The following is a 288,358-nucleotide window of genomic DNA, read 5'->3' as shown; positions in this document are numbered from 1 at the left end:
TTTAGGGCCTCTTTGGATTCATGGAAAGCATAGGAAAGGAAATAGTGTTTATTGGGAAACCTTATTTCCAGGAAACTGTGGGAAAGGAAACATTGTTTTCGATGTCTGTTTTTCTACAAGATTTCCTAGCAATTTAGGATATATTTTCAAATTTGCTGTTTGGTAAAACAAAAAATAAATGTTCTTGAGAAGAAAAAAAAAATCTATGTAGTCACTAGCATGTGCCAAATTAGCACGTGGCTTTTGTTTGATGGATAGATTAAGACAAATGACATGGGATGCTTCCTTGTAAAGGGTGAGCAAAGTGGATGGGCAGAAACTTTGTTAGTTGTTTTTGAACGAGGTTATTCTTCTAAACATGAACGCAGTCCTCAGTCTAGAGAGAGGGAAAAGTGCAGTCCACAGTCTAGCGAAAGGACACTTGATAGGGAAATGAAAGATTGACGGAGATATAAGAATTAGTAAATAAAGGACAATGGTTGTGAGAAAAGTTGGAGAAAAATGAGGATCCAAGTGGCTAGTGTGGTGAGTGCATGGGAAAGTACAAGTTTTGGAGGATGCCACATTTGAAGTTGTTTTCATCCTTTTAAAGCAAATTTGCTTTTAATACATTTATTCCCCCCTTTTCCATACTAAAAGGTGCACTGAAGGAAGGGCCGTGGCCCGCAGTAGCTTTGGGTGCTCCATTGGCATCTTATTACGATGCTTAAATAGAATTTATGTCATTGCATTTATTGCCCTCTTTACCCATGTGAAGAGTGCATTGAAGGAGCAGAGAATAGCTCCTACTGGATGCCAAGTGGCATTTGTTTCCATGATCAGGTAGTTATGATAATAATAATAATAATAATAATAATAATAATTTCTCAAATATGATTTAAGATACCATATTTCTTGATGATGAGCAAATTACTGTTGACTTAAAAAATAAAAAAATAACCATCAAGGATCATGCTTCATACCTGATCCAAATAGGACGTAAAACCCACTAGTAATGTTCATCTTTGACCGATTAGTAACCTTTATATCTTTACAACTGCTAAAGAATGGGATAAGGAAATGAATAAATTGCATGTATGTGTTGGCTGCCTATAAACAAGGATGCCCGCAAGGGAAACAGTGCCAGGCTTTCATGCATCTGATAGTCATCTGGTTTCTAGTTGATGCTTTGATCCTTGCATCAAAACTCATGCTTAGCCTACAGGGACTTGTTCATTGAATGGACGGTGGAGTTGAAAGCCATGGCAGACCGGATTATCAGCATGCGCCACCAGCTCTTTGATGCACTATGTGCTAGAGGTATGTCTGTCTATGATTCCTTCTTTTCCTTTGTTATCTATACCTTATTCCTTTATTGAACTTTCACCACTATCATATTAAATAGCATCATCTCTTCTGTAACAAAAATTTGATCCATAACATGCATGTTTGGGGAATAATCACATGAAGTTGACTCCATGGTTAGTTACCATGGGTTCAAGCTTTGGAGAGCCCACAACGATGTGTACATGACATATACCTAGTCTATCAGGTGAGCTTGCCTATGGAACAACATAAATCATTCTTGAAACCTCCAAATTCGCTTGTGGCCCACCAGGGTTTTGGATCGGCCTCATTTTTGGGTGGTCATTTCATCCTTACACTTGATGAATGTGTTGGATAGCATATATACAACAAGGTGGCCTCTTCAAAACTTTGAAGCCTCAAGTTCCGTGGAACTCGAGTTGTAAAGTAGGGAGTTCATGTATCCAAACGTGGAATCCATTTTCCGTGCTTTCCCATTGCCTTTTTAGTGCTCCTTGCCTAATAAGGACTTTTCTTGTTTTCTGCACTTCTGATGCACCCTCAGACAGGGGAAATATAATTCTTGGCCCCTGGGATCTTAATTGTCTAAGCAATCATACTTGTACTTCAAAGCAAGGTTTTTAGACTCTCTGACTAGGACCAACTCATCTGTCTTGAGTCGGTTCTTAGCAGATGAATAGGGGATGATCTGGCCGAGTCACCCCGTTTCTTCTCAAAATGCACGGAAAAAAATATGGAATCACTTGAAGGCAAATCGACTGTACTTGTGTCATAGATTTTGTGTTATCACCCAAATTCTTGGAGAAGATGTTATGAAGGATCGACGAGTTGAAGCTGTGAGAATCACTGCTGGTTCATGCTTAGAGCTTGGTGTGGTGGAAACTCTAACCCAGGATAGGATGCCCGAGTAAGAAGATGGTGCACAACCTCATGCAGTCCACAACCCACCAAATGCAGGGGGGATTTTTTCTTTTATTTTTTATTTTTATTTTTAATTCCATTGGCTTGCTCGTTGGTGAAATTGACCTATCTGGCAGGTTTGCACTGTTATGTGCTTAGGAAGATGCACCCCTTGTCAATTCGAATTTTGAAGACCCTGCATGTATGGTAGTGGTTGCACTTTGCATGTAGGGATGAAATTGGTGCTCAACAAGTTGATGGAAGGACTTGGATGAGACTGCATGCACAGAGAAGTTAGCTGAGATTTTCTCTATTCAGAAGGGCATTTTTCTCTATGAGGCCCGACTAGTTAGCTGGTATCTCGGGCATTTTTTTCAGAAAAATCTGGGTGCCCTCTTCAAAAAATTAAAAATTAAAAAGAAGAAAACTTGCACCAAACACGGGTGAGTTGCTTGGTTTGACCTGGCCTGACTTGGCTGTATCACCTGAATCTGCAGAGACTCGTCCAAGTCAGCTGGAGTCAACCCTAGGTTTTGGGCCTTGTGGTGTTGATCCGTAATGGGTCCGACCAAGTCCAAGACTCAGACGAGTCGACTTGTCTTAAAGCCAAGCCCCAAGTCTATTGTTTTCCCACTTTGACTTGGTAGACTTAATGAGAAACTAGATACTTGGTTCCTCAGATGCGTTGGTGAAAATCAGTAGGAAACAGATAAAAATAGGGGGGGAAAATCACAAGAAGAAGAATACAGGGCAAATTGGGTAGGTGTCTTTAGGTGACTTGAATTCTTTTGCTTTTGCAAATGTTGTTAAACATTACATGATGAATTCTCTGCTTTTCTTTGCCAATTTTATGTGCACCTCAGCTGTTATGTTTTCAATGTAATTGAGCTATGATATGCAATTATTTATGCATTAGTCAAAGCTACGATCCCAGTCAGAAGAAGAGTACATATGTGAGTTTATAATATGCAATACAAGTGAGTGGCTAATGTGATTTTGCAGGTACGCCGGGAGACTGGAGTCACATTGTCAAGCAGATTGGGATGTTTACTTTCACGGGATTGAACACGCAGCAAGTCGCCTTCATGACCAGAGAGTACCACATTTACATGACATCTGATGGGTAATGGTTTTGATTCTTTAATATCTTTCATTTTTTGATGTTATGTGTCATAACAGAGATTCTATTATTTTTCCTGATAACCCTTCACAAGTTATCTGGTAAAATGAATTTTGGCTTTTGCTTATTTTATTCAACATCATCATCATTATCATCTAAGCCTTGTCTCAATTAATTGTGGTTGGCTGCATGAATCTTGTTCTGCCATTCCACTCTATCAGGGGCCATGTCTTCAGTTAGACACAGTCACACAGGTCATCAATCTTTTCTTACTAGGCCTTCTCCTTGCCATTTTAGAGCCATCAACCTATACCAACTTAATCCTAACTGGCTCGGTTCTTGGTCTCTATTGCCATGACCAAACCGTCTAAGTCTACTTACCCTCGTCTAAGTTCCCTCAAGTGCATTCTATTCTAATTCTATCCTTGCCATCTCAACCTCCTCATTTCAGCTACACTCATCCAATGAACATGTTGTTCTTTAGCTGCGCAACATTTTGTCCCATAAAGCATGGCTGGTCTTATAGTTATTCTATAAAGTTTCCCTTTCAGTTTGAGAGGTACATGATGATCACATAAAACTCTAGAGGCACATCTCCATTTCTTCCACCCGGCTTAAATTCTATGGGCAACATCCTTTTCAATTTCTCCAATTTCATGAATTATTGATGCAAGGTGTGGAAAGTGGTCATTTAAGGAAACTTCTTAGTCAATAGTCTTAACTAATTCCTCGTTTTCACTCCTATTATTCCTAAAATTGCATTCTATATACTTTTTTTCTTAGTCCGACAACAAGAAAGTTACATCATCTAGCTTTGTGTTTATGCCCTCCCTTGTCTTGAAAATAAAAGTTACATCATCTACAAACTACATACACCACGGGATCTCTCCCTATAAATGCCTTGTTAACTCATCCATAACAAATGTGAAAATGTATGGGCTCAATACCGACTCCTGGCGTTAGTCTATAGTAATTGGGAATTCACTTGTCTCTCCACTAGTGGTCCTCAGTCCTCATATTTGTTATCGCTCCTTCATACATATCTTACTCATGTCAAATCCTCTTTTGACTCCTTTCTCTCTCAACACCCACCATATTAACTCTTTAGGGGCTGTATGATGCAGGACATGAAATTAAATATGACATGCAAGATTTCAAGCTTTAGATCATACCAATTTTAAACAATCACAAAATTCCATGTCCCACATACAATCAAACATTCAACAAGGAGAATCTATGGGGGTCCAAGCCTACAAACGTTTAGGGTTGGATCAAATAAAATTATAAACCAGACAATGCCCAAATGAGTGTAAGATTCATCCACTCTTGCAAAGGATTGTTCCCCAATTCAAGAGATTCACCATGTTTCAATTTGGGGAAAGTCTAGGGTTTGCAAAACATGGAAAAAAACTTGGAATTTGGGATTATCTAGGGTTAGGGTTAGAGATTTAATGAGAGAGAAGAGTGAAATAGGGGGGAGAGAATAACCTGAGACAGTCCACACGTGTGGACAGCAGCCTAGCCCGGACGCACGTGCGTGGGTTCCTGTCCGCACGTGTGTGGGGCCCACGAAACTGGAAATAGCCAGCTAAGGGTTGGTCAGCCAGGGGAGGTCCACCCTCATGCCAAGTTTCACGTTGATCTACAGTCCGGTGTGTGCGTGGTGCTCCACTGAAGTTTCGGCCCCCTGGTGGGCCAAAATCTGAAAATCTGCTGTAGAGGAGAATTTGGGTGCAAAGAAAAGATAAGTCTGAAGATGGGAAGGCTGTGAGAGATGATGGATGTGGGGTATAGGAGGTGGTGACGATTTGAGATAGTTGTGGCTTTGTACCACGGTAGTTAGCCCTTCAAGGAAGAGAAGGTTTCACACCCAATTAGCTTCTTCAACTCCAAGGAATAGAGAAGAAAAAATGCAGAATTTTATTCATAAACTTCAATGAAAAAAAAAAACCTACATGGGGTTGCTTATTTATAAGAAAACCCTAAACCCTAAAAGCCACGCCATGTGTGCACACTATTACTTAGAGACGAAGTAACAAAATAACAACTAATCAATGCAATCAAAACCGTTCATGATGTTTTTAATAACGATAACAACCAAAACTCAAAATCGTAGATCATCTAGGGTAGTGGGCCACGATCATGAGATCCAATGGTGGAATCCCTATGATGATCGGGTCCACTCCAATGCTACATAGTACAACCCCCTAACTAAGAGGTCCTCCATAGATGTCGTCGTCGATCTAGATCGATAGTGGGGCCTTCCTCCTTGAGTATGTGCGTAGGGTGGGGGGCGTGCGTGTGCGCATGATGTCCCCATCAACTCTCCCCGGTTGCGAAGATTTTGCCATTGGTGAAACAAAACTCCTGAACCGCTCCAAGATGTCAGGATTAAGTCTCTGAAGCTCTTCCTCAGTGAGCCACGTAATGTCTAAAGTTGGGCGTGACTTCCATTTGACCAGGAACTTTTGAAATCCGTGGTCCGACGTCGATACTATCTGATGGTCCAGAATATCCTATATCTCCTCTCTGGGTGTGGGAAGGGTGGGTATGGGAAGTAGAGGCTGAGAAAATGGGTCAGAAAGAGGCCATGAATTGAGGAAAATGTCTGGGAATAAGGATGGTTTGGTGCAAGGCTGGACAATGTATCAGTGGTCCCTTGAAATGCAACTAGATCCCCCACATTGAATGTGGAACTAATTCCCATGGAAGGTGGAAGATCTACCACATACGCATTGAGACTATTTCGTTTTATAATTTTGAATGGTCCAGCGCTACACGCGTGTAATTTACGAACATCTCCTTGAGGGTACCGCTCTGGCCTGATGCGGACCATCACAGAGTCCCCTACATTAAATTCCTTGAATCGTTTATGTTGGTCTGCAGAAATTTTATAATGTTCATTATTAGTATTGATCTTTCGCCTGATTTCTTGATGCAATGAATGAATGTGATGTGCAAAAGACTCTGTAGACTCTGATGACCTATGGGACAGGGACATAAGGACAAGATCAATAGGCTTCCTAGGAACAACATCACACTAAAGTGTGGCTTTATATGATCCAAACTGAATATGAACAAGAAAACGGTGCGAGACTAGACCAGAAGTTTCATCAACCCAAGACGCTCTATAGGGTTGAGGATGGGCTTCAAGTTTCAAGCCCGAACGACTCACAGTGCCAGTTGATGCCACGTTAGTACAACTACCACTATCCACAATCATCTTACAGCTCTTATCACCACATTTTGCGTGAGTATAGAGGGTCGTGTTGCAGTGTCAATCGTCGGTATTCTTTGCTTGTGCAAAGGCGCAACGCACAATTGCAAGGGTCGCAGACTTTTGCGCTCCCTCTTCCTCATCACTAGGGGCTTTTGCTGGCTCATATTCTTCCTCCGCACTGTCACTTTCTAGGTGTACTACTTCTACTTGTCCATCAGTAAGGAACACCTTGGTGCCCTCTCTCGTGCCGCACTGGTGGGTAAAGTGACCAAACCCCTGACATCTAAAACACCTAGTCGCATTACTTTTGCACGAGATAGACCCGACAACTCCTTTACCGTTATCATCCTTGGGCCCAGGCTGAACACTACTGGAAGGCTTGTATTGATATCCAGTATTAGGCTTAGCCCTAGAAGGGTTGGCCTTAGCGCCAGAGTCGCGAGGCTCAAACTGCCTTTCCACAGGTGTTTTGAGGTATTCCTCGACCTCCAACACTACTTGATACATCTGTTCAACAGTGTCTATGTCCTTGGCAAGCAATTTTCTCCTAATGTCAGAACGGAGGCCCGTCTTAAATCAAGCAAGAGTGAACACGTGATCCTCATTAACTTCACACCGGGTCAAGTACTCTTCGAACTTCTCAATGTATTCAGCCACACTCATGGAACCTTATTGAAAAGACTGTCATTCTTCAACCAACCTCAAGTGATAGAAGAAGGGAGGTACTTTTTCTTAAAAGTTTTTTTCATTTCTCCTCAATGGACTATTGGGGGCTCTCTCGACCTTTCTTTTTTTCGCTCCACAGTAGCCCAAAACCTCTTTGCTTGGCCCACAAGCTTCATCTTGGCTAATCGGACTTGACGAGCATCCTACATGTCGTACCATTCAAAATAGTGGTCTATATCTGCCAACTAATGTAGAAAAGGTCCAAGTGGCCATCAAACGTAGGGGCCTCTACTCTTTACTCCCTGGAGGAGTCGCACATCTGGGTCATAGTAATCATGATGCTCTTTGCGGGGTGGGTGCACGGGTGCGCGCCCCATAACCAATTCCTTACCCACCTCCATTCCTTTGTCTATCTTCCTGACCACCTACCTGAGATTGGGCATCTTCCCTAATGGTGGGGTTTGCTTGGGCGGAGGTCTCTCGTTGGTCAATACGTTGTTCCAAGCGCCTACCCAAAGACTCAAACTGCCGGGTTATATTGTTCATTGACTCTTGCAATTGCTCCATATTTAGTGTAGGGTGCAGGCCAAATCACGACCAGTATGTGTAGGCATACAACTACTCACTCAACTCAAAGACCCTTTAATACATCTAAATGAGACTAAATGATCCTATAGGACTCTATATGAGAGAAACTACATAACGCTATTAAAATTCTAACAACATAACTGCCCAGAAAATTCAACCATGAAAATTGGAGATTTTCTGACAACAGAAAATTCAGCAGTCCATGTTGTGAATGATGGGTCCTAAACAGCCCTATATGATAACACTTGATGTAAAATAGACGTGAATAGACTAAACCCTAAACATGCAATGCATTCCCCTATGAAAACCCTAAGCTCTTATACCAAATTTGATGCAGGACATGAAGTTAAATATGACATGTAAGATTTTAAGCTTTAGATCATACCAATTTTAAACAATCACAAAATTCCACGTCCCACATACGATCAAACATTCAATAAGGGGAATCTACGGGGGGTCCAAGCCTATACACGTTTAGGGTTGAATCAAATAAAATTATAAACTAAATAATGCCCAAAGGAGTGTAAGATTCATCCACTCTTGCAAAGGATTGTTCCCCAATTCAAGAGATTCACCATGTTTCAATTCGGGGAAAGTCTAGGGTTTGCAGAAGTTAGAAAAAACTTGAAATTTGGCATTATCTAGGGTTAGGGTTAGGGATTTAAGGCGAGAAAGGAGTGAAATAGAGGAAAGAGAATAACCCGAGACAGTCCACACGTGTGGACAGCAGCCTAGCCCAGACGCACGTGCGTGGGTTCCTATCGGCACGTGTGTGGGGCCCACGAAACTGGAAATGGCCAACTAGGGGTTGGTCGGCCAGGGGAGGTCCACCCTCACACCAAGTTTCACGTCGATCCATGGTCCAGTGTGTGCATGGTGCTCCGCCGAAGTTTCAGCCCGTTGGTGGGCCAAAATCTAAAAATTTGATGTAGAGGAGAATTTGGGTGCAAAGAAAAGATAAATCTAAAGATGGGAAGGATGTGGGAGATGATGGATATTGGGTGTAGGAGGTGGGGACGATTTGAGATGGTTGTGGCTTCGAACCACAGTAGTTAGCCCTTCGAGGAAGGGAGGGTTTCGCACCCAATGAGTTTCTTCAACTCTGAGGAATAGTGAAGAAAAAATGCAGAATTTTATACATAAATTTCAATGAAAAAAACCTACATGGGGTTCAGAAAACCCTAAACCCCAAAAGCCGCGACATGTACGCACACTATTACTTAGAGACGAAGTAACAAAAATAACAAGCACCCAATGAGTTTCTTCAACTCTGAGGAATAGTGAAGAAAAAATGCAGAATTTTATACATAAATTTCAATGAAAAAAACCTACATGGGGTTCAGAAAACCCTAAACCCCAAAAGCCGCGACATGTACGCACACTATTACTTAGAGACGAAGTAACAAAAATAACAACTAATCAACGCAATCAAAACCGTTCATGATGTTTTTAATAATGATAATAATCAAAACTCAAAATCCTAGATCATCTAAGGTAGTGGGCCACGATCATGGGATCCAATAGTGGAATCCCTATGATGATCGGGTCCACTCCAATGCTCCATAGCACGGCCTCCTAACTAAGAGGTCCTCCATAGATGTCGTCGTCGATCCAGATCGATAGTGGGGCCTTCCTCCTCCTTGAGTACGTGCGTAGGGCGGGGGGCGGGCGTGTGCGCATGACGTCCCCATCACTGTATCATGCGCTTTTTCAAAGTTAATAAAGACCTTGTGGAGATCCTCATCCCCCTCTATTGCTTTGTCAATTTTCTAAATAGGAAAATAGCTTCATTGGTAGACCTCCCATGCATGAAACTAAATTGATATATGACGTATTCATCTCATGCTGGTCTTTGCTTAATCATTCTCTCCCAAAGTTTCATACTATGGTTCATAAGTTAATCCCATGATCATTAGCACAACTACATGTCTCCTTTGTTCTTATAAATAGGTACCACAACACTTTTCCATCATTCGTTTGGCATTTGCTTCAATCTTACAATCTTGTTGACAACTTTGCCAACCAAATAACCCAGTATCTCTCATACAGTTCCAAACCTCTATTCATACATCAGATGTTTCAAGGACCTTTCCTGTTTTATCTTTCTCAAAGCTTCTTTTACTTCCGATATCCTAATCTTACGAAGTATCTATGATATCCGATGTTATTTGACTTTATGATTCATTCCATCCTTGTGCTCTCAGTGTGGTTGTCATGAGAGCATGGTTGTCATTTAACAAGTGCTGAAAATAGCTTCTCCACCTTTCATTGATCTAATTGTCTTTTACCAGTACTCTCTAGTTATCACTTAATGTATCTAACTTGTTCAAGATCTCTACCCTTCCTCTTCCTTATCTTTACCCTTCCACTTCCTTATCTTTGTAAGTTCAAATACATCTTTGCAATAGATCATCATAAGCCTTCCGTTTACCTTCATTACTTGGCAATCATTTTGGCATTTCTATATTGTTCAAAATTTTCATTATTTCTAGTCCCTTGCCAAGCTTTGAAATATGAACGTTTGTTGTGAATAGCTTTTGATACATTGTTATTCCACCAACGAGTTTCTTCTTACGACGGGCTTTTCCTTTTAAATGCTTATAAAACATATTTTGCCACTTTCTTGATCTACTCGGCCATCTTATTCCATATAACATTTACTTCTTCCTTGACATTCCACATTTCTTCTTCCATCAATTTATTTCTAAATAATATTGTTTTCTATCTAAAATTCCACCACCTAGTTTCTTGACATCTATTAATTTCACTTCCTTTCTTCCACCTCTTAATGTAAGCATCATGTGCCGCCGTGGAACTCACTCTTGGAATAACCTTGCAATCCTTATATATTTGATTGTTCTCTTTTCTTTAGTAGAAAGAATCTATTTTGCTTGTATATGGCCTACTTTTGAAAGTTATTAAATGTTCATCTCTCTTTTTAAACTACGTGTTTGATAGGGCTAGATCATATATCATTGAGAAATCAAGGATGGTATCCCCATCTCATTTGTTCTTCTAAAACCATATCCTTCATTCAAGAACAAGATGCTGATCCTGCATCTAGCCCACTCTTAGCTTATGTGGGAAATGGCCCATGGGTGAGGCTGGTTGGAAAGTGATCACCATCCTCAAGGCGGTTGGGGTAGTCCACAGCAATATTCTTTTTGGACCATGGCCAATATAGGTCCTGCAGGACAACATGGGCATGTATCCCTCTATGGGAACTTGTGTGTAAAAAGATGCATGTAATTCACAATCTGACAGCAGTTATGCTCTGACGTTTTGCTTCTTTTTTATTTCCTTGAAAATTTATTTTTCTCAGGAGGATCAGCATGGCAGGGTTGAGTTCGAGGACTGTTCCGCATCTTGTAGATGCCATACATGCAGCCGTTACACGTGCAGCATAGTTGGATAACAGCTCGATCTTTTATAAACCTGAGTTTTTATCAATATATCAGGGACATGTGAAACACTTGAAAGGGATTCTGTGGTTAGTGTAGGGTTTACTAGTCTTCTCCTCCAGTTTCTCTGGTGTAATAATCGCTGTTCGGGAAGAGTCTGCCCATTGGCTGGGATTTCTCAGGTCAGGCGACATGCGCCCGCAAAACTTTCAACTTTTTTGAGTCTCATCTTTCTATATATCTTTACAAACATTGGTCTAAATATATGATTTGAATGTATCGATTTTGGGATTTGAGGAAGGATTCTGGAAAGTAAAATTGCATCTTCCCTAAATATAGTTGCTGCGGGCCTTTGAAATAATCAAGAGTTCTATGGGCTACATCCCTACTCTTCTGTCCTTAGACCGCCCTAGATCATCATCATACGGGCATTCGTGACCTATACCTAGTGCTCGGCAGGTGGGGAAGTCTATCCATGAACATTGATGGAACTGGGTCCCTGCCATGTGTCACCTCCGGTGGAAAATTGCACCGGATGGGCCATCAACCAGTGGCTTTTACACACTAAGGTAGAATCCAGCATGAGAAGCTGATGGTCAGGCTTGTGTCATTTCACTTTAGTTTGGATTCTCAACTTGCAGGCCTTCTGGGGGACAGAACCAATCTAAGAGTTCTTAGCTTTTGGCTATACCACTGGTTGAATGTGAGGCCCATCAAATAAACGGTTTGGATCGTTGGAAGATGACCATGGGCACATTCCTCAATGTGGCAGTTCTGACTCTTCATCAGAAGGATTCGTGCATTTGTATGTTGCATGCTGGTTGTGATCTCTTTTCCAGACGCCAATCTTTTTGACTCGTGGCCTGCCCGATGAGTGGACCAAATATAAGGCTGCTTTGCGAGTCGCATTTGTACGCTGCATGCCGATTGGGATCCTTTTTTCCAGCCGTCCATCTTTTGTACACATATGGCCCGCCCGATGAGTGAACAGATCAGTCTGTTTTCATGCCCGGTCACACACAAGGTGGGAAGCATGTGTTAAACAGATTGGATCTTGCACGTGTGCCACAATGGCACATCTAGCCATGTCTCTGTTTTCATGCCAGGTCGCACACAAGGTAGGATGCGTGTGTTTAACAGATTGGATCTTGCACGTGTGCCACATTGGCACGTCTAGCCATGACTAGAGCCCTTAGTAATAGCGGTGGTCTGGTCGACCCACGGGTCAACCAGAACCGGCCCAACCTGCTTCTGAGGTGGGGTCAAGGCTGAGCTAAATGGTACTGGTTTAGGCTTGGCTAGAAATCCTATTTACTTTGTCCTTTGGCACCACGGATGTAGGGGTATTTGACAGTATGTGTCTAGGGGATTTCAAATCCATTGGTCATTTGGCACGGTGTTTAGGGGATTTCAAATCCTCACTTAAGAGTTTTGCAATCCCTTCCTTTTGCTTGGATTATCGGAGTTTTTTTTTTTTTTTTTTCATTTTTAAAAGTAGGAGAGTGGCATGTTTAATATGTATCACTGTGCTTCTAATCTATTATACACGTGGCCGTTGATAATATCTCAAACAATTAAATTATCCACTATATGAACAGTCCAAACATTGGCAATGTAAATGAATAGTTAAAAATATTAGTTAGTTGCTTAGTTGTAATTATATGCTTGCGGCCTGTCAAAGGCTTGGAATTTCATTAATTTTTGCTGATAAATGGGCGTATTACAATAATTGTGTCAAACGTCACATATGTACACTAATTAGAAATGTTAAAGTTGATTTACTAATTATATTCTTATAAATATACTACATAATTTAAGTACATAGAATTTCAAATTCAGAGAATTTCTGATCTAGATATTCCGAATCCACAGGGCCTTTGTTGAGCTTGGTCAAACCTTAACACAAACCTGACATATAGGTCAGTGATGGGTTGTGCCAGACCAGCCAAACAAACACAATTCAAAGCCCACGGCAAACTTATGAAGAAACAAAACGGAGGCTATAGATGATTTTTCTTCTCCTTTTTAGGAATTTACAAAGAACTACTTAATTAGTATTGAATTTACACTGGTACTTTAAATTTATTTATTTTATTTTTTAAAAAAGATTTTTAAACAGCTAACTTATTAATTAATATTACATCGTTCCACTGCCTTTCCCCTACACTTTTTTAATGGACTGTCGGGTGGGCGTGTGAGCAAATGGGCTGCTGCTTGGGAGGCTTAGACCCTGATTTTTATGTAAAATCCATCCCAACCACCAGGTAGACCATATGATTGGAAACAGTGTACAACCAACAGTTATCCTCCAAGCTATTTCCCTTGATATGGCCCACTTGAATTACAATGGTCCTGACTTTGAGGCTTTGGGCATAAAATTTTATGTGACATCTAATAGTTGGAGTGGATTTCAGATGATCATCTTGCTGTGCTCTATAAAACTTAAGATTAGACATGTCTTTTAACTGTTTACTTCGGTGTATTCCTCCTAAATCACAAGTCAACCTAATTTTTTGGCTCAACACCTATGTTGGAATTACTTTTCTAATGGTCAGAGTAGATCTAAAATAAACATCATGGTGGGCTCCACCCGAAATTAACTCCAGGCATTTTCTCCAACTGTAGAGCACTTAGGAAGAAAAAAAAAAAAAACCTAAATTGTACGGATTACCCTGTCAAAATCGACAGGCCTACCATGATGTTCATGGAAGATCCAATCCACCATTTGTACAATATTCTATGATTTGATGGGCTATACTAAAGGAAATAGTTGGAAGGGAGAAGTTTTTATTAGGCCATGATAATTATATGAAATTCATTCCAATCACTAGATTCAAAACAAAAATTTAGGCCAGTAATCCAAAAACTATACCTGTCAGTGATTGCTAAATTGATGGAAATAGTTTGAAGGGCAAGCATTACCCTATACATTATTTTCAATCATGTAGTCCACTTGGATCATAAATAGAGATGAGTTTTGGACTCTTGATATAACATGGAATGGAGACATTTTACATAATGACATTATGGTAGGGCCCATCCAAGGCATATACCCATTCTCTCACACCGTGGTGACAAGTAACTAATGATAATTATATCAATTAATAATTAGTCTCTTTAAAAGCCTTTGTGGAGAAGGTATCCGATTATAAATTCTTTATTAATTAGATTTTTTTTTATTATAAGATTTTCCTTTTTAAAAAAAAAAAAATTTACTTCAAATGTGTATGATGATAAACTCGTGTTTGGTTGAAAATCCTACCATTTGATTTGTAGAAACTTTTTTTTTATATATAGAAATAAAACCATTAGATACTTGCATTTCTATTAATTTAATAACAGCAATCCAATATTTTGATTACCAAATAAGGGTTTTTTTTTTTTCATGATACATCTAAACCAATGTCCGTAATTTGGACAGTTTCACGAGAATTATTTATATTCCACGTAAGCAATTTTAATTTCTGTATAATTTCTAAATGCCTGCTCATCATCCATCACACACTGCCAGAGTATCAAAATATTTCTCGTGGTTCCGTTGCATGAGATCGGGAAGAGATAGGCTTATCCGATGGTAAGCCACGTGTCGTGACCTGAATGGAAATTTCCATCTATCTCGTTAGAAACCCAATTCGCCACGTGGCAATCCTACAACCGGCACAAAAACAAAATCCACCTCTACGTTTCAAAGCTAAACCAAGTAGGCGAGAAGAGAGAGAGAGAAAAAGAGAGGGATCACAAAACCATGGCCTCTTTAACTACCTTAACAGCCCTGCAACCGGTCGCCGTTAAGGGCATGGGAGGAAGCTCCCTCGCTGGCACGAGACTCTCCATCAAGCCAATTCGCCGGAATCTGACGCGCTCAAATGTCCGGTAAAAGACCCAAGTGCCGGAAAATCAGAAATCCGTTCGAAATTTTCCAATTTCACTAATCAATGTATGCTTTGGAACATAATCATGTTGTTTGCTAATCCTATTTAAATGAATTGGGTAATCAGGTCCGGCGCCGTTGTGGCTAAGTACGGCGACAAGAGCGTCTACTTCGACTTGGAGGATATTGGCAACACCACTGGCCAGTGGGATTTATACGGTTCTGATGCCCCGTCGCCTTACAACTCTCTCCAGGTTTGCCTCTTCTCTGTAATATTTGAAAATTTTTCGTGCAGTTCGGGTAGTGTAGCAAATATTGAATTTTTCAGGGGTTTTGAAATTCTTGAATTATGAGCTTAAAATATCAAATAAATAATTGATATGATTGTAAAAACATGGATCGTGGTATGTGTAATATAATTTGGTAACATATGTAGTTATGTGAAGTGCCCTTTCAAAATATCATAATAACTTATAGGCCTTGATGGGCGGCCGGGCCCATAGGATCTGACGGTATCTACACAATTTTAGAGATCTTTGAACAAAATTTAAAATGGACAACTTACATTAGTGATTTACCTAACTAGTACAGGAGAGGAAAGGAGCTAATCACCCCTCTGATGTTACAATTAGGATGGCTACTGATGTTACAATTAGGATGGCTACTGGACACAATCAATGGTTTAGATTGTCAAAAAGCAACCAAATGGACAATCTAGGTATTCCTTGATTTTCTATCAAGTGATTTACTGGAATGGAGTGTCTTTAGGAGGAAATGCCTCTCTTTGTAGGTCATATACGATAGAACTTATCCCTATCGTATATGATCTGAGTAGTTCATAAGATTGGTATGATCGAGTTGTAGTGTATCTCATGCTTACTAATATTTTTAAACGAAACTTGCACGAATTATCCTTCTTTAAGCCGTGTAAAAGAACGCATGCATAGGTACGCACACATGTGTTTGTGCACATATATGCATGTGTGTGTGTGTATGTATGTATGCATGCATGTTAGTGTTTCTTATTAATGTTCATGAAATAGAGAAGTTATGTTTGTTGAATGTTGTATTGATGTGGAAATGCAGAGCAAGTTCTTTGAGACATTTGCTGCTCCATTCACCAAGAGAGGTTTGCTGCTCAAGTTCTTGATATTGGGTGGTGGCTCCACCCTTGCCTACCTCAGCTCCATAGCCTCAGGTGACATCCTACCCATCAAGAAGGGCCCACAGCTGCCACCAACGCCCGGGCCACGTGGCAAGATATGATCGGCGCAGGGCCCGCATCCCCACCCTCTTTTTTTTTTCTTTTTTGCTGCTGTGCATCTCTATGTTGAAATTGTAAGTATGCCTAAGCCTTCTTAGGACCTCTTTGATTGTGCTACATCTTATGTTCCTTTTCTTTTGATTATAGGGGTCGTTGAACTTATTCTAATTTTCTTGGCTTTTAGCTTGTAAGTGTATTTTCCAAGCCATCCATCAGGCAGGTTCCCCCATGCCCAATTGATCTAGACTGTTCATTAGGTTTAGTGGACATTTCATCATGGCCTACCATGCAAAAATCACGCCCATCTGACAAACTTGAACCATTCAATCAATGGTCTTTAATATGGACGATCAAAATATTCTTAGGTCCTATCATGGAGAATCACTTTTGTTAAGCAGTTGTAACCATCGGATTCATGGCTTCAGAAATGGATGGCCATAATAAATAAGGCCAAACCAAAGATGGACTAGATCATCCGATCAGTATGATTTTTGTATAGTGAACTATGAAATATGTTCTTGACTTAATGGACAGTTCAGATCGATTGAATAGGCTGTCCAAGTGAACTGATGCAACTAGGAGCACTATAACTTACAGTAGAGCATTCTCATTAGTGTGAAATTACCAAGTGCAAGGCTCTTGCCATGTCAGTACAATGATGGTTAATGGCTTTGAGGGCATTTTGGGAATAATTGTAACTACCAACAGCCACATTGTAGAAAAGAAAGTCAGAATCAATAGATATCAGAAGCTACAGGTCTACAAAGCCACTGAAATTACAACTGAAAGCCGCAACCAAATGCATCAAACCCAGTGTGTAGCAGCACTCCCCCTTCTACTACATAGAGAAGGAAGCACAACATTTCAGTCAGAACCAATGACTCTTTGAGGGTGTGTTTGGATGCTCAATTGAATTGAATTGCAAAACTGAACTCAATGACCAAAGTGGGCGTACATCGTTTTAAATCTTAATGACAATCAAACCCCCAATTGCAATTCCATGCATTTCAATTTGGAGGCTAGACCCACATTCCATATTAATCATTTCCTCTATTGAATTGGGTTATTGCAATTCGTTTCACACAAGCATCCAAATGCACGCACCCTTATGAGTCTGGAATATGGATACAATTGGAATTTGAAGCTCTCTCTCTCTCTCTCTCTAGAACTCCCTCTAGAACTTTTTTTCAATGTCGAGCCGTCGGGCTTCTCAAGCCTCCCAAGTTCTCAAGCTTCTCTATATAAGAAATCTTCTTGTTAGTCACAATGTTAGCAGGCTTGTTCATTAATTTCATGTCCGCGGAGTTCAATATGTCTTCCAAATTGTTGGATTCCTTCTTTATCTCTGTCTCTTGATCCAAATGCCAACCCATGAAATCTGAGAGTGTCATTGATTTGGGGGTTCCCATAGCATTTAGCTTCTCTATCTCTTCTCCAGGGTTTGGGAACTTGACTGGCCCCTTCACTGGCATATCGGATAACGCCGTTCGTTTGTTCGATTTCAATTTTGATAGCGATGGGTTTTGAGTAAGAGAGTCGGCGTAGAGGACATCGTCGATTTGGGACATGACTGTGAAAGCTAAGCTTTCTAGTATCCTTGAGTAGCTCTCTAGAATAGACTGTCCAACATCCTGTGAAATGTGGATCAAAAGAAGTTCAGTAAGATTTGACATATAACACGGCACTTGGGTATGGCGATCAGGACCATTGATTTGGCAGGCCACCATGTGGAAAGCAACACGATTAGAATGTGGTAGTCATCTGGTCAATGTCTATAGAAGGGATGTTGACTTAAGAAAGTGCAATGGTCCACATTTAATGGGAAAAACCCACAGCTATTCGATGCCCATAGCCGATCAATCACTATGACTTTCAGTCAATGGCCCATCCACCCGATTTCTTACCAATCACATTCCAGATCGCCATACCGAGGCCATCGGAAATAGCAATATCCTCTACCTTGTTTTCTTGGATCTTGCTTATGTCGAGGACGGATTGAGGAATGCCAGGAAATCTCTGCTTGAGAAGTACCAAGATGGTCTCCGCTCTTTCTTCGAAGAGCTCCCTCTTCTCCATGCTCACTGCTGAACCCCAGGAAGATTTCCCATCTTTGCTGTTCATCTTCCTCTGCCAAATAACGATGGAAGCCTCAATTCGGTTCTTGACATCGAGGATCTTGTGTTCTGTTGACAGATCAAGTGTCGATAGGAATTGTACAGGGTCAAAGTACTCGACTGTTATGCTTCGGTATATGGAGTCTCCAAGGCTCATTCGTCCATTCTAGAAAGAAAAGAAATATTATTAAGGAACATCATGTGGGTTTTTGTGCAGAGTTAATTTTGGCCATGTTTGGATGTACTATTGAATTGAATTGTAATAACTAGTCCAATAAAATGGAGATGAACAAATCATAACTACCTTCCTTGGTATTCAGATTGTGGGATTAAGCTCAAAATTGCAATCACATTAGTTTCAAGTTGAAGTTGAAATGAATATAACTCCAATTTTGAAGCTACTTCTCAATTATGAATTACTCGATGAGGTTGTGAAATTTTGGTCACTTCCATTCTATTGATCAGTTATTGCAATTCAATTAATGTGCACATCCAAACAGTCTTAGACACAAATCATTATAAGGAACCAAGTTCATAATCAGAAAATGTGTTGTATATGTGTAAACATACATCCCATCAAGAACTTATGACAGATGAACTTCCAAAACAATAAGAAGATAAAACCTATATGAGATGTCACCGCTAGTAACACAAATGACATGTGGGTGTTAAAATCATAATCATACTCTTGTTTGGAGACGGGGAGTTCTCAACGGTACAAAACTGAAACTCTAATGAGCTGTGGCAATCAATTGTCAGAAATGAAAGTATAGAACTGGAAAAAAAAATGGTGGGCAATAATCTAAAGTGAAGAAACCTCATTCAGGGAATGTAAAATCTTTGTTGAGAAGATCGATGAGGGACTCAAAGAGTGGAAAATCAACAAACAAGATCTCATTAACAAGAGATTGTTAGAGGTGACACAGAGCATCTTATGCATGAGACTGAAATCCTAATGACATATATGCAGTTTTGGAATTGAGATATAATTCATTTAGAGGATATGCAGTGTAGTTGGTCTTTAATATGTACAAGTGGGGCTGATGATTCAGTGATCAAGACCATCAATTTTTTTGGGCCCCAAATCATGTACTGAGAATCTCCCAGGTCTGACAATCCAATTGGTGATTCATAACCAGAAGCTTAGGAAAAGTCGCAACGATCCACATTCGATGATAAAAATGCCAAATATTGGATGTCCAGGATATTTTGGCTCACCAAAATATGGGTCCCACTTTACAAACTAAACAAAACCAAGGCCACTACATGTCCTCCAGCCGAAGGACTACAAAATTCCACTATAATATATAGCACTCAACATAATGAAATTATTGAAACAACATCCAATCCTGTTTTTACCTTGGGAAGGGATTCAATATAGGCTTCGGGGATCTCCATTTCTGATAGAACCTGAGCATTTATAGCCATGGCTGCTTTGAGTACTTGGTTAACGGATTCCTTTTGAAATTGAAGCCATTTTCTTGAGACATCAGAAAGGCCCCCTGGCGGGACCTTGACTTGGGGAAGCCACCATTTGTCACCCTGCCTCTGTTGAGCGTTTCCTTTGTCGGCCTCATCGCTATCTCTCTTTACATACGAGAACTCGTTCTGGTCCTTGAAGTTATCGAGATAGTCCTGTTTTTACCAAACCGCATTAGGAAAAAAGAACGATCATCAGAATCCATGCAGAACAGGAGCAATGCTGAGGAAATTTGTGCAAAGTCGACTGAGGTTTCTTTTTCCAGCATGTGTGTGAGATTCAGGCCATTCACCGAGTGGGGCCCGCGAGGCCCAAATGTTAGGTAGTCCACTCACCAGGTGGGTCACACGTATGAGAAAATGAACTATTTGAAAATAAAATGACAAGTAGTCTGTATTCAACATACAAATGTAATCCACCTGACAAAAGGACCACCCTATTTTTAGATCAGATTGGCCCAAGCTGATGAATGGCAGGTAGCTCGAACAGATGTTCTGCATTGACAAGTGTTTTGGAAAGAAAACCTTCGATCGACTTCGCATGAATCTCCTTGGGATTTCATTCATGTGAGACTCTAGCTTTAGACAGTTCAAAAGAGAGGATAATATCTTACGATGAGCATGGCATCGAGCTTACGCAGGGCAGGGATGTTCATGTGCAGATCAATCCGTTGCCGAGTCATCATAATCTGTAAATAAATAGGCTTATGAAGTTTACTAATTCATACTTGTGAAGGCTTCAGATAAGCTTATGAAGTTTAATCACATTGTTCACATGCCATGGCCTGAAACTCAGGAAGCTCCACATCATCTGGCGGACCACACATGTAAATCGAAAGTATATCACCTTGTGAATGGACTAGCATGATCTTTGGGCTGTGGCACATATATTGTGGAGACCACCTGATGAACAGCCCAGATATGGCACTTGGAGTCCACATTGCGGCATAGCAAAGGTAGGATTTGAGTATGTTTCAAGTTCGAGAATGATGAATGCTAACAGAGAAGGTATTGCTGTAATCACCTCCATACACGTTCCGTCCTTAGATTTCTGTTGGGAAGGAACGAATTCAACAATGTGATCTGTGACGGATAAAAGCCAGTCAATTTCTCTTCTCCATCTTGCTTTCCTATCAGCAGGCATGGGTTCCAAACGCCGTTGTTCGGCAAAAACAGAAGCTGCACAAAATTAGGAAAAGAAAAACCAACAAAATTTTCAGCATTTCATTCCAATTCAGAACATTACAGCCAATAGTAATATTGAAGACAATGAATAGTACTTGCAGATGCACATCTGCAGGCATCGAACACAACTGGCCCAAAATGCCAGCATGGCATACATGACCAAGATCTCGTCCATTCATTAGGTGGGGCCCTCCATAAAATGTGTTTCTCTCAGAAACAGGCAAGGTCAAGTCATCATGTGGGCGTGGCATTTAAATTGAATGGTACACCATTAGTTTTATAGGTCCATTTTTTTGATAAACATGTGGCCCACCTAATGAGTGGACTGGCCTAATTTTGGGCTAAGGAACATTCATCATGGGGCCCCCTGATGAACAGCCCAGATCTCATCCGCGCATTCAGCAGTTGCATTTGCCATCTGAAGATTTGCATCCACAAGTAGAATTCCTCATTGAAGAATGATATCCAACTGTTTACGGATCTATAACCAGTAAAGAAAACCCCCATGCTAATCTCTTCACTAATTAAGAAAATCATCTTCTCAACTTCATTGAATTACTTCCATTGGCGATGGAGTACGTATACTACATTATCCGGTGAATAAATACATCAGAAATGAACAGACATAAGTAATACCGGCTAGGTTGGTAATGGCATTTGACAATGCCAAAGCTGATGACACGCCCTTCCCTCCACCCGACATATCTTCACCCAATAGCAACTTTGCAAACCTCTCCTTCATGAGATCCACATCTGAATAGGACCACCAAAAAGATCATCATCATCAGGATTTTTCGATATAATCATAGTAAAACATACAAAAAGAAAAAAAGAGTTATAACACATGCAAGAGAAGAAATTTTAATCAAACATCCCTATTTCTTTTTCCTTTTTTTTAAAAAATAGTAAAAAGGGCTTTTCTCCTGTATCTTTGTTAATTAGCAAAAAGGGATATACAAAGACTGGACATTCAGGAGGGCTCCACAGATACATCGGGCCTCACCCATCGTATAGCCAAGATAGGCAGCAGGAAAAGGAAGAGAGAGAGAGAGAGAGAGAGAGAGAGAGAGAGAGAGAGAGAGAGAGAGAGAGAGAGAGAGTAGGATAGACAAAATGGGCGCTTCTCGAGGATGAGAAGAGGGAGATAGGGGATCATCCCTATATATCAGAATAAATTCTTCAAATCCTCACCAAAAAGATTCCGTACGATCTGCCATGAATCAATCAAACAATTGATTCTTTACCTTATATATCGAAATTTCAATGCAACAAACATGCTTTGTTTAGTGCATTCTGAGCATTCTGGCTTTTGAAGTGATGCATGAAAATGCGGAATTATGCGACTACTAATAGTGACAAACATTCAACTGAGCAATTTGATAGCCCCAACAATCTGTGAATGTAGGCCGAATTGTTCTTATTGTGGAAAACATTGTAGAAATGAGACGCCCCACCAATCCCGAATTGAATGGCCGTAAACATTTGATTGTGGGCCCATTAGATGCAGATCATTGCCGATAACTGCCTGCTTACAAGCCACTAATTAGGAGGGTGGGATCACCTAACAGGGGAGATGTTGGAGCATGATCCATACCATGGTAGGCCTCACGAGATGAACAATTTAGATTAACCATTGCCAAGTGGATCAGGAAAATGGCATTTCTTTCAATTGTTGCATTGAATACAACAAGGAAGCTTAAAAATATGACATTTTAATATCTCCAAATGAAAGACCTTATTCCTTTCAACTTCAAATCATAATAATCTGCAATGCATTTGAAATACAAACTGCATTTGGATGTACCTCAGAATGCAGATGGCAGGCAATGTGCAACCATCAATCGATGGAATTTTGGGGAAATCATAGCAGTTCGGTGAATCCCACAAAAGATGTTGGGACCCAACATCCCAAAAATGAGAATGAAACACCGATCGTGTTGATCTATTGTCATCCCATTCTCATTCTGCCGTGCCCCTATGTCTACATTTTCCAGTACATTTTCAAAATGAAGAATTTGAAATTCATATAACTTGTATAAAAAATATATATAGAAAAGAAGCCACTCAAATAAGAAATTCATACACATTTTACATACAAATCATTACGAAACATGGTGCAGTTGAAATTCATGCGTTCGAATAACAAATCAAACATTGTGTGCTACCATGCATTCTATTTTTTCATACAATTCAAGACTGTTACTTGCCTGAATGTACCCGGTCTCTGCCACCCGCGTCCCCATCCTTCCCCAATCTTGATTTGGAAGCCTGATCAGACAGTCCAAGCGCCCATCCAACCGATCGGTTCTCCAAGGAGCGGTCGGATATTCTACAACTCTTGGACGGCGCCTTCTCATCGGCTTCCACATCCCCATTCTCCATTATCAAGTTGTGTGAGTGCCGTCCGGAGACATCGTATAGCCCTTTCCCTGAAACCAGCTTCTGATTGCTGTGTCCACGATCAAGGGCCCGAACCATTTTTTTAAACTTCTTTATTTTCACAGAGCTACTAAAGAAAAAAGGAAGGGGAGAGAAGACTCATGAATGCGAAGAATCTTAGAAATGGAAGGAAAGCTTTGAATTTTGGTGGGGGAGGGAATTTCAATAGAAAAAGATAGAGAAAGGGAAGAAACCCAAATGGCTTTGGAGGCTTACAGTTTGAAAAAAAGAAGAAAAAAGAAAAGCTTTTAGACTTCTTCTTTTTCCTTGGGTGAATTGCACCAATGAGGAGATTTCCTTTGTTGGTTTTTAGGCTTTTTTTTTTAGTTCCTTCGGGATCAATGAAACGTGGGGTGCATGTCTCTCTGTTAGAGAGAGAGAGAGAGAGCTGTTTTTTTGGGGGTTGTTTAAAGGGCGGTGAGGATTAAAAAGTGGGGTTTGTTTTTGAAGGTAACGGCTGGCAAAATGCCCGGGAAACAACGTCCGGAAAGACGACGACTCCTGTTTTTAGTTGGAATGTGCTGGCAAGCATTTGTAGTACTAGAATGCGAGTTTATTGCCATTTACGAAATGGTGACCAGACAAGCAAATTCATTTCTCATTTATTCAACTCACAATCTAAGCGTCTATGTATTTGATCCCTTTGTGGATGGAACAGCCCGAGAAATTGACACTTATCAGATGATCCTTGCCGTGCAATTTCTGGCTATAAAATGGACGGTTAAAGGACGGTCAATATTGTGATAAAGCAGCAAACTCAGATTACTAATATCATTAAACCAGTTTTTTTTTTTTTTTTGTGCTGCATCTACAAAGGAAACCATGATTTGGACGGTCTAGATTGAGTGAGATCCATCCATGCCAAGTGTACTTTTGCTAGGTTTTTTAGCGTTCATGAAATGGTAGCAAACGCATACCATAGCGATCGGCTTTCTTCCACTTTTGGGGAGTTATTTGATACTCTGGCTGAGTATGCTTGATACTCAGTTCCTCATGACTCTTGTTTTTTTTTTCTGTCAGCTTGTTAGTATACCCATTGTCAGTTCACACTTCCGGCCACCCCCACTAGTGAATCGATACCAAGAACTCAATACCAAGAACTCAGTGTTGAAAACGAGGTATCTCACTCGGACTACCACTTGCGCTGTGGATCTCGGTGTGATCCTCGTAACATTTACACGTGGAATAATTATCACTAATTTAACCAACTAAATTGTGGAATCCACTGTTTATATTTCAAATTTCTAATATATTTTTGGTTTAACAATCCTATCCGGTCATTTGTGGACATCTGTTTGTTGAAATATAACCATCGGATAGTTTTCAATTTAACCGTCCAATATATGTCCAACAATCCGATATTCAGATATTCAAATGAGCATAATTTTCTTAAATGATAGGTATCCATAATTTGAACCGTTTAATTTAAATTATATTAATGAAACTGATGCAATTTCTAAGGAATTTGTGAGTACCTGCGTATCATCCATCACACTCTACCAGAGTATCGAGGTTTTCTCCGCTACGTAGTCTCACGTAAATGACTTATATGCCCTTAAGAAAACAACAAAATGTAAAAAAAAAATTTAAAAAAATAAAATGTGATGGTTGACGCCAGACAAGACCTGTCCCTTCTATTGCTCCAAGTTGCACCCAGACATTTGGACAATCCTATTGATTGATCTGGACGGTCCATTATTCCCAGCACACATTTTGAGGGATACCATGCAAAATTCACACGTATCGGTAAGTATTCCATCAATATTCTACAGAATGAACGGTGAAGATCATTTATATAAAAATTGGTAAGTCATGTATCTGTTGGGGCCTACCACGGATCGCTAGTGGTTATAGACAATCGCTTTAATCAGGCATTGCTAGCCGTCCATCCATGGATTGGAAAGAATGGCTATACAAAAGAAAGGCCAACTTACAGATGGGTTGGATCATCCTAGCCGTCTAAACATGTGCTTGACCTAATGGACAGTCCGGATCCATCAATTGGATTGTCCACGTGTCCCAATCCAATTCTGAGAAGCACAATAAATTGTAGTAATTAAGGATTTGTACCTTAATTACTTGCAAATGATAAAATTAGTACTTAATTATAGTTTTCCATGTATAGATAGGACAGGATGCATATGAGGATTGCTGCATACACGTGGCATGTACCTCAAATCTAAACCATCCAAGTAGTGGGACCCACTGTAGATAGATCTTATGCTCAAGATCGGATTGATTAGAGAATATAAGCCTCAGATTAACTGATATTTATTTTCTTGAATTTGGACGGTTTACTTCTTTCACATTCATGTCCATCAATATACAGTTTACTCGCTGGATTTCAGTTCAATTTTTGGTTTATAAATAATCTGTAGTGGGCCCACTAATTTGGACGGATTGGATTTAATCTATATATGACTTGCATCTAGGAATCGTCCCATGTATTTTAGATTCTTGGGACTCTAGTGCAGTCCATGACTCATCAAACCATTAAAAAAGAATATTTCCTGCGTTTCTTTAAACTGTACGGGCATAGTGCATCGACACAGTTCTCATTCTCGGCAATTTCTCGGATCTTGAACTCCTCCCGAGATTTTAAATATTTCGTTTTTTAATATCAAATATTAAGGGAAAGTCTCACTAAAAATAAGATTATTTATTATAAATTAACCATTAATTTTAAATTTGGGAGAGCGTGGCCCAATTGAAATAGGTGGATTGTGGCCCACCTGAGCGACGGATGGGGCTATTTTTGGGACTCGGATTGCCTAGCATAGCACAATTGGAAAAGCTCTGTGGGCCCCACTATGATGTACTTATTTTATTTCCATGGATCGGCCTCATTTAAGGCATGAGCCCAAAAAGAGGTGGATCACATCATAGGAAACAGTGGTGTTTGAACATCAACCGTTAAAAACTTCTCAAGGGCTATAAAAGTTTTGAATCAAGCTGGTATTTGTGTTTCTCTTTACCCAGATCTGTGTGTCTAATCAACCGGTTGGATGAAAAATAATGCCCTTGAAAGTTTTTAATAATGGGCATTCAATCACGACCTATTCCTATGATGTGGTCCACTTGAGATTTAGATTTACCTCATTTTTAGTATCATAATCTAAAATTATTAGGCAAAATGGACAGATGAAGTGGATAAAATACATACATTATTGTGGGAGCCACAGAGCTTTTCCAGTACCTAAGTGTGTACTTTTCCAAATGGTACAAATCATGCATCCCACTGCCTATTTGTACTGAACCAAAAATCACAATGAAGGATGCTAGATATTTTTATTTTTTATTTTTTTATTTTTATTTTTTATTTCTTTTACATCCTTTGGACACCACTTAAAACAGTCCATTAATCAGCGGTTAGGATTGTCCAACCAATCTGATCTTGATCTTATGCCCCGTCAACAGTGGGGTTCCCACCAATTGGACGGTTTTTACAATAAGAAGTATTATACGTTGCTCTAACTTTCTATAATACCCTCATTTTCCTTTATTCTACAAATGGGCCCACGATTCAGTGATCCAAACCATCCATCTAGTTGGGCCCACTGTTGATGTACATACACCCGAAGTTCTCCGAGATTGAAAATCCAATCCATCCAATCTCTGATCATTTTTCAGCAGAGTATGGACCGTTGCTATATTTTCCTTCTAAACCGTGGACATTTGATGCACGGTTGAAATGAAAGATATTACACTGTGAATCTAACAAAGACATTCCCATTAATCAGAGGCCGGATTGTTCGATAAATCTCAATTTTGGACGGTGACCTTCTGCATCGGGTCCCACGATTTGGACGGTTTACATTTAATGTATACCAATTGTCCAAATAACGTATATTAAAAAGGGTTGTGACTCAGTAAGGGATCTCATGTGCCGGCGAAATACGTGCAAGAGATCTGGGCCGTTCATCAGATAGAGCGTACCGTGAACATGTCACATGCAAAAAGTCAAGGATGTACATTCTTCAGGTGAGACACATATGTATGTTGAAGACCGTTGGATTTTTTTTCTAACTCTCATTTTACTCTGCCTGATTACTGGGCCAGCATTATTTTTAGTCCATGTCATGTTCAAAGTGTATCCTACCTGATGAATGGCCTGGATCTCTGACAAGTGGACCATCCACCTGGATCTCTCTCACGTGTTATGCCCCTCACGTGAGGGGCCTTCATCGAATCACGTTCCATAAAATAGTCCTCAACCAGATGCGTGCGATGCATGTTCTTTCTTCGTTTTTATTTTTTAATTTAGAACCAAAAGCATTAGAGCAAAAGTGCGAATTATAATATAATCGGTTCAGAACTCTACAGTACATCTCGGCTTTTAATTTATATAGGAGAGGCTGTCTTTCAGTGATCCAAACCGTAGGTATTATGGTTTTCAGCATGAATGGCCTAAGAGAAAAAAAAGCTTCAATTTTGTAAGATCTAGGCCACAGAATGTTTAGCAGTTTATTGAGATGTGAACCGTTGGTTTGCTTTCCTTTTCAACTGTCTATTTCTGGGTAGGCTATTGAAGGACTAGGTCTTCCCTAATCTGGAAATATTTTTAATAACTACTATCCATGATGAGACCCATCATATCCACGGTTAAATTGGGCGGATCTTACGATCAGAAAGCAGGTTAAATTGGGCGGATCTTACAATCAGAAAGCTCCAACAGTATTTAATGAACATTGGGACCCGGCATCCTATAATACATGTGAGTGGATTAAGTGCGGCCCCAGCCTCACCCAACACGGTACGACCCTGACCGTGGGGGCCACCTTTATGTATATATTATACATCTACGCCATCCACCCGTTTTTCCATATCATTTTAGATCATAAACCCAAAAATTACATAGATTAAAGTCTCGGGTAGCCATAACATAGGAAACAATGGTGATTGAACACTCACCATTAAAAACTCCGTAAGGCTTAGCATAATGTTTATTTACCATCCAACCTTTTAATAAGATCACAAAAACATGGATTAAGGAAAGAAAACAAATATCAGATTGATCCAAATCTTTTGTAGCTCACAAGAAGTTTTTAATGGTCAATCACCAAAGTTTCCTATGGTGTGGCCCACATGAGATTTGGATATCCTTATTTTTTGGTCTTATGATATGAAATGATCATTTAAAACGGATGGACGGAATGGATATACAATACAGTCATCAAGTTTGGCCCCATGGTGGCCGCACTTAGTAAGCTCGATAGGTCTCGGCCGGAATTTGAACTGGGCCGGGCCAATTCGAATTCTGATTTCAGGCCCGAGCCCGGCCCAATCGACACCCCAACACTGCATCCCTTGAATGAGATGAGGCTGTAAATCTGTAAGATCAACTAAAGCTCAGTAGCAATATCCACGATCTTGCCCGCAGTGGGGAGGGTAAGGGTGTAAGTGGTCCGGGCTGGGGCCTGGCGAGGTTGGCCATGAATCTGTTCGGCCCGCGAGTCAACTCACCCATCACACTTCTGAGTTGGGCTTGGGCTAGAAACGTGGCCCATGTATGTAAATAGATGGGCCTGGGTTGAATACTACACAACCCTACTGGCTTGGTTTATCAATTGGTTGTGATCCAACCTGACCCAAAACATCTATTTATGTATAGAGCCGCTGAGTGGGCCGCTCCATACATTCTGGCAGTATCATGTTTCCATCTTAAATCTGAGTTGGGTTATGCACGGTCGGGTCAGTTAAGCCCGACCCAATTACGTTTATATGGGTCAGATCAGGTTGGGTCAGTTTTGATAAATTTCAAGTCAGGCCACAGAGTAATGGGTCATGTGATGGGTTTTGGTTTAGAATGTTTGGCCCATTTAGTAAATGACTAAATGGGCCAGGTTTGGGCTGAACCGAACCCATTACCACCTGTCGCAGTCGGCCCATGGTTTGATCTGACCCACAGATCTTACATCTTTCTAGCTGCTATATAATCAAAATCGTTTTGAAGTAAGATTCAAAGATCAGTGAAGTGCCTTTAAAAATCAAGGTGCAAAAATGTGGATAGTGGAATGATAAGCAGATGAGTCTTGTATTTGAAGCAGGGACCATATTGATGAGGACCAGCTGATGAACGGCCAAGATCTCAAATGTAGACCATTCTGGCAGATTTATCCTAAGGTGGGATTCCACAGCCTGCATATGGGACTTTTGAGGCCCATCATTTTAATAAATGGCATCAACAGATTCAAAAATACAACTCAGTGGACCTGAGTGCGTAGATCAATCCAGACCACCCAAACAGGCCAACTCATGGTGGGCCAATGGTTTAAGATTTCTAAATATGATAGTTCCCAATCATTAGATATAAACCACCCAAATATGAGTGGCAGATTGGTTATTATTAACTTCTAATCAGCGCAGCTTTTGGGCCATGGCTAATCTGAGAGGTGGTCCACTAATTGAATGGCCTGGATTGTTCATTGGAGCACTGAAATCAATCATTTGTAGGGTCCATTCCATTTACTAAATATTACTCTGCACAATAATTTTTTTATCACAAATAGAAATAAATGATCATCTAGTGTTCGCAAAAGCATCAATAAGTTGTAATGCTCCTCGTTTCATTAGGACACTAGAACAATCCAGTCAATCGATTTGAACCGTCCATTAGGTGCATGCAATTCATGGGCCACCACTAAAACCACATCAACCAAGATCACGTATGGGGAACTAGTACCAATCAATAATTTGAACCGTCCATGTGTTGGGCCTTATTATGGATCTCTTGCGGTTCCAAAAAAATCAATTCCATCACATACCAAGCATCCCATCCATGGCTTGGAAAATGAATGGCTATAAACAAGGCCACCTTACATATGTATTCAATACTCCAATTCACGTGATTTTTACTTACGAGCACGTGAAATATGTGACGTTCATAATGGACGGTCCGGATTGATCAATCGAACTGTCCAAGTGCCTTGATGCAACTAAAACACCACAACTTATAATACTCCGGAAATTATTGGAATTTTGGCTTAGTACACGGTTCTGTGGTTGACATTCTCATTGTAGTTATAATTAAGAACGTGGGAGATCGTTGGTTTGTTGGTGCCCACCTACGATTGGGTGACACGTGTCTAAAGATTTCGGTAGCAATTCCTCTCTACCACCATCAATTCCCAGCGTTAGTTTAGAAAAGGAGCCAAAATTAGGGTTGATTCCCAGAATACCCCTGAAATTTTGGTGCAGAAGCATAGATTTCTAAGGAAAAAATTAGCACCGTAGACTGCTTACCTTCTATGTGTTTTTTTTTCCTGAACGGCCGATAAATTATGTTACAAAAGTCAATTTTAATTTTTCAGACATGGATAGAGGGTTTTAGATCAAAAAAACTACTAATTTTCAAATAAAATTAGCTGAAAAAGTAGAAGTATTTTCATCTTTATTGGTTAGTCCATACAGTAAAAAATTACCCGCTTCCAAGCTACCCTTAAAATATTTTGCGAAACGATAAGCTGCATCGAAACTATCTAGTCATTCAACCCAGTTTTCCTGCTAAAATGCTACTTTCGTAGGAATCCGCACCATGAAAATGGTATGCCCCACCATGTGGATCACCGTTTACAAAAACAGACGGTTCCATTTATCTGGTAGACCATTTCTGTACCTTGTGTCAGACCGTCGGTTTTCCATTGATTCCAACATTGTGGCCCAATTGATGAATGAACTCGCCTGATTTCTGTGCCAGGTGATTTTTCACGGAGAGAACTATCGTTGGCATGGTACGGATGTCTTACATAGATGGTTTGTTGGCCAGAAATACCCTGTAAGATTACAAGTTCCCGTGCTTGCCGCTTGATCACAGTTCTCGGTTGTTTTTAGCCTATTCGTGGTGGCACACGTATGAGATCCGGACCATTCATCTGTTCACCCCATCTTGAATGGGTCATATAACAAAAATCACACGTCTGATGGTTACCTATGAGGCTCTTGCCATTTCAGGGTCAACCATTAGTTGACTTTCGTAAATCTCTACCGTAGCAGATCCTTCCATTAGTTGTCGATAGAATCAGAATCATCCAATAGTGTGGTTTTTTTGGTACTGTCCATCCATGGTCGGGCCACCCAGAAAAATGAACGATCCAGATCCTGTAAAAGGAACAGAACATGATATTGTTAACGGTTTGGATATTCAAACCTCAAAGAACCGTACAAAATGTTGAGGAGATTTAAAATAATTTCAGTAATGGTGGTGGCCAACGGCTCTTTTCTTTCTACTCAGTTTCACGGAAAGCTTCGAGAGTGGAAGAAATTGCAATAGTCCCTGTAACATAAATCAAATTGAAAAGAACAAGGTCTGCTACACCCACAAGCATCACTACGGGTGACAATGTGGCAGACTGGAGCAAGATCATAGCCGTCCATCAGATGTTCTGGCCCAAAATACAAAAATCAGGTTGTTCCATCCTTCAAGTGGAACAACCATTCCTTTGTTTGATAAACTGTCTGACTTGAAGTGGAGTGGCCTGATCTTGGGACAAAGGCATCTTCAAGTGGAACAACCATTCCTTTGTTTGATAAACTGTCTGACTTGAAGTGGAGTGGCCTGATCTTGGGACAAAGGCATCTTCACAGTGGGATCCACCTGATGGATGGCTAGGCATCCAGTCGACTCGAGTTTTCGAGTTTTCAAACTATGATGTGGTGGCCTGTGGGCTGCCATGTTCACTGCAAAAATGCTCAAGATTTCTGATTTTTCCCAGAAAAGGCCTGGGCTTTTTTGAAGTCCTAAAACAATCTTTTTTGGGTGGATCAAAACTCCCTATATCTTTCTTTCTTTCTTTCTTCTGTTTTTTCCCCCATGAGCAAGTTAAGTCAAGCTATGGGTGTGTGTGACACATCCAACCTGTCCAGCAGGTGGACCCTACTGTGATGATAGATGCTTAGGCTAATCAAGTTATTAGGTAGGCCACGCCATAGAAAACAACGTACACCACCCAAAATCGCACAGCTTACAAATGATTGGATCCGCTTGAGTATGGTTCATCTGATCATGATGGGGCCACACATGTTGGGAAGTTTGGATGTCATACACAATGTGTGCAGAAAGTTGGAAAAAAAAATTCAAAATAGAAAAAAAGACATGGGGAATTTTGGTTATGCCACCCTTAAAAAGGACCATTTTAGAAATTTTCAGGTTTGGTAAATCAGAAATCTTGAGGTCTTTTTCTCATTTTGCCGACAATTGCACTGACCGGAAAACCAAAATGAACCAGAAGAATGCATTCATACTAAAAAAAAAAGGGGGGAATGGTGAAATACAAATACAAATGATACTCAAGTGACAATATATATTACATTAAAAAAGATAATCATCAATCTGGGACTTAAAAGGTATGATTAAACATGACACGTGTATGTATATTTATATACATATTATGCAAAACGCAGTTAACCATGGGACCTGCTAACATCAACCTATGGCCCCGGTTAACCATAAGAGCCAGCTAACAGCAAACCTATGTAGACTTGGCTAACAGCAACCTTGACAAGCTATCTGTGCCAGGTTAACAATCACAACCTGCTAATTGCAAGCACTGAACCTGATGGGAAGAGGACTCAGGAAGCATTGTTGTAGAGCACTGGGATGAATAACATGGCCCACTGATAGAAATGCAAAATGAGGATTGACCCAATAATCTGCAGGGGATATGTGAAGCTTTACACTGGTGGGCAGGTGATATCGATGGATAGAATGTGTTGATGATGACATGCCAACAGCAACCCTCATTGGATGGGAAGAGATGGGAAGCTAACTGTAGTAGAGTGTTGACTGTAGCACCAGCTAATTGCAACCTCTGATTGGGAGAGAGGCTCAAGGAAGCTTACTTTGGTGGTTTGGCCATTACCAATCAACAGCCTGGAAATCTCAGCCTTCCTACCGATGCAGTGGGATAACCAATACAAATTGCTAACGGCAGCCTTTCATCAGATAGGAAGAGGGGCTTGTGAAGCTTATTGTAGTCCCAACCCCAGCTGTCTTCCTGTTTTCTGTGCCTTTGCCTGGTGAGCTGCAACCGCTGAAATCAAGAATGCGTTGCTCTGTCTGGAAAGGCTTCAAAAAGAGAAACGACATCCAGTGAGTGAGATTTGAGTGAGATTTTCCATCAAGGGATAATCTAAAAAGGACGGTGTGTTAAACAATGAATTTTTGGTGGCTTGATTACATAACCATGTGATTTTCTTGCTTTCTTTCTTTATTCTTTCTTTCATGTCTTGAAATACAGTTTATTCATAAACTATAAAAGCACACCCTATTCAACTTGGACATGGAGATGTATTGATGTCAAACAGGGATACTTTATAAATTATACATATATATTTACACACACACACACACACACACACACACCCATTCAACTTGGACATGGAGATGTATTGATGTCAAACAGGGATACTTTATAAATTATACATATATATTTACACACACACACACACACACACACACACCCATTCAACTTGGACATGGAGATGTATTGATGTCAAACAGGGATACTTTATAAATTATACATATATATTTACACACACGCGCGCGCGCGCGCACACACACACTCTTCCCCAAAGCTTTTAAATGACACATGGGATGCCCAATCATGGATTTGAACCTTTCATTCATTCAAACGATTAGGAGAAAGCCATGGTGCAAAAATCATGCTAATTGGATGATCCTAAACACCCAATCGATAGCACGAAAAATGGACAGTCGAGATTGAGTGGAGAAACAAAATAGGTCTAATCATCATCTGGAAACATCTATTTTGATAGATCCCACTTTATGTTGTTTATGATTCCAAAGTAGCACTTTGTTTTTATGATTCTAACCACGTGATTTGTGGCCTGTAAACAATAGACAGTTGTAACAAATTTGTCCCATTCAAAGGGCTTTGATTATCCGATCAGGCACAATTCTTGCACCATGGCTTGCTCCTTATGGTACCACTGAATGAACTGTTCAGATTGATGATTGCGCATCCCACATGTCCTTTAAAAGTTTTGGGGACGTTAGCAAAACCAGGTATATGTTTCTTTTAGGAAATTGTTTGTAAATAGCTTTCATAAGAACTCGTTCCATGCAATTTGTGCATGGCATAGAACCCATCCATCAGATGCGTCACATCATGCCCTACGGCCCAAAAATCAGCCTGATCCAAAAATCAGGTGGGCCATAACAAAGGAACAAGATGCACAGGGACACCAAGTGGACCATAACAAAGGGAGCAAGGTGCACAGGGACTCCAGGTGGGCCATAGCAAAGGGAACAAAGAGCACGAGGACACCCAATCTTGCTTATCACTAGGCCCCACCTTAGTTGCCAAGTAGCTTTGATTTTTTGCCTAACCCTTCACAGAAGTCCAATGAAGGTTCTTTATGGCTTGGATTGCATATATGCAACACGATGAGCACCCACGCAAGTCAATGGTGTGAGTCCAGTTCCAAATTGTTTCCCTTCATGTCGCCCATCTAAGTTTTAGATTGGGCTGATTTTTTGCCTTAGGGGTTTTCATGAGGCATGAGTGAGTTGGATGTCGTGCATACATCATGTGCAATGAGTTCTCACAAGTTCTCACGGAAGATGTTTGTGGACCAGTTCGTAGGAGACCACACACACACACACACACAGAAGCAGAGTCCTCTATTGTTCCAAATTGGGAGCTTCCCTGTTTAGAACTTTGAAGAATTTTTTTTTTAAGATGATGATATTTTATTGAAGAAAGAATAACAAGAAACTTGGGCGAATTACAATGAAGAAACCCAATATATAGGGGAAAGATTACAATCTGCTAGGGATTCTAAACGTGAGGCCCACCCCCATGACATCCAACTTAGCCGCATCGATTATTCCTTTTCCCCCCATAGAGCCCGAAGACCCGCCAATGGATCTAGCCTCCAAACCACCTTTCCTTTTTTCCCTACTTCGTCCCCATGCCATGGTAGAAGGAAGCCTTCAATAGATCTCAACATCACCCACAACACTCTAAGGGCATGTTTGGATGGTTGGAATCCCATGTATTGTAACATATTAATACACTGTGCGAGAGGAATTGGAGCACAGACTGTATCATCTTCACCATGCGAGAGGAATTGGAGCACATGGTCACTCATACAAATCAACAAGAGGAATAGGCTGGCATATGAGAAGTTGCAGAAGCTCGTTTACTACCACTACAATATGAAGTTAAGAGAGAGGCAATTGCGGGCAAATCGAGGGATGGAGGAAAATCTGGACCCACTCGACTTGTTGTCTATAGGTACCTTGGCATAGATAGGTGGCGATGATGAGGACCCACTTTATGAGTGGGTCGAATCAGCTAATTTAGATGATGTAGAGGGAGGCCCTGCTCCACAGGTAGCAAAGGGAATCACGTCTCTTGGTATCGATGTCGATCATGTAATAAACTAACAGAGGGCAGATACAGACTCCTTTGATCCTTTAGTGAGGAGTTTGGCACATTCCAATGAGGGTGAGGAAGTATCTTCACAGCTCCCTCCCCATCAAGTCGTAGTAAGTGATAATGATGAGACTCAACCCCCACTCGACACTGGTTGTGGGGATGACGACGACGATAGCAGTGATGAGGGAGGGGATGGAGACATCGGCATTGATGTAGGTGGTACTAGTGAGGGTGAAGGTGGCAGTGGTGGGGGTATACAACAGGTTAGAGCCAGCGACCCGTTGGCTAGTTCATTGAAGAGTAATACTTTGACCATGCCACTTAAGATGATGACCATGGATCCCGTCCACCATGCAGGGTGAGAGCATCAGAGCCCACATACATTTTCAAGCGTCTTTCGAAGAAGAAAGGCGGACGCGCCGCGGCTGATGCTCTTGCATGTAACTTGTCATCTATAGACATCAATTCAGAGAAGGGGAGCTCCACTTTCGTCCCACCTTATGCACATAGGGGTTATCACGGGTATGGGCACGATAGCTCAAAATTCAGTCGCACTCGTCTACCCATAGATATAGGCAACTGACAGATAGTTCTTCAAGTCATGACCCTTTGACAGGAAGATATTTGGGGTACCCGTATGACTGACAGAGCAATACTATCAGAGAGTCGGGGTTGTACTTGATTTGTTCCCTCAGGACCCTACTCAGCAAATGCTGTCGATGTATGTTACATAGTACCCACATCTGAGAGTACTCATATAGTTCGGGGAGGATGACTATCAGAGGTACATAAGGGAGTTCCACAACTGGTATGAGTAGATGATGACCTGGGAACAGTACTGCCAACATATTGGGCAACAGTACCACGCCCAACTGCAACAGGATCCGGATGATGACTACGAGCCTCCTCGTCACTCCATGTGGGGACGAAATACGGCTGGAAAGGTGTACTTTTTTAAATCATTTACTTTTACATGCCTTAATCATTGTAAGCTAATTGCATCTATATCATATAAACACATTTTGGTTACTGTTGGAGTGATTTCTTATGCCAGCACATGCTTTTTGGACCCCATTAAATGAAAACTTATTATTTAATGCATACTTTTTGCAATTTTTTTCATTTCTAAATATACAAATATGTATTTTTAGGCATGTCCTGAAGTTTCACTGAAAAATTCCACCGTTCTCCCCATGCTTCTCCATTTTTCCCCACATTTCCAGTTATCGGCGATAACAATATTATATATTTATCTCCGGCTAGCGAAACTTGTAGCGACATCGACAACTTGAACACTACTCCAGCCCATACTTGGTCATTCTCACTACTAATCTTCTCACGTGAAACCACAACCATGCAGTAAGGACATAGCAAGATTTGCCTCCTCTATCCATCTGCACGAGGGCAAACCCTCGAATGAATACCAACCCCCTAATATGAGGGATCACGACCTCCTTTACCCCTCCTGCTCTCTTGAAAACTCTCCGAGAATTCGGTTCTGACCACTCCTCTAGGAAGCTACATACATTGCAAGAAGCTCCACCATCTGCACGAGGGCAAACCCTCGAATGATTACCGACCCCCTAATATGAGGGATCACGACCTCCTTTACCCCTCCTGCTCTCATGAAAACTCTCTGAGAATTCGGCTCTGACCACTCCTCTAGGAAGCTACATACATTACAAGCTCCACCAACTGTCCCAACCTTCTACCCCTCTAATGGCCTTTAAAGATTTCCTCCTTCAACTGACCAGAGCCAATCCACCAAGCATTTCTTTGACCACATCGATAGAAACACCCCCCAAATGATTGTGGACCCCCTAATTCTATGAATGACAACCTCCTTTACCCCTCCTGCTCTTCTGAATACTCTTTCAAAAATTCGACTCTGACTACCTCCCCCCCCCCCTAATGATCTTCGAAGATTTCCTCCTTCAATTGACCAATGACAATCCACCAAGCATTTCTTTTACCACATCGCTAGACACTACTACTCTGGGAAGCTACATGCATTGCAAAAAGCTCCACCAGCGATCCCAACCTTCAACCCTTCTACTAACCTTTGAAGATTTCCTTATCAGGGCAACCAGAGGCAAACCACCAAGCATTTCTTTGACATTAACCACCTCGTTAGACCCCCCTCCAATTCGAGGGATGACGACCTTCTTTACAACTCCTACCCTTCTAAACACTCTTCGAAAATTCAGCTCTGACCACTCTTATGGGAAGCTACATGCATTGTAGGAAGCTCCACCAGTGGTCCCGACCTTCTACTCATCTACAGACTTTTTAAGATATTCTTATTTGGGCAATCAGAGACAATCCACCAAGCACTTCCTCAACGCCTTTATCGACCATCTCACTAGAACCCCCCCCAAATTCGAGCGATGGCGACCTTCTTTACCCTTACTCTTCGAAAAATCAGCTCTAACCACTCTTCTGGGAAGCTACATGTATTGCAGGAAGCTCCACCAGTGGTCCCGACCTTCTACCCATCTACTGACCTTTTAAGATGTTCTTATTCGGGCAATCAAAGACACTCCACCAAGCATTTCCTCGACTCCTTCATTGACCAGTGTGTACGAACAAGCTAACCCCCAAAAAATAATAATAATAATAAAAACAAATAAATAAATAAAATAAAATAAAATTGAGGGATGACGACCTTCTTTACCCCTCCTACTCTTCGAAAACTCAACTCCGACAACTCTTCTGGGAAGCTACATGCATTGCAGGAAGCTCCACCAACGATCTCGACCTTCTACCCCTCTACTAACTTTTGAAGATTTCCTTATCAGGGCAACCAGAGGCAATCCACCTAGCATTTCTTTGACACCTTCATTGACCACCTCGCTAGACCCCTCTACTAACCTTTGAAGATTTCCTTATCAGGGCAACCAGAGGCAATCCACCATGCATTTCTTTGACACCTTCATCGAACACCTCCGCAATCCACCAAATTTGAGGGATGACGACCTTCTTTACCCCTCGTTCTCTTTGAAAATTCAGCTCTAACTACTTTTTTGAGAAGCTACATGCATTGCAGGAAGCTCCACTAGCGGTCCCGACCTTCAACCCCTCTACTAACCTTTGAAGATTTCCTTATTTGGGCAAGCAGAGGCAAGCATTTCTTCAACACCTTCATCGGCCACCTCACTAGATCCCCCCCAGCACACACACACAATGACCTCTTTTGCCGACTAGAGCCAATCCACCAAGCATTTTTTCGACGCCTCCCTCGACCACCTCGCTAGACAAACCTTTGAAGATTTCCTCTTGAGCCAACCAGAGCCAATCCACCAAGCATTTCTTTGACCACATCGCTGACGGATATGACTGCCTCCCCAAAAAAAAAAAAATAAAAAAAAAAAAAATAATAATAATAATAATAATAATAATAAAAATAATAATAATAATAATAATTAAAAAATAAAATTGAGGGATGACGACCTTCTTTACCCCTCCTACTCTTCGAAAACTCAACTCCGACAACACTTCTAGGAAGCTACATGCATTGCAGGAAGCTCCACCGGTGATCTCGACCTTTTACCCCTCTACTAACCTTTGAAGATTTCCTTATCAAGGCAACCAGAGGCAATCCACCAAGCATTTCTTTGACACCTTCATTAACCACCTCGCTAGACCCCTCTACTAACCTTTAAAGATTTCCTTATCAGGGCAACCAGAGGCAATCTACTAAGCATTTCTTTGACACCTTCATCGACCACCTCCGCAATCCACTGAATTTGAGGGATGACGACCTTCTTTACCCCTCATACTCTTTGAAAATTTAGCTCTGACTACTCTTCTGAGAAGCTACATGCACTACAGGAAGCTCCACTAGCGGTCTCAACCTTTAACCCCTCTACTAACCTTTGAAGATTTCCTTATTCAGGCAAGTAGAGGCAAACATTTCTTCGACACCTTCATCGACCACCTCACTAGATCCCCCCCCCCCCCCACACACACACACAATGACCTCTTTTGCCGACTAGAGCTAATCCACCAAGCATTTTTTTGACGCCTTCCTCAACTACCTCGCTAGACAAACCTTTAAAGATTTCCTCCTTTGTCGACCAGAGCCAATCCACCAAGTATTTCTTTGACTCCTTACTCGACCACCTACTAATCCACCAAGCATTTTTTCGACGCCTTCCTCGACCACCTCACTAGACAAACCTTTGAAGATTTCCTCCTTCGTCGACCAGAGCCAATCCACCAAGCATTTCTTCGACGCCTTCCTCGACCACCTCGCTAGACAAACCTTTGAAGATTTCCTCCTTTGTCGACCAGAGCCAATCCACCAAGCATTTCTTCGACTCCTTGCTAGACCACCTCCCCCAAAATGGCTTTTGAAGATTTCCACCAAGCATTTTTTCGACGCCTTCCTCGACCACCTCACTAGACAAACCTTTGAAGATTTCCTCCTTTGTCGACCAAAGCCAATCCACCAAGCATTTCTTCGACTCCTTACTTGACCACCTTCCCCCAAAATGGCTTTTGAAGATTTCCTCCTTTGCCCACCAAAGCCAATCCACCAAGCATTTCTTCGACGCCTTCTTTGACCACCTCGCTAGACACCTACTACCCCCCACCCCCTTGATTGCCAACCTCCTTTACCCCTCTTGCTCTTTTGAATACTCTTCGAAAATTCGGTTGCTACCACTCCTCTGGGAAGCTACATGCATTGCAGGAAGCTCCATCGGCGATCTTGACCTTCTACCCCTTTACTGACCTTTGAAGATTTCCACCTTCGGCTGACCAGGGCCAATCCACCGAGCATTTCTTCGACGTCTTCCTTGACCACCTAGCAAAACAACATTTTCTATGCTCCAAATTCTAAAAGATGAAAGGGGATTTTCTACCTACATAAAGGAAAGATTCACAAATTGGAATCCTAGTTAGGAGCCCAAGAAGTGGCATTTTTTGAACGATGAAAGGTAAATCTTAACAGTCTCTAAGAGACTTAGTTTTTGCCTTATTAGAAAGTGCAACCATGATTTTCCCGTGGCAGTCATTAGTTTTACCATGTCGAGCACCTAGTGCAACTGATTTGGTGTAGCCAGTGCTTTAAATAGCTATGCTATGTAGCGTAGCTTAGCCTTAACACCGCGTAGCTAATGAAATTAGCTTAAGTCGCATGTAGCCTATGCTACATGATAATTTACATACACTACACGCTACATAGCTCACATTATGAGTTCGCTACAACATTCAAATCAATCAATGCTTTCAATGATTTGTTACATTTTTCTATTTTCAAGTAAAATTAGTTAATCTTTCCAATGCTTTTGGTAAAAAAAAAAATATAAGTAACTGTATTAAATCAGTTTCATTGCTCTTTCTTTGCCTTTATACTTAATCATTGTCCTTTCCTATTACTTTAGGTTATGTTTGGTTGCACCAAATGTCATGAAAATTTAGTTAAATTTCACTTTTAATCAGTCTAACGTGGAGCAAAAATGATGAAATTAGTGAAACAAAGCGCAACCTTGATTAAGAATCTAGAAGTAGTGGTGTACCTTACGCCGCACACTTTAGAAAGGTGAATGCTATGCTACACACTATTTGCTATTTAAAACACTGTGTGCAGCTTCTATGAGTACATGTAAGCAGCCAAAGTCTACCGGAGCATGATCACATTAATATTCAGAAACAGCTTGATTGACTAAGGATTTCCCCAAATCAACTCTATGTGGATGACCTGGACTGCTACAGTCCTCTACAATTGACACATGCATGCATGCAAGGAGTATGCACAGGCACAAACATATACATATGCATGTGTAAAGGAATTATAATACCCTCAACAAGAGGCTTTGCATGATATACTCTGTTTTTCAGTTCTTAAGAAGTGGCCCACGGTTCCGTAATCCAGAACATCAGTCTCATTGGATGGACTATTCTGTGAAAACCTCCTCGTCATGACAATCTGAACCCTTCTATTTGTCACCTACAGGAATAGAGAAACACAGCAGCAGTCCATGTTCAACTGAATCCAATCAGGGACATTTTCATAGCCATTCACGGTGGTACTAAACCAACCAATGGTCTGGATCACAAACCACGGAATCCACTTATCTGAATTGACACAACCAATGTGTGCTATACAAACCATCATCCTATAATTCCTCATTTGTATGTGCACGCTGATCTGAGTATAACCAATGTTGTCAATCGCATATGCCATGGCATTTTTTTAAAATAATAAAAAAAGGAAAAAAGGCAAAAAAAAATGAAAAAATTCTAAAAAATAGGAAAAACTTGAGTAATTAGTACACATTATTGGATTGGGTTATTTTACTTATTTCATTATATTTTGAGTGTTTCATTAAGTTATATATTTAATTACTTATATTATATTATATAAAATTTAACAAAACAATCAACAAGCTACATTAAAAGAGAATTAATTATTAAAAACTTCAAACAAAGAAATTTTACTGATAAATGGATAACTTGAAACAACTTACAAGTTATAACTTACAACTTAATTTACAAAAAGTAAGCACGACTTACAAAATACAAAAAATAAACATACTTAAAATGATTGTAGAGAGATTAGAGTAAGAGAGGAAGAGGTGAAAGAGAGAGAGAGTAAGAGATTTAGAGCTTTGGAGTAAAGAATAGTGAAAATGGGGGGGGGGGGGGGGGGGGGAATTTGCTTCCACTTTGGCTATTGGGAAATATGTGATCGCATATTGGTCGCATATAAAAGTATGCCACGTCATACTTGCTAGGATCACATATGCCATGATGGCATATGCAATTCGATCCACAATATGCGCATATGCGATCGCATTTGACAACAATGAGTATAACTATGAGAAGTGAGCGAAGGAAATTGCAACTTCAAGTAGGAAAAAAAAAAAGTCCATAGAGATCATACCAAGACACCAGGTGGCAAAGGAATAAGATTTTCCAGTTCATTGTCTGCAAAGTGATTGTTCTCTTCTTGAAAACGTGGGTTGCCAAGTGTTCTTTCATTTTCCTGTGAAGCAGCTATGTCAGATCCACTTGCCAAAACCTCCCGAGCCTCAGCCAATGCAGCAGCACTATGCTCATTTAACTGTCTCATCAGCCCAATAGCATCGTAGGTTCTGTCTCCAGGACTGAACAAATAGCCAATATCCTGCTAGAAATCGTCAGGGAAAGAAAAAAACAAAAAAGAAAAAAAAAAAAAAGAAGGAAAAATATCCTACAAAAAAAAGTTATTGCTTGCACACTTGAATAAGTTTACCAGGGTTTAACTGCGGATATATTCAACAACAACTCAGGAATATCGGAACTTTGATAAATGAGAATGTGAATATCTAATGTGCTTTCTTTTCTTGTTTTCTTGTGTTACAAAAAGACATGAAAGCTTTTCTTCTGGTTTTTTTTTTTTTTTTCCTTTTAAATAGTTGTGTGGGCAAATTCATATGCCAATAAAACTTTTCCAAGAATATCAGAACTTTGAAAAATGAGAATGTGAATATCTAATGTGCTTTTCATTTTTTTTTTTCTTGTGTTACAAAAAGACATGCAAGCTTTTCTTCTGCTTTTTTTTTTTTTTTTTCCTTTTAAATAGTTGCGTGGGCAAATTCATATGCTAATAAGACTTTTCCACTTGCAGATGGCAGGGCTTCTTATGTTGCAATTAAGGACATGTATGATTATGTGGAATCCATGGAAAAGAGAACATTTTACCCTGATTTGAAGTTTTCTGCTATTTGACATGGGAAGACAATGGATTCTGCACGGTAATTATTAACCTATATAGGATTCCACACAGTAATCTGCTATTTCAAAAAAAAAAAAAAAAAAAACAAGTTCTCTGTTGTTTGGTATCAAATGACAATTCTCTCGAACAAGATTTAAGGAGACCATTGTCTAATGAATATAGGATTTCCATTTTCAAATTAAATATACACCTCCTTTTGGAATCCACTGGTGAGTAGTGTTGGAAAAGGTAATGATTACACTAGCATTTTCTTTTCCTTTCTTTCTTTTCTACGCAATCAAACACCATGAAAGAGTTTTTTTTATGGCCATGGAGAAACAAAATTAGAAATGAACTTATTCAAGGGAACTTAGGAGCAGCACGAATAGGCAACAAGATGAGGGAAAGTAGATTTGGATGGTTTGGTCATGTGCAACGGAGACCAAGAACTGCATTGGTTAGGAGTGAGTTCGTACAAGTTGAAGGGTCTAAAAGGGCAAGGGAAATGGCCAAAAGGACATGGGTAGAGATGGTAAGAAAAGACTTGATGACCTATGGTCTAACTGAAGTCACGGCCCTTGATAGACTGGATTGGAAAAGGATTTATGTAGCCGACCCCAATTAGTTGGGATAAGCTTTGATGATGATAACATTGATGATGGAGAAACCAGCTTCATAAAGCTCCCCTGAAATAGGAATTTTTGCTAACTAAATCACTGGGGCAAGGCTATAACCTATTATGTGGGCATATTTTTCAACAAAAGTTCTCTACAAAATTCAAGAAAGCTTCACTAAATTGGTAGTTGCCAAAAGTAAGATTTGTGCGCATATTGTCATGTAAATCTTCAGATTCCGATTGTTGGATACAATGGGACCCATATCATTAATATGCAGGGGTATTAATGCTTCCACCAATGGGAGCCAGGGAACTTCAGTCAACAAGGACTGCCTGCCTCTCCACATATTGTTTGAAACAAAGAAGAATATACACATGCATGAAAACCCAAAGGTGCAGTAACATAAGAAAGCCCACACTGATGTTTCTTTTCTTTTTTCTTTTTTTCTTTTTTTTCTTCTTTTTTTTAATGGTTAAAAGGAATTAGTACCTCCACTCACCATATTAGAGGATTTTTATGATCCTCAAGCTAAGGATATGCACAGTTTCCTCGAGCATTGGATTTGTACATGTGGAGACTAAGTCCTTAGCTCAGCAATCCAGAACATGGGTCGGATGGACCCCAACAAGGATAGAGATTCCCCCCCAAAAAATCCCAATTTGGAATATCTTAGCCATCTCATCTTTGGCCTTTGTTGAATAGGGACCATTTCTGTATTTTCTCCTTAAGTATCGATTTGCAAGACACTGATCAAAGTGTTCGAATGTTTCATCAGAGGAGCTTTTGAGAACCATCCACTGTGGCCCATAATATCCATGATCTAGACTACCGAACCATCGGTCCTATTTGCACACATTCAAGGCTCAAGGACAAAATACATGTTCTCAGCTGGGATCATATACTTCCTCCTCGTTAACACCCTATCAACCATATATGAATTGCTTAAAAGGTGTGGAAATGGCATGTCATATACCCATGCCTACTCATGAATGCAAATATATCTTATAAATTGTAGAGAAAAGGAAGACCAGAGATCGACAAATATATCTCATAAATACAGAGCAATAAACTACTATGAATATGTAATACCTCAAAAGTTATGTCTGTTTCAAATCTTGGTCCTGGAAGAAGAGAGTTCATGAACCAAGGTGACTTCCATGCTGAAGGAGATTCAAACCCTCTTTTGATGCCAGGAGTGTCTGAGAAACTGTCACAAAGCAACCATAAATGAACAACAAATAACCACTCTCATGCACCATTGATATGCAACAGCGGAACACTTATGCAAAGAATGTAAAGGAAAAATGCAAATACAACAACAAGGTTTTGAATATCGGTACCGGCCACAATATCTTCCAGCTTGTTGGCTGATACAAAACAATACAGCACATAATGGTCGAAACTTTTTCCAGAGAAAAAAATAAAAATAAAAATCCCATAAAAGCATTAATAATATTTTTAAAATGGGAGGATCATGATTTTTCATTTTTATTTTTTAGACGTATTTGATGGTGCAACGGGCCATTCTTTGGTAAGAATGTTTGTCGAACTGCGTGTTTAAGTATTAGGTAGCCACAACTCTAAACTTCTAATATGCAATATTCTAGTATCAATACAAAAGATTAAAATTCCACAAATGAATACTGATGACACAAACCACAAGCCACAAGTCCATGGTTTTGAATGTTTGTTACTTATGATACAACATGTATCCTAACCGTATCAGTCACCCCCGTTTCACAATACAGGGGTGAACCTCCATAGGTTTAAAAAGTGGGCCATAACATCCCTGCATCAGCCAGTACAGGGCATATTGACACAGTTAAGTCTGCACAGTATCAGTGCATCAGGGATGCAGCAATAAGGGACTTCTTCTTTTCTCATATTTTCTATTTTTTCCACATCTTTTCTCCCAAAAACTGTAAGAGTTGTTGGAGATCAGATTCAACCATATTGGTGCCTAAAATCAAGATCAAAGGCACAAAGTGGTTTTGGTCTGTTTTAGGGAAAATCGAAAAATTAGTTAAACACCACTTCTTTTATTTTACCTTCTTCCTTTCGTTAGATTTAAACATAATACAGCAATCTACCAAATCATGCTTGATTTGTGTTCAGTTGGAGCCTATTTTACTGATTTTCACAGATAAGGTTCTTAGGAATAATATTGTCTGCTGTTCGTCCAATTAATAATACTGTATGCTGTTCATCCAATCTGTTCTTTTTCCTCAAAATTTGTTGTGATGAAAATTTTCATCAAGCTCAGAAAGAAACATTGGTTAATGAATCCTACAGTTTTCACAAATTATGGGCCATATTTTAGCCATTCAAGTGTTACCCAAATTGGGCCAGAAATATCCATCCGATTTTATTTATTTTTACTAATTATCTTAAAACTTCTTGAGGGAAATTGCTTATTTAGACTAGATATATTCATTAGTGGGATGAATCCACTCTACTACCATACCACCATCCAATATCCTCATTCCCAATCACTTTACTGCCACCGACAACTCCCAACTCCAACTGAACACTCAAAGGCTTCCAACTCCTCTAACTCTTCAAACTCACCTACTAAAATATAAAAATAGAAAGTTAAAATAGCATTTCTTCTAAACAATTTTTTTAAAAAAATGAATGAATAGTGTTGCCCGATTTGGGCACACATAAACAACCCATAAATGGCCCGAAATTTGTGAGATCCATGGGATCCATCCCACAAGTGCATATCTTAAATCTAAATAAACAATTTCCCTCAAGAAATTTTAAGAATTAAAAAAAATAATAAATAAAATAAAATAAAAATAGATAACAAGTGCCAGCTCAATTTAGATATTGTTGAACAATTTGAAAACAACTTAAATTTTGTGAAATCCATGGGATTCATCGCAAAAATGTTTCTTTCTAAGCTAGATGGGCAACTTTCCTCAAGAAATTGAGGGGAAAATTTTGAATTAAGGACAAGAAGGGAAAAACAAGTGATGGTTTACCGATTTTATTTTATTTTTTTCCCCTAAACTGACCAAGACCACTTTGAGCCTTCGATTCGCTCTGAAGTTCCTGCTTTTGATTTTGTTTTTAGGAACCAATGTGTTCAAACCTAATCTCCAACAACTCTTGCTTTATTGGGAAGAAAAGATGTGGAAAATGTGGAAAAATGAAAAAGAAGGCTCGTATAGTTGCATCGCTGATGCACCTAGATGGGTACTCGACCTACAGGCACCCGATAGACCTAACCCAATTTTAATGGGTTTGGGTCCCATCTTTTGGACCTGTAAAGAAATTGGGGAAGGGTTCACGTCTCTACCTTTTTAGACCTAGTTAAAAGTTGGGGCTAGTTAGGTTCAAGTCGGGTCCAAGAGATGGACCAATTAAAGTCGGTCGGGTCAAGTAGGGCTAGTCAAGTCTAGGTCAAGTCCAATTAGATTAATAGTACAATTATATATTTAAAATATATCGATGATTCTGGCAAAAGAAAAAAGAAAAGAATAGAGATTTCGTAACCAACACATGTATAAGAGATCGGTTTACACACCATGCACGTATCAAAGTGACCCGTGCCAATCTAATCCATCCATTGGGTGGGCTTGATCGCATATACTGTATTTGTATATATTGTGTTCCCAAATAAATTATCGAAATGAATGCTCTTATTTGTCCCAAACCCAATTCAAAACCTAGACTCATGGGTACCTGATGAGCACACAAACCCAATCGGATCCGGGTTCAGATCTTCAAGAAGTAGACCCGGATCTTAAAAGCCCTAGACCCGGCAAGATCCAAACCTAGTTAGCTTGGGTACGGGTATGGCTACTATAAGCATGTTTCTGAATGTTGGTATAGGCAGGCGTATCAGTCCGGCGAAAAAAATGGTACAATACGGCATTGTGTTTCAGTATTAGGGTTGCATCGGCCCATATCAATCAAAAAAAATTTAACACAAAAATACAGAAAAATATTAAAAGAATAAGAAAAAGTGAGATATCTAAGAATCTATCTTTTTACGTGTTTTGACCATGTATTCAATTGTGTATTAGACCATTCTTTGATAAGAATATTGTCATGACAGGTTAAACTATTGTAAGGTATGGTGTTGATTTTATTTTATTTTTTGTATAAATTGTTGATATATGTCAGAAATTGATATCATATATTGCTAATAGCCTAATATGATTCAATATTAACTATTGGACTATTAAGTATTAACTACTAGAGGAGTTATTTTAAGCACAAGTTCGATGGTGTCAATTGTCAACTATGTGCTTAATTGGAGAATGTGTAAGTGTAGAAATACTTAGTACTTACCAGTTACCTTAAATTTAATGATCTTTAAAAAATACTTATCTTAATAAAAACTCACCAATCACCTAAAAAAATACTTATCCTCGATTTTCCACAAATCGGGTCCCTAGCTTCGATTTCCTTCAAAAAAAAAAAAAAACCAGTTGATAATCAAATATGGTGTAGATCTGATGGAAAATGCCCCCCAAGCATGAGTTTTGGTTGCATTTGAACAAAGAAAAAAAATATGAAAAATCCAGAAATTCGAGTGAAATTACCCCTATCAGACCAAAAAAAAAAAAAAAACCAAATCTCCTATCAAATCCAGTGTAGATGTAGTATGATTTGATAGAGATCTAGGCTTACAATGATGAATCCAATAGATTTCAATAAGAATAAACAACAAATTTTGATTTCTTAGCTTTTTCGATTTTTTCAAAACCGGCTCCAAGGGCTTCGATTCTTTAATCCATTTGAAACAGGTTGTTTTAATCCTCCAAATTAATGCAAATGTTGTCGAAAATCCCTCTTAGATCGCCTGGTGAAGAGATTTCAAACAAAAGAGAAGAGACAAAGTAGAGAGACATCAGAAAGAGGGGTTATACCTGTATCGGCTTTGACCAATACTGGTTCCAAATATCGGTCCCAATACGGCCCGATGCAGCCGATACTCACTGATACAGGTCAATTTTTTTGTACCAGGCTGATACCGATACAATACGGCCGTATTGGCGATTTCCATATGGATATTTAAGTCTTTGACTATAAGACCCAACCTGTTGATAGCCCTAGATGCACCAATATAGTGCAAGTGAAAGGTGTCGATACACCCATTTTGTGAAACCTACACAAGTTCGCCTTATATTAAGTAATAAGGGTGACCAATACAATTAAGATATACCCAATTTTGGGGACTTTTATACCCGTATCGGCTTTGACCAATACAATTACCAAATATTGGTACCAATATGGCCCGATGCAGCCAACACTCACCGATATAGGTCAATTTTATTTTTTTTTGTATCATGCTGATACCAATACAATACGGCCGTATCGGCGATTTCCATACAAATAAATCTATGACTATAAGACCCGACCTGTTGATAACCCTAGATGCACTAACATAGTGCAGGTGAGAGGTGTTGATACACCCATTTTGTAAAACCTACACTAGTTCACCCTATATTAAGTAATGAGGGTGACCAATACAGTTAAGATATGGCCATATCATGACCAATATTCAAAACTGTCAACAACCTATATCAAATTCCTAATTTTTAGCTTGAGGACAACTACATGCTCAAACAAGTTAGTCCTAAACAATGTTGTCAAAATTGTGCGATTTGAATTCTATCATATATAATGTTCCAAGTATCGGTATCATTACATGTATCGATGACCAGGAATATGGAACATGTATCGGTATCGCTGACATTACTGCCAATACTTGGAAAAATATCACTGTCTAAGGAGAATATTCATTAGGAAACGTTAGGAAAAAGGTGAATTTTTTCAGAAAAACTTCAGGAGAAGTTAAAAGACACATGTTTGCACATGTAGGAATCAAAATGTTGCAAAAAAAAAAAAAAAACAATTATACATAATAAGTTTCCCTAACCATGTTTTATTGAAAAAATCATTGTAAAATAAATATATTAAATTTGTAGCCAAAAAGTAGATCAGCCAACACTCATTAATATAGAAAATTTTCGTATTAATTAACAATGAAAGACGTTGCAATACAAAAATGGGAAAATTAGGATTTCCCTAATTCCCCCCATTTTTCTCTTAAATGTTAATATTTTCCCCACAAATTCATGTTAGTGCATGAGAATCATGCATAGACATGGATTTCCATTGCAATCCATGCTACCATTTGAAAAAAAAAAATGTGAAGTTTCTATGGAGTTTTCATCACCTTAGAATTCTGAGCCATCTTTGTTTCGAGTTGAGATTGCTCCACAAATCCAAACTTTGATTCAATAAAAACTAAGAGGGGTTGAAATCACCTAAAGAACAAAAATTCCAAAACAAAAAAAAATAAAAATGAAGATTTTAGGTTTTTGAAAATTTTCCAGTTTTTCTGTCAATTTTGCCTATATATAAGTGTTCCCTTGATATCGGGGATATTATCATTGGTATCGAAGATATTATTGATGGTACCGCGGTTACCAAGGAACTGGAACTTTTATAACAGATTCTTCTCAAAATATCGCCACATATAACCCATATTATCGAAAATATTGACGATATTTGAAAATTTTTAAACTTCCAGCAATTTTGGTATTGTTGACTTGGTGATACTGATAATATCGATGACATTATTAATAATATCGTCAATATTTGGAACACTGATCGTATACATATATGATGCAAATTGCAACCTCAAATTGAAAATCGACATGAATCGTCTGAATCATATCAAATTGTACAATTATTGTAACAAGTCACACGATAATCATAGTTTTTTAAAGCCTAGATTGCTTAAATGGACCCAAATTTTCTTTAAACTCAAAATTTTGCATTTCTTTATTTAATTCTTTTCTTCTTCTCTACCCTTTTGCTTATAAGACAAGCAAAAGGCCCTCCCTAATTAAAAACATCCAAACTCTTCTCTTTTGAGAGAGAGGAGATTTGGGGATTTTGATATTCAAAACCCAAAACAAAGACATCAAGATATTTTTTATTCTATCAACGGAGTCAAAATGGCTCTTTTTTTCCAATTTGATTCTACACTCAAGAAAGGTACAAAAGAAAAAAATTATTAGAGAAATCTTCTATATCTTCTATACTCTTCAATGTTGGAACCAGAACAAGTGGATCTCCCAGTTGCTCTGTGTAAAGGAACTCAGTCTTGTACACATCATCACATTGGTAACTATGTCTCATATAAATATCTCTCTCCTTCTTACCAGTCATGTCTTTCATCTATATCATTTGTATCTATCCCAACCAAGATTGCAAATGCCCCGAGTGACCCTAAATGGAAAGCAATGATGGTAGAAGAGATGTTTGCCCTTGAAAAATAGCACACTTGGGAGTTAGTCACTCTTCCACCAAACAAACATATTGTCGGGTGCAAATGGGCATTCACCATTAAATACTTTTTTTTACAATTTATTCACCGCTAAATACAATGTTGATGGATCAATAAACAGATATCAAGCACATTTGGTTGTTAACGGCTTCACTCAAAAGTATAAAGAAGATAATGTTGAAACTTTTCCCCCGATGGCAAAATTAAACTTTGTCTGCATTCTCTTGTCATCACCGTAAATGGTAATGGGCCCCTACATCAATTGAATGTCAAAAACACGTTTCTTCATGGCGATCTTCACAAAAAAATATATATGGCCCTTTCTCCTAGTTTTTAGCCTAAGGGGAAGATTGGCAAAGTTTGTCGTCTTTGCAAAAGCTTTGTATAGCCTCAACATAGTTGCCTCAAACTTGGTTTGCATAACTTGGCAACATAATCATATATGTTGATGATATCATTCTAACTGGCACAAGCACAACTGAGATAGACAATGTTAAGAGATTCTTGGCCTTGTCATTTCAAATGAAGGATTTAGGGCTGCTAAAGTACTTCCTTAGAATTGAAGTGACTCACTCAAAACGAAAAATCTTTTTATCGTAATGTAAGTACATGATAGATCTTCTCTCTAAAGCCGGTTTACTCGGTCCTCGTCCTATCAAAATACCTACTGAAGTAAATCGTAAGTTACATGAGAGACAATCAAATGAAATTAATAATCCTGGCATGTACCATCGACTAGTGGGTCGACTAATTTATCTCATCTTTACTCGTCCTGACATCTCTTATACGATTGGAATTGTAAGTCAACTTATGAAATGACCTTGTCATAGTCATCTCGAAGCAATCTATTAAATTCTTCGGTTTTTGAAAGTTGCACCTGGTCGTAGTATTCTCTATTTAAATCATGATCATCTAAATATACGTGGTTTTTGAGATGTTGATTGGGTTGGCTCCTCTAATCGGCGCTCTAGTTTCGGGTAGTGCACATTTGTCAAGGAAAATCTAGTTATTTGGAAAAGCAAAAAACAATCAATTGTTGCTCGCTTCTCCACTGAAACCAAATATCGGGCAATGGCTCATGCAGCGTGTGAGTTACTATGGGTAAAAGACATTCTTCAAGATATGGGATTCACAACGACTTCTTCAATTCCACTAAACTGCGATAATCAAGCAACCATACATATTGCATCTAACCCGGTCTTCCATGAACACACAAAGCACATTGAAGTCGACTATCATTTCATTTGGGAGAAATTAGCCTCAAGACTATCAATATCAAGCTTGGCAGTCAGCATGAATGATATCCATGCACCAACATGAGAGGGAGTGTTGGTTTACACAGATCTGTGTACACCTACAGTGTATACAGATGAGGAGTATCGTTCGTATTTAGGATTAGAGTTAGACATAGATTAGGATTAGAACTCTAGTATGCTTTTCATCTTTTAAAGTCTTCTATTGTAAATATACTTCTCTTAATTTTCTCTATTAATACATCATTAAGGGGAGGGAGAAGATACGATTCTCTCTTCTCAAGTTCTCCTTCTCTTCTTATTCATCAACGGTAAATTTATTGAAATAGAAAAAACAAGGAAAAAGACAAGATATGCATACCATATACATATTCCCAATTGATAATCATAATATGAATTGCTTTTCTTGGCGCATATTGATTGAAAATGGATGGTTGATAAGTGTTTTTATCCAAATGTTTTTTTATCTTTAAAAAAATAATAATAATAATCTTACAAATTTATAGTACCATTCGTGACTCAATACGGTTCAACTCCTACTATAATTTGCGATACGATAACGATTTTAAGAACATTGGTTCTAAAATTTCAATATTATTTAAGTCCACTGTTGTTTCATCATTATCATCATGGGCTATTTAGGGTAAGTCCATTGTTGTTTGCCAAGTACAATTTCCATTACGCTAAATGGATGTGTTTCCAATATTAATAATGTAAACTCTAGCTCAAGATAAAATGGAAATTCAACTACTCAGCAATCTGGCAGATGCTAATATTTAAGAAAAAATATGTATTATACAGTTAAGTGAAAATAAAAACAAATGGAGGAATTGTCAAAATTAGCTGTGAAGGATCACACTAGGAAGATAGACATATATGTTAAGAAACAAGAAAGAGAAGTTCCCCGCTCAATAGAACCATGTCACTCTATACCACACGCCCAATCATCACACGTGCATGTGCACCCATGCACAAACTATAGAAATATGCAAACTGCACTACAATAACAAAACATTGTTGCAACTTACAACTTAGCTTTCTTGTTAAAGAAATGCATTGAACCAGGCCAAACATGCCTTGTTAAAGACAGGCAGCTTTCCCTCTAGTTCAACAAATAACGAAACCTGATTCTAACTCGAAGTACAAGTAAGCTTCACTCAGATGAGTCATTTAGATGTCTAACAACTTGTCCCACATGACAACAATATTGTAAAAAATTTGACACATATATTGAGCTCAGATCTCATAGAAAGTTCACAAATATCATAACTTAGATGATTCTTAACAAAATTGAGAACAAGCATTCTAAGAACAGAATCAGAACATGTGGCAAGAAAAAATTGCAAAACCGAAGTGTCCTGATACACGCTGTTTGTACAAAAGGGACCATGGTTGGGGTCAGACCATTGACCAAACAGGCCCACCATGGATGGTAGATGCCCCTAAAATCTTCCATATTGGAAAGATCTTAGCCATTCAATACATGGGCTTTTTCCTGGACAGTTGCTTTATTATTTTTAACTGTCTATTTGTAAGCAACTGATCACAAGGTTAGGATCTTTCAACTTAGGAGAATTTTTTGCCATACCCCAGCTACGATTGGCCCATCAGATCAATGACTGGAATCACCTAATCATGGGCCCCACTTATACAAACTAGGAAAATCAGGACATTATTCACATAATGATCCACCAGGACATCATAATTTCTGAGATCTGAATGACAACATGATCTTGGTCATGCCAAGAAGTTCATATAAAAGAAGTAACAAATGCCTAAGGTTAAAAGGTAAAGCATGACTCTTACATTGTAAAGTTTTCAATATCAGCATTGCCGGATATGCCAGGCTTTTCAATTGTGACCTGCAGCGGTTTTCGGACTAAACGCTGGTCATGCTTCGTTTCACAGACACTGGGGTAAATAAGGTCTGAGAAACATGGATCGCCCAATGAAGATTGAGATTGGCCTTTATCATCAGCGTGGTTTGATGTGATCTCCAAGCTTTTGTGAAGTTGAATTCCTGGAGTCGTAGCACCAGTAGTCAAGGGTCTGTTCATAAGATATCCATCTCGAGGAGGGGAAAAAAATATCAGATCATTCAAATTATGTTCAACAAGGACTCCAGTAGGCTGCTGCATCTGAAAAATATGACAATATTAAATGCAAATGTAATGAAGTCAAGAACAGAAACTCTAACGTGCAAGTGACAAAGATAATAATACATTTGCTTCATAACAAAAGGAATAGAACCAAGATGTTTTTCAGGAAGAAACACAAAACAACCAACATACGAATTTAATAGAAGCAGGAGATAGGAGTGATGAAGCAATCAAGGTGGGCACTAATAAAGGGCACTCTATCAGGCATTGGGTGGTCAATAATATCTTAACTGGACATGAGACTGATGCCAAAGGTAATATGAAAACGCCAAATTAAGATGCTACTATTACCCTTACAAAGTTCAAAGGGAAAAGCAAAAAATGAAAAGAATAAAGAAAGAAAAAAAGAAAATCTTCGAAATGCCTCAAGAGAAGAAAAAAAGAAGAAGAAGAAGAAGTGGAAATTGAACAAGAGAATGGGAAATAGCAAGATCTTTTATACAAGTTCCAAAGCCTCACAAAGTGTGATATTTACTGCAGCATCCTAAAGTTTCAACCAGTGTTTTAAATATAACCGATATTGGCTGATATATCCCACGATATATCTTGTATCCCACCTGTGCGATACGAAACATATAGGTAGTGCCAATATATCCCACCTATTCGATTTGGTGAACATTTTCGATTTCCGATCCATTTTTTGTTGTAAATCACATTAAATCAATGTCAAATGGTTACAAATCTATGATTCTTCATGTTTTCCATGACAAATCATGGATTGAGAGCTTTGATTTTGATATTTAAGGAGATGGGTCAAGTTGCAGAAAATTGGAAAAAATTGAAATTTCTCAATTTCTCGCAAATCAATTGCAATCTTTGTATCCAAACACAAAATCAAACATGTATGTAATTTGATCTAAGGATTCTTCTTTTGTTTTTGAATGAATTGCTTGTTATGTAATTTGATCTAAGGATTCTTCTTTTGTTTTTGAATGAATTGCTTGTGTTTCCATACGTGTCTTCTTATGTTCATAAATTATATGAATAGACTTTTAATATACTTGCATCAGTTCAATTGTACAGCGCATGTATTAGGACCCCATGCAAAGGAAACCCCTAATGTGATTTTTTTTATATTTTTTTGTAATGTTTTGATTTCTAAGTGTGTATTGATGTCTTTTTCAGCAATCCCTGAAGTTTCATTGAAAAATTCCACCAATTTCCCAATGTTCCTATGTTTCCCAACAACAGCGATACATTACGCGATACGACCGATATATCCCATGCGATAACCGATATGTATCCATATCCCAAGGGTGCGATACATTAAGCGATAACGATATTTAAAACATTGGTTTCAACTATTGGTATACCATGCAAAAGTTCAAAGGCAAAAGCTAAATAGGTAATAAAAATAAAAAGGAAATTTTGAAATACTTCAAAAAGTGGAAACACAACAAAGAATGGAAAGAACAAGATCCTTTTAGATAGCAAGGTATTCAATAACGGTAATAGTTGCTGTGACAGCCAGACTTACAGCTGTTACAATACGGGTCATAACGGCCATTATGGCCCTGTGACGATTGAATTTATTTATTTTTTAAGAACAAGTTTCAGTCCCGTTACAGTCAGTTACAGGCCTGTTAGGGGCTATTCTTTTCAAATCGGGCATTACGGCCCCATATCGCATAATGTGCACCACCGTTAACGTTTTGAATACCATGTTGGATAGGGTATTTATATGATATTGAGACAATGTATGATGCTTGATAAGTAGGCACTTAGAAACTGTACACGTGGCAAACATTAAATCAAATTAAACCGATGAAACTATGGAATCTGCTGTTGCCAAGTCACAGTCCCAAAATCAGACTGGTTGAACAATCCTATCCATTCATGAAAGCTTTTTTGTTGAAATAGGACCATTGGAAAATTTTCATTTAAAACCATCCAATTAATGCCCACCAATCCAATAGCCGGTTTATCAAATAAGCTTTTTTTTTTTTGCTTAATGATACATTTAAAATGGAAAAGTTAATTTGATTTGTATGCCACATATGCAATTTCTAAGTGTCTATGTATCATCCATCACACTCTGCCAAAGTATCAAAGTTTTCCTCCTTTAGATTTTGGGACTGTGACGTGGCAAACATTAACTCAAATTAAACCGATGAAACTATGGAATCTGCTGTTGCCAAGTCACAGTCCCAAAATCAGACTGGTTGAACAATCCTATCCATTCATGAAAGCTTTTTTGTTGAAATAGGACCATTGGAAAATTTTCATTTATAACCATCCAATTAATGCCCACCAATCCAATAGCCAGTTTATCAAATAAGATTTTATTTTATTTTTGCTTAATGATACATTTAAAATGGAAAACTTAATTTGATTTGTATGCCACATATGCAATTTCTAAGTGCCTGTGTATCATCCATCACACTCTGCCAAAGTATCAAAGTTTTTCTCCTTTAGATATCTTCCCAAGCATCCAGAATGTTGCATTTCTATTATAAGCAGTGTTCAAAGTATCAGTATCACTACAAGTTTCGCTAGCCAGGGATACAAAAACATTATCGATATCGCCAATAACAGAAATGTGGAGCAACATTGGGGAAAATGGTAGAATTTTTCAGTGAAACTTTAGGAGATGCTAAAATACACATATTTGCATATTTGAGAATAAAAAAATTGCAAAAAGGATGCATACACAATAAGTTTCCATTTAATGGGGGCCTAAAAGCATGTGTTTTCGTAAGAAATCAGTCCAACCATCCATTCATCCAACCATCCAACCTCATCCATCAATATTTCATAATATTGACAACACGATATTTCACCAAGAAATCGTTGACAACTGAAAAGGAAAAAAAGATCATATTCTCGTTATCGCCCATGTTGAAATACCAATAATATCGCAACATTATTGATATTATTGTCGACAAATTGAATATTGCATACAACAATGCGGCCATAGAAGTTTTGAAATGTAATTTTTTTAATAAACAGATTTTTGGCGATAGTAATACATTGGTGATATTATCAAAGTATCACTAATACACTGGTGATAGAAACAACACCTGGAATTTACGCAGTCAAAAATATTGGCGATACATTGGCGATATCAATACATTGGCAATACAGTCGACGCCTGAAATTTACACCATAAAAAATATTGGAGTTATTGATACATTGGCAATACTTGGTGATACATCGCCAATACCCGGAATTTCTGATACTACCAGTGTTTGTTACCAAGATAGAGATACAAATAATATCGGGGATACTTCAAACAATGATTATACTCCATGTTGGAACCGTGATGGGCAGCTCATTGTTGAAGCTGACATTTTTTTAATATGATCCAAAGCATCCTAGAGGTGGCATTTTGATATTGTATCCTGTGTTTGAACCATGAAGGATTGTTTATGGAAGGGGTAGAAGATAAAATATTTGTATTTAGGGATTCTTGGCCCTTCTCTTGATGTTATTTTCACCTGGCCATAGGCCTCCTTTCTGTTGCTACTTAAGTTGATTTCTTTATGGAGTTTAGCCCATTATCCTTCCAAAAAAATTAAAACTTGTTTGTACCCTAAGTTGTCAACTGTTTGTTTTCTATACATTGAAAGTGCCCATAAAATCCATCCAAGATGTTCAAATAGCTAGTGTCGTATGCACAACCTAGCACTCCAAAATTAGACTTGGTGATTTCATAGTTTTTAAAAAAAAAAAACTACAAATTATATGTTAACATATGCAAATTTGGGGACCGTTATAAATTTAATAACAACTAGCTAAGATGGTGAAATCATTCACCATCACTTCTTTGAGGAAATCTTGTAGGTCCAACTATGGCATTTATTGTATAAGATTAACATATGAGACTCAGTAAGAGTGGATCCAGGGCTCACATCAACCATGTCTACCACACATCAAGCATGTCTACACTAGGAGCTCAAGGGGCAGATGCCATTTGCGATCAGATTAAAATATGCAGCCAGCTTGGCATCCGATTGGACTGTAGGGCACACAAATCCAATCAGATGGCCCAAATAGTTAACTGGTTGGACTGTAAGACTGTGCAAGATTTCAAGCTTTAGATCATACCAATTTATAAACAATCACAAAAAAATAATCACATCCCACATACATTCAGACATTCAACAAGGGGAATCTACGGGGGTCCAAGCCTACACACGTTTAGGGCTAGATCAAGTAGAATTATAAACCAAACAATGCCCAATGGAGTGTAGATTCATCCAATCCTGCAAAGGACTGTTCCCCAATTCAAGAGATTCACCTTGTTTCAAATAGGGGAAAACCTAGGGTTTGCAAAAGTTGGAAATACTTAGGATCTGAGATTTTCTAGGGTTAGAGCTTGGGATTTAAGGCGAGAGAGGAGAGGAATAGAGGAGAGAGAAGAACCTGAGAAGAATCCTGCATGTGGACAACAGGCCCACCTGGACGCACGTGCGTGGCTGTCTGGCCACACGTGTATGGGCCCATGAAACTGAAAAAGGACTCCTTGGGTGTGCTCAGCCAGGGGAGGCCCACTCTCACACCAAGTTTCGTGACGATCCGCCTTCCGGTGTGTACGTAGTGCTCCGCTGAAGTTTCAGCCCCTCTGGTGGGCCAAAATCTGAAAATCTGCTGTAGTGGAGAACTTGGGCACAAAAAGGGGTGGATTTGAAGATGGGAGGGCTGTGGAAGATGGTAGATGTGGGGTGGAAGAGATGGGGAAGATTCGGGATAGTCGTGGCTTCACACCACGGTAGTTAGCCCTTCAAGGAAGGGAGGGTTTCGCACTCAATTAGCTTCTTCAACTCAGAGGGATAGATAGGAAAAAACGCAGAATTTTATTCATAAGCTTCAATGAAAAAAAACTTACATGGGGTTGCCTATTTATAAGAAAACCCTAAACCCCAAAAGCCACGCCATGTGCGTATACTATTATTTAGAGACGAAGTAACAAAAATAACAACTAATCAACGCAATCAAAACCGTTCATGATGTTTCTAATAACAATAATAACCAAAACTCAAAATCCTTGATCATCTAGGGTAGTGAGCCACGATCATGAGATCCAATGGTGGAATCCCTATGATGATCGGGTCCACTCCAATGCTCCATAGCACGGCCCCCTAACTAAGAGGTCCTCCATATATGTCGTCGTCGATCCAGATCGATAGTGGGGCCTTCCTCCTCCTTGAGTACATCATAGGGTGGGGGGTGTGCGCGTGTGCATGATGTCCCCATCAATAGTCTTCACAGCCTTTATAAATAACCTTAAAGCATCTTTTGGAGTTCTTGTACTGTTACAGGACACCAATCTCCATACGACTGTGTATAGGATGGTATTTTAGGCTTTAAAATCAACCAGTTGCTCAACAGTGAAGCTAAGGGTGTCAATGGGCTGGGCTTGGACCTGAAAAATCAGAATTTTGAAGAGGCCTAGCCCCAAACAGTTCAAAATCCGGGCCAAGACCTACTCCACGCCCGGCCCATTGACAGCTCTAAGTGCAGCAACCTAAAGCCACACAACAATACACATGTTAAGGGTTGTACATAAACCATATAGCATATCCAGACCATGCAGTTGTGTACAAAGCCTCAACTGGCTGATATACACGAAGTTTGAATTAGTTTTGGGTTCTTTCATTGCAGATTTTTTGTTTATTTATATGGAACACTTCTTTTATAGTTAGTTTGAGAAGGAAAAGGCCACTACAAGGGGCCAATGACAAATAAACAAGAAAATCCTAGAGATTGTATGTAGCAATATATAAGCCTAAGGGTTGGACTTTGTTTCCTGTGATGGGATTCAAGACTATCGGTGCAATGCCTTTAGAGTTCTATCAGTCCAATGACAGTGAGTTTTGTGTGGAGCAATTCTACATAGTTATCCTTTCTTTTATATTTTCATGTCTACTTGTTGAACATTGGATAGATTGGATCTATATGTGACTTATAGAGTTCACATTGATCAACAAAAGGGGTAAATTTCTGAATCTTTGGTTTCTAATTTGATTTCCATCACTAGGTTTGCATCACTCAATTTGTTAAAATCAACCAACTAAAGGTCTAACGATATTAATGATTTTAAGTGCAAAATGTCCATGAGATGACTAAAATACCCTTGAAAAATGAGATGCTATCACACGCTCCCATAAATATAAAAATGACGAATTTATAACTTTAATACTACCCTCAAGCTATGAAATGATTTTGTAACATCGAAAAGCTACCGGTGAGAAGGCAGTGGTGATCTCTCACACATTTTTGGCCATTTGATCTTCAGCTTGAGTTTGGGTTTTCCTAAAAAACACTATTGTCAGAATGAAAGGATAATTGTTCATGATGTATTTACTAAATGAGTATGAGTTTCTTTCACCATTTCTGTAAATCTTTTCAGCTCATTAGAGATCCATTCTTGAAGATGCCATTAACTCCTAAATCAGCAAAGTATGCATCTTTCAAATGGAAAGGATCATTCGAGCTTCCAAGAAAGGCAATTAACGTATTGAAGGGGAATTAATGGATTATTGTCTTTATCATGGTTGTTATTATGAACTCCACCTAGAAACGAAGCACCAGCCAATCCCAAGTATGGGTAAAGGAGTAGGGTTGATGCTATTTGGGCTACCAGTTGAAAAACTTCTGCCTAGCAATCATGATATCATCTTTCAAATATGATTGACAAAATAGGATTCATAAACCTAACCCCATATAACTAGTGTGGTGGCCGTGGATCGTCACTCATAATGATGATGACGACGACAACATACTAGGTTTCTTAACAGGTGTAGAGTCAAACAACAATTTCTATACCCAACCAGTGTTCGAAATATCAGTATCTCGTTATGTATCGCACCCTTGGGATATAGATACATATCGGTTATCGCACAAGATATATCGTTTGTATCGGGTAATTTATCGCACTTCTGGGAAACATGGGGAAACAAGGTGTTCCATATCTGTTACAATACGCCTGTAAATGTCGATATGTACAGGTAACGACCATGACCGTTACGTGATACAAAGATAAAACGGGGCAGTTGGTTTTTTGGGACCGTATTAGTCGTTATGACAATCGTAAAGGCCATTACGGGGCATAACAACCGTTACCGCTGTCGAAAAACGACCACTTTTTTTCTATTTAAATTTATTTTTCTCATCATTTTTCACTTCTCTCATTCCAAAAACTCTCCTAAATCATTTTACAACAAATTTTGACCACTGTTACTGTAACACCCCTTACTTTCCAGTACTTGGGTGTTACTGTATAACCAAACTTAGCATAAACACAAGCCGGGCTTAAGTAAACATTCACGTTCATCTTAGTCTAAACCCAACTCCACTGATGGACGAATCTAACCGAATTACGGACAAACAACCCTGAATCATGAAATCCACCATTCACCATGGTTACAACGTCTCATAGGGCGATCCATCATTTAAAAGCACAGATCAAGTTGTTTAGTTTCACATCCAACTCCCTGATCATGCCTAGACATTCCTTAGGATCTCAAAGGTTGTTGATAATTAAATAATAGTCAATCCAATCATTGGAGTGTTGGAACGCTCAACAAATCATGATTTAGTAATTAGAGGTTCATGAGTTGTAACTCACCTTAATGTAACTGCAAGTAACCCTAACATGAGGGTATGCAACTAAATGATGCACAATGAGTAACCCACATCTTACATATATAGGTATGATAAATGACACATTTCAAACGCTCTAACATTATATATAAAATTTAAAACTTAAGACGTATACAATTGTACAAATAACACCCAAATAATACATATTAACCTTCGTTCTTTCTCACTGATATTCATATAAATTAAATATATTAACAATCTAAGATAACGTAAATTATATATAACAAATTTCATCCTTACTTGTTAATTAATGTAATTTTTATTAAGATAAAACAATGATAGTTATAAATTTTATATTAATATTAGTATACGATTAGTATGCATTATAAGAGCCTCACACACGACCCCTCGGACCATTTTAACCACTCAATCAATTTCAGACTGATCCGACCAACAAATCAGCTGGAAATCCATAAACGAGACCCGAAGTGAGTCGTAGGGCCCACCTAGGCTTTGGATCTGACCGATCTTCGGTCAGAGGCCTTTAGTGGGACCTTTAAAGGGAATGGACGGAGTGGATTTCCCACAAACATCACCATGGGCCCCACATTGGCATGCATGTACACCGGTACCGAAGCACCCGCAGTGCACTGGACGACCTAGCATGGTCAACACGGGTCTGACCCGCATTTTCCACAAAAGGAGAGAACCTCTCTCTCTTCTCTTTCGCCAACAAACGGACAAATGTCCATTTCTTTGGTAGGTGGCCCACCTACACTAGCTGTGATGATGATCCAAACCGTCCATCTGGTTTGGACGGTCCCTCTGACCAAATCTCATCTAACCTTGCACCCTGGAACTCGTGTGTATGCACACACTTCTCGGTGCAACCCGATCCTACAAACACATTATTTCCAAAAGAGGAAACCTGTCTCCGCGTGACAGGTTGGCGATCCACGTGAAGGGCATCTGGCTTGATCTGGATCGTCCAAGCAGACGATATCTCAGCCGTCCATTTGCTTGGGGCGTTCCAAACGAAACAGTGACCAGTTTCAGTTTTCGCCCACCGTATTTGAAGACGGTTTCGAGCAAGCTAAATCCCCACCATCTGGTTTTCATCCAACGGCTCTGAGAGCTAGGTTTTGGCCATAAGGAGTGAAAATGACTCTCTCCCAGCTCCTACGAAAACCCAAAGAGAAACCGACCGTTGCTTTCTCCATCCGAACCCACCACCTAAAACGGCACCAAGCTCCTTTCCTCCCATCCTCCAAGCTCCCCTGGGCCTACCTACACCATCCACAACAGTCAGATCTGAAGGTGATGCAAAGGGTGTGAATCTGCCATTGTTGCCACTTCATCTTCCTTGGCAAAGAACCGACTCAGCTGCGATCTTTTGCCAACAAATTTTGGCTATAGCTGGGACGAAAGGAATGGAAGAGGGAGGAAGGAATAGAAGAAGAAATAGATAGAGAGTTTGAGAGGGTGTGTTGGGTGTGTGTTGCACCGAACTCGGCCCAACCGAGTCACTGAGGTGACCGGCTGAGTTACTGGGTCAACCAGCCGAGTTGAGCTTAGTGTGGGTCACCTCCAGTCCTTGCTAGAGTCCCAGCAAAAGAAAAGGGAAGAAAAAGAAAAAAAAAAAAAAAAACAGGGAGAAAGAAAGATGGAGGAGAAGAGAACGAGAAGAAGGAGAGAGTGGAGTTAGGTGAGGGGGAGCTGACTCGCTGTCGAGTCAGCTGGCTCGAGTTAGAGACCTAGTGGGCGTTCCAGCATGAGAGAAAGGAAGTAGGGAAGCAGGAAAGAGAGAAAGGAAGAAGAGAGAGAAGAAGAGAAGCCAAGAGTGAGTGGAAATCGAGTTGACTCAACTGGAACTGAGTCGACTCGGTTCAAACTCGGTCGAGCTGCATGTGGAGTTGGGTCAACTCAGATGTGTCAAGTCGAGCTACAAAGTCGACAGATGTAAGCCAATTTTCTCTCCCAAAGTCAATCACTTGATTTATTATAATTAGCGTTACTATAGCTATTGTGATTATTAAGCATGTTTAGCCATTAGCGGGTTAGGTGAGCTCGTATTAGTTATTATAAACAAATTTCAACCATTAGACGATAGGTGTTAATATTTATGTACCATTCCCAGATGTTATCCTCGTTAATGGATCACACTATCCAATACCATCATAACAAATGTTTTTGCTACATTAGCTAAAATGGATTATAACACTAAGGTTAATAAATACTTTATAATTACTAAATTAACACTAATTTCACACCAACTAGGGTTCAAACCCTAAAACCTGGCCTAGACCTAACATCTAGGATAAAATCCTAGACCCAAGTAATCTAAACCTTAAGACAGCACCCTAAACATAGATAGTGGTGTTACGTTCGGGCTAATTATAGAATTTCATGATTCATGGTAGGTCATGGTAACTATTATCGTGGCTAGGTTCGTTATTGATAGTTATAACTAATAGCATTGGAAAGTATTTATCATTTCCTTTATGAAATTAGTGTAATACTTAACTTTTAGTAGTAACCCTTATTATATTATCATTGGTAAATATTCTGTTGCTATTACTTGTATTGTTTAATAGAATGTTAGTCATTATAAGAAGATTAGATAATGTTGGTATATCTAGAGATGAACTTATGAACCACCATTATTAATATTGATGGATTAATACTCCCATCATGAATATTATTTGACCCGTTGCACAGTATTAATGGTAATAATAACATTAAAAATAATTTAGGATCCAAATCCTAGAATCTAAGATTAGAACTAAACCCTAGGATAAGGCCCTAATTCTATAGTAAAACCCTAAAAGTAATCCAAACCCTAGGTCATATAAATCTTGACCATAGACACTTGGTAGAACATTGATCTCATGTACAACTTCACAATCCATGGTAGGACTCAACTCTGAGGATACACGCGCTTCCTAGCAACGTCAATTAGCGATTTAAGTATAAGGTGATGATTCTTCCCCTTGAGCTTTCCATCTTCCCATTAGCTTAAGTTATACTTTGTATTTTAATTTATAATTGATATCTCCCTTTATAATCACATGTGTTAGCTGGTGGAAATTGAATTGCTATATTACATGCTTAATGTTCATCCTGTATATTTGTTCATACTTGTGGATTGCGTATAGAACTTAGACTGGTACATTAGCGGGAAACCCCCATTTATAAATGTACACTCATACTTGGGATGTAACTCGATTGATGGTGATTGCAATGGACCTTCGATCTAGTGGTTATTGAGCAGTGGTCTAGATGGATCATTGATGTGGGCCTACCATCCGAGGTTGTTGTGTCTAAGTAGTTTTCAAGGATGGTCTTTTATCGCATGGTTTTGATACACACCCTACGTGGCTTATTTTGATAATTGCCCTATGTGGCTTGTTTTGATATTGGTCCTACGTGGCTTTGTTTGGTATTTTTCCTATATGGGTTCAATGTTTTATCTAGTGCAACCATGCGATGGTAAGCCCATATACTGTAATATGATTGGCCACTAGTCGTTGGTTTTCCATTACACATCCTAAGATAGTAGTCTCATGAGCCGGGAATGGTGGTATGGGACCTATGCCCGAGCCGTCGGCCTACACTGGTGACAAGCCCCCGTAGTGACCTTGAGCTTATTTGAATTGGCTGGTTGTAATTGGACTAATAATGGTTTGGCTAATCATGCATACATGACACAGACCAGCATCTACTGCTATCGTACGTGATGTACGTATTTGTCCGACTGGATGATTTTCCCAGGTCGATGATTGCATGGGTGACGAGCCCACTGTCCGCACGGATGAGCATTCCCGGGGCGATGATTGCATATTTCACGCATCCATGCATCTAATAAGACCTGCATCGTGTATTGTTTTGTACGCTTTGCTTTATAACTATGCTTACCTAATGCGGCGGTGTGTAATCTTGAGGAGAATTCACACTGAGTTGGCCACTCATCTATCAAATAAATATAACCATACAGGTAGCACAGGTGGCTTAAGTGATTTTCAGGTTCGGGCTGATGAGGAGCTAGGTTCAAGTGTCAGGGTTGCATGACTGTATCTACCTTGAGAAGCTGAGGGGTCTTACGGCTCAAATTTACTTGCATTCTACTATTTCTCATGTATTGGATCATGTAATTCTTGTATTTGTTAATTTTGGAGACATTGGTTTGTATAAGTCATTATGGGCAACCTCTTGTATATTCTAAATGAAATTTGAAATTTTCCCTTTTTTGTTTACTTGTCCATTCTACGCTCATCTACTTACTCTGATGAAAGAATATATATATATATATATACACACACACATACATATATATATACTCGAATTTGACCATCCTTTAAGGTTAACGCTCGGGTTTTTGGGAAACGAGTCATATACTCGGGTCCTGAAAAGTCGGGGCGTTACAGTTACTATAGTTTTTAAGATTAAAACTGTAGATTGAAGTGATTGGAACTAATAGAAGCTTCAAGGGCCTTTTTTTTAATTGAAAAAGTCATATTTATGCCTTTTTTCTGATTTCTAGTTCTAATGATTGATTGTGATGTGTAAACATTAGAGAATACCAGGAACACCAGAATTTTCACTAATGCATTACAAGAGCTTATGTTCCCTTAAATGAAAGTCAATCTCGATGACTACACAAGGAACACCAAGATTTTCACTAATGCAAAGAGACAAGGAAAACATAGCTTATGCTAAGACATTGAATTGCTCGTGCATATCTCAATTGTTTTCCTAACAACAATAAAATCCCTTGTCACGAGAGAAAACAAAATACAAAGAAATGGTAGGAGAACACGATGCATAACAAAATTGCGCCTGTAGTTCCATGTTATCCAAATGATCTGTCATATCGTTTGCTTACCTATGCACATGGAAAATTTTAACAATGTCAAGAGCCAACACTAGAACAAGATCCTCGTTAAAGATGGAAGAGAAGCCATGTTAGTGAACTCTTGTGACTTCATTGAATCTCGTTCACATTAATAATCACGAGGGAAGAGGAGAATTGGCATACTTTTCCATTTTAAAAAAGTTTAGAACAACTACACAAATCAAGCTTGTCAATAGCTCATTACATATATGAGGGCATTCATTTGTATGACTCTAGCTCGGTGAATTCCAGTGGATGATGTTTGCAATGTGAAGGCATGAAGTTACTACAGAGTTAGAGATGCTATAAATTTTTTTCTGAGGAATTACATGATACTCATACCTAAGGCTTTCCACACTATACCCAGTTTTCAATTCTGACAAGTGGGCCCGTGGTTCAGTGACCCAGACCATTGGCCTGCAGTGTCAAATAAACTCTGGCTAAGTGGATTCCAGTGGTTGAGGGTTGAAAGAGGAAGGTGTAACAGTTACTGGCTACCATAATGTTGTAGATGCTATATTTATTTATTTTTTCCTGAGGAATTATATGATACCAAACCAGGGCTTTCCACAATGTATGTAGATCTCAATTCTAACAGTTGAGGCTCATGGTCCAGTAATCCAGACTGTTGGCCTGCTGTGTCCCACGATGGACCATGTCCCAAAAATCAACCAGATTGGAAGATCCAATCATGGTGAATTTTTCAGTTTATTAAGTTTTCTGTATTTCTCTTCTTAGCCATCTATTTGTAGGCCACAAATCAAGAGGCTAAGATTGTCCAATCAAGGAGAACAGCCGCTTAGATCACCATCAAACCATGGGCCCCAATTGTCATTCACAACCGATGCATACTGTGCATAGCCTTGGGTCTTTGATCCTATAATTTCTTTATTTTTCCAATGTATGATTAACCTCCTACAGAAAATTAGTTCAATGATACAAAGTAAAGCATCAAACACTAGTTCCAAGAAGCTTAAAAGAATATCCAAAAAAATTGGAGTTGGAGACTTCCCATAATACAAAATAATAAGATATGAAATTCAAGGCTTTTAATGCAGCAGAACAGCCTGCTTTTGTGAATATGACTGCAGTGTGATTTATGAAACAGAGTTTTAAACCACTCTTCCTTTGTGTTGAAATTGTCAGCTAAACCTCACAGTACCACATGCTAAAAATAAAAGGAAAGAAACTCACTGTTTGGGCTGTAATATCCTCATCAGTCTTAGTTGCATCACCTTGCTCTTTCCTGTCCTCGCAATCTAGAACCACAGTTTCATCTTTTTTGTCTTTAGAAGCATGATCAAGATTTTCCTTGTCAATGGGGGAAGCCAGGGATTTCCTTTTCAGGTGAGATGCAGAAAGGAAAGACCCCTCAGTAGTAGACAAACAAGCCCCAGGCTCATCAAATATAACATCTGGGCAAGGATAATAACTTCTATTTGGACTGGAAGATGCACAAAATAACCCATGATTCATTTCCCTTCCCGGTTTCTTGTCACTCTTCCTTTCTTGCACAGGCGACAATAGTTCCCGCGGCCGTTTCTTTAAAATGGAAGGAGTACACTGGAAGCTCTTGGCAGCACTCTTCAGAATAGCATCAGGACTGTCATTGTGAGAAGGTGAATCCCATAAGCCACCATATGGAGGAGAACTGGACAGCATCAATTGTCGAATCCCTAGGGGACTATATGCCTCTCCGCCAGATGATACGAGATCACAGCTGACAAATGGAATCTCCAAGCTTGGAAAACGAGGAGGATCATAAAATAGAGATTCTGAACCGAAGTGTTCATTAGGAACTGTTGTACTACCATCCATGCCGATAAGGCATCCAGTGTGATCTATCATTACGGGACCAAACATTTCCATGGTTCTTGTGTTTGGAGCCTCCGTTTTCTGATCTGCCTCCACATGCATGCAACGCTTATCCCTATCACCAACATTGACCAACTCAAAAGAGCTGTTCGAACAGAAAAAACCATCAGGACATGTAACAAGCCCCAACCCTTGTGTTTTATTCAAATCATCAGTAACCTCAGCATGGGGCCCCGGATAATTTTGATAGCATGGGGCCTCAGATATATCAGACGAAGTTGGAGGATAATACAGATTTGAACATGAAGCTAAATTCCTGGCCACTTCAGAGTCTTGAATATCAGATTGACAAATTAATGAACATAAAGCTGAACTCATGGCTGTTTCAGAGAATGATGAACCTGCATAGCCATCCAAGTCAATGATATTTGCACCTTCCATAGGATTTCCCAAAGAGAAGCTTCCATGAATCGCTGCATCTAAAAGCTTGTTACTACCACAATCATCTTCACATGGCAATACTTCATCCACTGGTTCCTCAGGACCAACAACTATATTCCCCATAGGAGCATGAGATTCTACAGAGCCCTGTACAAGAATAGATTTTGTTCCATGGTTTTCTACAACACATGAAGTATAATGCATCGATGCTTCCAGTAACCTTGATGAGTCCTGCATTACCTCCACCAATTCATGTGAGCACAGTTGACGAGCATTGCTGTCAGAGTTTCTAGCCGTATGTAACAAACTCTGCTCAGACGTGTTTACTGGCATGCCCACACTAGAAGGTATTTCTGGTACCGTGAATGTGCCTTCTTCTGGAGTATAACATTGTTTGGAACACAAAGAATGAGAACTTTTTACTGTTTTTTTAATAGCTTCTTCTCTCATTTTAAACTCTTCCTGCACCTGTACAGGAATAGCAGGAGCTACTTCACAATGAGATTGAGAGAAACCAACAGAACCAGAACCTTGACTGCATTCTGATGATTCTTCAATTTCTGCCCCATCTTTGAAACTACATTCTCCATTGTTATGTTGTTTCCTCTCAGAAGAAGATGGCATGCATTGGCTTGAGTTTTCCACATGAGGCAGTCCTTGGAACTGTGCAAGTAAACCTGATGCCATGTATGAATCCAACTTCTTTTTCACAGAGCTGTTCCAATGATTCTTTATTGAATTGTCTGTCCTGTTGGCCACGTAGCAAAATAACATTTCAAAGGTAATGTAAAAGACAAATGTTCAAATGTGTCAAGCACACAAGGAAATATACAATGTCTGGCCATCAAATTTCTGTTTGACTCACTGTTTGACTCAATAAACTGTACATGTGAGGCCCACCTACTGCTAACCCAAATCATCCATAAGGTGGGTCTCATGGTGGATAAGAGATGCCAACAAAATCTACCCCATCAGATTATTGTGGTCATCTGTTATACTCCCCATTAAATAAGAACCATTAGTTGTAATTGTGCATTTTCATTTGATGATTAGGAACACCTGACAGGGAAGATATTACGGCATGAACCATCCCTGACAGGCAGACCATATCATTAATTTAAATAACAAAAAGGTGGGCCATCCCACCGACACCATTGTTGGATAAAACAAATAAAATGCAATTTTTCTCAATCAGGCATCATATAATACCTCTAACACAGATGAATTTCAATTCAGAAAGTGAAAGTAAAAGGTATAAGCACCAGTACCAAAAGTAAATTGGAATATGATTGTTCTTACAAGGCTAAAAGGTGACACCCAAATCGGATTGTTTAACTTGCAAAGCATTAAAGCAAGTATATGCAAAGAAGAAAAGTGTATATGCATTTCTTCCTACCATTTTAAAGAAGAGGCACGTTTGAGTTGTATAAGTACCATTGTAAGATTATAGTGGTACCTGGCAGATGTGGGTCCCACATTGTGTATTAAAGCCATCCAACCCGCCCATCAGATGCGTCACCTCATATTACCCCCATCTGCCAAAAATCAGACTGATCCAAAACTCAAGTGAGCCACAACACATGGAACAATGTGATAGGGGATGCTCCCACAGGATTTTTGAAACAACATGATTTTCAGCCTGACCCATCATCCAGACCACATGAAGGGTCTGAATCACCTGGATTTCATATAAACAATACTGTGGGCCCTCCATGCAAATCAAGGGTGGCCCACCTGATGCACTAATCAGCTTGATTTACAGCGCTGGGGGTAAAATACATTGACGCATATGATGGAAGGGTAGGATTTTCAGCCTGACCCCTCATCCAGACCACATGAAGGGTCTGAAACACCTGGATTTCATATATACAACACTGGGGGTGGATGTTCCCTCCTGACTTGTTTCTTTTGGTGGGGCCCATCTGATGCACTAATCAGCCTGATTTACGGAGCCAGGGGTAACATATGATGGAAGGGTTGGATTTTATGCATGCATCACATGGGCCCCACATCTTCCCAATACCACTTAAAGAAACTATTTTGAACTATAATTGCTCTCTTTCAGATACTAAATGAGAGGCTTCAATGCTTACCTTCCAGGCAAGAATTTTGTTAACTCTGCCCACTTGTTCCCATATATCTGATGAGCTTGAATCAACGCCAATTCCTCTTCTTGAGTCCATGCCTCCTTGTTTATGGCAGGATTAAGGTGATTATGCCACCTGAAAACCCATGTCTTTTCACATAAATAGCACTCTCACTATCACAAAGATCAATAAAACCAGAAAGTACTCCACAAACTTTCCTTAAAAAAATAAGACAGAACCAGAAACCAAAAACAAAAGATAGGACCGTTCATTACATCCCAATTTACATCGAGATGCAACCTGGTCATTCACTGCCAAAGGGACTGTTGGCCATCGCAGGTCACAAGGTGTTTGGTATTTCAAAATTATAATATATGAAAAATAGAAGCCACTTGAAGTATGTAAAGGATGATTGTATTCTAATAGAACATTGCAAGAAAATTGATGTTTGCCTTCCGAAAAGACTACGTATGTGTAATAAATTTAAAACAAAACATGAATGCTTCCATTGCTTTACGAACTTTGAAGCAACAAGAATGCTTTTAATGCGTTTCCAGAAGTAGTTGAATAAATACAAATTTGCCAGTAACCTTCACAAACACTAGGTGTTTGACCAGAACCTCCATGTTCAGAAAAAACTATAGGACGGGCCCAGCAGAAATTTGATTGAAGAAAATGGAAATTTTAGTAGAAAATGACTCGATAGAAATTGAAAAATCAACATATGCAAAGCTATTATGCAGAAGGGGTCTCTAGATATACAATAGCCTAAAGCTTAGTAAAGGGTCATGGCTTACAATTCCTAATTGACAAAATGGGCATGTTTTAGACATTATTCATAGATAAAATAAAGTGACAATATCCAACTATGTTCTCTAGAGGTTAAATAAAGTGACAATATCCAGAAATGTTGCCTGGAGGTTAAGTATAAAACTTATAGCTGGATTCCATCGAAACACTCCATAAAACAAAAAGCATTCAACTTAAGTTCAAGGATATAGTAATGAACTTTGCAAGGTGAATCTGAACCTATGTGACTGGATTCCATCAAAAGACTAATCTTAGCCTTCAACCCACAATATGGGGTTAGCTTTTCAAATGGCCAATTGGAAAATTTCACCAACACCTGCCCAACAAACATCAACCTTTAACTTTTTCCAAGGCACCTTTACCCAAACATGGCAGAAGCCCACATTGACACCAAGCCAAAATGTAACCATCTTTTACCCTTTTGTTCTACCCAAGACTTTACTTTCTCTGATAATTGGGAATGGCGACCGGATGATATAAACTCTACCAATAGGGAACAAACCTAAGGGAAAGTCCACCATAAGACAACATAAAAGAAAAATGCACCAGCTTAAATTCATGTATAGAATAATGAACAATACTTGAATTTTTTAAATTATTTTTATTTTTATTTTAAATATTTTGGTTAACAGAACCAAGCCTAGTTTTAGAAACAAAACCAGCAACCGGTATAGAGATGGTCTAAGCATATGAGCTAGTTCAAAAGCAACAGTCAATTCTGTTGGGTGGAGATGATGGGCAATGATATTGTTTTTAGCAATATTAACCAAGTATTAATGGGTCAATCCAGCATTTTAAGAACAATACTTAATGGGGACATCACGCGCACACGCACGCCCCTACGTACGTACACAAGGAGGAGGGCCCCACCATCGATCTCGATCAATGACGACATCCAGGGAGGGCCTCCTAGTTAGAAGACTGCGTTTTAGTTCCTTGGATTGGACCCGATCGTCATATGAATCCCACCATGGGTTCTCATGATCGTGGCCCACTATTCCAAATGATCTAGTACTTTGAATTTTGGTTATTATTGTAATTAGGAACGTCATGAACGGTTTAGATTACTTTGATTAATTGTTATTTATGGTTACTTCATCTCTAAGTAATAGGTTGTACACATGGTGCGAGTTTTGCGGTATAGGATTTTATTATAAATAGGCACCCCTTGTAGTCTTTTTTCTCATTGAAGATTGAATAAAATTTCTGCGTTTTCCTGCTCCTCTCTGAGTTATGAAAGCCTAATTAGGTGCGAAACCCTCCCTTCTTCGAAGGGCTAACTACCGTGGTGCGAAGCCACACCCATCCCGATTCGTCCCCATCTTCTACCATCCATATTCTACTTCTCCTACAGTCCTTCCACCTGCAAATCCATCATTATTTTGCAATCATGCCTTCTCTACTGTAGATTTCTGGAATCTGGCCCTGCAGGAGGGTTGAAACTTTGGCGGAGCACCATGCACGGACCATACATTGGATCGGGCCGAAACTTGGGGGGTTGTAACCCAGCCCTGGCCGACCAACCCCAAGGAGAGGGTTTTTGGGTTTGTGGGCCCCACGCATGTGCGAACAGCCCTTAACGCATGTGCATCAGGCGTGGCCTCCTGTCCACATGCACGGGCGGGCTTCAGGTTCACTCTTTCTTCTCTTTCACTCCTATCTTAATTCATTTCCCTAATCCTAACCCTAGATTGTCCTAAATCCTTAATTTTTATACTTTTTTCTTCAACTCTAGGGTTCCCCAAATTGAAACCTATGAATCTCTTGGATTTGGGAAATATTTTTGTGCATGTGTGGATGAATTTACTCTCCTTTGAGTATTGTTTGATCTATAATTTTAATTGATCCAGCCTTAGCATGTGTAGGACTGGACCCGCATAGATTCCCCTTGTTGAGTGTTTGACCTTATGTGGGATGTGGAATTTTGTGTGATTGTTTCTGAACTAGTATGATCTAAAGCCTGGAATCTTGCATAGCATGTTTTAATTTTCATGTCTTGCATCAATACTACTTGGTATTTGTTAGTAAGAGAATTGAGCCTGGTTTTTGAAACAAAACGAGCAACTGGTACAAAGATGATCCAACCAGTGTTTGAATTGTCGACGAGAAATCGATAATATCGGCGATATTATCGATGTCACTGAACCAGCGATACCGAAACCCCAAGTTTTCGTTTCTCTTCCAAATATCGATGAAATATCGGCGATATTTTCAATTTTATCGAAAAAATAGCTATCGTTCTCCTTATTATTGAAAAAAATTGAAAAAAATACAAAAAATATATACAAAAAAGATCTCTTACCTTTTTTTCTCCCGATCTACCCGCGGAAGTGGATTTCGACTAGATTTAGTGGGCAAATCGCTGTTGATAGCTCTGAATTATCCGAGATAAGAAAAACCTTTTAAAAAACCCTTTTGTTTTCTTCAAAGAAAGAGATTTGAAAGAGAAGTTGATTTCACCGAGATTTACGAAGATTTCGGTTCGGATTTGAAAAAGAAAAAGATAAATTTCTGGAAAGATTTTTTACGGAAGATGAGATTGATTGCGATTTTCCGAAGAAGAGGAGAGAATTTCGTAAAAAAATGAAATCTCTCTCACGTCCTGGAGGGGATTAGCTACTGACGGGTTGAGTATACTCACAGGTTGAGTCGCGAGACTAGCTACTGAAGTGACGTCGCAAGTTCCGTGGGCCCCACCATGATGTATGTTTTGCATCCACACCTTCCATCCATTTGGAGAGATCATTTTAAGGCAATATCCAAAGAACGAGTTAAATCCAAAGCTCCAGTGGACCCCAGCATAGAAAACAGTGGGACAGTGACACCCACCGTTAAAAACTTCTAAAGGCCACAAAAGTTTTAGATCAAGCTGATATTTGTTTTTTCCCTTATTTAATGTCATTTTTAACTTTTGAACAGGTTGGATTTCAAATAAACATTATGATGGGCCTTAGGATAGTTTCAACGGTGGGAATCACTCTCCCCACTGTTTTCTTTGGTGGGGTCCACAACAGATTTTTATTTGATTCATTCTTTGGTTCATACCCTAAAATGATATCTAAAAATGGATGGACGGTGTGGATATAACATAGACATCATAGTGGGGCCACATAACTTGGTGACGTCACTTCAGTAGCTGACTGGCTACTCAACTTGTTAGTATTCGTCTAATCTACATCCTCTCACACCCGCGGTATAGCTGCTGTATATGTAAGCAAGTTCTGTGGGTCTGATCACAAGGTATTTGTTATATCAAAACCGTCCATCAATTTAGCGAGCTCTCTTAAGGCTTGAGACGAAAAATAAAACAGATCTAACTATCAAGTGGACCACACTGCAAAAAGCAGTGAGAGATTGAATGTCTACCATTGAAACCCTTTTTGGGGTCACAGAAGTTTTAGATCAATATGAAATTTGTTTTTATTCTTCATTCAAGTCTTTGTGACCTTATGAACAGATTGGATGGAAAATAAACGTTATGGTGGGCCCTACGAATTTTTTAACGGTGAAAATCATTATCTCCGCTACTATTTGTGGTGTGGTCCAAATGATCTTTGGACATGATTCATTTTTTGGATAATGCTCTAAAAATAGATGAACGATGTAGATATAATAAATACATCACTGTGGGGCCCATGTAACTTTGATCTCCTTTGAACTGTTTGTACAACTCAGAGCTCGAGCAGCATCAGTGCACGTCTTCACACTACACGAACCTGCAGCAGCTATATAGCTGGTGTGTGGTACACCAGCCAATCTGCTTCCAGTTTTAAGGGAATGGAATGCGCTTCCAATTTAATGTTGGGATTTAATAGCTGTTGTTCCCTTTGATGTGGTCCACTTGAGATTTGGAACTACCTCATTTTTTGGACCATGTACTAAAATGATATGCTGAAATGGATTAATGGAGTTGATTTCTCGCATATATCATGGTGGGCCCACGAAACGCTCTCCATTAGCCACCTCATTATTCACATTATCATAAAACACATGGGATATGGTGGGTACCACAAAGTCCTTACACCACCTGGAGGACTTGATTTGGTTAGTGACGTTGCCACTGTCAAGATGGCTAGTGGTTGGTGCTATGTGGGCCTAATCATGATGTATTTATTTGATCCATGCTGTCCATCTATTTTTCAGATCATTTTAGATCTTGATCCAAAACATCAGGCATATATAACTCTCAGGTGGACCACACCACAAGAAATAGTAGCAATTGAATGTCCACCATTAAAAACCTCCCAGGGTTCAATGCAATGTTTATTTGACATCCAACTTGTTAATTAGGTTATACAAACTAGTTTGATACAAAATTTGTGGCCCTTGAGAAGTTTTTAATGGTGTGCATTCAATCAACACTGTCCTGTGATGTGGTTCACTTGAGATTTGGATCCATCTATTTTTTGGGCTTATACCATAAAATGATCTGGAAAATTGAATGGATGCGTCAATATGTCAAACAAGTGCCATATCCAAGCCACCAATCACCAAGTACACCAATATATAGATTCCATGTCCCAAAAAAGGTATACTTTTTTAGTTCATTAACTTTTACATGTCCTAATTATTATATCTTAACTGCATTTGTATTATATGAACTCATTTTGATTACAATTGGAGCGATTTCTTATGGTAGCTTATGCTTTTTGGGTCTCAATAAATGAAAACTTATTATTTAATGTATTTTTTTTGTAATTATTTTATTCCTAAATATGCAAATATGTGTATTTAGGCATGCCCTGAAGTTTTACTGAAAAATTCCATCATTTTCCCCATTATTCGTCATTTTTTTTTCACATTTCCGGTTATCGGCGATATTATCGACGATAACGATAATATATCTTTATCACTAGTCAGCGAAACTTGTAGCGATACCGACAACTCGAACACTGGATCCAACCATATGAGCCCGTTCAAGAGGAGTTAGTGAGTTTTGCTGGATGGAGAATGGAGATGCCGGCAAATGATACTTTTTCTAGCAATTTAACCAGGGTATCAATAGGTGTTTGATTAGAACCTCCACGTTCAGCATGTTGAGTCTTCAAGCGTAGGCCAATCTAAAGTTTAGGCCCAAGATAAGACTTTCTAATAAAATAAGGTGGTGACGTGAGAGAGTATTCACATTTTTAATTTCCCCATTCTCTTCACGTTTTTCTTCTTATCTTTTCATTCATTCTTCTAAAGGTTTTAATCTTTCATCTATCACCATGTCAAGCATGCATCAAGATCATTAGTCCATCAAGCCCGCCTGAGCTAGGCCCAGACAATGATGGTAAACAATGTATAGTAATTTGTGTATTGATTATTTCTATGTGTGGGTATGTGTGTAGTTAAAGGCGCTAAATGCACCCTAGGCACAACTTCCACTGAAATGCCCAAAACGCTTAAGCACACCTAGGCAAATGCTTTTAATTTTATTTATATATGGATACAAATTGATTTCCTTTTATTAATTTTAACTCTAAACTTAATTTTAACACAATGAAATAAAACTTAAATGTATAATTATTATGTATTTTAGATGGTCATATTTAAACAAAATAAATAAATAAACAAATAACCAAAAAAAAAAACTTAGATCTACTCAAACATTCTAATAAATCCACAAAATCTTAGAAACAACTCTCAAACTTAAAACCATAATTTCATAAAATTACTAATTCCAAAGTGTTTAGCCATGTGGAATCTAAAGGGAAAAGAAACCAGATTCCATTGACAATAGGGGTTGCTTGGATAAGATGGATTGCACAAAGTAATTGTTCACGGCTTGGATTCTATAGTGCAAGATATGAGGTGACCGTTGTCTATTGAAACTAGAATTTCCACATGCTATCCAAACATGTTGTGCAGAATGCCTTGCATTTTGCCTTTTATCTGCTACAGGTGCAGTTCGGTCAACTGAACCACACTGTGATGTTCCCGATCGACCGAAGATTGTTTCAGTTGACCAAGAGCCTCTGTTGAAAGCTCGGTGGACCGAAGGTGCGATCGATGGTTTGCATGTTTTTGCGTGAGTAAAGGGTATTTAAGCCTAAGTAAATGAGTGTTCTCTCTAAGGTGCGAGGGTTTTCGAGAGGTGAGAGGGTTTCTGACGCTTATAAGGGTTTTTCTCGAGGGGCTAGGGTTTTCCTAGGGTTGTGCATCGCAAGGGGAGATTAGGAGATCATGTAATCGAAGAAGGTGAGTGGTATACTCTAAGATTTTGGTTATAGTTGAGATCTTTGTCGCTTTGTGCCGTGGTTTTTTCCCGCACGGGTTTTCCACGTTAAATATTGTGTTTGTGTGATTGCTTTATTGGTTATTTTGCTTTATTCGATTGTTCTATCTTCAGTGTACGTGCTTCCACAAAGTGCGCAAATTGATGGTGGTATTTAGATCTGAATTTCTAATTCCTTGGGTTGATCTGGGTTTGTTGGGGGGTCTAAATCCCAACAAAACAGGACCCCTAGAAATGGACTCCTTTTTTTCAACAATGTTGATGAAAATAATCCTTAGGTCCATGCCTTGGATTCCCAATATCCAAACATGCTTAGCTCAAAACTAATTTTTAATAGTACAATAGTTATGTCAAGCCATTGATGGTACTAAGATGGTTGGATAATCAATTTTATAAGGAACACTGACTTAATTAGGGAACCAAAACACCAGAAATGAGAAGCTTGTACTCAAATCAACAATAAGTAGGATGAGCACACTCCCCTGATCTAATGGAAACATGGTGGCTAACAATCATGGCCTCGATCAAGGGTGCATAAGGGGCCCCCACCTCCTTCTTCATCTTCTATATTCCTCTTTCTTTTCTTCTTTTCTTCTTCTTCTCTCTCATTTCTTTCTCCTCGGTGACAAGGGAGAAATATATTGGGAAGAGAGGGGGTGGTGAGGTCGTCCATCCCATGGGATGGAGACAACTTACCATGCCACACCCTAGGCCCCACTAGGTGTAGATGACTATCATCTCCCACTCAACTGCATGGTGAGGAATGACCTAAAAAGGGGGGGCCACTCAGAAGTCAAAATCGATGATGTAGAACATAAAAGAGGAGCAAACAATTGGGAGTGTGGGACCTACTAGGATACCAATGTCTCTATACACCGGTTGCAAGTGCATGGGGGTGCAAATTGGTTAGGCCAACCTAACCGATCATTGGAACCAACCCCACAATAAGTGGGTCTAGGTCTAAGTTTTGGACCCATGGAGCAGGTTTAGGTCCAAAGTTTGACCCAAATTTGTAAATGGGTCAGGTCTAGGTCCTCTCAAATTCAACTCAACTCGACCCGACCCGTCCCGACCCAACCCGACTTGGACCCAGTTTCTTAATGTGTCCGAATCGGGCCTCCTAAAATGGACCTTCTCTAGACCCAAACCTATCCCTAACCTAGGAAAAGTAATTAATTAATAAGTATAGGGAAGTCCAAACATTTGGTTAATTAATTAATACTACCCAGGGCAAGGTGTGTCGTAACGGCCACCACCGTTACGATTACAATATGGGTTGTAATGGCTGTTATGGTCTCTTTTTTTGGGGAAAAAAAAAAAAAAAAACCTTGCATCGGCTCCATAATGGCTGATACGAGTCATTTTTCCATAACAGCCGCTACTACCCCATAAAACATAACGGTTAACACATGAACCGTTACATAATGGCCATAATGGCACACCATGACCTAGGGCCAATGTTCACCATATCAATATCAGTGTATGTATTGCATCCTTATGATACGAAATCAGAGGAGCAAACAATTGGGAGTGTGGGACCTACTAGGATACCAATGTCTCTATACACCGGTTGTAAGCAGTGTTCGAAATATCGATACTATCGGCCGATATATCGGCCGATATTATCGTTATCGCACCCATGCGAGACGATACACCCCCGATAACCCCTGGAAGATACCAAAAAATCCCAATTTCAAATGTCGGCCGATATATCGTCGATATCGCATGATATTTTGATGATATCGCGCGATTTCCTCGAAAAAATTGAAAAAAAAAATCAAAACTATAATTATCCGAAAAAATCAAAAAAAAAAATAAGAAACTGGATTTCGGTACCTGTACAAGAGATCGTCATCATCGAAAGCTTCTATTTGGTGGGCCATTCCAATCGAAGCTTCTTTCGTAGGTTAGTGCAAGCAAAATCTTCGATTTGGGAGAGAAATCCGTCAAAATCCAAAGAAATCCGGGTATTTGGGCGACATCGGGGGAAATCCTCATCAAAATCCGAAGAATCCGAAGATTTGGGAGATTTGGGGGTCGGAATCCGAAGATTTGGGAGATTTTGGGGCCGGAACCCTCTCTGCTTAGAAAAAAAAGGGCGTCCGGCCCTGGTTTTTGAATTGGGTGATGTCCGCATGAAATCGGATTGCGTACTGAGTTACTCAGTGCACTCTTATCGTACTGAGTAAACTCAGTTGGGCCCACCTTGAATGTATGTGGTCTATCCACGCTGTCCATACGTTTTTCTGGATCATTTTAGGGGTTGAGCCCAAAACCGAAGTATATCAAAAGCTCAAGTAGAACATACCAAAGGAAACAGTGGAAATATTGATTTCCACCGTTGAAACATTTCTAAGGCCCCCAGTGATGTTTATTTGTCATCCAAACCGTTCATAAGATCACATAGACATGGATGAATGGAAAAAACAAAAATCATCTTGATCTAAAACTTCTGTGGGCCCCCAAGAACTTTTCAACGGTAGACTTCAATTCACATCATTTCAAGTGGTGTGGTCCACTTAAACTTTGGATATAATTAAATTTTGGTTGAAAGCCCTAAATTTATATAACAAGGCGGATGTACGGAGTTGATACAATGCAAAAATGACAGTGGGCCCCACAGAATTTACTCAGTACGCTTAGCGTACAGAGTTGCTCAGTACGCAATCTGCTTCCGTACCGCACACCACCACGGGTGTGTTGACGTCGTCACCCAATTTTGTGGGTCCCATCATGAGGTATGCGTTATATCCAAACCGTTCGTCCATTTGGTGAGCTCGTCGTAAGACTTGAGCCACAAAATAAGACAGTTCCAAAGATCAAGTGGACCACACTGAAAAAAGCAGTGGAAGATTAAAGGTCTACCATTGAAACCCTTTTGGGGTCACAAAATTTTTGATCGATATGATATTTGTTTTTCCTCATTATCCAGATTTGTGTGACCTAATGAATGAATTGGATGAAAAATAAACGTTATGGTGGGCGTTATGGTGGGCCCTACAAATGTTTTAACGGTGAGAATCAGTCCCCACAATTATTTGTGGTGTGGTCCACTTGAGCTTTGGATATTACTCATTTGATCTAAAATGATCTCTCCATATGCATGAACAATATAGATATAATAAATACATTACTGTGGGGCCCATTTCACTTTGAATCGTTCAGACAACCTGAGCAGGAGGAGCGCCTTCGACGGACGCACATTTCCTGTACTTTCGCATTAAGTTCCTGCGCTGGGAACTCAGGTGGGACCCATTGTGATGTTTGTGAGAAATCTTATCCGTTCATCCGTTTTGTGAGTTTATTTTAGGACACGATGCCAAAAATGAACCGTTTCCAATGCTCAAGTGGGCCGAAAACATGATAATTGAATGTCCACAATTGAAATATTCATGGGCTATAAAAGTTTTGAATCATGCTAATATTTGTGATTTCATTTCATCCCTGTTGGAATGAAGTTATTAATGGTATGGATGGCACGTAAACATCACTGTTGAACTCAGGTAGGTTTCAACGGTAGGAACTTCCCTAACCACATTTTCCGTTAGCACGGCCCACTCAAGCTTGGTTCATTTTTGGCATATTGTTTTGAAATGAACTCACAAAACTGATGGAAGGGGAGGATTTCTCACGAACATCACAGTGGGCCCCATCTGGGTTCCCAGCGCAGGAACTCCATGCGAAAGGCTTTCGCAGGAGATCCACGTGCGTGGGGTGGGAACGACGTAGTGAGTAAACTTTGTGGGGCCACTATAATTCATGTATTTTATCCGCTCCATCCATCCATTTTACCATATAATTTTATGATTTTAGCCCAAAAAGTGAAGCATATCCAAAGTTCAAGTGGCCCACTAATGGTCAATCACCATTGTTTCCTATGATATGGTCTACCTAATTATTGGATCTACTTAATTTTTTGCAAAATCTCCTAAAATGATATAGAAAAATAGATAGACGGGGTGGATACTGGATATAGTTGTCTTAGTTCAATCGGACAGCGCAGAGCTTAGGACCCTCTACAAAGGAAACCTATTATGTGCCATTCTTTTTTGAGATTTTATGATTTAAAAGTGTGTATGGAGGTCTTTTTTAACAATCCCCAAAGTTTCATTAAAAAATTCAACCATTTTCCCGATGTTTCCCCATATTTCCCAAAAAGTGCGATAAACTATGCGATACAAACGATATATCCCGTGCGATAACCGATACATATCTGTATCCCAAGGGTGCGATACATTGTGCGATACCGATATTTCGAACACTGGTTGTAAGTGCATGGGGGTGCAAATTGGTTAGGCCAACCTAACCGATCATTGGAACCAACCCCACAATAAGTGGGTCTAGGTCTAAATTTTGGACCCATGGAGCAGGTTTAGGTCCAAAGTTTGACCCAAATTTGTAAATGGGTCAGGTCTAGGTCCTCTTAAATTCAACTCAACTTGAACCGACCCGTCCCGACCCAACCCGACTTGGACCCAGTTTCTTAATGTGTTCGAATCAGGCCTCCTAAAATGGACCTTCTCTAGACCCAAACCTATCCCTAACCTAGGAAAAGTAATTAATTAATAAGTATAGGGAAGTCCAAACATTTGGTTAATTAATTAATACTACCCAGGGCAAGGTGTGTCGTAACAGCCACCACCGTTATGATTACAATATGGGTTGTAATGGCTGTTATGGTCTCTTTTTTTGGGAAAAAAAAAAAAAAAAACCTTGCATCGGCTCCATAATGGCTGATACGAGTCATTTTTCCATAACAGCCGTTACTACCCCATAAAACATAACGGTTAACACATGAACCGTTACATAATGGCCATAATGGCACACCATGACCTAGGGCCAATGTTCACCATATCAATATCAGTGTATGTATTGCATCCTTATGATACGAAATCAGGGAAATATCACATGTATCGGGGAACATATGTTGTCTAAGGGAAACACTAGGGAAACATTAGGGAAATGATGGAATTTTTCAATGAAACTTCAGGAGCTGTTAAGAGAAACAGGATTACACACTTAGAACTCAAAACATCATATAAAAAAAAGGTACGCATAATAAGTTTCCGTTATATAAAGGCCTACTAAACTATGCTTTGTCTAACAGAAGTGATGCAATCATATCCTAAAAGAGTTCATATCATTTAAATATCCTACAACTTCAGATTAAACCATACAACTATGGGTCTCAATTTAGATGTATGATGAACAACAAATTATGCTTGTTTAATTATTAGACTACTAGATTGGTGGACATTTATTGGATGGTTAAAAATGAAAATATTCGACATTGTTATTTCATCAAACAAGTAATAAAAAATTAAGCCATCGAATTATTATCCTCCTCACACATGGAATTGATGTCCAACTATCCATACCATCCAAATTGTTAAGGCCATCGTGGATGAAGCATATGTCTAAAATCACACCAATCAAGTAATCCTAAGCCCTAATCAACCAATTAATGCCGAAGGCTCTAAAAGGGCAAGGGAAAGGCCCAAAGGACGTAGGTGGAGATAGAAAATACTTGATGACATGCGGTTTACTTGAGGATATGGTCCTTGATAGAGTGGAATGATGAGCCAAGATTCATGTAGCCAACCCCAATTAGTTGGGATAAGGGTTTGATAATGATGATGATGATGATATGCAAGTGTGTGTGTGTGTGTGTGTGTGTGTGTGTGGTGTTTCACTTTCACACACAAATACACTGTTTTTGCATTTATTGAAAACTACTAGATGCATTCTAAAACTCAAGTCAATGAGGTCAACAAAAAGGTTAAACTTTATTCAACAATGGGTGAACTGACAACATCAGCCATACCACAAAGCTAACCAATTAATTATGCCTAGAAAACACAGTAAGTATCAAAATCGGGATTTTTCATTTTTCTGACCTATCCCCATTTTTTTACTTCAAAAAAATAACAATTGTCCTCATTTGTTTGATTGATACAAGCACCATCATGACACACCCATTCACATTGGTTTTTGGGCCAGCCCATATGGCACTAATACCAATATTTTGAACCTTAGTAAGAACAAATATGTGAACTTAGAAATTGCGAGCTACATCCCCATAATTAATTGAAACATAGTAACATGCTAAGCCTAAAGTGGTTCTCTAGTTATACCTTTCACGACATTGCTTTCCAATGCGTCCAGGTAATGCATTCGCAATGGTCGACCACTTCTTCGCCCCATATTTATTGACCAATTCAATGATTATGTCATCTTCCTGTTTAAAAAATTTTCAAATCAGACTTAAGAGTGACCTATGCATCACATGCAAACTTTGAAGAGTTACAACCAACAAATAAGTTGAGAAACGTAAGATAGAGGAGAGGTCTAAAATGGTATTGATTATATCTAGCACATCTTGCCTCTTTCGACCATGGTCCTTTCACAAGTTCCGGGTTTAAGACCTTCTGCCACCTGTGCAAGCATTGAACATCACTCCTATCCGTAAAACACTCGGCTACAAGAGGCAACAATGCATGTAAGATAATGAGCATCAAAATCAATTTTGAAAGTAGATAGAAATTGTTCAAAAATTAGAAATGAATACAAGAGCATTAGAAAACATTAGAAGTGTCTACAGCACTCACACATCAAAAGAAAACCCAAAAGCATAGATTCCTCGTCTCAACATTGCATCCCAATTGCATGTTAGATAATGATTCCTCTTGCTTAATTAATGTTACAAACACATGATCATCTGCTCAAAAAAGAAACATAGATTTTTTATTTTATTTTTTTGAAGCATAAACTCCAAGCATTTTCAATGGAACCAAATCCATATCAATGCAAGCCTCGTTTGGCCTTTGAACGGGGTTAATAAATCTAGGGTGACAAAAATAGCATACAATCTTGAGTATGATTATGATGTGAATGCCTTCATAGGGCATGCCCATTGTAGCATAAAAAAACATTACCATTATGCGTTCATTCCTCTCCGACCCCTCATAAGTGTTTTATGGGACCCCCAATCATGCAATTGAAGAGTGACCACAATCCTATATCCAATCAATGGATTAGGCAATGAAACTATCCAATAAGTTAGCCACATGGCCCCATTGATTCCATGTTAGTCCATCGGACCATTCCATATGTTTAGTAGTTTTTCATAGAACAAACGAATTATTTAACAATAATTTATAGGCACCCTAATTATCATCACTTATTTTTGGATCACATTTTGGGTACTAAATGATGTCCTTGTGTCATGATATTGATCTTGTTTGCAAGCCCATTGAGTTCGTTTTCAAAAAAAGCCAAGATCATTCTTATCCAATCAATGGATTGATTCATGAAATTATCCAAGAAATTAGTGTGCCCTACGTGGCCCTAGGGCTATCAACAGATCGAGTTCAAGTCGGGTCCTATAGTAGTCGTAACCAAGCTAACCGACTTTGGGTCCTTTTGGGTTTGGATTTAGTTCTTGGAGACCTGAACTAGGACCTAGATTCGATCGGGTTCATGTTTCTGTAGGGTACAGGTCCTTGGATCTAGGTTTCAAGTTGGGTTCAAGACATAAAAACACATTTACTAGGTCCAGCCCACCCAATGGATGGATTAGATCACACACATGTGCCACTTGGACATGTGCATGGTATGTAAATGGCCTCCCGTACAAGCAAGTGGCTTAAGAAAAACCTCGTCATTGCTAAAATCATCAATACCTATGAATATATACATATTTTTTTAACTAGACTTGACCTGCACCTGACTAGACCTGACTTGACCCCCCTTTAACTGGGTCCAAAAAGGTAAGATCCAAACCCCACCTAGTTTCATAACAGGTCCAAAGGATGGGACCTAGACCCGTTAAAATAGGGTCAGTACAAGCGGGTACCCATTGATGGCACAGTCATACACGGCCCATTGTTCCCATGTTAGTCCAATTGATCTGTGCGCCATAAGGTCCATTGTAATGGACCAGATTTTGTTTCTCTCCCACTTTGACATGTGCATGGTGTGTAAATGGCCTCTCGTACAAGTGGCTTAAGAAAAACCTCGTCGTCATTAAAATCATCAATATCTATTAATATATAGTTATATACATGTCTATTTAACTAGACTTGACCTGCACCTAACTAGACCCAACTTGACCCCCCCTTTAACTGGGTCCAAAAAGGTGAGATCTGAACCCCACCTAGTTTCATAACAGGTCCATAAGATGGGACTTGAACCCGTTAAAATAGGTTCCGTTCAAGCGGGTACCCATTGACAGCACAATCATACATGGCCCCATTGTTCCCATATTGGTCCAATTGATCTTTGCGCCATAAGGTCCATTGTAACAGACCGGATTTTGTTGCTCTCCCCCAAGTCCTTTGGGAATATCGTGTGCATACCTGACCCCCCACCCATTGACAGCACAGTCATAAATGGCCCCATTGTTCCCATGCTGGTCCAATTGATCTGTGCGCCATAAGGTCCACTGTAATGGACCAGATTTTGATTCTCTCCCCCGAGTGCTTTGGGAATATTGTGCGCATACCCAACCCCCCCTCCCCTCCCATCCCAAGCGGGTACCCATTGATAGCACAGTTATACATAGCCCCATTGTTCCCATGTTGGTCCAATTGATCTATGCGCCATAAGGTCCATTGTAATGGACCGGATTTTGTTTCTCTCCCCCGAGTGCTTTGGGAATATTGTGAACATACTCGACCCCCCCCCCCCCCCCAAAAAAAAAAAAGAAAAAAATCAAGGTGTGACATCCATACTTGTAGCATATTTTGAATCACATTTTGGGTACTCAACTATGTCCTAATGGCATGATATTCTTCTTGTTTGCAAGCCCATTGAATTAACTTTCAGAAAAGTCCAAAATCATTCGATTCTAAAAATAATTGAGTTATGGCATACTTAAGGGTTGTGTCGTTGAGACGAGATAAAGGGATATTTTACTCGTTATTATTGTTTTACTAAAATAGATGATGGGAATTATAAATAACAAATTATTAGGACTAGACGAAGTGTCGAATTACTCCATAAATTCTCTAAAGCATCCCAACAAAGAGAATATAAAAGGCATCACACTAATAGAAGATTGAATCCCATCACAAGAAACCGAAGAGAACTAATTCAATTCATTTAAAATATCTTTTACCCCTCTAGTGGAAACAAGTCCAGACCACCACTATATTTCACTAGAGCCATCAACATGTACCTGAGGGCCCTATACTGAATTAAACGAGTATTAGGCGAAAATTTTGGACATGTTTAATATCTCTGTGCATGTGAGGGAGAGAGAGAGAGAGAGAGAGAGAGAGAGAGAGAGAGAGAGAGATTGTGGTGCAACCCAGTTATCGAATCAATCGGATATTGACATGTGAATCGCAAGTGATCAAGAATTACACTCACAAGAATATTTGAGTACAAAGGGAGATAACTTTGCTATTATCAACCCGAGATAACTTTGCCCCCCCCCCCCCAAGCGGGTACCCATTGATAGCATAGTCATACATAGCTTACAGGTTATAAGTTACTCAAATGCAAATTGGGCAAGAAACCCTGATGATTAATGATCCAGTTCCGGCTATTATGCATTTGTAGATAGTTATCTTGTCACCTAGAAGAGCATGAAGAAATTGTTGCCCGATCCAATGTTGAAGCCGGATATTAACCGATGGCTCATACCACTTAGGAGTTGTTGTGTTTAAAAAATTTATTAACAAAATTAGGGTTTTCTATTCAAGAACCTATGGAAATAGGTGTGACAATCAAGTTTTCATCAATATTTCTACCAACCATGTCTTCCATGAATGCACCAAACACATTAAAGCGGATTGTCACTTCATCCGTGAGAAGATTACAGCTAAAGAAATTATGACACCATATGTTAGATGTACGAAAGCAGCAGGCAAATGTGTTTACTAAATCTCTCCATAAGGACCAACTCACATCCATTACTAGCAAGTTGGGTATCTTAATATCTATGCTCCAGCTTGAGGGGGATTGGTGAAGGAGTATCATATGTACATGTTGAAGGAGTATCCTGTGTATAAACTACCCACAGAGCACCATAAGGGTTGGCGTGCATATTTTCTATGTACTCCTTCAATGTACCATAGACACGTAAAGAAGTCATTTAATTCTATTATCTTGTATCTTGTACAAAACTATATGTTACTAAACTTAGGTTAGTTTTTATGTATTTATTGTACGACTCTACATTGGAGAAAATCAATGAAGAATACGTGCTTCCTTCTCTCAAAAGTCAAATCTTTTTTCCTGCTTCTACTTTGTGCGAGACTCAATCTCACAACAAGGCATGGTAGAGGTGATGAAAATAACGAATCTAAAATGCTTTTCAAAATAATCCTTTTATCTTAAAGCTTCAAACATAAATACAATGATGCCACAAGATTAACAGTGATGGATTGTACAAGTCATATTTGATGTAAAATAAGCAATAACCCCAAAAAAGGATAAACAAATGGATACAAAATTAAACAACAACATCACCAAGGTAAAGACCAAATATTGTGTACCTATTTTCTTCCAGCTCTTTCCCTTAAAGCGTTGGACAGCTCTGCACAATAATGCATCCTGCATAAAACTATCAAAGTTAATCCTTCTAACTAGTAGATGCAAAAAATAAACCCAAACAGTGAGTGGAAAGGTGCCTATAGTGTTTGCATTTGAATAAAATACAAAAAAAGGCATAATGCATTACCACTTTTATACAATCAACCAGAAAACTAAATAAGCTTCATTTCATAAATAATCTCGAATTAGTAACTTTGAAAGAAGAGCATCTACTGCACTATGATGTAGGACTGATACATGAACTCAAATATTGTATGAGGTCAATCAGCAAAATTAACTTAATTAATGGAAAAACACAAAGCTTTCTATCATCATCATAAATACCTAAATCCCAAGAGAAGATCATGCATAATTCTAGCCTAGGTTACTAAGCATCGTCCTGCAAGACCAGTAAATAAGGAAAATTAGGATCTAAGCATAGGGTAAAGACTATTTCAAAGGAAAAGATCTAATACTACATAGGGTGAAAATAGTGTTCGAATTATCTCCGATATTATCTTTATCTCTGGCTTAGCGATACCGATAACACTGGTAGCGATACCGATAACGCTGGTAGTATCAGAAATTCTAGGTATTAGCAATGTATCGCTAAGTATCACCAACATATCAATATCACTAATGTAATCGTCAATATTTTCAACTGTGTAAATTCTAGGAGTCGCTTGTATTACCAATGCATCAATATCGCCAACATATCGCCAATATTTTCAACTATGTAAATTCTAGGTAATGCTTGTATCATAAGTGTATTGATGATCATAAGTGTATTGATGATATTTCAATAATATCGCTAACGTATTGATATCATCAAAATTTTGTTTATTGGAAAAAAAATTATTTCAAAATTTTTTCATGGGCACATGGTTGTATGTAGTGTTCAATTTGTCATTGATAATATCTCGATATTATCGATATCGCAACATGCAAGATATTGAGATTTAAGACCACAATCTTTTGTTTCATTTCCAATTGTTGATGATTTCTTAGTGAAATATCATATGTTGTTGATATTTTGTAATATCGATGTCTGTTTGGATGGAAGGTTGGATGGTTAAATTGGTCGGAGGGGATGGTTGGACTGATTTCTTACACTAGCACATGCTTTTAAGGTCCCATTAAATGGAAACTTGTTATGCATGCACTCTTTTTGCAATTTTTTTAATTTCTAAATATACAAATATGTACATTTTAACATCTACTGAAGTTTCGCTGAAAATTCCACCATTTTTCCTATGTTTCCACGCATTTCCGGCTATCAACGATATTATCAGCGATATCGATATTGTTTCCATATCCCTGGCCAGCGAAACTTGTAGCGATACCGATACTTCGAACACTGGGTGAAATTAGGGTTTAGGGAAATTGGGGAAAACTTGGAATTAGGGTTAATGGGGTAAATTGGGTAGAGGGTTAAAGGGTTTAGGTACTAGGATAAGCGAATTAGGGTTTTGGATGGAGAGAATGTAAGGATTTGGTCTTAATTGAAGACTGTAAAGAACTAGGGTTTGTAATTAAGGAAATAGAAAATTTTGGGTTTAATAGGTTTAGGGTTAGGGTTTGGAAAAGAGAGAGGATGGTTTTGATGAAAGGGTAGTTGAAAGCCAAATGGACAAGAGTGTGGCCGTACGGCCAACCTTATGGGTTCACACGTATGGTCGTACGGTCACATGTGTGGGTTAGGTTTATGAAATTTTGAGTTCTTAGGGTTTGGCTCGTCGATAAATGTATAAGGGATAAGGATCAGAAGAATGGTGATGACTTGGGATGGAGAAGATCGAAGAACTTGAAGAATACCTCGATAGTTGATGAAGGGATGAGAATGTGGGGGATAGATGGAAGCCTCGCACCTCCATTAATGAAGATTAGTTGTGCACCAATCTTCCTTCCAATTCACGTGGAAGTCACCTTCAAATCACATAAAGATGGGAGAAGGAAGCAAGAAGCTCTCTTCTTCTTTTTTTCTCAAAAACCCAACTGAAGAGAGGTCCTCCCCCCTCTCCCCTTCTCTTTTTATAGCTTCAAGAACTTTTCAAAATTACAATTTCAACCATATCTTATGAAGTTTGACAAAAATGACCCTAGTCTAATGAAAAATCAACTAAAATCACTCATAAGGTGTCCAAACATAAAGTAATCCTAAACTAAATCCTAAAAGATAATAATCTCCAAAATGATGAAGACGATCCACGATCAATGGCCCAATCATGTGATTCATGAGATCCAACGGCCCAATCGTCACGCCCCTCGAATCCGACGGTCCAAATCACTCGCTAAAGCAGCTCACGTGTATCTTCCCAATGTGAGGTCTTTCAAATGCTCGCACATGCACATGGGATCTTCAACATGATCATGGGTATTCGCCTAGCCACAGAGAAATCGATGCGGCCCGCCTCCTCCTTTGATACATACGCAAAGGTGCACGTGAAGTGATGTCCTCATCACACTTCCTTTACAAGTACATGGAATCTACGAATCCTAAATAACATCATAGTTAAAATTTTGAAAGGACTTATATGTTCGTTTTAATAACCTCTTCTTTATTTTTTAGAGATAGTACTCTTTCCATAACAAAGGGAATAAAGCTCCAAACAAATGAGAAAGTTAGGAGTTATTTGATGCAAAAAGAATTAGATGGAATAAACAAGAGAAAAACACAAGATTATTGTCCTTTTATAAAAAATTTCATCCAAATCAAAGGGATCCATATTAAGGAAAATAGTTGCAAAAGTAATAACATTCATAATGGAATACTAAAAAGGAAAAAGTAAAGAAAAATGTTCCAGTGTTCAAGTCCCCAAACAAAACAAAACGGGATAAGGAAAATGCAGTCTAACGTGGACAACTATCATATATTAGGGATTACATTTCGAGCTGCTTATACCAACTACTTTAGCTGACTTGAGGGTAAACCTGGTAAATCAAAACAACCAATAAACTAAAGTTTCTTCAATATCTTAACGACTAAAATGCATAAATAATAGAAAATTTATTCAAGAAACCAACAAAGATTCATCAACATTAAGAGAGAAGTAATTAGTTTGTTGCACATTGGGATATAACGATCAACTAGCTTTCTGCACATCTGTAAGAGAGAGAGAGAGAGAGAGAGAGAGAGAGAGAGAGAGAGTTATAGGATACACAACTAGAGGCTTCAAAGGCATAGAAGGCTTTTCAATTTAGACAAATGGGACCATGGTTTAGTGATTCAAACTATTTGTCAGTTGCATCCCACCATGGATGGACCATCCCCAAAAAATCTCCCAAGCTAGAAGACAAAATGATGAGGGCATCCAAGCACCTACACGAGTTTATCGGAGGAGTAGGAGAGCTGAGGCCCCAACCCTAGTTTCATTATGATTGCATGATCATTACATGGGGCCCAGTGGACCCAATTCAAATTCGTAGCCGCGCTAAAGACCCCACATGCATGGTTGTGCATTTTTGAAGACCCACATCGAGAAGATGCATGTGGGTTGCTTATTTAGAACGGATTAATACATCTTTGGACTGTTTGGACGTCACCCAGCCTGACCTAAACCACATATAAACATTACAAACGTTAGACCATGTCGTTGGATATCTTGGACAATTTAGTGATCTAGACCATTGGATATGTTCGGAGACACCAGTTTAAGTGTACAGACGCTCTAGTCTGCACATCCTAGACATGGACATGTTGGACCACATTCATCCAGCCTGTTAATCATGTGTGGACATGTGGACATACATGTTGCACGTTGGAGATCATCCTTATGTTGCGTGGCACATCTTTATTTCTGTTTTATTTTTTAGTTTTATTTTAGGTTATTAGAGATTTATGTTTTGATCTTGACCGTTAATAGATTCATACGGCCAAGAATAGTTCTAGACTCAGGGTCTTCTTAGGTTTTCTTACATAAACTTGTTTCAGACTTGAGACTTGAGATGATGGACATATGGAATGAAATTTCTCTACATTGCTTCTTTTGAGCAAGAAAACTTCCTGTGAATGGAATTTGTTGTGAAGCCATTGGAGTGATTCCAAATTATCTTTCTTATTCCTATTAAGGTATTTCTTTCTTCTCTCTATCAAACCCTCTTTTTCATTGAATATTTTTTCTTCTTTCTCAAACCCTAACTCCATCATCACCAACTCAACTCATCATCAATAAAACTGACCCCGCCCCGCCACACCGTCTATACGATTGTATAGGTGTGCCCGTACACTACACGGACCTGTTTGTACAGTCGAACGGCCTCCCCCTCATTGATCCTTTCACTTCTTCTCTATTTTATAAAACCCTAAACCTAGCCTTTTATAACATCCTAAATTCACAATTTCTTGATTTCCAAATCCAAACCCTAATCCATTCAAACCCAACAAAGCGCAAGTGAATCCTTGAATCTAGAATGAATTCTATGCTAGATGGGATTTCTACCTTCCATTGGATCATGTTCGATCAATAGCTTTAAGGATCTATTTTGCGGGATTGTGATGTGGTCTTGAACTTGAGCTTAATTGAATATTTGATTTCTCTAAATTTGTGGTAGATTGGCTTTATTTTATTCTTTGATTTACTCAGGTAATCTGTTAATTAATTTATTTGCATCATCCTAGTTTAGCCCATCCGTCCATTGCATTTGAGTCTAGGGTTTTCATATTGTCGCGTTTAGAGTTAGCAACTTTTTCCATCTTTATCACATTATGTTTAAAGAATTTAGTTGTCAGTCCTTCCCAGTTAGCATGCCCAGTTTATACCCACCCGTAATGGGCGTGGTTTTGGTATACACCTCACAACGAATTCATAACAGGCTGTTGAGGCTATCAATGACATCAATAACCACCTCGCTACCATCGAGGCCCCAAGTAGAACCACCAGTAATCAACTGGCAGCCCTCTGGAATGAGACCAATACTCACATGACCGAGTTGGAAACTTCCCTCCATGCAGAACATGAAAATTTGGAATATGGCCAATCCTAGGCAGGAGGTCAAGGCGGAGGACCTGAGAGAGGGCGTGACTAAGGTGTTGGCCGTGGTGGGGGGCATACCCAATCGCCCCTTGAAGAGTACCAAACCCACCCTGATCCCAATAAGTGAATGATGAAGAGCGTAAAGACTGAAGCATCGAGTTATGATAGTCGCTTGGACCTAAAGGCATTCCTCTGTAAACAAACCAAAAACAATGAAGGCTTTGAGGAGAATGATTCTCCTTTTCTTTTCTATATTTGAGACAACCCTGAAGGGTTGAATATATAGAGTTTTACAATGACTATACAAGGTTAGATGATAAATACAAAATCTGCTATACGAGGCATGTGGCCTGTCTAACATCCCCCCTCAAACTAATGCTTGTCATCAACAAGTACTAGTTTGCTAACTAGAAATGAGTGTCGTGCAGAAGTGAGGGACTTCGTGATAATGTCGGCAATCTGATCATGGGATGCGATATGTGGTAGCGAAATGATCCGAGACTAAAACTTCTCGCGGATGAAGTGACAGTCAACTTCAATATGCTTTGTCCGTTCATGAAAAACCGAATTAGAGGCAATCTGAATGGCACTCAGATTATCTACATGGAGTGGAGTAGGATCTTGTAGATGAACGCCCAAGTCAGAAAGAAGTCCACGTAACCAGATAATCTCACTACAAGCTGCTGACATTGCTCTATACTCGGCTTCCGTGCTTGATTTGGAAACAGTGACCTGCTTCTTACATTTCCAAAAGATGAGAGAAGTGCCGAGAAAAACACAGTAGCCAGTGGTAGATCTGCGTGTGAGAGTACAACCGGCCCAGTCAGCATCTGAATAAGCACAAAGGTCCAGAGAGGCCCTGGAGGAGGAGAACAGAGATCGATCCAGAGTACCACGTAGGTACCGTAAGATGCGCAACACTACAGTCATATGAAGAGTTCGAGGAGCAGAAACAAATTGGCTGACAACTTGGACCGCGTAGGCAATATCAGGACGAGTCATTGTTAAGTAAACCAGACTCCCAACCAAACGGCGGTATAATGTGGGATCCGCAAGGAGTTCACCACTGTCACGGCCATATTGAACATTAAGTTCCAAGGGAGTCTGAACTGTCTTCTGATCCGTTAAGGAGGCCAAGGCGAGAAGATCCTTGGTATATTTATGCTGGCTGACCAGGATTCCACGTATAGAACGCGAAAATTCAAGTCCAAGAAAGTATGTCAGATGACCCAGGTCCTTCATCTTGAAGGATGACTTTAGAACTTCCTTTAATGCCGAGATGCCAGTATCATCGCTACCAGTCAGAAGTAGGTCATCAACATATATAAGAACAATAACGATTCCATGCTTAGATGTGCGCAAGAATAACGATGGATCATAACCACTTTGAGTAAAGTCAACTCCTGTAACAACATTATGACAACATTGGAACCAAGCCTGAGGAGCTTGTTTGAGACCGTATAAAGCTTTCTTCAGGCGACAGACTTTATTGGCAGGGATTAAAGATCCAAGAGGAGGTTTCAAATATACTGTTTCTTAGAGGTCTCTATGAAGAAAAGCACTTTTCACGTCCATCTGAGTGAGTGGCCAAGAGCGAACTGATGATACTGCCAGAAGAGTGAGAACAGTTTTCATCTTGGCCACAGGAGCGAATATCTCATCATAATCAATTCCGTGTTCCTGTTTGTATCCCTGAGCGACAAGACGAGCTTTGTATCGATCCAATGATCTGTCAGACTTGAGCTTCATAGAATAAATCCATTTACTGCCAATTAATTATTGGTCAGTAGGTCGAGTAACAATGTCCCACATATGGTTATCATCCAATGCTGCAAGTTCTTCTGCCATAGCTTTCTTCCAACAATCATGACTGGCTGCCTGATGGTATGAAGTAGGAATAAATACAGTATCCAGGGTAGTATTCATGGCAAACATAGAGCATATCAAGCGATCAGGCTGTCGATGTACACGAGTGGAACAACGTACCAAGATAGGATCCGGATCGGTTACGGGTACAGTAGGGAGAGTAGTAGGTGATGGATCTGTACGTGGTCATCGTGAATAAACCTGCAATGGACAAGGTGTACTCGAGGCAACCGGAATGTTAGGAAAAATAGTAAGACCAGGAGAGTCTAGTGTGGGCGAAGGAGGAACAGATGAATGGAAGGCAATATGCTCAAGAAAAACAACATGTCGTGATACCCGTACACGACGAGAGACCAGATCATAGCAACGAAAACCCTTCTGAGTTTCTCCAAATCCCAAGTACATACATTTGACTGATTTTGGGGAAAGTTTGTTACATTCACGTGATGCCAGATGAACATAACATACACAACCAAAAACACGAAATGTGGAATATGTAAAAAGAGAACCGGTGAGAACAAAGTAAGGAGATTTACTATTCAGGACTGTGGTTGGCAACCGATTAATCAAGTAAACTGAATGCATCATAGCTTCCGCCCAGAAGGAACGAGGAACACTCATAGTTGTCATTAAGGTATTGGCAGTTTTAATAATATAGCGATCTTTTTTGTTCAGCCACCCCATTCTGTTGTGGAGTATCAGAACAGGTGATCTGATGAGTAATCCCATGACCCTGAAGATATGAATGAAAATTTGTGGAGAGATACTCTCCCCTGAGTCAGAGCGGAGAGTTTGAATTTGTACTTGAAATTGTGTGTCCACCATAGAATGAAATATTTTGAATTTTTCAAACACCTGTGACTTAGAGTATAGAAAGTAAATCCAGGTGTAATGGGTGAAATCATCAATGAATATAACATAATACCGTAGTCCAGAGAGAGAGACATAATTGGGGAAGGGCCCCAGTCATCCGTATGCACCAGTTCAAACATAGATGATGATTTGGTAGTACTTAGAGAAAAGGGAATACACTTACTTTTTGAAAGGCAACAAGAAGAATAAGAATAATCCAAATCACTTTTATTAAGAGAAATATTCCCTAACATGCCAGAAGAAAAGAGCTAAATCAAACGATCAGAATGTAAATGACCCAGGTGAAAGTGCCAGAGTTTCCACATTTTATTTGCCGAAATAATATCCGAAGAAGAAGGAGATAAGAAACAACGAGCTGGAGTAACGGATTGGTGAAAGTCCAACACGTAAAAACATCCATGCCTCCTACCCTTTCCAAGTACCTTCCCCGTTGCCAAATCTTGCACAAAACAATAATTTGGAAGAAATATGACTAAGCAGTTATTGGATGTAAGTTGACCAACAGAAATTAAATTTGAAGAGAGTTGAGGGACATGAAACACATCACGAAGGGTAAACTGGCGATGGTCAGAAGGAGAGAAAGTTAAGGAACCAACAGACTTAATTGGTAGTTTAGTGCCATCTGCAATAGAAATAGCCTGATTGCCAATGTAGGGACGAATATTGCGAAGATGGGAGACATCACTAGTCATATGATTTGAAGCACCAGAATCAAAGAACTATGGAGAAGATGCGGTTATACCTGACATACCGGCCGCAGAAAGGGCCTACACGATCTGCTGGAGCATCGCAGGAGTTAAAGGGGAGGAAAGACCGTCAACAGAACCAATGAATGCAGTATCACTAACAGAAGGCTCGGAAGAAGTAGTCACAGAAGTAGCAGAAAGAGCACGACCACGGCCACGACCTCGACCACCACGTCCACGGCCGAATGAGGATGCGTAGGCACGTGAACGACAGTCCTGAATACTATGACCAGTCCTTCGACAATACGTACACCAATCTTTGTACTGAGCGACGACATGTCCCACGTTGTTACAGCCGCGACAAGTTAAAGAAGTGGAACCACGGTTTGGTACAGAGGTGGATACAGTAAGTGTCAGGTCAGATGGTCCCTGAGATGTCCCCTGAGAGAGGATATGCAGTCGTTGTTCCTCGGCTAATAAATCATTAATAACCGAATTCATTGAAGGAGTTAGGCTACAGTTCAGGAGAGCAGCCCTGCAATGCTCAAATTCCGGACACAGTTTCATAAGAAACTGTCTAACTTGCGGACTCTCGCGCATTGTGTGGAATATTTTATAGTCATTTGGGAAATCGGGATCCATTATAGCCATCTCTATCTAAATTGTAACCATTGTAGAGTAGAAAGATTGAATACTTTTGCCACCCTGAGTAAGGTGAACCAGATCTTGTTGCAAGCGGTATAACCTAGCAGCATTACTCTGTTGATATATTGTCTGGAGATGCTCCCACATAGCCTTAGCAGTGCGATGTGGCGTGAGGCCAACGGCTATTGATCGATCGACGGAATCAAGAATCCAGGTAATAATCCGTCCATTTTTCATTTCCCAATCAGTCATTCTGTCGGCATCGATGGAAGCGGGGACAGTAACAGATCCATCAATCAGTCCCCACAAACCACGACCCTTGAGAAAACTTTGAAAGTGGATGGCCCATAGATTGTAGTTGGTGCCATCGAAACTACATTGTGGGGCCTCTGTACGGGAGTCTTTATCTATAGATAGGACTAGATAAAAAACAATGCTGAAGAAGAAAGTACCTTGTAGCCGAAGATCAGAACAGCAACTAGCAAAAGAACAAAAGGGATCAGATGTAGCAAAAGAGCAACAGATCAACAGAGCAGGACGTGCAGCAGTAGGTGTAATGCAGCAGGGATCGGCTGTAACAGGAGATAATGCAGCAGGGATCGGATGCAGCAGTGATCGAATGCAGCAGGGATTGGAAGCAGCAGAGATCGGACGCAGCAGAGAGGCGCGAAGGGCGCAGGGTCGTGCACAGGTGCGGACACAGGGACAGGCGCAGGTGCATGCACAGGGGAGCAGCAGTGTGGATGGAGGGGCACCGAAGTCAGAAGGGGGTGCGAACAGCCTTGGCGAAGATCGGACGAGCGCGGGGAGGGCCAGATCTGACAGGGCAGGGCTGGATCTAACAGGGGAGGAGCCAGATCGGACAGGGGAGGGCCGGATCTGACAGACGGTGGGGCCAGTGATGAAGAGATGCCGGATTAGGATCGGTATCACTCTGATACCATGTAAACAAATCAAAAACAATGAAGGCTTTGAGGAGAATGATTCTCCTTTTCTTTTCTGTATTTGAAACAATCCTGAAGGGTTGAATATATAGAGTTTTACAACGACTATACAAGGTAAGATGATAAATACAAAATCTATTATACGAGGGATGTGGCCTGTCTAACATCCTCGACTAGCTTCCAGACATGGATCATTATTTTGAGTGGTACAATATATTTGATAGCAGTCGGGTGAGGTTCGCCCAGATGAAGTTGGTGGGCTAAGCCAAACTGTTTTGGATGAATGTTCAGAGAAAGATTGAGAGGTCTGGTGAAGATCCAATCTCACTGTGGACTGAGATGAAAGAGATCTTAAAGGAAAAGTATCTTCCCCTCTCTTACCGCCAGAGGCTCATGGATCAGTGACAGTCCCTCCGTCAGGGAACTATGCCCGCGGTTGATTACATCGCAAACTTTGATGAGTATATGATGCAATGTAACATCAGGGAGGACCCATTAGTGACCCTTTCTCGCTTCAGAATGGGCCTTTGACTTGAGCTTCTACGTGAGCTCATTCCTCACGACATCAACACCTTATAGCATGCATATCAAGTGGTGCAAGAACTCGAGCGGTATCTGAAACTGCAATTCATGAGGTGATTTGACTCACGCTAAGGCCACTCCCCAAGGAGTTAAGCCTAATTTTAGGAGTTATTCCCCTACTGGCACTTTGTCCAACAACCAAGATGTGAAGGGTAAAGGTTTAGCTAGTACTAGCTTGTGTGGAGGTGAGCACGTTGTTACGACTACCAGGGATATGGCCATTTTGCATAACAATGCCCTATGAAAGAGCGAAATAAAGCCCTCATGATTGGTGAGTTGGATGGGGATGATCAGGGCAATTATGAAGAAGACTTTAAGCCCAAATTTTGTGCTAGTGATGTAGAAGCTGAAGAAGTTGAGGCCGCACCGCTTACATGCACCTTGGCCCGGCCCAAAGAAAGTAATGATTAGGCATGAATTCAATTTTCCATACTTACACCGAGTATGGCGACAAAAATTGTAAACTAAATTGATAGTGGCAGTTGCACCAATGTGGTCTCCACTGGCATTGTATCTCGTTTGGGTTTAAAGCTCGTTCGTCACCCTCAGCCCTATTGAGTTTCATGGGTTGATGCATCCTTGATGCCGGTTTCTCAGCGGTGTCTTGTTCCCATTTAGTTTTCTTCCTACAAATACACGTTATGGTGTGATGTTTTGCCTATGTATGTAGGCCACATCATTTTCGGCAGACCTTGGTTGTATGACATGATGTGATACTATTCGGCCGTTAGAATATGTGTTCGTTTATTTACGAAGGTAAGAGGATCAAGTTAAATCCTTTCCAACCCAAAAGCGCCTTCGAAAAGGAGGACGTAAAGAAGGGACTTAAAAGATGTGAAGAAGCCTCAACCTAAGTCTCTCCACATAATAAACATCAAAAATTTGAAAGAGAGACTAGGGTTTATTTGATGGTGTAAACCCTTGTGGCGAGAGAGGTTATCTCCGAGGTTAGCACAGAGTTGTCACCAAAGGTAATTCCGGTATTGGAGGAGTTCCATGATATTTTCCCAGAGGATCTACCAAATGCACTTCCACCCATGCGAGACATTCAGCATACTATCAATTTAGTCCCCGGGTCAACTTTACCAAACCTCCCACACTGTTCGGCCATTCAAATATGTGTTCCTTTATTTACGAAGGTAAGAGGATCAAGTTAAATCCTTTCCAACCCAAAAGCGCCCCGGAAAAGGAGGACGTAAAGAAGGGTGACTCGAAAGATGTGAAGAAGCCTCAACCCAAGTCGCTCCACATAATAAACACCAAAGAGTTTGAAAGAGAGGCTAGGGTCTATTTGATCATGTACGCCCTTGTGGCGAGAGAGGTTATCTCCGAGGTTAGCACAGAGTTGCCACCAAAGGTGATCCCGGTATTGGAGGAGTTCCATGATGTTTTCCCAGAGGATCTACCACATTCAGCATATTATCAATTTAGTCCCCGAGTCAACTTTACCAAACCTCTCCCACTGCCGAATGAACCCCAAGGAGTATGCAGAATTGAAGAAATTGATGAGCTTCTTGGCAAATGGTTCATTTAGGAAAGTTTGAGTCCGTGTGTCGTGCCAACCCTCCTTACGCCTAATAAAGATGGCATGTGGCGCATGTGCATGGACAATTGGGCCATCAACAAGATCATGGTCAAATATTGGTTTCTTATATTGCGTCTTGACGACATGTTAGATATGATGGCCAGTGCCACGACCTTCTCTAAAATTGACCTCAAAAGTGGGTATCGTCAAATATGTATTCGCCCAATAGATGAATGGAAGACAACCTTCAAGACATATGTGGGCTATATGACTAGTTGGACATGCCTTTTGATTTGATTAACGCTCCGAGTACGTTCATGAGAATGATGACTAAAGTGTCGAGGCCCTTTATAAGTAAGTTCCTAGTGGTATATTTCGACGACATCCTCATTTATAATACCTCCAAGGAACAACATCTCCACCATTTGAGGCAAGTTTGAGGAGTCCTTAAAAATGAGAAGTTATATGCTAACCTGAAGAAGTGTTCTTTCATGTCTGTTAAAGTTATTTTCTTAGGGTTCATTATTTCATCTAAGGGCATGCCTGCGGATCCCGAGAAAGTCATGGCTATAGTAAGTTGGCCCGAACTACGAACATTAATGAGGTGCGTAGTTTCCACAGCTTAGCTACTTTTTATAGGCGGTTCATTCGAGGCTTTAGTTCCATTATGGCTAATATCACGGATTGCATTAAAAATGAAGAGTTCAAATGGACTATTGCTGCCTCCAAAGCGTTCAAGGAGATTAAGGCTAAAATGTTTGAGGCTCCTGTCAGGCGTCTTCCCGACTTTTCTAAAGTCTTAAAGGTTACATGTGACACATCTAGTATAGGTATAGGTGGAGTGTTTAGCCAAGAAGGGCACCCTGATGCCTATTTTAGTGAGAAATTGAATGAGGCAAAGCAACGATACTCTACTTATGACCAGGAATTCGACGTGGTAGTACAATCTTTGCAACATTGACGACATTACCTACTATCAAAAGAGTTTGTCTTGTTTTCTAACCATGAGCCTTGCGATACCTCAACTCCCAAAACAAATTAAACCCAAGGCATGCCAAGTGGGTTGAGTTTCTCTAAGAGTACACTTTTGTTTTAAAACACAAAACCGGGGTCGAGAACAAACCTGTCGTTGCCCTTAGCCGTAGAGTGGCGTTAATTCAATCCATGAGCATTTTGGGTGACCGATCGAGGAACGATAATGGGTTTGTCCTAATTGATGAGTTCTTATTTAAAAGAGGCAGACCCTGCATTCCCCACACCTCCCAAAAAGATTTTCTAGTTTGAGAGCTTCATGTCGGAGTAGCCAGTCGTTTTAGTAAAGACAAGACTATTGCCCCTGTTGATGATAGATTTTATTGGCACAGTCTTAAATGAGACGTTGCCAAAATTATTAGGAAATGTGGGACTTGTTAGCTGGCAAAGCAGAAAAAGGCAAAATACCGGGTTATATATGCCTTTGTCAGTATCACACGCTCCTTGGCAAGATATCAATATGGATTTCGTGCTTGGGCTACCCAAGACGAGCAGAAAGCACGATTCCATGTTTGTGGTGGAGGACTGTTTTTCGAAAATGGCCCATTTTCTTCCATGTTCCAAAACATTTGATGCCTCCAGAATTGCCAAGCTTTTCTTTGGAGAGGTGGTTCACTTGCATGTTTTGCCGAAAACCATTGTGTCTGATAGAGATGCGAGGTTCATGAGCTATTTTTGGAAGACACTTTGGCATTTGATGGGTACGAGACTCCAGTTCTCAACGGCATACCACCCTCAAACTAACGGTCAAATGGAAGTGGTCAATCGAAGCTTAAGTAACCCATTGCGATGTCTTGGGGGTGACTATATTAGGACTTGGGATTCGGTTTTACCTGTTGTGGAGTTTGCTTATAACAGTTAAGTCAAAAGGTTGATAGGCATGAGTCCTTTTGAAGTGGTTCATGGTTACAAGCCTAGGAAAGCCTATATATCTCATTCTCATGACAGTCTCCCATAGGCCATCAGAGTCTGCAGATACATTTGCACAGCATATTCATGATTTGCATAATGAAATTAGTAAACGGATTACCATGAGCAATGAAAAGGATCAAATATTTGTTGATTCTCATCGCAAGTTTAAAAAATTCTCATGCCAAGTGGTTCATGGTTACAAGCCTAGGAAGCCTATAGATCTCATTCTCATGCCAATTTCCCATAGGCCATCAGAGTCTGCAAATACATTTACACGATATATTCATGATCTGCATAATGAAATTAAGAAACGGATTACCATGAGCAATGAAAAGGATCAATTTTTTGTTGATTCTCATCGCAAGTTTAAAAAATTCCATGTAGGAGATTATGTGATGGTTCGAATAAGGACAAAAGAACGATTTCCGCAAGGGGGTATGAAGAAATTACAAGCCCGTAGTGCCGGACCTTGTAAGATATTGAAAATTTTGGGTTCTAATGCACATGTTGTAGATCTTCCACCTGATATGTGCATTAGTTTTATATTCAATGTGGAAGATCTTGTGTTATTTAAAGGTTCAACACTTTCACCCGCTAGCCCTTCTCCCGACCCTCACATTGATCCAGATAGTGGGGCTCCGATCCGATCTCGTGGCTCTTGCCAGACCAGTCTTTTCATTCTTTACCTCCTTTACCATCCATACCTACCAAATTAAAGAAATAGAAGGTATCTTGGATGAACAGGTGGTTTCCACCAAAAATGGAGGTTTTCAAAATTATCTCGTTAAGCGAAAAAACAGGCGAAAGTTAGATAGTGCTTGATATAATAAGAACAAGCTTCAAAGACTAGACCCAGATCTTCTAAAGCGTTATCGCAATTTTATTTCACCAGAGGCGAACTCTTCTCATCGAGGGGAGTTGATGAGGACATTCGAACACCTACACGAGTTTATCGGAGGAGGAGGAGAGCTGAGGCCCCAACCCCAGTTTCACTATGGTTGGATGATCATTACATGGGGACCAATGGACCCAATTTTAGTCACGTTAAAGACCCCACATGCATGGTTGGGGCCTCAGCTCTTCTCAGCGAGGGGAGTTGATGAGGACATTCGAGCACCTACACGAGTTTATCGGAAGAGGAGAAGAGCTGAGGCCCCAACCCCAGTTTCATTATGGTTGGATGATCATTACATGGGGAACAATGGACCCAATTTTAGTCGCGTTAAAGACCCCACATGCATGGTTATGCATTTTTGAAGACCCACACTAGGAAAATGCATGTGGGCTGCTTATTTGGAACAGATTGATACATCTTTGGACTGTTTGAACGTCACTCAACCTAATCTATACCACATTTGGACATTACAAACGTTAGACCATGCCATTGGATATCTGGGACATATCAGTTTGGTGATTTGGACCGTTGGATATGTTTAGAGACTCTGATTTAGGTGTACGGACACTCTAGCCTACACATCCCAGCCATGGACACGTTGGACCACATTCATCCAGGCTGTTGATCACGTGTGGACGTGTGGACATACTTGTTACACGTTAGAGATCATCCTTGTGTCGTGTGGCACATCTTTATTTCTGCTTTATTTTTCATATTATTTTAGGTTATTAAATATTTATGTTTTGATCTTTACCGTTAATAGAATCGGAAGGTCAAGAATAGTTAGATGATGGACATATTAAATGAAATTTCTCTACATTGCTTCTTTTGAAAAAGAAAACTTCCTGTGAATGGAATTTGATGTGAAGCCATTGGAGTGATTCTAAGTTATCTTTCTTATTCCTATCAAGGTATTTCCTTCTTCTCTCTCTCAAACCCTCTTTTTCATTGAATATGACCCTAACTTCATCATCATTAACCCAACTCATCACCAACCAAACCAACCCAGCCCCATCACACCGTCCATACGATTGTGCAGACGTGCATGTACACTGCACAAACCTATTTATACAACGTCCATACAGTCGAACGGCCTCCCCCTCATTAATCCTTTCTCTTCTTCTTTATTTTATAAAACCCTAACCCTAACCTTTTATAAAACCATAAATTCCCAATTTCTTGATTTCCAAACCCAAACCCGAATCCATTCAAACACTAGCTAAGCGTAAGTGAATCCTCGAATCAAAAACAAATCCTATGCTAGATGGGAGTTCTACCTTCCATTGGGCCATGTCCGATCAATAGCCTCAAGGATCTATTTTACGGGATTGTGATGTGCTCTTGAACTTGAGCTTAATTGAATATTTGATTTCTCTAAACTTGTGGTGGATTTAGCTTTATTTTATGCTTTGATTTACTCAGGTAATCCATTAATTAATTTATTTGCATCATCCTAGTTTAGGCCATCCGTCCTACATCACTATAGCCATCTTGGCACTCTACCATTTGAATGCAGACAAATATTGTATTTCTCTCCCTAAACATATGCTTATAGGCCACAAATCAAGAGGTTACGATTGTCTAATCAATGAGATTCTGGGGGTTGTTTCATAAACGGTGGCCAGCAGCAAACCAATGATCTAGATTACTAAACCATGAACTCACTTGTCAAAACTAAAAACCCGTGATTTTGTGATTGTGCAAAGCCTTGGAATAGGAATCCTATAAAAATATCTCTTGTAAGATATCGGCACGATAAAAAATGAAACATCAAATGCATATTTTCCATTCAAGAACATGATAGATCTCATACAATATGAAGTCAAAGAATCCTAATCTAGATAACATGCAAAAGAGCTATTGTGATACATTAAAATAGAAAAAATCCTCACATGACCACATCATCATGTTAGTTTCATGATTCACTAAAGTATGGGATGCATGCACATCCATGTAAACATAGAATTACCTCTTCAGGTGTCCACTGCCCCTTTGTCGACCGCCTCGTAGGACCACTAGTCCGCCTGCAAAAGCACCACATGGGCATGTTAAGGAAACATTATTTCCACCCAGCCAATGGAAATCATTTTCTTGTTTCTTTCTTAATCACGCATTTAGTTGAAAAGAAAAGGATAACAAGGAAAAAGAACAACACATAAAATAACCTCTAGACTCTAGTTTCTTAACCATGCATTCCATTGAAAAGAAGAGAATGAGGAATAAGAACAAAAAATAAAATAACCATAATCCTACTTTATCCACATATTCTCAAAAATCATAAGCATCCCCACTTATGACAGTCAGACCCTTCAAATAACATGAGTAGCCAACTCGGTATTCAGATACTTGGATAAGAATAAGGGATCTTGCTTGCCCAACACCTGAACTCTACCTAGGTTTTCAACTCTGAGGAATAGTGGTTATTTAATTTTAGAATGAACCACACCGCCTAAAGCCACAAAGCAAGCCTGTGATATATTCTTGGAGAAACACTTCAACATGATTAGGCTTATGAGTTGAAAAAATCCTTGACATGATCATAGCCTAAGAGTCTAGGATTTAAAGGATCCAACACCTGAACTCTACCTAGGTTTTCAACTCTGAGGAATAGTGGTTATTTAATTTTATAATGAACCATACCGCCTAAAGCCACAAAGCAGGCCTGTGATATGTTCTTGGAGAAACACTTCAACATTATTAGGCTTATGAGTTGTGAAAAATCCTTGACATGATCATAACCTAAGAGTCTAGGATTTAAAGGATCCCTTCTACTAAATCCTTATCATACTTGATAACTAGAGAAATAGTCAGAGATCATAGTCCCTTGTCATTCAGTCAATGTCACAGAGGCAAAACCAAAGAATAGAAACAGCTTCACACTGCAAATACTGAAAGACCCTATCCACATCAGCTTGTGTTCTACCAATCTAATTTTCACTGAAATGAAAGAGAGTTTATAATTGGTCCACATCATTAGGCATGATGGACATGCATGGTCATCTATTGCCTTAGGTTCAGGCCAGACGTGCACAAACGCACAGGCACAAGTACCATGAAACAAGGTTGTCAGCACTAGAATCTCAGATACAAAAAATAATAAAAGAGACTAAGACATTCTTGCGGCAAAATTAGTTCTGAAGCTATACCCGTGCAAAGACTGTGGTTTCTGAAAACACTCGCTGCCCCAATCAGGGAGAGCAGCTGCAGTAACTTCGCCTCTCCTAGAGTTACTTGCTTTGTTACTCGCCATTGTTCCGTAGTTGGCAAGTGAAGCCGCATATCTCAAAACCTTCTCTGTAGCAGCTCTCTCCAGAATAGATTCCCCAAACTATCATCAACCTCTCTAAAGAGCCACAAAGAAATTACTCCTAAAAGATAAAAGCAATAAACTGAAAATGGAAGTATGAAACAGAAAGGAACAGCTCCAACATGCAAAAAACCAGAGAAATGTATGAAAGATAATCAACTTAGGGAAAACAATGAAGTCAACAGCAAGGGGGGAAGGGGGTGGAAGAATCTCACAGCAGCAACAATAAGCTACTTGAATAAGAGATAATGGACAATATGGGAGAACAATAGCATGTTTGATTGAGTAACATGAAAATAGTAACTAGAACTAACTAGCAATAGACCCCAAGTCTTTGAAAAACTATAGCAGAAATTGGGGTTTCAAAGTAACTAATTCAAGCATCTCTTTCATTGACAAAGAACACAGACTACCAAGCAACAAGGTTAAACCCAATCATCAGAAAAGTTACTCCCAAAGAGAATAGAATTCAAATTAAAGATTTTTAATGTCCCAAACAAGAAAAATACTGTCATCAACAAGCTCTCCATGAATTACAGATGAAATAACAAACTTCAATCAATCAAACGCCTCTGTTCTCATCATGACTGCCAAAAAAACTTAGCAAAACCGAATCTCCAAAGTGTTCTTTTTAACAAAATTAGGACCCATATCAACCAGCTAAAGTCTCTCCAGCAATGTAAAATCCAGTCTTCAACAATGTGTCCTTAGATAAGTTAGCGGAAGAAGAGACACGGACTAACCAATTAAAACACCAAGCTTCCATCAAGCACAAACACTACCAAACAGCCAAGTAAATTCCAACCATCAAAATTTTCTTAAAGAACTTAACATTCAAAGTAACCAATGTATAATCCTTAACAAGTTTTTCTGTGAAAGATAAAAGTTCTGATCAAAATAACAAAAACAAAATCCAACAAAACCTTTGAAAACAGTAATAAAACTCAACGAATAAAACCTCCCAAAAACCCAGAAAGGAGTTTATCAAATTCAGAAAGAAAATTTGCGGAGGAAAGGATACTTTCCCCTTAAATTGTTAGCTCCTAGAAAACAGCTCATACCCTTTCACATCTAATGATTTTGAATTGAATTGTGTTGATTCAACTCCAAATCCATCCATCCATCCCCCCCCCCCCCCCCAAAAAATATATATATATACTTCTTGGAGACTACATGAACGCCCAAAACTTTTGCAATTATAATACTTGGATTTCCATGTCCTCCCCCATTCATGTTTTGATGGGGGCATTCAAATTTAAACAATGCAAAACAACAACCAATCAAGGTTGCATTTGGATGTCCGGAGAAAAGTCGTGCAAGCAGGATACAAGTACCCCCATATGAATAACTGGAGCAGTAAAGGCAGACAAATGGAATCCCGAATAACTTGGTTACCGAAATCCTACAGCCCCAAGCTCATAGCACAAGGAAATTCCATCAATTCCACTGAAATATCCACGGGAAGATCATTTTGGTATATCCAAGTACACGTTAAAACACCTGAATTTTCATCAACACAAAGGCTCTCAAAAGTAGAATCCAATTTACCAATTGGAGTGTTGTTAACAGAGGAGAAAACCAAATCTTTCATAATTTCCCAAACAATTGAAAATTCAGGTAAAAAAACACAAATTATTCAATCGAACTGAACAAATTCCAAGATCTGCCCAGAAATAAAACCACTGAGAAATCCAAGTAAAACCCAAATCTTCAATAAGCCCTCCATGAATTAGGGTTCAAGCACCAAACCCAGAAAATGTTATCAAATTCTACTAAAAAAGAACCCTAGCTGAAGACGGTGTAAATGAAATTCAAACTCAATGGAAAGAACCTCAGAACTTGCGTGATTCGACGCAGGAAAATCAGCGAAAACTGCTACCAATGACGAGGGGATAGAGCGAGTGCGCATTGCAGATCTTGCAAAATGAAAAATCTCCGAATTTTCAACGGAGATGAGGAAATGATCTGCAAAGGCACGGAGAGAGAGAGAGAGAGAGACAGAGAGAGAGAGAGATTTTCAAAAATATGAAAAGGAGGGAGGACTCTGAAGTCCAAGCCCCACGCTCCAACGGCGAGCAGGTAGGGTTTGATCGGACGGTAGAGTTAAGAGGATAGAGATATGTGACGAGATATCCGCCGTCCGTTTCGAGTGTGTTTTATTCCTGGGGAGTTATTTGATACTCCGACTGCGTATGAGGCTTGATTCGCAGGCAGTCAGAAGTTGGACACGTGTCATATCTTAACTCGAACTAAACTGACGAAAGAGTCGAACACACGGTCTATGAGTCAAATTCCCAAAATCAGATTCGTTGAACAATTCTAACCTCTGATCAGTGGACACTAATTTCTCGGGGAAGGACCAGTGGATAGTTTTTATTTTTAACCGTCCAATAAATTTCTACCAATCCGGCAATCTAATAACCAAATAAGCTTGAGTTTTGGGTCATGGTACATCTCTACTGGGATCCATAATTTAGACAGTTTCATTTGAATTAATTGCACCCTAAGTATGCAATTTCTAAGCAATTTAGTAGTACCTGCGTATCATCCATCACACTCTCGCAGAGCATCAAGGTTTTTCGCCGCTTTTATTTTCAAATCCCCAACGGACAGGCCACCGGCTATAACCGGTTGCGCAGAGGTACGGACAAACTTCGCCCCCACCTGGAACAACTCCAAAATGGGGAGCGGATTAGGTGCCACCTGTACTCACCCAAGACCGTTCGGCCGGAAACGGATTGGCTACTCCCACTGCCATCTGCCAATGGCTTGATGGTCGGTGCTCTGTGGGCCCTACCACGATGTATGTGTTTCATCCATGTCGTCCATCTATTTTTCTAGATCATTTTATGGTATGAGAGCAAAATTGAGATATATCCCAATCTCAATTGGACCACATTACAGGCAACAGTGTTGAATGAGCATTGACCATTACAAACGTTTTTGGGGCCATAAAAGTTTTGGATCAAGCTGATCTTTGTTTTCTCCCCTCATCAGCAGGGGGAGTAGCCGATCCGATTCCTGTTCGGCCAATTCATTAATTCATTACAGTGGGGGCCGTCTTGATGGGAAGCGGATTGGCTGGTGTACCTCACACCAGCTGTATAGCTGCCGTATTGGGGTCAGCAAGTTCCGTGGCTTCGCTCATGAGGTATTTGTTATATCCAAACTGTTCATCCATTTGGCGAGCTAGTCTTAAGGCTTGAAACGAAAAATAAGACAGATCTAACCATCAAGTGGACCACAGTACAAAAAGTCATGAGGGATTGAACTTCTACCACTGAAACTCTTTTTGGGGGTCACAGAAGTTTCGGATCAATATGAAGTTTGTTTTTCCTTTTCATTCAGGTCTTTGTGACCTTATGAACAGATTGGATGGAAAATAAATGTTATGGTGGGCCCTACGAATTGTTTAACGGTGAAAATCATTATCTCTGCTGCTATCTATGGCGTGGTCCATACAATCTTTGGATATGATTCAGTTTTTGGACGATGCTCTAAAATGATCTCTAAAAATAGATAAAAGGTGTAGATATAATAAATACATTACTGTAGGGCCATGTAACTTTGATCTCCTTTCAACCGTTTGTACAGCTCGGAGCTCGAGGAGCGTCTTCGCACTACACGCACCTACAGCTAATTTTCTCTGACTAAAGAAAATTATCACTGTAGACCCCACCTTTTATCTAGCATCTTTTTCTGAAAAATCTAAAACGTATCTTTCCAATTTAGACCTTGTACCTACGGACTGAGCATTTCAAGATGAAAATATCCCTGCTTACGGAACATATAGCTACAGTTATAATCCGTAACCATAGGTCTATAGAAATGAAAAATCTCTTCAATGAGCAAGGGTATATTCATCCTTACTTTGTCTGTCCGTACAAGGTCTAAGTTGAGAAGGTAAGTTTTAATCTTCATAAAAGACGCTGGATAAAAGGTGAGGTCTACAGCCATTGAAACCATTTTTGGGTGTCACAGAAGTTTCGGATCAATATGAAATTTGTTTTTCCTTTTCATTCAGGTCTTTGTGACCTTATGAACAGATTGGATAGAAAATAAATGTTATGGTGGGCCCTATGAATTGTTTAACGGTGAAAATCATTATCTCTGCTGCTATCTATGGCGTGGTCCATACTATCTTTGGATATGATTCAGTTTTTGGATGATGCTCTAAAATAATCTCTAAAAATAAATAAACAGTGTAGATATAATAAATACATTACTGTGGTGCCATGTAACTTTGATCTCCTTGCAACCGTTTGTATAGCTCGGAGCTCGAGGAGCGTCTTTGCAGGACATGCACCTACAGCTGATTTTCCCTGGCTAAAGAAAATTATCACTGTAGACCCCACCTTTTATCCAGCGTCTTTTATGAAAATCTAAAACGTACCTTTCCAATTTAGACCTTGTACGTACGGATAGAGCATTTCAGGATGAAAATATCCCTGCTTGTGGAACCTATAGCTACGACTATAATCCGTAGCCATAGGTCTATAGAAACGAAAAATCTCTTCGATAAGCCAGGGTATTTTCATCCTTACTTTGTCTGTATGTGCAAGGTCTAAGTTGAGAAGGTAAGTTTTAATCTTTATAAATGACACTGGATAAAAGGTGGGGTCTACAGCCACTGAAACCCTTTTTAGGGGTCACAAAAGTTTCAGATCAATATGAAGTTTGTTTTTCCTTTTCATTCAGGTCTTTGTGACCTTATGAACAGATTGGATGGAAAATAAATGTTATTGTGGGCCCTACGAATTGTTTAATGGTGAAAATCATTATCTCTGCTGCTATCTATGGCGTGGTCCATACGATCTTTGGATATGATTCAGTTTTTGGATGATGCTCTAAAATGATCTCTAAAAATAGATAAACGCTGTAGATATAATAAATACATTACTGTGGGGCCATGTAACTTTGATCTCCTTTCAACCGTTTGTACAGCTCGGAGCTCGAGGAGCGTCTTCGCACGACACGCACCTACAACTAATTTTCTCTGGCTAAAGAAAATTATCACTGTAGACCCCACCTTTTATCCAGCGTCTTTTATGAAAATCTAAAATGTGCCTTTCCAATTTAGACCTTGTACGTACGGACGGAGCATTTCAAGATGAAAATATCCCTGCTTACGGAACCTATAGCTACGACTATAATCCGTAGCCATAGGTCTATAGAAACGAAAAATCTCTTCGATAAGCAAGGGTATTTTCATCCTTGCTTTGTCTGTATGTGCAAGGTCTAAGTTGGGAAGGTAAGTTTTAATCTTCATAAATGACACTGGATAAAAGGTAGGGTCTACAGCTACTGAAACTCTTTTTGGGGGTAACAGAAGTTTCGGATCAATATGAAGTTTGTTTTTCCTTTTCATTCAGGTCTTTGTGACCTTATGAACAGATTGGATGGAAAATAAATGTTATGGTGGGTCCTACGAATTGTTTAACGATGAAAATCATTATCTTTGATGCTATCTATGGCGTGGTCCATACGATCTTTGGATATGATTCAGTTTTTGGATGATGCTCTAAAATGATCTCTAAAAATAAATAAACAGTATAGATATAATAAATACATTACTGTGGTGCCATGTAACTTTGATCTCCTCTCAACCGTTTGTACAGCTCGGAGCTCGAGTAGCGTCTTCGCACGGCACGCACCTACAGCTAATTTTCCCTAGCTAAAGAAAATTATCACTGTAGACCCCACCTTTTATCCAGCGTCTTTTATGAAAAATCTAAAACGTACCTTTCCAATTTAGACCTTGTACGTATGGACAGAGCATTTCAGGATGAAAATATCCCTGCTTACGGAACCTATAGCTACGGTTATAATCGTAGCCATAGGTCTATAGAAACAAAAAATCTCTTCGATAAGCAGGGGTATTTTCATCCTTGCTTTGTCTGTATGTGCAAGGTCTAAGTTGGGAAGGTAAGTATTAATCTTCATTAAAGACGCTGGATAAAAGGTGGGGTCTACAGTAGTAATTTTCTCCAGCTATACAGCTATGTGGTTGTGGTACACCAGTCAATCTGCTTCCGTCTTGATATATGTATATATGTTTTGCAAAAACATTTTAACGGAGAAAACCAAATATTGTTTTAACACACTTACAGGTTCACTAAGGGGCTGTTTAATTTTCTAATTACAGTGATAATTTAATAATTATTTACCTTTTCTGGCTGCATTTCAAGGTGATATTGACCACCGCTTTTATTAACGGCACTCTTAGTAACATGAGGAAAAAATCATTACATTTATGCAGTCCATCATGATATATGTCTTATCCACACCGTTCATCCCTATAGCCAACTCATTTTAAGACATGAGCCAAAAATGAGACAAATTTAAAGCTCAAGTGGACTCGTAAGAAGCACTGGGATTGAAGCTCCTACCATTGAAAGCTTTTTGCGAGCCCTGGAAGTTTTGGATCAAGCTGATATTTTTGTTTTGCCTTTATCCATGGCTCCATGACCTTGTGAACAGGTTGGATGACAAATAAACACCAATGTGGGCGATGGGGAGAAAATAGCTTTCAACTGTTGATGACTTTACAATCATTGTTTCTTAAGGTGTGGTCAATTCAACCTTGGGATTTGCCTAATTTTTTGGATTCATATCTTAAAATTTCCTGTTTAAATGGTTGGATGGTGTGGATAAGTCGCATAATCATGATGGGACCCACAAGTTTAAATTAGTAATAACACGATTTTTGTGAACTGGTTTTAGAGATGTAATTCCCAACTGATTTAAAACAGGTGAAGTTAGTCATAATTATTCATTTACACCTATTTACTAAGAAAATTAAAAATCAAACAGCCTCTAAAAAGTCACCACGTGTCGGCAGTATACTTTACCCAAGATATCCTTTGTGGCTTTCTATCGGGCGACAAATCTCTTATTATTAATGCAATGCACAAAACTGTAAGCATGCGTTTAGAGAGTAAAGAATAGATGAATGACACGTAGGCCTAAAGTGCGCAATCTAAACACCATACGTGGCATGTTTATAAAAATCCCACGAGGTAGAGATCCTATCATAGATTTAAATGTGCTCGGTGAAATAGTCTCTCACAATTTTTCTGAAATCTATTATAGCGATTATAAAGACTCCGAATATTCAAATATCATGCCGTTATTTAGGTGATTTGGAACTGATAAATCAAGACCCTATCATGATCCGGTGAATACATCACGGTGGCCATCGGAGCCTCCTCCTCTTGTCCGGAATTCCGAACAGGTGGGGATAGTACCTAATGGGCGTGGATTAGATACTGACCAGGTCAGTATCAAAATGGCAACTGAAGTGACGTCACCAGGCTCTGTGGACCCCACCATGATGCGTGTGTTGTATCCATACCGTCCATCCATTTGGAGAGATCGTTTAATGGTATGAGAAAAATAATGAGATAAATGTAAAGTTAAAGTGGACCCATTATAGAAAACAGTGGGGATAGTGACATCCACAGTTCAAAACTTCTAAGGGGCCACAGAAGTTTCCGATCAAGCTTATATTTTTGTTTTCACTTGGTCTATCTCTATGTTAGCTTATGAATAGGTTGGATCTAAAAAATACATCATCGTGGGCCCTATAAATGTTTCAATGGTGGGTGTGACTGATCCCACGGTTTTCTGTGTGGGTCCAATTGAACTTTATATCTATCTCATTCTTTTTCTCATGCCATAAAACAATCTCTACAAATGGTTGGACGGTATGGATACAACAAACACATCATGGTAGGGTATACGGAGCTTGGTGACGTCACTTCTAGCCACCATCGGGTCCTATCAAACTTCTCAGTATCCAAAACTCTACGATTTGGCTACTGACCTTCTCAGTATCTAATCCGCGCCCGTAACTAATCCGCACGCATATCAGATAGCCACCAACGGGTCCTATCAAACCTCTGTCCACCGTCCAGTTCACTTTTCATGAACGGTCGAGATCCAGAAAACGGACATCAAGTGAGGGGGACAAACGCAGGTTAGAGAACGGACCGTAGGGAATGCGTGCCAGAGATCTGGGCCGTTCATCAGGTAAGGGACACTATGGACATGCCATGTACTAAAAATGAAGATTAGTACACTCATCAAGTGATCCACACGGTTAGGTAGAGTTTTACTGTTGGACTTTTTTTTTATCACACAAGATTAGCCGATGGCACAATGCTGCTGTACCTTACCTGATGAATGGCCCAGATATCTGACAGTGGTGATCTACGGACGGATCTTAGACTCATTTTCTTCGCCTTAAACGGAGGGGCTATTCAAGGAATCAGAGCCCTTGCCTCAAATATCCTCCAAGCCAAGGGCTTGTCCAATGGCTACGATTGAAATTAGCTTATTCTATGGTGTCGCAGTCGGCCCTTTATGTATATCTCACACAGTATGAATGTGCCCTAGTGCGTGTATCAACCAACGTGGGACCGTCTTTTCTGGTATAGAAAACGAAGATACAAGGTCCAAACAATGGATATGAAATTGATGGTCCATGTTGATTTTTACTAAAAAAGGTCTGATCATGTGCACCCATCTATAAGAACCAATGGCTTTTAAATCACTTTTGACAGATGACCACAGCCATGGTTATCAATGGGTATGCAAATGGACGGTCCGTGTTGATTATACTAGAAAAGTTTCAAAATTAGGAAGCGGATTGGCTGGTGTACGGTACTCCAGCGACCTGTTAGTGTGTAGACGTCACGAAGTTTTGTGGCCCTGCATAAGTTACCTATTATATCTAAATAATCCTTACATTTTGTGATATCATTGTAAGGGTTGAGCCAAAAAATAAGATAAATCCAAATATCAAGTGGACCAGATCCAAATATCAAGTGGACCACACTATAGAAAGTAGCGGGAGATTAAAATTCTACCATTGAAACCTTCTCTGGGTTACAGAAGTTTTGGACCAATCTGATATTTGTTTTTTTCTCTTTATCAATGTTTGTGTGACCTTATAAACAGATTGGATGGAGAAAAATCATTATGGTGGATCATATGAATGTTTTAACGGTGGGAACATTATCCCACAGCTATTTGTGATGTGGTCCACTTTAGCTTTGTATATGACTAGTTTTTTTGGCACTTGCCCTAAAATGATTTCTTTGATGTGGAATGGTGTAGATGTAATAAATACATCATGATGAGGTCATATAACTTTGATCTTCTTTTCACCCGATTCGTACCAATAAGGAGTTCAAGGACCGGGCGGACTCTTTTTCAAGAGCTACATAGCTACACCAACTAGGTTACTGGTGTGCGGTACAACAGCTAATTCGCTTCCTCAAAGTTGATGTGGAATGCTTGTGGGACCCAGCTTTGATTTCCCATCTATTTCAAATCACTTTTTAAGAATGCTCCTGGGTTTGGTAGACAAATTCTGTTTTAACACTGAGATCACGTGGATGTGTGGAAAAAAAAAAAGAAAAAATAAATAAAATACTCCTGACCATCTTATCAATGGATATGAAGATGGATGGTTTATTTTGATTATAGTGAAAAAGGTCTAACCATTTATATGGGCCATAAATGGTGGGTGGCGCCCAACCATGACTGCCAAGCTCCCTTAAATCACTTTGATCAGATGATCATAACTATTCAGTAATATTTTAGAAAATGGTTAGTCAATATTGGAATATGCTGTAAAGGTTAGAGCATTGGTGTGGATTGTTCATCACATGGTGCTAAAAAATCAGCAGTCCGTGTTAAGTACTTGACCAAGGATGCGGATTGCGTGGTGACCCTGCCACATGAACGTATGTGGTGACCTTAGGGATTTGATTAAATTGCATCTGTGGTTAAAATAAAAAATAAAAAATGACCCTTAATGTACTCAACCTAACAACTTTAAAAGTGTTTTGGCTCACACCATATCTCCAATAATAACACTTGGCTCAATCAAATTCCCCTTATGAGATCAGTAGAAATGTCTATGGTAATAGGGTTACTGCACAATTGGCAACCCTTTGCAAAAGGGTTTCAGTGATTTATTCCCTCATAAAGCACTTCCCAGGAAATTGGATTAGCTCAAGTATCATTTTATAACATAAAAAGACTGTTTACAGGGTCTATTCTAAATGGCAATTAAAGCAATCTAGTTTTGAATGGTTTACTATGTTGTATACGTAAAATCCACTCCTTCCAACAATGAGAACTATAGTTTAGAACGCATGTAAAGAAGACAAGCCAAATTAAAAATTCATAGGGGCTATAATAATGTGAAAAATGTTGAGTTTTGTATCAACCTAAATTTTTTTACTTCACCTTATTTTGAATCAACCATCAACTCTACCTAATTGACATGGAATTTGCATTCTAATACTGTTTTCAAAAAGGTTTTCAATAAGCTTCTTAATTAACTTGAGTAACTGTAATAAAGTAACTTCTTTCAGATTTTAAGAAAGGGTTCTATAAGGTCGAGCTCATGGGAACTCCTCATGAGGTCAAGCTGTGTGGGCCTCACCATGATGGATGTTGAACATCTACCCCATCAGTCACATGCACCATTCCATAGTGGGCCTAGGGCTTAAAAATTAAGTCAATCTGTGACTTGTGTGGGTCACACTACATACAAAAGTTGAGAGGGGTTATCCTCCATTAAAATATTCATAATCATTTGTTGGGCCCACCGAGATGTGGTTCACAAATCCAGCCCATCCATTATGTGTGTCCCATTTGGATGAGGGGTCAAACCAAGTTTCAAACGGATCCAAATTTCAGTGGGCCCCACCAAGTACTTTTATATGTTTTAGGCATGCCTTCACGTTATTTTAGATGGTATGGCCCACTAGAGTTCTGTATACGGCTGATTTTTGGCATATCCAATAATTTAAAGGGGACCCATCAAATGCATGGTGTTGATGTTCGACATCCATCATGGTGGGGCCCACACAGCTCGAACTCATAGGGAGTTCCCATAAGCACGACCATATAGAATCTTTTCCCTTACATTTTAGGGTTTACTCATGTGTAAGTGGTAGACTTAGAAGACTTTCAACCCAAGGCTATCGGCTAGAGTACCTCATGTTGAAAAACTATTATGGTGTGAGTGGGGTGTGTAAATATTTTTTATTTTTTTAATTTTAAACTTATTAAAAAAGACTTATTTAAAGAAAAAAACTTAATTAAAAGAAAACTTATTTTAAACTTAATTAAAAAAAATTATTTTAAACTTATTTTTTTAAAAAAACTTAATTTAAACTTATTTAATTAAAAAAAAACCTTATTTTAAACTTTTAAACTTATTAAAAAAAAAAACTTTTTTTAAACTTATTTTAAATCATGAATTGCCTAATTTTTAGGTCCCAAGTCTAAATTTTGGTGTGGCATTTAATGGTTGGAGTGGATTTCATATAATAATTATGGTAAGCCCAGTGAAAATCAAAGGTGGACATCTTTCTCGCAACTATTTTCTTTAGCATAGCCCACCTGAATCATAGGTTGAGCCTAATTATTTGGTTTTATGATTAATGTAAAATTACACATCTAATGGTTGGAGTGACACTCACATGAATATCATGGTGGCCCGGGCAAAAGTAAAGGCAGGCGTCCCTTGAAATATCTTTTTTAATATATAAGTGTAAATATATTATTTTGAAATAGTACAGAGGGCAAAGAAGCACAAAGAATCTATGATATGTCTGTGAAATCCACTTTGACCATTGGATGCATAATCATATGCTGCATTTGAAACAAAAAATCGGATTGACCTGTGATTTGAGGTAGTAGGAAATAATTAGAGAGAAACTTTCACCTTGGAGGCATAATCACATGCTGCATTTGAAACAAAAAATCAGATTGACCTGTGATTCGAGGTAGTAGGAAATAATTAGAGAGAAACTTTCACCTTTGTTTGTTTTATAATGGCCGACGTGATGATTATATGAAATATATTCCAATTATTAGATGACACACCAAAAAATATTATAAATTCCCATAAATATAACCATCCATGATTCATGTGTCCAAAGTAAGAAAAAGTTTTGAGGGTGAGCATTGGCCTGTATACTGCTTCTAATCGTGTGGTTCACATGAATCATTGTTAGAGCTAAGTTTTGAGCATTGGGACTAGCATTGGGACTTAAGGACTCCCAATGCTATATGTCATATAAGCATCACGGTGGGGCCCACCTGAGCCCCCAGCCTTTCTTCTCATGAAATCACAAGGTAATCTAATGATAGGTACTATAGAGAAGCTTAGAAAACCTTACAAAAATGCACCCTCGTGTAAATGGCATGGTAATTAGGTAATCATTGGTGAAATACCCTTTGAATTCCGCCTGGCCAATGGATCTTTTGTAGAAGACCATTTGAGTTCACCTGACTAGCGGGTTTCACGGACCCATGGCTGGCATCCCACAGTCAGTCAGGGGTCCCACCCACTTAGGTAGATCCGGACATGGATTACATACTGACAGGTTGAGTAGTGACTCTCTACTACTAAAGTGGCGTCACCAAGTCTACGATGTATGTGTTGTATCCACACCGTCCATTTGGAGATATTATTTCAAAGGCATGACCAAGAGAACTAGGCAGATCCAAAGCTTTAGTAGACCCCATTAAAAAAAACAGCGGGAAGATTGATGTCCACGGTTGAAACCTTCGTAAGGCCCACTGTGATGTTTTTTTGAAATCCAACCTGTTCAAAAGTTAAAAAAGACATTAAAGAAGGTAAAACTGAAACACAAATATTAGCTTGATCAAAAACTTTCATGGCCTTTAGAAGTTTTTAACAGTGGTGTCACTCTCCCCAATATTTTCTGTAGTGGGGTCCACTTGAGCTTGGGATGTGATTCATTCCTTGGATCTTACCCTAAAATAATCTCTCCAGATAGATGGACGGCGTGGATACAAAGCATACATCATGATGGGCCCACATAACTTGGTGACGTCACTTCAGTGGCAGCCTCGCTCCTCAACCTGTCAGTAGCCAATCCGCGCCCGGTAGATCCGGGCTTTCACTTAATCCTCTCCCTTGTATCATCGGGTATAGAACATGATAGACGGAGTATTTTATGTATACAACATTGTGGGCCCAGGACGAGGATTGCATGCTGTGTAACTCTGTGGGGGACACCTTGATCTTATCCAATCCGTCCATCCGTTTTATCAGCTCATTTTAGATATCAGTCCAAAATTAAGAAAGATTGCAAATATCTAATGACCACAATACATGAAACAGTGGGTATAATGACGTCCACCGTTGAAACCTTCCTAAGACGATGTTTATTTGTCATCCAACCTCTTCATAAGATCACACACGTGTGTCAAGGGAAAACATGAATATCAGCCCCATCCAAAACTTCTGTGGCCCCCGAAAACTTTTCAATGGCAGGCGTTCAATCCCCACTATCTCCTGTCGTGTGGTCTAAATGAGCTTTGGATATATTTCAATTTTCTTCTAAACCTCTAAAATGGTCTGTTGAAACGGATGGACGGCGTGGATAAGACACATGAATCACGATGGGCCCCACAGAGTTAACTCAGTACGCAATCCGCGTCTGCAGAGCAAGTGTTTCGAGAGGATTCCAGTCGATGGGATTTTGCGGTTGAAATCCCTTGCTTTTGTGAACGGCTTGACATCGGCTCCATCAACGGCTAGGATGAGTCTGTTCCCCCGAATCACTTTCTATCCAAATGGACGGTCCGAAATGATCCTTCACCTTGAGAAAGATGGACTACCCACTACCGGAAAAGGTTTATAGAGTCAAACCAGAACCTGCCACTTACAAGCTCCAAAGCAGACGGGAAGAAGAAAAAGAAAAAACCAGCGTTAGCAGCGGAAAGAAAGAACGAAAGAACAAAACCCTAAAATCGCAAAACCCTAACTCTAGAAATGGAAAATCTAGGCGTTCTTCTAACCTACCCAAACGCATACTTCGAACAAGTGCTCGAGAAGCGAGTCAAGCTCTTCAGGCTCTGGCAATCTCCCACCTCCAACAGGATTGAATTCCTGAAGAAGAACTCCGAATCAATCAGTGCAATTATCTCAAACGCCCACGTTGGAGCTGATGCCAATACAATCGATGCCCTTCCTAACCTTGAGATCATCTCCAGCCACAGCGTCGGATTGGACAAGATCGATCTGGCCAAGTGCAGGGAGAGAGGGATCAGGGTCACGTACACGCCCGACGTCCTGACCTACGAAGTCGCCGACACTGCCGTCGGTCTGATCTTGGCCACGTTGAGGAAGATCTGCGCGTCCGATCGGTACATTAGGGAGAGGAAGTGGACGGAGAAGGGGAATTTTGCATTGACAACGAAGGTCCGTCTTTTATTTTATTTAATTAATTTAGAGTAATTTGATACTCTGCCATATTAGGACACTTGATACGCAGGACCCAGTGTCGCAATATCACGTACCCAAAATTAGATTGGTTGAGCTGTCCATTAATATCATAGTTCATAAAACCCAAAAGCTCGAGCCTTCTCAATGTTCAGAGAATCAAAGTGTTCTCTGTTCGTTGCATACAATCAATAGTACCGCAGCTTGTGGTATAGTGCTATCTATTCTGCCAACGTGGCACTTGTGTAATACAGTGCCATGGAAACGATAAGATTAGCCGTCCTGAAAATTATGCTGATCTGCACCATAGTTATGGATACAGCCGAGATTTTTTAGAATCTTGCTATAATACAGGGAGAAACACAAGATGATATCGTCACCAAAATTTTAAAATATCATGATGGTGATGTGGACGTGTTTGGAAAGATGCATTGCATTGCATTAGAGGTAATTAACAACATTATTTCATAATTATTATATGCCTGGAGATACCGGTTGTTTGACCATTATATATGAAGATTAGGATTGAATTCTTCCTTAGGAGAAAATATAATTTTATATAAAACTAGTGTTTGGTAGATGCTGGAGTTGTAATCATTGGACTATATTTTACAATTGATGCAGGTTACCTTTATTCACATTCAACTTGAGCATCATATATATGTAAAGGATGTATATGGTTGGATGACATGGATAAAACACATGTACCCATACAAGACCCACAAATGTAGTAGTTTTCAAAATCTATAAAAAATCCCATTGTCTTTTACTGAGACTAGAAGTTCAAATACTTGAATTAATACAATCATTTCCATCGATTCTAATCACAGTATGAAATTTTTATCTTACCAAATATAATTTAATATCAGGTAATTTTGTGTACTAGAGAGGTTTGCCCATTGATTCAACAAGAATTTACCGATGCTATCTGAGCATGGACTATACATCTACACGTATGCACTAACCATTGGACATCTAAGTAGATGAGCAAGTGTTGATCACAACAATATTTAAAATTATGGGCCAATTGTGTTTGATGTGTGACCGAACCAGCATGGTACCTACCTATTATTTTGCCCATTGATGGCATTTCCTTTCAGACGTCCATTTGAATGGCAATACACAACGATGGGGGCTCCGCTAAGCCCATGAAAGTGTACAAGGCTTATATTCACATGATGCAACATGGACGGTGTGTCATGCACATCTGATAACCAAGTCATCCATTAGGTAGGTCCGATCGTACATGCTATCCCTCGAAAATCAAGTTGATGCACTTATCAAGTGATCCACCATGATAGATGGGCGTAAGTAGAAGGGTTAGAAAACTTGAGCTACCTTTTCAGCCATAAATTTATTCAGTAAACTACCACGAAAGTGAAAGATCTTTATTTCTGGAATGGAATTGTTTAGCCATAACTTTACGGGGCCTACCATGATGTATGTGTGAAATTCGTTCTGTCATCATGTGCTTGTTGGACTTTGGCCGGTGGCCTAATAGACCATTATTGACATGTTTATATACTCATTAGCTTATATTGAGATTTTTCGATAACCACATTTGTATATATGGATGTAATCATTTCATAATAATTTGTATACATTATATATTTAGATTGGCCTTTACAATAAGGTGTGCCAACTTTCGTCAATGAGAAGCGTGGTCCACTTTTCATCCATAAACCATTGTGCATGTATGCACATTGGAAATACATATGAGATGTACCTCTACATTGATTTATTAGATGATCAAGATGAGATTTCATAAAAGCTTAATATAATTAGTTTCATACTTAGATTGTGTGAGCCTATATATTTTAGTGGGGATAGATCTTTGGTTGATTAGGTGGAGAACTCTTAATCATTCATGATGTGTGATTCGAGTCACATGTGCTGCAAAATCAATTGCATGCCTATTGGTGACTGATAGATCCTAATTGAGTTGTTGTATAAGTATGCTAGTTCTATAGGTAACTATTATATCCTTATCACTTTGCATTAAGTGAAAAGGTCTTGACGAGGTAATGTTACTTTAATGTGCATTTTGAAGATTATGTACATAAATTAAGCTGTTCATGAGCATTTGAGAAGACATAAATCAAGAATATGTCATAAAGATGAGTTAAAGAAAGACTGGACATGATTTTGTGATGATGATAATGTAAATGAGACTTATTTAAGGTGCTGGATTGAATGGCTGTTTGAATTTTATTGTTAACTATTTTTTTAAAAATATGTATTTATATATTAATATTTTTAACAAGTTTTTATTAGTCAAATTTATTAAGATAAAATATGTTCGGTTTCAAAAGTAGATAAGCATATGTCATGAATAGAACATTAAGATTTGTGCGCGTGCACAAATAGAATTAAATGTGATTAAGTGATTAAATCAATGGTGTAGGGTGAGCATTTAGAAAATTGAATAAATCATTTAGGGCCCGTTTGTAGATTGGTGAAATGTCATCCCCTAAAAAGGATTATAATTTGAGGGGTCCCACATTAGAACTATTTGATTGAAGGGTATAGATTGATTTATTTATTTATTTATTATTATTAATTGTGAGGTAGTATGATATTTCGATGGACCTCATTACCACTATAATCTAAGAGATACTGAGTTAATTTCTCTATGATCACGTGTAAAGGTCAAACAAATCCCCATATATATATATATATATATATATATATATATATATATAAAATCTTATCTTTTGTATTATGAGAGAGTTGGCAGTAAAGTGAGAGTCGTATGGTGGGCATTTTTTTGTGTGTTGAGAGCAGTGTTCGGGGAGATATATGGGCCTAATACGGGGCTTGTATCACTGAAAAAAAGCAACTAGTCACGATAAGAGAACTGCTAAAAGATCGGGCTTCTCCTCTATGTGAATCTCTCATTGAGTTGTTATATGCACTTACATGTGCACATGCAAAAGCTAAGAAATAACAACTTATATTTGGGTGATGAACAAAACTACCATTCTTCGATTTATTTAACATGGAGGTCAATGCCTGTTTGGACAATGGTATTGAGTTGTATCAAATGGAATTGCATTACTAATCCCACTTTAAAATTTGGAATGACATGTTTGGAAGGAGTGGGAGATGGGATTAAAATTAACTTTGTATGCTTTGGAAAATGCACCTTACCCTACACATGCATTTACTGTAACTTTTACAATTCCATCCACCTTAATCCCACCTAATGCAGTTGGCCTAATAGGCCCTAAAGTATTATTTATTTATTTATTTATTTATTTTTCTTGTGTGTTTTGTGAAGTGAAAAGGACCTATGGTTATGCGTTAGAGGGTAATTTCATTTTTTATTTTTAAATGCTAAGTCTTCGGCCAATAATGAGCTAGATATACGATTCGGTAGGCAACACCACGTGAAACAACGCTGATAGGATGCCAACCATAGGTTTGTGTTCAGGGCCACCATGGCATGCACCTTACATCAGACCTGTTAATCAAGTATAAGTCACTGAGATGAAAAGAAAATACAGAAAATCATCCTGATCCAAAACTCAGGTGGACCACAGGACATGAACTCGAGTTCTTAGGAGCAATTTTACATTATTATCACGGATCTGGCACTTGAGTTTTATGTTTGGACGATCTCTTGTATGTACGGTTGAAATAATACTTCTCAGCTGATGGATAGATTGGATTTCACACATACAACGAGATAGGCCCCACGGAGCTTAGATGTTTTAAGCACTTGCATACTATTATTAAACTACTCGTCTGTGTTTGGTCTTTCCTGGTTGAATGCGTACCTCTCCATTATTTTCTGGTAATTAATTAATACAGAAACGATAAGGTAATGCCCAACTGCCTACATTGTACATTTATTTTATTTTATTTTATTTTTTATTATCCGCGTGTAGGACATCCAAACCATCCAAGAGGTTGGTACCACCGACTACTATCAACTAATTTAGAAATCAATACGTTACAATCATCAAGTGGGCCATACCACTGAAATCAACAAACATCCAATGATCTGACGCAACATTGTGATCTTTAGCGGATTCGATGTCCCACACGTGGTATATTGGCAGGAAAAAAAAAAAAAAGAGCGCGGATTGGGTACTACTCTACATGACCTAGCTAGAGAGGGACGGTCCTGGGATCCCTGGGCCCACCGTGGTGTATATGTTTTATCACACCGTCCATCCATTTTGACATATCATTTTAGGGTATGAGCCCAAAAAGGAGGCAGATTGAAAGCTCGAGTGAACCACACCACGCAAAGTGGTTGGGATAAAATTCCTACTTTTGAAGACTTATTATGGTCCACAGTTATGTTTATTTGCCATCAACTTGTGAATAAGGTCATATAGATATGACTGAAGGGAAAACATAAATATCAACTTGATCCAAAACGTATGTGCCCTTATTAAGTTTTCAACAATAACCTTTCAATCCCCGCTATTTGTGGTGTGGTCCACCTGAGCATTCAATCTACCTCCTCTTTAGGATCATGCTTAAAATGATCTATCAAAATGGATGGCAGTGGGATAAAACATATATTAGCCCCTGGCACGACCATCTTTCTTTAACTAGGTCAGTAGCTACCGAAAGCTTTAGTAGCTATGCGCTATTGAAGTGATGTCACCAAGTTCTGTGGCCCCACAATAATGTATGTGTTGTATTCATACCATTCATCCATTTTGATAAGACGATTTTAAGGCATGAGCTTAAAAATGAAGATCTAAAGCTCAAATGGAACCTATCATAGAAAACAATGGGAACAATAACTCCAACCACCGTTGAGACCATCCTATGGCACACCATGATGTTTATTTGAGATCTAATTTGTTTATAAATTCATATAGACATGAACAAGGGGAAAATGCAAATTTCGGCTTGATTGAAAACTTTCGTGAACCTCACAAAATTTTAATGGTAGGCGTTTAATCCCCACTGTTTTCTATGGTGGGGTCCACTTGAGCTATGGATCTACCTCATTCCTTGGTTCATAACATGAAATGATCCCTCCAAATGAATAAACGAATAATGTGGATGCAACATATACATCATGGTGAGCCTTGCAGAACATGGTGACCACACTTAAGTGTTGAGAGAGCAACTGAAGACGTCAGTAGATAATAAGCCGTTGGTGAATAAATCCAACGTATCACCGTTTTCGAGGCACAGGCTGGGTACTTCCCAGTGAATACCAAAACTCCGAACAAGCTAGGGCTCTAAGGGCCACCATGAGTAGAGGTGTACACGGGTCAAAGTGAGTCGAGCTTGGCACAACTCAAACTCGGCTCAACCACTAGTTGACCCCAACTCCAACTTGGCTCGACTTGGTCCTCAAGCCTAACTGCCCAGCTTAACTCAGTTCGGTCAGCAACTTGGCCAGTTCGAGCCAAGTTCGAGCCTATGTAACATTTTCTCAAACACATGACATGCATCTTTAATTTCTTATGGAATACAAAACAATAGCATCAATTTACAGGTATTTCATCAAATACTCGGTAGACAACATAAAAATTAAGATACAAGGGTATTTGTTTCATATCTATACATTCATTACTACCATCCGACACTTTGTTGAGTCATTTCATCAAACACTTGCTAAGCAACATCAATATCAAAATGACCACGTCATTGAATTGGTTTGATTTGAGTCGAGCTGAGCTCAAGCAAACTTGAACTTGGCTTGAAATTTATTTGCGCTAAGCTCAGGCAAACTTGAACTTGGCTTGAAATTTATTTGAGCTAAAAAATTTCAGCTCAATTTGGCTCAAACACAATTTTGAACTGAGTTGAACTTTTTCGAAAGCCAAGAGAGCTAACCGAGCTAACTCTAACCATGAGAGATGGGTTATGAAAATCCAACTTGGCATATTGTATGTGCCAATTGTCATTTAGCTAATAAGTCCATAGATATTAAGCTCATGGATTTTATCTACACCGGCCATGAATTTTACCACATTATTTTAGATCACGATATTAAAATTAAAACTGGTCCAATGCTCAATTGAGCCACACCAAAGAAAGTAGCAGTACTAATGATGCCAACTGTTGAAACCTTCTTAAGGCCTACCATTATGTTTATTTGTTATCCAGCTCACTAAGTTTATAAAGACCTGTTGAAGGGAAAACACAAATAAAAGCTTATCCAAAACTTTGGTATCACTCCAGAAGTTTTCAACGGTAAGCATTTAATCCCTATTTTGTGGTCCACTTGAGCTTTGAATCTGCTTCGTATTTGGGGTCATAATCTAAAATGATATGAAAAAAAATGTACGGACGGTTTAGATAAATTCCATATGCCACGGTGGCCCTCATACCCCTATCCTGGGTGAAGTACCCAATCCGCGCCCCGTTCTCTAGCACAAACAAAATGAAGCCGGCAGGGGGTAGGTGGTGAATAAATAAATGAATAAAAATATTGTGCACCGCCCAAACGGTGTCTCTTGCTATGGATGGATTAGATCTTCAATTTAAAATTCCTATAAATCAAATTTCTTTTCACTTTTCGTTACTGAATCTACACCGTTAATAGCTATAGTAAACTTACGGTCACTTTTTTAAATAAACGCATCAGATGAATAGGATCGTCCATGTTTGTTGTAATTAAAGGAGAAGCAACTAAGAACAGACGATTCCGAATGAAAATTCACTTGCCACGTATACTTCAGACTAAATGCGGCTCTACTGTATTATCTTCCTACCGGTTCTACGGCGGACGTGCTTTGAGTACTACCCGGCCTGTACCATGTTCGGTACAGACGAGGACTCTGAGGGGCCACCGTTTTGTATGGATTGTATCCACACCGTCCATCCATTTTTCAATACAATTTTAGGGGATTATCCCAAAGATGAGGCAGATCAGAGGCTCAAATGGAACATACCAAAGGAAGCTGCAGTGCTAATGACTCTCACCGTTGAAACCTTCCTAGGGCCCACTTGATGTTTATTTTCCATAAACCTGTTCGAAAGGTATATAGGCATGGATAAAGAGAAAACAGAAATATCAGCTTGATCCAAAACTACTGTGGCCCCCAAGAAGTTTTCAACGGTAAGCGTTTAATCCCCACTGTGTGGTCCACTTGAGAATTTTATATGATTCATTTTTATATTATTAAGGTAAAATGATATTAAAAACTGAATGGACCGTGTGGATAGAATATATACATCACGTTGACCCCTCAATAGTCCCACACTGTCCCGAGCTCGGAACAGGTGGGGGCAGTACCGAATCTGCGTACTTCTACAGCCGCATCTCGCCGAGACTATAAGATAGAGCCCCTGCCATCTCCAAGAGCAGAGGAGAGAAGAAGAGGCTGAACTCTCAGCAGCAGAAGGAATAAAATCCTAAATTCCTAACCCTAGAAATGGAAGCTCTTGGCGTCCTTATAACCTACCCCATGGATTCATACCTCGAGAAAGAGCTGGACAAGCGATTCAAGCTCTTCAGGCTCTGGCAATCTACCTCCCCCAACAGTATTGATTTCCTCAAGAAAAACTCCCAATCGATCCATGCCATTGTCGGAAACTCAAACATTGCCGCCGACGCCGATATCATCGACGCTCTCCCCAACCTCGAGATCGTCTCCTGCTGCAGCGTCGGATTGGACAAGGTCGATTTGGTGAAGTGTAGGGAGAAAGGGATTAGGGTCACGAACACGCCCGATGTGCTGACCGACGATGTCGCGGACATCGCGATAGGGTTGATCTTGGCGACGTTGAGGAAGATCTGCGCGTCTGATCGGTTTGTTAGGGAGGGGAAGTGGAAGGACAAGGGGAATTTCGAGTTGACTACAAAGGTCAGGGTTTTCACTCTCCTTTCTTTTTCAATGTTGTTGTTGTTATTGTTGTTTTGTGAGGGAGTTCGATTTCGATCAGAATGGTCGACTGTGTTCTTGCTGGCCAGTGATTTTAGTGTCCTCAGTGTCTGTTCTGACAGACTTTTGGGTTGCGTCAGGTTCTTAATGGGTCCCATCAGATCGATGCTCTGATCACTAAACATGATCTCTGAACCAAAAAATTCATCTTTTACAGAACTTATGCAGAATTGGGAACTTTGCTGTTAGTCATCAGAGACCTCAATCTCATTATCATTAATTAGTTCTTCTGAATTTAGATGGCGATTTTTCAAGTGAGATTTTTGAAGGTCTTTCATAAATAAAAAATAAAAATCAAGTGAGATTTTTGAAGAGTGCTTTGGAGAGGACTCAGCACACGCATTCAAAATCCAGGCCACTTATCAGGTGGGCCCTGCTGTTTAGACGTTCTAGCTCAAAAATTAGGTTGGTCCCTGCATATGGTGGGAAACAATGCATGTTGAATGTGGACTTCTATAGAATCTTTTGATCGTTCATCCCTTTTGTACACATGGCCCATTGATGGGGCAATGTAAATCTGGATGATGGAGTTAAGCCGAAGGGAAGCTGGGAGCGTCTGAAAACTGAAATGTTCAAGGAATCTCCTGAGTGCTTCAGCAGGTTGATAATGATGTTTTGGTGGGGGTCAAAACCGATGTAGTGGAAGCTGCAGCAAGAGAGAGGTTCGGATATGGCCATATCTAGCCGAAGTGGGGCGGATACAAAGATCATGGTAAGAGTAGTTTCAAGGACGGCCAAAGCTAGGAGAGATTTTGCCCTAATAGGAGTTACAGTGTGATAATAACGTTATCAATGACATGATGACCCTTCGTAACTTGTTGCAATGACACAACTGCTGCACTTGCTACAGTTGCTGCCACTTTCATTTGGCCCTCATCGATTAGAAACTTGGTGAAAGCTATCCCATGGTATATCCTTTCAATGTACCACCGTGTTACAAAAAAAAAAGGGAATTAAGCTTATCCCATGGTAATAGGGAACAGTCCCTGCCATGGGTACTAATGATGTTTTTTGAATCCCATCCCACCTAATACCGTAGGATCGGTCCGGCCAAACAGGCCCTAAGGCAGTAGAGTATCGTATTTGTGGTTTTTTATGGGTGTTATTAGCGTTCCTTTTTTTAAGGCTGAGATTAAAAAGAGATAAGTGGCTGAGATTAAATGAGGTGATTGATTGAGATTATTGATTGCTTGGTTTGTTTAAAGGATTATATATTAAAAGAGATGAGTGGCTGAGATTAAATGAGGTGATTGATTAGGTTTGTTTTAAGGAGTATAGACTGTTTTACACCATTGAAGGATAAATTAAGGGATTGGATTGATTAGTACTTGGATTTATATGGTTTGATCATATAGATACAAGCTTTTATAATGAATTGATTATAGAGCCAATGATTTCTATGTTGAACTGATTGATCATATAGCTCCAAAATTTCAATCTTTAATAGAGGGTCTGATCTACACTAGATCAACTGATCATCTCGATCCAACCATCAGATTTCCAGAATGGTTGGACGTTTGTGTAGCTTGCTCTGTAGATAGGAGATCTAACAATTAAAGCAATAAAAATCTAGAAGTCACAATGCACAATGCGTGATAAGTTGGATCAACAAAAACAATTAATGTTGTGGTGGAATGAAGTAGATCATGCGAGGGATTAGAAGAATAAGCATATTTGAAAATTTTGAACGCAATGATGGAATTGAAGATACCTTTTCAAAAAAAAAAAAAAGAGTCCGGATCCTCTGTTATCAGGTCAACAGAGAATTCCTGATACCCAAATTCTCATTGGTCCACGTCACCACTCACTAAAAAAATAAAAAATATATAAAACAGCTTCGGACGCCAAACCATTAGGGTAATAGGAATTCTCTGTTGACCTGATAACAGAGGATCCCGACTCCTCGATGAACCTTTTCCGGTGGTGGGTAGTCGATCTTTCTCCTTCACATTGAAATCGGATTGCGTACTGAGTTACTAAGTAGGCTTTTATCATACTGAGTAAACTCTGTTGGGCCCACTGTGAATGGATGTGGTCTATCCACGCCGTCCATACGTTTTTAAAGCGCATTTTAATGGTTGAGACCAAAATTGAATAATTTCCAATGCTCAAGTGGACCACATGACAGGAAACATTGGGAATAATAATTTCCACCGTTGAAACCTTTCTAGGGTCCAGAGTGATGTTTATTTGTCATCCAAACTGTTCATAAGATCACACAGATATGGATGAAGGGAAAACACAAATATCAGATTCATCCAAAACTTCCGTGGACCCCAAGATATTTTCAACGGTTGACATTCGATTCACACTTTTTCCTGTGGTGTGGCCCATTGAGCTTTGGATATACTTCATTCTTGGGCTTAAGTCTTAAAATTATATGTTAAAATGGAGGTAAGGAGTGGATGGAATATATAAATAACGGTGGCCCCAAGGAGTTTACTCATTACGCTTAGCGTACTGAGCTACTCAGTACGCAATCCGCTTCCCACACATTCATGAGGGAAGGTGAATGATCATTTCGGACCGTCCATTTGGATAGAAAGTGATTCGGGGGAACAGACGCATCCTAGCCGTTGATGGAGCCGATGTCAAGCCGTTCACAAAAGCAAGGGATTTTAACCGCAAAATCCCATCGACTGGAATCCTCTCGAAACACCTGCTCTACAGACGCGGATTGCGTACTGAGTTTATAGTAAACTCTGTGGGGCCCACCGTGATTCACGTGTCTTATCAACGCCGTCCATCCGTTTCATCAGATCATTTCAGAGGTTTAGAAGAAAATTGAAATATATCCAAAGGTCAATTAGACCACACGACAGGAAATAGTGGGGATTGAGCCTGCCATTGAAAAGTTTTCGGGGACCACCCACTTAGGAAGGTTTCAACGGTGGGCATCAATCTTCCGCTGTTTTCTTTAGTTGGTCCACTAAAGCTTTGGATCTGCCTCGTGCTCTGGGTCATGCCTTAAAATAATATCTCCAAATGAATGGATGTTGGGGACACAACACATACATCATAGTGGGTCCACAAAATTTGGTGACGTCACTTCAGTAGAGAGTGTGGCTACTCAACCTGTCAGTATCTAATCCGCGTACGGATCTACCTAAGTGGGTGGGACCCTGACTGGACCGTGGGATGCCAGCTATAGGTCCGTGAAACCCGCTAGTCAGGTGAAATTCAAATGGTCTTCCACAAAAGATCCGTTGGTCAGGCGAATTCAAAGGGTATTTCACCAAAGATTACCTAATTACTGTGCAATTAACATGAGGGTGCATTTTTATAAGGTTTTCTGAGCTTCTCTATAGTAAATATCGTTAGATTACCTTATGATTTCATGAGAAGAAAGGCTGGGGGCTCAGGTGGGCCCCACCATGATGCTTATATGACATATAGCCGGACCACAATGTGTACTCCTGTTAGTCCCAATGTCGTCCTGTTAGTCCCAATGCTCATAACTCAACTCTAGCAATGATTAGGTGAAGCATGGGATTAAAAACAATATACAGGACAATGCTCACCCTCAAAACTTTCTCTTGCTTTGGACACATGAATCATGGACAGTCATATTTATGGGAATTTAGGATATTTTTTTGGTGTCATCTAATAATTGAAATATATTTCATATAATTATCATGGGGGGCATTATAAAAAATCAAGGGTGAAAGTTTCTCTCTAATTATTTCTTACTACCTTGAATCACAGGTCAATCTGATTTTTTAGCTTCAAATGCCGTGTGATTATGCATCAATGGTCAGAGTGGATTTCATACATGCATTGTGCATTCTTTGTGCTTCTTTGCTCTCTTTACTATTCCAAAATAACATGTATTTACACTTATATATTAAAAGGATATTTCAAGGGATGCCCGTCTTTACTTTTGCCTAAGCCACCATGATATTTATGTGAATGTCACTCCAACCATTGGATGTGTAATTTTACATTAACCCTAAAACCAAAAAGTAGGCTCAACTTATGATTTAGGTGGGTCAGGCTAAAGAAAATAGTTACAAGAAAGATGTCTACCTTTGATTTTTACCGGGCTTACCATAATTATTATATAAAATCCACTCCAACCATTAAATGCAACGCTAAAATTTAAACTTGGTGCCCAAAAATTAAACAATCCATGATTTAAAATAAGTTTTTTTAATAAGTTAAAAATAAGTTTTTTTAAAAAATAAGTTTAAAATAAGTTTTTTTTAATTAAATAAGTTTAAAATAAGTTTTATTTTTAATGAGTTTAAAATAAGTTTTTTTATATAAAAAAAAGTTTAAAATAATTTTTAAAAAAAAATTAAGTTTAAAATAAGTTTTTTTTTAATAAGTCTTTTTTAATAAGTTAAAAAAATAAAATAAATAAAATTACACACTCCACTCACACCATAATGGTTTTTTAACATGGAGTGCTCGAACCAATGACCTTGGGTTGAAATTCTTATAAGTCTACCACTTACTAAAGACCCTAAAATCCAAGGAAAAAGGTTCCGTACAGTTGAGCTAATGGGAACTCCTTGTAAGGTCGAGCTGTGTGGGCCCCACCATGATGGATGTTGAACATCAACAAAGTGCATTTGATGGGTCCCCTTTAAATTATAGGATATCCCCAAAATCACCTGTATACGAAACTCCAGTGGGCCATACCATCTAAAATCATGTGAAGACATGCCTAAAACATATAAAAGCACTTGGTGGGGCCCACCTGAAATTTGGATGCATCTGAAACTTGGTCTGACCCCTCATCCAAATGGGACACACATGATGGATGGACTGGATTTGTGAACCACATCTCGTTGGGCCCAAAAAATGATTATGAATGTTTTAATGGAGAGTAACCCCTCTCAACTCTTGTATGTGGTGTGGCCCACACAAGTCATGGATTGATTTGATTTTTAAGCCCTAGGCCCACTATGGAATGGTGCATCTGACTATGGGGTAGATGTTCAACATCCATCATGGTGAGGCCCACACAGCTCAATTTTCTATGCAACATGGAGACTAACAATTTGCCTTTGAGAAGGGTAACAAAAGCAACACGTGTTTTTTGTCTTTTTCCCAATATATATATATATATATAATTCTTGTTTTTGAAATACCTCTAACATATCTCCTTCGATCCATGGGGTATTCCGTTCCATCTTTTTTTTTTTTTTTTTGAAAAGGTATCTTCAATTCCATCATTGCGTTGAAAATTCCATCTTTTCTTTTTTTTTTTTGAGTCGGGATCCTCTGTTATCAGGTCAACAGAATAAAAAACCAGTGTTAGCAGCGGAAAGAAAGAACGTAAGAACAAAACCCTAAAATCGCAAACCCAAACTCTAGAAATGGAAAATCTAGGCGTTCTTCTAACCTACCCAAACGCATACTTCGAACAAGTGCTCGAGAAGCGAGTCAAGCTCTTCAGGCTCTGGCAATCTCCCCCCTCCAACAGGATTGAATTCCTGAAGAAGAACTCCGAATCAATCCGTGCAATTATCTCAAACGCCCACGTTGGAGCTGATGCCAATACAATCGACGCCCTTCCTAACCTTGAGATTATCTCCAGCCACAGCGTCGGATTGGACAAGATCGATCTGGCCAAGTGCAGGGAGAGAGGGATCAGGGTCACGTACACGCCCGACGTCCTGACCGACGAAGTCGCCGACACTGCCGTCGGTCTGATCTTGGCCACGTTGAGGAAGATCTGCGCGTCCGATCGGTATGTTAGGGAGAGGAAGTGGACGGAGAAGGGGAATTTTGCATTGACAACGAAGGTCCGTCTTTTATTTTATTTAATTAATTTAGAGTAATTTGATACTCTGCCATATTAGGACACTTGATACGCAGGCCCCAGTGTCGCAATATCATGTACCCAAAATTAGATTGGTTGAGCTGCCCATTAAATATCATAGTTCAGTAAACCCAAAAGCTCGACACCTCTCAATGTTCAGAGAATCAAATTGTTCTCTGTTCGTTTGAGTTTTAGGAGTCTCTGACCGTGGGTAGAGAGAGAATAAAAGTATCTCTCCTTTCTTTGTTTTTTCTATTAATAACTAATTACATACAATCACTAGTACCGCAGCTTGTGGTACAGTGCTATCTATTCTGCCAACGTGGCACTTCTGTAATAAAGTGCCAGGGAAACGATACCAAGAAGATTAGCCGTCTTGAAAATTATGCTGATCTGCACCATTGTCATGGATACAGCCAAGATTTTTTAGAATCTCCTTATAAAATAAGGAGAAAAACAAAATGATATTATCACCGGAATTTTAAAATATCCTGATGGTGATGTCGACGTGTTTGGAAAGATGCGTGGCATTGTATTATATATAATTACCAACATTATTTCACAGTTGTTAATGAAAATTTTACTTCACCCTTTTTAAACCTTTGAGTACTTACCGAGGAAGAAGACAAAAGAGACCTGAGCTAGAGCAGGACCTTTCGATGCCAAAGTCAATATAGGAATCTAGGTCCAGTGGTATCGAAGGATTTTGGATGAGAAATTATGCGTACCTTTTCATGTAAATGAACACTCTATTTATAGTGTAGGTAGGCAACAGTCAGTTCTTAATCTTAGGTGTAATCTTAGCATAATTTTCTTAACCGTCATGCAAGATTTATGCAAGTGATAAGAGTCAACGTAGTTGACCCTAGAATCACATAGCGGATGGTCGAGACTGACCTGGGCTGGATCCTTCGATCGATCAGGATGAGGCCGAGCTGAGCTGGATCCTTGACTAATCGAGCAAATAAGCTTGGTTGGAGCTCGAACAAATAAGCTTGGCCGATGCTCGGACAGATAAGCTTGGTCGGAGCTCGAACATATAAGCTTGGTCGGAGCTCGAACATATAAGCTTGGTCGGAGCTCAGACAAATAAGCTTGATCGGAGCTCGAACAGATAAGTTTGGTCGAACATATAAGCTTGGTCAGAGTCTCGGAAGTATATGGTGTCAAGTACCCGGCTCGGGAGTACGCTGTGTCTACCCTTTACCAAAACAATTTGTTGATAGTTGTCTAAGAGCTCTTCGGCCCAGAAGTACATGCTCGTGAGTCTAAGCTGACCCCATGAGTGGTCAAACCATTTTTACCGACAACAATAATGATTGTATGTCCGAAGACATCTGTTGTTTGACCATTCGATGTCAAGATTAGGATTGAATTCTTTCTTTGGAGAAAATATTGTTTTACATAAAACTAGTGTTTGGTGGACATCAGAGTTGTAATCGTTGCACTATATTTTTCAATTGATGCCGGTCACCTATATTCACATCCAACTCGAGTATCACATGTAAAGGGTATATATGGATGAATGACGTGGATAAAACACATGTATCAATATGAGACCCACAAATGTAGTAGTTTTCAAAATCTATCAAAAATCCTATCGTGTCTCTTACTGGGACCGGAAGTTCAAATACTTGAATTAATCCAATCATTCCCATCGATTCCAATTACAGTATGGAATTTTTATCGTACCAAATACAATTCAATATTGGGTAATTCTCTGTGTACTAGATAGGTTTGCCCATATATTCAACAAGAATTTATTAATGCTATCGGAGCATGGACTATACATCTACACATATGCACATCTAGTAGATGAGCACGTGTTGATCATAACAATATTTAAAATAATGGGCCGATTGTGTTCAATGTGTGACCCAACCAGCTTGGTCGCTACTTATTATTTTGTCCATTGATGGCATTTCCTTTCAGCCGTCCGTTTGAATGGCAATACACAACGATGGGGGCTCCGCTGAGCCCATTCGAGTGTACGAGGCTTATATTCACATGACGCAACATGCATGGTGTGTCATGCACATCTAATATCCAAGTCATCCATGAGATAAGTCTGATCGTACATGCTATCCCTCGAAAATCAAGTTGGTGCACTCATCAAGTGATCCACCTAGAAGGGTTAGAAAACTTTAGCTATTTTTTCAGCCATAAATTTATTCGTTAAGATACCACGAAATTGAAAGATCCTTATGTCTGGAATGGAATTGTTTAGCCATAATTTTATGGAGCCTGCCATGATGTATGTGTGAAATTCATTCTATCATCATGTGCTTGTTGGACTTTGGGCGGCCTAATAGACCGTTATTAACATATTTATATACTTATTCATTAGATTATATTAAGATTTTTCGATAACCGTATTTGTATATATGGATGTAATCATTTAATGATAATTTATATAAATTATATATTTGGATTGGCTTTTATGATAAGGTGTGCCATCTTTCATAAATTAGAGGCGAAGTCCACTTTTTATCTAGACACTATTGTGCATGTGTGCACAGTGAAAATACATATCAGATGTACCTCTGCCTTGATTTATTGATGATCAAGATGAGATCTCACGAGGGTTGAAATGATTAACTTCATACCTAGTTAGATCATGTAAGCCTATATATTTCAGTGGAGATAAATCCTTGGTTGATTAGGTGGATCCTACATGATAATCATGTATATGATGAACTCTTAATCATTCACATTCACGATGTGTGATTTGAGTCACATGCACTGCAAAATCAATTTTCCATTAGCAACCGATAGATTTTGATTAAGTTGTTGTATAAGTGTGTTAGTCCTATCGGTAACTATTGGGGGTCGTTTGGCACCATGGATTTGGGAAGATTTGAAGGGAGTTTCAAATCCCCTAGTTGTTTGGCATTATAAAGTAATAGGGAGTTTCAAATTCAGGGAGTTTCAAATCCCCTCAAATGGGGGTTTGAAATCCAAGGTGAAAGCTTGGATTACATTTAAAATCTTTCCAAGAGTTGCATGTGTAACATGTGTGTCACTAGACTATTAATCTATTAGACACAAAACCCACTAATGATGTCCTAAAGTAATTAGATTATCAATTGCATCACTATAATTATTTTAATACGATGATTAGCATGGTCCAAACATCGTCTATGTAAAGCAATAGTTAAAAATCGTTGGTTAGTCACTTTGACATGATCTTGTGCTCGTGGCCCATTTGCGACTTGAAATTTCATCATTTTCGGGCTAAGTATATATTTCAGCGGGCTTATGACAACCATTATGTCAAACATTACATACGTTCACTAATTAGAGATATTAAAGTTGATTTAGTAATTAAATTCAAACCCCTGTAAATATACTATGCATAACTACTTTTGGATTAAAGTTGATTATGAATCAGGGTGCCAAACACAATAAGAGGATTTCAAATCCAAGGAGTTCCAAATCCACACTCCCAAATGGGCCCTTATATACCCTTATCACTCCACATTAAGTGGATAGGTCTCAAAGAGGTAATGTTACATTAATGTTCATTTTCAAAGGTATGTATATAAATTCAATTGCTCATAAGCCCTTGGGAAGACAGAAATCAAGATTATTTCATAGAGATAAGTTAGAAAAAGATTGGACATAATCTCATGACGATGATAACGTAAATGAGACTTATTTAAGGCGCTCGATTGAATGGGCAATTGAATTATATAGTAAACTATTTTGAAAAAAAATATATATTTATATATTAATATTTTCAACAAGTTGTAATTAATTAAATTATATAGTAAACTATTTTTAAAATATATATATATTTATATATTAATATTTTCAACAAGTTTTAATTAATTAAATTTATTAATATAAAATGGGTTCAATTTCAAAAGTAGATAAGCATGTGTCACGAATAGATCATTAAAAATTGTGTGCGTGTATAGATAAATTTAAATGTGATTGAGTGATTAGATCAATGGCCTAGGCCGAGCTTTTAGAGAATTGAATAAATCATTTAGGGCCCACTTGTAGGTTGGTGTAATGTCATCCCCGTATAGATTGAATTTTTTATTATGAGGTAGCATGATAATTCGATAGACCTCATTACCACTGTAATCTAAAAGATCCTGGACTTAATTTCTCCAAAAATTACATGTAAGGGTGAAACAAATCCTCATATGCAGTTTTTTTTTTTTTTTTTCCTTTTGAGTTTTGAGAGAGTTAGTGACATAGGCTATTTATTTGCGTGTCAAAAGCAATGTTCATGCGGTATACACACGTGATACAGGGTTTTTATCGTAAAAAAGGCAACCAGTCATTCTGAGGGAACTGTTAAAAGCTCGGGCTTCTCCTATACAGGAAGCCCTCAAGTGAGTTCTCACGTGTGCTTACATGCATATGCACAAATGCACGTGCAAAAGCTATGTAATAACAACTTTTTTTTTTTTTTTATAATCTGTTAGCTTGTTAGCACACATCACTGTTAGCCACCCCCACTGTGTAATAACAACTTACATTCCCGTGATGAACAGAGCTAGCATTTGTTGTGATTTTTTATTTTATTTTATTTTTATTTTTATTATTTAACACGGACGTATACACATAAGTTTGTAGCTTTGATTTGAGATACTTCTCTCCCCCTTTTCAGTCCTAATCTTAGACAAGCCTCTTTTCTTCCATAAATTTCAATCCATCAAATCCAGAGGTTCTATAAAGTACTATCTTTTCTTTGTCTTCATGTGTGTTTTGTGAGCTGAAAAAGACTATTATAGTTATGCATTAGAGGTGATTTCATTTCTTATTTTTAAATGCTTTCGCTGAGTCTTCGGCTAATATAGAACCAGATATACAGTACGGTAGGCAACACCACATGAAACAATAGGTTTGTGTTCAGGGCCAACATGGTATGCACCTTACATCAGACCTGTTAATCAAGCGTAAGTTACTGAGATGAAGAGAAGATACAAAAAATCATCCTGATCCAGAACTCAGGTCGGCCACAAGACATGAACTTGAGTTCTTAGGAGTAATTTTACATTATTCTCACAGATCTGGCCCACTTGAATTTTATGTTTGGACGATCTCTTGTATGTACCGTGGAAATAATACTTCTCGCCTGATGGATGGAGTGGATTTCACATTCGATGTCCCACACACGTGGTATATGGGCAGAAAAAAATGAGCGCGGATTGGGTACTACCCACACCACCTTGCCAGAGAGGGACGGTCCTGGGCTCCCAGCCCCACCATGATGTATATGTTTTATCATGCCCGTCCATCCATTTTGACATATCATTAGGGAATGAGGCAGATTGGAAGCTTAAGTGGACCACACCACACGAAGCAGTGGGGATTGAATTCATATCAGTGAAAACTTCCTAGGTCCACCGTGATGTTTATTTACCATCAAACCTATTCATAAGGTCACATACACTAACTGAAGGGAAAACATAAGATCGGAAACTTATATGCCCAAAAAGTTTCGGACAGTAAGCTTTCAATCTCCACTACTTGTGGTGGGGTCCACCTCAGCATTCAATCTACCTCTTTTTCGGATCATGTCTTAAAATGATCTATCAAAATGGATGGCGGTGCGATTAAATGTATATAGGCCCAATAAAGCCTCCCACAGGACTGTCCTTGTTTAATCAGGTCATTAGCTACTAACAGCTTCCGTAGCTATTTGCTGCTGAATTGATGTCACCGAGTTCTATGTCCGTGTTGTATTCATAACATTTATTCATTTGATGAGACAATTTTAATACATAACCTAAAAAATGAAGCATATCCAATGCTCAAGTGGAACCCATCTTAGAAGATAGTGATGACAATAACTTTGACCACCGTTGAACCCATCACAATGTTTATTTATGATTTAACTTGTTCATAAGTTTACATAAACATAAATTAGAAGAAAACAAAAATTTTAACTTCATCGAAAACATTAATGGTCCTGCGAAGCTTTTAATGGTAGGTGTTCAATCTCCACAGTTTTCTGTAGTGGGTTCACTTGAGCCTTGCATCTTTCCCATTCTTTGGCTCATGCCCTAAAATGATCCCTCTTGGACGGACAGTGTGTGTGTATCACGGTGGAGCTCGCATAACTGGTGACCGCACTTAAGTGCCGAGACACTACTGGAGGATAGGTGAATAAGTCACCGTCCTCTGGAGCGCGGATTGGGTAATTCCCCGCGAGTACCGGAGCTCGGGACCGACTATGGCTCTAACACCATTGGGTATGTATTTTATCTACACCGTCTATGAATTTTGCCATGTTATTGTAGATTATGATACTAAAAATAAAACAGGTCTAATTTTCAATTGAGCCACAACACCGTTGAAACCTTCTTAAGGTTCACAGCTATGTTTATTTGTTATCCAGTTTTTCAACGGTAAGCATTTAATCCCTATTTTGTGGTCCATTTGAGGCTTGGATAAAATACGTACGTCACGGTGGCCCTCAGAGCCCTAGCCTGTCCCGAGCTCGCGACGGGCTGTGAAAGTACCCAAAACAAACAAAATGAAACCGGCTGCGGTCAGTGGTGAATAAATATACTGTGCACCACCTCTCCACACACGTGGAAGTATTGTGCTGATCTGGACCCCCCAAATGGTGTTCCTTACTATGGATGGATTAAATCTTCAATTTAAAATTCCTATAAATCAAATTTCTTTTCATTTTTCGCTAATGAATTTAGTTTTCGTAATTTTACGGTCACTTTTTAAATAAACGCATCAGATGAATAGGATCGTCCATATTCGTTGTAGTTAACCTTCCATCCATAGGAGAAGCAATTAAACGAACGATTCCGAATGAAAATTCACTTGCCACGTGTACTTCAGACTAAAGGCAGCTCTACCATATTATAGTCCTACCGGTTCTACCGCGGACCAGGTTTGGGTACTACCCGGCCTGTACCATGCTCAGTACAGACTGGGAATCTTAGGGGCCACCGTTTTGTATGGATTCTATCCACACCGTCCACCCATTTTTCAATACAATTTTAGGCTATGAGCCCAAAAATTAGGCAGATCCTAGGCTCAAATGGAACATTCCAAAGGAAGCTGCAGTGCTAATGACTCTTACCGTTGAAACCTTCCTAGGGCCCACTTGATGTTTATTTTCCATAAACCTGTTCGAAAGGTATATAGGCACGGATAAAGAGAAAACAGAAATATCAGCTTGATCCAAAACTACTGAGGCCCCTAAGAAGTTTTCAACGGTAAGCGTTTAATCCCCACTGTGTGGTCCACTTGAGATTTTTATCTGATTCATTTTTATGTAATTAAGGTAAAATGATATTGAAAACTGAATGGACGGTGTGGATAGAATATATACATCACGTTGACCCCTCAATAGTCCCCGACTGTCCCGAGCTTGGAACAGGTGGGGGCAGTACCGAATCCGCGTACTTCTACAGCCGCATCTCGCCGAGACTATAAGATAGAGCCCCCGCCATCTCCAAGAGCAGAGGAGAGAAAAAGAGGCTGAACTCTCAGCAGCAGAAGGAATAAAATCCTAAATTCCTAACCCTAGAAATGGAAGCTCTAGGCGTCCTTATAACCTACCCCATGGATTCATACCTCGAGAAAGAGCTCGACAAGCGATTCAAGCTCTTTAGGCTCTGGCAATCTCCCTCCCCCAACAGGATCGAATTCCTCAAGAAAAACGCCCAATCGATCCATGCCATTGTCGGAAACTCAAACATCGCGGCCGACGCCGATATGATCGACGCTCTCCCCAACCTCGAGATCGTCTCCTGCTTCAGCGTTGGATTGGACAAGGTCGATTTGGTCAAGTGTAGGGAGAAAGGGATTAGGGTCACGAACACGCCCGATGTGCTGACCGACGATGTCGCGGACATCGCGATAGGGTTGATCCTGGCCACGTTGAGGAAGATCTGCGCGTCTGATCGGTATGTTAGGGAGGGGAAGTGGAAGGACAAGGGGAATTTCGAGTTGACTACAAAGGTCAGGGTTTTCACTCTCTTTTCTTTTTCAATGTTGTTGTTGTTGTTGTTGTTATTGTTTTGTGAGGGAGTTCGATTTTGATCAGAATGGTCGACTGTGTTCTTGCTGGCCAGTGATTTTAGTGTCCTCAGTGTCTGTTCTGAGAGACTTTTGGGTTGCTTCAGGTTCTTAATGGGTCCCATCAGATCGATGCTCTGATCACTAAACATGATCTCTGAACCAAAAAATTCATCTTTTACAGAACTTATGCGGAATTGGGAACTTTGCTGTTAGTCATCAGAGACCTCAATCTCATTATCATTAATTATTTCTTCTGAATTTAGATGGCGATTTTTCAAGTGAGATTTTTGAAGGTCTTTCATAAAAAAAAATCAAGTGAGATTTTTGAAGAGTGCTTTGGAGAGGACTCAGCACACGCATTCAAAATCCAGGCCACTTATCAGGTGGGCCCTGCTGTTTAGACGTTCTAGCTCAAAAATTAGGTTGGTCCCTGCATATGGTGGGAAACAATGCATATTGAATGTGGACTTCTATTGAATCTTGTAATCATTCATCCCCTTTGTACACATGGCCCGTTGATGGGCCAATGTATATCTGGATGGAGTTAAGCTGAAAGGAAGGCGGGAGAGTCTGAAAACTGAAATGTTCAAGGAATCTCCTGAGTGCTGATGAGACCTTCAGCAGGTTGATAATGGCGTTTTGGTGGGGGGGCAAAACTGATGTGGTGGAAGCTGCGGCAAGGGAGAGGTTCGGATCATGGCCATATCTAGCCGAAGTGGAGAGAATAGAAAGATCATGGTAAGAGTAGTTTCAAGGACGGCCAAAGCTAAGAGGGATTTTGCCCTAATAGGAGTTACAGTGTGATAATAACGTTATCAATGGCATTATGACCCTTCATAATTCGTTACAATGACACAACTGCTGCACTTGCTCCAGTAGCTGCCACTTTCATTTGGCCAATTTACGTTCATTTGGTAGCTGACCGGTGTTTTTATATTTAGAAACTTGGTGAAAGCTAAGGCAGTAGAGTATCGTATTTGTGTTTTTTATGGGTGTTATTAGGGGTCTTTTTGTAACGGTTGAGATTAAAAGAGATGAGTGGCTGAAATTAAATGAGGTGATTGATTGAGATTATTGATTGCTTAGGTTTGTTTTAAGGAGTATATATTAAAAGGATGAGTGGTTGAGATTAGAAGAGGTGTTTGATTGAGATTATTGATTGCTTAGGTTTTTTTTATTGTGAAAGATTGCTTAGGTTTGTCTTAAGGAGTATATATTAAAAGAGATGAGTGGCTGAGATTAAATGAAGTGATTGATTGAGATTATTGATTACTTAGGTTTGTTTTAAGGAGCATAGACTGTTTTACACCATTGAAGGATTAATTAAGGGGTTGGATTGATTAAAACTTGGATTTATATGGTTTGATCATATAGATACAGGTTTCTGTATTGAATTGATTATATAGCCAATGGTTTCTATGTTGAACTGATTGATCATATAGCTCCAATTTTTCAATCTTTAATGGAGGGTCTGATCTACACTAGATCAACTGATCATCTTGACCCAACTATCAGATGTCCAGAATGGTTGTACGTTTGTGTAGCTTGCTTTGTAGATTGGAGATCTAACAATTAAAGCAATAAAAATCTAGAAGTCACAATGCACAATGCGTGATAAGTTAGATCAACAAAAGCAATTGATGTTGTGGTGGAATGAAGTAGATCATGCGAGGGATTAGAAGAATAAGCATATTTGAAAATTTTGAATGCAATGATGGAATTGAAGATACCTTTTCAAAAAAAAAAAGATGGAACGGAAAACCCCATGGATCGAAGTAGAGTTGTTAGAGGTATTTCAAAAAAAGAATAATAAAAAATTGGGAAAAAGACAAAAAACCCGTGTTGCTTTTGTTATCCTTTTCAAAGGCAAATTGATAGTCCCCATATTGGATAGAAAAATTGTGTTTAAAGTATTTATAAGAGATTCCTCTCTATAGCCTTTTGAATTGGTGCAACATTATGCACAAGCATGTACTTGCGTGCAAGCTTGGGCTGGTGGGAAAATTGGCTCGGAAACTAGTTAATCAGAAACATGTACTCGAATACTCGCACGCGGGGGACAGGCGGAAATCTGGCCTCAGTGGGATTGATCGGGGTCCCTTCCTTGAGTCTTGATGGGCCTTGCTTTTGCAACCCCCCCCCCCCCCCCCCCCCCGATCCTTATAATTTATCTGTTATTTTATTTTATTTTTTAATCCATTGGATGTGGCTCACTTACCTTTGACCACTTCCACTACGAGAGATGTTTCCCCTCTTTTTAGGCCACCTCAATGACATGGAATGTTTCATAATCAGTTTTCGCAACGTTAAATTAAAAAGGATTTTCTGTCAGTTAAGGTTTATCATAAAATCCCTCTTTCTTCTCTGTGCTAAAATAAAAATAAAAAATCCCTTCTTTTTTTTTTTTCCCCCACTTTGGGCAATTGAAGGAGAGTGTTCGTACGTTGGGGAGCGTGGTGCACCAGTTGATTTAGCCAAGGGGCGTGAGCTATCTCAAAGAGGAAGACACCGTCCGTGTTGCGTTCCAACATTAATTGATATTCGACGATTCCGATTCTTCCAAATAGGTGTGGGGTTCCAATTATTGTTGATTCATTCTATTTCCTGCTTAGTTTTCCTCAACAATTTTGAGATATCACAGTCCTCATAATCACTGCAAATGCTTCGATCGACCACAAGTCCATTCGTCTAACAACACTACGAGAGGTGAAGGCAGAAGATGTTCTTCTACTTTACAACTCTTCACGTGGCATATGTAATAAACATACTAAAACCCTTGGATTTGCATGAACCAACACTAACAGCTGTTCGTCAGATGTGGGATAAAGACGACTATCTCTGTAAGAATTACATACTGAGTGCAAAGTCGGATCAACTTTATGATCTCTTCCATAATTATGCCACTTCTACCGATTTATGGTCTGCCCTAGAAAAGAAGTATAAAATAGAAGAAGCAGGTGTGAAGAAGTATGCCGTTAGTAGGTATTTTAAATAACAGATGGTGGACGATAAGTTTGTCGTTCAACATATGAACAATTCAATCTGATAGTCCATGAGATCGTCTATGAAGGAATTAAACTGGACGAGTTGTTCCAAGTGGCAATCGTCATTGAAAAACTGCCTCCATCTTGGAATGATTCTAAAAACTTTGTGTCACAAACTAAGGAATTGTCCATAGAGAGCCTTATAGTGTTCCTTTGTATCGAGGAAGAAGCAATGCTGCAGGATAAAAATGAGGAAATAAGGGAGGAAGTTTCTAAATTAATGTATTGAATGAGAAGGTCCATCTGAAGGGAAAACCCAATAACCTAAAGATGAACAACCCCAATCAATTCGAAAAGAAGCCTATGCCAAAGTTGAGGCCTAAGAACTATAATAAGAAACATGCAGATCAGGATAAATTTGCTGGTTGTTATGTGTGTGGATGTGGCAAACCGGGCCATTTTGTAAGAGAGTCCTACAATTGCAAAAAAAAAAAAAGAGAAAAAAAAGAAGAAGAAGAAGAAGAAGATTAATTATGAGGATTATTGAAAATCAAATTTTGTCAAAACCAAGGTCCGTCAAGACTCAAGAAAGGGACTCCAATGGGTGCACACGCCTAGTTTCCAGGCCAATTTTTCCACCAAGACAGGCTTGGATGCGTGTACGGGCTTGTGCACAGTCTTGCACCAATTCAAAATACTATAGAGAGAAATTTCTTATAGACACTTTAAAGTCCCTTTTTCTATCTAATGTGGGACTAAAGATCTGCTTTTAAAAATGGTAACAAAAGCAACATTTGTTTTTTTGCCATTTTCCCTATATATATATATATATATATATATATATATATATATATATATATATATTAAATACCTCCAACTAGGTAACCCTAGATGTGAGTGCAATTAGAGGGAGTTTGAGTTGGTTGGAAGGTTTATTTGCTGTAGTTACAAAGAATCATTGCATCCCAATGAGTTCTTAGATTGGTTGGCAAAGATGAAACAATATTTGGATGGGATGGGATGTAAGATCATAAGGGTGTGACTTGTGTTGAATAGATTGGGAGGTTCAGGATTACATGTTGGACCTCAGCCTTCAATAATGCGAGTGAGCAAGAAAACGAGAACGAGAATTGGAAAAAGAGAAGAGAGTGGCTCGAGCAAATTTTTTTGCTTTGACATAATTCTCCAATCTCTAATATAAATTTTAAGCCCTCACTCATGGAGGTCAGAACATGCAATGTTGTGCGAAGGAATTCTAATAGCTCATGAAGTATTGGGTTTACCAACTCTGAGAATTAGACGATCCTGATGTGTTTGCTTGCTTGCTAGTAAGCTTCAACTCAAGTTATCAGTAATGCAGCGAAGTAGTGTGGACAAGGACCATCATTATGTATTGTGGGTCGAAAAGAAGTTAAAAGGAAAGACTATAAACCAAGGTCTTAAGCATCTTTTGGCCCTTCCTACAAAATTGGAGGGGGTGTCAAAATCTGAAATGCTCAACCAGCTTGGTTGTTGTTCACATGAATGTAAGCAAAGAACAAATGTTAATGTTAAAATGGCAAAAAATGAAGACGAAGAAGATGGTGAACATAAAGGTGTGAAAAGGAGTGAAAGTTGTAATGTAGAAGTGGAGTGCAATAGGTTAGGAGTAGAAAGTAGTGTTGTTGTGTGCGATCGCATAATCGCATAAGCAATTGCTCAGGCTGATGGCAAATTTTTTATTTTTTATTTTAAAGGTAAAAAATCCAAAAAATTAAGAAAATCTGTCTAATTACTACAAGTGATTGGGTTTATTTACCCATTTCATTGTAGTTTGACTATTAGGCCATCTGTATGTTGAGTTATATTATATTACATTATATATAACAAATAAATTTAAATAATCAACAAAGTTACACTAAGAAAAGAATTAATTTTTGAAAACTACAAACATAGAATACTCATGCGCACATATTTACATATACATTCATATTCCCTGCATTCCCTCTCAAGCTGGATCTTGGACACTAATCGTGCCCAGCTTCGAACATGGGCAAAGAAGATGGTGATGACTGGTGTGCCCTTGGTTAGAAAATCGGTGAGTTGATCATCCGACTTTCTATATGACATGTAAACATCCTTGGAAGCCACTCTCTCCCGGGTAAAATGACAATCAACTTCGATATGTTTGGTGTGCTGATAATAGTCAAGGTTAGAGAAGTGAATGGTTGCAAAATTATCACTGTGTAGCGTCATGGAAGAAGAGTTTGGGAGACCCAATTTAGTAAAAAAGATCTTCAGCCAAAGTAGCGCACATACACCATGAGCCATGCCCGATACTCTGCTTCAAACTAGAGCGGGCCACAACAAATTGCTTTTTTCCATTTTCATGTCACTAGATTCCTACCTACTAAGGCGCAATAATCGAAAGTAGATCAGTGATTAGAAGGAGAGCTAACCCAGTTTGCATTAGTATAGGCCTCAACATGAAGATGACCATGTGGAGAATAAAGAATTTCCCCATCCAGGTGAACCTTCAAGATACTCCAAAATACAATAAATTGCATCCGAGTGACTCTTGTGGAGAGCATGTATAAATTGACTAACTACACTAACTGCGTCGGGATGAATAATGGTCAAATAGATGAGTTTGTCAATAAGGTGTTGATACAAGCCAGCATTAGGTAAAGGATCACCACTATCAAGTGCGAGTTGGTGGTTTTGTTCAATAGGAGTGTCTAAAAGCTTAGTAGTGAGAAAACCACAGTCACAGAGAAGATCAAGGGTACATTCTCTATGAGAAATAATAATACCATATTGAGATCTTGCAACTTCAATCCTTAAAACATCAAAGCGATCCAAAATCTTCAATATCAAATTCTTTATTGAGAAACACCTTTAACGACTTCATTATCATCATCGGTGACAATGATGTCATCCATATATACAATAACAATAGAGAGACCAATGATACATTTGAAGAACATAGTATGGTCAACATAACTTTATGAATATCCAAACTTCGCTAGTACATGTTGAAAGTGTTCACACAAGGCTCATGGGGATTCCTTCAGGCCATAAATGGTTTTGTGGAGCTTAGAAACAAAATCACTCTCTACAATTGGTAGAAAACCCAAAGGAGGTGCCATATACACTTTTTTATGCAGGTTCTCATGGAGAAAGACATTCTTGACATCAAGTTGATGGAGAGCCCGTAATAAATTGGCAGTCCGGGAGAGTAACATGTGAATAGAATTAAGTTTCACAACAAGAGTAAAAGTCTCGTGGAAGTCCACCCCCTTGGTTTGAGTAAAACCTTTGGCCACAAGATGAGTTTTGTAGCGTTCAACCTCTTCGTTTGGTTTATGTTTAATAGGAAAAACCCATTTACATGTAACTGCCTTTTTTTTCCATGAGACAACTTTAACAATATCCCAGGTTTGATTTTTTTTTTTCCCCCTAATACATGCATTTCCTCCAACATGGCTTGCTTTCATTGAGGAGCCGAAAGCTTGACGAACACTTGAAGGAATTGTGATAGAAGAGATATTGAAAAGGAATGCACAATATGACGGTGAAAGGAAATTATAAGAAATGAAGTTGGTAAGTGGATGAGCTGTGCATGAACGCTTTCCTTTGCGTAAGATAGTGGAAGATCAAGAGGATTAGGTAAAAACCTTTGGTGAAGTTTTTAGAAGATTAGGATTGGGAGCTTTCAAGAAAAGAGGGAAAGTGTTCCGACTATCCTCCCATTCAATATGTTGGGAGCTTCTAAAAGAGGGAGGCAATCCTATTTTAATTATACCGGTTGTTCAGTCTTGAAGGTTATTGAGAAGATAAAAAGCATTCTCATCAAATGGGCATTATGTTGAAAAGATTTCTATGGGATGTTTCCCACTGATCTGATGAAAGAGGTGATTTATGGTGCTCCCAAGAAAGAAAGTGTTAGCGCCCATTGGAAGACCCTGCAAAACGGGATTTGGAGCTTAATTTGATGGCTCCTTTGTTGGAAATCTGAAGCTATGTGGTGCATGCAGTGCCCTTCAGATGAGGGGGGAACCGTTCATATGCCCCCAAGGCCGAAGCCAACTCTCAAGGAAGCTTAATTAACCACTTGCTCTGAAAGCTTGAACTGTTAGAGCATGACCAATTAATCCCTTTATCTCATAGCCCAAGCCCTAAATCTATGGGTTAGGTCCTCGGCCGAACCCTCCTCATGGGCCTCAAATCCATGGGTTCCGCCCCCTCGTGGGCCCCAAATCCATGGGCTCCCCCTCACACAAGTCACCCACATCCACAGGCCCCAAATCCATGGGCTCCGCCTCACACGAGTCACCCGCATCCACGGGCCTCAAATCCATGGGTTATGCAAGCCACCCACCTCGAGTGTGCCTCTGCATCCCACAGGTCACCCCACTCGAGCCCGGTGTTAAAATGTCCCAGCATTAATCACCCCCGGTGAGGAATCTCGAACATGAGACCTCCCATTCTGATACCGATTTGATGCAGGACAATTAACCACTTCCTCTAAAAGCTCGAACTGTTAGAGCATGACGAATTAATCCCTTTATCTCATAGCCCAGGCCCCAAATCCATGGGTTAGGTCCTCGGCCGAACCCTCCTCATGTGCCCCAAATCCATGGGCTCCGCCTCACACGAGTCACCTACATCCACGGGCCCCAAATCCATGGGTTATGCAGGCCAACCACCTCGAGTGTGCTCCTACATCTCACAGGCCACCCCACTCGAGCCCGGTGTGACAATGCCCCCACATTATCTTGGCTAAACATTTCGTTGGCCAATGTTGAAAGAGATAAATAGCATAGCAGATTTGTTAGCTAGCAAGGATGTTATCTCGTTTCCTCTCTCTTCTTAATAAAGTATACATCATCTTGAAAAAAAAAATCTGAAGATAAGGTTACAACTAAAGTCAGTTATAAAAGAGAAGAAAAAGTTGTAATCATGCTTTTATATTTCCAAATAGTATTGAAAATGAGTTTGTAGCCTAATTAGTATGGTTTACTATAACTTCTAAATTACTAATAAGAAAGATCAGAGTATTATAGGATTGAACATTACGTGTATGTGTACGTGCCAACTCTCAAAGGTGTACAGGCTCTGACAAATCAATGAACTGATCCTCAAATCTGCCATGTGGGTCCATAATCATGGCAATCAATCATCACTATGATCTACAATCTGGCCATACCGATCGCACTCACTAATAGTAGTCCAATTAGTGATCTAGTGATCCACATGTGTGGCCTACTCACTCAGTCCAGTTGTCCTGTCAAAACCGGTGGGCCCTGAAAGTTGTCACTCAAGTTATTTAATTTTAGGAGTAAGGATTTAGTCTATCAATAGTCCAGCACATGGTGCGTGCGTGCGGATCTTTTGTTGGTAGGAATCCTGTTTGCTTGGTGTATGTACATATGGGTGCAAAGGGTGACTGCCAGCATAAAGTTGATATAAAATGACAGTTAAACTATGTTTACTTCTGATGAGTTACAAGGTAAGGTACGCATGCCTTTATGCTATAATGTTGAGTTGCAACACTATTTTTATGGGGTAATCACCTACTAATCTTGTTTGTAGAGATGACTCTTGTTTGTTGCAGAAACAATATTGCAATTGTTCTTTAGTCCATCTCTAATTTAACAGAGCAATGCATATACTGTTTCGGTTGGAATTGAACATTTAGCGTTGACTCTATGTATATGGTACATCCATTAAAGGGAAACAAAAGAAAAAAGAAAAAGCAAATGAATTGCCTGTTTGAGGCAGATGGGATATGTGGTGCAACCTTTCCTCTGTGCAGACAAAATGATCACACTTGAAGTCACCCAGATGGGGATTTGGGGCAGAAGCACATCTAGAATAGATGCGTTTCTGCTGGTTAAGCACTGTTGCAAACACCTTCCTGTTTGGATCTCGGTGTGCATCCAAGCAGCCCCTGGAGCTTCTTAGCTAACTCACCCACCCTGATGTTTCCTCCATGCAGTTCACTGGCAAATCTGTGGGCATTGTGGGGCTGGGCAGGATCGGTTCAGCCATTGCCAAGCGGGCCGAAGCATTCAGCTGCCCAATCAGCTACTACTCAAGATCCGAGAAGCCAAACTCAAAATACAAATACTATTCGAACGTCATCGACTTGGCATCTAACTGTCAGATCCTCGTGGTTGCTTGCCCACTAACAGAAGAAACCTATCACATCATCAACCGTGAAGTCATCGACACGCTGGGCCCAAAGGGCGTGCTTATAAACATTGCCCGCGGCCCTCATGTGGATGAGCCCGAGCTTGTATCAGCTTTGCTAGAAGGCCGGCTGGGTGGGGCTGGGCTTGATGTGTTCGAGCATGAGCCCGAGGTACCGGAGCAGCTGTTTGGTCTTGACAATGTGGTGCTGTTACCCCACGTGGGAAGTGCCACATGGGAGACGCGCAAGGACATGGCTGATATCGTGCTTGGGAACTTGGAGGCCCACGTGTTGAAGAAGCCGCTTCTAACTCCAGTGGTGTGAGTGTATTGATTTGAGTTGGGATGAATGTCATTTGGGAACTGAGATTCGTGGCTCCATGGGATTGTTATTAATTGTAATGGGTGGAATGCATTTGTTAGATGCGATTCATGTGTGAAACAATGAAGATATCGATCTCTAATCAGATTGATTTTTTGGATGAAGTAATGAAAAATCCATGGCTGCTTGTTTAATTACCTGGAACCCTGCAATGGATACTTGTGAGAGTTTGATCTTGAATCCCACTCTCCCCGTGTGTGCCAATGTGGCATGTGTGCTCAATCCTCAAGTGGTAGACTGAGTGAAAGATACCTCGTTTCAACACTAAGGTCTTGGTGTCGATGCCCTAGTGGGGGGTGGCTAACACTGAAGTGTGAACTGACAGTGGGTGCACTAACAAGCTAACAAATAAATAAATAAAAAATCAAGGTTATTTATCGGCCTGGGAGTGTGTTTGCTCTGGCCTGATTTAATCATGCATGTGCTTTTGTCCGCTGGGACGTTGAACCGTTTCTACGTCAAATACAGATTGTTAGTTGGATTCTTTTTTTACAATGCATTTTTTGTGCATGTTATGTCCCACCTGATAACCAGGTGGGTCTGATTTTTGGGCCAGGAATCATGCATGATGTGGTCCACCTGATTAGCGCTTGGGGAGAATGCAGTTCAAAATCCTAATGCATTTCTCAATTGGCTGATGATGATCTGCAGTAAGCTGTGCGAAAATGCCAGTGTTCTGGAGCAGCTCCTAGGTTAAGGGTTACAATGTTGTCACCACGGATTCAACCTCAACTTTTGTGATTCTCTGCAGTCCATTCGGATGCTTCCATGTCAGAGCCCACATATGGACGGTCTGGATCCTCTAGTCATGTGTCCATTGTATGGTCATGATAGATGGTTTATGATAAATGATGCAGCATGCTCTCATCCACGGACGAATTGATTGATTGGCTGTGGTAGCGTGATACATTTTTCTTACCTTCCAATAGAAAATATATCATCCCAAGCTGACTGCAGTGTATCACACCCGTCCAGTGTGCACGTGCATGCTAATGTCCATCTTGACCACTCAAAAATGGGGTGCACTGAGATGGGGCTTTGGCCAAATCTACAATTAATCGATGAGTTGTGAAAAAAAAAGAGTAAGTAAAACGGATCCATTTGAAGAGTAGGATTATGAGCGAAATATCCATTTTGATCCATGCAATGGGCACTATGGGACCCATGATTTGGGACAATGAGTGATCTATTCATTTATTTGTTGTCCATTAGATGAACCGTTAAAATGAGATGTTGTCAACAAGATGACCATTTCATCCAATTGTCGTGGGCCCCATTGTTTAATGGGGATGTCTCTAAAGCCTCCTGGATTAGAAGATCGATTGGTGGGCTATAGATGGACGGTTTAAAGAAAAATGCAAAATAAATATCCAATATAAAGTAGGTTAAAGATTGAAGGGTAGAGATCTTAGAATACTGTGAATTTATTGTGACATCCCCTGGTCCATTGCGGACGATCGGATTAAGCTTAAGCCACAGGAGATCGGACTGACAGTCGAAATCATCCCCACCCACTGTGGCCAATTGGATTAACGGTCAACTGAAAACAATTGGATAAATGGTCAAGATTGCTCCCTACCCACCGCAGCTAATCTGATTAATGGCCAAAATTATAGGTTATAAGATCATGCACACTACTGGTATCTATTGTATAGTTTGCTTTGTAGAGGGCGCAGATTAGGTGTGAGGCACTGACCGTGGGGGCCATCTCGATATTTCTGTTGTATATCCACGCTGTCCGTCCGTTTTGCCAGATCATTTTAGGCATGATCCAAAAAATGAGGCAGATCTAAATCACAGGTAGACCACACCACAAGAAGATAGTGATGATTGAACGCCCATCATTAAAAACTTCTCTGAGCGCACTGTAATGCTTATTTGCCATCCAACCTGTTGATAAGGTCACACAGACCTGGATGAAGGGAAACGGAAATAGCAGCTTGTTCCAAAACTTTTGTGCCCCCTATAAGTTTTTAATGGTGAGAATTCAATTCCTACTGGGTGGTCCACCTGAGATTTGGATCTGCCTCATTTTTGGAACCATGCCCTAAAATGATCTAGAAAAAAACGGATGGACAGCATACATCGAGGTGGGCCCACATGTAGGGATGAGGACTGGTGGGCACTGCCTGTGATTGGGCCACAGGCCAAAGAGAATTGATCACCGATAAGCAAGGTACCACTTATTACGGTACCGTACCATCTTTCCGGCTAACAGTACTATCAAAATGGTAGGCCACACCGTGAGGACCACCTGGAATAAACATCATGGCGAACCATAGCAAGATTTCAAAGGCATGGTGTAGATAATTTTAGTTTTGGATTAAGTTCATTTTTGGACTCATAATTTAAAATGACCTTGCCAAATAAATGAATGGCATGGGCATAACATATACATTATGGTGGTGGCATACAACATAATTCACTTCCAAAAAAGTGAAAGTGGATTGTATAGTGTGTCACGGAGGATCGTGTGGTGCTATCACATACCACCAGCATGGGTGGTATGCCCGAGTCACTGATTTCTATTAGCCCCATCATTATTTATATGTTATATTCATACCGTCAACTTTTCGAGGTCAATTAACGGCATGAGATAATGTTTCACTAGGTTGAAACCTTTTTAGGTCCTATAAAGATGTTTATTTATCACCCAACCCCTTTATAAGGTTACCCACCTAGATTAAAGGTAAAACAAATATTAGCTCGATCATGACTTTCAAGTAGTTTTCAATGGTAGACAATTCAATCCCCATTGTTTTTCACAGTGTGGTCTACTTGAGCTTTGGATATTTGTGCTTAAGTCCTTAAACAATTTAATGAAATGGATGGACAGTTTGGGTACGGCGCATATATCATGGGGGGCGCAAAAATTTCAATAAGCAAACTTAAACTCCACTTGAAAATCCCAGTATGATTGAACTCCACAAGATGAATAAAGAATCAATATAAGAATTCTGGCTTTAATTAGAAATCGTATGAACTCTGCAAGATGGCTACACCCGAAAATTATATTGTATGTGTCCTTCTTGCCTGGACTTGGATTTCCTACAAAAGTCTTTCGCAACAAGTTCTTGCACTAAAAATCTAGGTGGGGGTTCACCGCGCAGTTTGTGAGAAATTCATCCAATCTATCTGTTTTATAAAATCATTTTAACACATGGGGTCAAAAATGAATTGGATCTAAGACTCAAGTGGGCCAAAAATGTGAAGATTGAATATCCACAGTTGAAATATTCATGGGGCAATAGAAGTTTTAAATCAGGATAATATTTGTGCTTTCAGTTCATCTCAGTGGAAATGATGCTATAACCGGTATGTATGTAATTTAAACATCACTATCGACCTAGGGAATTTTCAATGGTAGTAATTTTCTTACCCACCTTTTTTACGTTTCTCACAAACATCACCATTAAACCCACTTAAGATTCCAGCGCAGGAACTTCTTGCTAAATGCTTTAGGGTGTATTTGATTTTCCAAATCGCATGTAAATACCTCGGGAATTAGTAATTATTATTCCACCTGTTTGAAAACACACTTGCATTTATGTTTTGAAAACCAAGTCAAAAAGACTGATTTAAATTTCTAAGCCCCACCATGATATATATGATATATCTACACTGTTAACCATTAGTTTTAGCATAACATTTTGAGGCAAGGGCCAAAAAAATGACCCTGATCCAACATTCAAGTGGCCCACACTAAGGGCCTGTTTGCCTTTTCAAATTCATTGTAAATGCCCTGTAAATACCTACTTATTATAATTCCACCCTGTTTGGAAATAGATAGGTATTTCTACTTGGGAAAATGGTCCAAAAGGATTAACTTAAATTTGTGGGCTCCACCATGATATATATGACATATTCGTGTTGTCCATCTATTTTACCATGACATTTTGAGGCATGAGTCGAAAAATAAGGTAGATCTAGCATTGAAGTGGCCCATACCAAAGTAAACAGTAGCCCCAAGAAGTTTTTAATGGTGGGTGTTCGATTTCCTTTTTCTGTGATGTGGTCCACTTGAACTTTAAATCTGACTCATTTTTTGACTCATACCCTAAATTCAATTGGCATAACGGATGGACGATATGGATAATCCACATACATCATTGGGGGCCCCACAAATATTTAGCAACATCCTCGATTTTAGCATTGATAAAAGTAAGAGTCAAATCAATTCTCGAAAACGATGCGATGCTTACACATGGAAATAACTATTACCTATTTACTATGCAATTATGTTTATTTTAGAAAACCAAATAGGCCCTAAAGGAAATAATGGCACCAATACATTTTTAATGGTAGATGTTCGATTCCCTATATCTTGTAGTGTGGTCCACTTGAGCTTTGTATTAGCATCATTTTTTTTTGGTCAAGCCCTAAATTCAGCTGGCATAACAGATGGACGGTGTGGATAAGACACGGACATCACGATGGGCCCCACATATATTTAGCAGTGTCCTCGATTTTAGAGCTCAAAAAAGTAAGTGTCAAATCAAGCATAAATAACAATGTCGTAATTACCCGGTGAAATAATTATTACCTATTAGCGGTGTATTTACCAAAGGTTTGGAAAATCAAACGCTTCTTTAGTGTGAAATCCGCTTCCCTTGCCGCGTATTTAGAGCTGGGCAGAATCCAACCCGATTCGATCCGATCCGAACCGAAGGCCAGGATTGGGTCGGTTCGAGTACGCCCACTCAGATCTGAACGTACAATGAGCCAAGTTCAGATCAGTGGCCAATTCGGACCGATCCGATCCGATTCGATCGGGTACTATATAAGTAATAATTACTTTTTTATTTTCACTTTTTTATTATTCGCCTCACCCGAACGAAGCCCTAATCCCTCCATTCTCTTTGTCTACCCGAACTGTGCCGCACCCCCCCATCTCTCCATACACTTTTTTATTATTCGCCTCAACTCGATTTGACTCGATTCGGTTTCCCTAACCGAATCGGACTCAGTTCGGGTCAGGCCAGCAAGGATTCAGATCAGATCGAGTCAGCCCTACTGGACTTGGTCCCAGATCAGATCGATTTCGAATCATGTTCTTGGAAAAATCGGATCAATTCGAGTTGGACCCAGTCCAGTTCGACTTGACTCGATGCCCACCTCTATGCGTATCACGCCACACAATGTGCTTTCCTACAAGCGTCAGGTGGGGACATGGTTTGGCTAGCGACGTTGCCACCGACCAGGTGGCTAGTGGTCAGTGCTATGTGGAACCCACCATGACGTATGTGTTTTATCCACGCTGTCTATCCATTTTGAAAGATAATTTTAAAGCTTGATACGAAAAATGAGGTAGATTTAAATCTCAGATGGACCACACCATGGGAAAACAGTAGTGATGGAATGTCCACCATTAAAAAACTCCTAGGGTCCACTTGAATGAAAAGAAAAAAAAAAAAAAAAAAAATCTGATCCAAAACTTTTGCGGCCCCCATGAAGTTTTTTATGGTGGGCGTTCAATCAATACTGTGCAGTCCACTTTATACTTGGATCAACCTTATTTTTGGGCTAATACTATAAAATGACATGAAAGAATGGTTGGAAGGCATGGATGAAACATATACAGCATGGTGGGGCCCACAGAGCACCGATCACTAGCCATTGGCTAGTGGCAGGGTCATAGCTAATCCGTTTCCGTCGTGTGGGGGAATCCCACTGAAATCAACGGACGCGGATTGCGTCCTACCCCGCCCCGACGGTAATCCGTCCGGGCCCGGCTCCGTGGGGTCCACTGTAATGTAAGTGTTTTATCCACACAGTTAATTGCTTTTCTCCGATCATTTGAAGTATAATCTAAAAAATGAAGCAGGTACACAGCTCCAGTGGACCACACTGAAGGAAGCTGCAGTGATAATGACACCCACCGTTGAAACGTGATGTTTTTTTACCATCCAACCTATTCATAAGGTCATGTAGACGTGGATGAATTGAAAAAACAAATATCAGCTTCACCCGTAACTTCTCCAGCTCCCGAAAAGTTTTTAATGGTGGACGTTAAATTCCACTTTGTGGTCCAGTTAACTCTTATACCTGCCTCATTTTTTTATCATACCTTAAAATGATATGAGAAAAGCGATGAAACGGCGTGGATTAAAAAAATTACATCACAGTGGGACCCACAGATCCCTGCACGGACGGATTACCATCCAGGCGGGGTATGGCGCAATCCGCGTCCGAAATCAACATACAAACGATCATAACCAACATGCGAATCTTCTCAGATTCGACCGACCACACACGTGACATAACGGCAGGAAAAAGAAAACGTGGTACTGGTTCAATAATCACGAGAATCCAATGTATACCAGACACAATAGATGGCATGTAGCAAAATCAAGCCCACATGCGTATACAAGTCGTACGTGCTAGCATTCCAAGTCATCCATCAGAAGGACACCACTGCGTAGATTTCATGTCTCAAGAATCAGGTGGGCCACGATTAACTGAACAAATATACGGTTGGAAATGATCGACCTAACCCATCCACTTATTTCTAACATCATCGAACATCTACTAAGTGGACTGCCTTCATCTTTCAGCATCTAAAACAGTGAGGTACACTTGATGGATGGCTTGGATATTTCATCTGTGTGCCACACGCTGGCATATGCAATAGCTGTCTTGTACACGCGCGTGGGCTTAGTTAGAAAAGTTGTTAGCTAAATAGCGGAAGCGGATGGGCTGGTCTACCAGACTCACCACCGACCTGGCTGAAAAGTGCGTACGTGTCGTGAGAAGACGAGCGCTAACGCTCCTCCAGCTCCGAGCTGTACGAACGGTTCAAAGGAGATCAAAGTTATATGGACTCCAAAATGATCTATTTATTATATCCACACCATTCATCCGCTTTTCGAGATCATTTTATTTCAAGATACCAAAAATTATTTATATCCAAGTCTCAAGTGGACCACACCAGAAATACCAGTGGGAGAATGATTATCACCGTTAAATCATTCTTAGGGCCCACCATAATGTTTATTTTCCATCAAATCCGTTAATAATCCCACAAAGACCTGGATGAAGAGGAAAAACAAATATAATATTGATCCAAAACTTTTGTGACTCCCAGAAGGCTTTCAATGGAAGATGTTCAATCCACCACTGCTTTTTGCAGTGTGGTACACTTGATCATTGGATCTCTGTTATTTTTAGGCTCAAGCCTTAAAACTAGCTTGCCAAATGGATGGACAGTTTGGATATAACACATAACTGATGGTGGGACCCAAAAAGCTTAGTGACGTCAACACACCAGCGACTTCGGTGGTGTGTTACACCCACCGATCCGCTTCCATCACATTCGTACAAACGCGTGAACCCATGAGGAGAGCGGATTAGGTACAGCCCGACAGCATCTTGTACGGTATGGCCCTTACCGTGGGGCTCACCTTGATTTATATATTCTATATCTACTCCATCCATCCGTTGTTTCACATCATTATCGGTTATTAGCCCAAAAATGAAGCGGATCCAAATCTTAAGTAGACTATACTACAAGAAATAGTTTTGATTTACCATTAGAAACCTAATTTTATGGGCCATAAAAATTTTGCATGAAGTTCGTATTTATTTTTTACCTTAAAACAGGTTTTTTTTTTTTTGTTTTACATTATCAATAGGTTGGATGGCAAGGTAACATGACGGTGGGCCCTAGGAAGTTTTAAAATGCGGGACATTCAATCATCACTCTTTCCTACGGTATGGTCACCTACTATTTGGATCTTCGATCTGGAAAAACGTATGGACGGTTTGGATATATAAAATATACATCAAGGTGGGCCCCACGGCAAGGAATGCACTGTCTTGGGTGAGGCCAGAGCCGCATCTAATCTGCTCCCACAGATGAGTGTACCATCATTATTTTAGATCTACGGACTTCAGGGAGTGTGGGTAACCTGATGAATGGCCGAGATCATGAATTCGTATTCCTTTTTCATACCTGCGCAGGATACTCCCCCGTCCATCTCATTCGAGCACGGATGATTTCTGCACTAGTTCCATCCACCATCCACCGTGCTCTTAATCTAATACACACAGAAAGAAGCCCGCTTGGTGTTGATGAGAAAAAAAATACCGTGCACCATCTCTTCCCCACAGTACATGTGGCAGTATTATGCCAATCAGGGCTGTCCATATGGTGTCCCATACTATGGATGGATTAGATCTTCAATTTCAAAATTTCTATAAATCATTTTTCTTCACTTTTCCTTGCTGAATGTACACCGTCAATAATTTTCGTACTTTAAGATAACTTTTGAAATAAACTCATCAGATGGATAGGATGGTCCAATCTAAGTATATATTGATTGATTTTCCATCAATAGCAGATGAAACTAGATGGACGGTTCCAAATGACAATTCACCTTGCCATGTGTACTTCAGACAAGAGTCGGCCCTACCATATTATCGTTACTACCATCTCTACCCGGAAGCGGATTGGCTGGTGTGCCACACACCAGCTATATAGCTGCTGTAGATACGTGTCGCACGTAGACGAGCGCCGACGCTCCTCGAGCTCTGTGTTGTACGAACGGTTCAAAGGAGATCAAAGTTACACGGGCCCAAAAATGATGTATTTATTATATCCACACCGTTCATCCATTTTTCGAGATCATATTAGAAAGAAAATGAATCATATCCAAAGCTAAAATGGACCGCACCAAAAATAGCAGCGAGGATAATTATTTTCACCATTAAAAAAATTCTTAAGGCACATCATAACGTTTATTTTACATCCAATATGTTAATAATGTCAAAAATACATGGATGAAAGAGGATCAAAAAAATTTCATATTGATCGGAAATTTCTATGACCCCCAAAAGGGTTTCAATGGTAGACGTTCAATCTCCCACTGCTTTTTGAAGTATGGTCCACTTGATATTTACATCTATCTTACTTTTTGTCTTTAGCCTTAAGAAGAGATCTCCAAATGTATGGACGGTTTGGATATAACACATAACTCATGATGATACCACGGAACTTACTGACGTCAATACAGCAGCTATACAGCTGGCTTGAGGTACACAAGCCAATCCGCTTCCTCTCTACCACATCATTTCCCCGCCATTTCCAAGAAGAGTGAGGGAAAGGATAACAAAAGAGAAACTTTCAGCAGCGAAAGAAAGAAAATTCGAAAATCCTAATCCTAGAAATGGAAACCATAGGCGTCCTTCTAACCGACTCCAAGGATTCATTCCTCGAGAAAGAGCTCGAGAAGCGATACAAGCTCTTCAGGCTCTGGCAAACTCCCACCGCAAACAGGATCGAATTCCTGAAGAAGAACTCCCAATCGATCCGTGCCATTATTGGAAACTCAACCATCGCCGCCGACGCTGATATAATCAATGCTCTTCCTAACCTTGAGATTGTCTCCTGCTTCAGTTCCGGATTGGACAAGGTCGATCTGGGTAAGTGTAGGGAGAGAGGGATTAGGGTCACGAACACGCCTGATGTGTTGACTGACGATGTTGCGGACATTGCGATAGGGTTGATCTTGGCGACGTTGAGGAAGATCTGCGCGTCTGATCGGTATGTTAGGGAGGGGAAGTGGAAGGAGAAGGGGGATTTTGAGTTGACTACAAAGGTCTGGGTCTCTCTCTCTCTCTCTCTCTCTCTCTCTCTCTCTCTTCTTTTATTTTTCAATTTTTCTGTGTTCTTGCTGGCCAGTGATTTAGGTGTCCTGAGACGCGGTTTGGCTAGTTACCCCAACACCAGCCTGCTAGATGGTGTCAAAGCTGTGTGGGCTTCATTATGATGTATGTGTTTTATCTACTCCTTCTGTCCATTTTGTCAGCTCATTTTGAGGTATGAGCCCAAAAATAAGGTGGATTTAATCAGGGGTGCACATGGAACCGGTAGAATCGGACTGGAACCAACGAATTCTGAAGTGCACCTGTTTTGGTTCCAGTTCCTTGAAGAACTGATTAGTTCGGTTCGGTTCTACGTAACCCCAAACCGAGAACTGAACTGTGAACCGAACTTGAAATCGAACCTGGAAGTGAACTTATAACCGGACCATCCCAAGCAATAAATATTTAAAAATTTTAAACATTAAAAAAAAAACCCTAATCTCTTCACGCCACCCCAGCCCCCATTCCATTCTCATCTCTCTCACAAGACAGCCATCGGCCGCCCACCAACTCACATTGGCTGCAGCTCCACCTCACCCAGCCACTGTCTCTCTCTCTCTCTCTCTCACATCTATACCCATCCTCGCAGGCATCTCTCTCCATTGGGCTGGATTATAAAAATCCCAGAACAGTAGAACCCAACTAGTTTTTACGGTCTGATTCCAGTTCGGTTCTACGGTGCGAACGGTCTAGTTCCGGTTCCAATTTTCCTGAACCGTTAGGAATGATTCAGTTATGGTTTCACCCCAGAACCAGACCAAACCGACCCGTGTGCACCCCTAAATTTAATTCACAGGTGTACCACACTACAAGAAAAAGAGGGGATCAAATGCCTACTGCAGAAAACTTTTTTTAGGGCCACAAAAGTTTTGGATCAAGCTGATATTGTGTTTTCTCTTCGTCCAGACGTGGATGACATTATCAACAGTTTAGATGGCAAATAAATCAACGCTGCTTTACTACAGTGTGGTCCACCTGTGATTTAGATCTACCTCATTTTTGGGCTCATGCCCGTGGAGCTCTGACACCAGCAAGCTGTGCGGTGTTGGGGTCACTGGCCAAATCGCATCTGTGTCCTGCGTGTCTGGTCCTGGAAACTTGTGGGAAGCATATTGCGTGGTGCACGCACACCACCGACCTCTGTGCTGTGTTGATGTCTTTGAGTTATGTAGGCCACACCATGATTTATGTATTATATCCACACCTTTCATTCAGTTTGGGGAATCATTTTAAGGCGTGCATCCTAAAATGAAGTAGATCTAAACCTTAAGTAGACCACATCACAGAAAGCAGTGGGGATAATGACATGACCTAATGTTGAAATTAATCTTCCTAGGACTTAAAGTGATGTTTATCTGTCATCCAACCTGTTTATATGGTCACAAAGACATAAATGAAAAGTAAAACACAAATATAAGCTTCATCCAAAACTTATGTGGCCCCAAGAAATTAAGGGTAAGTATCCAATCTCCCTGCATTATGAGGTGTGGTCCACTTGAGATTTAAATCTACCTCATTTGGTCTCATGCCCTAAAATGATCTTGCAAAATGGAGCGATAGTGTGGATATATCACATACCTCATCATGCGACCCAAAGAACTTGGTGACTTCAACACACCAGCCAGGTCGGTGGTGTCTGGTACACCAGCCAATCCGCTTCCCCTTTCAGTGATTGGACTGTGAAGTCAACTGTATGAATTTTTGGGGCAGAAGCACATCAATGATAGATGCACTTCTGCCAGTCGTCGGTGAAAGAAGCACCGTTTCAAACACCTTCCTATTCAGATCTCCATTGGGGTGTGCATCAAAGCAGCCCTCCGGGTTTCTTAGCCAACTCACTTACCTTTTCTTCGAGAATGTTTCCTCCATGCAGTTCACTGGCAAATCTGTAGGCATTGTAGGGCTAGGCAGGATCGGTTCAGCCATTGCCAAGAGAGCCGAAGCATTCAACTGCCCAATCAGCTACTACTCAAGATCTCAGAAGCCAAACTCAAAACACAAATACTATTCTAACATCATAGACTTGGCATCTAACTGTCAGATCCTGGTCGTTGCTTGCCCACTAACAGAAGAAACGTACCACATCATCAACTGTGAAGTCATAGACACGCTGGGCCCAAAGGGTGTGTTTATAAACATAGGTCGCGGCTCCTGAGCTTGTATCAGCTTTGATAGAAGGAAGGCTTGGTGGGGCTGGGCTCGATGTGTTCGAGCATGAGCCTGAGGTACCGGAGCAGCTGTTTGGTCTTGACAAAGTGGTGCTTTTGCCCCATGTTGGAAGCGCCATATTGGAGACGCGCAAGAAGATGGCGGAGCTCGTGCTCGGGAACTTGGAGGCTCACGTGCTGAAGAAGCCGCTTCTAACTCCAGTAGTGTGAGTGCATGTAGCTGGGAGAGTTTTTATTTGGAAGGGGAGACTCGGAGCTACATTGGATTATTGTTGATGGTAAGGGGTGGAATGCTTTCTTTGTATGTATTCATGTTTGAAACTATGAAAATTTCAGACTTTAATCATATTAGAAGATAGAAAACGCAAAATACATGTCCAATATAAAGTAGGTCGAAGATGTGGTGGACGATCAGATTAACCGCAAAAGCAAGTGATTGGACTTGGGCGGGGACTGGTACTAACCCCACCAGGACCTAGCTAGAGGGAAACAGATTGGCTACTACCGCTGCCACCAGCCCGGTGGCTGATGGTCGGTGCTCTGTGGGCCCCACCATGATGCATGTGTTTCATCCATTCCGTTCATCCATTTTTACATATCATTTTAGGGCTTGATCCAAAATCTCAGGTGGACCACACCACAGGAAAACAATAGCGATTGGATATCCACCATTAAAATCCTCCTAAGGCCCACTGTACTGTTTATTTGACATCCAATCTGTTGATTAGGTCATAAAGACCCAGATGAAGGGAAAAAAATAAAAAATCATCTTGATCCAAAACTTTTATGGCCCCCAAAAAGTTTTTAATGGTCGACGTTCACTCATCACTGTTTCCTGTAATGTGGTCCACTTGAGATTGGGATATATCTCATTTTTTGTATCATATGCTAAAATGATCTAGAAAAATAGATGGACGGCATGAAACACGTACATCATGGTGGAGCCAACAGAGCACCAACCACCACCCATTGGCCGGTGGCAGGGGAGTAGCCAATTCGTTTCCGTCTGTCAGGGGCTCTGTGGGTCCCACAGTGAAGTATGTGCTCTATCCATGCTGTCCATCCATTTTGACAAATCATTTTAGATGATGATTTCAAAAATGAGGTAGATCGAATTCTCAAGTGGACCACACCATAGGAAACAATGGGGATTGAATGCCTACTGCTGAAAACCTCTTGGATGCCACTTTAGTTTTGGATCAAGCTGATATTTATATTTTCCCTTCATTTAGGTCTACGTAAACTTATGAACTGGTTGGATGGTAAATAACATAACGGTGGGCCACGGGATGGTTTCAACGATGGGTCATTGTCACAACTGCTTTATGTAGTGTGGTCCAGTTGAGGGTTCAATCTGCCTCTTTTTTCAGCTCATACTCTAAAATAATCTTTCAAAATAGATGGACAGATTGGATGAAACAAATATATTACAGTGGGCCGCACAAAGCCCCTGGTAAGACAATCCGCCTCTAGCTAAGACCCGGTGGCCAATTGGATTAACGGTCAATTGCAAATGATACAGATCCCTCCGTGTTGAAACTCACGCATCGAACCCTTGAAACTCTCGAGAGTCTACCACCGGAGCAAGAATGAGGCCCTTTTTCATTTTAAAAGAATTTTTTTTTTTTTTTTAATCTAAAAGCTTTTGAAATTTCATAATATTATTAAATATTTTAATTAATTGATGGATACAAAGAGTTACATCATTAATTGATTCTTTTGATTGGTTGTTGTAATCAAATCACCTATAAATTTAGGACTCTTGTCTCCTCTTTCTAACTCAACATTGCAATTGATCTCCCATCTTTCTAACTCAACATTGCAATTGATCTCCCATTTTCATTCATGCAGCATAATAAATTGAGAAGAGAGAATATCAAATTTAATTAATCTTAATTGTTGTGAAATATAATTAGAAATGCTTACTAGAAAAATTCTATACCATTGAAAGCATCAAAGTAATAGCTCATCAACATCAAGTTACTTCACTGTTCAATTCCTCTAATTTATAGAACACTTTTATTCTTATTGAATGCAAAAAGTCAAAATCCTATCAATTTTATATTAATGTAAAACCACTTAAATGCTAACACCATCCACCTCACATGTATAAGAGATCATACACGCTACTGGTGTCATCAGTTGCAGAGTAACAAAGTTGGATTGTATTGTTTAACTTGGTTTGTAGATCTATTAGCTCCCTCGAAAATTCCTGCAGCCCTCGAGCAGGGATGAGGACTGCTGATCTGGTGGGCCAAAGAGAACCCATCACCTACATGCAAGGTACCACCACTTATGGTACCGTACCATCTTTCCTGCTAACAGTACCATCAGACTGGTGGGCCACACCATGGGGACCACCTGGAATAAAAATTCAGCCGTTCCACTCATCAGATGGATGATCTCTTCATGGTGGGGTATACCATTTTCATGGTGCTGATTTCCTGAAGAGGTGATATGTTAGCTGGAGAAATGGCACTTCACCAAAAGTTGCAGTACAGTTGCCTGTAGTGGATCAGTTCCTTGGGCCATCAATCTGCTGACCATCCACCTTACCATCAGATGATTGTTTCTCTGTTTTAATCTAAACCGCTCCTTTTGGATGTCACTCATCAGACCGTTACTGGTTATCCTAAGCTAATCATATATGGCCGATCAATGGTCTTGATCAACTCGCACGTTCTTAGTTGCGTACGTGTTTGAAGAAAACTGTCGGAATCGCCACATGGGTGCACGTGGTAACTTTTGTAGCAGGGCCATTGCTAAGTAATCCTACCCAAGGGTCGTTTCCAAACATAGAGGTGTGCTCCTAGACTGCCCAGCTAAGCTGATGCCACAACCATTGAAATCATGTGACCGGACGATCCTGGCAGTCTAATTTGGGGCCATCAGATGGACCGTTGAAGCGAGAATATCACCAATCCAGTTTAAAATTTTAAATCAGATAAGACTAATAGGAGCGGCAATGGGCTACGTAGCCTAATCTTGTAGGGCCTGGCCAAAGGCCGGCTTAACCCAGTCATCAAATTGGCCACTATTATAAAAAAGAAGGGACGTCGTAAGCTTTTGGGTCTTGTTTCATTGATCCAAACCGTTTATGTGATGGGGCTCTTAGATACTGGACAACCCAAGAAAAATTATAAAAAAATAAAAAAATAAATAAAGAAGAAGACAAATAAGATTAGCGTATTGTCAAACCTGTGATCTTTAAACTCTTTTTTTAAAGAGGGGCCACTTCGGATTTTCAGCCTGGTTAGGGCTGCTGGGCCACAGTGAGGGGACTGGGGGTGGGCTAGGCCAATATAGGATAGGCCCAATTCCACTCCCAGACACCAATTTAACTTTTGGGCTATCTACTGTTCTACTAGTGCAATGCAAGCCATGCGTGCGGTAGATGAGTTACCACACATTACTGAATTGAAAGGCTGTGGCAAAACCACACAAGTTCCAAGAGCCACTTGGGTGGGCCAATATCAAGCTATTACCCAGATGGGATAATCCTGTCCATTGATTCATGGAGTTAAAATGTAAACCCAGGGAGATTTTCTTTTAACGTCCCACATTCAGACACCCTGATCCATAGCTCAAGTGGTAGACTGAGTGAAAGATACCTCGTTTCAACATTGAGGTCTTGGTATCGATCCCTAGTGGGGGTGGCTAACTGTGAGTGTGAACTGACAGTGGGGTGTACTGACAAGCTAACAAAAAAAAAACGTCCCACATACAGCTATATTTGTGGAAGGTCAGGACAACGTATCCATTACATGACATTTGGTTGCAAGGAAAGTTCCACTTACAACATAGATGTCCATGTCCATGTCCAAAGGAGCATTTTAGGCCCAGGTGTCTACCAAACAGAGGCTTGACGTTTTGATCCAATTGCCACTCAAGACATAGATGCCCTGCCTATCTATAGAAATTGAGTATTGTAGTGGTGTCTGTTTGGGTGGCTGGGATGCAACTATCCGTGAAAAAATGGCTTATACTGCAGCCATATCTATTCCATGTCCTGGATCATTACTCTTGCTCCGGTGGTAGACTCTCAGGAGTTTCAACACCCGGTCAAGGGTTCTGAGTATACACAGGTGGTGAAATCCCACTATGGCGTGAGTGTGTGGTGGTGCGTGTGCGTGTGTTAAAAAATAATAATAATAATAATAAAATCTATTCCATGTCCTACCCCTGAAAGATTTTTATGGTTTTCTGTGAACCATTTAAGAAAATTGGCAATGACCAAAATGCTCACTAAAAAAAAAAAAAGAGTCTAAATTGAATATTATAAGATTTTTAAATGCAAGCTGTAATCACATATCTATCAACATATACAAACAACGTTAAAACTAAGAATTCATTGAAGCATTACAGAGATTTCTACAGTGTATATTGATTGAGAATATAAAAATCCAAAGACCCATGTGAGAATCTCCAAAAATAGCCAAACCGGGTATTTGGACTATTGGGTCTTGTATGTCCAGTCTAGCAAACCCAATTCCAGAACGAAAAAGAAAAAAAGAAGAGATTTTAAAGAGAAAGGAGTGATGGAGAAGGAGTATAATTTTAAAATTAGCCAGAGGCCCCCTTGAAGATGAGGAAATTAAGGGTCTCCAGACAAAAATAAATGAAAGTTCCCTTGGAATGGGTGAAGAAGCAACCGAAATTCGAGCCAACCACGCATTGCCATCCACAACCATAGATATTGTCGAATTCCTGCATGAAATTTGGGCAGCAGATGAGAAAGAGGGGGGTATTTGTAATTTCTATCCAATGTGGAGGTTTGTTGGGGAGTACCTTTTTTATATGGGCAGCAATGCTTTTACAATCAGAGACGTCGTAGAGGTCGAGAGCTTGAGAGGCAGAGGTCATTGCATGGAGCTGCATCTTCACTGGCATGTCTGTATCTTCTATTCGAGCTTTTCCTTCCAACATCCTCTCTCTCCCTCTCAAATACCTCTATAAAAGCAGAACCCAAACAAAGGATTCACACACACAAATACCACTATATAAACAAAAACCCAAACTGAGGATTCTCTCTCTCTCTCTCTCTCTCTCTCTCTCCCAAACAAAGGATTCACACACACAAATACCACCATATAAACAAAAACCCAAACAGAGGACTCTCTCTCTCTCTCTCTCTCTCTCTTCTCCTTCCAAATGGAGCGAAACCAGATATATTTATGTGTGCATGCAAACTTCCTGGAGTTGCATGATACGTGGCCGGCGTCTTTGAACATCGTACACGTGTTTTTACTTTTTAGTCCTCTGGGGCCCATGGTTAGGCAGACTAGACCCTCTGAAGCCGACTGAGAATGATTCAAAAGTTTCCCATCTTGGAAGATAGCCTTATTTTCTCGGTTAGATGTGGACTGCTGTTGCATTTCTCTTCTAAACCATCCATCCATCGGCCACTCATCCAAAGGTCTGGATTCTCCTATCAAGTATATTTTCTACGCTTTGTACATCAGACGAATGGTTTGGATTTACCAACAATGGGCTCCAATTCCTCTCTCCCTTTCACACTGAAAATTACGTTAATGATCTTTCCGCCCTGGAACTGTAGAAACGTCCACACGGTTCCGCATGCAACTATGTTGATATTGCAGAAAAAACGTGAATTCTTCGGTGGGACTCAATGGCCCACCTAGCATCATCAAAGACAGATGGGCAGGAGGAATTCATTTTGACCAAAATATAACCATGATGAGATCATCACTGCCGTGCAATTAAGGGTTTGCAAAATGGACGGTGAGAGTATAAGCCCTTGTCGGTTCGATCTGCTGGCCTTTATTTGAATAAATACGATCATGCAATCAGGACCATGGGCAATATACCGTCTATCCCTTCCATCTGATCATCAGTAATCATAGGTGTGCGCCACGTTTCAGACCTTAATAAGGTAGGGAAAAATGCGCACTGGTCCGTTACTCTTGAATGGACGCGGATTGCGTCCTACCCTCTGTGGGGCCCTCCGTGATGTAAGCATTTTATCCACGCCGTTCATCGCTTTCTCATATCATTTTAAGGTATGAGTCAAAAAATGAAGCAGATCAACAACTCCAGAGGACCACATAAAGGTGTGATAATGACAACCATCGTTGAAACATTTCTAAGGCCACCGTGATGTTTTTTATACCATCCAAGCTGCGGTGATAATGACACCCATTGTTGAAACCTTTCTAAGGGCCACCGTGATGTTTTTTTTACCATCGAACCTATTCATAAGGTCATGCAGACGTGGATGAAGTGAAAACACACATACCAGCTTGGTCCGAAGCTTCTTCAACTCCCAAGAAGTTTTTAATGGTGACCTTTCAATCCCTATTTTGTGGTCCACTCAAGCTCTGGACCTATCTCATTTTTTTGCTCTATACCTTAAAATGATCTGATAAAAGCGATGCACGGAGTGGATAAAACACTTACATCACGATGGGCCCCACAGAGCTCTGCCCGGACGGATTACGGTTCGGGCGGGGGTAGGACGCAGTCCGCGTCCTGAATGATTCGTACAGCTTTATTTTCAGCCACAAAACCTTTATCCATTCACCATTATTGCTTTCTGATTTCGGGGCAAATCAATGACTGAGAGAGAGATAGAGAAAGAGAGAATCCCTGGACCTTACGTTCTATAAAATAGAAGTGGGACCCATTGCTAGGAAATCCAAACCATTGATACGTTGTTTTACACCGTGATGTACCGGTCCTAGAAAAAATACATTTGATAGGACAATCTCCACCATCCGATTAAATGACCTACGATCTCATCCTATCATAAAGAGTTCGTTTTGCCTGTGCAGAGACTCAGGAACTAGTGTCCATTGCCGTACACTGGGCCCACATTCTCAGTGGTTCTTCCACTGGAACTGCCCTCCGTGCAATACGCGCCACCTAAGAATCTGACACTGGAGCGACGAAGGTGACCGTCGCTTTCTCTGGATGAATCTGGAATCATGGAAAAAAGATTCTCAACGACTCGCATTCAGCTCCAAAAAAAAATATTTAATTAAAGGTTAGGATCATTCATGAAACATAATTACAAGATAATAGCTTGACTTACGAAGATAAGGATAATATGGACCGCTCAAAATCATTGAATTAGCACGTCATTCGAATGCAATGGCACGCAACACGCCCTGGACAGAGGCAAAAGGAACTTCAATCGTTCAATTTGGGCCGTTCATTAAATCTATCATGCAGTTAATGGCCCACAATTAAAAGATCTCACTTGTTGAAGCATTGTAATAATCAATCCCACACTTGAAGTCGTCGATACAGAAATCTGGTTAGCCCCTTCTAGCTTGTGAATATGCACAAAGAACAACAAAGAATATTCAGATTCCTGCCGGGACCCTTTAATGCCTGAGCTGAATCTAGGTCTAAGTGAGTGTCAAGAATCTAGTGTTAGAGATTGTATGTACCTTTTACCGTTGAAGATGTTATCATTCATACGTGAGGAGATGCGGTGGCATAGATTAAAGGTGCCCGTTCTTGTTTTGGCGATGACAGAATTTTGATAGGATTCTGAGTTTAGCATGATGGATCTTTTTAGATTTTCGGCTAGGATATTGAGGAGAACTGTGTCTGAACTGGTTCTCGTAATCTTTGGTGCGAATCACGGACTACTTGGATGTTGATTAGGTTGGGCTGGACCGACTTGAGGTGGTCTGGCCTAGTTCCCTTGAGGTCATGTCGTTATTAGGGGGTGAGCCTGGTTAACTTGAGGTGGGTTATCTCTTTCATATGGTCTTCTAACCTGCTGAGGTCAGGTTCGGCGTATTTGCTATTCGCTGAAGTCAGGATCTGCCTAACATTGGGGTCGAGCTCGGCGTATCCGCTGAGGTTGGACTCGCATATCATTGAGGCCGAACTAAACTTGACAACAGAGAGGCAACTATTAGACCGTTTGGGTTGTGTTTGTTACAGTTAAAGTACCCGACCTGGTTTGTTGACGGTTTGTCCGTATATTTTCTCATAACAACCTGTAAAAGGATTTCAACCCTAGCCGTTTAATCTCTATCTGCTTTTTGCAACGTATTCCACTTGGTCGCTGGATCTGTCTTTATTTTCGGTTCAAGCCTTAAGATAAGCAATCCAAATGTATGGACAGCTTGGATATAACACATACCTCACGATGGGACCCACAGAACTTGGTGACGTCGACACACCAGCGAGGTCGGTGGTGTGTAGTACACCAGCCGATCCCCTTCCATGGACAGCTTCTACAGGGTGAAACGTCCAATTTATGGGCCAGCACACTACGGTGGACAAACAACAGCCAATATTCAATGGATTCATATGTACCACCTGATTAGTGGACCACGAACGTGGCACGTATCTCTAAGCGTGTGCCCTGAATCGCTTTTAGCTTTTGTCGGTGATGCGTGCCTTCGATTTTTCACTTCCATGCCATCACAAAAAGCGAGTCATTTATAGTTATACTCTAGCAGGGTACGATACTTGATACTCGGGAACATAGAAATTGTACACGTGGCATGATGGAGTCAAATTAAACCGTCCAAATGAAGGAACCCACTACAAATAAGTCACAGGAATAAAATCAGATGAATTGAACAGTTTTATCATCTGATTCTCAAATTAATCCATTTCGGCCGTCGCAAAAATGTCCACAATTTCGATGGTTATGTAATCAAAGAAACATAACTTTTGGTCTGTCATACATTTAAACTGGGCCCACCGTAAATGTATGTCGTTTATCCACGCCGTCCATTCATTTTTCAAATCATTTTAGGGGTTGATCCCAAAACTGAAGTGTATACAGAGCTCAAGTGGACCATCAACAGGAAACAGTAGGAATAATGATTTCCACCGTTGAAATAATTCTAGGTCCGACAGTGATGTTTATTTGTGATCCAACCTGTTCATAAGATCACACAGACATGGATGAAGGGAAAACACAAATATCAGCTTGATCCAAAACTTCTGTGGCCCCAATTAATCTTTCAACGGTAGACGTTCAATTCACACTCTTTCCTGTGGTGTGCTCCACTTGAGCTTTGTATTTGCTTCATTTATGAGCTAAATCCATAATATTATGTGGTAAAATGGATGGACGGAGTGGATAAAATAGATAAATCACCGTGGGTCCCACAGAGTTTACTCAGTACGCTAACCGTACTGAGTTACTCAGTACGCAATCCGCTACCCTTTCGGTGGGGGCGGTTGTTTTTTGGCCTGGGGCCAGCTAAGTGGGTCCCACAGTCCTTTTCCTTCACGTGAACGTAGTCCAGGTACGACTCACTTGGACCATCCATCTATCTCCACCGTACACGTGGCTATGAATATGGCAAAGATAAAGGCACGCCGAAAAGTTCATGAACACGAACACGTACGTTTAAGGCGCACATGTTGTCTGGTCGTGTGGACAAGGATTTGGTCGGTCCGACGAGGACGCGGATTGCATACTGACACTGCCGGTCGCACTTGGTACCGGACGGTGCTCCGTAGTCTTCACCATGATGTATGTGATTTATCCGCGCCGTCCATCCATTTTTCCAGATCAGTTCAAGGCACAAACAAAAAAAATGAGGCAGATCCAAGTCTTAGGTGGACCACACCACAGGAAACAGTGGTGATTGAACGCCTATCATTAAAAACTTTTTGGGGGCCATGAAAGTTTTGTATCAAGCTGATATTTTTTTCTCCCTTCATCCATATCTATGTGTGACCTAATCAACAGGTTGGATCGAAAATAAACATTACAGTGAGCTGTAGTAAGTTGTTAATGGTGAGCGTTCAATAACCACCGTTTTCCTGTGGTGTGGTCCATCTGAATCTCATATTTTTTATTGTAGTGTAAAATACTGATAAAAAATGTATGGACGGAATGGATAAAACATATACATCATTGTGGGGTCCACGGTACACCGTCCAGCAACGACGCCGGTATGGCAGTGTCAGTATGCAATCCGCGTTCGTCTGAAGACGTTAAACCGGCTTCTACGCTTGGATTTATTCGGCCCATATTTCGGTGGACGTATCTATTTTGAGTGCACAGACACTCGCGTGCACGTAACCTGTATGTATGCATTAAGCGAGAATCTGTTTCACAACGTACTGAAATAGAACGTTTTAGGACTTCTTAGCGGTTGGATCGACTCCGCGTGGACGGACGAAATTCAATAATAATAATAATAAGGAGACCATCCATGTTAGAAGAGAAGTAGATAAATGATGAAAAGGTTGGAATTTTCTAGAGAGGCTTTAGTTTTTGGTTTATCCTCCATCCAAGATGTGATCCATCACATGAATGGTTTGGATCAGTGAAAGATGAACCCAGATCCAAAATTGAAAGTCCTAACATATTTTGCACCCTACCTCCCGATGTATTCCTGTAAATTAGCTTTATTCACTGTCTCAGCCCACCAAACTGATAAATGCATCCACCGTTTCTACATTTGGTAATGCATTTGTACAGATAATATCTCAGATCACTGCATAATGTTAAAAGGAGTGGGTTTGTTATCACTTGGGTGGGTGTGGATGTCAATTACATATATTTTTAGTTATACTAGCTAGTACAGGTTTTTTTAGAAATTTTACAGCCAAACGCATGTAATTATATATAATTGCAGTTATCCATCTATTTATTCATATAATTACAATTATACCCCAATAATTTTATCATAGAAATTTTACATATTGCGACCTTATTAATTTGGTATTTGCATCCCGCCACCTCTAGTTATTAATTTGGTGTACCCTAATAATTTTAAAATGAGATCGCATCCTATCCCCACCTGGACGATAATCCATGTAGATAGGGCTCTATTAGGCCCACCGTGGTGTATCATTTTATAGTATGAACAAAAAAAAAAAGATAGATCGAAGGCTCAGGTGGACTACTAAGTAGGAATTGAACACCCATCGCTAAAAATCAAGCTGATATTTGTGTGATACAATCATCTAAGTTTATAAAATGTTATGAACAAGTTACAATGTCATGAACAAGTCGGAAGGAAAATAAATATTGGAGTGGAGTGTGTGTACTGACATGGGTGTGTACTAACAAGCTAACCATATTCTAGTGGCTGATGTGGAGCGGGTATCTCAGTCGCATCTCACAAACTGGGATGAATTTTTTTTTAGACATGATTTTTGGTAGAACGCAATCCGCTTCCCCGTGACCAACGGAAATGTCCTCTCGATCTATTTGGTATCCTGACCGTTCATTAGATACAAGTTACTGGGTTGGTTAGAGCATTGTTCCAGCGAAGTAATTGTTTTATTGATATTCTAGAGTGGGTCCCGTTATGTGAATGCTTTAATCTGAGCCATACACTGCTACTTAAGAAATTTGTGTGCAAGTGCATATCACCCATCTAAGAAGCTCTTCTACGTGCCAAACGTGTGGTAGCGTTGCAACATACGTACGAGATCTAATCCATTCATTAAAGGAGTACCACTATTTAGATGCTCTTTCACAAGAATGAGGCTGGACCAATGGTCAGGTTGGCTACATTTAAAGAAATAAATGTACAACCAATAAACTTGGTGAAGTTTTCTGGCCCGTCCAATTGTTTTTAAGGCCGTGGCCCACCTAATGAATATACTAGATTTATAGTTGGGTGAGAGTATTTACTATGTCAGATACACCTCATTGACGACTTAGATATGACACCTGTAGACCATGAAGGCAAATGTACGGATGTAGATGGCCTGCCCTCATGTAAAATGAAATTTATTTAAATGAACAAAATATAATTTTTGATAAATCTAGATTCTTCTCAAGACTGAAATTGTCTACAACAACGGTTTTATGTAGCGTGTAGAGCACCCAAGCTATTTGGGGCCAACATGTTGTATATGTGAAATCTAATCAGTCCATCATGTTATAACTCTTATATTCACCGTACAATCAACATATCAGACGGATAACATAATTAAAATGGGCAAATCGAACGGTAACAATTTAAAATTGCGCCTAAGACCTCTTAAGTGTGTGCGTTGTGGTCCAACTGAATTTTAGACCAAGCTGATTTTTGCATATTCCATTTGTAATATTGTGTCACACCTGACGAAAGGATTTGATGAAATATAGACACCACGGTGGCCGCATACGCAAACCTACGGTTGGTTTCCCAACCCCATTTTCCCCTGTGGTATGGCCCACCTGAGCCGTCCGTCTAGCTGATTTTTTGGCCCAAGAGCCTAAGCATTGAGGAGAGCACATGATGGGCGGAGGTGGATTTCACGTACACCACACGGACGTAGGATTCTGTCGTTTACGAGGAGCGAATTCCATGCCCTCTTCTCAGCAGCGAAAACGCCGTAACGTGCGCATTCGAATTCGGTAGTGACCCCTCCAGTACCGAAACCTCGGAGCTGGTCGGTGCTGTGGGGGCCATCATGATGTATTCCAACCATTTTAATTGCCTGTAAAATCTGAGGTGTGCCTGACAAAGCAATGTCCGGCTGTGATTTCATCTATGGGCGTAGGTCAGTCTATTACTGAATCCTGGGGGAAGCCCATTATAGGTTTTAAACTTTAAACACGAGCCCAATCCGTCGATTTTTTAAAGATTGGTTCTAACCCAACAGCGCCCATTTGCTTTTATAACCTTGAAAAGAAAGTCATATAGCTTCATTCAATAACTAGGACTTCCCATTTCTGGTCCACTGAAAAGGACCCACAATTTGGACCGTCCGAATTCTTGCAGTGTTGAATATGCCTAGGCAAGGCACCTTTTTACGAAATCTGCCAACATGGCATCTGTGACGTCCATCAGTATGCTGCACTGCAAGCATACCCTAGCAGAATTTTCAAACTGGCCCACTCATCGACCGGCCACATTTGTATGATGAAATGGATGATTAGGACATGGGGCCGAATATGAAGAAGATCCAAATCTCAAGTGGACCACACCACAGGAAATAGTGGTGAATGACCATTAAAAACTTATTGTGGGCCACAAAAGTTTTGGATCAAACTGATATTTGCGTTTTCCCTTCATTAGGGTTTATGTAACCTTATCAACAGGTTGGATAGCAAACGAACATTACTTTGGACCCTTGGAAGATATTAATGGTGGACGTTTAATCACCACCGTTTCCTGCGGCGTGGTACACCTGAGATTTGGCTCAGCCCCAAAATGAGCTGTAATAAGGGATTAAAAAATATACATGAAGGTGGACCCCACAGTACGGCCTAACCGAACTCAATGTTACCCCAACCCGACCGATTCCGCTCCCCGTGCTGATCCCCATCCAGATATTACTAACTTCAGATCTAAAACCACAAGACATGTTAACAGACCCGACCACCCTACACATGGCATGATTGGCCAATGGCCAAGATAGTACGAACCCCATAATAAATTACATCCACGAGGTCTGCTAATCACATTTCGCCTGTGAAGGCAACCCACCTACACACCACATTACAACATGATCCACAGGCATTCAATACTCTGGCTGTTTGGTATTTGATGCACAGGCATTTAGAAATGGTACATGTGGCATATAAACTCTCAACTAAACCAACTAACCACAGTCACTAAAGTTCACAGCCTAAACAATCAGATTGGTTGAACATCTTGATTCGTGGACTCTTTCTTGTTTTTTAAAGCAAGAAATTTGAATTTTTATTTTATTTTATTTTTTTGTTTCATGTTTAATGGTCCAATAAATGTCCAGCACTCCAATAGCTAGTTAACTAAATAAACATAATTTTGAGTCATGATACATCTAACATGGTACCTATAATATGGACGGTTTAGTTTAAGTTACCTTATGCCAAGAGCGCAAATTCTCAGTAATTTCTAACTCCCTGAGCATCATCATCCACACACTGCCAGAGTATTGAAGTATTTATCCACAAAAAGGACAGAAACCACCATCAGACTTACTATGGCTTAAAAGTACATTCGTGCAGTTGTGGGCCCCACGAAGAGCAAAACAGAGAGTAAAGATGAATCCTGGACGAGAGTAATTAATTACCATTCTAGTGGAAACCAAATCCCCTCTACAAAGATGACTTGGCTCTCTCAATAAAACAGGGTGGAATTAGCAGGAGGGTCCAAACAAAGGAATATCATCTGTGGTCGAGAATGGCGAGTCGTGACAAAGACAAAAGTCACTTCAGGACTACTCAGCCGCTGGTCAGCGGTAGTGCCTACCTCTGGAATGATAGTGCCTTCCATCAAAGCGTCTCCCTCCTCGATTGTTTCTACCCCTGCAAGGCACATATAGGTTGGATCGTGTTCTTTAAAACATTCAAGAAAGAAAACACAATAAATAAATAAATAATAAAATTATACTGTATAATTCGTAATACATGAGTCACACATACCTCCCCCTGCCACCTCTATAGTTATAATTATGATGATCACGGTGGTGCTTCTCTAGATTTTCACGGAGTTGACTCCAGTACACCTTTTCAGCTTCACCTGGCAGATTAATAGGATAAGCTTTGTCATTTCATCAAACCTAGATGAAACTTTGATTTTGTTGATAGGCTGACTGTAGCAGCCCAAAAGAAGAGAGGAATCCAAAAGAAATAACAGTGACGAGAAGAAACTCACACGTTAAGTGGTTCATCGTGGTACATGACAAGTCCATAGGAGACTATGGGGCTTTTTTTCAACAGATAAAACCTCTATAAAACATTATCTGATATTGCCTAACCCCATGGGTTATGTTCTGAAGTCGAATACTGAGAATACTCCATGATATGGATCAACTTCCTAACGCTTTTGGTACTTCTCACTAGTATTTGATTGTAGTTAGGCATTTCCTATATGGGCTTAAGCTGGAGTGGCACTGGACAGATGTGGGGCCCACGTTATGTACGAAGACCATCCAAAGCCTCCAACAAATGTGACTCATATTACCCCCAAGGTCCAAAAATCATCCTCAACCAACACTAAAGTGGGCCACAACAAGAACAATTGTGAGAGGGGATGCCCACACTAGACTTACAAAGCCGCCCACGTGAAGTTCAAAACCGCCTGATTTTCAGCCTGATCCTTCATACAGACCAGATGAAGAGTCTGCATGGCCTGGATTTCATATAAAAAATGCAGTGAGCTCTCCACATAAATAAAGGGTGGATGTTACCACCCAATTTGCTCCCTGTGGTGTGGTCCACCTGATTTAGAGATCAGCCTGATTTTAGGGCCGTGGCGCTAACATTAGCTGATTCATACGAGGGACAGGTTGGGTTTTATGCATGCATCACATGGGCTCCACATCTGCCCAGTACCACAGGAGCACGTCCCTTCCTATATTAAATATTGTAGCTTAAATTTTAATTGAATTTGCACGGGCATATCAGTTTTACCAGATGGCTTGATGCTACACAAAATAAACATCTTTTACATAATTCTCTCAAGCCAACAACAGTAATGACCAGTCCATGCCTAAGGATTTGAATGGAAGCATAAGTGAAAAGGAATAATTAGATATGGAGACATGTTATGGAAAATCTCACTTGAGGAGAGAATCAATCACAGGACACGTGCCAACCTGAAACATCTGCTCGAGATCTGTGCCAACCATTAGGCACAACTGACCATAAGCATGCCCTGGCCAATACATTATACCAATTCACTCAAGTGGGCCCCACTCATTTTGAGGAAAGTAGACAATTAGAAAGAAGGTACAACCTATATTCAACATACAGGTGGCTCACCTGATGAGTGGGTCGGCCTAAATTTTGGTAGAGGGCATGATTGCAATGAGTGGGTTGGCCTAAATTTTGGTAGAGGGCATGCTTGCAATGAGCTCTACCCTGTAATGGCCTAATGGCAAGGATCTCTCACACAGGTGCCATGTTGGCACATTGCAATTTTTCCTAGCTATGAGAGTAAACAAGACAGCAATGCAAGAGATTGAGAACTCTCATGTTCTGTTGCAGAAATTCATGGATCCATGCATTAAATCGTGTATGAGAAATAGCCAAAAACATAAAGGTAAAATACAAACAGAAGTTACATACCAGTTACTGGTTCTAAGGAAGCAATACAGTTCTTCACGACCAAGCCACCAGCCTCAAGAAGCACCGCCGCAGCACGAGCTTTTGCAGCAGCTTCTGGCTCTTCGAAGCGAATGAATCCTGATTCCTCCCCCATTCTAAAATCAACATACTTCATAAAGAAAACACATGCAGGAAAATCTTATGAGATTCCAACTGCAAGATCCTTGGATGATAGAAACAAATTTCACGTTGTACTCCCAAAAGTGCATGCCATGGAAGAGAAGTCTAAATCATAATACATCCTACTAAAATGCATTTATGCTGTGTATGAACATGTCAAAAATTTCAAGAAGGCATAGATACATGATGGAAGTCATCATGGCATTCTCTATGAATGGCAATGAAAATGATTGAAAATGAGGCAAAAACCTAGAGAGGTTGGCAATGAAAATTATTGAAAATGAGGCAAAAACCTAGAGAGGTTGTAAGGCATCAAGGCTACCAAAAGAACCCGGAAAATCTTCTGAATTGCATCCCTTTTTTTCTGCAGAAAGGTGGAAGCACACCACATATAACTTTGTTGAAATAAAATGTAGGTGTACAAACAATTCAGGTGGGCTCCACGAAAATACGAGCATCACCTATCATATGAAACCTACAACCCGCGGCATCAGCCTATACAGGAAACAAAACCAGAAAAACAGGGACAGAGATGATCTCCAGACAGACGCCCCTGCATCTACAAGGAGGAAAACAAAAGATACCAGAAAGCCAAAGACCCCGAGTCATCCCCTCAGCAAAAGCTCCACTAAATAGACCATCACCACAGTTGTACAAGCTTGAAGTACAGCCACAGCATTTCTCCCCATCAGATGACAACAATCCACCAAAACCACCCTCTGCTAAGAGCAGTTCCAACAGCTATACCAGAACCTAACAATATCATTGTACAACTATACAGTATGAATCATAACAACAATGCATTCTGGTGCTGGCCTTTAATGTATTTTTTTAATTATCCATGCAACCGAGAACTTGAATTCAGATTCCATCCAATCAAGCACCAGCAGATCCAGCAAAACAGAGCCTCAACAACCAGTCATGCATACAACACACAGCACCAGTTACTAATCCTGATACTGAGAGATATTCGACCATCAGTTTGAAAGTTGAGATTATGGGGCAAAAGGGCAGTGATCCACCTTAGCCCCAAATTCTCCTTGATATTCTCTTGTTTCTCAGATTAGCCACTACTGCTTTATCTAAAGTCAAAGCCCCCCTTGCTAATCTCGGGAGATCTTCCTTCTTCAAATATATCTTGAAACCTCCACCTCCACTCCCAATTCTCGCCAGGCGATCCGCAACCGCATTATTTTCCCTAATAGTGGGGGAAATAGATGAGTTCAAATTGGCCGGCTGTGATCTCAGCTTATCCAGGACATATCACAGATTCCTAGGGACAGACCCAGAAGATCCTTCAACGCAATCCACCACCACCCTTGAATCCAGCTCCAGCAGCACATTCCAGATGCCAAACTCTTTGCAAAGCTGGACTCATCAAGAAGGGCTCTGGCTTCAGCTACGTTATAAGAGACCACCATAAATTCAGCCTTCGACATTTGAAGGGAGCCCAAAATATCAGCCTTTCCTTTACCCCTTTGAAACACTGATTCAGCACTTTCTAACTAGTTAAAAATCCTATTGTTCCATTCCTCCATAGGTACCGCAACACCGACAAGAAAGACATGCCAAAGAACTTTCATCCTTTTTCCTGAAACTCAATATGACCATGCTTGGGACATAGTCTCAATAAACCCAGGCATTACACAGAATTTTGATAATGATGAGAAACTTCCTCCAAACCATATATGCAAACTAATAGGAACAGAAACGTGGTTGATGTTGAGTGTCAAATATTGCATATTTTCGCCCATTTATATCTTGGTTTTATGAACATGATACTATGTAATGGTATACTTTATGCATGTTTGTGTTACAAGGTGAATTTAAGAGCTTAGATTGGAAAGAATGCTAAAAGCATGGATTTGATGCTCAAAGAACACCAAGGCAAAGAACGGATCTTTGGAGACTAAGATTGAAGATTTCAAGACCCCAAAATCCAAGATAACCAAGTGGAGAAGGAAGGAAGTCAAAAGAACAAAATACTGAAATTCACTTCATTATCTGTGTCATCGACCACAGTTCGATAACATTGAAACCATCGTTCAATGACATCAAATTTTTATATGAAAATCAAATTCGTTGCTGGATATATTGGATGCAATTCTTGAGGAATCGAAGTCATATTAAATGACTCGAAGAAATGATCGATGACATCGAAGTATATTCGATGGCATCGAATTTATGGAAGAATTTGAAGCAACTCGCTGGACTGTTTTGGACACTTTTTCGATTACTCGAAGACTAATCGATGACATCGAAGGTGTGCTCGATGACAAGAAAAGTTACGCAATGCGGAAAGGCGCTACTTCCGGAATTCGACTTACGTTTGATGACACCGAAGGCTGTTCAATGTCATCGAACGCGTTACGCAGACTGCGTAAATTGAGGCGGTTTTGCGATCTTACATGAACTAGGCTATAAATATGGGTTTCTTACGGACTTTTTGAGATATCTAGGATTTTGAGGAGCAGAGCAAAGGGGTGGAGGCGTCATCCAAGAGTTTCCTCTTCCTTTCTTCCTAGTTTTTAATGTTTTCTTTGAGGATTTTAGATCCAATCATGTCTATGGTTGGCTAAACCTCTTAGCTAGGGCTAAGAGGTGAAGCTTATAGCATGTTGGGATGTTTTTCTTGTTAGTGTTGTCCTGTGCGATTGCATATGTGCATATTTAAGGGGCAATCGCATATGCGGTAGTGGCATATGCGATCCCTGCACATATGCGATCACATATGCCACATGTGCCAGCATATGCGATGTATGCGATCGCATAATGGCCAACGGTCAGATTTCTGACCTTTTTTTACCCTTTTTTTAAATCCGGATTTTTTTCTCTATAAATATGCATTCTAAGCATTCCTACATGCAAAAAAAAGCTCAAACTCTCTCTCTCTCTCTATTCTCTATTTCTCTTACTACATTCTCTCTTACATATTTCTAATTCCAACTTCTAAGCAAGGTGTCCCGTATCGTATCGGTTGGCGTAACGGTGACCTCCAAAACCGATACGGATACGGGGGCGTAACGGCCCGTAACGGCGCAAAATTTTTTTTTTGCCAAAAAAATATGGATTAAATCCGGAATATTCTAAGCATTCCAAATATGCATTCATTTATAAATTGAAACATGTTTATGGTGGTGTAACGGTCCACTCTTTGGTGAGAAGTTGTATCGGACTGTCTGATGAATTTATGAACCACATAACCTGAATTTGACTACAAAATTCATATATTTAATTTTCTAACTATCTACTATCAATGATAGATATATTAGAATGAATGTAATATGAAAATATCTTACATTTAGGTGTTTGCAATTATTTTTGAGGGCCAAAATTCATGCGTAAATAGAAAAAAATATAAAATGGCACCCCAAATATGTAAAATGCACATTAACATGTTCTACTATGATTAACACATCATATGACATCATTAAAACAGCAAAAGAATCATTAAAAAATGATTTTTCGAATTTTCAAAAAAAGGGCCGAAATAAATGCGTAAATAGAAAAAAATATAAAAAAAATATAAAATGGCACCCCAAATATGTAAAATACACATTAACATGTTCTACTATGATTAACACATCATATGACATCATTAAAACAGCAAAAGAATCATTAAAAAATGATTTTTCGAATTTTCAAAAAAAGGGCCGAAATAAATGCGTAAATAGAAAAAAATATAAAATGGTACCCCAAATCTGTAAAATGCATATTAACATGTTCTACTATGATTAACACATCATATGGCATCATTAAAACAGCAAAAGAATCATTAAAAAATGATTTTTCGAATTTTCAAAAAAAGGGCCGAAATAAATGCGTAAATAGAAAAAAAATATAAAAAATATATAAAATGGCACCCCAAATCTGTAAAATGCACATTAACATGTTCTACTATGATTAACACATCATATGAAATCATTAAAACAGCAAAACAAACATAAAAAAGAGATTATTCGAATTTTCAAAAAATGGGCCAAAATAAATGCGTAAATAGAAAAAAAATATAAAATATATAAAATGGCACCCCAAATCTGTAAAATGCACATTAACATGTTCTACTATGATTAACACATCATATGACGTCATTAAAACAGCAAAAGAATCATTAAAAAATTATTTTTCGAATTTTCAAAAAAAGGGCCAAAAAAATGCGTAAATAGAAAAAAATATTAAAAAAATATAAAATGGCACCCCAAATCTGTAAAATGCACATTAACATGTTCTACTATGATTAACACATCAAATGGCATGATTAAAACAGCAAAACAACCATTAAATTTTGATTTTTCGAATTTTAAAAAAAGGGGCCAAAATTCATGCGTAAATAGAAAAAAATATTAAAAAATTATTAAATGGCACCCCAAATCTGTAAAATGTACATTAACATGTTCTACTATGATTAACACATCATATGACATGATTAAAACAGCAAAACATATTAAAAAAAGTATAAATACCTATTTTTGACGAATTTCTGAAAAATGGCCCACCGAGCTTTGATTCAAAAAAATTTGTAATATAATGTGTTTTTATCTCAAATACCTAGCTAAGGTTGGTCGAAATTAATAGTAGGAGTGAAAAACAGTTTGGAAGCAAGAGGTTGCAAAAAAACAGCAAAAAATGAGCTAAAAATGGAAAAAAAAAAAAAAAAAGTTACCGTTACGGGCCCCTTACGGCCGTTACACCCCGTAACGGGCCCGTATCGGCCGATACGGGTACAAAAAATCATATCGGCCGATACGGCCCCGAAACGGGTAACGGTTCGCACCATTACCGTTACATATCAGCCGATACGGCCGATACGTAACCGATTTGGCACACCATGCTTCTAAGCACTCTATAATACAATTTACATTCTACATCCACTCCTCTCCATCCATATTTCTTTTCTTTTCTTTCAACTTTCAAGAATCAAGGAAGGGTACAAGAATCAAGAATCCAAGATACATGATACATCATACCATCTATATTCAAGAATCAAGATTCAAGAGTCAAGAGACTCCTCACTCCTCTCCAATCTCCATCCACTAAGTTTTTTAAGTTCTAACTTCTAAGTTTCTAATTCTAACAACTTCTTTCTATCATTTTTTTTTAAAATTTTGTTTGTTAATTGATTTGTTACTTTGTTAGTTGTTAGTTGTTACAACTTAGAACTTACAAGTTTGAAGCTACAACTTACAAGTGACAAGTTACAACTTACAAGTTACTAGTACAAGTTATAACAAGAATTCAAGAATCAAGAATCGATCAATACTCAGGTGAAGGGGCAAAGGTGAAGAGAAGACAAGTAGACAACTTAGACAAGAATTTGGAAGTTGAAAGTTGGAAGTTGGGAACCTCTTTTAGATTTGTAATTTTAATTTTATTTGTGTGTAAATCTCTCTCTCTCTCTCTCTCTCTCTCTCTCTCTCTACAAGTGTAACTCAACACTCTCTTTTTCTCATTTTCTTTTCCCCCTTCTTCTCCCTTTTTACAAGTGTAAGTGTGTAACTCAACTCTCTCTCTCCCTCTTCTTCTCCCTTTCTAGTTTCTACAAGTGTAAGTGTGTGTGTAAGTGTAACTCTCTCTCTCTCTCTCTCTCTCTCTCTCTCTCTCTCTCTCCCCCAAGTCTCATCTCTTTAGGCTCTTTAGTCTTTACTCTTACTTACTCTCTTAGATCTACTCCTTTCTTACTTCTTAGTCCTTCTTAGTCTCTTACTTTACCTAAGTTTTCTTTTTATTTGTAGTTTACTTTCTAGTTTTTAGTTAGTAGCTAGCTAGTTACTTTTTAGTGCTAATACACACACCATCATCCACCATCATAATGTCTTCTTCCCAATCTTCCTCTTTAAAGCCCAAGTCGAATAACCCGGGTTGAAAGTATGGGCACTACCGTAGTGTTACTGAAAAGACTCACATAATATGTGAGTTATGTGGGTATGTGAGTTCCGGTAGCATTGCAAGGTACAAGCAACACCTTGCACATTTACCGGGGTCATATGCAAAAGCATGCGACAAAATTACTCCAGAAATCGGAAGGGAGATCGTGGAGTATATGGAAAAACAATGAAGAAGAAATGCGATAGTGCGCTACGTCAGGAGGAATATATAGAACAAGATACATATGAAGATATAAATGTAGTTAATGTAGATGAAGCTAGTCTTACTCCCCCTATTTCGACAGGCCAATCTAACCACAAGTACAACCATCGAAAAGAGCCCAAGGACATGGGCCCATATATAGATGATGTAGACCACACCCCGAGGATGTGGTCGACCAAAGGGGTAGAGGGAAAGGACCGGCTCAAACAACTTTAGAGAACCGGTATAAACAAAAAGATAGGAAAACCACAATTCAATATATTGCTAAGTGGTTTTACCAAACCGGCGTTGCTTTCAATGTCGTTAAATCGAAAAGCTTCAAAGTAATGATTGAGGATATAGGTCAATTTGGACCTGGGCTTAAACCTCCTTCAAATCATGAAATGAGAGAAACATGCCTAAAAACTGAAGTTAAATATACACAATCCTTCATAGCTGAATATAGGAAATCATGGAAAATATATGGTTGTTCACTAATGGCCGATGGATGGACCGATAGATCCGGTCGGTCTCTCATTTACTTTTTAGTAAATTGTCCAGCTAGGACAATGTTCTTGAAGTCAGTGGATGCGTCAGGCCATTCACACACAGGAGAATATTTGTTTAACTTACTAGATAGTGTAGTGAAGAAATAAGGACTACGTTGTACAAGTAATTACAGATAACGCAGCCTTGCATATAATGCCCGGTTGTCTTCTTATGGAGAAGAGGCGACGTTTATTTTGGACCCCCTGTGCGGCCCATTGTATTAATCTTATGTTAAAAGATATAGGTAGATTATTTATAAATATGATTGCAAGGGCTAGAAGAATCACGGTCTTTATGTACAAACATGCCCTTCTTCTCAGTCGAATGAGAAAACACATTAGGGGTAATTTGCTACGTCCAGTAGTCACCCGTTTCGCTACAGCCTTTTTAACACTACAAAGGCTACATGCAAAGAAATCGAAACTTAGAATCTTTGTAGTGTCGGCTGCTTTTACAAGTGGGCCTTGGTCAAAGAAGGCTGAAGGGAAACGGGTTCAATAAACAATTCTTTCTCAAAGTTTTTGGACTCAAGTGGTAAAGGCGCTAAGATCATCCGAGTACTTAGTCATTGTGTTGCGATTGGTGGACGGGGATGAGAAGCCCACAATGGGCTACATATATGATGCGATGGAGAGGGCGAAAAATAAGATCATGGACCATTTTAACTATAGAGGTCGTGATAACAGGCCAATTTTAGATATTATAGATAGAAGATGGGGCAGTCAAATGTCATCCCCATTGTATTCGGCTGCTTACATCATTAACCCAGCCTGTTTATTCACTTCTACTGATCCAGCAGAAGCACTAACTATGCATATGGTTGGATTTATTGATGTCTTGGAAAGAATTATTCCAAATGGATGAGAACAAGACAAAATCTCAACTTTGTTGGACTTCTACACAAAAAGTGAAGGATATTCTCAAGGGATATCGTAATAAGACATCGGACAATGAAATTACCCAGTAAGTACTTCTATGAATTAATGTTAATGTACTGTCAATTGTGTACTGAACTCTTACAAAAAGTTTTTCTACCAAGTCTCTCTAAGAGACTAAGACTCTAACCTATACTTAAACTGTTTTTCTCAGCTGATTGGTGGGCTGCCTATGGAGTGGGCCCGCACAGGAAGGACCCAGCTGTAAAGAAGCTGGCTATGAAGATTCTTGGACTCACGTGTTCTGCCAGTGGTTGCGAGCGCAATTGGAGCATGTTTGAGGCGATAAGTTTAGACTGTTTAGTAATTGTTAAGTTCTTTTGTAAACTTTAATTTTTTAGTGGCCTAAGGCCTTAAGCTAAATTAATTATCTAAATAGTTAATGCCAAATGCGCTTTCTTTCTTACAGATTCATACCAAGAAAAGGAATCGCCTTGAGCTAAAAAAGCTCAACGACTTGGTTTTCGTTCAATACAATCAAAAATTGCGAGAACGATTCCAAAGTAGAAAAGAAAAGCCCAGTTTCTTTAACCCTATCTGCTTAGACGAGTTGGATGCAGATAACGAGTGGCTCGTATAGACGGAGGACCCGGCATTTGCTGGAGAGGAGCTGACATGGGCATAAGTTGAAGATGTCGTATATGGATCGACACCTGGTGAAGGTAGTAGTACCACTCAAAGGCGAAAGACGAGGGGAGCCGGGGGGCGAGTAGTAGCCGTCAACCAGTTGATGAGATTGAGGAGATTGAAGGAGAAGGTAATAATGATGATCAAGCTAAAGATCATCCACCATTGGATGTTAATGAAGTATTAGTACGTACAAATGATGAAGAAACGGAAGAAGAAGAAGTGTAGTGGAAGAAGGAGATGACTCGAATGATGATGATGATGATGATGATGATGGTGGTGGTGATGTGCCACAATGGATGCTAGATCAATGTATATGATTAATGATTATTGATTAAATAAATAAAATAATAAATACATAACTTCTTAATTTTGTTTAATGCTTGTCTCATAAGTCATAAGTCTAAGTGTGTTGATGTTGATGTTATTGATTGTTGATACTTGATAACTTGATATATTATGTATTGTATCATGTACATGTAGTGTTGAATGTTGAATATGGATATTTGATATTTGATATTTCATATTTGTTATTGTTAAATGTAAAATGTTAATTGTTAAGATTTAAGAAGTTAACTATATTGTAATTTGTAAATGTATCATTATCATAATTCATATGTATGTAATTGGTTGGTTTTATTTTTTTTAATTAAATTAAATTTATTTTATGTCCCAATGACATATAATAATTTATTTTGATTTTTCTGATTTTTTTGAATTTTTTCTAATTTTTTTGATTTTTTTTTAATTTTTTGAAATAATGCAAAAAATATATATATATGTGCGACCGCATATGCGATTGTGCGATTGCATATACGCACACGCATATGCAATCGCACAGGATCACATATGCTATTTGACAACATTGTTTCTTGTTTTGATTCATGTTCTTGTTAAACCTCTTTGATTTCTAGTTGATTTTAAGAAATACTTTCAGTTTTAATGGTTTATTGTAACTCAAATTATAGTAGATCTGCGATAGCTTTGAGTATCTTCTTTTCTTATTTGAGATTGTAGGATCGGTAAATCCTGTTGTTTACCATTGTCTCCTGGGCATGGTTGGGCGATGGAATCCCTTCCAAATCTTCACAATTCTCCTCCATTGAGACTAGATCAATAAGAAGTTAAAAGATTTGACTCTCTTTTTCCAATTGGATAAGATAGGACTCTAATTCTAGTTGGAATTCCTGAATCATGCAAGGTTGCATCTCAATTGCTACAAGTGGATCCTTGGCACCCTAGTTCCTACTTTTAATTGATAGTTTAAACAATATTCACAATTATTCTTTTTATTCTAGATTTCTAATTAGATCTTCTTCTAGTTCTACTCCTAGTTATTTTCAGAATACGCACAAGATTAGTCCCTGTGGATTCGACCTCGGTCTCACCGAGAATAGATTATTCCTACATCACGACCCTACACTAAGGGTTGTGAACAGTTGACCGATACAGCATCTTTCAAGCCTAAGAAACAAACGTTCATGATAATCCTGATAATCATATTCCAATTTCGCAGATGGTCAATAGTCAAAACTTTGTTTTTCGTGACCAACTAACCACACATTACTACCCCAAGCAGTTGGGTTAAAACGAGCTGACCTCCCACCAATTTAATAATCAAGTAAAAGGATTTGACTGAGAATGCTCCTGATTTCTCCCCTTTCCATCACCAAATATACATGGATCCAGGAGACACCACAAATTTGTGCACCTGGTCTTGTAACCTGATGAAATCCTCAATCTCGTCATTGGATAGGTTCTGAGGAGATGTGGGAGACCATGTCACAACACCCCACAACAAACTAAAGCATTGTGATACTTATTCTCCATTGTTGACGATCATGTGATAGAGTCTACCGTAGTCCAGGTAGAGCAGTCTACCGCTGAGTTATTTGTCTTCCCAATCACCTACTAAAAATGCAATCCCCTTCCTGAAATCCAGTACTCCTCCCATCACCGCCTTTGAAATGCCCAAAGCCCTTACATGGTGAATCGCCCTTCCTCATGACTGCCAATTTACATGATATAATTTGTTTCCAACAGTCCAGGGACTATAGATGCTTCTATAAGGTTAGGGTATCTGCAGTGAAAGAAGCTTGAGAAAGATGATGGCAAGAAAAACCTTAGGACCAGATGGCATACCAGGAGAGGTTTGGAATTGCACAGGAGTTAAAGATTTATTTTGGTTAACATATTTGTTTCAACGAGATTGTACGATTTAAGAAAATGCCAGATGGAAGCAGAGTACCATGGTACCTACTTGTAAGAATAAAAGAGATATGGCTCCACTAACTGTCGTGGGATTTAAACTTACAAGTCATATTATGAAACTTTGGTAAAGAGTGATTGAGCAAAGATAAAGGCATTAGACAAAACAGAAATCAAGTTGAATTTATGCCAGAAAGGTCAATTACTGGTGCTATTTTCCTACTTAGACGACTAGTGGAGAAATTTAAGGAGAGGAAAGATCCCCAATTAGTCTTTGTGGACTTACAGAAACCATACGATAGGGCCTCTAGAGAGATAATCTAGTGGGTGTTGAGAAAGAAATCTAAAGAGGATGTATTGATATGATTAAGGATATATATGAGGGCGCAGTAACAAATGTAAGGACAATCATTGGAGAGATAAGTTTCCAATTATTGTAGGCTTACACTAGGGGTTCATTAAACTAGTGTCTTTGTACAATCTTGTTGAAACAACCTGTCCGGCCATGTGCAACAGCATCAGAGACCAAGTACTCGGCCCATTTGGAGTGAGCTGGTTCAAGTTGAAGGCTCAAAAGAGCAAGGGAAGGCCCCAAAGTACATTTTTGGAGGTAGTAAGAAAGGACTTGATGACCTATTGTCAGTGTTTTAAATATCGACGATATCGGCCAATATATCCCACAATATATCCTGTATCCCACTTGTGCGATACGAAACGCACAAGTAGTGCCGATATATCCCACCTATTCGATCCAATGAGCATTTTCAATTTTCGATCCATGTTTTTGTTGTAAATCACTTTAAACCAGTGTCAAATGGTTACAAATCTATGATTCTTCATGTTTTCCATGAAAAATCATGGACTTGGAACTTTGATTTCGAGATTTGGGGGAGATGGGTCAAGTTGCGGAAAATTGATAAAAATCAAAACTTTTCAATTTCTCACAAATCAGTTGCAATCTGTGTATCCAAACAAAAAATTAAACATGTATGTAACCTGATCTAGTGATTATTCTTAGGCTTTTGAATGTATTGCTTGTGTTTCCATACATGTCTTCTTACATTTATAAATTATATGAATAGACTTTGAATATACTGGCATCAGTTCATTTGGAAAGCATATATATTAGGACCCCATACAAAGAAAACCCCTATTATGTGTACTTTTTTTGTAATGTTTTGATTTCTAAGTGTGTATTGATGTCTTTTTCAACAATCCCCGAAGTTTCATTGAAAACTTTGACCAATTTCCCAATGTTCCCATGTTTCCCAACAATAGTGATACATTACGTGATATAACCGATATATCCCATGCGATAACCAATATTTATCCGTATCCCAAGGGTACAATACATTACACGATAACGATATTTAAAACATTGCCTATCATTACCACCAAAGTTGGCATAGATTTGAGGATTTTCACAAGTTGAGACTCCAACATGTGTCAAGAGTCCAAGGCTCATCTTTGATGCCAGCTACCAAACGACTTGCCCTCCAAAACTCTAGGAACGGTGATTCTCTATGACTGTAATGAAGATTAAATCCAGGAAGAAGCCAAGGAGAGGTCTACCATCAGAAGAAATATTATTTTTATGAGACAAGGGGCAATGTGGCTTTGTGAGAATGGCCCTCAAGCCTCAAAGCGATGGATGGTCCAGATCTTGATTTGATGGCCCATAAGCTAACAGCTTAGGTACAGCCTGCAGATCTTAAAGCAACTAGGAAGAAAGAATGTATAGGACATGCTTCTCCTAAGGGTAAAACAACAAAAAGCCAACAAGAACTGACTTAGCCACAAGTCTTCTCCAAAAGGTAAAGAGCAAATATCCGACTTAGGTCATGCTAAACTTGAAGAGCAGGTATTCCCCATTCCTAGCTTTTCGACTTCTGTATCAACCATGTATGACTGGTGAAGCATGGTCAACCAGGGATTCTCCATTATCAGTCTTCTAGCTATCATAAGCAGAGCTTTAGCGTTGGGCGAGAATTCTTGGCACATCAATGAAAGCCATCGTCATTTCAATTTGAAATGGAACAAAGGAGCCCCGCCCATGTGGGGCAACATGATATGACAGTTGTTCATCTTCATCTAGTGAAAACAAGACCCATCTTCTAAGTTCTAAACGAACTTCTAACTACTATAGCCACGTGAGAGCCAAACCGGCTAATCTATCTTCCTTCTTGCAGTTACCCAAGTCCTTGTGTCTCATGCATGCCATTGACCACTCTAGCATCTTATTCCCCTCACCTATTTCCGAGGAGAAATTAATAAGAAAACCAACTCTACCATTGCTCAACCATTGATGGCAGCAAATCTAGACAACTTTCCTGTATTTCTTAACTATATTGTTGGCGGGACCATGGGTAACAAATTGGTCATTGTACATAAGTCTATTATATATAACCTAAGGGTGGTTGTTTCTAATTTTAAGTTGTTGTTGTCCTGCATTTAGAGGGTGCATGCTCACCCTCTAAACTATTTTCCTTGGTATGGCCTGCTTGAATCACATTTCAACCTGATTTGGGCCCCATGCTTAAATTTTGTGTCATCTAATAGTTCGAGTGGATTTCATACAATCATTACGTTGGGCCCCCTATAAAAATCAAGGGCGGGCGTCACACTCCAAATTGTTTCCTTTCATGTGGCCCACATGAATCATAGGTAGGGCTGTACACAAGCCAAGCCAGCTCGAAAAGCTCACTCGGCTCGGCTCGGCTCAACCTAACTCGGCTTGACTCGACTTGAACGACGATACGAGGCGAGTCAAGCTTCACATAACCCAGCTCGCTTTGAAAACGAGCCGAGTTCGATCATAGATTCATAGTGGATCTTGACTCAACTCGACTTGAACTCAAGTCAGCTCGAAGCTTGAGTCAGAGCTCGAGCTCAACTCGACTTGAATATATATATATATATATATATATATATATATATATATATATATATATATATATATATATATATATATATATATATATATATATATATATATATTATTATTATTATTATTATTATTATTATTATTATTATTATTTGAATGGTTAAATAGCATTGATAAATGAAGCTCGCCTCGCCTCGAGCTCAACTCGAAAGGTTTGACAAACAAGCCAAGCTCCAACGGTAAACTCAGGGCCAAGCTCGAGCTCGAGGAGCGCATGGACGAGTCAAGCCAATCTTGGCCCACCTCGACTCAACTTGGCTCGATGTACAACCCTAATCACAGGCCAGCCTTCTTTTTTTTACCATACACCTAACGTGAGATTACACATCTAATAGTTGGAGTGGATTCTACATAACACATCACGATGGGAACTGTAAAAACTCGAGGGTGGGCATCCTTGCTGAGACGTAATATATTTTTAAAAAAATAAATGGAACCTTTGATTTTTTATGGCGCCCACCTTGATGTGTATGTGAGATCCACTCCGACCATTTGATGTTAATCCCACATTAGGCCTAGAGCTTTAAAATTTATATATATATATATATATATATATATATATATATATATATATATATATATGTGTGATTACATGACATCCACTCCAACCATTAGATGCCACAACAAAATTTAGGCATAAGGCCCGAAAATCAAGTCCAAATGTAATTCACATGAGCCACACCAAGGGAAACGGTTCAGAGGGTGAGCATTGTCGTGGACATTGTTTCCAATCGTGTGGTCCACCTAAATCACGGATGTGGCTCCTTTTTGGGCCTAAGGCCTACCGTTGGGTGACCCACCAGGTGGTCGGGGTGGACTTCACATAAACATCACGATGGGGCACACCTAAGCAATGACCCTTTCAAAGGAGGATTTGTACGATACCCTGGCAGCACATATGCATGCACTAAGAAATTGTTGATGGGAATAAGGTACTCAACTTGGATAATTTATGGAAGAAGAATATGATAATCACAAATGCATATTCCCTTTGCTTGCATAACAAGGAGAACATGATAATTTATGAGTGAGACATCGGATCGTATTTTGAGCTCTTTTAGTGTTGCTTGGGCAATGCCAAAGTCGATTTATAAGCTCTTTCTTGCTTAGCATGAGGGGAAGGAACAACCAATGCTTCCACAATATTAGTGGGACAATTGAGGATATTTTTAGACGGGTTAAAGTATGAAGTTTTTTATTGGGCTTGGATCTCTCGGGTTAATGGGACATCCCCTTCATCGACTATTCTTGGGGTAATTCTTTAGCCTTTTTTGCTCCTCTTATTAAAATCGTCACATTAAAAAATAAAAATAAAAATCTTTTGGAAAGATCGAGAGGTTTTTTTAATATATCCCTATACAACGGAAAATACAAGAAGAGCCAAAATATGCAAATGCAAGGATAAAAGATTTACAGAAATACTCTAATGTAAGTTATAGTGCTCCTAGTAGCATCACTCCACTGGGATGGTTCAATTTAGTCAATTCATTGACCAGATTGTTCATTAGGTCCAAACCATATTTCATGGGCTACCAAGCAAACATCACACCAACCCAACAAATATTAACCATTGATCAACAGCCTCTGATATGAACAGTCAATATTGGTAACAGAAAAATAGGTCCAATCAACAATCTGTTCCATCTATTTGTTAGAGACCATCACGGATTACTTATGATTCTAAAGAATCACTTTTGTTAAGCGATTGCAATCATCCCATCCACAACTTGAAGAAAGGATGACTATAGAAAATAGGGCCGAATCAAGGATGGAATAGATCATTTGATCAGTGTGATTTTGCAAGTTACTCCACAAAATGTGTTCTGGACTTAATAGACAGGTAAGATCCTGAATGAGTGACCATACTGTCCAAAGGACCGGTGCAAGTAGGAGTACTACGGCTTATAGTTCTCTGAGAACACTGGAGCATTTCTCAAAGATAAAATAACAGAATAAAGAGGTAATATCTACACTACAACTTGCTAGATAAAATGAAAGAACTTTCCTATGGTTCCTCCAATAAGAACAGGCTTTTTAACATTTTCCATAAGAAGCGAAAGCCAAGAAGACCCATAATATCCCAATATGATGTAAAGGTAACAAAAGGGGAGAAAATGAAAACTATTCATTCATTAAGAGATCTATTTAACCTATATGCAATCATGAGGATAAAAGATAAAATAAACGAACAGAACCACATAGCAAAATAAAATGCCCAAACAGAACCATACAGAAAAATATCGCTAAAAAGAGAATAACAGAATGCGCGCAACAAATGATAAATCCAAGAACACAAGTTGAAAATATCCCAACTTCAACAAGACATGGAAATACAAACACAATAATAAGAACAAGAGTTAGCTAAATTTTCATGGAAAACTTAGTACATAACGTACCTTCACAGGTCCGAATGTTTGGAAGACTTGCTTTAAATCCTCTCGTGAAACCATTTCTTCAGCAACACCAGTTTCTTCTTCACTCTCTTGGTTGGTGGCTTCGTCACTCTCTTGGGCAGCATCTTCTGCAGTTTTTTCTTCAGTCCCTTCAGTAGCATCTGCTGTAGCTTTTTCTTCATCCTGTTCCATGATATTTTTAGCAACCTTTTCTTCATTCTCCCTTTTTTTATTTCATCAAAACGCTCCTCTTCACTAACCTTAACATTTTCAGAGTTCTTCAGTTCACTCTCAGTAACATTTTCTGTGGAATTTAGCTCCTCTTCTGACTTGCTGACACTTGCGATTTCGACCTCTTGGTGGACGTCATGCTCTATTGTAGATTCTATCATTGATAATGGCTTCAATCTAAAAGCAATAATTAAGCCTTTCGGGAAGCTGTCTCATCACAATTCCATGAAAGAAAAGAAAGAAAAGAGAGAGAGAGAGAGAGAGAGAGAGAGAGAGAGAGAGAGGAAATGAAATTAGATCAACAAGACAAGAACAAAATGAGCATAAGAAAAGATGATAGAAGTACCAAAAGAATGAAGAGCACCTACTTTTCATTCCCAGCAGGACCTTTTTGTTTGTTCACACCAAAGGAAGGACGAGAATCTTCAAGTTCCTTCAACTTCTTTTCCCTTTCAGAGTCATAATCCCTCCTGGCTTGCAAAAAAGGTAAAAGTGGTAAACCACATGACAAATGATAGATCGCATGTATTTCCAGCAAGATATTTATGTTGGCATATTCTATGGGAATTTGGATCTCGAGGTAAACATCTGTAGAATCACTATATATTTGAAAGCATGGGATCTAAAGAAAGGCTTAATCAAGAAAAACCAGGTCACTACTGGTAAAACTCACAGTAGCGGGTGAAAGCCGCAATACAACGTGGGTCCACTCGTCACCAACCTGGGAATAAAAGCATGCAAACAACACCTAAAACGAAACAGCAAAGGAACAAGATCCCTTCAGAACAAAACACCAAATAAGATCTCCAATATCCCCATCCCAATCCCCCAGGAGAACAAAATATGATTGCCTGCTGAACTCATCCAAATCCACAAACCTAGGTTCGAGTTATCCTTATTGGTCCTCTTCTGAGATAGTGATTCGTCCATTCAACTCCATATGTTCCACCAGCTATTGAATGGCTCTCACGACCTCATTTTAGTCTTCACCCATGATCCTATGATCATAATAAGTCCCACCTGTAGTGGGCATAAACAGTTCTGCATACCCCTCTTAGGTCTAGGATGGGATGGGGTGCGAACAGGTTTGAGTTGCTTTAAAAGGAAAAGGTAAACAAAGATGGGGGTTAAGGGATGGATTGGGGTCCTTTGATAATGATCTTTGTGAAGGTAGAGCACAGATTCTTCAGAGCAACAAGGGTTATTTAGAGGACTGATCCAGTACATATCATAGAGGTTGCTCTTCTTGGGGTGGTTCCATACGTTTTCTCATAGCTATGTATTTACACCTTGTGCAATCAATTTGATGCAGAAAAAAGACTGGAAAACAATCCTATTTTTCGCAGATTTAACAAGAATCCAACTAATTCTGATTGGTCCATGAAAGACCTTTCCTATTGGCTGATTTAGTACAAGAAGAACAACAGCTGCTATCAAGACAAGTATAGCCCTCTGGTTGAGGTGTTTATGAGAGCAAAGCTGCATGTGAGTAGTTGGGCAATGTCTTCTAATGTGTTAAGCCAGTGCTCGTTCAGGAGATTCATTATCTGATTCTTTTGGGTCATTTGGATGCATCGGCAAGTCACTTGATGTGTGCATGAATAGGGTTGTCCACGGATGTTGCTGTTTTGCATTTGAATGCAACCTCCTACACAACCTTTTCCTGAAAAGTGGACCGCAGGAGCATATATTGAAGAGGTGAATGGTGGCACCGATACGGTACATGTGTCAGATCCAAACTCTACAGTCTACGCTAAGTCAGTTCCACAATGTGAACATGCTCCTCTTGAAATCTGATCCATGCAGTGCTGGGTCAATGAAGTATGGTTGCAATTAGTGTTCCGAATATTGGAGATATTATCAATAATATCACCCATATTATCGGTATCACTAACTTGGTGATACCGATAACACTGGCAGTTCCAAAAATTCCAGGGATCAGCAATATATCGTTGATATGTCAAGTATCGACGTTGTATCGATATTGCCGGTTGTATTGCGATATCTTCGAGTATATATATTCCAGGTATCGATTGCATCGGCGATATTGTCACCGATACGAGTCGATAACCTCCCTTGCGATAGTGAGCATGCATATTTTGACTAAAAATCCCAAAAATAAAAAATAAAAAATCTCCCGTTTTCTTTCCAAATCTGAGTTTGGGGTAGATTGTGGCACCTCAACTTCATTCCATGTGGATCAAATCTCACATTTAGGAGAGAAATCACGGACTGAAAGCTCAGTTCCAAAATTAAGGAGGTATGAAATATTGCAGTATAATGGATTATTTTATTTGATTTTCTCATGGATTTCAGTTCAATTTATGCATGATTCTCATGCATTGACATGGACTTAGGCAAAATTTTGAGAGATTATAAGATGGAAATGGAAATTTTGTGGAAATTGGAAAAAAAATTTAAAAAAAATAAAAAATCGTTTTTTCCCATTTTCTTGCCTAAAGTAATTGGGGCCCCATTTTTTAGTGTGATGAGGAGGTTGATCTTTCCATTTTTCAATTTTTTTTATAAATATTCTGTTTAATCAGATAAAATAATTGCAACCTTTATTTAGATATTTGTTTTCTTTCAATGTTTTCTTATTTACAGTCCATGTTTATAACCAATGGGTTGCATTTGTTGGTGGAAAATCAGTTTTTTATTTAAAACAATATTAAAAAATCTATTTATTTTAAATAAAAAAAAATCCATTTGAATTTTCTTTTTGTATGGATGCATCTTGCTTGGTTTTATTATGAAATGCATGTGTGTGTGCATTGATGAATGGATGGAACATGTGTGTGTGCATGTGCATGGAGGGATGGTCGGATGGATGAATGGATTATGAGTGTGTGTATTTATGTAGGTATGGATGGATGGATCATGCATGTGTGTATATATGTATGTATGCATGCATGCATGGATGGATGGTTGGATGGATCATCATTCATGCATGTGTGTGTGAATGATGGATGGATGGTTGGATCATAGATGGATGGATGGATTATCATGCGTGTATTTATGTATGCATGAATGGATTGATCATCATGCATGTGTGTATGTATGTATGCATGGATGGATGGATTGATCATCATGCACGTGTGTGTGTGTGCATGGATGGATGGATGGATCATCATGCATAGGTTTATGTATGTATGATGACTACAAGCCACCTTGTAACTCCATGTGGGTATGAGGAATGGCCAGATAGATATTTTTTTGGTTCCTTTACATTTCGGATGTCTTAGTTATTGTTTGGCACCAGCATTTCTATTATATGAATTCGTTTTAGTTACTACTCCATTGATTCTTTACAACAGAACATGCTTTTAAGGACCCATTAAATGGAATTATGCATCTTTGTTACAATCTTTTGATTCCTAAATATGCAAATATGTGTATTTTAGCTTCTCCTTAAGTTTCACTGAAAAATCCCACCTTTTTCCCCATGTTTCCCTTAGCCAGCAATATATTTCCAGGTATCGGCGATATGAAAACATGTGTCTATATCCCCACCTAGCAATACACGTAATGATATCAATACTACAAAGACTGTTTGCAATTAGGGATGTGGAGTTGAGGAGATTCTTAAAGGACAACCTTACCTTGAACTGCTACATTCCGGCCAGTGTTTTAAATAGTGGTAGCGTTCAGCCCTCTATAGTGTGTAATGTAAGTAGCGTAGCGTATAGCGTAAGCTATACGATACTTCTATTTTTTAATTTAAAAATAGAAAAAATATAATTAGTAGGAAAAAAACAAAAAGAAATATATAAAAATGCCTAAAAGGTGATACACTTTTTTCAAATATAAACATGTTGAAACAAGTTATTAATTATCATTTGTCAAAAGTCAATCCACATATATATACCAAATCAAATCATTATCACATCAATAACTTTCTAAGCAAACCACTTTAATTAATAATGTCTAACTGAAACCACAAGTCACAAGTATGAAAAGAAATTAAAATTCCACTAGTTGAATATTAAGTACATAATACAAAATATAATTATCATTTATTAGAAAAAAATGAAGCGTATGCTATATGCGCAACGCAACACTAAGATGCAACATATGCTACCCATACGCTACACATATGCTAGAACCCCTATACATATGCTAAAACCCCTGTAACGTACACTACAAGGGATTTACGCTATTTGCTAAAACTATGGACGCTATTCACAACATTGATTCCACCCTACCCCTTGGCCAGTATGAATGTAATTTTTTGGACAACATTGTCTGCTACATTCCAGCCTACCTATTAAGATCATTTAATAAAGGTAATGGTGGCAACCATTACATGTTCAGCGTTGTAACGGCCGTCATGGAAAAAAATATCCGTAACAACCATTTACAGCCCCCGTAGCAGCCCGTTATAGGCCCCGTTAAAAGGCTGTAACAGTCCACTACGGGGCCGATATAGGTTTTTCGGGTTTTTCCAATTAAGAGAGAGAGAGAGAGAGAGAGAGAGAGAGAGAGAGAGAGTTGTAACTGCTATTACAAGGGCCATAACAACTGTTACAGCCCGTATCATAAAGGTAATGGTGGTGGCCGTTACAGCCACCATTACCATTACGGAATACCTAAGTCCTTATTGCAAGATATTTTATTACGCATAACCCCTATTAGAAGGTCATGCTATGCGAATTGCTAAAGAACTAGAAAGGAGGAAAACCTCAAATGATAAGCTTCAACAATTTCACATCTGACTATTTTTAAGTTTTAACATTTTCAATGTCTTGAGCGATGCCAAACACAATTGGCCATCTCTTTATGGCTTGAGATGGTGTAGGCCTATGGAAGCAAGCGATGGTTATTTGGAGGCGGCGTTTGTTGGCTGGCCTTTGGGCAATATGGGAGGAAAGGAATGGTAGATGCTTTCAAAATAAGAGCAACAAGCTGGAGATGGTCTTTAGTAGGGGCAAAAGTCTACATAGTGGAATGGACTTCATGCATAAATTTCTTGAAGGATTGCATTTTTTCTGGTTTTGGGTTGCAGTTTTCATGCCATCTCGGTGTCTTCTTTGGTAAAAATTTATCATCTTTCAAAAAAAAAACCACACACACACAAATGCCCATGCTAATGACAAAAAAAATGCTCAATGCAAATGGGATCCCAAACAATTCATTAGTTTCACTAGTTCTTTCATCAATTTCTCACCATGCGCCCTTGCTTTCATATCATCTGATAAGACCAGCGCTTAAAATAAATTTACTGATTTCCAGCCGAAAGCATACTTACTTAGGTTTGAGCTCTAATTCAACACCCGCATAAACCAAACTTTGGTTCAAAACATGTTTGGCATCTTCTTCTGTTGCAAATTCAATCAAAGCAGTGCCACTAAAGCATCTTTTGTCGGCCACATGACGAGGTAGTCTCACACTATTTACCTGCAATAATTCACACAAAGAACATGTAGGTGGTCAGATGCTAGAGAATAAGAATAATGTCTTCAACAAAAAAGTTATGATAGAAATCCCATTCCAAGAAACCAAGTGAATTCATTTTTTTAAACTACTGCAAAGAAAACAACTCGATAAGTAGTAATTTTATCAAAATCGTAAGATTCACTATTTGAAATGTACAATTTTGAATCAAATCATTTTTTTTTTACGATAGGGTGTCCCCACCCCATTTTGAGGCAAGACTACTACCTATGGATGCACGCAATCACCCGCAAACCACATTCATTGGGTAATCCCGGGGATGGGAATCAATAGAATCATATATTTGACTATTTGAATCAATAATATGAATTTTCCTGAAAAGAATTGTACAATTCACAATTCAAATATATGGATTTTTATGATTCGGACAAAAAATGAAATTTATTGTTGGATGGAAAAATTGACCTAAAAAGTTCAATTTTCAATCACTTCTCTTCTTCTTTTCCTCTTTAAAGGTCTAATACTCCTTCCTACACTAAAAAATAAAATAAAAAATAAAAAAGGATCTCATCCTCTTCAACTGTTAAAGATTTGAGGGAGAGTTTAAGGGGTTATTGTCTTTCCCCCCCAAAGACTAAATCAAATAATAAGGAGAACTTCAAATGTTTAAATTTTGGATTTTGATATTGTATTTTCCCTTTGATTCTACATTGAGCAGGATGATGTCCACACCTATTTATGGAAGTTCTGGTGTCAAAAGGCGCAAATGATTGAATTTTACAAGTTTCTTGTAAAATCCTAAATCCCTTAGACATCATTTTCTTTCGATTCAGACTCCACATCGGAAGAGGACAAGAATGATGACACATGGTCTACAGTGCTTCATGTTTGCTTCACCAAGATGTTTTCATTTATAGACTTTTTATTATTTGAAACCATGGATGATGATTGATTTGAAAATTATTAGTTACCGATATTATCATATTCATATGATAATGTATATGGATAGACTCGTCAAATGTGTAGAAACCGTAGCCAAATCAACTGATCAACTCAATAGTGGTAGATGCCATAACATAGTACTTTTGCAATAACACAAGAAACGATGTGTAGCTTCTTGGCAAACCAAGAGACAACTAGGGAGGTTGAGAAATGTTTTTAAAATTATTGTAATCTTTTGTGCTTAAACAACGAGCCCAGTATACCTGCCCAGGGTTTGGGCGAATGGAAAGCATCATGGGTATGCTCCCCACAGGCGCGAGCTCAATTCTCCTACCCGGGATTACCCAATGTACATGGTTTGCGGGTGATTGCGTGCATCCGTAGGGAATAGTCTCGCCTCAAAATGGGGTGGGGAGACCCTAATGTCATCAAAAAATAATAATAATAACAATGAGCCCGGCATACATTGTCATATGGATACAATATATCGGTAACTAATAATTTTTAAAAAAATTAATAATAATAATAATAGTCAAACGCCACCTGTGAGAGTTTTGTACTCTCGGGGCCAGTCCCTAGCCTAGATAATGGAAGTTTGCGTCAGGTCGGTGGCCAGTGTTGAACTTATGCCATATATTTCATGGTGAACCTGAACAAAATGACATTCGAAACTCATGCGAGGGAGTTCCTACACGCTGCATCAAAACCTAGGTGTAATCAGAAATGGGCAAAGGTTGGCTTAAGCATTCCCTGAAAGCGACATGTTGCAATAATGCCCAGTTACTATGAGAAGTAGGCAAGGGTCCCCATGCCATTGTAGACAAGTGTGAGTAAATAAGTTAGTCCAAGATAATAGGATTCATCTTGGCACATCGAACATAGGAACATTGATGGGTAAGACTATAGAGTTAGGAAACTCTTTTTAAAAAGAGAGAGAGAGTATTAAGTTAGAAGATGAAGGGATAATAACATAAATGGGGTAGGGATAGTAGCAGATATAGATTTGAAGGATAGAGTTGTAAATGTTAAGAGAATAAGTGATAGGATTTTATTAACAAAATTTGTGTTAAGAGAGGAGATACTTAATGCCATTAGTGCGTATGCGCTATGGGTAGGGTTAGAGGACAGAAATCAAGTAACAATTCCGAGAATATATGGATGTACTAATGCAAGAAATTCCAAATGGAAAGAGGATATTTGTAAGAGAATTAAATGGTCGGGACTCGGGTAGGAAAAGAAAGATGATGATATGAGTGTACATGGAAGATATGATTTTAGGAGAAGAAATAAGATGGGGGGATGTTATCCTTGATTTCACTATGGCATACAATCTAACTCTGGCAAACACGTACTGTAAATAGAGGGATGAACATTTTATAACTCTCAAAAGTGGATCATATACAAGACAAATATATTTCCTTTTACTTGGGAACTTATACTTGGTTTTTTTAAAAGGGTAAAATCTAGGTGGCGGGTGCGTCCTTTATGACTTCATATACAAGACAAAGGCCACCTTTATTTCTCTTATTCCTAAGGTGGCGGGTGCGTCCTTTATGACTTCATATACAAGACGAAGGCCACCTTTATTTCTCTTATTCCTAAGGTGGCGGGTGCGTCCTCATTTGCTGAATTCAAGCCAATTAGCCTCATAGGGAGTCCCTACAAAATTCTGGCGAAAGTTTTATCCGTTCGGTTGTCGAAAGTCATTGGGAGCCTCATCTCCAGCAATCAGAATGCCTTCATAAGAGGCAGACAGATTATCGATGGTGCGCTTATTGCCAATAAAGTTCTTCACACCTGTCATAAATCCAGGTACAAAGGTGTCTTCTGTAAGTTGGATGTTGCCAAGGCCTACGACCATGTGGATTGGGATTTTCTATTATATATGCTATCGCGGATGAGTTTTGGATACAAGTGGAGAAGATGGATCGCTGCTTGCATTGGATTGGCCCACTTCTCCATTATTCTAAATGGTTCGCCTAGAGGTTTCTTCAGACGCTCGAGAGGTTTGAGGCAGGGGGACCCTCTCTCCCCTCTCTTATTTCTGATTGTGGGTGAGGCACTGTCCCAAATGATAAAGAGAGGTCAAGAGCAAGGTCTTCTTCGTGGTATCGAGATGCCGGGTCAATCAGCTCCCCTGACTCATATTCAGTTCGCAAATGACACCTTGATTTTCTCTGAAGCCTCGGACGATAAAATTGAGCACCTCCTCATTGCTCTTCACTGTTTCGAAGCGGTTTCGGGATTAACGATCAATCTGAATAAATCGAAGATCCTCGGTGTCAATGTCCCACAGAAGTCTCTCCAGAAGTTTGCTTCCATACTCGGCTGCCACATCGATTCCTTCCCAACATATTTTGTTGGTTTGCCCCTTTAAGTGGGATCCCTGCCGAAGAGCATGTGGGAGAGGGTAACCAGTAAATTTCAGAGATATCTGGCATCCTAGAAATGCCGATATCTGCCTTTGGGTGGTCAATTGACTCTAATCAAATCAGCTCTATCTAGTCTTCCCCTTTATTTCATGTCATTGTATAGATGCTCAGGGTCGGTTCTTAAGAGTATGGAGAAAATTCGAAGAGACTTCCTGTGGTTTGGAAAGGAAAATCAGAGGAAGATTCATCTTCTAGAATGGAATCAGGTGTGCAAGGTCTTCATAGAGGGAGGTGCGAACGTCAAGATCCTGAAGCTAATGAATTTGGCGCTGCTGGGGAAATGGGCTTGGCGATTTGAGTCGGAAAAAGATGCCCTTTGGTCTTCGATTGTTAGAGGAAAGTATGGTGCTTCTCATGGAAACTGGTGGCCTAAAGATACGCCATACTACAAGGCTTCTCACATCTAGAAAGGAATTCTTAAAGCCAAAAACCCTGTAATGGCTAACAGTAGGTATGCGTTAGGCAATGGTTCAGCGACTCGTTTCTGAGAAGATCTATGGGTTGGTGAAAGGCCTCTCAAATTTTTATTCCCGCAAATCTATCGGCTCTCTCCTGACAGAGGGATTTGTCTTAATAGATGTGGTTATTTCACGTCCGCTCAGTTTGTTTGGGACATAAAATGCATCAGAAATCTCAATGATAGCGAGGTTGAGGATTACACTTTTCTTCACGATTGCATCTCCAAATCGAAGCTCATCCCCTCTCAACCTGATAGCATTGAATGGCTGCTGGAGAAATCCATGGCCTTCTCAGTCAGGTCCCTTTATGCAGCTATTATTCCAGCGGCCCAGATTCAGTGTGATGCGACTCCTTTTATTTGGAAATACCAAGTTCCTCCTAAGATCAAATGTTTCGGGTGGCTCGCGGCTCGTAATAGAATTCTTACTATTGATAATCTGGCCAAGAGAGACATGCAAATTGTCAACATTTGCCTTTGTTGTACGCGTCAGGCGGAATCCGTGAACCATTTGTTGGTTCACTGTTCGTTTATCTCATCCATATTGATGGAGTTCTGTCAGCTTTTCTCAGTTTCCTGGTGTACTCCGGATTCGGCCGCTAAGATGTTGATTGCGTGGAATGGGCACAAGCTTGGTAAAATCAAATCGACTATCCGGCACATGGCTATTTTTACCACTTGGTGGGCTGACTGGGAGGAAAGATATGAAAGATGTTTTAATGATTGTTCGACTTCTGCGAAGGGGGTGGGGGCTAGGGCTAGGGCTAAATTGAGGGTTTTAGAATGGGCTGCTAATGTAAAGGATTTGAATAGGGTTGATCTCTCTTTTTTAGGTGGTTAGGAGCCTTCTGCTATCTCAGCAGATCTCCTTCTTTTGTTGCTTTTCTTTCTTTTGTAGTTGTTTCCCTCTTTTAATGCATTTTCTCTTCGTTGCCTTTTTTTATTAAAAAAAAAAGGGTAAAATCAATTTTATTATGAAGGCATATGAAAAGGGTTGTCTACACCAAGCACATCATGTCGAGCAAAAGAAAGAGTAGTGTTGCATCTTTCAAGCTAAGGGATTGGTAAAATGTGCACCCTATTGCTTGAGAGAGAATAATTGTAGATGGAAGTGTAACTCTGCTATCCCCCTATTTCTAAGTCTTCCCTATAGTTTTGATAGAACAAGGAAAAATGTTCTCTTCAAACAACTAACCAACCAAACTGAAGTGGGGGGGGTAGAGAGAGAGAGAGAGAGAGCAATTGAAAAGGTACTAGAAAAATACAAATGACAATAACAATATACAGATAAAAACCAATCAGCTCATACCTTCCCATGTTGATTAAAGAAGACTTCCACATCATCATGTTTAGCATTGTACTCCAAGGGAGACACAGCAATCGTCCTTGTATCTACTTGCTCTATAACCTCTTCCAGCTTTGACATTTCAGTAATCCTGCCAACCCTCTTCCCTGAAAAAGAAATCCATAAACACTGAATTTTACATCTCTCGAAAAAAAATTAATTACATAAATCCAACGATGCAAAAGCAAAACTACAAAGCAACTCACAGATTTCTATAGCCATATTGAATTAAAGAAAGAGAGAAGGTTGAACTATCCTGCTACTGAGATTTTTCAAATGAAGTAAAAATAGGAAAGCCCATTTTCTTTTCAAATGAAGCTCTGTCAGCTGTGTTTGGGTGGGGGCTGCTGGACTGCGAGTAAAATAATTTGTGGTTTTAGGGATTTCTACTCTTAAGTAGAGTTTCAAAAGAAAAAATTCACGAAACCATACTCAAAACATCTGTTTCTCTCTAGTACAACAGAACAGTGCTCCACCGCGCAATTTCTGAAATCCAACTAAAAGTAGAAATTCCAAAATCATAAATTATCTTCCTCGGCTACTAAATAGCCACACAACCCAAATGGGACTTTATGAAATTTCCTGCTCTTGAGATTATATTTCTTAGTCGTTAACCCAATGAAAAGGAAACAAAACCCACCATCTTCAGAAAGTCTAAGGAAAGATGATTTCTTCAGGATTTCAGCAACGGCCGACAAGGTCTGTTCTGGAATTTCATCCGGTTTAATGCGGTCAAAACCGAGAAGACTTCTCATCCGAGTATATGTACATATCAAAGCAAGGCTCATAACTGAAAGTTATAGTCAAGATCAAACACAAAGAAAGACAAAGATAGATTGTGATGTGCCAATGGCATGGAATAGTCCTCCTGTATGAATAGCTGGATTGGGAACCAAAGGCAGTCATCTAAACGTTCATCAGGTAGGCACTACAATGGTGGAACACAAGAAAAAGAATTACACCCACCCAACCATCAATTCCTGGACACTGTCCTCATGGACCACTGACTGCTGTTTCCAACAGTCCAATGAATGCCACTAGTCAATACTAGCAATGCCTGCAAAATGGACGGTTCCAATCATCCAGCTGTGTTGACACATGGACATGAATAGCCAAATTGGGAACCACAAGCAGAGATTTAACCATTCATCAGGTGGGCACTACAAGGGAGGGATAAAAGACAGAGAATTACACCCAGCCAATCATCAGTAGTCCTCATGGACTACTGACAACTGTTTCCAAGCCAGTACTAAGGATCTTCCAGTCAGCTTGATTTCGAGAATGTGGCAATCCATCGCAATGCCTGCAAGATGGACGGTTCCAATCATGCAGCCATGTCAAAATGTACCGTCCATACAGCGATTAACTCTGGAGGATCCACCAGCACGATTAACGCAAAAAGGTAAAGAGATACTGTAAATTCTAGACAGAGAGGGAGGTCAGAAACGATCAGTGGAGTTGGATGAAGGATACGTCCGTCTTCGCTGTCTTTGATCGATTTCATGATGAAATTGTCGCGAGGGAGGTTGCTATCGCTTAGATAGAACTCGACCTGAAACAGAAAACCGAATAAAGGAGCGATTTTCACCTTGTCGAGACCGGAAATGGAAAGAATAGGAAGAGAGGAAAATAGAGAGAAAGGGCATTTTACCTGTCTGAGGATTTCATTCGCCTTCTCTTCGTCCCAAGAAACGATGGCCATTGATGTACGGTCGCGAGAGCTTGGAAGGAGTTGCAGGAGCAAGAATGACAGTGAGAGAAGCAAGGATTTTCTTCTTCTTTTTTTCTTTTTCTTTTTTTAGGGTTTTAGCTCATTTTAGGGCTTTGGGGTTTCGTTTTCGTCCAGATCTATATATCGTTTCACGGAAAAGCACAGTGCGCAGTGCGCACGCGAGACCTGACGCCGGAATTCGAGGTAGGACCCACATTTCGGGCCACATGTATGGGGAACGGATTGGCTACTCCCCCTGACACCAGCCAATGGCTGGTGGTCGATGCTCTGTGGGCCCCACCATGATGTATATGCTTCATCCATGCTGTTCATCTATTTTTACAGGTCATTTTACAATATGAGACCAAAAATGAGATATATTCTAATCTCAAGTGGACCACATTACAGGAAACAGTGTTGAATGAGTGTCCACCATTAAAAACATTTTGGGGCCATAAAAGCTTTGGATCAAGCTCTGGGCCTGTATGACCTAATCAACAGATTGGATATCAAATAAACAGTACAGTGGGCCTTAGGAGGATTTTAATGGTGGATATCCAATCACTATTGTTTTCATGTGGTGTGGACCACCTGAGATTTATATACCTCTAATTTTTGGTCTTAAGACTAAATTGATCTTAAAAAATGGATGAACGGAATGGATGAAACACATATATCCTGGTAAGGCCCACAAAGCACCGACCATCAGCCACGGGGTTGGTGGCAGGGGCAGTAGCCAATCCGTTTGCCTGAGACAATTACTCGGTTTCGGTAGTGATCACTTTCGAACCGACCTCCGTGCTGAAAAGCTCCGTGGGCCCACCATGATGTATCCGTTTTATCCCTACCGTCCATCTATATTATCAGCTCATTTTAGATAATGAGCCCAAAAATGAGACGGATCTAAATCTCAAGTGGACCACACCCCACCATTAAAAAACTTCCTAGAGCCCTTCGTATGTTTACTAGTCGTCAACCTATTTATTAGGCCAGGTAGACACGGATGAAGTGAAACATAAATATCAGCTTTATACAAAACTTTCAGCCTTAAAAATTTTTCAACAATACATATTTAATCACTGCAATTTTGAAATAATAAATGAAAAAATACATACATCATAGTGAGGCAAAAAGAGAACTAACCAGCATCAATGTCAAGGTCAATGCAAAATCCGAATTATAATGAGGATGGTGTGCATCTCATGATTATAAATTAGATGAGATACTCCACTCTATTAATACATTTGTTTTATCAACTTATGTTAAGTTAATATCCTAAAAGACTCACTGTATCAAATTTGAATAGCTTTGAGTTGAACCAGCCAGTTACCCTGGTATATAGCTCAAGTGATAGATTTAGCGAAAGATACATGGTTTTAACTAAGAAGCATTGGTATTAATTCTCCAGTGGAGATAGCTAACAATGAAGTGTGAACTAACAATTGAGCATACTATCAAGCTAAAAAAAAAAGCCAGTTTTAGAACTACGACCAACACGAGCTGTGGTACAAGAAAAACAAATCATATCTACATCGTGCGCTGGCTGATAATATGCATTAGACACGTGGCACACGTGATTTAGTTAAAACGTGTAGCGAAGGGCTCAGTACGGATAGTTTGTGACCAAAAACTCTAATTAACGAACATCTGCTTTGTTGAATTCCTACCGCTAACGGTTTTCCATTTGGACCGTACATAGACGTTCGTTCACCAACGGATCACAGCACACTGATTTTTGGTCTATGGCCCATCTAAAGTGGATCCTATTACTTGGAATCCTTAACTTGAGTTGTATGCCACGTGCAGAACTTATGAGATCATGGAAATGAATCTTCATACTCGGGTATGCAAGATCAGATCCATTCATCAGACGAACCTCGCTGAGGTCGTGCAGTGGTGGAAAAACCCGGTAGGTTTGACCCATCAGGTGGATCGCACGTGCTGGGAAAAAAATGGACGGTTCCATGCATGGGTCATCTCAGGAATGATTAAGGCTATTTTTTGGTTAGGGCACATACATGGCTGCGCCCATGTAACGATGGTCTGCGCCCTGCCACGTTGCTCTGAGACTTGAGCATTAAGAGCATATTGGGTTGGTGAAGAACTGGACACGGGTCACATGATCTGGTGATCAAGATCGTTTATCAGGTAGGGATTGATACTGAAAGGCGTTTGGTTGGTAGATATTTCATCATTGAATGTGGACCGTTGCCGATGCTTATGTGGGTGGGCAATTGGGCATGCGCATTACTCAGATCAAATCAATCAAATCGATGGACCCAATGCATACAGGTCATAACCATAAAATCAGATCATGTTTCGTAAGAGACATTTAGGGCCCGTTTGGCCGGATGGACGGGGAGGGATTGAATGGTATTAGGGTGGATGGCACGGATTTCTAAGTAATGATGATGCTGTCAGTGGATTGTCTGGAGATCCATGGGATTGCAATATCCAATCTGTTTGGCGCACCCGGCCAATTCTAGGATTGAACCTTCTCATCCCTTCCAATCCCTCAAACCAAACACGTCCTGGGCAAATTTGAAAGGATTAGGTTGGATTGGATGGGATTTAAAGGTAATGATGGTGTTGTCAGTGAATTGTCTTAAGATCCATGGGACTGGGATCAGATCACCGTATCTGTTTGGCACGCCAGGCCAATCCCAGGATTTGACTTTCAATCCCTTCTACTACCATCCAAGCCCTTCTAATCCGACCAGCCAAACGGGCCCTTAGCTTGTTGCATTGTCTGAATTGACTATCTTTAATTCAAACTTTCCATTAGACGTCCACCAATCAGCCCACCCATATATAAATTCCATGCAATCAAATTTCCGCTTATGACTCAACTAAGGCCGGAGATGTAACAGGTGGGGATTAGCTGTTATCTAACTTAGTAGGTGTTGTCTTTGCCATCGGCACACCAATGCATATTTTATATATATATATATATATATATATATATATATATATAAGGAAAAGGTACAGTGCGCTCAAGTTGATTTTAACATCCCATGAGGTTGAATTGTGTGGGCCCTACCTTAATGCGTTTTGAAAATCTACCCCATCAGTCAGATGCACCATTCCATCGTGGACCTAGGTCTTAAAAATCAAGTCAATCAGTGACTTAAGTGGGCCACACCACATACAGAAGTTGAGAGGGGCTACCCTCCATTAAAACATTCATAATCATTTGTTGGGCCCACCCGAGATGTGGTTCACAAATCCAGCCTATTCATTATGTGTGTCCCACTTGGCTGAAGGTTCAGACCAAGTTTCAGACGCATCCAAATTTCAGGTGGGCTCTATCAAGTGATTTTATATATTTTAGGCATGTCTTCACATGATTTTAGATGGACCCACCTGAGTTCCATATATAGCTATTTTTGGGATATCCCGCAATTTAAAGGAGACGCATCAAATGCACAGTGTTGATGTTCGAAACGCATCACGGTGGGGCCCACATAGATCAATCTCATGGGATGTTAAAATCAGCTCGAGCACATTGTACCTTTTCCCACACACACACATATACATAAACACACGGAAAAGGTACTATGTGCTTGACCTAACGAGTTTGTCTCATGAGGTTGAACTGTGTGGGCCCCATCGTGATGCGTTTTAAAAATCTACCCCATCAGTCAAATGAACCATTCCAATGTGGGCCTAGGTTTGAAAAATCAAGTCAATCCGTGACTTTTGTGAGCCACACCACATATAGAAGTGGGAAGGGGCCGTGCACCATTAAAACATTCATAATCATTTTTTGGGCCCACCGAGATATGGTTTGCAAATCCAGCCCATCCATTATGTGTGTCCCACTTGGATGAGGGTTCAGACCAAGTTTCAACAACATTCAAAACTCAGGTGGGCCCCACCAAATGCTTTTATATGTTTTAACGATGTCTTCACATGATTTTAGATGGTATGCCCACCTAAGTTCCATATACAGCTGATTTTTGAGATATCCCATAATTTGGAGGAGACCCATCAAATGCATAGTGTTGATGGTCGACATGCATCACGGTGGGGCCCACACAACTCGACCTCATGGGAGCTTATCGTCGAGCGCATAATACCTTTTTCCCATATATGATTTTTTCAGCCCATTTTAAGATATGGTTCTAAATTAGGTAGGATCCAAATATCAAGCAAACCACACCACATGAAGCAATAGTGATTGAGTTATTAACCTTAACATTTTCAAAGGGTTTATCATAAGGTTTTGATAATTTTTACTTATTTATAATGTCACTGTAGCTTGATTGACGTGAAAATACAGCGATCAGCTTAATCCAAAACTTTTATGGCTTACAAAAAGTTTTGAATGGTCATTGAAAATGATATGGTCCACCCTAGATTGAATTTTCTTAAGTTCAGGATTACACTTTAAAACCAGATAGAAAAATATATGGCTGGCGTGGATATACCAAAAAAATGTATCAAGATGGCCCCACACAGTTAAGGTAACTCAACTAAGCTTTTACCCGAGTAACAGCTAATCCACACCCAGATGTGATTAATACCCTTAAATTTTGAGTCACGTGCGCTGTGTGCAATTTTCCGAATTGATGCATTGCAAACATTGCTCTTTACGGTGTACAATGCTCTTTACGGTGTAGTGTATTTAGCGTGTGCGGACGAGCTTTGCACACGTGGAATGAACATGGATAGAGGAAGTGGTTTTGACGCGGATTAGATACTGGCAACGTCAGTGGCCAAATTGCTACGTAAGTGACGTCACCATATCATGTGGACCCAACCATGATGCATATGTTGTATCCATACCGTCCAACTATTTTTAGAGATCGTTTTATGGCGTGAGAAAAAGAATGAGATAGATCTAAAGTTCAAGTAGACCCGCCACAGAAAACTGTAGGATCAGTCACACCCAACGTTGGAACATTTATAGGGCCCACAATGATGTGTTTTTTACATCCAACCTATTCATAAGTCAACATAGAGATAAATGAATTGAAAAAAAAAATTAGCTTGACTGGAAACTTCTGTTGCCCCTAAAAAGTTTTGAACGGTGGATGTCACTGCCCCCAATTTGTTCTATGGCGTGGTCCAAAATTTACATCTATCTCATTCTTTTTTTCATGCTATAAAACAATGTCTACGAATCGATGGACATACAACACATACATCATAGTGGGGTCCACATAGCTTGGTGACGCCACTTCAGTAGCCATTTGGATACTGACATGGTCAGTATATAATCCGGGTCCAAGGAAAGCGGATTGCGTAGTAACTCACTACACTTAGCCGTACTGAGTAAAATTTGTGGGGTCCACCATGATTTATATATTTTATCCACTCCGTCCATTTATTTTATAGATAATTTTACAGGTTGATTCCAAAAATGAAACGTATAAAATGTTCAAATGGACCACACCATAGGAAACAGTTGATTGAACGTCTACCGTTGAAAATTTCTCGAGGGCTACAAAAGTTTTCAATCAAGCTTATATTTCTATTTTCCCTTCATCTATGTCTGTATGATCTTATGAACAGGTTGGATGACAAATAAATATCACTATGGGGCTAAAAGGGTTTCAACGGTGGAAATCATTATCCCCACTGATTCCTGTGGTCTGATGCACTTGATCTTTGAATATGCTTCAATTTTAGGCTCAACCCCTTAAATTAGATGGAAAAACAGATGGACGGCGTGGATGAACCACATACATTCAAGATGAGCCCAACTGAGTTTACTCAGTAGGCAATCTGATTTCGGGTCCAAGTGGTTTCGAACATACGCAAAGCATGCGAGGAGCGATTGTAAAATGGAAGGTACTTCATACTATTGAGAGTGCACGATATCTAATACACATGCATTTTGAACATGCACACATAACACACATTAAAGAGTTTAAGCACTAAAATCGAAAATCTCGTGAATGGGCAATAACCCAAAATTCATGTTGCGTTAAAAGGTTGAAACTTGAGTCATAGACAGCCGTTTTATTAAAATCAGATAATTGATGGGCAATAACCTAAAATTCATGCCGCGTTAAAAGGTTGAAACTCGAGTCATAGACAGCCGTTTTATTAAAATCAGATAATTAATAGGCAATAACCCAAAATTCATATTGCGTTAAAAGGTTGAAACTCGAGTCATAGACAGCCCTTTTATTAAAATCAGATAATTAATAGGCAATAACCCAAAATTCACATTGCGTTAAAAGGTTGAAACTGGAGTCATAAACAGCCGTTTTATTAAAATCAGATAATTGGAGGACAATCACCGAAAAACGAAGACGCCTCAACTTCTTCCACCTGCCCATGTTATTCACCCTATCCAATCAATGGGATCTCACTCAAAATTAGTGTGCCAAGAAGGCGGATTGCATCATGCCTCTGCGTGGCCGACTCCATCCAGGCAGGGGCATTGTGGGGGATATTTCTTGCTCCGAAGCAATCAAATGCACGACAGTCGCTGAGATGCAGCTATAAAACGTTGGTACTCTGGAAGGGAGTGATGCCTGATACACATGCATTAAATATTGTATGCGTATCATACAATCAAATCAAACCTTCCCAATTTGCTTAACCAAAAGTTACACGGATTGAATCGATTTTCCAAATGAACTATTGCTGGATCTTTAATGGACAGCTGAAATGAATAATAGCCAGGTGTCTAAATTGAACAAGCGCCAACTGATTAGAGTTTATGATCCACAAACCAACATGATTTTAGAAAAAGGACCTATCTACACTGAGTCCTCTAATTTGGACAGTTTAATTTTGGAGCGGATTAGGTTCTACCCCCACCCCGACCTAGCTAGAGAGGGACGGTCCTGTTAGAGGCTCTATGGGCCCACCTTGATGTATGTGTTTTTTATCCAAGCCATCCATTCATTTTGACAAATCATTTTAGGCCATGAGCCCAAAAAGGAGGCAGATTGAAAGCTCAAGTGGACCACACCACAAGAAGCATTCGAGATTGAAAGCTTACCGTTGAAAACTTGGATTAAGCTGAAATTTATATTTACCCTTCATACAGGCCCATGTGACCTTATGAGCAGGTTGGATGGTAAATAAACATCACGGTGGGCCCTAGGAAGGTTTCAATGGCAGGAATTCAATCCCCACTGCCCCCTGTGGTGTAGTCCACTTTAGCCTTCAATCTGCCTCCTTTTTAGACTCATACCCTAAACACGCTGCTTGTGCAGCCTTGTAGTACTACTACTCCTACAACAATAACCTCAACCAGTCAGGGTTTGGGCGAACAGCTTTGGTCATGGGTTTGTTCCCCACTGACACAAGAGTCCCTTCCTCATGGATCACCTGATGTATGTGGTTGGCGGGTGATTGTGTGCAAAAAAGGGCGGGACACCCTATCTTCATCAAGAAAAAAAACAATACTTCTAGATTTTTAATTGACGTTGCACCAAATATTATGAATCTCATGATATTATGCATGGAATTGCAACAAATATTATGAATCTCATGATATTTTGCATGGAATTAGACCGACAAATTATGAAATTTAATAAAATTTCACAATATTTGGTGCAACCGAACAACCAAAAATAATAGGAAAAATAGGATAAAGATTAAGTATAAAGACAATCAAGGGTTAATGGAACTGATTTAATGTTGTTACTTTATTATTTACTAAAATAATTAAAAAGATTAACTAATTTTCATTGAAAATAGAAAAGCATAACAAATCATTAAAAAAATTAACTGATTTTAATGTTTTAGTGATTTTTTTTTTTTTTTAATTTATTTTGTAAGCTACATAGCGTGTTGTGTAGGTTATGTGGAGCGTGGCATATGCAACCCCAAATCATCCATCACATTTATGGGTCCTCGCGAGTCGCGACCATGAAGAAGCTCCGAACTGGTTCTAGTTTTCAAGTCAGATGAGGAAGGCCTGAACCAGTACAAACTGACCAGCACCGAGTCCCAGTGTACTTCTTTTAGAATGGAATATGTTCCTACAAATTAGCTATAGCGAAAAAGGGCTGGTAAAAGGCTAAGGTCAAAGAGATCATGGTTGATAAAGTGGTCCAGAGAGTGATCCCAGCAAGGCCAAGGCAGTTATTGAAGTTAAATGCATGAAATTGGTGCTTAAGAGCTGAGAGCTGATACCACCAGTGAGGACCACACCTAAAACCAGAGGTTGAAATCAATAGATTAGGTATTCAGGTCATCCATGTCCGATACCCCGATTCACATTGGACAGGGCAGTCCGATGCAAGTTTTGGACAAAAACAGTGAAAACCCAACAAAATGCAATGATATGTTAATAAACATTTCCAAATGCTTATTTCCCTCAAAATATGAGCTTTTAACAGGTGAATCAGGAGGTTATTGGTGCCAGTCATCCATATCGTTGGGCAGCAAAACCAATACAAACCAGGCGAATGTATGGTTTGGGATGATACTTCAAACCTTGCCTAAAACCCCACTACAATTCAAAACCCATTAGTTGTCAGCGAGAAGGGAGAAAGTACTCTTATAATAACCTATGTAATTACCAGAGACATATTGCCATGTCCATTGTCACTAATAGCAACTCCAAAACAAAATATGCACTCATCAATGTATTACACGGGACAATAGTTGTAGATGCTGTCACCACAAACACGCCACCATAGATTGCATGCAATTTCTCTACAACAAATCCAAAAATATCACAACACATGCTAAAAAAAGTAATAACATGCCCTAGTAGGGTAACATAGGAGATTTTAAAACACGGATATTACAAGATCTAGATAGTACTAACACCTCAGATTCTGCCAAATAAAAGAATAGTGACTAGAAAACCTCAAAAAACAGCTGATTTTGTGGGGGCTTTTGAAAAGTGTCCACCTATTTATTCATGCCGGGTTCCAATCAGAATTGTAGCCTACTAGGGACAAGACATGGTGAATTGGTTGACCAGATAGTCAAACAAAGCGAGCGAGCATCAGTGAGTGGTGGTATCTCGGTTGTAGAACTGATCCAAGGTCTTTGCTGGAATGCGATGGAGAAGTTCACGGGGGAAGATACGCAGCAGCGTCCACGCCAGATCTAGCGATTGGAAGATGTTGCGGGTGTCATATGCACCTTGAGCGACAAATTTCCTCTCAAATTTGTCAAGAAACTCAAGGTAGAGCTGTATTTCCAAGAGAATGGCTAGCATATGATTAGTAACTCATGCTCCACGAGAGAGAGAGAGAGAGAGAGAGAGAGAGAGAGAGAGAGAGAGAGAGAGAGTTGCAAAAATGACAAGGTGCGTGTGAAATAAGGCATGGAGGAGCCCCTGTGTGTGTTGACAGAGGGAGGGAGAGAGAGAGAGAGAGACCAGATCCTCGGAAGAAAGCGCTTCTTCTCCCACCACTGCTTTCATTGCCTGAACATCCTTCCCAATTGCATAATTTGCATACAACTGAGCACAGAAAATTCAATGGTGGAAAGTTAGCCATCCTTCTTAAAGCAACCATACATAGGGTTTTATATCTCTGACTGCCTCACCTGGTTGGAAACATCAGAATGATCGCGGCGAGTCATACCCTCACCAATAGCACTCTGCATGGAAAATACTAATTTAATGAGAACCTATATTTATCTTTTATCTTCTTCTTTTTTCATGAATGAATAGTGTTCCATGTATCTCAAAAACTAAAAGCTAAATTCAAACACAACCCTTCAAATCCATGACCTGCATCGATAACTACCTTCATCAATCGTGAGAGAGACGGAAGGACATTGATTGGCGGGTATATCTGTTCAATACATGAGTCAAACACTGTTTAGTTTTGACAGTTGTACCAAACAGTTCGCATAGCATACCCAGGCATGATATGCAATTTTCTGAAAATTGAACTGGATAAAATCATAAGCAGGACAGATGAGAAACTGTGTGATATTTTTGTAAATTAATAAAATGTATATTAAAAAAAAAGTATTAGAAAATGTATGATTAGTCAATCATATTCTAACACTTCCACATCAAATTAACAACCAAAAACTAATTTAGAGCCATTAAGAATCATGAAATCCCACACCATCCATTTTTCAAGCAGATAACTTTCTTCATGTACTATATTTGTTGTAAAGGAATCATGTGATCATGAAGAATATTCTAACAGATTTGAATGAAATCATAAGATCTGCACTGAAATCACTTCTTATAATCATGCCAAGTTTATAATATGAAATTGAAACCAACCCCCGCCCCCGCCCCCCCCCCCCCCCAAGATGTATATCTGTACCTGTCGGTTGTAGAGCTGCCTGTCAATGTATATTTGTCCCTCAGTGATGTAACCAGTAAGATCTGGAGTGGGATGTGTGATGTCTGATCCATGCAAGAAAACCAGTCATGTGTAATGCACAGCCAATGAAATAGGAAGACATGTCATGGTAGAATAGAATGCGTGGAGATACTTTTATGATATGCTTACCATCATTAGGCATGGTTAAAATGGGGATCTGTGTGATGGAACCCTTTCGTCCTTCTATACGTCCAGCTCGCTCATATATTGTTGCTAAATCAGTATACATATAACCAGGGTACCCACGTCTACCTGGCACCTCCTCTCGAGCAGCGGACACCTGCAGTGAAGATGGGTTAGTTCACTTCCCATGGGTTGCAACAATGGAGCTGTTCGTGTTATAAGACAAGAACCTAACAAAAATTGCTTACATCCGTGTACTGCTCACAGCAAATAAAAAGACAATAAAATATAAGAACCTTTTTCTCTTGCATTGTCAACACAGTTAGGAGAGCTGTAACTTAATCACCACAAAACATGAAGCTACTAAAAGCCCAGATACGAACACGATCACCCATGAGGAAAATGTAGAGACAAATTGGATATAAAATACATGTTACTTATGAATGCCGACAACTTGAACCATATATACAACTTCATAATACTCAATATTATGTAACTTATTTATACATGAGTTTAAGAGCATTGCCACGTTTAGTAAAGTAAAGACTACACGGCATGTTTGGATGACTAGGGTGACCCTGGAGGGCCTTCACAGGTGGTTACACTCTGGGTAGATAGATGAGAAGATCATGCCCAAAATAGCAGCATGACAACAGAGGAGTTTTGCCACCATATCACTGGAGACTTGGGATTTTAAATATATGATGATGAGTGTTATAGTACACAGCTGTGTACATGCAGAGCACCATACCGATGGTGTACACAGTCGTGTGTATTCCTGATGAACACCATATTGATGGACATCTCTGAGTTATTATCCTTCAGTAATCTTTTAAGTATCTTTCGGTGATATAATTTGTTTTGGTAATTATCTGTTCGTAAACAGAAAATTATTTTTGTAATTAGAAAATTATAAATAAAGGATTCCAGAGTAGGAGAAATTAGATGTTCGCTCTTCTTTTCCCTATTTCAACAATGAGGATGATAACCACTGCACAGCTCCTCCTGGTAGTGACACACCAGCTGCCCCCAAGCCCGGGTGAAGTTGGGAGGATTGGTGGTGGAGGTGATGCCAAATTGCCAATGGTGATGGTGAGAAATTATATCCAATATAAGTGGGAAAGCTGATATTGCTAGCCTGCTCTTGATTGATACAGTATCACAAGGACCTTGATCCAATTAAAAGAAACATAGCGCGCATCAAACTTGTCTGGGTTAAATGAAACTAATTTTTTAAAAAATGTAATCATCATATGCACAGATAAAAAAGGAATTTGATAGAAAAAGTATGGGGATTTATTACCTCACGAAGAGCATCTGCATATGAGCTCATATCTGTTAGTATGACTAAGACATGCTTCCCACATTCATAAGCCAAATATTCTGCAGTTGTAAGTGCAATTCTAGGAGTAATAATGCGCTCAATAGTGGGATCATTGGCCTGTACAAAGAGCATATCAGAAAAAGGCAGTATAAAGAACCAGTTGACGTCACCAGACTTCAAACTAGGAAGATATCCATAAACTGCTATTTTGACAGCACTTCAATACACACGCGTGCGCGCGCACACACACACATATAGTCGCACCGTAATAAGAGTCAGGTCAATTCTAACCAACATACCAGATTTAGAAAAAGGGTAACTCTCTCCATCGAACCATTTTCTTCAAAATCGCGTTTGAAGAACTGTGCCGTCTCCATGTTTACTCCCATAGCTGCAAATACAATGGCAAAATTGTCTTCTTCTCCACCCTGTCAATCCATGAAAAAGGATAAGAACAACTCATATTACTCAAAATTAAAATCCAATGTGCCTTGCAGCTTTAAGGCCAAAAAGATAACTGTCATTTTACAATTGACAGCAAGCAAGACAAATCACCACGTTCTCCAGGAAAAAATTACAGACCGCTATTGCCTTGTCATTATGATAAGTATTAGTTTGCCGTTGTAATTGGCTCAATTTGATATTTACGATTTCAATGACTAAAACACAAAATATCAGAAGCCTTTTATTAGTCGTCCAGACCAGGTTATGAAATTTTAAACCTTGGAAGAAATGATACCAATTACTGTCTGTCTGCTTCTCAATCAGTTAACTTGATATGTAAAGGAGTTGATTATACACCTCCATGAGATTTTCTGTCTTCTCCAATCGCTTCACAAGACCAGCCTGACGACAAATCTGAGCAGCTATTTCATTATGTGGAAGCCCTGCGGCAGAGAAGAGAGGAATCTTTTGTCCTCGGGCAATGGAGTTCATGACATCAATTGTAGATATCCCTGTCTGAATCATCTCTTCTGGGTAGGTTCTCTCACTAGGGTTGATAGAACTTCCTGAAATATTCTCACAAGAGTTTAAAGATGTACAGAAAGAGCATGTGTCGGTCCAATAGAATAGCCAACAATTACTTAAAATCCATCAGCTCCAGTGAAATGACTCACCAGAAATATCCAAGTAGGCCTCAGGCAATATAGGAGGGCCATTATCAATAGGTCTCCCTGATCCATTGAAAATGCGTCCAAGCATATCCATTGAAACAGGAGTTTTCAGAACCTGCAAATGAAAAAAACAGAAAAATGCAACCATGAAGTTATATCATCGATGCAATCGAAGGTAAAAGCTCCCTTTCCTTGGTGTGGCAAAGAAGGCCAGCCTGGTGGATAGTTGAGTAGACCTTATATAGATATAGTGAAACAACTACAGAGGTCGAGATCAACCTTTTTCTTTTTCTTTTTTGAAAGGTAATGATATTTTATTAAAGAAAGCCAAAGAAAAAATCTGAGGCGAATTACAACAGCCAAACCCAATACAAAGGGGAAAGATTACATTATACAAAGGGCTCAAGACATCAAGCCCACCCCATAACATCCAACTTAGCCCTTCTAAACACCTCAGTGAAAGAAAAAGAAAATGTTCCACTCCAATATACAGCAACAAAAAAGATCACAGAAAGTTTGAAGGGCTTGTTGGAATGTATTGCAGTGTGAGAATGTGGTAGAATTAGACCAAGCCATATAAGAGGCAGACAGGCCTGGAGCATCCCACAGGTTCTGGATGGCAGGATAGTGCTAAACGCTCATCTGAAAAACCACCCTAAAATGGGAATTTTGACAATGATAAGTTGGATCCATCACCATCACATTCTCATTTGAGTCCTTGGATGCATGGGTCCACTGATCTTTCAAGGACGTTACAAGCAGACCCTTGGCGTTCATGATGCTCATGCAGTAAAGAAAAGAAATTAAAAGCAACTCTTTGTTGAAATTCATTCCCTTGTACAATGGATGAATTTCAAGATTAAATTTTTGAAAGACAAAAGGAAAAAACAAGGTCAGTTACCTCTCCTGTGAATTGCACAGTTGTATATTTGTTATCGATTCCTGATGTTCCTTCAAAAACCTGACAAACATGAAACATCAACAAATTATACAGGATGATAGAGAGAGGGAGGGAGAGAACACATTCAGTTTTTAATGAATGCTTCTCAATGAAAAGGAATATGAAAAAAATTAATAATATTAAAGGAGTACATTTTCCATTAAATAGTGGTAGGCATGTGATGCGCGTGGACAGAGGAAAGGGAATATGTAAACAGGTGAAGGTTCAACAGAAGAATTGGACTGAAAAAGGAATAACAACCTGGACAATAGCTTTCTCCCCATCAACCTCCAGGACCTGGCCGCGGCGTGTTGTGCCATCTCCCAATCGTATGTTGACAATCTCCTGATATTTAGGACCCTAGAACAGTTTGACAGCATGCACAGTGCATGGATGAGTATAGTCCATAGTAAAGTACATCATGTGGGGACAGCATGATAAAGAAGTTCAACTGAAGAAGAAAGCAAGCAAGTATACCTTAACTTTTTCCAAAATAACCAGTGGTCCTGCGACTCCTGACACAGTCCTGTACTCTGTGATGTACATCAAAGTTACACTCACAAATCAATATTCTTAGGAATCTAAAATTTACTAGCACTGCTATGGGTTTCCAGATGAAGACAACTTTTTTCGGGAAGAGTAGATGAAGCCAACTTATTGCATAAAATAATAAACAAAAAGCATAATTCCTTTTTTTTGGTGTGTGCATGCGTGCGTGTGTGTGTGTGTGCGGGGAAGAATATAGAGAAAAGCATGATTCTTTTCTTCACCATATTGAAAACCACAGTTAAAGAGAGCCCAAGGAAAAATCCACTGGACCTTACCAACAAAATTCACAATAAATTTAGATGGATAAAGTAATATAATAGTCTTATCACTGTAGTGGGCAAATGATTGAACCCTGCTGCTTTTACGGGACAGACTTTTTTTTGCTTGAAGAGAACAAATTTTCCAAGCTTTAAACTCCAAATACAAATCATAAATCTAGCCGCTTGCTAGACACAATAGCATTGCACTGACATCAAAAGTAAATTCATAGAGAAGGCAATCATCTAAAATTCAAGATAACCAAACCTAATCAAGGAATAGGATAAAATTTTCATATAGAAACCACAATTGACTAGCTGAACAAAGATTGAAAATAGAATGATGGATGACAAATCATATCCAATGCTTCCAAAGGATACCACCAGATGCCTGAAGAACACTTATAAAAGTCAAACTAGATCAATGTTTTACAAACGTGTTAACCAGGCACATTAGGGGCAATCTGAGACATGGATAAGCTCATCATCATCAATCCTGAGCATATTTCAATTTTGATGTGGCAACATTTGTCAGGTCTTCAAAATTTCAAGGGATTTTCCCATATGGCCGCCTGCCTTTTGGGCTATGGACCGAAAAGCTCCCACTTTTAAACTATTTCTCAAAACCTGCTCATAGTTTTCTCCGTTAGAGATTAAACCGTTTGCTGTTAGTTTCCTATACGTATGGATTTGAATATTTTGGTATTGACAAAACTGCCCTCACCTTCCCGCACTTGGCAATCTCCCCTCATTGCCTTGGGTTCATGGGCATGCCACCTTAACCCCCAACCGAAAGTGGGGCCCGCCTTGTTATTTGTGAAAAAACCATCCCGCCCATCTGTTTTATCAGCTCATTTTAGTGCCCAAGCCCAAAAATGCACCAGATCCAAAGCTCAAAGTGGGACCCATGATGACCCCAAGATTCTTCAACCATGGACATTCAATTCCCACTGGAGCTTGGTATTGGCCTCAACTTTTTGGCACATGACATAAAATGAGAAAGAAAAACAGATAAACAGGGTGGATTTGTCCCAAACATCTTGTGGCCCCACGAGTGTTTTAATTGTGAGCTTTTAATCACCATTGTTTCATGTTTGTGTGACCTACTTGAGCTTTGGATCAACCTCGTTTTTTGTCCCATGCCCTAAAATGGTAGAACAGATGGACAGAGTGGATTCGTCACAAACATCATGGTGGTCCCACCTATGGTTGAACAACTATCACCCTCTATGGACTTAATCTCACATTGATTGATGTTGATTGCCATGCTAACCAAACCCTGACCATAAGTGGGGCTCACTTTGATGTTTGTGAGAAATATACCTGCCCATCTGTTTTTCAGCTCATTTTAGGGCACGGACCTAAAAATGAGGCAGATCCAAAGCTCAAAGTGGGCCCAAGATCGCCTCTAGATGTTTTAACAGTGGTCGTTCCATCTCGCTTTTTCCTGTCGTGTGGCTCACTGGAGCTTGGTATCAGCCTCATTTTTGGGCATAAGCCATAAACTGAGCCGAAAAAACAAATGGACGGTGTAGATTAGTAGAACATATCCCATGACTAGATGAATATTTCAATAGTGGGCATTTATTCTCCAATTTTCATGTTCGGTTGGCCACTCAAGCTTTTGATTCGCCTCATTTTTTTTGATCCGTGCCCTAAAATGAGGTGGCAAAACGGATGGATTGGATTTGTTACAAACACCATGGCGGCCCCAACCTAGGTTGAGCAACCCTCTCCTCTGGACTTAAATGTCCGGCAAACCTCTCGCTCGCCATTGATGAACGTTAATTGTCATGCCCACCTAACTCTGACCGTATGTTGGGCCCACCTTGATGTTTGTGATAAATCCACCTCGTCCATCTATTTTTCCAGCTCATTTTAGAGTATGGACCCAAAAATGAGGTAGATCTAAGGCTCAAAATGGCCCCAAGATGGCCTCAAGATGTTTCAACAGTGGGAATTCAATATTACTATTTTCTGTTTTTCTAGCCCACTTGAGCTATGGATTTGCTTCATTTTTGGGCACATTCCCTAAAATGAGCGGAGAAAACAAATGGACGGATTGAATTTCTCATAAACATCCTTTGACCCCATGAATGTTTCAGTCGTTGGCATTCAATCCCTACTCTTTCCTATTCGTTGGGCCTACTTAAGATTTGTATCAACCTCATTTTAATCCAGTGCTCTAAAATCAGTGGACAAATTCTATGGACGGGGTGGATTCCTCATTCTGAGGCCATGCATTAAAATTATGCAATCCATGAGTTGGACTTGCATTCTTGTACGATATGTCGTAAGCGTCAGAGGAAAGGTTGTGCGAGACCTGGGAAGGTTGTAACGGCGGGCATCATTGTCCCCAATTGTGGTTCACTTGAGCTTTGGATCTACCTCATTTTTGGGTTCATGCCCCAAGTGATATGGAAAAATGGACGGACGGTGCAAATATAACACAAACACCATGATGGCCCACTGAACTTTGCGACCTCAATACGGTACAGGGGTTGGTGCTCTCTTACACATTGTAAGCCGAGTCCGTCTGAATCGTGGTATTAGCATCGATGAGCACTGTTAGGACAAAAATGTTGTTTTGTTTTGGTTTGGGGGTTGGAATATTTGTATTCTAACATAACAAGGAAAGATAAAATGAAATAATGCTCGTCATCCAAGATTTTATTAATCTAAGTTCTTATTACATTCCTTACATTGTACTTGATTCTAAAACATGACATAGTTAATTGTATAACATTAAATGACAATTAAGAATAGTGATTTTGGCAGCATTTTGGCCGTATAGAGTGTATGTCGAAATGATAGAAGACTTATGCGAGTTTGAAACCTGGCTTCATGCCGATACACGAGCTAAAAGACTTGAATTGATAACCCATAACCTTGATTATGGGTCCAACAATGACTTTGTTGAATGATTTGTGCGGGACCATTGTTACGCGGTCGTGTAAGATAGTCTTGTTGTGCGGTCGCGCAAGATAACCTTGTTGTGCAGTCGCGCAACAGGCTCAATTCCTACACTTTTCTTTTCTCTTTCTTCCTCGACTTCGTGAACTTCTCGATACCTGAGTTCCGTGATTCTTCTACTCCAAGAGATCTCAAATGTTCCCAATATGCAAATGAGAGGGAGGAGGGGGTATTTATAAGCATCCACACATGTGAAACTCTGTTTTTGCACAACTCAATATTGTTGCGTGGTCTCGCAACACCTTCAGAACCCACGCAACACCTTCAGAACCTGCACAACTCCTTGAGAACCCGCACAACTACTTGATAGCCCGCACAACACCTTCAAAACCCGCGCAACACCTTCAGAACTTGCGCAACTCCTTCAGAACCTGCGCAATACCTTCAAAACCCGCACGACACCTTGAGAACCCGCACGACTCTTTTAGAACCCGCACAACACCTTAATGAATTTTTTTTATGCCATAACAAGCACCAAGCTAAGTACACCAATAAATCAATCTCGTAGTCTGTTAGGTGGCCTTAAAAAAACAGTTAAAGTAAAACAATGGCAACTACATATGCTCATCAGCTAAATTCATGGCTAGATACGTGTGATCGGTGTGATTTTGACAATCTCGATCCATCACTGCCACGTGATTGGTGGATGCTAGCTGAAAAGAGATGTCTATGCAATCAACAAACCGCACCTATCTTCATGCAGAGTCGTGTTCATGTGGACCCCGCCTATCCTCTTGTGGCTGCAATCGATGAGTGGGCTTGCCAAAAGGGAGGGCAGTACTATCATTTGACAAAGGTAAAGCCGATAGTAGGCATGAACCAGTGATATCTATGATCACCCAGGGGTAAAATTGAAAAAGGTGGGCAGGTTTTGGGAAATAGTTTAAAAGTGGGAGGTTTTCGGTGTATAGCCGAAAAGGCAGACGACCGTATGGAAAAATCCCAATTTTTAATCTGAAAGAATCTCCTTGAGCCATCAATGGTCTTCTTCTCAAATGGATATGACTCTCAAAGAAAGTGGCTCTTCAAACTAGTTAGCATTGCTATTGTCACTTATGATTATGAGTCTTACGGCAACCATTCATCACCTTTTAAAGAGGAGAGAATGGTCAAAAGCTTATCTTCTCCGGAAACCAATAAGCTTCCGAGCTCCCGTGGACTCAGATAACCATGACATCTGGACTTAAAGAAGTCCCAAAAGCACCTTTCAAGGGAGTGAATGCGGGTGAGTAACCTATAGGATATACACTTTCACATGCATGTCACATTGAGGAAAGACAGTTTTGACATACAATTGAGAAGGAGAGGACCCGTAACAAACCAACTGATAATATTCGACAATCTAGAGTATTTTAGCAACTGGTGCAAAACCCAAATGCACCTTACCATATATCACCACCCCTTGCCACTAACTGAGACATTAATCATTTCCACAGGTCCACAAGTCAAATGTTTTAACGTGTAAATTTGCTTAATAGGATTCTCAAATCTCCTCAATAACAGAAAACTCTTCCTGCATTTGTTTTTGGCACCAGTACAAGATATCTCAAGCTCCATGTACTAGGTGTAAAATAAAAAAGGACCCGTGCAATAGTGGGGATAGTTTTTGAAACTCCAAAAGAATGAAGTTTCGATACCATCAAAAGAATAACACTTTTGGAATGAAACCTTCTTCACTGGCTACCAGCACAAAGGATACACATATGAAAATGTAATTCTAAGGACTTTATATAAATGGAAGCAATGACCAATAGTCCGCAGCCAGCGACTTATCAGTACAGTTTGAGTAACTTAAAGAGTAGCTACTGAACACCACGAATATTGTTTCTGCACCTTCCAAAAGTGTCAAGCCTCTCATTTGAATTGATTAGATTATAATATTCAGGAATATATCTTCCTCGAAGATAATGTGTTTGAAAGGTAATCTGGGGCAGAATACATGATGTCAGTGATGCAACCATAACAGCATATCTGCAAGGGCACTGATTCCTTTAAAGGAAGACCACTGAAATCTACAACTTTAGATTCCCGAAAAGCTGGAAACAATGTCGAAGTCAATATCTTATATGCAACTTCTTCCAGATACGCCCATATTTAGATAAAACCTTCTAAAAATGCAAAGATAAGATGCACATTTGAAATCATATAATAGATTGAACATAAAGTAAAACATACCCATGCCAATTTCCAATGATCCCTCCTCCATGTCAGTATTATTTTGTGTGACTCCCATCTTCCAAAAATCCAGACATAACACGTTACACAGTTTGGTAGAAGAGGAACAACTTATTACAATCATAATACAAAACAATCCAATCATAAACTTGGTCAAGCTATATATATATGTGAAAACAACAGAAACAATTCTTGGAGTTCTGCCATTTGCTCAAAACTCCTTTATTTGGGACGAACTTAGCAGAAACAGAGCAAACTGAAGCTTCTGAATCCACCCAAACCGTCACTCGATGAATGGTTTCGGCAAATGACAGTAAAAGAGTTTCAGACTTAGTCATGCCCTGGAGGTCATCCTATTTAGTGATGTCAAACCGTCTGAACTCAGAGAACTAGAAGCCAAAACCTTCTGCACCTATATTCTATCAAAATCCAAATAAAAAATCCCCACCAATACTTCTAGTCAAAACAAAAGCACACAAGTTTCTAAACATTGTCATTGTTCAATCTGTCTTATCTTATCATACAAAATATTCCCAAATCAGCAAAACCCCAAAAAATTCAAAGCTTCTGCTTGCTTTAAACCATCACCTTTTTTAATGGTGCACTAACCATCGCCCTACAAATAATTTTAGTCAAAACAACAGCAAAGAGTTTGTCAACTCATCTTTTGGCTCAAAACATGGGATTTTCAGTATAAAAACTACTAAAAGCAGCAAAACCTCAAAACCAACAAACCAACTTCCTATCTCTAAATTTTGAACATACAAATTGTTTGATTGAAGCCATCCGATTCTCCAACATAAAATTTCCAGGGATCAGCAAATGTGACTCATGTCACCAAACCAAACCGATCCCAACAAATAATTTTAGTCAAGGCCTTAAGAGTTCTAAAGCCTTCCTTACCAGAAAGAACACAAAAGCTTAAGGGTACATCTTGGTCTGCCTAAAAACACGTTGGAAACTGATTTGGGATGAAAGCACATCACTCCTGCCCACGTTTCTAGGGATACCCAAACATTTCCTTATCCTTTCAGGTCTCAATGATATAGGAAGCTCACATGATACGTGCTGACCGCTGGATATAAAAACACATCCCGCAAATGAAGTTCTCTGGTTCACCAGAGCCCCAAATGCTTGGTTTAACAAACCACTATCCATTTAGCCAGCTAATTAAGCTGCATCAAAATGCACCCAAAACCACTCTAACTAATCCGAACCATTACCCTACGAATTTTGTAAATCTAACTAGCAGCAATCCTGTTTTAGAACTCATTTCTAAATAAATGAAAACCCAGATAAAGATCCAAAAGTTCAGAATACAACTTTCACAGTGCTGATCGCATTCAGTCCCAAATATGAATTCAATCAGATAAAGCCTATTTCAGGACCAAAAATTTCGACCTAGAAATCTGAAAAACATATAGATTTTTCTGCAGTGGGTGGATTTCCTCCAAGGAAAATGCAGAGAGAGAGAGAGAGAGAGAGAGAGAGAGAGAGAGAGAGAGGTTGATCTACGGACCAAATGAGAAAGAGATAGAGAATCGCATACAAAGAAGTCAGGAAATATGGAAAGAAAAAAGCGATACCGATACCATAGCATCCCATGCTGAATTTTCCAATCTAAAGTATACACTGACTTACAAACGGGAAATTTCACCTTAGAAATAGATTTCGTTGAATAGAGATTTTTTGCCAGAGAAAAAAAAAACTGCAAAGATCATTTGAACTAGATCGATTCTGCTTTGAGTAACGTATCGAAACAGCAGATCTTCGAATCGTGCAATTGCAGAGAAAATAAAAAAATATAAGATCGAAAATGAAGAGAATTCGAACGGAAGTGGAAGGGAACGAGATCTGGAAACGAAAAAATACCTTCGATTTCTCAGAGAGAGAGAGAGAGCTCCGAAGAGAAATGCTCTCGCTCTTTTTATCAAGCTTGGAGACAGAGATCTGACGCTTACAGGGGGCGATTATTTTAGGAGGAAATGAGTCACATCATTTGGTCCTCGGCCGGTATGTCCATCTGATCCTGTGTTACCCTCAGGCCTTGCGTTCGTACGGTGGGGACATCAGGTTCAACCTTGGGCCTTGGATCTGTGGGTCCTGCCAGATGTATTTGTAAAATCCACTCCGTCCATCACGTTCGTCCTTGATTCTAGGGACTACGAAAGAAATCGGCCAGATCCACCGCTTAGGTTATCCGTCAGAGAACAAGATGGAATACCAACCATAGGTTTTTGTGGGCCACCATGATGTATATATTTCATCAAGCCCGTTAATCAGGTGTAAATCACCAGGATTAAGTGAACTTTCAAAAATCAGACTGATCCGAAAATCAGTTGGACCACACCACGTGAACTTTTTAGGATCAATTTTCAGTTGTTCCAAGTGTATAACCTCATAGATGGGTGTTTACCCTGTGGAATATGCTGTTTATGGGCCACCGATCCAACAGACGTTCGGCATACTGCTACGCACGTGTGACTCAGTTTCTCTACGTGTGAAACGTGTCCACGTGGCGATGGCTGCCAGATCAAATAACCTGGCTGGCCCGCTCATCAAGTGGGCCACAGTGCACAAATGAACGGTCAGTAAACGATGCCACAGCTCTGCATTTTCACCATTTCTAAAAATGGTGTGATCCATTTACTTTCCACGTGTCATACATTCATAGTAATGCGTCTGCATAATGTATAATTATTACAAATTACGTAGCTTTTTCTCTCGACTAGCGACATCCGGAAGTGGATTAGGCGTTAGGGTGTAACCTTCACCGTGGGGCCCACCTTAATGATGTGATCTATACCCACACTGGTCGTCCGTTTTTCCAACCCATTTTAAGGACGCGGTCCAAACATTAAATGGATGTTTTATTTTCTAAAGTAAATTTAATTGCTTTGCAAATGAATAAAAATTATTTCACTTGATTATTACAGTATAGTTTCTAGGATTGATTTGGCATCTACTTCTTTCAACATTAAAATTGAGGATTCCACCAAATATTTGTGGGGCCACAATAATGTATGTGGATTATTCACTAAGTTCAGCAGTAATGCCAACTAAATTTAGGGTATGAGCCAAAAAATAGTAAGATTTAAAGTTCAAATAAACTACACCACAGAAAAAGGGAATCGGAGACCTACTGGTAAAAATTTCTTAGAGCTACTTTTTACTTTGGTGTGAGCCAATTCAATGTTGGATTTGCCTCATTTTGTGGCTCATGCTTCAAAATGTCATGGTAAAGTGAATGGATAACACAAATGTGTCGTATACATCATGATGGGACCCACAAATTTAAGTTAGTCCTTTTAGACCGTTTTCTGAATAAAAGTACCTTCCTATTTTCAAACACAGTGGAATTATAATAAGTGATTATTTACAATGCATTTACAATGAAATTAAAAAATAAAGTAGGCATCCAAATCTTAGCTGCACAATGGAGGGTGTGAATTTCATGTGAAGGCCACTGATATATGTGGCTCATCCACATCATCCATCCATTGTGCGGTTGATTTTAAGGCATGAACCTAAGTTTGAGTTAGATCCAAAGCTCAAGTGGACCATGTCACACAAACCGATGGGTTGAATGCTTACTGTTAAAAAAAAATTTCCGACTGTGATTTCCTATGTCGTAGGCTACTTAGAATTTTGTGTTGCCGCATTTTTGTAATTCATACCCAAAAATATTCAGTTAAAATAACTGGATGGCGTGATATGTCGCATATATCATAATGAACCCCACGTATTTAAATAAGTCCTTTTATGGACCAAGTTTCAATGTGAAAATAACGAATGTAAATAGTTGTAATGAGCTATTTACTAATATTTGCTAATGAATTGAAAAATCAAATACTCCTTTAAGGTTCAAACTCATTTATTATTAAGGCTATCAAGGAATCTTAATATAAGTAGCTTTTCATGTAATTTGTAGACGTCTTCATGTATGGTAACTTATGCTAATGATGACCAAGTTTTTACTGTCCTTGGCATAAGAAAACATAGTATGATTTCACAAAAATGAACCTACCCATACATGGATCCTTACTGTTGCTCGGGTGGTAGACTCTTAAGGAGTTTCAACACCCGGTCAAGGGTTCAAGCATCCATCGATGGTGAAATCCACTACGGCGCAACGTGAGTGTGGGGGGTGTGAGTGTTAGGAAAAAAAAACCCTACCCATCACATGGTGAAGATTTCACAATGCAATTGATAGGTCCACATTAAGTCATTTCTATGAAAATATATTTTTACAACAATCATCCATATTTCTTTAATTGTAGTACAAACATATGAAGCTTATTGATCGCAAATTCCATAAAATGTAAAAGCCAACTCTTATTTCTATTTTAAAATATAGCAACTTCTTTTTTCCTTTTAACCCATGTTACCCAACTTTTAATAGCGGCCATGCTACACAATGGCAGATTGTGACTATGTAAGATAGTTGCAGTCATCCCATTTCATCATGATAATATACAATTCAGATACACATATTGATGTTAGTCAAGTCCAACTTTCCAATCCTTAATTAATAGAAAACAACCAATCTTGACATAGATATGCACTTTGAGACCGGAGGCGATTTCACTGCCTGATCTCCGGTGTTTCACAGGCATGAGGGAGGCAGGATGTTGCTATGGGAGGTGGTTCATAGCTGGAAGTTCCGCGTTTCTCTGGCATGCAAAAAGCAGCATTCTGCTATGTTGGATTGCCTCAATGCCGCCTGTAGACACAGCAGCGCTGGTAGTCTTAATGGTCGACCGCGACAGTAAAAATTCCACGGAGGCAAAAAAGTTAAAATAAAAATAAAAAAATTCAACACCGGGTAATAGGTTTGAGTGCCCGTTGTGATGAAATTCCACTATTGTGGTGAAATTCTACGGTGCGAGTGCATGCAAATAAACAACAAAAGAGAGAAAAACAAGAGAAGAAAAGTGAGAAAATAAGAGGAGTAAAAGAGCTATAGCTTAATTAGAGTTAGAGTTTAATCCTTTTCCCTCTTTATTTACAGAAATAAAATAATACTGTAAGTTTAGGTACTATCCATCAGGCATATAAATATACGGAGACACATCTATATGATTAGATATCAATTGAATGGTTAGGATCGCGTGATCAGCGCTACTTTTGGTTCACAATCAATCTAGAATATTACCGGTGTATCAACTGGTTTGTATGGGTGTAGGCTACATGTGGCAAGTGTAAGTGACACTGACACATCTAAAATATTGTGTGAAACGCACATCATATCCGCTCTTGAAGTATGCGAACGTGCGTGGCTCGTATACACAACCAAAACGTCCTTTCCTGAGACATCATCATGGAGGCTACCACCTTTAAGAGCCCGACAATTCCCCGTAAGTCATTGAGGATCTATCTCTCCCCACGTGGAACATGTGTGCAACATCGATGCCGCACATCAGGTGGCCCACCACCGTACTTGCTGCGACCCAAAAGCAGGACAGTCTGGTCATTGGTGAGCCACATGAGTGCATGGAACGTGAACGGTTGGTTGATTTTTTTCGACCATCTAAATCCCTCCGTACGCGTATGGTCCACGTGGTGATCAAGGTAGCCTACTTCTTTGGGGGTGCGGCTTCAATGGATACCCGACTGTGGGGCCCACTGTGATGTATGTGCCTTACATCGTTGCTGTCCATCGGTTTGAACAGCTCACTTTAGGGTATGATCCAAAAAATGAAGCAGAGTCAAATCTCAGGTGGACCACGCTACAGGAAACAGTGGTATTGACCGTTAAAAACTTTTGCGAGCCACAAAATGCTTTGGATGGTGGGTATTCAATCATTCCCGGGGCTCTTAAGAAGTTTTTAACGGTGGGTATTCAATCACCACTGTTTCCTGTGGTTGTAAATAAACATTTCGATGGGTCTTAAAAAGTTTTTAACGTTGGGTATTCAATCACCACTGTTTCCTGTGGTGTGGTCCACTTAAGCTTTGGATCTGCTTCGTTTTTTGGGACCGTGCCCTAAAATGAACTGTAAAAACGGATTAATGTAGATGTAAGGCACATACATCAAGGTGGGCCCCACAGTCATGGACGCCCACTTCTTTGGGTCACGGGCAGGGCCACCTGATGAATATCCACGATACAATATTGAAATCCCAACTTTTTCAAGAAGCCGTCCACATGCCTCCGGTGGTTTTGAGCCAAGCCCATCCATGTCTAATAAGGGGCCTGATTCAAATCACTCGGAGGTAGGGCCCAATGGTTGATATAGGGCACTAGAGGTGGGCATCGAGTCGAGTCGGATCAGATTGGTCCAACTCAACTCAGTCCGAAACTTTCAATGCTACGATCGAACTTAATTCGATCTGAAACGGAGTCCGAGTCTTCTGACTCGATCCGATCTGTCACACTGCTAGCCTAACTTGAACGGAGTTTGACTTGGTCGGGAAAACCGAGTCGAATCAGGTTGGGTATAGTTCGGATCGAATCCTTTGTTTCAGTGGTAGACATTCAACTCCGTTGCTTTTTGCATCATAGTCCACTTGATCTTTAGATTTGTCTTTTTTTGGACTCAAGCTTTAAGAGGAGCCCGCCAAATGGATGGACGGTTTGGATATAACATATACCTCATGATGGGACTCATAGAACTTATTGATGTCAAATCACCTGCTGGCCTAGTGCATTGGTACACCTGCCAACCAGTGCCCGTCCATGAAAGCTTCACGTACAAATGTCAGTTACGAGTTACCCTCCCATTAAAATATTCATAATCATTTTTTAGGCCCACTGAAGTATGGTTCACAAATCCAAAACATTCATTATGTGTGTCCCACTTGGATGAGGGGTTAGACCAAGTTTCAGATGCATCTAAATTTTAGGTGGGCCCCACTAAGTGCTTTTATATATTTTAGGAATGTCTTCACATGATTTTAGATGGTTTGGCCCACTTGAGTTTCATATACGACTGATTTTTGGGATATCCCATAATTTAAAAGGGACCCATCAAATGCACGGTGTTGATGTTCAACACGCATCACGATGGGGCCCACACAGCTCGACCTCACAGGAAGTTCCCATGAGCTCAACCATATAGAAATATTTCCTTCTCTCTATGTCAGAGCTCACTACTCGATACACCTCGAGCCATGAGCTAAGAAATGGATTGGCTACTCGCCTACCACCAGCCCATGTCTGATGGTTAGTGCTCTGTGGACCCACTATGATGTATTTATTTCATTCATGCTGTCCAATTATTTTTCTAAATCATTTTATAGTATTAAACAAAAAATGAGGTATATCCCAATCTCAAGTGGACAATATTATAAGAAATAGTGTTGAATAAACATTGTACGGATTGGATCGGATCGGATTGGATCAGATTCAATCGGATTAAATCACGGATCGTATTGGTCCAAATTGGTCACTAATCCAAACTTGACTCAATGTACAATCAAATCTAAGTGGGCCTACTTGATCTTGGCCTTCAGCTCAGATCCACCGAATCGGGTTGGATTCGTCGAATTGAGTCGGATTCTGCCCCGTGCTCTAGAGGGCATCTATGCTGTCCACTCACAATCTCCAACTCATTTTAGGATATAAGCCCAAGGTGGTGTAGATCCAAAGTTCAAGTGGACCACACCAAAGAAACACAGTGGGGATTGAATACCTACTGTTGAAAACTTCCTGGGGCCCACCACGATGTTTTATTTGTCATCCAACCTGTTCTTATGTCACACAGACCTGGATGAAGTGAAACACAAATATAAGCTTATCCAAAACTTCTATTGCCCCTAATAAGTTGTCAATGATGGGTGTTCAATTCCCACTGTTTTCTTTGGTGTGGTCCACTTGAGCTTTGGATTTTTATTATTTTTGGGCTTGTACCCTAAAATGATCTGGTAAAACAAATAAATGGTATAGATAAAACACATACATCATGATGGGCCCCACATAGCTTGGGTTATGTCGTTCCAAAGACATCCCTGTGGTGGGTGCCGCGGACCATCCACTTCCCTCCCTCTTAACAATCAATACACCAGGATATTCCCTCCGTCTTAACTATCAATACACCAAGATATCTAAAGGGAAATAGCATGGAGGACCAATAATAAAAGAAATTTGCTTAGATGAGCCAATATATGGTATAGCTCTCGGCAGTCATGACTTTTCAATTGACCATTTATAACAGATTATTACAAAACTATTAACAAGTTTTGAATAGTTTTGTAAAACAAGGTTACGTCATATTTTGAGCATGAAGTAAAATTTTAGAAAGTTACTATTTTGCTGTTTTTTAATTTATTTGTCAGCAGTAATAATTTATTAAGTAATTATTTTGTTATTTTTTTATTGTTTAAGTATTTAACTAGTCTTATAATTAATTAAAGCCTTCTTTTAAGTATTTTAAGAGAGTTTGGATCTAATTAGACATTCTTATTATTTTTAGAGAGAATACCGCCGTAAAGGTGATAAGCATACCATACCATACCATACCATATGAATTGTTTTGTAAAGAAAGAATTTATTACATTATTATTAAAGGTTTTTCACCTTTTCTACTTGGATTCAATGATCATCTTAGAATGTGAAAATGGTGATATTCTCCTCACCTTTCCACCACCCACCCACTTTATAGACCCCACAGGGAAGACATCATGACATTGTCCATCATATGTTAAGGGATACACGTGGGCCTATGTTTCAGGAACCCAAATCATTCTTGTAGTGGCCCTCATGGTAGGAGAATCATCCTCAACAATCTATTGCAATGGATGATCATGATAGCTTGATTTGACCCCTGATAAATGTGGAACAACGATCATAATTTGCTCATTTCCATTAGACGGCTAAGATGATCTCACTAGGAAGAACTTGTCAGATATTAGGGCACCACCCGTACCAAAACAAAAGCCGTTGTTTCCATTGATAACCATAAAAGATCAGCCCCAAGCCTACCCCCATCCAAAGAAGCCTTCTATGGACGTTAATATAAGGCAGGGTTATTTATCAATAGCAGGCCTCATCGTATTTTACAAAAAAAAAAACAAAAAAAAACCAAAAAAAAAACAAAAAAACAAAAAAAAAACAAAACAAAACAAACATACAGCAGTAAAACAATACTTGCTATCAACCTTTTCCACTCGCCACAATTCAAAAATCACACCTATAACACAATCCAAGCCATCACTTTCTCAATACATGCAAGCCCACGTGGAAGCCATGGCAATGGGTCGGGCCCAGACCTGGTAGTGGTACACAATTTTCAACCTAATAGGCCGATGGTTAACTCCATATAGACCTCCACGTGTAGCACACTCAACGTGTACCGGGTCCGCCGTATAAATAACTACAGCTGCGTTGAATTCGACGACCTCAGCTCAAACCGTCCATTATTATGATTTACAATATCTTATGGGCCACGACATTTAAGAAGGTTGAACCACTTGGACGGTTCAGATGTAGGGAAATGTGCAGTTGCAAGCACTTGCAAAGACGAGCACAAGCTTGCGCGGGGTCGTTTTCTAGATGGCTTGTTTTCTACCTTTGGTTGAATTCCTGGAGCTAGACTACCATTTTCTAACATAGAAAAATTCAGGCAAGTTTGCCACTCTGATAATAAATTTGGATTTCGTACCAATGTGCCACGCTGGCATGCAAATGGTGAGTACAAATTCAAATCAATCATAGGCATGGCATACATGCATGTCCACCAGGATTGGCCAATTTGTGGGGCCCGCTGTGGATGGAACACCAAAAATCTCACTGATGGGATAATCAGAACAGTTAATTATCCCATTGAATCTGGACACAGACCATTTTCTTTCTAACCATCCATTTGATTTGTTGCCAACGGGGACAGCTATGATCATCTAAACAGAGCAACCTTTGTGCCATGTTCCATCCAACGAGATGAGAAAGTCCAGATTGGCATGCATGTGGCGCCACGTCAGCTAGTCGCTTGGAATCAACCTGGAACAAAAACAACAAGCAATACAAATTCACTCCATCAAACGCAACATCAAACAGCAGTCATATCAGGATTTTTCCATCACGTTAACTGCCTTTTATCTACGCATGAAATACACACTATCAAACAGAGAATACACAAATGTTCACTTCCTTTGCCGTCATTCAAATCCAAGGCTGATGATCATCTGAACCATTGAGGAGAGTAACTCACTGCCCGGAAGCTCCAAACCTACAACACCATGCAGTGATTTTGCTGTCCGAGCTATGGCCGATACTGACAGTGCAGAGTGGCCGTCAAGGGTGGCCTGTTGTGGCATCACATGAAATCGTCCTCCAGTTCCTGCAAGGACTTGTTGGCTGACGCAATCTGTTTGTTAGAGGTCATCTTTTCTGAAACCAACAGGTTTTTGTAGCTCCTTATCTCCGCCTGTTTCTCCTTCTCCATCCTTTCCATCTCTTCCCGCCGTTTCTGCATGACCATTGGCTAGTTATCAGAGGAAAACACACAAAAAATAGATAGATTTGAAGAAATGTTACATTCAAGTAATTGGAATCAAAGGTAATGAAATGGGGGCTGGCTGCGTTGCCAAGTTGGATTACAGCTAGAAATGTCACAGGGAAATCTCCCCACGCCATACGCCTCTACTTGCATCAAGAGTCCAAACGATCGACTTGGAACTGAGATGAGTCAACCCGATTAAGATGGGGCTCCAAGTATGAAAAATAAAATTTTGCTGAGGAACCCAAGTTTTTTAAACATTGGGCAAAATGATGTGAAAGAGATAAAATCATTGAAAAAAGATGTCTTGACCATCTCAACCACTCATGAAAACTAAATCATCATCATCATCTAGGCCTTATCCCAACTAGTTTGGGTCAGCTACATGAATCCTATTATGCCATTTTACTCTATCAAAGGGCCATGACTTCAGTTAGACAATATGTCATTAAGTCTTTCCTTACTACCTCCATTCATGTTCCATTGGGCCTTAAACCTTGACCTTTTAGAGTCTTCCAACTCATACAAACTCACTCCTAAGTCCTAACCGATGTAGTCCTTTGCACATGACCAAAACATCAAAGTTGACTTTCCCTCATCTTCTTGCCTATTGGTGATAATCCTAAATTCCCTCAAATTCATTCATTTATGATACCAGCCTTCCTGATCTTGCCACTCATCCACCTCAAAATCCTCATTTCAGCAACACATCCTATGGACATGTTATTCCTTAACTGCCCAACATTTTGTCCCATAAAGTATGGCTGGTCTTATAACCCACTCACAAAATTTCCCTTCCAGTTTGAGTGGTACACGACGATCACATAAATCTCCAGAGGCGCATCTCCATTTCTTTCACACAGCCTGAATTATATGGGATGAAGATGGAACTTACTTTGTCTCTCAGCTGAAGTTTCCTTTCTGCTTTTTCTGCAGTATTGATTGCCTCTCGCTCAGCTGCATAAACAGAACAATGAGACTCTTTGTAAAATCTTGTCAATTATTTGAAAACTAAAAGAAAATATGACTGGATTATAACACTGAAGAGGCATTACAAAGGAAGATTAATCATCACAAAGCTACTGTTTAGGAAACAGAGAAACAACAACTCAATTACCCATGAACAACAGATAAGGATGGGCCAAGAAATGCCACATTGTTGGCTCGTTGCTTAGAATATCCCTCATATGATAATGCAGAATGTGAACAAACACATTCAAGCAGCATCAATGGAAGGTCAGAATTTAAGCAGTCACTGCTGTCTGCACACCCACGCCCACACATCAAACTATAGTAATGGATGAAAGGCCTTCAATGGTTAGAAAGGTGAATTAAATAAAGATGCGTAGAAACACCAAAGGATCCGAAGCAGTAAGTCAAACTATATCCTATTCCTCAAATTTTGATGTAAAGGTGAGATCCGGATTACTCTAACTGCCACTCTTTCATGATGCTCTCCCAAGGCTATTCTCATCTCCTAGCCATATCATGTACCTCATCATCATCACCTTTGAATTCTCCTGTTGTTGTTCTTTGGGAGTTAGTAGTGAAGAGTCATCATCATCATCATCATCATCACCACCACCTTGTCCCAGCAATTTTTGTTGGCTTTAGGAGTCCTGTTTCACCAATCATTCCTATCTAAGGCCCAGATCAGAAACAGGAACTCTCATGATTGCTTGGTGAAAGTTTGAAACAGTAGTCTGAGTAATTATAGCAAATTTTATTAAGCTGAGTCATCTTCGTTGAAGCTTATGGTTAGAATCGAGATTAACATTCTTAGCTGGGAGATGACAAGAAAGAAATTTAGGGAAAGTGAGCAATAAAGACATATTTCATTATGGGAACTTGATGTTGTATGAGAATCAGCCAAGGACTGCTTTTTAAACGGTTATTGGAGGGTCATGTCGCTGGGAAGTCTATTAGCAAATTGATATTCTTTTTTGGGTAATCCATGTACTTCTTCGGGTAATGAAGACTTGATGAGGGATGATAAAGGTCATCATGAGGGCCTATTCCAGCCCCTTTTGCCAAGAAAGATTCTAATTGTGTCACCGCATGTGCTCTTTTGATGGGCTCAGATTATCATCTATTGACGCTTCCTACTAGTTCAGGTCTGTAGTGGTTGGTGATGATTACTGACAAAATTTTGGAAGTGGCAGCTTCTTTAGATGGCACGTTTATTCATATTTGTGCCCAGCAGGAGCTATTGAGATGGTAATTAGTTCAGCAGCAGCAATTGTAAGTTTACGTTCCACATGGCCAATTGGGCTGTGTGCTGCCCCCCTACTTATGTTGGAAAAAATATCAAAGGTCCAGACTTAGGAGGCAACTGCTACATAGATCACAGATAAAGAAGCTAGAATCAATACTGTACCTTTCAGGTCCGGCTTCCTTTCAACCTTTGACTTGTTCAACCTATTAACTATCTCGTTTAGGCGCTTTTCCACTTTCACAGTGCGAACCTATAGAAAAGAACCACAACTTGTCAGAATAACAGAAGACCTTCATTTCAGCTGAGAGTGCACAAGGAAACTTCAAGCAAAAGAAAAAGGAAGGGTAAAAAAAAGTTCCAAGTTAAAAGTCCCATCTTGCAATGTCGTCTCAACAGTCCAAAATGAATTGATGGCATTTATAGTCCGTCATTACATTAGCAGGAAAGTTACAGGAGGATTTGCTGGACCCACATGACCCTTTATCCCACAGCACACGTTGCCAGCCTAGCAAGTCTGTAGGACTGGACATCTGAGATGTGCATGAGTTGGCTCCCACCATCAAGATGACCATAGGAAAAATAAGCCCCGTCCACTTGTCAGGAGGGACACGTTGCCACTGGACCACACTCAGCATACAAATGTGAGCCACCTGATGGCTGGACTGGCCATATAGTGAACTTCACAGCGGAGGCCACCTCATAAATGCTCAGATATCCCGCATACTTGCCAGGCAAGCATAGTGCAGTGTGCAAAGGTGTTCATGCCAAGAGATGCTGGTGGGGTTAGCAAACATCCTGCATCAGATGAGAGTGTAATAGCTTATGTTCAAGCCAGAAGTAACAAATGCTCAACTTATTTACTAGAAACAGAAGAGCCTCACTAGATCTTAACTTCAATTAAATTAATAAAGCTCTCGCTTGCTACAATAAGAAAGCAAGAGTATAGTTGCATACTTGCATGAAGTGTGAAGCATGAAGCGTGAAGTGAAGCAGTGACAAATTCAGGTGCGTGAGTGGGGAAACGTCTCTTTTAAAATGAAAACAAGTATAAATAGGTAGGAACCGGGAGCGAGAGCGAGGATTTGGAGCTGGTGCAGTTCCTAGTTTGAAGGATCCTGCAACTAAGGGCAGGAGTACCATGTGTTGAAGTGCAAGTGACTAGAATCCCCAGTGAATTTGAGTATGGGAAACCTACAGGACCCCACACAAGGGTTCGCCACATGCTTCTCTTCTTTCAGGACAACCAAAACACCACAGAAAGCTGTTCAGATGATGAAGAGGTATTCCGGCATCTGGATAGATCTGTTTCTTACCCTCTTCAATTGGTGCACACCTTGCTTGGTAATTGGGTCATTAAGAGAAGCTTGCCAACATTTTCAACAGCCAAGCAGGCTGACTGCCATTTACAGTCCATATCCTGATGGTTTATCCAGCCGAAATGGATTGAGAATATAGAAAAGGAACAAAAAAGGGTCGTTTGGCTAAATAGGCCACACTTGCCCTTGGATGGTGAATGCTGTATGGCTATAAAGACATATAGCCAACAAAATTTGTGGGTCCCACATAGGGTTGGCTCACTCGGCCGACCCTCTTAAATAAATCAAAACCTAGGATTTGCCAAAAGGTTATAAAGAACCATAAGCCCCCAATTAAGGTGGACAACGAGCATCTATGACAAAAAACCACTGCCAACAAGCATCTATGCCCAGCAACCTTCTACTTAAACAGTTTGAATTTGCGACACCAATGATGGCCCAATATTCCCAGTAATCCACTCTTGAATTCTAAAAACAAAGCAGCATATTTGGCATAAATGGCCAAGAGATTTGTAAAGGCAAGTTTTACCACAAGATCTTCCCAAACAGATGTCTCCAAAAACTTATAATTCACGACAACCGCACAACAGTTTTTATAGATCATACTAGAAACTTGTTTACTCTTACATGTAAAAAATTAAAAAAAAAATAATAATAATTTGAGCACGACTTTTATACTTGCAGTGAACACCTCGAGTCAGCACACACATTAAACTCCCACCATCTAAAGGCAGTTGATGGGAATCTAGCGAGCATTTCAAAACATAAAATCTCATACCCATATTAAACCGTGAGTTAAGATTCATGCTGGCCATTAATAGATGGCAGGGATATATGGGTATGGACTCTTGGTACACATTGTCGTTTCATCATCATTTAAGCCTTATAACAACGAACCGGGGTCAGCTACAGGAGGCCCGTTCCACCATTCCACTTAGGATAGCAATGGGCCAATTAAGAACCAAGTCCCCAGCCCGAAAATTCATAAAATCCCTTTTTTCCCGCTTATACGTTCTAATCTATCCATTGATCAAGTGCGCCACACATGCTCAAAGAAATAGACGTTTTAGAGGAGTGCACCAACAGTCTCTATTCAAGATTCTATCAAGAAATTTCAAATAAATAAAAAACCACTATCAAAATACCATATCCTCAGTTAAACAATATGTCATCAAATCTTTCCTTACTGCTTGCACCAAAGCCTTTTTGGGCCTTCCCCTAGCCCATTTAAAGCCTTAGGCACACAACACTTTCCCAGAGAAAATATCATCATAGATTAAATGAATTATTGCTGTGCAAAGCTGCCATGGTGCAAGCAACTAATTGATGCAAGCCCACGGCCTACCGCAGGGGCCAACCTGTACTAATTTTGGACTGTTTATTTATAGATTTGGGGCCTAAATATCAAGATTTTCATTTTTCTATTTGTGAAAAATATGGGGGCTGATTTAATAATGTGATTAAAGATATATGTGTTGTGCAAGATGCCTTGATTCTGCCAATCTGTTGTGCAGAGAAGTCCATTCTCGGTTCGACCAAGACCAATTTCGGTTCGACCGAAAATTGGAAGAATCTCAGACTGCACACTGTGATGTTTTGGACGTTTTCAGTTCAACATAAAATCCGATCGGGCCGATTCGGTCCAACTGAAGGTTATGTTTAGTCCGACCGAATCTGTTTTGCAGAGTTGCGCAAATCAGGCTATTTAAAGCCTAATTTGTGATTAGAGCTTGGTAGCATCATACTAACAAGTTTTCTCTCAAAGGGTGAGGGTTTTCAAGAGGTGAGTGGGGTTTCCAATACTTGTCAAGGGTTTTCCAAGGATTGCGCATCACAAAGGGAGATCGGGTACATCTGTAATCGAAGAAGGTTTGTAAAACTCTTAAGGTTTTGATTATAGTGGATCTTTGTCACTTTGTGCCGTGGTTTTTTCCCGTAAGCGTTTTCCACATAAATATCGTTGTGTTTTGTGATTGATTGCTTCTTTCTTTCTTTTTCTTTTTTGAAAAGTCACATATTATATTAATAAATGAAAGAGAGTATAAAAAAAATAGACTGCATTGCCAAGGGAGCTACACAGACTACTACGAACCTAGAAACAGCAAATTACAGCCCTTTCAATTTTCTATGTTAACAGCCCATTCAGCAACTAGAAATCTGGCTCTGGAAGCAACAAACTCTGCTGATTTGGAAATCCCAATAAAACACCTGCCATTTCTTTCTTCCCAAACAGAGAGAAGCGACATTCTCCAAAGTGACAGTTTATTCTTCTTGAAAGAGATACCATGCCAAGTCTTTAAAAAGCTTCCAGCCAAAGAAGGGGCTGCCCAGTTCATTTCAAAACCAGAGAGAATATCCTTCCAAATATGGCTGGTGAATGGGCAGTGAATAAATAAATGATTCACCGTTTCCTCATTAGACATACAATAAAGACAGACATTAGTGAGAATCATCCCTCTTTTTCTTAAGTTGTCAATCGTGAGGACTCTATTCTTGCCCACTAACCAAGTAAACCCTACAATCTTTGGAGGAGCTTTGTACTTCCAAATCTTGTTGGTGTAGGACTCTTCTTCCTTATCCGCTCCTTTGTCAATGCACATGTAGAAAGATTTAACCGAGAACTTTCCTGATTTGTGTTTGTTCTAGACTAACTTGTCTTCGCTTTCCGTATTTATCTTGACATCTTGAATACATTTTAATAGCGCCACATACTCTTCAACCTCGTTGTTACGGAGATTCCTTCTGCACTCCACATTCCAAACTACCACACCCCCAATCACAGAATAAGAAGCTGCAGCTGAAATGTCCTGATTAGCCACAATACAGTAAATGCGAGGAAACTTTTCTTTTAACATTCCATCTCCTACCCATGAATCTGACCAGAAGTTGATCCTGTCTCCTCTCACTATAGTGAAGCAAATTTGTTTGCAAACTTCCTCCTTTATATTTAGGACCCCTTTCCGCACCGCTGAAGTTCTGAATATGGATGAAGATTTAGTCCACCAGCCCCCTTTTGAACACCCATACTTACGCTTTATTAGGGAATTCCAAAAGTTACCATCCTTGGATCCCAACCTCCAAATCCACTTCCCTAGAAGAGCCCTATTCATTGTTTTAAGATCTTTTATTATTCCGGCCCTCCATCTTGAACATGCTTACACACCTCCATCTTGGTTGCTTTATTGTTTGGTTATTCTGCTTTATTCGATTGTTTTATCATCATTGTACTTGCTTCCGCAAAGCACACAAATTGACGTTGGTATTAAATCTGAATTAGAGTTAAGGACGTTCAGGAATTCAGCGAAGATGTTGAAGTTGAAATTCAATGGGAACGACAATTTTAGTTTGTGGCACCGGAAGGTAAAGGATATTCTAGTCTCACAAGGGTTGAGCAAAGCGTTGTTGGAGACTAAACCGAAGAAGATAATGGATGATGACTGGAGCGATCTTGTAGAGAAAGCTGTGAGCACCATCCGTCTATGTCTATCAGATGAGGTCATGAACAATGTGTTGGATGAGGAATCTCCCCAGGAGATGTGGAAGAGGCTAGAATACCTATACATGTCGAAGTCGATCACAAATTAATTGTTCGTGAAGAAACAACTTTTTTGAGCTGCAGATGAAGGATTGGATCTCCTAGAGCACATGAACTTGTGATCGGATCTCAAAGTGACAATCAACGAAGAAGACAAAGTGGTGCTACTTCTAGCATCGCTTCCCCATTATACGAACACGTCGTCATTAATCTCTTATATGGGAAGAACACAGTGAAGCTAGAAGAGATGATCGCGGCTCTCATTTCTAACGAGATGAGGAAGAAGCCAAGTGATGAGGACTCTTAGGCAAAAGGGCTAGTCGCGAAAAGGGGTCAAGGAAGTGGGCGATCCGTGGAGCGATCTCGGTCTAACAGGAAGAAAAAGTCTAGATCGAAATGGAATGCAAAGGATAGATGCTTCCACTGTGGCATTAAGGGGCACTTCAAAAGAGACTGTTAGAAATGGAAGGATGGCATGGAAAGCAAAGGAAAAAGGAACACATGTGAATTGGCAAGTATAGCGAAAGGGAACTCACAAGGAGACCTCCTCTCGGTTTCTTCAGCTGTGAGTCATCTCTCAGGCACTTGGATACTTGATTCAAGATTGCTCTTATCATGTATCCAAATAAGACTTGGTTCGATTCCTACAGATCCTATGATGGTGAAAGTGTTCTGATGGGGAATGACCAGCATGCAAGGCCATCAAAATAGGGACCATCAATGTAAGGATGTTTGACGGAGTCATACAGACTCTAGGTGATGTCAGGTATGTCCCAGATTTAAAGAAAAACGTAATATCATTGGGAGTTTTAGATACAAACGGCTGCACGTTCACTGCAATGGGCGGTGTAAATGTGATTAAGGTCACCAAAGATGCAATGGTGTTGATGAAGGGACACAAGGTTAGAAATTTGTACAAGTTGGATGGGAGCACAGCTATAGGTGAGGCCCTACCACCTCACACGCAAAATCTGGCACAGATAACACTAATCTATGGCATATGTGGCTAGGGCATATGAGTAAGAGGGACATGATGGAACTTTATAGAAGAAAATTGTTGGAGGGAGTTAAGGCGTGCAACGTGGATTTCTGTGAACATTGCATCTATGGTAAGCAAGGTAGAGTAAGGTTCAAGACTGCTGCACACACTAACAATGAGGTGCTCGACTATATTCATTCTGATGTCTGGAGTTCAATGACAACATCGTCTAAAGGACGGGTGCAATACTTTGCGACCTTCATAGATGATTACTCGAAGAAGGTTTGGGTTTGCTTCTTGAAACACAAGTTTGAAGTGTTCGCCAAGTTCAAGCAATGGAAGGCGAAAGTAAAGAAGCAAACTGGGAGACGAGTTAAGTGTCACAAATCAGATAATAGTATTTTGCAAGGAACGAGGCATCACAAGACACTTCTCAACTCTAGGGACCCTGCAACAAAACAGGGTGACGGAGAGGATGAGTAGAACACTATTGGAGAGGGTGAGAAGTATGCGGTTGCATGCAGGGCTGCCTAAAAGCTTCTAGGCAGAAAAGGTGAACATGGCATGCTATATTGTAAATCAGTCACTGTCTACAGCATTGGACTCCAAGGTTACAAAGGAAGTATGGGCAGGCAAGGACGTCGATTAACTTAAGAACGAGAATATTCGGGTGTCCAGCATATGTCCATGTGCAAAGTGGACAAAATTCGAAATTAGATCCAAACCAAAGACTAGGAAGCGCATCTTTGTCAGGTATGAAAAATGTGTCAAGGGCTACAAGCTTTGGAATCCAATTTCACAGAAAATGGTCATTAATAGAGATGTTATCTTCAATGAGGCATCAATGTTGAAGGCTAACAAGGAAGTTGCAGAGAAGTCAGAAAAACATGGTAAGACCAAGAAATTGTCAATGCAGGTGGAACTAGTTGAGCCAGTTACTGAAAGGGAAATTCAACGGGTGCAAGAAACTAAGCAAAATAATCATCAAAATATACATAAATGTACAGCAAGGTGTTCCGTAACAATAACGGTGGCCGTAAGGGCCACCATCATTACCTTTACGATACGGGGCATAACGGCTGTTATGGCCCCGTAACGGCCGTTACGGTCTCTCTTTTTTATTTTTTATTTATTGAAAAAAAAAACCCCGAAAAACTTGTATCTACCCCATAATGTTGATTAAAAAGTATGAAAAACTTATATGTCCTGTAAGACACCATTACGGGGCTATTATGACATTTATGGGGGATGTAACATGCCGTTAACAGCAATTACGGGCTTTTTTTCCATAACGGTTATTATGGCCGTTACGACCCAATAACGTGTAACGGCAACCGCTACCTTTACGTAACGGCCTTTACGGCCTCGTAACAACCTTTACGGCACACCATGATGTATAGCCAGGAACATGGAGAAAAGAACCATTAGAGCCTCAGTTCGATACGGGTTCGAGGACATGGTCTCTTTTACATTGTTCACATGGAGTGACGATTCCTCCACCTTTCAAGAGGCGAAATTTGAAAAGAATGGCAACAAGTGGATGTCGGCCATGATAGAAGATATGAAATCTCTACACAAGAATCAGACATGGGAGTTGAAACTTCCAAAAGGTCAGCGGGCTATAGGGTTTAAATGGGTCTTAAGGGAAAAAAGAAAAAAAGAAAAAAAGGAAGCATTAACAAAGAAATAGGGCGAAAAATACGGGGCACGATTCGTAGCAAAGGAGTTCTCACAGAGGGAAGGAGTAGATTACAATGAGATTCTCTCCGGTTGTAAAACATACATCAATCAGGGTGCCACTAGTGATGGTCGCGAAATCGATATGAAGACAACATTCCTTCATGAGAACTTGGAGTGAGTCATTTACGTGAGGCAGCCTGAAGGATTCAAGGAGCTTTGTAAGGAAGGCCACGTATGTAGGTTGAAAAAGCCATTGTATATGCTTGAAGTAGTCTCTGAGGTAGTGGTACAAGCGGTTCAATTCCTATACGGTGGAGATTGGGTATAACATGTGTGAGTACGATTGTTACATTTACTACAGGGTACTTGAGGGTGGGTCCTACATTCTACTAATTCTTAACGTAGATGATATGTTGATTCCCGCAAAGGACAAGGAGATACTCTTACTTAAGTCTTTGTTAAGCAAAGAATTTGACATGAAGGATCTAGGCGTTGCGAAGAAGATCTTAGGCATGTAAATACATAGGGATAGATAGAGTTGTATATGGGTCGAACCGAGTCGAGCTTGGCACAGCTCGACTTGACTCGGCCACTAGCTGACCCCAACTAGAACTTGGCTTGGTCCTCGAGCCTGACTGGCCAGCTCGGCTCGGCTTGGTCAGCAGCTCGAGTGAATTCGAGTCGAGGTCAAGCCTCTGCGGCGTTTTCTGAAACACATGGAGTGCACCTTCAATTGCTTACGGCGTGTAAAACAACAATAGCAGTTTAAATGTATTTCATCAAACACCCAGTAAGCAACATAAAAATCAAGATACAAGGGTATTTGCTTCATATCCATACCTACCTCGCCACCAACCAACACTTCGTTGAGTCATTTCATCGAATACTTGGTGAGCAACATCAATAGCTAAATAACTGAGTCACCGAACTGGTTTGATCCAAGTTCAATTCGAGTTGGGGCTCGATCTGAGTCGAGTCGAGTCGAGCTCGGGCAACTCGAACTCGACTCAAAATTTTTTCGAGCTCAAAAAATCAGCTCGTCTCAGATTGAACTCAGTTTTGAACTGAGTTGAATCGAGCTTTCTCAAGTCAAGTCGAGCAAGCTAACCGAGCTAACTCAGTTCGTGTACAACTCTAGGGACAGACAGTCTAGAAAGTTGTGGCTTTCTCAGAAGGGTTATGTGCATAAGGTGCTAGAGAGGTTCCACATGGAAGGTGCTAAGCTAGTTAACACACATCTAGCAGGTCATTTTAAGTTGTCAGCCAAATCGTGTCCAAGTACAGAAGAGATTTCAGAAATGTCGGTCTAGTAGGCGAGTGTAGTGGGGAGTCTCATGTATGCAATGGTTTACACGAGGCCGGATATCTCACAGGCAATCAGTGTGGTGAGCAGGTATATGGTGAATCTAGGGAATGAGCATTGGAATGTTAAGTAGATTCTCAGGTATCTCAGGGCACAGTTGATACTAGAATCATGTTCGAAAGACACAAAGCTTCCGGTGGAGTTGTACGCTACGTGGATTCAGATTGTGCAGGTGATCTGGACAACATGAGGTTCGATAAACGATGTCTTCACATTAGTAGGCGGACCGGTATGTTGGAGATCTACACTACAGTCTACAATGACGTTGTCTACAACTGAGGCAGAATACATGGTTGCGACAGAGGCATCAAAGGAAGCATTGTGGTTGAAAATTCTGATAGGAGAACTCGGGTTGAAGCAAGAGGCGATTCAGTTACATTGCAATAATCAAAGTCTTATCCATCTGATGATGAATTAGAAGTATCATGCGCGAACCAAACACATTGACCTGAGGTTCCACAAGATACGGGAGCTCATTACTACAAGATAGAGATTCTGTTTCAGAAGATTCACACGAACGAAAATGTCGCGGACATGTTGACAAAGCCAGTGACAACAGAGACGTTCAAGCACTACTTTGGCTTGATCAATCTCATTACCCATTGATGAGATTGCGCACCCTTGCACAGGCGTGCGGATGGAGCTGCGTTCCAGGTGGAGAATGCATGGAGTGGTCTATGCTCGAGGTACAAGTTGCACGAAGGTGCAGATGGAGATGCGTTCCGGGTGGAGAATGCAGGGAGTGATCTACGATTGAGGTGGAGGTTACACGGGTGCAGATGGAGCTACGTTCCAGGTGGATAATGCAGGAAGCAATCTATGCTTGAAGTGGAGGTTGCATGGGAGGTCTTCAAGGTGACTTAGCAGAATGCAAGTCAAGGTGGAGATTGTTGTGCAGGATGCCTTGATTTTTGCCAATCCAATGTGCAGAGAAATCCATTCTCGGTTTGACCAAGACCAATTTTGGTTTGACCGAAAATTGGCGGATTCTCATGTTGCACGTTGTGATGTTTTGAACGTTTTCGGTTCGACTGAAAATCCCATAGGGTCAATTCGGTTCGACAAAAGGTTATGTTCAATCCAACCGGATCTTTTTCGCAGAGTTGCGCAAATTGGGCTATTTAAAGCCTAATATGGGATTGGGGCTTGGTATCATCATACTTATGAGTTTTCTCTCTAAGGGCGAGGGTTTTCACAAGGTGAGGGGGATTTCCAATACTTGTAAGGGCTTGGAAAGGGTTTTCCAAGGATTACGCATCACAAAGGGAGATCAGGTACATATATAATCGAAGGCGAGTCTGTAAAACTCCAAGGTTATGATTACAGTGGATCTCTGTCGCTTTGTGTCATGGTTTTTTTTCTCGCAAGGGTTTTCCACGTAAATATCATTGCGTTATTTGGTTGATTACTTTATTGTTTGGTTAGTCTGTTTTATTCGATTGTTCTATCTTCGTTGTACATGCTTCCGCAAAGCGCGCAGATTAATGATGGTATTAGATTCGAATTTCAAATACCTAGGGTTGATCTAGGTTTGTTGGGGGGCTGAATCCCAACAATATGCGCTAATTTGAAGATGTGATTGAAGATATTTGTGCTAATTTGAAGATTTAAAGGATTATTTCCTAGATTTACTTTTACTATGATTAGGCTTTTATCATCATAGGTAGATTAGATTGATTTGAAATCATTTATAATTTATTTGAAATCAATCAGTTAGTTGGGAGGATTTTCACTGAAATTCATTTAGGATATGTATAAGGGGTGGCCTAGGAGGTAAGATTATTATATTTTCGAAGTGTGAGTTTTCTTAAATATCGTAAGAAGTTTGATATCACTAAAGTTATTTCTCCCTCTACTCGAATATTCTCGTGGGTGTAGTCTCGTCCGTTTCTTTGTACTTCGAGTGTCGATGTCTCGTTGACTCGATGATTGGGTTGCACCATTTTTATTTTTTTTTTTTATTTTTTTTTTTTTGGGGGCGCTGACAGGGAATCATTGGGGAAGTATCGACTCTATATCGGGGAAGACAGGGAATCATTGGGGAAGTATCGACTCTACATCATCTCCTAATGGCTTCGAAGTGGGTGACACAAGAGTTTATGCAAGTAATCCAATTGATCCTCAAACTCACACTTGTGGACAAGTAGGTAAGGTCCCCAACAAGGTCCTAACCAACAACATGAAGCCCTAGCTTATAAAGACACAAATGATCAAATCCTTCGATTGTTGGAACATGATAGATACTAGAAATTTAAGTAGAAATTCCGGTAACGACGAAGAAATCCATGGAGTCAAAGAAAAATTTGACACTTTAAGTGATTGATGCATTAACGTTGGACCTATACTTGAAGTCGCTAGGGATTCAATTAATGGATCCACTGATAGTGGCAATCACAATTACAGACATGCAAATAGGTTTCAACAATTCGAAACCTGGGCACTACTACTTCCCAAGTCCCGAACCGGGTCAGAGCAATTACCTCGCCACTTACTGGACTTGGTAAACGGTTAGTGAACTCCACGACACCAAATCCAGCTCATGGCGGGGAATTTTATTTTTTTTCTGAACGGTTAATTTGTTTAGGCGGTTACACATTTTGTACATGGTATCAACGCATATCGAAGAGACAAACCTATTCGACATGTCACACATAATGAGGATGCATGCAAGAGATGTTAGAGTTTGCTATTGTTTCCTTCATTACTATTGAGCTGACTCAAATTGAAGCACATTTACAAAAGATGACTGTGACACGAAAAAATGAGGCAAATGTTTTATGATCCACAAACTTTAAAGTTACAACAAAAAAGTTGGCACCCACAAGAGCGCAAGCGAAAGAGACATCATCTATGGTGGACTCCAACAAAGGTTGTGTTGAGCCAACGATTAGGGCTGCACCACCCAGTGTTGTCATGTGCGATCGCACATTCGCATATGCGCACATATGTGCACTGATCGCATCTGCAACAGTGGCATATGCAATCACTGCACGTATGCGATTGCATATGCGATGTATGCGATCGCATAGTTGCCAACGGTCAGAAATTTGACTGTTTTCTAACCATTGGAAATTTTATTTTATTTTTTAAATCCTGATTTGTCTCTATAAAAAGGGATTCTAAGCACTCCTGCATGCACTCAAAGCTCAAGCTCTCTCTATATATCTATTTTGCTCTATTACATAATTCCAAGCCTCAAGCTACACTCCTCCATCCATATTTCTTTCAAGAATCAAGATTCAAGAGACATTACAAGACAACCAAGTTCTCCATCCATTGAATTGAACTCTTTCTAGTTTCTAATTTTTCCAAGTTATAAATATCCATACAACACACCCCCCACTCTCTTTCTATCTCTCATTCTAGTTTCTAATCTATTATCTATCTCTCTTTCTATCTCTCATTCTAGTTTCTAATCTATTATCTATCTCTCTTTCTATCTCATTCTCTCTTAAAGTTTCATAATATCCAAGTTCTAAGTTTTCTAACAACTTCTAACATTTTTTTTAGTTTGTTTGTTACTTTGTTACAAGTTACAAGTTAGTGTTGTGTTAGTGACTTAGTGTTACAACTTACAACTTACAACAACACAACTTTACAAGTCTACATTCTACATAATTCTAGAATCAAGATCAAGATTCAAGTCAAGGGTCAAAGAATCAAGGCAAAAGTGAAGAGAAGACAACTTAGACAAGAAGTGAAGATTGAAGAATTTGGAACCTCTTTTTAAATTTGTAATTGTAATTTTGTTTATGTGTAAATCTCTCTCTCTCTCTCTCTCTCTCTCTCTCTCTCTCTCCTTTTTTTTTCCCTCTTCTTCTCCCTTTCTACAAGTGTAACTCAACTCTCTCTCTCTCCCTCTATCTCCTTTTCTTTTCCCTCTCCCTTTCTAGTTTTTACTAGACTGCTACTAGTCTACTAGTGTAAGTGTGTAAGAGTGTGTGTGTGTAACTCTCTCTCTCTCTCTCTCTCTCTCTCTCTCTCTCTCTCTCTCTCTCTCTCTCTCTCTCTCTCTCTCTCTCCCAAGTCTCATCTCTTTGGTCTCTTTACTCTTAGTCTCTTACTCTACTTTAGTTTTTACTTTTTAGTTTACTTTCTAGTTACTTTTTAGTACTAGGCTACAAGCAATCGATACACACACCACCAACATAATGTCTTCTTCCCAATCTTCTTCTTTGAAACCCAAGTCGAATCACCTAGGTAGGAAGTATGGGCACTACCGTAGTGTTACGGAAAAGACTCACATAGTATGTGAGTTATTTGGTATGTGAGTTCCGGTGGTATTGCAAGGCACAAGCAACACCTTGCACATTCACCGAAGTCAAATGCAAAAGCATGCGACGAAATTACTCCAGAAATCCGAAAGGAGATCAGGGAGTATATGGAAAAACAGTCAAGAAAGAGATGTGATAGTGCCTTACATCAGGAGGAATATTTGGAACAAGATACATATAAAGATATAAACGTAGTTAATGTAGATGAAGCTAGTCTCACTTCCCTACTTCGACAAGTTGGTCTAAACCACAAGTACAACCAACGGTCTCGAAGAGATTCCAAGGGCTTGTGCCCATGGATAGATGGTGTAGACCACACCCCGAGGATGTGATCAACCAAAAGGGTAGAGGCAAAGGGTTAGCTCAAACAACTTTAGAAAACTGATATAAACAAAAAGATAGGAAAGCCACTATTCAATATATTGCTAAGTGGTTTCACCAAACCGGCATTACTTTCAATGCCGTTAAATCGAGAAGCTTCAAAGTATTGGTTGAAGCTATAAATTAATTTGGACCTAGGCTTAAACCTCCTTCATATCATGAAATGAAGGAGACATGCAATGAAAACTAAAGTTGAATATACATGATCCTTCATAACTGAATATAAGGAATCATAGAAAACATATGGGTGTTCACTAATGGCCAATAGATGGACCGATAGATCTGGTCGGTCTCTTATTAACTTTTTGATAAATTGACCAGTTGGGACTGTTATTGAAGTCCGTGGATGCATCAGGCCATCCACACACAGGAGAATACTCTTTTAAATTACTAGATAATGTTATTTAGGAAATAGCTGAGGAATATATTATACAAGTAATTACAGACAACGCAGCCTCGTATGTAATAGCCGAACGTCTTCTTATGGAGAAGAGGCATCATTTATTTTGGACCCCTTGTGCGGCCCCTTGTATTGATCTTATGTTAGAAGATATAGTTAGGTTATTTATAAGTGTGATTAGAAGGGCTAGAAGAATCACGGTCTTTATGTACAAACACGCCCTTCTTCTCGGTCGAATGAGAAGATACATTGGAGGTAACATGCTACGTCCAACAGTCGCCCGTTTCGCTACAACCTTTTTAACACTACAAAGATTACAAGCAAAAAAAAAAACAGAAGTTAGAAGCTTTGTAGTGTTGGCCAATCTTACAAGTGGGCCTTGGTAAAAGAAGGTTGAAGGGAAATAGGTTCAACAAACAATCATTTCACAAAGTTTTTTAACACAAGTGGTAAAGGCGCTAAAAGCATCCAAGCCCTTAGTCACAGTGTTTCGATTGATGGATGGGGATGAGAAGCCTGCAATGGGCTACATATATGATGCGATGGATAGGGCGAAAAATAAGATCATGGATCATTCTAACTATAAAGACTGTGATTACAAGCCAATTTTACATGTTACACATAAAAGATGGGGCAGCCAAATGTCATCTTCAATGTATTCAGCTGCTTACATCCTAACCCAGCCTGTTTATTCGCTTCAAAAGCACTAACTATACATATGGTTGGATTTATTGATGTCTTGGAAAGGATGATTCCAGATAGAAGAACAAGACAAGATCTCAACTTCGCTGGACTTCTATATAAAAAGTGAGGGAATATTCTCAAGGGATATCGTAATAAGGCATCGGACAATGAAATTACCCAGTAAGTACTACTATGAATGTCGATCTTCATGTCTTACAAATAGTTTTTCTACAAAGTGTCTCTAACATACTTGAACTGTTTTTCTCAGCTGACTGGTGGGCTGCCTATGGAGTGGACCCGAACAGGAAGGACTCGGCTCTAAAGAAGCTGGCTATGAGGATTCTTAGACTCACGTGTTCTGTCAGTGGTTGCGAGCACAATTGGAGCACGTTCAAGGCGGTAAGTTTAGACTGTTTAGTAATTGTAAACTTTAATTTTTTAGTGTAAGGCCTAAGCTAAATTAATTACCAAATAGTTAATGCCAAATGCGCTTTCTTTCTTTCATATTCATACCAAGAAAAGGTATCGCCTTGCGCAAAAAAAGCTCAACGACTTGGTTTTCGTTCAATACAATCAAAAATTGCGAAAACGATTCCAAAATAGGAAAGAAAAGCCTGGTTTCTTTGACCCTATCTGCTTAGATGAGTTGGATGCAGATAACGAGTGGCTCGTAGAGACAGAGGACCCGGTATTTGCTGGAGAGGACCTGACATGGGCACAAGTTAAAGATGTCGCATACGGATCGACACCTGGTGAAGGTAGTACCACTCGAAGACAAAAGATGGGAGGAAGCCGGGAGGCGAGTAGTAGCCACCAACCCATTGAAGAGATTGAGGAGATGGAAGAAGGAAATGGTGATAATGATCAAGCTAAAGATCATCCACCATTGGATGTTGATGAAGTATTAGTACATACAGATGATGAAAAAATGGAAGAAGAAGTGTATGTGGAAGAAGGAGATGACTCGAATGATGATAGTGGTGGACCTGGTGGTGATATGCCACAATGGAAACTAGATCAATGTATATAGTATATGATTAGATGAATAATAAATAAATAACTTCTTCATTTTGTTTACTAAGTGTGTTAATGTTGATTGTTGATATATGTAGTGTTGAATGTTGATATTTCATATTTATTAAATATTAACTATATTGTAGAATGTAGAATTGTTGATGAATGATAACTTAATATTTAATTCATTATGTAATTGGTTTTATTTTACTTAAATTAAATGAATTTCAAGGGCCAATGGCATATAATAATTAATTCATTTTTTTCTTAATTTATCCCTATTTTTCTGATTTTTTTTTAAAATTTTTTGAAAAATGTTTTTTTTTAAAATAATTGTGCGACCGCATATGCGATTGTGCAATCGCGTATGCGCACGGGCATATGCAATCGCACACGATCGCATATGCTATTTAACAACATTGGCACCACCAACTTCTACCAAAGAAGAAGATCCGTTGTAGAGGTAATACAAGTCCAAAGGTTGAGACTGGTTTCCAACTCAAGGACGAGTTCTTTCAAAACTGGAGAGAATTAATGTAAACCCATGGCCCACCTAAGCCCATGACCCACGACAGGGCCCAACATGTGCTGATTTTGGATTGTTTAGTTATAAATTTGGGGCCTAAATATCAAGATTTGCAATTTATTATTGTGGAAAATATGGAGGCTGACTTAAAGATATGATTGAAGATTTCTTAAATTTTTTTTTACTATTATTATTTATTAGGCTTTTACCATCTTAGGTAGATTGACATATTGAAATCAATTATGACTGATTTGAGATCAATCTCATAGTTGGGAGGATTCTCATTTAAGGGATTCCAAATTTTCCAAGTGTTTTAGGAAGAAGTTTGATATCAATAAAAGATATTTCTCCCTCTCTACTCAAATCTTCCAGTGAGTGTACTCTTGTCCATTTCTTTGTGATTTGAATGTCAAGATTTCATTGACTTGAAAACCAGATTGCACCACTAATTGACAACAGATGTTGCTCTTAGTTGTGCTATTAGACTTTTTTTTCTTTTTTTGAAAGATAATATCATTAAAGAGAAAGCAAAAGCTGGAAGGAAAACAACAAAGACAGAAACAAGAAGAGCCAAAAGAAAAACATAATAAAGAAAAAACAAAAAAGAAAGAGAAACAAAGGATGCCTAAGCTAAAAACAAAAACCAACGAAGAAGCCAGAAAAGAAAAATACAAGAGCTAAACGCTCAAACCCAACCCAATGCTATTAGACTTTTAACTTGAAGATTGCATGAATATGAGAAGCAAAGCATGCTCACTTAACAAAACATTTTCTAGTGAATAACATCAATTAGTGCAGCAAAGAATAGAAGCAACAAGAGAAAAGAACATCTAAAACAATTTACCATCACAGTCAAGCATTGTTAAAAGATAACATAAGAAAGAGGAGATAGCGAGTGGGTTACATGTTAGCCGTATTGTAGCCCAAAGGTGAAAAAAATGTACATTACACAAAGATAGAAGAAACAAAAAATACTCACAATTTTCGGATTGTGGAAACCAACTTGCCCAATATCCATGGAAGGAGTCTTCTTCAAATTGTACCATGGGGTGTAAACAACATCAATATTATTCACCTTGTTCCCTGCTAAGCATGAGCAAACATGTTAGACAAGAAGCTATCCACATACTTCTACTAATGTCATAAGATTGAACGCCCAGATAAGAACTAAAAGCAGGTCATATTTATAGAGGCATTAGTTTAAATGAAGAATCATGGAGTAAAAACCTTATTCAAGACACTATTGAGTATGCCATGCCCCAACCTTTCTTTATTGGCAACCCTCCCACACACCAAAAAAAAGAAGAGAGAGAGAGGCATGCATTCGTCTAAAACAATTCATTCAGAACTTATATTTATGTCCACCTATCCACATTAAATAATACAAAAATTCATGTGATCATGAAGTAGAAATTACTTGCTAAACAACACAACAAAAATAATAATAATAAAGAAGAAGTGAAACTTCGAAGAGAATTTGCCTTGGATGGAATTGGCCTTGACAAGCTGGACACAATCTTCCAGCAATCCTTCACTTATATCATCAATAGTCTGACCTTTGTTCAATCTTACATAAACATGGGCAGATGACATTTTATCAACATGAAACCTGCAGAAACAGGCACACAAAAAAAAATGATAATAATAAATAAATAATCCAACTTATTCTCCATTAATGAACCAGATGCAGGCCCTTTCAATACCAACCAGATGCAGGCCATTTAGGACGAAAGGAAGGGTGAGGGCATAGGAATAGAAGAAGTGCACATTAAAGTATCTAGACACCATGTGTGCATACAAAAGCAATAGTTTGCCTTCATCTATCAAAGAAGTAAATTACTAAAATCAGCCTTTTACCTTTGAATATAAGAAAACAATGACAGTTTTGCTCTTCGACAAGGCAACTAAACCAAACAGACCTACCCATGGCATTTCTTCTGGTTGTTAGGATAATCTTTAATGATATCATGAGAGTTATTTTATTGTCACTATTTGATACATGGTGCCATCGCAAAACGAAATTAGAAAATAGTGACAGGTTGTTGTCAAACACAATTGAAATGGTTCAGTTCATATAAGGTTCAGGTATACTTGGACTGTTGTATTGTGGTTGCTATCAATAGAGAGAAATTCATGAAAATAAGTTCAATCAGCTTTCTTTGTAAGCATCATTTTGAAAAGAAAAAGGTAATAGTATATAAATACCCTAGTAATTTGTTACTACGAATGCCTTCACTACAATAATTGGCTCTTCACTTAACAACTAGCTTATTGTCCCCCCTTATTTTTTTGTCATTTGAATCCATAATGCTAATAAAACATGAGTCACGCTACCGAGATTTTTTTTTTTTTTAAGTAATAATATATTTAGATTATTTCATAATTATAAATTATAATATATTATTGATAGAAAATATCTACTTATGCATGCTTGATGATGTCGGTAATAGTGAGTTCACGTTTAGCTACATTTTCATTATCTTTTCTCCTTCGTATTTCTTGAATGAACCTGACATTAACCACCATTACAACTACATTTTGCATTGAAAATAATTATAGATATCAAATAATTGTATTACTAGCAACATATTATGGAGAGATAAGTGCATAGTTATTACCTCCTCGTTTATCAAGTTGGTCTGACCTTTGCATTGAAAATATCTATTTATGCATCTTTATGTGAGTGCAATAAATAATTTTTTGAACACATTTATCAAGTTGGTCTTTGTTGATTGTTGTTCTCATGATAAGGAGAGATCTCATATTTGTGACGTACATTTTTTAACACCCATATCATATGTAATAAGTTTTTCCCTTCTTTAGTATATATTGAAATTATTACACTACTTCAATAACAATCACTGTTTGAACTTGATATTAGCCACCATTACAATTACATTTTGCATTGAAAATGAGGAGCAATTTGATGAGGACATCGTGCACACGCACGCCTGCACACCACCACCCCTACGCACGTACGTACGCAGAAGGAGGACCCCACCATCGATCTGGCTCGATGACGACGTCCAGGGAGGGCCTCCTAGCTAGAAGACAATTTTTTGTTCAGAAAAGTGGCCCGATAGTCAAGAAAAGCCCACCATGGGATCTCATGATCGTGGCCCACTCGTCGGATTAGTTTTATATTTTAGGTTTTACTTATTGTTATTATTTAGAACATCGTGAACGCTTTAGATTTTCTTATTTGGTTTTTATTTTAGTTTACTTCATCGCTAAGTAATAGGTGTCACACATGGTGCGAGTTTTTGGGTATAGGGTTCTCCCTATAAATAGGCACCCCTTGTAGTTCTTTTCATTCATTGAAGTTAATAAAAAAATTCCTGCTTTATTTTTCTGCTCTCTTCGTGAGTTGTGGAAGAATTCAAAAGTGGGTGCGAAGCCCTCCCTTTTCGAAGGGCTAACTACCGTGGTGCGAAGCCACATCGATCCCAATTCACCCCCATCTTCCATCATCTTTTTTTTTCCATCTTCCCCCACCATCCATACTTCGAATTTGTCCTTTTGTTGCATCAGATTTCTTCATTGAAGCAGGTTTCCAGATTTCGGCCCGCAGGCGAGCTGAAACTTCGACGGAGCACTACGCACAAACCGTACATCGGATCGAGCTGAGATTTGGAGGTTTTGGAGTTCATCCCTGGCCGACCAGGGCCAAGGTGGCCTTTTTCTAAATAGTGGGCCCCACACACGTGCGGCCGGGATCACACGCACGTCCGTCTGGGCCATAATTGCTGTCCACACGCGGGATCATCTTTTGGCTCAGGTTTTTATCCTCTTTTATCCTCTCGTAGCCGTTTTTTTCATGAATCATAACCCTATATTACATGATCCCTAATTGATTTGCCCCTTTTTATCACCTTAGGGTTCCTTGAATTGAAATTAGAGAATCCCTTGGATTAGAGACTGATTTTTATGCAGGAGTAGTTGATTTTATTTCCCTTTGAGATTGTTTAGCTTATAATTTTATTGGTCCAGTCCTAACCTGTGTCAGCTTGGACCCGCATAGATTCCCCTTTAATTGAATGTTTGGATTTTCATGTGGGATGTGGAATTTGTGTGATTGTTTCTGAATTGGTGTGATCTAAGCCTGCAATCTTGCATATCATATTTAAATTCACGTCCTGCGTCACAATTAATCTGACTCCCGCCCGGCTCGTGCTCCTATGAATGTCCAATGTGGACACTCGGGCTGGCCTTCGAGTTGGTAAGTATTTAATAAAAGATAGAATATACTTGCCCACTTTGGAAGTGATTATAGAAAATATATATTATTTAAAAATTTAAATTTAAAAAAAAAAAAAAAAAAAAAACTTGTAATACTAGCAAGTAGCAACATATTATGGAGAGATGAGTGCATAGTTATTACCTCCTTGTTAATATGCATCTTTATGTGAGTGCAATATATAATTTTTTGAACACATTAATCCAGTTGGTCTTTGTTGATTGTTGTTCTTATGATGAGGAGATATCTCCTATTTGTCCCGTAAATTTTTCAACACCATTTGATATGTAATAAGATTCTCCCTTCTCCAGTAAATGTTGAAATCATTATGCTACTTCATTAAACATCACTGTTTGAATTTCTGTTCCCTGAAAAAAATCACTAAGAAGATAAGTTTGTGTATGTATAAGATAATTACCAGATAATAAAATAATATAATTTTTATCTGATCATATATCAAGATTCTTTAATTAACCTTCCAGAGCTATTTGGATTGTGGTGATAATATGCATTAATTTTCTTTATGACTTATGACGCTAATTGTCCATATTCTTTTGCTTGTATTAAGGAAATCAATCATTTGATGGTCGATCCTTTTCTTAGACATCGGATCCTTTTCAGTAAAACACTAAAGATGTTATTTAAAAACAAACAAACAAAAAAATAAAAATAAAAATTGCAAAAGTTTATGTTATAAAGTACCTGTATTATTTTTCACTCATATATCAACAAGAATGAAATTGGGCTATTAATAGTTGGTTCTTTTTAATGATAATTAGGAGTAAATTTTCAGAAAAGCTAAAGAATGCAATTCAGCTACTTATAGTTTAGCTTTTGATATTTTTTGAATGACAATTAAGATGAAATTTCAAAAACTGCAAAAGTGAATGTATAATAATAGGTAATGTGTTACGAAAAAAAAAAAAAAACTTTGAAGTGTTTAACCTTAATAATAAATAATAAATAATAATAATAATAATAAAAAGCATTCCTTACATGTTATTTTTTTGTGAATATGCCTCTTTTTTTGTGTGCATTGAACCGAGTTTCATTGACAACTTTATCGTTTCATTTATGTCCCTTGATAGTGCAACATTTAGTTTCCCATATGAGAAGACATGCTGAAGAAGACATTTTTCCGACAAAATAAAACTATTGTTCTTTACTGAGGAAAACATGAGAATACATGACGAGGAAGATATATTCCAAGTAACATAGCCTGATAGGAAACTAGAGATTTCCCTCCGTTCCTCCCTCCCTCCTAACAGTCTTCTCATTTTCTTGTTTACAGCGTCATCGGATGCACACTAAGATAAAATATAGCAGGTCGTTTGGCAGCGTGGATTTAAGTGTATTCAGAATCCAAAAGTCATTTGGCAACATGAATTAGGAGGTTGGGCGGTATTCGAAATTCGGAGGTAGTTGAAATACACTGATTTCCTGTGTTTTGAAATCTTTCCCTTTTGCTGTGATTCGGACAATCAAGGTTGGGGCCTACAGGTTGATGTCATAGATCAATGATCAAAACATTTGTAGCATGGTCAATATGGACCGTCAATTTTCCTAGGCATTGATAGGAAGATTAGCATCATTCAACCAACATGATTTTCTAAGAGGGTGGGTGATCAAGGGTGGACCCAAATGATGGATTGTTTAGTTCAATGATCAGACCTTTTCTTCTTCTTCTTTCTTTTTCTTTTTTCTTTTTTTTTTTGAAGGCAACGGAAAATTATTACAAGAGGTGCAACATTTAGTTTCCCATATGAGAAGACATGATGAAGAAGATATTTTCCGACAAAATAAAACTATTGTTCTTTAATGAGGAAAACATGAGAATACATGACGAGGAAGATATGTTCCAAGTGACATAGCCTGATAGGAAACTAGAGATTTCCCTCCCTCCCTCCTAACAGTCTTCTCATTTTCTTGTTTACAGCATCATCGGATGCACACTAAGGAAAAATATAGCGGGTCGTTTGGCAGCATGGATTTAAGTGTATTTGAGTGCATTCGGAATCCAAAAGTCATTTGGCAACATGAATTAGGAGGTTGGGCGGTATTCGAAATTCGGAGGTATTTGAAATACACTGATTTCCTGTGTTTTGAAATCTTTCCCTTTTGCTGTGCTTCGGACAATCAAGGTTGGGGCCTACAGGTCGATGTCATAGATCAATGATCAAAACATTTGTAGCATGGTCAATATGGACCGTCAATTTTCATAGGCATTGATAGAAAGATTAGGATCATTCAACCAACATGATTTTCTAAGAGGGTGGGTGATCAAGGGTGGATCCAATGATGGATTGCTTAGTTCAATGATCAGACCTTTTCTTCTTCTTTTTTCTTTTTCTTTTTTTTTGAAGGCAACGGAAATTTATTACGAGAGGTGCCGAGATGGCACATCGAACTATACACCAAGCAAGAGAGACAAATCAAAATCTACAAAGGACTAAAGAGATGTAGCCCAATCCCTAACAAAACACTTTGCTTTGCAAAATGCCTCCCTTTCCAAAAAGAGAGAATTACAGAAACATCTCCCATTTCTTTCCCTCAAAATCACCCAAACTTTTGCCAGCAAGAACAACCTCCACATGCATTTATGTTTCCTTCCAAAGCCAACAATGTGCCACGCCCATAGTAAGTCACCCATGGACTTTGGCTAAGTTGAAGATCCTAAATCAAGGTATTCAAAATCAGTTACGTAATGGCCGTAATGGCCGTTACATAACGATAATGGTCATAACCGTTACGCATTACAGGGTCAAAACGGCCGTAACGGCCATTATAGAAAAAACAGGCCGTAAAGGCCTTGTAACGGTCCCATAATGGCCCCGTAACAGTTTTTTCAAAAAAAAAAGGGTCGTAACGGCCGTTATGGCCCGTATCATAACGGTAACGGTGGTGGCCGTTACGGCCACCATTACCGTTTTGGAACACCTTGTCGGAATTAGCCTTGCCCACAACTTAGCAGCAAACGATCGATGCAAAAATAGGTGATCAACCGAATCAGCATCCCCCATGCACATGATACAGATTTTGGGCAAAACCATTGACTTTCTCTAAAGGTTGTCACTGATCAACACACTCTTTCTACTAACAAGCCACATCAGGATCGTTTCTTCTCACCGAGCAACGCACCCTAACCCCCCTCCCGAAGTAACTAATGGATGTATCGGCTACTTTATCAATCTCTTCAGTGATCCTTCAATCCACGTCTCAGCAGGTTCGGACGATCCAACCCATCCGCCCCTCACCATCTCCCCACATGCCTGCAATCGATGGCAGATACGACCATCACTCCATCCCAGCATCGAACTGAATGGTACCAAGGCCTCACCCCTCTCAACTCTCAAATGCCCCTCACCCCCAGGTGAGACCCCCACTCCTCGCAGTAGAGACTCTCCCCCCATCCTGGAAGCAGATCCAGTGGACTGGTGCTTTGATCACGCATCCCCTCCCTCTGTTGTCTCCTCTCTGCCAAAGGTCGCCTTAGATACGTTTCCAGGGCAAGCTCTGGTTGAGATGTTTAGAGAAGATAATGAAGGGGATATCCTGGAGGCAGAACCCCTTCAAATTCGGGAAACTCACAGCAGTGTGAAGCAACCCTCTAGCATTCTCCTTCTCAAAGGTCCCGATGAGGAGAGAGCCAAGCTGATTCACACTATCCAGCGAAAGAAATGAATTCGGGACGCAATGGGCCACGTTGGACGAGCTATAGGAGTGTCTTTTGGGGATCACCCGGAAGACTTCATCTCTCTCTTCTACTGCATCGAGGAGCGCGGCCGTCCGCTTCCTCAGCACAGGACTGAGGAAAACCCCAATCAGATCGCTCAACAATAGGGAGCTCCAGAGCTTGGCTCTAACCTCGCCTACCATCCATCCTTCCATTGTTCACTCTCGGGCGTATTCAGATCGGGGCAGTTCGATTCCCAACTGAAAATCCTTTCCTGGAATATCAGAGGAGTCGGGTCTAGACGCAAACGGAGACCCATTAAGGTTACATGCAGCTAGAGCAAAGCAGAAGTGATTTGCCTACAAGAAACTAAAGTTCAGCACTTCAACGATCGATTGCTACGATCTATCTGGACCCCGACTCGGACGCAATGGGTCAACCGGGACGTTGTTGGTTCCTCTTGCGGCATTCTCATGGCTTGGAAGACCTCCTCCTAGAACCTAATAGATAGCTGGAGCGGATCTTTCTCTCTCTCGGTTATTTTGCAAGACACCTCTTCTGATTTTACTTGCCTAATCTCTTCTGTCTATGGTCCTACCCAGGAATCTCAAAGGAAGGAATGCTGGAAGGAGCTGAGCTCTGCCAGAGTGAAGTTTGATGGTCCCTGGTGCATAGGAGGCGAGTTTAACATCACTCGTAGGGCTGAAGAAAAATCCTCGGGCGGCAGAGTAATGGTGGGCATGCGTTCCTTTTCTCAGTGGATAGAAGACGAAGCGCTGGTCGACCTCCCGTTGCTGGGAGCTAAATTTACCGGGACTAATGACAGAGCGACTCCCATTCTAACCAGGATCGACCATTTCCTGCTATCACCTGAATGGCTAGATCATTTCCCTCAAATCGTGCAATCGGCTCTTCCCAGAACTACGTCTGATCACACCCCGATTATGCTGGCAGTTGACGACCGAAATTGGGGTCCCAAACCTTTCAAATTCGACGTAGCCTGGTTTCAGCTACAAGGTTTTAACCACATGATCTAGGAATGGTGGGCAGCCTTCCCGAATTCAGGTTTCGCTGGATTCAACCTCTGCAATAAGTTGCGCATGCTGAAACGCAAATTAAAGGACTGGAAGGAGGCTGAGGCGAAAAAAAGAGAAGCTGAGCTAGTGGGCATCATGGCTGAACTTAAGGAGATAGATAGGGATGCTAAGATCGGGCAGAATAACCCTCAGCTTTTTCTCAGAAGGCTACAATTGACCCAGGCCCTATCCGCTAGGCTTAAAGAGGAAGAAATTTCTTGGAGACAGAAATCCAGGTGCAAGTGGATTCGTGAGGGTGATAAAAACACACAGTTCTTCCACCGTATGGCTAGTGAAAGAGCCAGATCGAATGCTATAACCAATCTAATGATATTATGATAGAGGGCTCCATCACAGATGACCAACATCAGATATCAGAGGAAATCGCCAGGTTCTACATGGACCTGTTGAGGAAAGAAGAATGGAATAGACCTTCCCTCGACAATCTACATTTTGCCAATCTTTGGGAAGCTCAAGCCGCCTCTCTGGAAGTTCCTTTCTTAATCTCTGAAGTGAAGAAGGCTATTGATGAGATGGAACGAGACAGAGCCCCTGGTCCTGATGGGTTCCCAATTGCGTTTTTCCAACACTTTTGGGAGTTGCTCAAAGACTATGTTATGGAATTTATTTCCGAATTCTATTCGAGAGCCAAGCTATCCAGAGGGATCGGGGCCTCCTTTATCGCGCGTATCCCCAAAAGCCAGGGAGCCCATACGCTATCTCAGTTCAGACCGATTAGCCTTATCGAAGGCCCATATAAGATTCTTGCAAAGGTCCTGGCTTCTCGCCTAATCGGGGTGATCGATTTGGTTATCTCCCACCATCAAAGTGTCTTTATCCCTGGTCGCCAGATAACGGACTACGCCCTTATCGCGAATGAGGTGCTCCATTCCAGATATATATCCAATCGCAAGGGCCTCGTCTGTAAGCTCGACATCCAGAAGGCGTACGACCACGTTGATTGGGAGTTTCTTTTATACTTGCTTCAGCGAATGGGCTTTGGCAGCAGGTGGTGCTCCTAGATTAAAGAATGCGTCGCCTCCGCTTTCTTCTCTGCCCTCGTTAATGGCTCTCCCAAAGGGTTCTTTCACAGCTCCAGGGGTCTTCGTCAAGGTGATCTGCTATCCCCTTTCCTATTTCTGGTGGTGGGTGAGGCCCTATCTAGCATGCTCCTTATGCGCCAGGAAGCAGGCCTTACCAGTGGCTTCAATGTGCAGGGGATGCCCAATCCAATATCTCACATTCAATTTGCCGATGACATTCTCCTATTTTGCGACACTGACCAAGCCAAAGTAAGCTACTTACACACCATCATTCGCTGTTTTGAAGCTGTTTCAGGTCTCCGAGTCAATATGTCCAAGTCCACCATGTTGGGGGTGAACATGGAGGCAGCCGAAACCAAGACCCGCGCTGATTTTTTCTGTTGTAAATCCGACTCCCTCCCTTCCACCTTTGTGGGTCTTCCCTTATGCATAAGAAAGCCCCCCAAGAGGTCCTAGGATATCATCATCGATAGGGTCCGATCCTATCTTGCCATCTGGAAGAGCAGGTACCTATCTCTAGGAGGACATTTAACCCTTATCAATTCAGCATTGTCTAACCTCCCAATATATCACATGTCGTTATTCAAGTGTCCGGCGTCGATCGTTAAGGCCCTCGACAAATTACAAAGAGACTTCCTCTGGCAAGGCAAATCAGATAAAGAAAAATTCAACCCGATGAACTAGAAGGTCGTTTGCAGCCCAAAGCAAGATGGAGGAGCTAGCATAAAGGACCTAAAACTCACGAACCGTGCCCTCCTGGGTAAATGGATGTGGAGACTCGGGAATGAAGATGGGGTCTTATGGAATGACCTGATAAAGAGCAAATATGGCCGATCTACAGGCGGTTGGTGGACGAACAGCAGTTGCACCCGTAAGACGTAATATGGAGGGATATCCTCTCCACTTCGCCGGAAATCCTCAGAAGCATCTCCATGATTCCTGGTAATGGCACCAGAACTCGGTTCTGGCTTGACCCCTGGGTGGGGATAGACACTCTCAGTATAAATTATCCTAACATATTCCGCATTGCCTAGAACCCCTTCAGCATGGTTGCTGACTGCCTATCTTTCAAAGGCGAGAATCCAGTTTGGAACATTGAATGCAGAAGAAACCTTAAGGATAGTGAGACTGATGAATATGTTGCTCTTCTCAACCATATTTATAGCTCAACGCTCAATGGCAACGAACCTGATCGATTATCGTGGCATCCGAATAAACCGGGCAGATTTTCAGTTAGATCCCTGTACGGCCTCCTAACGGCTGATCTCCCTCCTCTCACTGGTCTCCCGCTTTATCAGGGCTGGTACTACTCGGTCCCTCCCAAAATTGCAGTTTTTGGGTGGTTGGTTGGAAATCAAAGGGTGCTCACCGTTGACAATCTGAGGAAACGGGGAATGATTCTTCCCAATGTCTGCCTTTGTAGTATGGCCAATGAAGAATCGGTTAATCACCTATTCATCCACTGCCCCTTCATCCACGAGATTTGGTCGGGTATTCTCCATCGCTTCAAAGTGCTTTTTTGCTTTCCAAATTCAACTGACAGCCTTCTCTCATTCTGGCACGGAGTTAAATGTGGGTATCATAGGACTCCTCTTTGAAGGATGGCCCTATTAGCGGTTTGGTGGGCTGTTTGGATCGAAAGAAATGATCGGTGCTTTAACGACAAAGCTAATTCGGCGGACATCATCGCGTTTAGGGCAATCCAGTTTGTGGTCGAATGGGCTTCCCTCTCATCCAAGCCTATGGACTGTAATTTTGATTTCCTTGCCGTGTAGAGTCAGTCTGCTATCTCAGCAGTGTCGTGCTCTCTGTTTTTTACAGTTTTTTTCTCTTTTAATAAATTATTCTGCATTAATTCTCAAAAAAAAAAAAAAAAAGGATGCAACCTTTGGAGGGGCATTGTAGTGCCGCACAAGAGCTGTAGGCATTCTCCCTCTTTCTTCTATAAGGGACCAAAGCATCGAGTAGAATGGCCGAACAAAAAACCAACCCGATTTTTCTTTTAACCATATCAATCTATCTCGGTTCCCTACAGTTGGGATGAAACTTGTTGCCATCTTAGGTAGATTAGATTGATTTATCAATCTAATAGTTGGGGGATTTTCATTAAAGATTCACGAAGATTGTCTTTAAGGTCTATAAAAGGGGGGTGGTATAGGAGGTAGGTATTTTGCATTTCATGGAGTTGCGAGTTTTCTCAAGTTTTTTTTTTTTTTTTAAGAGAGGTGAGTTTTCTTGAGTATTACAAGAGAAGAAATTTGAATGTTAATAAAACTATTTCTTTGCTCTAATATTCCTATGAGCATATACATGTTCATTTCTTTGTTATCCAGGTGTCAAGACTCGAGATCTCATTGCCTCAGTAATCGGATTGCGACATTCTAGTATTAGAGTGAGTCATCTTTGGAGATTTTTGACTCTATATCATCTCCTAATAACTTTGAAAGTGGTGACACATGAAGAGTTTGTGCAATTAACCCAATTTACACCTAAACTCATAGAGCATGTAGATCAATACACACATACAATAAGCAATCTCATTAATCAAGTGGGAGGGCTCCGGTGTAAAAGGAATTTAGAGATCGAAGTTTGAGCACGTGGAAACATAGGGGAAGGTCTCTATTAAGGTCCTAACCAACAATGAGTAGTTGTTGCTTGTGAAGAAACCAATGACCGAACACTTCGATTGTTAGAACATGACAAAGCTTGGAATTGAGGTAAAATTTCCAAAATCCCATGGTTGTTTGTATGTTGACAACTTCATCAGTTGGCTAAGCAAAGTGGAAAAGGCACTTAATTATAAGGAAATCACAGACAGTGAGAAGGTTAAGTTTGTAGCTATGAAGTTTCTCAGTCATGTGTTAGCATGGTGGGATGATCTCCAAGCCGAACGAATTCGTCAACGTAAGGAGAAGGTAAATTCTTGAAAAAAGATAAAAAAGAAGTTCCTACCCACGATCTATGTCTATGACCTCTATCAAAGATATCACAATCTACATCAAGGGCACATGTAGATAAATGAATACATCAAGGAATTCTAATGTTCCATACATTAGCATCACGAGTAGGTTTCGTGAGTATGAAGAGTAAAAGGTTTCAAAATATCTTAATGATCTTAACCCGGACATGAGAAATGAATTTGCTCTCATATATATATTTAAGATGTCTGATGCGTACACACTTAGATTAAAAGCTGAGGGGATAATTAATTGGGGACTTGGGAGATGATTTAATATTCCACGAGGATTGTCATCGACGATGAGACGACATGACTTCCCATGTAAGGCAAGCACAGGATCTCCCATTAGGCAAAGGACATTGGGCCAACGTCTAGCAATGAAGCCAAACCCCAAGCAGGGAGGTGATGGTTATGGAAGAAGGACTAATGCATTCAAGACGGGGCAAAGTAGTACTCATTTCACATGCTTTGAAGGGCAACCTGGACATTCATTCTTTTCATTGTCTTCAACATCAATCCTTATTCCTCAGTTAAAGTGAATTTGGTTGAGGAAGGAGAATATGTTGAAGACGCTTCCAACCGCATACGAATGAAAGCCGAAGACAACATGGAATATGAAGAAGATGCATATGAGGACAGTACATGTTGGGAAAGCTGCAGTAGATACATATGGTGATAGGAGCGACGAATTAGCAGGTTGTTCCAAAACGGTAACGGTGGCGGTAATGGCCACCATCGTTGCCGTTATGATACGTGCCATAACGGTCGTTACTCCCCCGTATCGGCCATTACGGCCGTTTTTTATATTTTGGAAAATTTGTTATAGGCCCGTTACGGCCTTTTTTATGTAATAGCCGTTTCGACCCCGTAACACGTAACGGTTATGACTGTTACCATTACATAACGGTTATGACTGTTACCAATTTTGAATACCTTGCGCATTAGTTATCCAACGGACTATGTTATTGATGCCTTAGGTGATTAAAAAAGGGTGATGGTTACAAAACAATCTTCTGCCAGTTGCATTTCAAGTGGGAAGATATGCACCATTCTGGTAGACGGGGAAAGCAATAAGAGCATTGTTTCACAAAAATGATGGATAAATTAAAACTCAAAGAACATAAGCATCCACTCCCGTACCCTTTTAGTTAGTTCAAGAAAGGGAGAGAAGTTTTTGTTAACTCCAAGCGTATAGTTTTCTTACCTATTAGTAAGTACAAGGATGAGGTGTAGTGTAACGTGGTCCCCATGAATGCATGCCACATTTTGCTAGGGAAACCGTGGTTGTGGAACCAAGATATGGTGCATTTGACTCTTCATCAAGGATAGTGTTAATATTACATTGTGCCCAACGGAACATTTTCCAGCACCTAAATCTGATAATAAGGTCAGAAATCACTTAGTTTACAGAAGTTTGAAGAAAAAAGGGAGGCTAACATCATCTATGTATTAGTTGCAAAAGAATTAGCAAAACAGATGGATGTTCTACCTCTCATGTAGAAACCCCTTCATGAATATCAAGACCTGGTGTCCGAAGAACTCACAGCAAAACTTCCTCCTATGAGGAACATTCAACATTGTACTTGACACTTTTTTATTAGAGACAGAGAGAGAGAATAGCAAATTTTATTAAGAGACCCACCGCAAAGCGAGAAAAGAATACAACCCAAACGAAATATCAAAGAGAGTGAAAAAGATTTGCAGACATGGCAACATTTACATAAATAGCCCATTCCAAAACAAGACCCTTCATAGTTACTAGACATTATGTTCAAACATGCATAATCTTGCACATTATCGAGTGAGTCCAGCTAAACAAGCCGAACTCTAGCCAATTGAATGGTCCGGCATAAAGAAGTTCACAAGAAAAAAGATAGAAGAATAAAAAGATATCAAAGAGACTACTAGAGTAGAGCCAAGTACCGAGAAGTTGCAAATGAATATCGCTGCGAGAAGATACAAAGAAGGTAACTTTGTTATGGTTTATCTCCATAAAAAATAAAAATTAAAAATTAAAAGTTTTCCGAGGAAAACTTGCAAGAAGTTCAAGTCTAAAAAGATTGGACCATGCGAGTCAAGAGAAAAATGGGTGGTAATACTTATGAGATTGAGTTGGTTGATGACTTTGATATCTTGCTAACTTTCAATGTAGCAAATTTGTACTTGATGTGCAAGACGAACAGGTTCCCAAGAAACAAAAAGAAAAAATTAAACAAGTGTTACAGATCAAGACATCGGTACTCGATGAGGCTAATACAAATGGTACTTAGTGAAATGGAAGAACAAGACCTATTCTGAATACATGTGGATGATGGGAGATGAATTGAAAAAATCGGATCCGAACCTCTAATACCTGTATGAAGCGTCCAACTCGCTGGAGTCAAATTCTTTCCAACTTGGGGGAAATGATGGAGGCCCACGGTCTACCATAGGGCCCAACATGTACTAATTTTGGATTGTTTGTTGTTATATTATGGCCTAAATGTCAAGAACCGAAACACAGTATTTGTGAAAGATATAGGGGCTGATTTGAAGATGTAATTGAAGATTTCAAGGATCATTTTCAAGATTTGCCTTTACTATTATTAGATTTGTTGCCATCTTAGGTAAATTAGATTGATTTGAAATCAATCTAATAGTTGGGGGATTTTCATTAAAGATTCATAGGAATTGTCTTTAGCGTGTATGAGAGGGGGTTGGTGTAGGAGGTAGGCATTCCACATTTTTTTGAGTTGTGAGTTTTCTTATATAAGAAAAGAAATTTGAACATCAATAAAGTTATTTCTCCCTCTCTATTCTAATATCGCTTTTGAGTGTATGCGGGTTTATTTTTTGGTGATTTAGGTGTCAAGATCTTATTGACTCGATAATCAGGTTGAACGAACATAGCATGTGTATGACCATCCAAAACATTTGTTCACGAGGGGATGAAAATTAAAATGATGACAAAATCATAACCATTTAAAAGATGGTGTATAAAAACCACTAAATCCAACTGGGGAGATTTTGTATGACATTTTTTACATGGTAGGATTGTCCAATAGTTGTATGTTTGGTCTATGTTCGATTAATCGGGACCTATGATTACTGAATGGCTCAAATATCATGCATATGCTGCTTTACTAGAAGATGAAAAAGCTACAAGACCACCTGAAACCCGTTCCGAGAAACAGAAAGATGCTTGATTTCCAATGGGAAATTAAGGGGTCGTTTGGATGCCCATAACAGCCATTACAAAGCCGTAAAGGTTATTATGTAAAAGTAATGGTGGCAACCGTTATACATTACGGGGTCGTGATAGCAATAACAGCCATTACGGAAATAAATGACCAGTAACGCCTGTTACAGCCCCCGTAACAGCCTGTTAGGCCCCTCATAATGGTCTATTACGGGACCAATACAGGTTCTTCTGTTTTTTTTCAACTGAGAGAGAGAGAGAGAGAGCATAACTGGTCATTACGGAAATAAATGACCAGTAACGCCTGTTACAGCCCCCGTAACAGCCTGTTAGGCCCCTCATAATGGTCTATTATGGGACCAATACAGGTTCTTCAGTTTTTTTCAACTGAGAGAGAGAGAGAGAGAGAGAGAGAGAGAGAGAGCATAACGGCCGTTACGGAGACTATAACAGCCGTTACAGCCCGTATCGTAGAGGTAATGGTGGTGGCCATTATGACCACTGTTGCCGTTACATAATACCTTGCCTGTAAATGGTTTAAGTGGTAAATGGTTCAAGGGGTAAATGATTTACACATGCAAATCATTTTACAGCCTGTCCTATTTGGCTATAAGTTGTAAATGATTTACGGGTAAATGATCGTGTGTTTGGATAGCCTGTAAATTATTAAAGTCCTGTAAATGGACAGCCAATCTTTGAGAATATAACCGTTAGGCTGTAAATGGAGAGCATGTAAATGAAATCACAGTTTTTGCCTGTAAATCAAATGGGGCTTAAAGCTGTATATGATTTTGCAGCCTGTAAATCATTTACGGGCATTTTTCAGCATACAAACACAGACTGTAAACCATTTACCTGAAAATCATTTACAGTTAGCCCCATTTACAGGCATCCAAATAACCCCTAACATCTATTGTCCAATCTTCTTTACTTTCCTTTTTCCCTTCTTTGTTTAGAATGATAAAGAACATACTTATCATGAAATGTGATACCGTGCTGAAATTACACATGAGATCAAAAAGAAAATATCATTCTGATTATAAACAAGAGAAAAACCAAATTAAAAAAAATAAAATAAATAAATAAATAAAAATAAACTACAAGAACTTCTCCGACATAGTCTATTTTGTCACGGATCTAGACACCCTGAGGACAATAAGTTAGGTCATAGATACAGAAAAATGGAACTTTTGATTATAAACAGAAACAGTTCCAGGGATCCAAACCTGAAAAACTAAAAAAGGAAATTATGCCGTGAAACTGAAAATCAGAGCTTGATTCTTTTTTAAAAGGCATGAATATCAACAAGAATTTCCAGGAATATCAACAAGAATTTCCAGGCCATGCAATTACGAGGTGAAATTTTGACGAAAAGAAAATAAAATTACAGCATCCAATTGCAAATCGCATGAGGAAAAAAGAAGAAGAAGAAGAAGAAGAAGAAGAAGAATCCGATGAGGAATTACCAGATGTCTTCAGGAAATCCGTATTTGATGAGCTCTTCGTTCTCGTGCTTGTCCAGGCCCATGAAAATCGTGTAATCGCCCGCTTCTGGCCGGGCCTTGAAGTAGAAAACCATCGCTTCTTCTTCTCCTCCTCTTACCAGAACCTAAAGCAGAAAATATTAGGGTTTTGAGACGGGAGGGATGACAACGGAAAGTGGTTTTGTATCGGTGGGAGGCGAGAAAGGGCGAGTAAAAGATGGCCTGATGAATATTCTTGGGAATTTTAAAGAAAACTACCGATCTGATACATAAAATAAATTCCGTATACTTCTCAGGAGGGTTTTCAACGAACGCGGATTGTGTCCTACCCTCGCCCGTCCCGAGCTAGCAACCGGCAGGGGCTCCGAGTGGCAGGGCTGAAAGCCGGGCGGGTTCATTGGGTTGGGCTCGGGCTGGATGCATCGGGTTCGGCCTCGGGCTTGGGCTATACGAACACCAACCCGATAAAACTTGAGTCGGGCTCAAGTCGAAGTCAACCCCCCCGAAACCCATCTATATATAAGTTGCTTATAAATTATAACTGAATGTGAACCATCTAACCATCTGTGTTGAAACCGCAATAAATTGCAGTGCCGCCGGGTTTCATTGGTCCACTTCATTTTCGATGACTCGAGCTAACAAGTACGCTGAATTTCTCTCTCTCAAATAGATTGTGTGCTACACAATATGACTTTTAAACGAATAGTTCTCCTATATTTTAGCTTATTTGTTTTTAAAAAATGAAGTTTTTTATGATAAATAATTATATATATAATTAATTAATAAAATCATAAGTACAAAACATAAAATGTGTATTGAAAATAGAGTTGGACAGGACCTGACTCCACTCAGTGGATCTGACTCGACCCAAACCGAATGTCAGTTTCGGATTGGATCGAGTAGACCCACGCGGATCTAAATCACGACCGAGTCAAGTTCAGGTTACATAGTAACCCGACCCGACTCGAACCGAAATATGATTCGGTCGGACCTGATCCGATCTGAAACCCGACTCGGACCGATAATTGGGTAGTATATATTTAATGAAAAAAAAAAATCTAAACCTATCCATCCCTAACCCTAGCAGCCGACCACCACACCCAACCCGATCCCGGAGTCCCATACTCTGGCACCCATCCGTCCACTCCTCTCTCTCTCTCTCTCTGTCTCTCTCTCCACCCATTCGCACAATGACATACAGGTTTTTTTTTTATTTTAATTGAATGGCCTGGCTGCTGTGATTGATCGGCCTGGCCCGCTATGGTTCATCCGGGCCGACTCAGGATTGGCCTGGGTTCGTTCTGTGGTGCGGCCGACCTTGCTCATATCGGGTGTGGTGCGCCTGACTTGGTTCAAGTGCACCGGTGCAGTAAGGTCGGGCTCACTGTGGCCTGGCTCAGGTGCGATCCAGCTGTGCTCGCTGTGGTGGGTCCGTCCTGGCTCGAGTACAACTGGGCAAACCCATGGTGAGTCCGACCGAGCTAATCCTGGCTCAAGTGTGGCCTGGCTTGAGTTGATTCGGACCAGACTGTGGGGCCACAGAAAAAAAAATCAAAGGTTTTTTACCCGATTTACTTGAGCTTTTAACCTGATCTGAACCGCAGCCAACTTGATACGACTCAGTATCTCTATCTGAGTCGAACTCGGTTCGGATCAGCCCAGCCAAGATCCAATTTAGATCGAGTTAGGCTCGCTGGACTCGATCCCGAGTTGGATCGAGTTCGGATCAGGTTTTTGACAATACCAGATCGAGACAGGTTGGACCTAACTTGGTCTAGCTCAACTCGATGCCCACCTCTAACTGAAAATATGATAGACTAATGTAATAACTAAAATATTAACATGTATCAACATGACCAACCCGATCGTGCCCGCTTAGGTTGGGTTTGAGTTGAGAATTCCTAACCCAAGGTTAGATTGGGTTGGGTTAGTGTTAAGGTATAGGAACCTTGGGTTGGACTAGGGTTGAGCACCAACCTAACCTAACCTGCCCGACTTTCGACCCTACTGAGTGGCCACCCTGGTGTATATGGGTTTTATCCGCATTGTTCATCCATTTTTCTATATTATTTTCAGGATGTAGCCCAAAACTAAGATAGATCTCCACCCCTCTCCAACTGAGAGGCGGCAGGAGCTCCACTAGGCCGTCGTCATGTATGGGTGTTATCCACACAATCCGTATAGATGATGCTCATCGCGATTAGTAAAGTAACAAAAAAAAAAATTTGAGAATGATTTTTTTTTTTTTAAGAAGATAAATATATTAATCGCCTGTATGGATGAATGATCTAGGTGAACTTATAGCAAAAATGTGATCGAGTGTTTGATCTTTGAAGTAAAAACTTAGTTGATTGAGATGTAGCAACAGAATGTTATATAAATATATTTATCTTACTCTTAAAGCGTATTGTAATGGCAGCATTGGTTAGTAGCAAGTTAAGCTATGCTAAGATAAAAGACAATTGTAAAAGTAAATTGTGTTTGTGGGTTTAAAGCTCTTCATCACATTCTCTTTTTTATAGCTCGTGGAGGCGACAAAATCCTCGTTGGATTTCCTTGCTGGTTCAGGATCCTTCACAATCACAGCTTCTATGTGGTCTTCCTACAAAAGATCTCCATAATTTTGAAATTATTTTTAAATCTCTCACCAGCGTGGCTACGGCAAATCTTTTTTAAGGCATTGTCTATTTAGGTCTAGCTTAATCATGAACCATCTTCAGATATCTCCTATTGTAACCTTGAACATTTGTGGAACCTGTGGAATCGGTCCCACCAAATCCCGATTAGGCCCAAATCCATTGGTTTCCCATCCACTCAGATATTGGTCCAATATTTAAATATTTGGAATATTCGTAATCACCATAAGAGCTTCGAACGTTTCTGGGGAGGTCTCCCATTTTTTGGAAGAATTGTGAAAGACGATCTTACTGAGCATATCCATATATGTGATAGGATCCTTGCCTTGGTGGGTCTTTCATAGACATGTTGGGTACACTTCTTTGGTCACGTATCACACGTATTAGGACTACGTGTTATTCAATGCTTCGTTTCCGTAAGAGGCATGTGTACGGTTGCGTGCCATTGTATTTATGATAAGAGGTGTATCGCCAAAGGAAAATGGGTAAAATATATCATTTGCCATGAGTACGATTGTGTCATTATTAAGCCAACAATGCTGACATGTGACAACTTCTTACTAGTCCATGTAGGTATGTAAAAAAATGGGTGTAAACAACCCTTGTAAAGTTTGTGTTCATTTCTTTTTGTTTCACGTGGCATGTCTCGTGTGAGTTTTGTATCTCATTCATGGTCCTATAAAACCAATGGATGAAGGGCATCTTTGTAAGCTCCATGGACATGTTTATGTAAAATCCACCCCCTAGGGCTGAAAGTCGTGCGGGTTGGGTCAGGTTGGTACTCAACCCTAGCCCAACCCAAGGTTCCTCTACCTCAACCCTAAGGTTGGGAATTCTCAACCCAAACCCAACCAAGCACGCTCAATTGGGTTGGTTGGGTGGATACATGCTAATATTTTTGTTATTACATTAGTTTATTATATTTCAAATGCACATTTTATTTTTTGTATCCATGATTTTATTAATTATACACGTACTTATTTATCATAAAGAATTTCATTTTTTATAAACAAACAAGCTTAATTATAAGACAACTACCCCTTTAAAAGTTAGGTTGTGTAGCAAGCAATCTATTTGGGAGAGAGAAATGTAGTGTATCTTGTTAGCTCGAGTCATCGAAAATGACATGGACTAATGAGACTTGATGGCACTAGAATTTCTCATGCCTTCAACACACATGATCCGCATTCAATTATAACCTATAACTTATATATGGATCGACCTCAACCCATGCACGGCCCAAGTTTTATTGGGTTGGTGTTTGTAAAGCCCAAGCTTGAAACCAAACATGATACATCCTACCCGAGCCCAACGTGATGTCGGGTCGATCGGGCCAAACTCGCTCGACTTTCAAACCTACCTTTACCACAAGGTGTATCACCCATTGGATCAAGGGCTTAAAAATCAGCCTCATCCTTAATCGAGATGAACCACCTGATTTAAAAAAATGGATGGATGGCGTGGATAAAATCCATACATCACGGTTGCCCTCAACCCCAGCTTGTCCCTATCTCGGGCGACCGAAGTATCTAGTCCGTGCCCAATCTTTGCACGACATGTACCCACACCTAGGGGTGTACATCGAGTCGAACCGAGTCGAGCTAGCCTCAGCTTGACTCAACTCGGCCACTAGCTGACCTCAGCTCGAACTCGACTCGGCTCGATCCTCGAGCCGGACGGTTCGGTCAGCAGCTCAAACCAGTTCGAGCCAAGATCAAGCTGAGTTTGCCTGTGCAGCATTTCCACAAACACTTGGACTACACCTTCAAAATCTCACTATATGGGAAATAGCAGCAATGGTTTTCAAGGTCTTTTATCAAACACCTTCCAAGCAACATAAAAACTAAGAAAAAATGGTATTTGTTTCATGTACGTACCTTCCTTACCACCAGCCACACTTTATTGAGTCATTTCATCGAACACATGGTGAGCAACATTAATATTAAAGTAACCAAGTCACTGAACTAGTTCGATCTAAGTTCAATCCAAGCTGGATTCGATCGGAGTGAGTTGAGTTGGGGCCAGCTCGAACAAAAAATTAGCTTGACTCGACTGGAACTCAGCTTTGAACTGAGTTGAATCGAGCTTCTTTGAGTCAAGGTTGAGCGAGCTAACCGAGCTAGCTCGGTTCGTGTACATCCCTACCCACACCAGCCAGTTCGGCGTGCCAGCTATATAGCAGGTGTATTGACGTCAGTAAGTTTTGTGGGTCCATCACGAGGTATGTGTTATATCCAAATCGTCCATCCACTTGACTAGATCGTCTTAAGGCATGAGCTGAAAAATAAGACAAATCTAAATATCAAGTGGACCACACTGTAAAAAGCAATGAGGGATTGAACGTCTACAATTGAATCCCTTCTGGGGTCACCGAAGTTTCAGATCAATTTGTTTTTCCTCTTCATCCATGTAGCTGTGACCTTATTAACATATTGGATGGAAAATAAACATTAAGGTGGGCCCTACAAATTTTTAAATGGTGAAAATCATTATCCACTGCTATTTTTGGTGTGGTCCATTCGAACTTTGGATATTATTTATTTTTTGTCTAATACTATAAAATGGATGAACGGTGTGGATATAATAATGCATCATTGTGGGGCCATGTAACTTTGATCTCCTTTGAACCGTGGGTACAACTCGGAGCTCGAGGAGGGGCGGTGCACGACACTTATCGCACCAGCTATATAGCTGGTGTGTGGTACAGCAGTCAATCCATACCGTCCGTACATTTGGAGAGATCATTTTAGGGCATTATCCAGAGAGTGAGGCTGATCCCAAAACTATAGTCGACCCCACCATAGCAAACAATGGAGAGAGTGACGTCCACCGTTGAAACTTTCCTACGGTCCACCATGATGTTTATTTGAGATCCAACTTGTACATAAGTAAAAACAGACCTTAAATAAGGGAAAACACTAATATAAGCTTGATCTAAAACACTTGTTGCCCTTAAAAGTTTTTAACGGTGAACACTCTCTCCACTGTTTTCTGTGGTGGGTCCACTAGAGATTTGGATCCTAATCGTTCTTTGTTTCATGCCCTAAAATGGTCTCTCCAAATGGATGGACGGTGTGGATACATAACAGACATCATGGTGGGACCCACAAAACTTGGTGACGTCACTGCAGTAGCAAGTCTCGCGACAACACGTCAGTTGCTAATCCGCGTCCCGTTTGGAAAATAAAGCACATACAAAGCTTGAGCGGACCACAAAAAAGGTAGGCCCTATCACGAAACAATCACCGCCACTTGCCAGTTGTGTAGTACATCAGTACCATAAAAATGGTAGGCACCGTCCTGAAAAATCACAATTTTCTGAAATCAGACTAACTGGCTTGTTAGGTTGGTCACAACTGTCTGCTGAGTTAGGTCCTGTACGCTAGGATTCTAGCCCTTTTTTTTTTTTGTCAGTTTGTTAGTACATCGCACTGACAGTTGGGACTTTACTGCTAGCCACCCCTGCTCGGGATCGATACCAAGACCTCGTTGTTGAAACGAGGTACCTTTCACTCAATTGAGCTGTTTGGATGAAGAGGAATTTTCAACTGTACGACCCATTTATGGCCCATTTACCCGCATACGCCCACTTCTTTTTACCTCCCCACAATACTCCCCACCCGTACGGACGTCTTGCCAAAGGTCGAAAATGCCCCCACCTTTCCCTCCGAAGCGGATGGGCTGGTACTCGAAGACGAGCGCTGACGCTCCTCGAACCCCGAGTTACATGGCCCCACGGTTATATATTTATTATATCCACAGCGTTCATCCATATTTCGAGATCATTTGGGAGCATTATAAATTTAAAAAAAAAGAAAAAAAAAGAATCATGTCCAAAGATCAACTGGACCACACCATAAACAGCAATGGAAAGATTGATTTTCACCATTAAAAATTTTATAGGGCCTACCATAACATATATTTTCCATCCAATCTATCCATGAGGTCACAAAGACCTGGATGAAGAAAAATTTCATAATGATCAAAACTTAAAAGGGCTTCAATAGTAGACGTTCAATCCTCCACTGCCTTTTACAGTGTGGTCCACTTGATAGCTAGATCTATCTTATTTTTTTTATCTCAAGCCTTAATACATGCTCGCCAAATAGATGGACAATTTGGATATAACACATACCTTATAATAGGACCCATAAAAAGTCGTGGGAATTGACCGTGAAGTGAAGGGAATTGACCGTGAAGTCAAGGGAATCGACCGGGACCCACAAAAAGTCAGGGGAATCAACCGTTAAGTGAAGAGAATTGACCGTGAAATGCATGGAATTAATCGTGAAGTGCAGCAAATTGATCGTGAAATGCATGGAATTGACCGTGAAGTGAAGGGAATTGACCATAAAATGCCTGAAAATGACCGCAAAGTGAAGGGAATTGATCGTGAAATGCATTGAAATGACCATGAACTGAAGGGAATTAACCGTGAAATGCATGGAATTGACTGTGAAGTGAAGGGAATTGATCGTGAAATGCATGAAAATGACCGTGAAGTGAAGGGAATTAATTGTGAAATGTATTAAATTAACCGTGAAGTGAAGGGAATTGACCATAAAATGCATTAAATTGACCGTGAAGTGAAGCGAATTGACCATGAAATGCATGGAAATGACCGTGAAGTGAAGGAGAATGACCGTGAAGTGAAGGGAATTGACCGTGAAATGCATGAAAATGACTGTGAAGTAAAGGAGATTGACCGTGAAATGCGTGGAAATGACTGTGAAGTGAAGCGAATTAACCATGAAGTGAAGGGGATTGACTGTGAAATGCATGGAATTGATCGTGAAGTGAAGGGGATTGACCGTGAAATGGATGGAAATGACTATGAAGTGAAGTGAAATGACCGTGAAGTGCATTTAATTAACTGTGAAGTGAAGGTAATTCACTGTGAAATGTATGGAATTGACCGTGAAGTGAAGGGGATTGACCGTGAAATGAATTGAATTAACCGTGAAGTTTAATTGAATTGACCGCGAAGTGAAGGGGATTCGCATTGAATTAACCGTAAAATGCATGGAATTGACTGTGAAATGAAGTGAATTGACCGTGAAATGCATAGAATTGACTGTGAAATAAAGTGAACTGACCGTGAAATAAATGTCTTATTGTAAATTTGAATCATAGTGGTAAGAAATTCACAATTTCAAAGAAAACAACAAATGTATTCAATATATAACATTCACAGTCATATTACAAAAATGCACTACAATTTGACTGGTAAAATGCGTGAAATTGACCAAGTAGTGCATGAAGTTGATCATTGAGTATATTGACCGGGAACTAAGTGAAATTGACCGTGAAACTTCATCAAATCTTGAAGACCTTTCTCCGAAGAACATGTTTCACATTAACGCACTCTTATTCTTTTTCTCCAACATGGATTTCACTGAGTGTTAGGGAGTAATTGGAGTTCGCAGTCAGTTACCTTAAAGTTTAAATTCTAGGTAAATTTTAAAGTGTTTATGTAGAAGTTTGTGGTCAATTTCTAATGGTCAATTTCATGCATTGCTAAGCCAATTTTACATGGCTATCCGATAAACTCGAATATATTTAAGTGAATTTGACGAAGTTTCGCTGTCAATTTCTAGTGGTCAATTTCATTTATATGTTCTAGTTTTTGTGCTCCTCAAACAAACATCTCAATAACTTTTGATTAACGAAGATGATTACTAAGTTTTTGAGTTGTTGCAACCCGTGAATTGTGGAATGAACAAACAACCCTCAACCATCACCTCCATCATCATCACCCCATTCTCTTCCCAAACTCTCAAAACCTAATCCCTAAGTTTCAACACCTCCTTTCAACCCATGTCCTTTCAAAATCTCACCTTCTACAACTTTATTCTTCTAATTTTTCTAGTACTTTTCATATTGAATACAACTCCTAAAGTCCAAGGGATAAAGAGCTATAATTAAACTAAAACTTACAATAAATAGTAAAAATCGATTTTTGACCATTAACCTGAATGAATCTTGCGAAATAACTAGGTTATTTGGATAGAGTAGCTCCTCTTACCCCAAAATCATATATGGCAAGTCGAATAACTCATTCCAGTTTGCAAGACATGCCATTTTCAACAAAGAGTGGCAGAGCCACCGCCAAATTGGTGATCAATCGCTATTAGAGGGCAAGAGGTCCACCCAAAATCGCCCAGACGGTGATCTGCCGCCACCCCCTGGATGTCAGGCGGCAATCCATCGCCCAAACGGCAATCAATTGCACTGTAGGCCAGATGCCCGTGGTGGAATTGCGGGTTCCGCGATCAATCGCCCTAAGAGGGCAGCGAGCCGCAGTACCGCCGGAATTTTCTGTATTTTTTGGTCAATTTCAAAAATTCATATCTCCTTCGTTATAACTCCGATTTAAGTGATTCAAAAGTTAGATTGAAGCTTAATAAGTATAGTTTTATATAAAAATAAAATAAAATAAAATAAAAATTATAATATAGTTTATTTTAGGATGTTTTGACAACTGTCTAAAATTTTTTAATGTCAGACAGCTTTTACTTATAGAATTTTAATAATTTATTTACAACTCCAAATGATATAAAAAATTTTGAGATGTCTTTAAACTTAATGATGAAATATTATAAAATTTTTAAAAATAATTTAATTACTAAATATATAAGAAATGTTATAAGAAATAGAGACATTTTGAAATCATACAAAATTCATTAGTTTTGGACAACCGTTACTTCCAAAAATTTTTATAATTTTTCTGGAGCTTAAAATAAAATGAAACTTTGTGAGATAAATATTAACTTAATTATGGATTACCAAAAAAAATAGAAAAATAATTTAGTAAGTAAATGTGACAAAGATGGGTTGAAACTAAAAATTTCTGCAATTTCAAGTTGGCGATAGACCAGACGTATCTTTTTTTAAATATATATATTTGAATTTTGAAAATTTGTGTCTTTTTAGAAATTACTTCTAATCATGCCTGGGATAATCATATATAATTAAATTAGATTATTTTTAGTATATTTTTATACTTCAAATAGTTTATAATACTGTTGGACTACGACTCTAAAGTAGAGTTGAGTTTGATTGTTTAGTATTCTCTAAGTTCATATTTGGGGCGAACTTCACTAAATTAATATGAGTTCCTTATTCATTTGTGAATTCAAGGTTCATACTAAATTGAGGAGATGATATTCTTCCTCTTTCATTTTCCGTACCCTTCTTAGAGTCATTAGTTCTCCCAAACCTCTAAAATACTTTAGAACTCTCGATTCTTCTTTTCCTCTTGAAATTAACGAAATTGAAGAATGGTTTTCTCATAACTCACCAGCCATAGGATCGAGACGATAACATGAAGATACAATCTTAAGCAATGAAAATTTTTTAGGATAACCATTTGACCATAGGCATATTGAAAGATTTATTAACCCTAAATTTGGACATAAATTAAAATGAGAACTCTCTTAGACCAAGACTTAAAGGGTAACCTTATAAACAGGAGATTTAAAGTTTTCGATGATGGGTATTTCCTAAACATTTAGGTCGATTGGATTACGGAATTACGGAACTATACACCTACAAAGTAAATGGAATTGACCGTGAAATGCATGGAATTAACCATGAAGTGAAGGGAATTGACCATGAAGGTGAAGGGGAATCGCCGGAATTGAACGTGAAGTAAAGGAGAATCGCCCAAATTAACCATGAAATGCATGGAAATGACCGTGAAGTAAGGGCTTGTTTGATTTTCTGGCTCAAATGTAATTACCTTGTAAATGAGTCATCATTATTTACCAAGGTAATTACCTGCATCTTTCCCAATGCTGACTTGGCCGGTTACTTTTTAAACACTTAAATCGAGGAATTTGTAAAATAAATATGGGGCCCACCATAATGTGTGTGGCTTATCCACATCGCCCATTCATTATGCCAAATGAATTTAAGGCATGAGCCCAAAAATTAGGCAAATCCAAAGCTTAAGTGGACCACACCACATGAAATTATGAGAATCGAATGCCTACCATTAAAAACTTATTAAGGCCCTTAGAAATTTTAGATCAGGCTTATATTTATATTTTCACTTATCCATGTCTATGTGACCCTATGAATGGGTTAAATGGTGAATAAACCTCAATGTGGGCCCAATAAAAGAATCAACTTTCAACGGTGGACAAATTAAGTCTATTATTTCCTTTCATGTGGGCCAAATGAGCATTAGATCTTCCTAATTTTTTCGGATCATACCCTAAAATATTATGATAAAATAGATGGACGATACAGATATATAATATACATTATGGTGGGGCCCATGGATTTAAGTCAACATTTCTAAATCGATTTTCTAGGTGGAATTATTCACTCATTTTCAAACAAGTGAAAAAGTAATAATTACTTCTTCACCAGGGATTTACCAGGATCATGGAAAATCAAACAGGCCCTAAAGGGAATTGACTGTGAAATGCATGGAATTGACTGTGAAGTGAAGGGAATTGACTGTGAAATGCATGGAATTGACCGTGAAATGCATGAAATTGACCGTGAAGTGAAGGGAATTGACTGTGAAAGGCATGAAATTGACCGTGAAGTGAAGGGGAATCGGCGAAATTGACCATGAAATGTATGGAATTGACTGTGAAGTAAAGGGAATTGACGAATTGACCATGAAGTGAAGGGAATTGACCGTGAAATACATGGAATTGACCGTAAAGTGAAGGGAGTTGACCATGAAATACATGGAATTGACCGTGAAGTAAGGGCCTGTTTGATTTTCAATTTATAGAGGTAATTCTAGGTAAATGGGTAATAATTATTTACCTCTCTGTTTCCGGTCGAATTTCCAAGGTGATTTGACCGCCACCTTTCATTTATTACACTCCTTATGTCACTTGTGTAAAAAAAAGTTAAATTGTAGGGCCCACCTTGATATTTTTGTATTATCCACACCGTCCATCCCTTTAGCCAACTCATTTTAGGGCATGAACCAAAAAAAGATGCAGATCCAAAGCTCAAGTGGACCACACTACTGGAAACAATGGGAATTGAACTCCTACCATTGAAAGCTTCTTGAAGACTCTGGAAGTTTTCGATGAAACTGATATTTTTGTTTCCACTTTATCCATGACTGTGTGACCTTATTAACGGGTTGGATGAAAAATAAACATCACTGTGGGCCCTAGGGAGAAAATGACTTTCAACCATTGACGTTTTAATGATCCCTGTTTCCTAAGGTGTGGTCCACTTGAGCTTTTTATTTTCCTCAGTTTTGGGCTCATGCCTTAAAATGTATTTTTTAAAAGGATGGATGGTGTGGATAACTCATATATATCATGGTAGGGCCCGCATATTTAAATCAGTAATAAAAACGTTTGTATGGACCGATTTTCGAAACGTAATTCCCAGTAACTTTCAAACAGGCGTAGTAAGCAATAATCAGGTAAATCCGTGTATTTACCAGGGGAAATTAAAAATCAAACACCCCCTAAAGGGAATTGACCATGAAATGCATGGAATTGATCGTGAATAGAAGGGGAATCGTCGGAATTGACCGTGAAGTGAAGCGGAATCACCGGAATTGACCATGAAGTGAAGGGGAATCACCTAAATTGATCGTGAAATGCCTGGAATTAACCATGAAGTGAAGGGAATTGACAGTGAAGTGAAGGGGAATCACCAGAATTGATCGTGAAATGCATGGAATTGACCGTGAAATGCACGGAATTGACCGTGAAGTGAAGGGAATTGACCGTGAAATGCATGGAATTGACCGTGAAGTGAAGGGAATTGACCGTGAAATGCATGGAATTGACCGTGAAGTGAAGGGAATTGACCGTGAAATGCATGGAAATGACCATGAAGTGAAGGGGATTGACCGTGAAATGCATGGAAATGACCGTGATGTGAAGCGAATTGACCGTGAAATGCATGGAATTGACCGTGAAGTGAAGGTGATAAAAAAATAAAATGCATAGAAATGACCGTGAAGTGCATTGAATTGATCGTGAAGTTAAGGGAATTAACCATGAAATGCATAGAATTGACTGTGAAATGAAGGGAATTGACCATGAAATGCACGGACTTGGCCGTGAAATGCATTTAATTGACTGTGAAGTGAAGGGAATTGACCGTGAAATGCATGGAAATGAGAGTGAAGTGAAGGGAATTGACCGTGGAATGCATTAAATTGACCGTGAAGTGAAGGGAATTGATCGTGAAATGCATTGAATTGACTGTGAAGTGAAGGGAATTGACCATGAAATGCATGGAAATGACCGTGAAGTAAAGGGGATTGACCGTGAAATGCATAAACATGACCATGAAGTGAAGCGAATTGACCGTGAAATGCATGAAATTGATTGTGAAGTGAA

At 39.7% G+C, this 288,358-nt stretch overlaps 11 protein-coding genes, 1 long non-coding RNA gene, 1 other non-coding gene and 1 pseudogene across 17 annotated transcripts in view; 8 read left to right on the top strand and 6 right to left on the bottom strand.

Moving 5' to 3' along the window:
* Nucleotides 1-11,500, top strand: part of LOC131256952 (aspartate aminotransferase, cytoplasmic) — an 18,991-nt gene extending 7,491 nt beyond the window's left edge. The window contains exons 10-12 of the mRNA XM_058258077.1: nucleotides 1,205-1,299; nucleotides 3,208-3,328; nucleotides 11,122-11,500. Coding sequence (XP_058114060.1) covers nucleotides 1,205-1,299; nucleotides 3,208-3,328; nucleotides 11,122-11,206 — 301 coding nt within the window. The 3' untranslated portion in view covers nucleotides 11,207-11,500. The remainder of the gene's footprint in view (nucleotides 1-1,204; nucleotides 1,300-3,207; nucleotides 3,329-11,121) is intronic.
* Nucleotides 1,306-2,927, top strand: LOC131256962 (uncharacterized). The gene is made up of 2 exons (XR_009177030.1): nucleotides 1,306-1,531; nucleotides 2,081-2,927. It is a non-coding gene; the product is annotated as an uncharacterized LOC131256962 (long non-coding RNA).
* A 3,378-nt stretch (nucleotides 11,501-14,878) lies between the features above and the next one.
* On the top strand, nucleotides 14,879-16,503 carry LOC131256946 (photosystem I reaction center subunit VI, chloroplastic). Its single transcript, XM_058258065.1, has 3 exons — nucleotides 14,879-15,073; nucleotides 15,199-15,325; nucleotides 16,158-16,503. Exons 1-3 carry the CDS (start codon nucleotides 14,946-14,948, stop codon nucleotides 16,335-16,337), a joined length of 435 nt encoding a protein of 144 aa, XP_058114048.1. The 5' UTR covers nucleotides 14,879-14,945; the 3' UTR covers nucleotides 16,338-16,503.
* Nucleotides 16,504-17,001: 498 nt separating this feature from the next.
* Nucleotides 17,002-24,189, bottom strand: LOC131256936 (rho guanine nucleotide exchange factor 8-like). The gene is made up of 7 exons (XM_058258053.1): nucleotides 23,321-24,189; nucleotides 21,750-21,866; nucleotides 20,953-21,107; nucleotides 20,543-20,617; nucleotides 19,809-20,084; nucleotides 18,295-18,615; nucleotides 17,002-17,966 (listed from the first exon to the last, which is right to left on the bottom strand). The coding sequence occupies exons 1-7, from the start codon at nucleotides 23,589-23,591 to the stop codon at nucleotides 17,523-17,525; spliced, it is 1,659 nt and encodes a 552-aa protein (XP_058114036.1). The 5' UTR covers nucleotides 23,592-24,189; the 3' UTR covers nucleotides 17,002-17,522.
* Nucleotides 24,190-32,817: 8,628 nt separating this feature from the next.
* On the bottom strand, nucleotides 32,818-109,698 carry LOC131256921 (transcription factor MYB3R-1-like). 3 transcript variants are annotated; one of them, XM_058258034.1, is made up of 12 exons: nucleotides 109,419-109,692; nucleotides 107,427-107,648; nucleotides 106,250-106,304; nucleotides 89,311-89,368; nucleotides 85,192-85,286; nucleotides 84,943-85,046; nucleotides 71,785-71,913; nucleotides 68,630-70,439; nucleotides 54,647-54,978; nucleotides 45,362-45,479; nucleotides 42,843-43,085; nucleotides 32,818-33,615 (listed from the first exon to the last, which is right to left on the bottom strand). In XM_058258034.1, the coding sequence occupies exons 2-12, from the start codon at nucleotides 107,528-107,530 to the stop codon at nucleotides 33,472-33,474; spliced, it is 3,192 nt and encodes a 1,063-aa protein (XP_058114017.1). In that variant the 5' UTR covers nucleotides 107,531-107,648; nucleotides 109,419-109,692; the 3' UTR covers nucleotides 32,818-33,471. The 3 variants fall into 3 exon arrangements, with proteins under 3 accessions (XP_058114017.1, XP_058114010.1, XP_058114023.1); XM_058258027.1 differs by having other exon boundaries at nucleotides 107,427-107,623; XM_058258040.1 differs by lacking the exon at nucleotides 32,818-33,615 and having other exon boundaries at nucleotides 42,878-43,065; nucleotides 107,427-107,623; nucleotides 109,419-109,698.
* An 11,720-nt stretch (nucleotides 109,699-121,418) lies between these two features.
* On the top strand, nucleotides 121,419-122,117 carry LOC131249113 (glyoxylate/hydroxypyruvate/pyruvate reductase 2KGR-like). Its single transcript, XM_058249683.1, has 2 exons — nucleotides 121,419-121,847; nucleotides 122,064-122,117. The coding sequence occupies exons 1-2, from the start codon at nucleotides 121,419-121,421 to the stop codon at nucleotides 122,115-122,117; spliced, it is 483 nt and encodes a 160-aa protein (XP_058105666.1).
* Nucleotides 122,118-129,223: 7,106 nt separating this feature from the next.
* On the top strand, nucleotides 129,224-129,867 carry LOC131249106 (hydroxyphenylpyruvate reductase-like). Its single transcript, XM_058249675.1, has 2 exons — nucleotides 129,224-129,655; nucleotides 129,814-129,867. The coding sequence occupies exons 1-2, from the start codon at nucleotides 129,224-129,226 to the stop codon at nucleotides 129,865-129,867; spliced, it is 486 nt and encodes a 161-aa protein (XP_058105658.1).
* A 5,190-nt stretch (nucleotides 129,868-135,057) lies between these two features.
* Nucleotides 135,058-135,840, top strand: LOC131249096 (glyoxylate/hydroxypyruvate/pyruvate reductase 2KGR-like). The gene is made up of 2 exons (XM_058249663.1): nucleotides 135,058-135,486; nucleotides 135,787-135,840. Exons 1-2 carry the CDS (start codon nucleotides 135,058-135,060, stop codon nucleotides 135,838-135,840), a joined length of 483 nt encoding a protein of 160 aa, XP_058105646.1.
* Nucleotides 135,841-142,847: 7,007 nt separating this feature from the next.
* LOC131249087 (uncharacterized) lies at nucleotides 142,848-165,101 on the top strand (annotated as a pseudogene).
* A 4,093-nt stretch (nucleotides 165,102-169,194) lies between these two features.
* LOC131218705 (uncharacterized) lies at nucleotides 169,195-169,911 on the bottom strand. Its single transcript, XM_058213466.1, has 2 exons — nucleotides 169,649-169,911; nucleotides 169,195-169,567 (listed from the first exon to the last, which is right to left on the bottom strand). The coding sequence occupies exons 1-2, from the start codon at nucleotides 169,784-169,786 to the stop codon at nucleotides 169,424-169,426; spliced, it is 282 nt and encodes a 93-aa protein (XP_058069449.1). The 5' UTR covers nucleotides 169,787-169,911; the 3' UTR covers nucleotides 169,195-169,423.
* An 8,783-nt stretch (nucleotides 169,912-178,694) lies between these two features.
* On the bottom strand, nucleotides 178,695-209,339 carry LOC131256910 (la protein 1-like). The gene is made up of 11 exons (XM_058258015.1): nucleotides 209,143-209,339; nucleotides 208,965-209,043; nucleotides 208,132-208,281; nucleotides 207,456-207,598; nucleotides 202,170-202,318; nucleotides 197,290-197,391; nucleotides 196,951-197,128; nucleotides 196,694-196,873; nucleotides 180,810-180,957; nucleotides 179,163-179,259; nucleotides 178,695-179,045 (listed from the first exon to the last, which is right to left on the bottom strand). Exons 1-11 carry the CDS (start codon nucleotides 209,191-209,193, stop codon nucleotides 178,973-178,975), a joined length of 1,350 nt encoding a protein of 449 aa, XP_058113998.1. The 5' UTR covers nucleotides 209,194-209,339; the 3' UTR covers nucleotides 178,695-178,972.
* Nucleotides 209,340-217,786: 8,447 nt separating this feature from the next.
* On the bottom strand, nucleotides 217,787-229,003 carry LOC131256900 (V-type proton ATPase subunit B 2). 2 transcript variants are annotated; one of them, XM_058257994.1, is made up of 14 exons: nucleotides 228,933-229,003; nucleotides 223,456-223,511; nucleotides 223,240-223,338; nucleotides 222,940-222,999; nucleotides 222,042-222,153; nucleotides 221,725-221,933; nucleotides 221,223-221,351; nucleotides 220,903-221,040; nucleotides 219,606-219,756; nucleotides 219,417-219,499; nucleotides 218,880-218,927; nucleotides 218,677-218,730; nucleotides 218,507-218,590; nucleotides 217,787-218,317 (listed from the first exon to the last, which is right to left on the bottom strand). In XM_058257994.1, the coding sequence occupies exons 1-14, from the start codon at nucleotides 228,988-228,990 to the stop codon at nucleotides 218,129-218,131; spliced, it is 1,470 nt and encodes a 489-aa protein (XP_058113977.1). In that variant the 5' UTR covers nucleotides 228,991-229,003; the 3' UTR covers nucleotides 217,787-218,128. The 2 variants fall into 2 exon arrangements, with proteins under 2 accessions (XP_058113977.1, XP_058113986.1); XM_058258003.1 differs by lacking the exon at nucleotides 218,880-218,927.
* A 9,880-nt stretch (nucleotides 229,004-238,883) lies between these two features.
* On the bottom strand, nucleotides 238,884-275,805 carry LOC131256888 (uncharacterized). Of its 2 annotated transcripts, XM_058257976.1 has the most exons (6): nucleotides 275,368-275,790; nucleotides 259,217-259,344; nucleotides 258,715-258,818; nucleotides 241,746-241,833; nucleotides 240,264-240,325; nucleotides 238,884-239,338 (listed from the first exon to the last, which is right to left on the bottom strand). In XM_058257976.1, exons 1-6 carry the CDS (start codon nucleotides 275,478-275,480, stop codon nucleotides 239,186-239,188), a joined length of 648 nt encoding a protein of 215 aa, XP_058113959.1. In that variant the 5' UTR covers nucleotides 275,481-275,790; the 3' UTR covers nucleotides 238,884-239,185. The 2 variants fall into 2 exon arrangements, with proteins under 2 accessions (XP_058113959.1, XP_058113966.1); XM_058257983.1 differs by lacking the exon at nucleotides 240,264-240,325 and having other exon boundaries at nucleotides 275,368-275,805.
* On the top strand, nucleotides 243,049-243,177 carry LOC131223610 (U11 spliceosomal RNA). The gene has a single exon (XR_009160581.1). It is a non-coding gene; the product is annotated as a U11 spliceosomal RNA (small nuclear RNA).
* Nucleotides 275,806-288,358: the final 12,553 nt, after the last annotated feature.

Source organism: Magnolia sinica, chromosome 1, assembly GCF_029962835.1.
Source record: "Magnolia sinica isolate HGM2019 chromosome 1, MsV1, whole genome shotgun sequence".
Lineage (NCBI taxonomy): Eukaryota > Viridiplantae > Streptophyta > Magnoliopsida > Magnoliales > Magnoliaceae > Magnolia > Magnolia sinica.
This window is presented reverse-complemented; position numbering and strand designations above follow the sequence as displayed.

Excerpts from the sequence above, each read along its gene's own strand:
- LOC131256946 (XM_058258065.1), top strand. The coding sequence starts at position 14,946 with ATGGCCTCTTTAACTACCTTAACAGCCCTGCAACCGGTCGCCGTTAAG. Across the intron at positions 15,074-15,198 it reads CTGACGCGCTCAAATGTCCG|GTCCGGCGCCGTTGTGGCTA; the intron begins GTAAAAGACCCA and ends TTGGGTAATCAG. Across the intron at positions 15,326-16,157 it reads CGCCTTACAACTCTCTCCAG|AGCAAGTTCTTTGAGACATT; the intron begins GTTTGCCTCTTC and ends GTGGAAATGCAG.
- LOC131256936 (XM_058258053.1), bottom strand. The coding sequence starts at position 23,591 with ATGGTTCGGGCCCTTGATCGTGGACACAGCAATCAGAAGCTGGTTTCA. Across the intron at positions 20,618-20,952 it reads AGGACGGAACGTGTATGGAG|ATTATGATGACTCGGCAACG; the intron begins GTGATTACAGCA and ends ATTTATTTACAG. Across the intron at positions 17,967-18,294 it reads GCAAGATCCAAGAAAACAAG|GATGTTGGACAGTCTATTCT; the intron begins GTAGAGGATATT and ends CACATTTCACAG.
- LOC131256921 (XM_058258034.1), bottom strand. The coding sequence starts at position 107,530 with ATGGCGAGTAACAAAGCAAGTAACTCTAGGAGAGGCGAAGTTACTGCA. Across the intron at positions 85,047-85,191 it reads AAGGACCATGGTCGAAAGAG|GAAGATGACATAATCATTGA; the intron begins GCAAGATGTGCT and ends TTTTTTAAACAG. Across the intron at positions 70,440-71,784 it reads ACAAAATTCTTGCCTGGAAG|GACAGACAATTCAATAAAGA; the intron begins GTAAGCATTGAA and ends CGTGGCCAACAG.
- LOC131249113 (XM_058249683.1), top strand. The coding sequence starts at position 121,419 with ATGGAAAATCTAGGCGTTCTTCTAACCTACCCAAACGCATACTTCGAA. Across the intron at positions 121,848-122,063 it reads ATTTTGCATTGACAACGAAG|TACCGCAGCTTGTGGTATAG; the intron begins GTCCGTCTTTTA and ends TACAATCAATAG.
- LOC131249106 (XM_058249675.1), top strand. The coding sequence starts at position 129,224 with ATGGAAGCTCTTGGCGTCCTTATAACCTACCCCATGGATTCATACCTC. Across the intron at positions 129,656-129,813 it reads ATTTCGAGTTGACTACAAAG|GTTCTTAATGGGTCCCATCA; the intron begins GTCAGGGTTTTC and ends GGGTTGCGTCAG.
- LOC131249096 (XM_058249663.1), top strand. The coding sequence starts at position 135,058 with ATGGAAAATCTAGGCGTTCTTCTAACCTACCCAAACGCATACTTCGAA. Across the intron at positions 135,487-135,786 it reads ATTTTGCATTGACAACGAAG|TACCGCAGCTTGTGGTACAG; the intron begins GTCCGTCTTTTA and ends TACAATCACTAG.
- LOC131218705 (XM_058213466.1), bottom strand. The coding sequence starts at position 169,786 with ATGTTGGAAGGAAAAGCTCGAATAGAAGATACAGACATGCCAGTGAAG. Across the intron at positions 169,568-169,648 it reads TTGCTGCCCATATAAAAAAG|GAATTCGACAATATCTATGG; the intron begins GTACTCCCCAAC and ends AATTTCATGCAG.
- LOC131256910 (XM_058258015.1), bottom strand. The coding sequence starts at position 209,193 with ATGGCCATCGTTTCTTGGGACGAAGAGAAGGCGAATGAAATCCTCAGA. Across the intron at positions 207,599-208,131 it reads CCTTAGACTTTCTGAAGATG|GGAAGAGGGTTGGCAGGATT; the intron begins GTGGGTTTTGTT and ends TTTCTTTTTCAG. Across the intron at positions 197,392-202,169 it reads GAATTAGAGCTCAAACCTAA|GAGGGATTATGACTCTGAAA; the intron begins GTAAGTATGCTT and ends TTTGCAAGCCAG.
- LOC131256900 (XM_058257994.1), bottom strand. The coding sequence starts at position 228,990 with ATGGGAGTCACACAAAATAATACTGACATGGAGGAGGGATCATTGGAA. Across the intron at positions 221,352-221,724 it reads AGACAGAAAATCTCATGGAG|GGTGGAGAAGAAGACAATTT; the intron begins GTGTATAATCAA and ends ATGGATTGACAG. Across the intron at positions 218,318-218,506 it reads CGCTTTCTTCCGAGGATCTG|CTCTACCTTGAGTTTCTTGA; the intron begins GTCTCTCTCTCT and ends TTGGAAATACAG.
- LOC131256888 (XM_058257976.1), bottom strand. The coding sequence starts at position 275,480 with ATGGTTTTCTACTTCAAGGCCCGGCCAGAAGCGGGCGATTACACGATT. Across the intron at positions 259,345-275,367 it reads GGATTTCCTGAAGACATCTG|GTTTCATGTTGATAAAATGT; the intron begins GTAATTCCTCAT and ends CTGTTTCTGCAG. Across the intron at positions 240,326-241,745 it reads AAGGAAGCCGGACCTGAAAG|CTGAGCGAGAGGCAATCAAT; the intron begins GTACAGTATTGA and ends CTGTTTATGCAG.